The sequence below is a fragment of the Capricornis sumatraensis genome, chromosome 23, assembly GCF_032405125.1.
Source record: "Capricornis sumatraensis isolate serow.1 chromosome 23, serow.2, whole genome shotgun sequence".
Lineage (NCBI taxonomy): Eukaryota > Metazoa > Chordata > Mammalia > Artiodactyla > Bovidae > Capricornis > Capricornis sumatraensis.
In genome coordinates, this window is record NC_091091.1 from 34,083,345 (window position 1) to 34,371,702 (window position 288,358).

Here is a 288,358-nt window from a genome sequence, read left to right on the forward strand (position 1 = left end):
GGATCCCACATGCCACAACTAAGACTTGGTGAAGCCAAATAAATAAATCATTGTAAACATTAAGGAAAAAAAATAGGTGACCAACCATTGTTTGCCAACCCTTGACCCATTTTGTAAGGTTGTCAGGAGAAGTAATGAGACATTTTGTATAAAATGCTTACTACAGGAGCCCCCATGTTGAGTTACTCTCACTCAGAGCAGGCACAGCCAGAGAGGAGAGGGCTGGACAGCCATGCACTGTCCCTCCAGCTACAAGGACCGACTGGCCCTTCATTTGTTAACGAGATACCCAAAGGGTCCACTTTTTCTTCACAGGAGCCAAAGTGCTGAAAGGAGGAATCTTGACATGCTTTTAAACAGACAGAAGGGCACACCTCTCTCCACTCTTTGTGATGATTTTTGAAAGGGAACGCTTTCCAAGATGAACTGACAGACACGTGGCTGCAATCACGAGAAGAGTCTGAGAATTCTCCAGCTCATCTTTTTCACACTCTGTGTTCTAAAAACACCATGTGTCCTCCCCAGTGCTATGAGCTTGCTCCTCCAAGAGGAGTGCTTGGGGAGAATTCTCTGGAGCCTGAGACCCCTGGGTGATCTGCAAAATGTTGGAGATCGCTCAAAAGGTTGGAGATCGCTCAAAACGATGAAGTCTCTGAGACTGAAACGTAAATTGACTGCTGCAGGTTTTTTCATCATGGAATCTCCAGAAGAGGATGTTAAGATGAAGACTGTGAATCTACTCTAGGGTGGGACCTAGGAACCTGTCATTAAATAATAATTTAAATACTACTAATCATTTTAATAAAAGGTCCCCAGGTGATGCTGCTGCTCAGCCAAGCATCTGCTTAGCTCTTGGCCAGCCTCCCGGCTTGCTGAACCCCCCTGAGATTTTCCCAAACCTGCTCTCCAAAACCCCAAGCCCCACAGCTGCCTGACTTGCCTCCTCTTTCCTTTACCCACTCGCTACACTAGCCAGGAAGCAGAGGGCTCAGAAGGCACGTTAATACCTGCAGTGATGGCCCTGCGCTCCAAGAAGGAAATGATTTCACACTGGCTTGGCCGCTTGGGATGCTGGAGCCTGTGTGCTCAGCCCCTGGACTCGGGAGACCCTTCGGCCGGCAGGATTTCAGGATTTCCAAGTCAACGCCGAAGGTTCAGACACTGGGAAAGTTATTGATTTTTCTTGTGATAAGAACTCAAGTGTATTTGTTCAGTGTCTTTCAGAACACAACCTTGTCTGATTTTCTTTTTTGTTTTGTTTTGGGTTTTGTTCATTTGCTCTGAGAAGAACAAACTAAACTGACTAAAGCAAAGTCTCGATGTGTTATTGTTCGGTTGCTCCTGGAATCAAGTTGATCACATCCCTCTAGCAAATACAGCGGTTATGCAGCCGATATAAATGAGCACCTACTGTGTGAGTGGGTGGGCACTGGAAGGCTTTGAGAGAAACACAAGACCTGGCAGGCTGACTGTCTTGCTCCTAGGGTCCATAGTCCTCCTCTGAGGGGCCTTTCAGCCCTAATCTCAGGGCTATACTAAGAAACCAGTCCCAGAAAAAAGTATTTTCAGGGAACTTGGACTAAGTGCTCAGTGAATCAGGTTTGTTATCTGGCCTTGAGGCTTTACTTCCTGTACCCAATTCTTGCCTTATTCCCAGTGAGCAGATCTTTTATATACACACATACATACATATATATATAATCTTACTTCTTTATTTAACTTTTGGCTGCACACAGGCTTTCCCTAGTTGCAGTGAGCAGGGGCTGTTCTCTAGTTGCTCTGCGAGGGCTTCGCATTGTGATGGTTTCTCTTATTGCAGAGGACAGGTTCTAGGACACTCGGCCTTCAGTAGTTGAGGCACACGGGCTTAGTAGTTGAGCCTCTTGGAGATTCATAAAGATACGTGAAGATTCATAAAGATGCACCTTCAAGATCAGGAAGTACAAAGGCCTGGAGTAAAAAATCCTCTTGAACACCACGGAACTGGCCTTTCCTAAACTTATTTTAAAGATGGTAATGATAACCCTGTATGCGAGACAGCAAAAGAGACATAGATGTACAGAACAGGCTTTTGGACTCTGTGGGAGAGGGCGAGGGTGGGATGATTTGGGAAAATGGCATTGAAATATGTGTATTATCATATGTGAAACGAATCACCAGTCCAGGTTCAATGCATGATACAGAATGCTCAGGGCTGGTACACTGGGATGACCCAGAGGGATGGGGTGGGGAGGGAGGTGGGAGGGGGGTTCAGGATGGGGAACACATGTCCACCCGTGGCAGATCCATGTCAATGTATGGCAAAAAACAATACAATATTGTAAAGTAAAAAAAAAAAAATCATCTTTCAGGGCAAAAATAAATAAATACAAAAAAATTTTATTTTATTTTATTTATTTTAAAAAGAAATATCTTTTAATTTGGGTAAACACAGCCCCAAGGGACAATCCTGTTGGGACAGAGTTCTCTGGATTCGCGCATCACTGCAGCCTGGATTTGAAGCCAAATCCAGAATTAATGAGAAGCTTAAGAACTAAAATATTTCCATCTCCCAGAAATAACTTAGAGTTAAAGGGTTTGGGGGAGTCTAGGGAGGGGGATTTCCAAGATATTTAACTCTTTTAAACTGCATGGAAAATATTTCAAGATGAACTTTGCCAATTGCAACTATTCCAATACATGAAATTACATTGCATATACTCATATTTCTGCTCCTTTAAGCCTAGCTTATTGTACATTTTCAAAGCATTTGATGAGAACACTTTGTATTTAGGTCATATCCTTCAGCTCCAAGTCTCATGAATCTATCAGAGATATGACTGACAAGAAAATTCCCCACCATGGAGGTCCCCTCCGTCTAGCAAGAGGGAGAGTTTCTAACAGCAGCCGGAAATTGGCAATGCTGAAGTCCCCAGCAAACTGTTGAAGACGGCATCAAAGCTGATCAGAGGAGCCAGTGCGGGCAATGTGACTGTGGGCTTCACATTTCCATGCGTTAATCGAAGAAAAGTAAAAGGAGTAGATACCCTTGTTCTCTTTGTGATGCCCTTGAACTTCGCATTTTATCGGGAAATACTTGCTACCGTCAAGCCCCAGTCATGCCTGAGAGGGCACCCCAAATTACAAATTACTTCGCATTAGATTCTGTTTCCAGCTGCAGCAGGAAACCAGAAATGTTAGGCACACACAAAAGCTGGGCATAGGGAGAAGGTGAGAAGGGCCAGCTTTGAGTTCTCTTCTGCTTGGCAGGTGACTTCTTTCCCTCTTATTTTCGAATAAAGTTTATTATTTTCTCCCTTGTGAGAAGAAGGCATTCTTATTATAGAAAATTTGGTGAAAAGAGAAATGCAAGAAGCAAAGACATGCACTCATGTTTTTTCTAAATCCTATTTTTAAACAAATGAGACCATACCCTTCTGAAGAGTAAGGACAGAGTCTGTCTTTCTCATCATAGTGACCCTAGGACCTAGTGCCGAGCCTGGCAGACAGTAATATTACTGAACAAGACAACGATGAGGAGTATTTCATGGAGTGGGTATACCAGAATTCATTGAACCCTCCCTCGAACGCTCTAGCGTAGACATTAAAGTCGCCTTCACTTTTTCACCATTATAGATAATGCTGCAATTCGGTATGCTTATTTTTTCCTATATGAAGATTATTATCCATAACAGATACTGTCAGCACTCCACCCCTAGGGCTTTCCCAGAGGTACCTGAAGACTCTCCCAGGTCCATCTGCTGGCCGCCTATATCACTTACCTAAACTTATTCTCTGCCCATGGGAATATGATTATCCTAGCCTTGATGTCCCTAAGTGACCCTCAACCAGTGGGGTTGGGCATTTCAGCTTCCTTGCTCATCCGGGTGACCAAAGAAGGGTGTGTTCTACACAGTCTGTCAGATAATTCCCATAGGGTTGAGCCCCAGCTACCCAGAGTGGCCAGCTTATTAACATATCGATCATATTATCTTTCCTCCCGTGAAAATGGAGTCAGGAAGCCAGAAGGCAGAGCTCTCATGTGGTACCACTCAATGTCAATTACAGGAATTGTCAATTACAGATCCCAACAGGAAAAGACGTGCATTGCATCTCTTCCAAGACATTGGCTAACCCAACAACTCAGTCAACGAGAAACCATCATTACCTTGAACTCCTGCTTTTCTCCAACAGAGTTTCTCTCAAAACAACCCCTCCCAACATCCTATTTTTTCTCTATAAAACAGCACTCTTCTCCTTTGTTTGTTGGACTTGCCTATGGCTTTTAGGTTAGCTTGTGTGGGTGTGTGCTTAGTCGCTCAGTCATGTCCGCCAGGCTCCTCTGTCCATGGGATAGCTTTTCTTGTCTCATATTGCAATTCCTCTGCTATTCCTGAACAGACCCTCTTTTACTGGTAAAATAACATTTTAAGGTCAACATTTTCATACCTGTTTCCCACAATCCTCCCTCCTTTTGCATGCTTCCTGGGGTCACCTCCCAAGGAAACCACCCACTTGCACCAAATCCTTGTCTCGGGCCCTGCTGCTAGGAGACACCAAGCTAAGTCATAGCTTTGGATGGAATCTCGGCAGCCGAATTACTGAGTCAAACCAGATAACTTCTTTAAAGATCCAGGATACATATTGATGGGCAAGTCATTTCCATGTAGGGATTTTCAAGCACTTTTAACCATCCTCAATTTTATTTTAAGAATTTTGACCCCAAACTGGGTGTTAAAGAAAAAGAGGAAAAGAAGTTAAAGCACAAGCCTGCCAGGCTGGCACTATATGATCATCGAGCAGCTTCATTTGAGCTGGTTCTTCTGTTGTTCAACTTTTCTCTGTTGCTTGCCTTGCTTCATTTTCTTCTGTATTCCTGGACCGAGGCCAGTGGTTACAGAATTTTCTCTTTTGTCTCTACAGATAGAAAAGGAAAGGGAATTGAAGGCAGCAGAGAAAAGAACTCAGGAGAAAGGATGAGTGAGATCTTTCTTTGGAATATTTTCACCTTGGTTTTCTGGGACAACCAGAGTTTGGTATTTTCAGGGGAAATGAAAAGAGACTGTGCGCTAAGAGGTTTTTGCTGTTTTTAAACTCCTGCAATGTATGAGAAGTATGCACAGTTGTGTTCCAAAATAAAACTGCATGTTTAAGGATTGTCATAGTGACCCAGAAAGCATAGCTTCTCCAGGGAATCAGAGGAATGAAACCTCCTACCAGCTTTACTGCTGAGGCCATGACTGTACATGGAAGGAGAACAGAGGCTGTTCTCTGAAAATGAAGGACAAATCATTCTCTTTTGCCTAAGACTGACTGATACTCCAAGAAAGCACAGTCGGCCTTAGCTGGATGGACACTGGAGATAGAAGACTGAGGAGTGTTAGCACTTGCTGGCACTCACCGTTGGTGTCCAGGTGATCAACTCCTTTCTGCCAGGTTTTTGCACATGATGTGCAGTGGAGTTTTTTGTTTTTCACAGAATAAAGAGAAGGATGTCTTGGTCAATGTCAGTTTAAAGGCATTTATTAAATCGGACATGTCTTCCCTTCAACCAGAAAATATCAGATGCCTTCTGATTGTCCTCGTCCATTTTCAAAATTCCCCAAACAAGCTTTGCTGCCCTCTGGAGAATTCTAGCTTACTCATAAATCCATGTGGGGGAAAAGAGAATCACATGGTACCTGCAAACTTGATGCCCAACTGCCTGCAAGAGCATCTCTAGCAGAGCTCCAGGTCTGACTGATGAGGGCCTGGTGTTGAGGTGGAGGACCCTGAGTGGCAGAGACTTTCCTGCGTGTATGCGTGCATGCATGCGTGCTAACTTGCTTCAGTCATGTCTCTTTCAACCCTATGGACTACAATCTGCCAGGCTCCTCTGTCCATGGGATTCTTCAGGCGTGAATACTGGAGTGGATTGCCATGTTCTCCTCCAGGGAATCTTCCTGACCCAGGGATCGAACCCATGTGTCTTACGTCTCTTACATTGGCAAATGGGTTCTTCACCACTAGTGCCACCTGGGAAGCCTGGAGACACTCCTATGCTTATTAAACCAGATTTCCTTTTCCTTCTGGACACACAGCTAGACAACATGTCTCAACCTCCCTGACATTTAGGCAGGACCATATGATCGGCAGAGTGACATATATCATACTTTCAGGTCTGACTCAGGCCCTTGTACCCTTCTTCACCCTCCATCTTTCTGCCATTCTTGCAACTGGATGTGCAGGGCTCCCCAGCCCACACATGGGGGGAATGGATGGGGGAATATCAGAACTGTAGAAGGTTAGGATGGGGGAATATCAGAACTGTATAAGCTTAGCCCCAGAGTCTTACTTGGAGGTGACCTGCCCAGAAGAACAGCTGATCAGGGACAACAGGGGACATCACGTGAGTGGGAAATCATCTTTCATTATGTCAACCTAATGACCGACTCAATGGACATGAGTTTGAGTGAACTCCGGGAGTTGGTGATTGACAGGGAGGCCTGGCGTGCTGTGATTCATGGTATCGCAAAGAGTTGGACACGACTGAGCGACTGAACTGAACTGAACTGAATGGAGTTGTTTGTTATGACAGTTAACCTACCCTGACTAATACATCTTGCACATATTGACTGCCTCTTGGCATGTGTGTAAGATTACTTAGATGGTAGAATCAGTTATGCCTCTTGTTCTGCCAAGCCTCACCCCGGCTCATCACAGGAAGCAGTGTTTATCACAAAACGGTTACAAGAAGGGGTGAATAGCATGTGGTCAACACCCATTTTGAATACCATGGGAGCGCAAAAGCTCAGTGGAGGTGGGAGGGATGCCAGGCGAAGAGGCATGAAAAGAGCAGAGATATGCAACTGACAAAAAGTGTAACTCACAGCAGCAAACTGAGCGTCAGCTGGCTTCTGCCTAGCATTGCACTTAGGGAGCATTAGTCTGGCACCCAAAAGCAACTCAGAAGTAGTTCAAATCTACATTATAGTTCCTTAATAAACAACATCACATTTGCAAAGCAAAACTTCTTAAAATTCTTTTTCTGTGTCTCTCCATCATTAGTTCACATATGTACAGCAGCTGCTTCCCATCCTCGATGCCAAGCATCCTATATGCCAAGCTCATTCCCCTAAAATCTCTCTCTAAACTGAGCCAGGCTTTTGCCATCATGGGCCTGAACATTTCCTGTTACAGCTCAGAGGCTCAATTGGTGAGTGGATCATCGACCCAGGAAGGCTCATAAACAAAAACAAAATTCTTAGAGGTGGCCTCGGGAAAGTGACTGTGAATATCTATGTTGTTGTTCAGTCGCTAAGTTGTGTCCAACTCTTTGCAACCCCATGGCTTTCCTGTCCTTCACCATCTCCTGGAGTTTGCTCGAACTCATATCCATTGAGTCGGTGACACCATCCAACCATTTCATCCTGTCATCCCCTTCTCCTCCTGCCCTCAATCTTTCCCAGCTTCAGAGTCTTTTCAGTGAGTCGGCTCTTCACATCAGGTGGCCAAAGTATCAGAGCTTCAACTTCAGCATCAGTCCTTCCAGTGAATATTCAGGGTTGATTTCCTTTAGGAATGACTGGTTTGATCTCCTTGCAGTTCAAGGGACTCTCAAGATTCCTCTCAAGTGAATATCTATGTATTACTATTACTACTACAAACAGATGGTCTCTCTACTACTTATGAGTTAGGTGACCTTGAGTGAATTCTTTGCGTCTCTGAGCCACAATTTTCTCACCTGTGAAACAGGGCCTGTAGAGCTTCAGAGGATCCTCTAGGGAATGAATGCGTGTGAAAGCGGCTAGTGCACAGCTGGCAGCAAGCCACGCGGTTTGTCCTGTCCTCCCTGAAGCTGCTGCTCCTCTGTGCTCTGTGAGGAGCATCAGAGGTGCGGGTCCAGCCCAAAGGAGGGTAAACTGAGGCTCCAGCATCAGTAGTACTGGGTGCTGATGCCAGCTGCTCTGGATCTCACTCCAGAGTTTCCTGGTCAACTTTCAAGTGACCTTGAAGGAAAACCTGCTTTTCTCCATGCCTCCAGCTGGGCGTTCCCACCACAAGGGAAATGTGCCCACCTTCTGTCCCCCAGGGCGGGTTGTGAAGGTTAATGAATTGGTATTTGTGAAGTGCTTTGAGATCCGTGGATGAAAGGCCCTATGAAGTCAAAAGCACTTGGATGATTATTAAATTGCCTTGCCTGAGGTCAGACAGCAGAGGACTAGGGGAGCCGGGAAGGAAAGCCTGTTCCCTTTCTTCCATTCCCCTGCTAGAACAACCAAGACCGCAACCCGTTCTTGTCAAGATGGGCCTGCCCCTCTGTGGGTGGATGTCCTCGGGCCTTCACATCCTGTCTCCTTTCTTCCCGGCACCCTGGTTAGGACAAGACACAGGCTCCTTACCAGCCCCGCTCATCGGAATGCTGTACATCTCCCCAGCTCATGGGGATAGCTCTGGATTGCAGGGTTTTAAAAGATCAGGGAAGTTGTTGTGAGGCACCAAGGGTCCCACCTGACCCCTTTAGAAAGAAGGGACAGCCTTTCCCTGCCAGCTGGGTACCCAAACTCAGGAGGATCTCTTCCCTGGCTGAAGTGGGGGGCTATATTCCACACCTCCAGCAATTTCCTACGCCGCATTTTCTTTTCTTTTTTCCCTCCTTTTCCATCCAACTGCAAGCAGTTGCAGTATTTGTTTTACAAACATCTCCTCCATACCTTTGTCTTTTCCGTCCCCGTGCTGGCAGTTGTATAGACACTTCATTGCAATTCAGACACCTGTCACTTTTGGATGTCGTTGTGGCTGTTGCCATGCTGATTAGTTAAGATGAAGAAAAAAAAATACAGCGCCATATAAATAAAAAATTAGAGACTGTCACGTTGTGTAAAAAGGGCCCATCTCCCAACAGTAGATCTCGGCGAAGCCTCATTTCTTTTTGTCCTGGGTAACCCAGCTAAGGGGAATGCTTATCATGTCTTGTTTTAGTGATTAAGTGGTTAATGATTTAATGAACTAAGGAAAAAAAAATCTCATTTGTTGCTTCCCTCGGACTTGGAAAAAATTTCAAAGAGCTGATTTTCTGTGTACCTCAGTCCAATATTGCTACCTGCTGGGATACGAACACAGTCTCTAAATAAATTGCTAGTGGCCTTAGGCGGGTGGAAGAGTCTCTCTTTGATCCTGCTCGAGCGGATGAAGTCAAATGTTCAATCAATCAATCACATTCATAACTTGCAGCTACAATCGGGCTGACAACAGCCTATTATTTATTTTTAAAATCATATATTTCATTATTGCAAAACACACAGGCTCTCACGAGGGGGAAGAGACTAAATTATTGATAAGCCGTATAGATGACGGAGTTTGTTGCTTCTGACATGCTTGTCACTAACTATTGTCAGGAAGAATTTACTAAGATGTAGAGTCGAGAAACTTGGCCAGGAATATATGTCGCGCCAAAGCGGAGATGGGGAAAGGAAACTCTAATGGCTTCTCTCTCTCTTATTGAATTCTTGTAGGTAAAAGGCAGCTGAAGGCAGAACAGGTTTCTATTGTAAAGCAAGACTTGAAAAGCCCCCAATTTGATTGCTACAGAGCAGGAGATTTGGTTCTCAAAATAGCCATGCATCTGGGAAATGAATTTTTGCTGGTGTCTGTGCATTCCTGGAAATAACAATCGTAACTCTCCAGAATTCCCACATGGACCCGGGCCAGGCATATTTATTCAGTATTGTGTGTCGGGGACCGGGGATGGGGGTGGTTGTGCAGATGCAGACTGGAAAAGAAGGCATGATGGAGGCTGGCTTTGGGCTCCGATGGTGCAAGCAGAGGGGACGGCCGCCTCACTGCCTCCCTGTCCTGCTCCCTGAGTGGCGGGGCATTAGTGGTGGAGGTGCCCTCTCTACGGGCCTGTGATCGGACTTCTCTAACGGGCTTGAAGAAGGAAGGGCAGTCAGCAAAACGCTGGCCACTCCTTTCTGTGCGCGTCCTTCTTTTCTGTTGTCGCTGGATGCGGGGGCCACAGCAAGCTGGGGGTCCCTGATGAGGTCTGGAGTCACCACCGACCCCCTCCTCTGAAGGTGTCCCAGCATTGTCACCTGGCAGTCATCTCCACAATAAGTCGGTCCTGGATTTGCTGGAAGAAGGAGCCCCTGGACTGTGGGAACGGAAGACGTTTATTAAGGAAAGCTCAGTGTTCATGTGTATAGATCAAATCCTATTAGAACAAGTACCATTACATTTGAGCAAAAACAGCTGTGAAACTGAAGCCTCCTCATACACACCCACCTTGGTCTGATACCCTCTGGAACACAAGTACAATGTAAGTGAAATGCAAGTTCCTGTGGAGGTCCAACTGAGATCAGACATGTCTTTCTAATTTATTCACTAATTCCAAAATGATCTTCCCCTGGCAGGATGGGGAGAGGCAGTACTACATATGTGCCCTAAAACCAACATTTTTCTCAAGGCCGAAGTGCCCTTCCCGACCAACTCATCCAATGCCTCCCTTCCCTCTTACACAGATGAGAAAATGGAGAGAAATTGGAATCAGACAGCCAGTTAGTGGCACATGGGGGACAAGACCCCAGGCCTCCAACCCCTTCCCTAAGTGAATTATTGACAGAACTTAAGTCAGAAAAGATGTGTCTCTTCTCAGTAAAGTGCTCAGCCCACTACATTATGCCACTTTCTAGTGTTCGTTTGGTTTTACGATACTGAACTCCATTTAGAACCCAAATAGCTCGAAAACTCACTGAACCACCTGTTTTCACAATGCTAACCCCTGACAATGAGTAGAAAGGTTATATAGGGGAAAGATTTGGAAGTCACGTCTGAATCCATCAGAAGATGCTGCATCAGTCTTCTACGAGTTGGGAGCCCCCTCTCCCAGGTTGGACCTGCCCCTTCCTTGTGTCACTTGGCTGACACGGCCCCCTCTGGGGCACAGATTTCTGTCCATGATGTGAGAAGTGGTCTCCACGTGCTTTAAGTCAACTTCTAGCTCCAAAATTCACCATAAAATTCTACATAAAATCCTCTGCGGTAGCATTTTCCTTTCTTTTTTTGAACATTTTGAAGCCTAAGTTAGCCCATGTGGAAACTGAGTTAAGCAAAGCCATCACCGCACCAGAACAGACCATTCCTCATCATCTTCCTGATATGGGCCAAATAAGTCTTCACTTGAAACAGGAACACCTGGCTTCACTGAACTTAGATGAGTCATGGGATCCCTCTCTACTTCAGTCTTCCTATCTGTGAAAGGGGGATATTGGCTCTTTTTCTACCCACCCAGTGGGGGCAGATTGCAATGAGGATCTAAATCCATCACCTGAGTGAAAGGATGGGAAAAAGAAGCTTAAAGTGCACTCCAGATGTTGGCTGCTGCTGCTGCTGCTAAGTCGCTTCAGTTGTGTCCGACTCTGCGACTCCAGACGTTGGGCAGTAGTATAATTTGCACGCATGCTCATTTGCTCAGTGATGGCCAAGTCTTTGAGATCCCATGGACTGTAGGCTGTCAGGCTCCTCTGTCCATGGATTTTCCAGGCAACAATACTGGAGTGGGTTGCCATTTCCTACTCCAAGGGGTCTTCCCGACCCAGGGATCAAACCCACATCTCTTGTGTCTCCTGCATGGGGAGGCAAATTCTTTACCACCACGCCACCTAGTATGATTCGGTAATGGGAATTTACTAGAGATGAGAGAGCTTGCTGCAAATATAAGATTACATTTTTAATTACCTTCAGATGCTGACCTATGTAAATAAGCCTGTTTCGCTTCTTTGGGAGGGAGTAGGAGAGGAGGATGGGGTGGGACTCATTAACTTTCCTGGCAATGCTTTTATGCAGCAGTTTCAAGGAAAGTCTTTAGGAGGGGGAGAAACCAGCTTTCTGCAAGGCTGGCATGGGTGAGTGATGCAGAGGAGGCTGCCTCTTCTTTTCTGTTTTCATTCTTTCCTGTTTTCTGAGTTGTGAGGTGCATTTGTCCACTAACAGCACCCTGGCAACTGTCCTTTGCTAAGTCCATAAGCATTCTGGTCACTTCCTGTGTGTGACTCTTTTGAAGCCCATTGGCTGCACACTTTGGTGAGAGTTGTCACTGCAAGGAGAGCTGGAGAGCCTGCATGGCGCTGGGTTGTGGGATGCCACACAGATGGCTTTTTTTCCCTGGCAAGATAAGACTATATTAAGTATGATTTTATGAATAGTCTCCCTTCCAGCCTTGGACCCCTTGAGGGCGCCCATGATTGGTCAGTTGTATGATTACAATGGGCACTAATTATACCTGGAAGCTAAGGAATAGCAGGCATAAGTTACAAAGCCCTTGGTGATAAGGGTTTGGGATAAACACAATGAGATAAAAAACGACTTTATCCTTCCTAAAGGACAAAGGAATTACTTCTTGAAAAATGAGTGGCTTAGGAAAACCATTAAATCGAGGAACAGAAATAAAACAGAAATGCTTCCAACTTTTCACCGGTTAGGGGAGCACAGGCAAATTTGAATTAACCCTGTGTGGACCATGGTGGAATCGGTAGAGGGCAGTCACTAACTCATCCTGGATGGATGCTGGGAGCACTAGGATTTCAGGGTGATTGATTCAAAATGAAGGGAATTTTCAAGTGTGGAAGTTGAATGAGGTCCTCTTTCTAGACCCCAAATATCTTCTAGCCCTCAAGAAAGAGCCCCCACCTACGCTCTGATACAGAGGCTTGCTAAAAGCCTGTTTTGTTTTTAAGTGACTCAGCAGCTGTGCCCCGAGACTTCGAATATGTCTTCAGCCTGTGGCTCTTCTCTCTCATACTGCTGTGCCAGGAACATTCAACAGTCAGGAAGGCTGTATAATGATGTGTCACACATGGGCACACAGAGACAACATAAGCCCAGAAGGAACCTTCTGGAAGGAGGGAGATGGGAGCAGGAGGAAGACACACCAGGGAGGGAGAGCTGCTTGTTTTCGGTGGACAGCTCGCTCTAGCACCCGCTCTCAAGACTGGCTTACTTCCTCATGATTTCAGAATGACCAGGAAATCAGGCAATGGCACCCCACTCCAGTACTCTTGCCTGAAAAATCCCATGGACGGAGGAGCCTGTAGGCTGCAGTCCATGGGGTCGCTGGGAGTCCGACACGACTGAGCGACTTCACTTTCACTTTTCACTTTCATGCATTGGAGAAGGAAATGGCAACCCACTCCAGTGTTCTTGCCTGGAGAATCCCAGGAATGGTGAAGCCTGGTGGGCTGCCATCTATGGGGTCTCATAGAGTCTAACACAACTGAAGCAACTTAGCAGCAGCAGGGAATCAGGTGAAGCTGGGGCAGCCCAGCTGCTGCCCTGCTCTTTCTCTTTGGAGCATCTGGCACATAGACCAGGACCTGCTCGGCCTTAGTCTAGGATAGACCCTCCATGCACCCAAGGGGTTTCATGTCCAGGTGGCAAATGATTTTGTGGCAGTCAGGTTCATTGAGTCTGGTCCTCTTTCTAGACCCCCAAATATCTTCTAGCCCTCAAGAAAGAGCCCCCACCTACACCATGACACAAGTTCAAGTTCAGTGATCTTAGACTTGTCCACAAGACTCTTTGTGGTCTGGTCTTCACTGATCTCATCCTCTAACACTCCACCTCTTGCTCACTCTGGTGCATACACATGGCTTTCCTGCCATCCCTCAAACAGGACTAGCTCCTACCCCAAGACCTTCCCACTCATTCTTCCCTCCGCCTGAAACAATCTCCCCCCAGATATCTCCGTGGCTCCTGCCCATTTGTGTCAGGTCTCTACTCAGAAGTACCTACTGGGTCCCTGAATACCCTGTTTAAAGTATCGACAAGTTCCACCCCCGCAGCCTCACTCCCTTCCCTTAGATTTGTCTACGAAGCGTACACTGCCATGTGACTCATATATTCTTGTTTCCTTGTTTACTATCTGTCTATCCCTTCACCCCACCTTAACAAAGAAGCTCCATGAGACAGGAGACTTGGATTCATTCACACTGCAGCCTCAAAACTTAGCATAATGATTGGTGCTAAAAAACAATATTGAATCAAATTTCAGTTCAAACCATCATATAGACCAGGTGGCCCAAATTCTCCTCTCAAGCCACACTGTAAGGTAGATGCCCTTGGGAGATGTAGCCCCTTCTTTGCTACTAAAAGGCCACACATATGGCCCATGGATATTACTGAAGGACATGATCAGGTATCAGAAGTAGAAGAGGCAGGTGATATAGTCATTGCCCACTATCAATTGGCTGAGAATAACCTTCAGAGTTTCCATTTATGTGTTATTTTCATTTTTGATCTAGCTTAGCAGAAAGTGGTTTCTAGGTTTTTGGCAGAATATCAATAATTTCCCTGGATTCCACTCTCCCAAGTTGTCAAAGAAGAAGGGATATTGTTTGACAGAAATAGACTTGAATAGGCAGCCTCAGTCACTGTCTTCCCCTTGAAATTTAAACCACGGCAGCACCTAGAGTGAGTCTCTTATAGATGGTACATAGTTGGATCATGTTTTTTAAATCCATGCCACCTATTCCTGCCATTTGAATAGACTTTAATTCATTTTCTTTTAATGTAATTACTTATAAGGAAGGGCTTACTCATTTCATTTTGCTATTCTACACATCATATCTTTTTTCCTTTTTTTGGCTTCAATTTCACCATAACTACTTTCTTTTGTGCTAAATAGATATTTTATAGGGTACTACTTTAATTCCCTTATTGCTTTTGCCATATATTTCTATTTTCTTAGTGATTGCTCTGGATATTACAATTAACATCTTAATTTATAACAGTCTAGTCCAGATTAATACCAATTTAGTTTCAATAGTGTTCAAAAACTGCTCCTATAAGACTGTGCCCTCTTCATGTGGTTATTGTCACAAATTACATCTTTATGCTTTGTGTGCCCATCAGCATAGATTTCTAATTACTGTTTTATGAAGATGTCTTTTAAAGCATATAGGAAAAAGGAAAAAACCAAAAAGAGACTAATGCTGTATTTTATATTTATCCATATAGTTACTTTTAACAATGTCCTTTATTTCTTTAGGTGAATTTGAGTTATTTCTGAAAGACATTTAAGCCTGAAAGACTCCCTTCAGCATTTCTTGTAAGGAAGATCAACCAGCTACTAATTCTCTCCATTTTTGTTCATCTGGGAATGTCTTAATTTCTCCTTTATATTTGAAGAATAGTTTTGTAAGATATAGAAGTCTTGATTGGTGTTTTTATCATTTCAACATTTTGAATATGTCATCCCACTGCTTTCTGGCCTCCATGGTTTCTGAAGAGAATTAGCTATTAATCTAATTGAGGATCACTGACAGCATATTAAAAAGCAGAGACATTACTTTGCAAACAAAGGTCTGTCTAGTCAAGGCTATTTTTTTCCAGTAGTCATGTATGGATGTGAGAGTTGGACTATAAAGAAAGCTGAGTGCTGAAGAATTGATGCTTTTGAACTGTGGTGTTGGAGAAGACTCTTGAGAGTCCCTCGGACTGCAAGGAGATCCAACCAGTCCATTCTAAAGGAGATCAACCCTGGATGTTCATTGGAAGGACTGATGTTGAAGCTGAAACTCCAATACTTTGACCACCTCATGCAAAGAGCTGACTCATTTGAAAAGACCCTGATGCTGGGAAAGATTGAGGGCTGGAGGAGAAGGGGATGACAGAGGATGAGATGGTTGGATGGCATCACCAACTCGATAGACATGGGTTTGGGTGGACTCCGGGAGCTGGTGATGGACAGGGAGGCCTGGTGTGCTGCGGTTCATGGGGTCGCAAAGAGTCAGACACGAGTGAGCAACTGAACTGAACTGAACTATACAGGGCGAGTCACATGTTTTACCACTTTCAAGAAAGCTTTTTTTGTCTTAAATCGTACAGAGTTTGATTTCACTTTATCTCTGTGTGAATCTTTTTTGTATTTATCCTTCTTGGAGTTTGTTGAGCTTCTTGTGTGAGTAGATTAAAGTTTTCATCAACATTTTAAATTTTGAGTCATTATTTCTTCAAATATTCCACATACCTCCCTTTCTCTCTCTTTATTCCTGAAACTCCCATTATACATATGTCGATATTCTTGATGGTGTCCTATAGGTCTCTTAGGCTGTTAATTTCCCTTCCTTATTTTTTCTTTCTGCACCTCATATTAGATAGTTAATCCATTTTCAAATTTGCTGATTCTTTCTTCTGTCTGCTTAACTGTGCTAGTGAGCCCACTTAGTGAATTTTTTTTTTTTTAGTCCATCAGATAAAGATATACACACACACATCTTCCAGAATCCTTTTGATATAAATATAACACAAAGATAATACGTGGCTCACTTCCCTGGTGGCTCAACAGTAAAGAGTCTGCCTGCCAACGCAGGAAGTGTGGGTTTGATCCCTGGGTCAGGAAGATCCCCCGGAGAAGGAAATGGTAACCCACTCCAGTATTCTTCCCTGGGAGATCCCACAGAGAGAGGAGCCTGCCTGGCTACAGTCCAAGAGTTGCAAAGAGATAGACAGGTCTTAGCGACTAAAACAAGTGAATTATTAATTTCTAATATTGTAATTTTCAACTTGAGAATTTCCATTTGATTCCCTTTTATAATTTCTATCTCTTAATTGATATTCTCTATTTGGTAATGCATCATTCTCATGTTTTCTCTAGCTTTCTTAACATATTTAAAATATTTGATATAGAGTCTTGGTCTAGTAAACCAAACATCTAGGTTTTCCCAGGGAGTTTCTATTGATTGTTTTTCTTTCTGTGCATGAACCATACATTTTGTTTCTTTGCATGCCTCATAATTTTTTTGTTGAAAACCGGACACTGAACATTTTAACATGGTGATTATGGAAATTAGATTATCTTCCTTCCCACAGTTTATAGATTTCTACTTGTTGTAGTTGTTTAATGACTTTTCTGAACTAATTTTGTAAAGTCTGTATTCTTTGTCAAGTGTGATCACTGAAGTCTCTATTTCATTGGCTTAGTAATCAGCCAGAGGGTAGAAAGAGATGTCTTTAGATGTCTAGAACAACAAAAAACTCTCAGTCTTTGTAGATGAGTTCTGATATCCATTGAGGCATGCCTTCAACACTCAGGTAAGAGCTGACAACTCCGCCTTAACCTTTCCTTCCTATTTGTGCAACGATTTAAGGTCAGCCAACTATAAGACCGTCTCAGTTCTTTCCTGAGCATGGATCCACCACTTGGTATGCCTGCGGCCTGCAATACTCTCAAGAAAACGCCAGAGTTTTTCAAAGCCCTTATTTCTCAAAGTATCTTATCTTCCAGCTTTTTCTCTCAAAATTTTGGTTAGTTTATTGTTTGCCCCAGCTGTTATACACTGTCCAGCCAGTAGGGACTAGTACACGTCCTTAAATATCTTTGACAAATGCCCTTTGGAGAACCGTCTCAGTACTGGGAGAGTCCTAAGTTAGGCAAGATGATGGCAGGCCCTTTAAATTACTCCTCTGGGAAGCCACCTGACAGATCAAAACAACCAACCACAATTCTATTTACTGTTTCATGCTTTTGATTAACTTCCAGAATTCAAAAAAAAGTTTTTGCCAGTTGATTCATCCGTTCTAAGGAGGGATGAACTATTGGAGTTCTTAACTTATGTCAATCTGATAAATATTTTTTAAGTACCAACTTTGTGCTCCACATTGTGCCAGGTACTGGAGATGCAGAAATGCTTAATATCAGAGGTCATGAATTGCATCCCCAAGGAAAAGACATTTAATGTGAGATGAAGAAGGAAAATTAGAATGATCTAGGAAAAGAAGTAAGGGAGGTATTCAGGAAGAAGGATCAGGAGGGGTGCAGAGGCCCTGAAACAGGACGAACTCTGGGAGTGGGGGATGGGAAGCAGGCCAGTGCGCTGGGTATGCAGAGGGAGGGGAGGCGATAGTACCAGATGTGATTGGAAAGGGACAAAGCAGGGACGATGTCATCCAGCATCTGTGATAGAGATCTGGACCTTATCTTAAAAGTAACAGAAGCTGTCATAGTGATCAAGCCAGTGGGGGAGGGGCTTCCACACTTATTCTCTAAGACTCAAGAATGCAACCTTTCCCCTCTAAATAATGTCAACTTGATCTAGCACAGGGATCTTTCTCACCACCAAGAAATAAAACCCTCATACTGGACATTCTTAATGTCTGTGATTTAAAACAGTCTGAGATGAACTCTTTTGGGATGAATTTTTGCCATTTCAGAATGTAATCTCAATTTTGTTCTGGACTTTCCTTACCCATTCTTCAGCCCTCCTCCAGGAGGCGGCATCATCATTCATTGTTGTCATTTGTGGCTGCTGTTTGTTTGTTGGTTTGTGGTGGGAGAACTTCTGTTCCCTCCTGGCACTGTGGGAGAGTCCATGTGTGTGTGGCATTGGGCAATGAGGCATTGTGTGTGTCCGTGGGCTTCTCCTCCCTGTGACACCCCAGGCCTTCACCAAGCTCTCCAGAGATGCGTCCCATCCCACGGCCCCGTGTGGCTGGTACCTGTTGGGGTGAGACTGGGCTGGGCCCCTGCTCTTGCACAACTCACAGTGGCTTTCTGCCAACGTCCTTTTACCCTGAAGCTTCCATTGCCTTCCATCCCCTGCTAGTGTGACCAGCTGTTCATGCACCTATTCAGAAATAAAGACGGCACAGGCATTCCAACCCAGTGGAAGAGGTAGCTTACTTTGACACACCCATCCTCTCGCCCATGCCCAGGAAACCACTTGGTCCCTGTTTATCCAGAATTTGTTCAGTTCAGTCTCAGACAAGTGAAGTTCGTTGGTCACCCTATGCCCATTCCCCCTGGTGGCCAGTGGCTAGAAGTCAGGGGACCAAGGCGATGAAGACAGAAAAGAACCTATATTGATCCAGATAATAAGTGCAGTGGCCCCACCCCTAAACAGCCACAAAGCTCCAGTGTTCATTCCACTCTGGTAAGACTACAAAACAACCTCCTTGCTTGTATATTTGAAGAGGTTATTCGCCACATAACTGGATTTGATAAAATAAATAAATAAGTAGGACGTGTGCTTTAAAGTGTAAGGATTAAGTAGCTAAGCCTTATGCCGAAGTCAGAAGAGAAACAAGAATCTTAGGCCATGTATCGGAGTTTATGCAAACATCATCTAATTCTTATTTATTTGGTTAACACTTTGGGGCAGGAGAAGAAAGTCAAATGTTATAGTTTCAGCATCAAAAACATATGTAAAGCAGTTCTTACTCGCCTGCACAGTTGATGGAAACTGCCCCTTTAGAAGGAGCGTGGAAGAATGTCTTTGTGTTTCTGAGTTTTCACGTTCTTGACTTACCAGATCAAGGACAGATGTGAATGTATTTTTCAACTTCATAACCAACAGGGAGTATTGCAACTTAAAGCAGCTGGGGGAGAAAGCCATGTATAATACAATGTTCTTTCTGGAAACTGACTTGGGGGGGGCGGTGGTTACCTTGATTCACTGGGAAAAATATGATTTGGCGGATCAAGGGGGATCCTGGTGTTAAGAGAAGTCCCTATTGCTCCCTCAGGGAAAAGGTCCCTTTTCAAAAGGATGTCCAACTCTCTTTCTGTCCAAGGTCCAAACATGCTAGGGATACCATCTGGGGCCAGGGGCTAGTGAATTTCCTACTAGATGCCAAAGTCGATGGTAAGTGCTTTACCTGTGTTATCTTATTTGATTTCTAGACTAATCTTTTGCAGAAGATATTGCAGGTCCTCAGGCCCTTAGCCAAAAATTCTCAGGGTCTGTTGTGTTTCAAAACTGAGCCTTTTCCTCTCAGATTTTAGAAAGAGAATAATAGAGTATACAGTCCATGATGCCCCCATAAGGATCAGCCATACCACACTTTGATCAAACACATGCCTATTTTCACCTTTGGTGGGACAAGTAAGTTATACATTACTTCTTATTAATGCAGGTCAGACTTCACCACTCACTGAGTTTTTGTGCAAAAATTTAGGGAAAAAAGGTGAGGCTTTCTGTTTTCAGAGGTTTGGGGATTTCAGAATGACAAGAAGGCAATTTGACCTGTACCCTAAGACCCGTGTGACAGATAAGGAAAAATTCACTCTCTGTATCTCAGTCACTTCTAATTTGAAGCTACCATTTCTCCATTGACTCCTTCTCAGCCTTCAGAATTTGAGGTCAGCCAGTTCTTGCCTTTCCAGCCCCCTTGGCAGAACTTCCCTTGTGGCTCAGCTGGTAAGGAATCTGCCTGCAATGTGGGAGACTTGGGTTCAATCCCTGGGTTGGGAGGATCCCCTGGAGAAGGGAAAGGTTACCCACTCCTGTGTTCTGACCTGGAGGATTCCATGAACTGTATATAGTCCATGGGGCTGCAAAGAGTCGGACAGAACTGAGCGACTTTCACTTTCACAGCGAGGCCTGCCTCCAGGGCCATAGGCTGGCTGCTCTAGCTGAGTGTTGAGTGCCCCCCTGGGTTCCTCAACTGCTCGGGGACTTGGCATCAGCCTTCTTTTATATAAACCCACTTCTTCCTCCTTGTCTCCTAAAGAAGGAACATCCGTGGGCAAACAAAAAGCAAAAATATGGCTCTGGTTTTTTTTTTCTTATGAGACACCTAGGACTCCCCTCTCTGCGATCCTCATGGCTTGGGAGCTGTTAATGTGGCTCTAGAATATTCCATGTCTCTTGAACAGTGTTTCCAGGGCAGTAGGGAAGAGTCTGATTCATCTACACATGGGGAGCTTAGCTCAACATGTGGTAACCCCTTGCCCACGGTGGTCTCGGGAGAAAGAAACCAAAGGCTCTCAGAGAAGCAGGTGGGCATCTCCCAACTCTGAGGTGTGCGTGGTATCCACAGGGGAGATACACCTGTGGGCAAGGCCCAGATGAACGCTATTGGCAAAGCTCAGGTGACAAGACTGAGCTGAGTCCACCCACCTGTGAGAGGGGAGTGGGTGTCCCTCCTTTGCAGGAGCATCCCTGCGGATCGCTGCCCCTTCCTCATGCCTGATTTCTGGTCAAGGGGAAGCAAGGGGTCCAGAGCCGATAGACCAAAGCTAGGAGGAGTTGGGTGTGTGATGGGCCAGTGGATGGACCACCAGCTCCTGCGTAAGCCCCAAGGACAGAGAATAGGCTTGGTGGTTCCTCAGTTGCAGCTCTTGTGGGCTGCAAGGAGCTGGAGAATTGCCAAACTCGACTTCTGCCCCTTCAGGCAGACTATGAATGCCTTTCAAGACAGGAATCAGCCCCACTATCCAGAGAGCCAGAGGAGGAGAGCAGGGGAAGGAACCAAGGATGCGGTCTCGCCGCAGCAGGAAGAAAAGTTTTGCCCAAGTGCAGAAGCTCTGCAGTGCACTGGGCTCCCCTGCTGACCCAGCTAATGTTCTAACTTTCAAAGAACAGGTAGGAGTCTGACAGGCTCACTGAAAACAGAGAAAAAGAAAGCTTCCCCGAGAACTTTTAAAATTGTATTTTTTTTCCCTCTCCATTTCTGAAGGGATGTGAGCCCAGGTTCTTGCCTGGGGAGAAGCTGCTCCTGAGAGGGGAGGAAGCGGGGAGGGAGAAGCAGCGAGTGAAGGGGGGAGGTGTCGGGGCGCTCACCGGGGCGGGGCACTGGGAAGATAGCCCTGAGGGTGGAGGGAGTTCTGGCGGGGACTCTATAAACAAGAGGCAAAAGAGCAAATGCAGCCCCATCTGGCTTCCATTCACAGGATGATGGCTCTGAGCCAGGCACTGTGCTGAGAGTTGGATGTGGGGACCATCGCCCTCTGTCATCAATTCTAAAACAAACATCCATTGCATATTTTTGTATCACCACAATTTGGATGTGTCTGAGTGTTCATGCCATCTCAGTATTGACTCAGAGTTTAATTGGCAGCACTTTTAGAAATCTTTCTGCAGTGGTACATAAGATCATGGAGCATCTTATAACTGAGGGCATCTTACATGTGCACAAGTCAGGTATTAGCCCATCTCACAGACAAGACAATTGAGGCCCGGAGAGATTAGGAGACATGCCGGAGGAGGCCACACAGCCACTCTTTGGACCTGAAACAGGCTCTGCCTGGCTTTCAGTCGCTGATTTCCAATGGGGCAGGAGTTGGAAGTCCCAGCCCTGCAGAGAGCAGAATGTCCCCTCCCCAGGCAAGTCTGAAGATGGAGAAGGGTCATTGCAAAATCTGGCCCAGTCAGTTGGATGCTAGGATGGGAGCGGGTGAGAGAACAGAAGGGCACGGGGCTGGCTGGTCTCAGGTCTGTGGGGCACCTCCCACAGCTCCTTTTTTTTTTTTTGGCACCCAGGATTCTTCTTTTTCCCCTGCGCATCCCTTAAACATCAGCTGATTTTCCCAAGCTGCCTTTGAGTTCCATGCATTTTAACTCAGAGTAACCAAACTGTTGAAGGATATTTGCATGGGGTCTTTGTCCTTTGAATCAAGAGTGACTCATTCTTTCAGAGAAGCACTGGGGAAGTGGAAAGAGGCTGAACTTTGAAGTCAGGTGCACCAGGATTGGAATCCTGCCTTTTGCTGCCTTTTTTTTTTAGTAAGTTGGAAAGTTCCTTAAACTCTCTGAGCCTCAGAGTCTTCATCTGCAAGTATGAGTAATGACAAATACGTGGAAATACTGTTGTGAGGATTTCACGTATGGAAAGTACCTGAAGTGTGGTAGGAGCTCAGTAAATTCAAGTTACTTCTCTATTATTAGTAGTAGTAATATTGCTATGGTGATGATGGTGATGATGAGAGCCACACAGGACCTTTCTCTCCATTGCCTCACAACTTTTACATTCTCCCCAGGCTCTGACACCCCCTGTTCTCTTGGCTTTCTAGTTTCTGGGTTGAGGTCCCCTTTTCTTGTCATGGGTACGGCCCTGACACTGTGATTGACACAATCCCTGCTCTCACCCGGCCCTGCCCTCTCTTGGAATCCCCTTGAGAAGGAACAACTCTGCGTTGTGGGGGCCATGACTGCCCCCTGGCATCGGCTCCCCCATCACCCTCCCTCCAGCATCCGTTTTAGCCCCTCTGCTCCCAGCTTCCCTGGACTAAGGGTCAGCACTGGCGGAGAGAACTGTTCAGCCTCCCCCAACAGTCTCTGGGCGTGCTTTCCTCACTGAGGCCCCCATGCTGGGGAGGGAAGGCACTCACCATCCCCAGGAGGATCCCTGGGCAGATTAAGCTATGGCCCTTGCCCAGGTGTTCCTGATACCCTGTCATGCCCTTCACGATGCTCAGGCATCCTGGGGTCCAGAGCCCAGGCCCTCACTTGGGACTGCAGCTCACATGTACCACTGCAGCTGCTCAGCATAAGCCTGTGAGGAAAGGACTCTGATTCTCATTTTTCAGATAAAGAAATTGAGGCCCAGAAAGACTGAGCCTCAACTCCAAGCTCACATAGCCATGGTGTGGACATGAGCTAGATTTGAGCTCAGGGCTAACTTCAGAGACCTCATGACCTTATACCCAGAGGCTCAGATCAACTGCCAGGGCAGCTGTTCTTTGACACAGAATCTGCCTAAAGCAGGAGAAAAAGGGGGAGGGGTTGAAAGACCACTTTGGAAAAAGAGCTCATGGAGGAAGAACAGATTGGGAAATCCAGCTGCTCGGGGACTGGACAGCGGCCGCTTTTCCATGCTGAGAGCCGGGCCCTCCGCTGTCTCTGAATGTGAGTGGGAAGTGCACCAAGGGTCCCCACCTTGTCCCTTTGGGTTTGTTCCAGAGGAAGAGCTGTGAAGCTTTTGCTGGGAGCTCCCACAAACGTGCTCAGGAAGAATATAACCATAGGAACTTTCTAGAAAAGATGGTTCCCACTGCTACCCTTTAGCTGGAGCTTGTAGCTCCACTCCTGTCTGTGTTTACAAACCTGAGCAAAAGAGGCGGGAAAATCTCAGGATTCTTCATATAAGGATAACCATCAAATCCCAACCCCTGGAAAGTAGTAAAAAAGATTCACTTCCAGGCCAGGGACTTGTGCAGTTCCAATTCTCCTGTTCCCTTCACCTGAGATGCCCTCTCCCCAGCCTTCTCTATATGGGCAATCCTAGACTTCCTTTAAGGTCCAACTCCCATGTCACCTCCTGCGATGCCATTCATCCCAGGCCCTTCCAGGAAGACACGCGTGCCTCCTCTGAGGTCGCAGGTGCCTTTTAGGAGCCTACAGGAGAATTCTCACTTTACTTCTCTGTCATCCTCAGCAGCAGCACAGTGCTTGGAATACAGTAGGTGCTCAATAAATGCAGGTGGCATGAATACACTTATGAATACAAACCCATTTAGCTTAGTTTCTGTTGGAAATTGCAGAGAACCCGTAAGTTAGCTTTTCGCATCAGCCGTGCAGTACATCTCAGCTGAAGATTTATGACGGTGCCTGTAATATCAGTAGAGGAAACGGTTGCGACCAAGGTCTCCACTTGCTTCTGAGGCCTGGATGGAATCTGGTGCGATTTGGTCCTGGTAGCCTTGTCTTTACTGCCCTCTTGTGGCCAAAATGTTGCTGTCACATCTGAAAAAGATTGCGCTGCAGCCACAGAGAGGGAGATATTTTTGTTTCCTGGAACACTGTTTTTTGGATCCCTGAGCCTTTTTGATCCAGTCCCACATACCCTGTACGTATCTGTGATCCTCCTTCCAATGGCTTGAAAATATGTTAAGATAATGCTAGATAGATAACTAATAGGGCTTGTGAAAGTGAAAAGTGAAAGTCTCTCAGTCATGTCCAACTCTTTGGGACCCCATGGGGTATACAGTCCATGGCATTCTCCAGGCCAGAATACTGGAATAAGTAGCCTTTCCCTTCTCCAGGGGATCTTCCCAACCCAGGGATTGAACCAAGGTCTCCTGCATTGCAGGTGGATTTTTTACCAGCTGAGCCACAAGGGAAGCCCAAGAATACCTTCTCCAGCGGATTTTCCCGACCTAGGAATTGAACCAGGGTCTCCTGCATTGCAGGAGGATTCTTTACCAACTGAGCTCTCAGGGAAGCACTTCCAATGGGCTTGATTGGCCTTCAAGTGAGCATCAGAGACTCCAAGTGTCCACCAGTTCCGGTTTAGCACTGTGTCGAGTAGCTGGCTGTTGAAGGAAAGGAAATGACACAGTGTGTGTGGCAGATTTCTGCCCTCAAAGACCCAACAGTCTATTCGTAATATGCTCACCAAAAGTGAGTAGTTCACCGCACACTAATAAAATCATAAAAATGCCTGTCAACCTGCCAGTCAAGCTTCGAGATCAGACATCCCTGGGTGTATATCCTGGTCCCACCACTTACTGCCTAGGTGGGCTTGAACAAGTTACTTCACCACTTTAGACATTTCCTTGTCTACAAAATGGGCCTAGTAAGAGTTCCTCCTTCACAGAGTCAAGATGATTAATTGAGACGATGTGTGGCAAAACCTCAGCATGGGGCCTGGCACAGAGCAATCCCCATAAGTGTTAGCCATTATTGTTATAGATAAGATTTTTAATTGTCTCATGCAGATAGAGAACAGGGTGGGATGTAATAAAGAGTGGGATAAATACACTCCTAATCATAGCCTTCTCAAGGGCAGATCTCCTTAGTGTTTTTAATTCCCAGAGCTCTTTGTAATAAGGTGTTTATTAATATGATAGTGCATTGATTGCAAGATGACGGATAGGGTTGCCTTGACACAAGGCTGCATGGAATAGGCAGGCTATCATCTCTGGCTCTCGCCAGAGCCTGTGTGTGCCCAGTTGCTTCACTCATGTCCGATTCTTTGGGACCCCATGGACTACAGCCTACCAGGCTCCTCTGTCCAGGATTCTCCAGGCAAGAATACTGGAGTAATGGTTTGCCATGCCCTCCTCCAGGGGATCTTCCCAACCCAGGGATCAAACCTGCATCTCCTGTGTCTCCTGCATTGTAGGTAGATTCTTTACTGCTGGACCACCGTGAAAGCCTAGCCAGAGTCCACTGGTTTCAATTTCTCCCTTCTTTCCTGTGGCAGACATCACTAATTGATCATTTGGGCTTTCACACTCATGGCAGACATTGCTAATCAATCATAGTGCATGCAGGCGCGTGCACACACACACACGCACACACACACACACTCCCACTCTCTCTCTCACATTGACCATCTATATGACCTCAGAGTTCTCGTTACAGAGCTCCAGGCAGTTACAACAATTATGCTGAGTGGGAAATGGAGTCTAACTTCCTTTTCCAAGACTTGACATAGGGGTGGTTGAAGACCACCAGGGAGGGGAAGGGCATCTTTGCCAGAGGGCATGAACTGAGCTAAATTATGAGTGGGAAGATAGATCTGATAGGAAAGAGGGGGCACAGAGGGTCGACTCTGTGGGACTCTGAGAAGACTGCCGGAGTTGGCAAAGGGACTCTCAGAAGGTTGCTGGGCAAGTGTATGTGATCACGTCCCTTGAAGGCAAGGCCTCTCTGGCAGCTCATGCCAGCCAGATTGTGAATGGGCCTGGGTCCTGAGAGGAGGTGAGGATGTCTGGAACTCAGGACAAGGTGCTGATGGAGACAAAGGACCGGGATGCTGGGAAGGCAGCTTTTGTGGGCTTGGTGACTTCTGCTACATCAGGAATGAAGGAAGTGATACCAGGAAAACTGCTTCACTGACCTTGAACTCTGCAGGCTGGGAGCACAATGGCACCTCCAGCAGGAGTAGGGGTGGATGTGCTTTATTTGGGGTGAGGGGTGGAGTCGGAGGGGCCTTCAGGACTGCCAGTGGCAATTTCCTGTGGCCAACTGGAAAAGAGAGATGGGAAACAGAGCGGCAGATATTAGAAAGGAAGAGAGAAAAAGGTTAATGCTTTACAGGTCCAGCCTCATTTTCACTCAAAGCAGTTTGGGCAGAAAATGAAAGCTTTCATTCAGAAAGAAGATAAACTGGGTAAAGGTCATGGCTTAATTAAGAGGCATTTGCGGCAATCCGGTTTATTCCAAAAGATAACTGCGTATCTGGGTCAAGTGTCCTTTTCACAATATCACCTAAAATGAGGAGGAAAAATGTATTCTTTGGTAATACAGTAAGTCTCATACACAGGACCCGGAATGTCCCCGTTGCTAAGAAAGAAAGTATATATTTAACTGAAATACTCCAGTAATCAGAAGAAAGGTCAGAGGGACAATTCCTTTATTAGGAGACTCCATTTCCTAATGTGAAATAAAGTCACTTGGGCTCAAAGGTCAAACAGACCTGGAATCGAACCTCAGCCTCACCACTTCCTAGCTGTGTGACCTTGGACAAGATACTTAACCTCTCTGAACCTTGGTTCCCTCCTCTATAAGATGGAGATGATAATAGAGGACCTAGTTCATAGTGCTGTTGTGATAATCAAATGAAATGATATATATGAAGATTTGGCCCAGTGCTTGACATGTAATAAGCATGGAATGTACGAGAGTTATCTTTTTAGCCTATCACCTAACTTTTTTTTAGGAACAGATTTTAAACAAGCAGCTATCGTTTTTGCTTCTGATATGTTTCCTGGGAAGTCCTCCAAGGGGACAAAGACACCCCATGCTAATAGGAACCAGGAGTGTATATTTCTTCATCCATTGCATTGTCCAAGAAGTGGGAGAGGCTTCAGGAAGTCTGTAGGAGTTTCATAGCTCAGAAGTCATGTTCCCTGGGCTTGTGCCCCAGTGGGGGTCTGAGGGCTCTTCTGTCTGCTCTCATTTCCACACATGTCTGCACAGCACAGGTGTTCCTGAGGGGTCACCTGGACTTGTGCTACGGCCCCTTGGCCCATGGGTGGGGATGCCCTACCAACGCCAAAGGAATGTCCTTGACCCAAGGCCAGTAAGCAAAGACAGATTCCTTACTTGACCCCGGGCCTGTCCCTGAGGAGACCTTGGAGAATTCCTACCACTGGTGGCCAGTAGCAGACTAAAACTGTGAGGTTCTGAGAAGTCCTAGCTCACAGGTGGGAGTGTATGGTAGAAAGGCAACTTGTTGTCGGAGGGTTAAATTCACAGTGAAATAATGCTACCTGACATTTACTGAGCAACTAATGTTGCTGGAAACCATCTGAACCACGTACTAGTAATAACTCGCTCCGTGCTCATTATGGTATCTCCATTGTATAGATGGATCACTGAGGCCCAGACATGTTAACAAACTCCTCTGAGGACTTGCAGTTACTAAGTGACAGAAGAATGATTTGAATCCAGGAATCCCGACTTCGGAGCCTGTACTGTTAACCACTGTGTTATATCAATAGCTGTGTCCCAGGCGGGGCTCCACACTGGATGGAGGGGAAGGGCCCAGTCCTCTGAGGAAAGACTCTGCTGGCATAGAAATTGCCCAGAAGTGCGGCTTGCCCAGGCCTGAGCCCACCTCGGCGGAATGTTCTGCCCGGTGCCAGTCTGCAGGACAAAGAGTCTTTCCATCAGATGTTCCCGATAGTGAGTCACCCTCAGGAAGCCTCTGGACTCCCTTCAGGCTCCTTTCCCTTTGTTTCTTTGTTCCTTTCCCGATCCTAAATAGGACACATTTTCTCCAATTCCTATATTTACTCGTATGATCGTCTCATTCCCCAACAATTTTTAAAGCGTGTGTGCATGCTCAGTCCCTTCAGTCATGTCCGACTCCTCACAACTCCCTGGACAGTAGCCGCCAGGCTCCTCTGTCCATGGGATTCTCCAGGCAAGAACGCTGGAGTGGGTTGCCATGCCCTCCTCCAGGGAAACTTCCCGACTCTCCTGTGTCTCCTGCCTTTCAGGCAGTTTCTTTACCCACTGAGCCACCTGGGAAGCCCAACAATTTTTAATAGGAAAGGTTAAAGTTCCCTGTGACATCCTCCTCCTCCCAGCTCTAGGAAGGCAGCAGGGAGCGTGGTAGCCAAGGGGTGTGGTAAATGACTCCTTGTTGAAAGTGTCACCCAGGGGCTTGACCTGTGTTCCCATCTTTGCATCTGCTCTCAGGAAGCCTGGAGGAGGAGAGGCAAGGTTGGAGTGAGGGGAAGGGAATGGTGCTCTCAGACTCTCAACTTCAGGAGTAGGAACAAAAGGGTTCCTTTCTGGCTTGGGGACACCCTAAGAATAGTATTTGTAACAATATTCTCTTGCAGCCACTGGTATAAAGGTATGATGGTGATTCAGGGTCTTGGGGCAAACTGTAGGGAGAAATGCTAGACACAGAAATATGGAAAGGTGTCTCAGGTCACATCCTGTTGTGAACTATGCATACAAAGCCCAAATGGACACAGTTCCCAGGGAACCTCTGGAAGACAGCAGAGGTCATGTCCTGGGCTGGAGGCCCATACAGCTCCGGACTGCTGTTTGGAAGCTCACAGAACCACGGGGCCTCTTCCTGCTGCCCACACTGGGATGACATTGGCCAGGTGACCCCCTTGAGGGTTTGGGAGGAGGAAAGTGGCAGCAGGCACCACTCAGGTGCCCCCACCAAGTGAACTGCCTGATAACCGTGAACCCCAAGTTCAACCAGCCCCATTTCTCTGCTCATCCCTGGGAAGTTCTGGACTGGTGTGCTGGGTGGGACTTGCCTAGGCTGAAAGTGCAGCTCCACTCCTTCTTAGCACCCTCATTCCCACCATCACCCAACCTACTCGAACCACACTGGGTCATGGAAACAGGGGGACACTAGGCCCTGCCTGCCTCTGCTTTGAGGGGGCAGGCAGCATCTCACGGAGGCCCAGATTGGAGGCAGATCCATCTCAGGAGGGTGGACCAATCGTTTGTCAGCATCAGCTCACGTTCTCCTCCGAACAACCTGGCCAGGAGGTTCTACCCATATCCCCACTATCCAACTGATGCCTGGAGGAGTGGACAGTTACCAAAGGTCCCAAAGCCAGGGTGTGGCTTTTTCATGAAATCCCACAGCAGATATTTGAATCCAGGTCAATCTGACCCCAAGCCAAGCTCTTAGCCCCATGCAGAGTTGAGCCCAGGCAGACACCTAGTATGTGCATCTTGCTTGCTTATTTCTGATTTCCATTTATCCCCATCTCACACCTACAAGAGAGGACACCATCCGAGAAGTCATTAATCACACCTCAACAGCCTTCTTTAACATCATGTGGGCTCTGAGTTCATGTTGGTGACCACTATGGGCACAGACTCTGTCCTCTTTCAGTCAACAGGTTTCTGAGCATCTGAGGTGGCCAGGCCCTATTGGAGAAGCCAGGACTTCAGCAGTTGATCTAGCAGACAAGGTCCTGTCCTCAAGGAATATGAGCTCTGATGAGGAAGATGGGCAGCAGGTACAGAATGGGGAGGGGTACCATGGGGAGAGTAAGTCAGAATGACCATGGGGTGCTCTTCAAGGTGAAAGGTCAGGGAGAAGCTGTCTCCAAGTGAGTGACATTTGAGCAGAGACCCAAATGGGGGAGGAAATGAGCCACATGGATACCGGGGAGGGGGAGATGCAAAGAGCATTTCAGGCAGGAGAAAGGGAAAACACACAGTCCCTAACCAGGGAACAGCTGGGGCACCCAAGGACCAGCAAGCGTGGGGTGAGCAGGGGAAGAAATGTTGAGTGAGCCGGGATAGGTGGGTGAGGAAGGAGCTGGGGTCCCAGTGGACTCTGAGTGAGACTGAAAGCCATTCTCTGTTCTGGTGACTTGGCAGCCACTCCATCTCTCCTAGTATAGACCAGTGGTTCTCAACTGGGAGCCATTTGTCCCCCATCCTGGGATGTTTTGTCTAGAGACGTTTTTTTGTGCTAATGGAATCTAGTGGGCAGAGGGCAGGGAGAATGCCAAACATCCTAAACTACATGAGACAGCCCCCTCTGTCCCAGCCTAGGATGATCTGACCTAGGACATCAACAGTGCTGAGGCTGAGAAAGCCAGGTAGACCCAGGAATGGGCAACATTCTCTTAGGAAGAGGACAGGGACCCACAAATGCAGCATCTGAGTTGCCCCCTCCTGCACAGCCCCCACACACAGTCACTCTCCCCTGCATCGCTGCCGGTATTTCCTTCTCAGCTCCAAGAACCACTTCTGGGCAGGGACACACTCCAGGCTACTTCCTGTTGCTTGGTGCCTGCTGTGTGTCTGCCCCCCAGGATGATGAGTTTTCTGTGCTCAGGGCCATCCGCCTGAGGATGCAGCCCTGCATCCTGCATTCTGAAGTGCAATTTATTAGACCTAATCCTCGTCTCTGGGTGAACTCCGGGAGTTGGTGATGGACAGGGAGGCCTGGCGTGCTGCGATTCATGGGGTTGCAAAGAGTCGGACACGACTGAGCGACTGAACTGAACTGAATCCCCTTCTGGGATGACAGTATATCTTCCCGGTAGAAAATGCTGGGGAGAAGGATATGCCCCATTATTATTTCATTAGGACACCACTGGGTCTTCCAGGAGTCCCCGAGTAAATATCATGCTTCTCGGGTGAATTAGACAAGACAGAAGGGGACCCTGAGAACTCAGGACAATAACCACAGATTTCCATGCATGAATCTCTTCTTATGACTAAATTCCTCCTTTCCACCTCTTGCCAATTTTGTTCTTCCATGGCGAGGGAATAGAAAAAGATTTTAAAGGAAGCATCAAACATGTACTCTTCTCTCAACAATGTGAGTAGAAGATTCAAACACTAGTGTCAGCAGCAAAGGTTTCTATCTCAAAACTGGTGATTGCGGTTTGCCTCTAAAATCAGCATGATGGAGCAGCTAAGGCAGACATTCTCTTTGCTACTTCAGCTCAGCTGGTCTACTCACTCAGGGTGAGGAGAAAGGCATGGAATTAGCAAGACACTTCAGCCTCTGCTCCCCCCAGTAACAGTCAGCATGCTCTCAATCACTTGACTTTGCCCTTAATTTTCTGCTCCCCCTTCCAAGTGTGTGGGTCAGCTCTAACAGGCTCTAGATGGTAGCCTGTAAGGTCGTGTGGTGTGTGTCCTCAGTCATTCAGTCATTTCTGACTCTTTGCAACTTCATGGACTGTAACTCGCCAGGCTACACTGCCCATGGAATTCTCCAAGCAAGAATACTGGAGCAGGTTGCAATTTCGTTCTCAGGGGGATCTTCCTGACCCAGGGATAGAAACTGCGTCTCTTGTGTTTCCCATATTGGCAGGCAGATTCTTACCACTGCACTACCTAGGAAGCCCAGGTTTTAAGGTCATTTTAAGATCACTGGATTCTAATTCCCCAACTTGATAAGGTAAATTCTGTGTTCATTTCGAGTGTTCGTTTCAGCTCAGAGATACCTTCTTCTGGGATGTTTCTTTCCCATCATATAGCATGAAGTCTCCAACTGATTTGATTTGGGAATGACCCATGGACCTTTTGGAGAAGGCAACGGCAACCCACTCCAGTACTCTTACCTGGAAAATCCCATGGACGGAAGAGCCTGGTAGGCTGCAGTCCATGGGTAGTGAAGAGTCAGACACAACTGAGGAACTTCACTTTCACTTTTCACTTGCATGCATTGGAGAAGGAAATGGCAACCCACTCCAGTGTTCTTGCCGGGAGAATCCCAAGGATGGAGCAGCCTGGTAGGCTGCCGTCTATGGGGTCGCAGAGTCGAACACGACTGACGCGACATAGCAGCAGCAGCAGCAGCAGCACAAACCTTTCTTCTTCTATTAATAATACCATGAAGGACTCACACCTTGCTCAAATCACCAGTCATCATCCATTTTGCAGCTTCACTCATGGCTGTGGGAAGCAGCTGGACCAGGAATGCACAGCAAAAGGACTGTGGTTTCAGAACTGTGGATTTGATCCTAACACTACAGCTTAGTAACTGAGATACTCTGGGTAAGTCATTTCCCTTCTCCAAGCCTCAGTCTTCTCATCTGTCAAGTGGGTATCATTGTACTTATGCCATTGCATTGTGGTGAGTGACAAAACGATGTATGTGAAAGCAGTTTTCACACAGCAAGGGGCCACTTGGATGTTAGGATTCTACTCTGATATGCCATTTTGCTGTGAACTGTTAAAACAAGAAGCAGTAGGATGATGTGAAGGGAACTAACTCTTCCTCCCACGTGAAGGGCACACAGAGGGGGGCTCTCTGCATCGCTCTCTGCATTGCTGCCTCCATAGCAAGTTCAAGCTTCCGTGTTTGAACATTCCAATGGCCAGTCTTTCCCCAGAAAGAAGATATCCCACAACATAAGACAATAGAAGGGAGAACCCATGCCTTCCCTTTTCACTCCACATCCGGCCATATAGTCACGGAGGAAAGTTCACACAATAAGTTTTGAAGTCAGTTCTGTTTAGCTCATCAATAGTTGCTTCCTAGGAATGATTCCAAGCCTGAGAAGCACTTTAAGCCTTTTTAAGCTCCAAAGATTAGGATGAAACGGGGAGGGGGGTGGGAGGGGGACAGATAAACAACAGCGCGGAGAGCATTCTCCATGTAGACAGAAAAGGAGATTCCGTACTTGGGTGAGATTAATCCCCAAATTGAAACCTGCCCTGCAATTCTTTGTGAGAAAGGAGAGTGGAGATAAGAGAGAGGCCCCCGGCAAAGCCCCGCATTGAGACGTTTGTGGAAACAAGACCGTCCTTTCCCTGCAGCCAGAGGACGGTGAGATGCGCCCACAGGAGACAAATAGAGGATGGGGCTTCCTTTGGACAGCTGGGGCAGCACAGGAGGAAGAGGAAAAGGAGCAGCCTCCCCAAGTGTGATGCTCGAATGTTCTGTCGCACCAACAAGGTGTCTTTCCTTCCCAGCCTGGAGGCCACGGACCTGCCTGATTGCACACCATTCAAAGCACAGGCACTGGGTTCTGCCAAGACTCAGGGGCAGGGCGGGCTGGCTTTGAGCAAAAGGACACTCACAGAGGATCTTAACATGCGCACAAGCAAGCCACTTCTTGCAGTGTGCCTGATCCCAAAACCCTGGCCATTTCAATTCCAAAGAAATCCAAGCTCTGCTTGAAGGCTGAAGGTGGCCATCAGAGGCACTAACAGGATGAAGCATCTGAAGGGGAGTCCCAACAGGGTGGATGGCATCTGACCAGAAAGGAGGGAGTGGTTCCCTGGGACTTGCAAGAGAAAGCTGAGTGCTTCCAAGGGAACAGCGCACATTTGGAGACATGGCTGACTTAAAAACAGTCACAGGAGTTCACAGTCATTCCCATATAGGCTGGACTGTCACGTCTGCAGGTAGGAGCCTGCCAACCCCAGGTCTCAGGAGCATGAACGGGACATGACCCAGCTCACAGAGGGCCCTGCAGAGCGAGGCTGAGGGGGAGAAGGGTTCCAAGGATGGCGCAGGTGCTGCTGCTGCTGCCAAGTTGCTTCAGTCGTGTCCAACTCTGTGCGACCCCAGAGACGGCAGCCCACCAGGCTTCTCCATCCATGGGATTCTCCAGGCAAGAGTACTGGAGTGGGGTGCCATCGCCTTCTCTGTGGCACAGGTGACCTGGCCCCAAATCAAGAAAGAATAGGAGAAGAGTCATGGTCAGAGAGGAGGGAGATGGCTCTTGGCTACAAGAAAAACTGCTGTTCCCCCTCCTGCGTGAGGCTTTGAGGACTGCCAGGTGGGATTTAGACCCACCCAGGAGCCCCACACAGACGCTGGTCTGCAGGTCTGGGCAGGGCTGTAGGAAGGAAATAACCAGAGTGTCACCTCAAGGACCATTCGGGGAAGGTACCCTGAGATGCTCCCGTGTCCTTTCTCCTCCAGGAACTGGGTGCACAAGGAAGGACAGCTGCTGACGGGGGTTTGGGAGTCTCAGGGCAGGTCCATTCTGACCCGGTTCAGGGTCCTGGGCTTCTCTGTAATTAATTCCCTTCCCAGAGTCTTATGGTGAGGAAGGGCTTGCATTCCTGTCCCCAGTCTGAGATTTTCCCAGGAGTACTAGGTGAGAGTGGGATGGGAGGCGGTGTGGAACAAACAGAAGAGGCAATGATCTGTGCAGCTAGCCTGGGAACCGGGAGAAGTACGCTGATGGAGAGTTATACAGGCTTAACTCGGTTTCCAGCATATTCCATCTGACCTAGTTCCCCTTTCCCTCTGCAATTTTACCTGTCTTTATCTTTTGAAAAAACTAAATATATGAATATTTTAGAAAGCATAAAATATTTTTAAATGTTTATCAAAGCCACTGGAACACACACAAACTTTTTTTAATTTTAAAAAAGTGTATCATGTCATGTATCAGAGTGACTTGGATACAACTTAAAAAAAAAATAGCACTCAATGGCTTATGAAATACAACCGTCCTCTTTCAAGCTCAGAGGCAACTTCTTTTTTAATTTTAAAAATTTTCTTCTGCTTTTAGTTCTTCTGATGACCTTCTTCAGATATTCTGCTTCCACAACCACTTCTTGTTTTATGGATTATGAATCTGTTGACTTCCTACTCAGATAGATGAGGGTTGGGTTTTTTCTCTCAGGACACACTCATCCCTCCCTCTTCCTTTTCTCCAGTCAAACTAAATGAAAATTCTTGTTTCCTCTATTTGTCACATTTTTCTAAGTAATACATTGGTTTAAACTGTCTAAATGTATATTGTTTAAAAATATGTACTATTTACATGGAGCTTCTCTGGTGGATCAGTAGTAAAGAAACTGCCTTCTAAGCAGGAGACCTGGGTTCAGTCTCGGGGTCAGGAAGATCCCCAGGAGAAGGAAATGGCAACCCACTCTAGTGTTTTGCCTGGAAAGTCCCATGGACAGAGGAATCTGGTGGGCTACAATCCATGGGGTCACAAAAGTTTTGGACATGACTTAGGGACCAAATGGAGAAGGCAATGGCACCCCACTCCAGTGCTCTTGCCTGGAAAATCCCGTGGACGGAGGAGCCTGGTAGGCTGCAGTCCATGGGGTCACTGAGAGTTAGACACGGCTGAGAGACTTCACTTTCTCTTTTCACTTTCATGCATTGGAGAAGGAAATGGCAACCCACTCCAGTGTTCTTGCCTGGAGAATCCCAGGGATGGGGAAGCCTGGTGGGCTGCCGTCTCTGGGGTCGCACAGAGTCAGACACGACTGAAGTGACTTAGCAGCAGCAGCAGCAGGGACTAAACAACAGCAACTATTAATATTTACACACTCACGTCTATGTCTGTATTTGCTTCAGTGTCTTTATTTTCTGTTTCATTGGTTCTTTCACCGTGTCTTCATCTACATGATCTCAAAATAGTTGGTTGGCTGGGTGGAATTGTCACAGTTTTGCTACTGTGCCACAGGGAAGTAAAAAAGAGAGAGTGACGTGCGTGGGGAGCTGGTGGACCCAGGTCTAGAAACTGGCCCAGATAAAACGAAAGGATCACGGTCCACCCCCGCTTTTGCTGACACACGCACCTGCCAGAGGAAGCCAGGGGGCACAGTAGTGCAGACCTCTTCTTGCCCACGTGGACCCTCTTTCAGGATTTTCTCTCTTCGACAGCCAGCTCCTAATAGCTGGCCTTTCGTCCCCATTCCCTCCGGGAATAGTCACCTACAGCCTAGTCGGGAAGTCCCCCTTCGCTTCAAGAAGCAGCTCTCTGCTTCCTGCCCGCTTCAGTCATGGGTTCATCCAATATTCACTGAGCAAGCACCTCTGCTTAGACACTGAAGACAAAGATGTGTAAAAGACACACAGTGCCCCTGAACTTTGGGACAGGGGCTTAAGAGGCCAATAGATAAACAGACTGCATACTGTGAAAGTGCCATAGAGCAGGCATCCCCATCCTCCAGGATAAAATGCCTGATGATCTGAGGCGAAGCTGATGCAGTAATAATAGAAATGAAGTGCAAAATAAATGGAATGGATTTGAATCATCCTGAAATCATTCCCCTCACCACCACCCCTCCCAGTCTGTGGAAAAATTATCTTCCCCAAAACCAGTCCCTGGTGCCAAAAATGCTGGGGACTGCTGCCCTAAAGGATGTTGAGATTGAAAATCATGGACCTTTTTTTCTCTAAAGAGACATGCCACCAGGCATCTAAGCTGAGCCAGAGCTTACAAAGGAGCCAGGTTCATAAAGAGCAGCCTGTAGGGGGACCCCAAGAGAGGAAAGTGAATGTGCCAAGGCCCTGTGGCAGTGATGAGGAGCAGAGTGTGTTCAAGGAACTGAGAGGAGGCCCTTCCGCTGGAGCTTTGTGAGCACAGGGGAGAATGGTCTGAGATGGGGTTTCCAGAAGGCTTAGGCTGGCCATGTAGGACCTGGTTAGACAAGTGAGGACTGGACTGTAATCTAAGTGCATGCGGAAGGCGTGAATATTTCACAGAGGAGAAATGTGGTCCCATTTTCGTACTTTACAATATCCTTTCTGGAGAACGGACTGGAGGTGTCAGTGGGTTCCTCTTCATCAACCACTGGCATGGGCATCCCGTCTTTCTTGGGGCAAAGAGTCCATATGGCCTTCAGATGTTTTCATCTGTGGCCAGCAAGTGGTTCAAGGATCTAGGAGGAAGGAAGATGCTTGATGGAAGAGCCATTCAAACCAGGGTGTCTGCTTGGCCACATTTAATATGGCAACTCTCACATCACAGACCAGCGAAAGGTGTGCCAGTCTTGAGTGGCATTGCCCTAGGGGGAGTGGAGTCCTCTGGGTGGGAGAGGCAGCAGCCTGACTGCCTTCTTTCCCCAGGATTTCAAACTGGGAATCAGAAGACTTGAATTGCAGCCAAATGCATTTCAGTCCTCTATTAACATTTTTTTTCTTTATCACCTGAACTTTCCTGGGCTCCCTGGCTCCACAGCAGGGGTCCCCATGTGATTTCTGCCAGGATCCACCCCCACTTTCAGGGAACGGGATTTGAGGCGCTGCCCCTCCACTTTTCAAAGCCTTTCCCCTGGTCATCAGAGAGTGTCTGGTCGGGGCTGGGCTCTGTGAAATCGGGGACTTTCTCCCCCGCCCCCTCTCCCTGCCTCTCTCCCTCCCTCCACCCCTCCACTTTTTCCTCTCCTTTATATTGAGTTATCTGTTCAGAGAAAAGCCAGCTCCGGGAGCTGCCTGGATGGGATCTTGTCACCCATCAAAGCTGCAGAGGCTTTCTCGGGCCCAGCTAGAGGTGTCTGTCAAAACTTTAACAGCTGCAGCTTTTAGAGGCAGCTCTCCCCTCCTTGGAGCTGTAGTGCAGGAAGTGTTTCTTGTCAAGGCCCAGTGTGGGCTGGTGTCAGCCCGCTGGCCTGGCAGTTAGGGTCATGGTTTGCTAGTGAAGTAAGACTTGAACCAGCCCTCAGTTCTATAAGGCTCATTCCTTGGTGAGCAAAGGCTTTAGAATCAAACTATGTTAGTTTACATCCTGGTGACACTGGTGACTAGTGGTGAGATGGATGGCAGGCAGTTTAACCTTAGACTCAGTATTCTCATCTGTAAAATGGGACTGATGATGGTAGCCTCCTCGTCACAGGGGCCCTGAGAGGATGAAATAAGATTAAAATATATGTAAAGCACTTAACATGGCAAATAGATGGGGAGAAAATGGAAATAGTGGCAGATTTATTTTCTTGGGCTCCAACATCAGTGTGGATGGTGACTGCAGCCATGAAATGCTCCTTGGAAGAAAAGTTATGACAAACCTAGATGTATTAGCATATTAAAAGCAGAGACATGACTTTGCTGACAAAGCTCTGCAAAGTCAAAGCTATGGTTTTTCCAGTAGTCAAGTATGGATGTGAGAGTTGGACCATAAAGAAGGCTGAGCTCCGAAGAATTGATGCTTTTGAACTGTGGTTTAGAGAAAACTCTTGAGAGTCCTTTGGACTGCAAGGAGATCAAACTGGTGAATGCTATAGGAAATCAGTCCTGAATATTCATTGGAAGGACTGATGCTGAAGCTGAAGCTCCAATACCTTGGCCACCTGATGAGAAGAGCTGACTCACTGGAAAAGATCCTGATGCTGGGAAAGATTGAAGGCAGGAGGAGAAGCGGGCGACAGAGGATGAGATGGTTGGATGGCATCACCAACTCAGTGGACATGAATTTGAGCAAACTCCAGGAGACAGTGAAGGACAGGGAAGCCTGATGTGCTGCAGTCCACAGTGTCGCAAAGAGTCAGACACGACTTGGAGACTCAACAGTAACAACAACCCGCCTTTACCTTCCTGCCTCCAACCACCACCCTGGGGCCAAACCTGCCCAGAAACCAGAGGGCAAGAGAGTTGATCAATGTAGTTCCCTTCCTGGAAACTGAAGCAGGGGAGGCCCAAGGAGTGGGCGTGAGAACAGGCACATCCGCAGGCGATGTGCATATGGGCGCGTGTCTCCACACTTGGGGTGCGTGCAGTCTGAACTGCAAGCTTGTAAATATAACATCTCAAGAAGTCACAGCAAGACCCTTTACATAACCTACCCTAGTTCATCTTCCCCAAACCCTGTAAGGTTTGGGGAAGCTGAGGCTCCTAGTGCTTGATGAATTTAACATCATTCAAGTCCTAACAAGTAAATTCAGAACGGCAGGCAGGTCAGTCTCACCCAGAACCAGAGCTCCTAGCCACCGTACCACCCAGCCCTGCAAAAGTCAGCTTGAGCTCCTCCTTCCATCAAGACCAGGGTTGCATTGAGAAGTGGTTGAAGGGGCCCATGTCAGGAACAAAGGTCTGTTCCTTCAGGAAATGCCCCAGGGTAGCCTCTCCCCCATCCCTGCTTTCATTATTTCCTCTCTGTGTACTTTACCACTTGAAACTGCTTTCTCAGCATCACTCCATCAGGTAGCACAGGAAAAGTATGAAGAATCAATTACCCCCCCAAATAAATAAATAAACGGTGGCTCTGGGGAAGACAAAATATTGAATCCTGTTCAGATAAATGCAGCATAAATTGGTTTCTGACAACAAATCCAAATAATTGCCCTCCTTCTCCCCCGCCCCTCCCTAAGGCTCCAGGCAAGTCCGAGTAGGTCCTAGGCAAAACAGTGAGGGAGTGGGAAGGACCGCAGCCATTCCATCAACCTGAAGAGAAGACCCCCCAGCTGGGCCTGTTCTTTCTCAGCATCGAAGACCAGGGTTTGAGATGGAGTCAGCAAGCTTTTAGCGAGCCAGCCATTGAGACAGCAAAATATGCTCACTTTTGTTTTCCTTTTTCACCGAGAGAAAGGGGATGGGAGGGGAAGGATGAGCTCTTGTCATTTTTATAATGAAGCAGTTGGGCCAGTACTAGCAGGAAGTCCAGACTCTGCCCACCTTGAGCCCTCCCACTATGGAACTGTGTAATCTTCCCGGAAGCTTACCCAATCCAAATTGGGAATCAGCATAGGATCCAAAACCCAGGAGGAGAAAAAGCTGGGAGCGGGAGACAGAGGTCAAGAGCTGGCCTGTGGATGCGCTTTAATGGGACACAGACAACAATGACCAACACAGGTTTAAAAAAATCATTGAAATATCAATGTACGGCTAAAACCACTACAACATTGTAATTAGCCTCCAGTTAAAATAAATAAATTAATTTTAAAAAATCATTGAAATAGTTGTCAACATTTAGAAATCAGAAGAACTCAGGATTTCTGGCTTCTCTTGAAAAAGCTAACTCTCTGGCCACACCAGGCCCACAGTCCTGCCGCTCTAGGATGCTGACCCTGGGTGGGGTTCCCCCTGTTCCCCCAGTCTCCACCAACCATTTTGCTCCCCACCCTGAAGCTAAGTGTTAGCTAACATCCATCGCCATCCTCAGGCTGTTTTCCTCACACATCCCTCGTTCCATCCATTTCAGATTTCCTGCCTGGCCTCTGCAGGCATCTACATCAGTAGCCCCAGACTCATCCTGTTACTGCGGTTCCTTGCTTCTGTCCTCGCCACTTGCCAGCAGTTCCTGAAGGGCCACACAGAGCCCTGGACCTGCCAAAGTCTCTTCCCAATCTGATTCCACCGGAAGCCCCCATGCAGACAAGTCATCTACTCTCGTTCCTTGAAAACGCGTTGCCCCTCCTGCCTCCTTTGTTGGGTATCCATACTTTCCCTACTTTTCCTTTAGCCACTAAATGGTAGCCTCACTGTCAGTTTTCTTTTGCTGCCATAACAATCTGTGGCTTAAACAACACAGATTTATTCCTGGTGCTTCTGTAGGCCAGATACCCAACATGGGTTGCCAAGGGCTACATTTAAGCTATCAGCAGGGCTATGTTCCTTGCTGATCCCTACTTTTTTTGTTAGCTGTCAGCTGAGAATCATTTCTCAGCTTCTAGAGGCCACTCATATTCTTGACACATGGCCTTTCTCTCCCCTCTCCCCTTTTTGGAAAATATTTTTTTGATGTGGAGCATTTTAAAACTTTTTGATTTTGCTGTAGTATTGCTTCTGTCTCATGTTTTGGTTTTCTGGCCACAAGGCATATGAGATCTTAGCTCCCTGACCAGGGATCAAACCCGTACCCCCTGCGTTGGAAGGCAAAGTCTTAACCACTGGACCACCAAGGAAGTCTTAACCACCAGACCACCACGGTAGTCCCCTCTTTCTCCATCTTAGACATCTGACCTCTCTCACAACTTTGGGCATTTTTTTTTTTTTTTTTGGCCCATCCCTGCAGTGTGCAGGATCTTAGTTTCCCAACCAGGGATCGAACCTGGGTCACAGCAGTTAGAGCCCAACTCCTAACCACTAGGCAACCATGAGACTCTTTTCACACTTTGAATCTCTCCTTTTTCTTCTGTTTCATCCCTCTGACCCAGAAAAGAAATGTTCTCTGCTTTTCAGGACTCATGTCTTTAAGAAATTGGGTAAACCCAGATAATCCAAAATAATCTCAGCACCTCAAGGTCCAAACCCTTACACACATCTGCAAAGACTCTTTTGCCATACAAGGTAACATATTCACAAATTTTGTGGGATTAGGGCATGGACATCTTTCGGGGGGCCATTATTTTTTCTATCTTTCCATTCTATTCTATTTATTTATCTTAGAAGCCAAATTTGTCTTACATGTTCTAAAAAGTCCTTCTTAACAATTTCTCTTCTAAACTACTGTGCTGTGTGACTTTGAGAGAGTCACTTTATCTTTCTGTTTCTCATTTCCATTGGATCCATGATATGCTGGTAAATTTTTACTAGGTGACTCTTGAGTGCGGGGGAGAAGCCCTGATTTATGGCGTTTGCCAACTTCTGTGATCTAGTTCTGCATGGCTGATTTTAAGCTACCAATGTGACGTTACCGAATGCAGAATTGGCAAGAGATGTGGACAGCCGACTCTTGTGAGCTAGTGTGAGTCAGCTTCCAGGACTCCACTGCTTGAGTAGAAAATGAAGAATTGACTAGCTGATCAAAATGTCACTGATGAGTCAATAATTTCTTAGAATAGGGAAAACTTTTGATATCTCTCTGCAAGTGTTTCCCTCTGTGGGGCCAGTGCCATCTCCAGTGTAAATGTTTTAAAGGTAGAAGAACATATCAGAGAACTGATTTTATAAGAAAGGGCTGGGGAGAAACCACCTAGAAAGAGACCCAGAGACCTCTGGTATCTGTTGGCCTCAATGTGATCACAAAATCCCAAATCCAACCACAAAATGAGTTTGTTTTTAGAAAATATATGATTTTTTTCTATAAACAAATTCATATTTATTATTATTGTTTTGTGATTTCTGTGAGCACATATTGCCAAGTGAAGGATTCAGATGACCAGCCTCAGAAAAGAATCATTAGGATATTATACAAAGAACCTTAATAATTTTCTCTTGTAATATGTGCATTAATTTATGATTGTTAAATTTCTTGATTTAAGGTCGCCTAAGAAATAATAGCTGCATTTATTGAGCACTTACTGTAAAAAGAGCTTCTGTATATTATCTAAGCCCTTATTGGTCCCAACTGATTGAATAACCAAACAATCTCAGATCACTGGGTGAGAAAAAGTAAGTTACTAGGATCCAAAACCCAACCCCTCGCTCCACCGGTCAAGCACATGAACGTCAGCCCTCTGGAGGGACTCAGCAGAGATCTCCATGGGAGCCAGCGGGAGGGTTCAGGCTGGAGCCAAAACCAGCAGGAGCATGCGTACTGACAGCAGAGACCAGCCTGCTTCTGAAAGAACCAGTTTCCATGGGCCCACTGACACATGCTCCTGTATTCATTTGCTGTTGCTTCCGATTACTCAGGGATGTAATAGACTCACACTGGATCTGGGGCCCTGGCGTCTCCAAGGGCATCACTGCTCCTTTCTAAGCCTGCCTTCATCTCTCTTTTCCCTTTCTTGTCCCTGTTCCTAAATCCTTGTGAGATCCCATGCCCTTAAAGGGACAAAAACACATTAACTTCATTCGGAAAACAATTATTGAGCACCTGCTGTGTGCCGTACACTGGAAATGCAGAAGTGAGAGAATCACAGGCTCAGCTCCAGTGTCCCCAAGAGTAACATATGCTCATGCTCCGTCACATCTGACTCTGCGACCCCATGGACTGCCATCCTCCAGATTCTGTCCGTGGACTCCTCCAGGCAAGGATACTGGAGTGGGTTGCCATTTCCTCCCCCAGGGGGGTCTGCCTGACTCAAGAATCGTACTGCATCTCCTGCACTGGGATTCTTTAACACTGACCCACCTGGGAAGCCCCAAGAGTAACACACCAGGGTCTTTTTTTTTTTTACTTTATTTTTTTTATTTTTATTGACATTTTTATTGAAAAATTTGTGATTATTACAAAGAAACATTATCTGGTATACATGTTCAGAATCAAAAATAAAAAACTTCAACTTACAAATCTGATCCATCTCTCTCTACTTTATTTCCTGGGCTCTATTTATTTATTTATTTATTTTTATTTTATTTTGTTTAATTTTTAATTTTTATTTTTACTTTATTTTACTTTACAATACTGTATTGGTTTTGCCATACATTGACATGAATCCACCACGGGTGTACATGCGTTCCCAAACATGAACCCCCCTCCCACCTCCCTCCCTATAACATCTCTCTGGGTCATCCCCGTGCACCAGCCCCAAGCATGCTGTATCCTGCGTCGGACATAGACTGGCGATTTAAGGTCATAAACTTCAAGATGCCACAGGAATCCTCAGGGTAGCATCGGATTCCAACTTATAGGGGAAGAAAGCTTCCCCTAGGAGGTCTGTCAAGCAGAGATTTAAAAGAGAAAAGGGTACAGTTTTCCAGGCACCAGAGGTGTGGAGACTCTTCTGGCCAGGGAATCACAATTGTAAATAAATGAAGGCGTGGGCGCTTCTGTGGTTGGAGCTTAGGGTGCGTGTTTAGGATGGATATGAGGAAAGTGGGATGGTAGTTGGGAACAGAGCAGGGAGGTGAGGAGAAAGCGAGTCGCCAGAGGCCAGTTTAGCAGGGCGTCCTGTGTCACGTGACTCATCCTGACTTTGTCCTGCAGCCAATTAGGCACCACTGATGAATTCTAAGCGGGTTAGTGGCACAACCAGATCGGCATTTTGGAAGGTGGCTCTCTGGCTCCATGAAGTGTAGATTTGAGGGCTGGGCTGAGAAACCTGGTGGATCAGCTGGTAGAGGATCCACCCGCAATGCAGGAGGCCTGGGTTCAATTCCTGGGTTGGGAAGATCCCCTGGAGAAGGGAAAGACTTCCCACTCCAGCATCCTGGCCTGGAGAATTCCGTAGACCGTATAGTGGCAGAGAGTCAGACACAACTGAGTGACTTTCGCTTTCACACTAAATTAAAAGAGAAAGAAAATGTGCTTTGGAAAGATGTCAATGTCAGGCAGGGTCTAGAAGATATACATTTTGGAGAAGTGTTCAGAGGTCTGCCTTCCCCTAAAGAGAAAAGGATTTCAAAAATATAACTGTACCCTCTATTCAGAATACTGGCAAGTCTATACAGGAAAGAACACCCAAGGATCAAGACCCCACTTCTCTTTCAAGCTTTCTGTTATGTTGAAGGGTGGAGAAACCTTCCAACATGTAAAATGTATGCAGAATTTTATTCAAAAATGTCTAATAAATCAAAGATGCACTTAGAGTAAGAAGCATTACACAGCCCAGGTGACAGCTCTTTGCGAGGCTGGAGAGTCAAGGGGCACACTGTGTTTCTGTAGAGCTGATTGATGGAATGGGAGAGATTGGGGGAAAAATACACTCTCTGCCATAGACAGCCACTGAACAGAGGAGATTTAAAATGAAAGAGGAAAGGTCGAAGCCTCAATGAAAGACTAAAGAAAGGAAAGAAGCACAAATAGATCAGCTGTTGTGTGAAGACCTTGAGGTGTTTAATACTTAATGGGTTGCTTTGTGTTTGGAGGGTATACAGTTGTACTGCATCTCAGTGGCTTTACATTTTTCCAAATCTTATAGATCACAGGAGCCAGAACTACCAATAACCAAAGACCAGGGATCCCTCTGGCAAGAGGGAAGGAGCTCTGGATTTGGAGTCCATGGTGACCCCTTGCCAAAAGAGAGGCTTCTGGCATCTGATCTAGCATGGATCCCCACTGTCTCTTCACCAATCCATTCACCCATTCAGCCAATGAATAAATACCGACACACCATACCAATGGATGTGAGAGTTGGACTGTGAAGAAAGCTGAGTGCCGAAGAATTGATGCGTTTGAACTGTGGTGTTGGAGAAGACTCTTGAGAGTCCCTTGGACTGCAAGGAGATCCAACCAGTCCATTCTGAAGATCAGCCCTGGGATTTCTTTGGAAGGAATGATGCTAAAGCTGAAGCTCCAATACTTCGGACACTTCATGACAAGAGTTGACTCATTGGAAAAGACTCTGATGCTCCGAGGGATTGGGGGCAGGAGGAGAAGGGGATGACAGAGGATGAGATGGCTGGCTGGCATCACGGACTCGATGGACGTGAGTCTGAGTGGACTCCGGGAGTTGGTAATGGACAGGGAGGCCTGGTGTGCTGCGATTCATGGGGTTGCAAAGAGTCAGACACGACTGAGCGACTAAACTGAACTGAACTGATACCAGACTCTGGGGCAGAGGATAAGTTAGGCCAATAAACACGACAGTCACATGGTCTTCTGGAGAATACTGTGTGTCTGAGATGAATGGAGAATACTGTGTGTCTGAGAAGAACCCACAATGAAGCCAGATCAAACAGTATCTCAGTAAGAATTTTGGCTTTCATTCTAAGTGCAAAAAGAAAATACCCAAGAGTTTTAAGCAGGGGCATGATGTAATCTGGATTAGGCTTTTCTACAACAGTGGTGCGTGTATGCTCAGTCGTGTCCAACATTTGTGACCCCATGGACTGTATCCCACCCATTCTGTCCACAGAATTTTCCACGCAAGAATGCTTGAGTGGGTTGCCATTTCCTACTCCAGGGGATCTTCCCAACCCAGGGATCAAACCCTAGTCTAGCAACTCCTGCAGTGGTGGATTCTTTACCACTGTGACACCTGGAAATCCGTTTTCTACAAGACATACTATTATATGGTAGAGAATGAATTTAAGAGGAGTGGGCTGCAGTCCATGGGGTCGCTAAGAGTCGGATCCGCCTGAGCGACTTCACTTTCACTTTTCCCTTTCATGCATTGGAGAAGGAAATGGCAGCCCACTCCAGTGTTCTTGCCTGGAGAATCCCGGGGACGGGGGATTCTGGTGGGCTGCCGTCTATAGGGTCGCACAGAGTCAGACACGACTGAAGCGACTTATCAGGAGCAGTAGCAGCAGCAGGAGTGAAGACAGCAGTAAAGGGGCTTTTGCAAGAGATTAGGCAGGAGATCAGGCATGCTTAGACTAGGGTGGGCGGTACTGGAAGGATTTGAGATGCATTCTGGAGGTAGAAACATACTGATGTTTTGGGATTGAGGAAGGAGAGGGAGAGACAAATGCTGATTTCCAAATTTCACACTTGGAAAGTCATGTGTACACTGATGCCATTTTCTAAAATGGAGAGGATTGGGAAAAGCTGTTGATTCTTCCTGTCCTCCAACTGGCATTTCTTGGACACCTACTATCTGCTAGGAACTCAACACCTGCTTCTGAGAGAAAGAAGCAAATCTATGCCATGGGTTCATCCAGACTCTTGGTTTGGCGTGACAGACAGAGACCCTTCACGGGTGATGCTGACATTCCACGTGAAATTCGAATCATCAGAGAGACCATGAGTTTCACCATCCCGTTTACTTAACTCCCACTTGTGTTCATCAGATCATAAGGTTAAAAAAAAAAAATTGACCTGGAATTGGTCTGGGGAATTCTTTTTAATTTTTCTTATGGAATTGATTTAAGTATCATGAAAATGATGCCAAATGATCAGGGCTTTCAATTTCCTTTGGCCAACAGGGAGCTTAGCTATCAATTTGTAACTTGGCTTGCTTAATAACTATGTAGAATTTATGGTTCCTATAACAGCATTCTGGTTTTCTCCTTGATATTGATTAGCTCAACTAAACATCTGTCACTGTCTATCCCATGGATCCGGATCAGTGTGCCCATGTTTGTGGGTCCAGCCATCTCTGACTAGACCAAGTATTGACTAGAGATGTTCGTTCAGAACTTGACTGGGCCATTCAGGTTTCCTGAATTGGATATTTGAACTGAGGGATATGGGGTAAATTCCCAGTTAATGATGGTAGAAGTGGGTGTTCTAGAGGGTACCACCAGATCCCCAGTTCCCAAATGAAGTCCTCTTTCTCTCAGAGGACTGATATTTGCTGCCAGGGGCTCTCAGCTGAGTTCCTCTCTGAGAGTTACTCTTAACTAGGGTTGCCTTGCCCAAGCTCAGCCCTCTTTTCCAGGGTTCACCCCCATCCCATGACAAGATGGTCCCAGTACGAAGTCCCAGTCCCCTTGGCTCATGGCAGGACAGTGCTGAAGGCCATCCCAGCTCCGGAGCAGTTCACGAAATGGGTCTCTGTTGTGACTGCCTTACAGCCCAACCTTTCCCTGTGCCTCCCTCCCTCCTCATGGGTGTTGGTCCTAAGAGTACTTCCCAACAAACTCCCTGCCCACAAATCTCAACATCTCTGTTTCCCGGGAAACCCAACCTAAAACAAATGGCTGTTACTGCTGGTGGCAACAGTGCCATCCCTAAGAATAAGTAATTGTAAGGAAGACGCGAACATGGAAACTGGTGAGGCAATGGGCAACCTCTGCTTTTAGACATGTTGTTTTCATCAATAAGTTCCAATGTGGCTCGGGGTTAAGGGCAAAACCAGCACCCCAAGAGTCTCCAGTCCATGCAGTAGGGTAGGAAGAGCTTCAGACCTGGTTCTGCCTCAAGATCTGTGACCCTAGGCGCTGTGTTTAACCTCTCTGAGTCTCTTGAGTTTCTTTATTTGCAAAATGGACCAAATCACCTTGCAGGGTAGTTACACAGACTGTATGAGCTCAAGACTGTAAAAGCACCTGTAACACAAAAACTGCTCCATAAATGCTGGTTTCTTTTCACAGACAAGGTGGGCGGCACCCTAGTATCTTTCAGGTCAGAGAATGGAGTATGTGGTATCAACAAGTTTACAATTACCTGAACATACTAGACCATGGTAGGGGGTGTGAGGTAGACTGGGGGAAAGTTACTGCCCCATGACAAGTTAACAAGCCATCCCCCATCCCCCCAAAAGAGAGTGCCCCTGATAGTGAATGGATCAGGCAGATGTCTTCGGGAACAACAGGAAGGAGCAAGGACACGTCCCTGCAGGATGTCATCTATGATTAGGGATGACCTGAAGAATTTAGCCAAAGATCAGTCACGTGACTCTGAGCGGGGATGGTCCTGGGAATGTAACTCCATGAAGCCAGCACCTGGTCTGTCATCTGGCACATAGTAGGTGCTCAATAACTTCTTGTAGAAGGAATGACAAATGATATTTAGTCCCCCCACCCCACAAAGAAGTTCTGGTGATTCTGGGATTTGGGAGGAATAATTTCTGAGTAAACACTCTGACTTCCCTCGTAGCCCAGTTGGTAAAGAATCTGCCTGCAATGAAGGGGACCCGGGTTCGATTTCTGGATTGGAGAGATTCCCTGGAGAAGGAAATGGCCACCCACTCCAGTATTCTTGCCTGGAGAATCCCATGGACAGAGGAGCCTGGAGGGCTACAGTCAGTGGGGTTGCAAGAGTCAGACAAAACTTAGCAACTAAACCGCAACCACCAAACACTCTGAGGACAGCAATGTCATCAGCCTAGGGCTACTCCCACGTTTACCCAAGTGTCTCCATTGTTTCCAGGGCCCCTCCAGTTGTGCAGTGCTCTGGCCTCATCTTCAGGGCTCTCTCCTGGGGTCGTAGTCCACAACTATGGTGCTCTTTTTTGTAAATACGGCTTTATTGAAACATAGTCTTGCTGTTGGCATTAGTACCATCATCCCTCAGTGTCTGGGGAGGATTGGTTCTAGGACCCTCTGTGGATAACAAAATCCATAGATGCTCAAGTATCCTATAAAAAATGGTGTCGTAGTTACATAAAACCTACACATATCCTCCTGTATACTCTAAATCATCTTTAGATTGTTTATAATATCTAATATAAATGTTGTTGTTCAGTCACCAAGTCATTTCTAACTCTTCGTGACCTGTGGACTGCAGCACACCAGGCTTCCCTGTCCCTCACCATCTCCTGGAGTTTTCTCAAATTCATATTCGTTGAATCGGTGATGCCATCCAACCATTTCAGTGGTTAATACAAACAGCATGCTATATAAATAGCTGTCAGTCAGTCAGTTCAGTCGCTAAGTCGTGTCCAGCTATTTGCAACCCCATGGACTGCAGCATGCCAGGCTTACCTGTCCATCACCAACTCTCGGAACTTGCACAAACTAAATAATTGTAGATGCTATGTAAATATTGATCATTGCTAGCAAACAGCAAATTCAAAATTTGCTTTTTGAAATTGTCTAGAATTTTTTTTAAAAATATTTTTGATCTGTGATTGGTTGAATCTGCGGATACAGAACCATGGATGTGGAGTGCTGGGTGAGTTAGCTGCAGCTGCTTCTGTGTAAAAATGGCAGAACTGAAGATTCAAAACATAAACTGAGAGTCTAGAAAAAAACTAAGATTTTTACTATCTAGCACTTTCAGAAGGTTTTTGACCCCTGTGCTAGAGAGAACAGTAAGACAAGAGTCCTCCTGAGGATACAGTCATTCTGTCCCTGGGTTGGGGATTAGATTCACTGAACACAGGTCCTTTCATCTCTGAGGATCTGGGGGCTCAGCAAGTAGCATCCTATGAAAATACTTTTCTGATACTAAAGCCAGTGTGTTTTGCAAAGTCTGCTCTATGCCAGACACTGCATTCAATGCCTTACCTTTATTCTCTCATGTATATTTCACGGTGATGCCATGAGGGAGGAGCCACAGCATCCCTATTTCACAGATGAGGAAACTGAGACTTCGGAGAGAGTAAATGATTGGCCCACGGTCCAAAGCAGAGATGTGGCTGAGCCAGAGCTCAGGTCAATTTCAAGTCTGGGCTGCTGTTCTTACCCCCATGCCCGCTACCTCCCCGTACTGAAGGCCTAGCGGGAAGAGCTGTTACTTGTAAATAGCAAACATGAAGCAGGTCAGTGCAGGCCCAACAGATGTCATGTAACCCAGTCCATCAAAGGCTGGGTCTCCAGCAAGGGCATTTTATGAGGGCTACTTCCCTTAGGGTGGAAGAACCAGCCTGCTGGAGAACCAGAGTCCCAAGGCCTCCCGGGGCAGGACAGACATTCTCACCAGCAACATGTAACCCTACACGTGAGAAAACAGCCCCCAGAGCGCTAAAGAATAGATTGACTTGATCACATCTGAAACCTCCGCCGGGATGAGAGGTGAAGTCTCATGTGTTTGGACTTAAAAAACAGAGATCGCAGATAGGTTTGATTCAACTTCCCTGATAAAGCCATATCACATGATAAACTAGTCCTTTTGTCCCACCAAATTAAAAGGATTAAGCATCTTCTAGAGAATTCTGTCTTTCAGGGCTACAAGCAGAAGTTTATTCGGTTTCACACTGTTGTGATAACAAAACTTTAGGGAACTGAGACAATATGTGGGAGGCCTGTAGTTATTACACAAAGAGCACAATTGTCCACTTTTTGCTTGAGATAAAAGGAAGAGTACATGTCAGGGAAATGAATCCAGATTCTGTTAATAAAGGTGAACAACAGACTCACCAGGTCACTTCCTGTTGACACAGGAAGAAAAGCTTCTGATTTGTTTTCTGGGAATCTCTCCACAAAGTCAGAAGGTCGCTAGTTCACATGAGGCCGTGGAGGTTAAAAGAAAAGCGTATGTCCCGTGGGTGATTCAGTGATTCGACTTGTCTGAAATTTCCATTTCTGCCTTTTACAGTCTGAGCTGATACTATGAAGGCTCCAGCTCTGAGTCTGGAGAGCAGCAACCTCTTTGTGCTCACTGCCTCTTTGACCCTTGCTCCATGACCAGATAACCAGTAATGCTGTCTACACCCTACAATGACCCACTTAGCCACTGTCACTACCATCGCCACCTCACAGTCTATGGAAGACTCCCACTCGCAAAGATTTCTGTCCGATCACCTTGTTTCATTCTTTTCCAGACTTCTTCTTTTCTTCCACTTATTAAAATTAACTTGCTTACCCTTTCATGGTCTGCCTAACTCTCCCTTCAGTTCAGTCAGTTCAGTTGCTCAGTCGTGTCCAACTCTTCCGGCAAGAAAGTTCCTAAGAGCAAAGTTCATGTCCGACTCTCCTGTCCCGGTGTGGCCAACGCTTGCTCACAGCAGATCGTCAGTGGGTAACTGATGGATATTCATGTAGTGTCCATGAATAAATTGAAGGATGTTTACAAGTGTGCCAATGCTTTGCCTTTTTTTTTCATACCCTGTTTTCCTTTTCACGTTGAGTTGGCTATCCTATCTATGGTGCCTGGGTTAAAAAGTGTCCAGCTGTCACTGTAAGAAAGTGGTTATTCCTTTCCTCATTCATTCATGGTGTATCTATTGAATGCCTATCACGAGCCAGGCAAGTGCCAGGCATCCCTACCAAGAATCCAATGATGAACAAAACAGAGTGCCTACCACATGAGTTTTCAGTCCAGTGGGGGCGGTAGGGAAACAAATATTAATGGAAGAGTAATATAGGTATGCAATTGCAACCTTGATAAGTGTTGTGAAAGAAAAACGCATGTAGGGCTTTTGAGGAAATAATGTTTGCGACAGCCCTGGTGGCATAGCAGGTCCCTGATTCGGGAGGATTCCACTGCAGAGCAACAGAGCCCGTGTGCCACAGTACTGAGCCCCCATGCTGCAACTACTGAAGCCCAAGTGTCTAGAATCTGTGCTCCGCAACGAGAGGAGCCGCCACAGTGAGAGGCCGGCGCACCACTACAAAGAGTAGCCCCTGCTCCCTGCCACTAGAGAAAACTCGTGTAACCCAGCGAAGACCCAGGATGGCCAAAAATAAATACGTAAATAAAATTAGGTAGAAAAAAATACTAAAAAAATTTTAGAAAGAAGTAATGTTTGGGCTGACATTGGAAAGTTGGATTAACTAGATGGGTACCTTAATGAATTCGCTAAAGAGTGATCAGCATTGGAGTTAGGATGAGAGTTAGGAGTGGAATAAGGCTGGGGCTTCCCCAGTGGCTCAGCAGTAAAGAATCTGCCTGCAATGTGGCAGACTCAGGAGACACGGTTCAATCCGTGGGTCAGGAAGATCACCTGGAGTAGGAAATGGCAGCCCACTCCAGTATTCTTGCCTGGAAATTTCATGGGCAAACGAGCCTAGTGACCTTCGGCCCATAGGATCAAAGAGTCGGATACAACTGAGTGAGCAAGCGAGAAAGATTGGGGATGAATAGGGGAAGATTAGAGATCTTTCCCAGGAAACTGTGCTTGTCTTATAGGGATTCGATGAATGTTGACCAGGATTGAATTGCTGTCTGCCTAAAACAGAGTGGAGAAAACACAAGTGAGCAGAAGACAAATTATGGTTTGTCTTTTTCTAAAATTTGCTCTTTTTCGATGGTTTGCTCTTCAAGGACCATTTTCTCATGACTGGGGCACTGACTTTGGTCTTCTCCTGGGCCCTCCATGACCAGCAACCTGGCTTCTGAAAGTAGAAGCAGCCACACAGGAGTCTAAGTGCATGTCCAAGTAGGGATGGCAGATGGGTGAACAGGTGAGCCAGGTGAGCACCCGCCTTGGTCATCAGCAGGATTTTAGACCCTGGATTTAGGACTCAGATGAGAGGATTCCTGGAGCCCTTGCATAGATTACTGTGGGCAGCTAGGTGTTTACAGAAGCTCACAATGATGCCTATTAAAGAGATCAATTGTATCCAAGAGCACCCATGCTTCACAGGCAACTGTTGCTTTATGGTGCTACCTGCAATCAGTGTAGGTGAAAAAAGAGTGTAAGAAACAATTGGCCCCATATATGAGCACCATGGGCACTTTTTCCCCTCTCTTGATCAAAGAAAGACTCTAATGAAAAGGAAAAAAAAATAATTAAAAAGTTAAAGCCTTATGTAATGAAATTTAAAAGAAAACTTTGAAGCCAACAAGCAATCGTGGGCAATGCTTCAAAGGGCCTAGAATCAATGTTTGTCAATAGCAGTTTTGCATCCTTTAATTTATCTTTCATGAATATAAAGCGTGATGTTATTAGGAGCCTATCCATGCCTTAATTCTGTTTGCGATTTGATGAATCAGATCTCTATTAACATTCTGCTCGAGTCAACAGTGTCAGAGGCCTGTGGCAGGAGCCTCACTCTGGCCAGGCTTTTATCCTGCAACCGAGATGCTAGTGAACTGTGGGGCCTTCTGCACTGAACTCTTGGTAATCTCCCCCCCACCCCCACCCCCAGGAGCCAGGGGGACTTTATCTCTGCTGCTTTCTTTGGAGACTTTCTCTCCAGAAAAGAAACCAACCCCATGACTCAGCCCAGCCCCAAAGTTACCATTTGTTTAATCAAGATAGTTGGTTTGCAAAACATTAAACATTAAACAGTATTTGATGCCTAGTTAATAATTTGCATCCTCTTCATTTGTTCCTGAATCCTGGGAGACTGACATTCCCCCCTCCCCCCCAAAGGCAGAGACAACAAAAGAAATTGTATTTAGAGCAAAACAAGAGTTCTTAAACTACAAAGATGTTTGCCAGAATGTCTGATCTCCATGTTCTCCTTTTAATGGTTCTGGCGGGAAAGACAGCCTTCGGGGTAAGTGTTCTTTTCAAATATCTGGTGTTGAGAGGCTCTGAGGTTATCAGGAAGACCAGACCAGCTGGGCCAGGAGCAATGAGAAACTTGAGTTGTGAAAGACTGCTGTTGCCAGGTCGAATATGTCCTGATTTCAAGCGCTAATGCAGGTCTTTCGTGTCGGTTGCTATTAAGTGGCCAGTTCTATGAAGCCATGCAATTGACTTGCGCCATCTTGGAGCAGTCTCCATGAACACCTTCCGACTAAGGGGATCGGAGCCAAAAAATCCACTAAGGCAGCGCATTTTGTCTGATATGAACCCAGAGATCCCTTTGGGAAGCCACTGAAAGCTACCAACTCTTTCTCTGTACATGCTGACACGCATACGCAGTTCTCCAGCTTCTTTGGGGGACATTAGGGTAAGAATCCCCCTACTTTGACCCTAGTGGAGGATCCTGCTGGCAACAGCTTTCTTAGATGGATCGAATTTGGAGAGAAGCTTCGCAAGCAGGACTTTTTCTCGCATCAACCTGTGACTGTGGCTGTAGTTGACAGGGCACAGAGGTGAGCAGGGGCCTAGGAGGTCGTGGTGAGTGGAGAGGGAAAGTGACATCGGGGGGTCTCACATGGGGGACTCAAGACATTGGGGAGCAGATGAGGTGTGGTGTTGTCTGCTCCTGTTTCGTGCCCTTGTAATCCAAGAGTGTTAGCTGAGTCTGTGGGCATATGAGAGGGGTCCTCACCAGACTTCACACCTCTTAAGTTCCATGCTGGAGGCGGTCTGAGGTGGGAGTGTGGGCTTGGAAGCCAGGGTTTGAATCTCAGCTTTGCCACATTCTGGGTGTGGAACCTTGTGCAAATAACATCATCTCTGTGAACCTCAGTTTTCTCTACTGCAAACCAACTGATAATCTCCCCCAGATTTGCAGAAGGTCGTGACTGATTAAGCGGGGCAATGCATGTGGCTTTCAATAAATGTGAGCTCTTTTCCCTTGAAATTTCCAAAGTGAACATGAGTTCTTTATAAAAATCAAAGAAGGCTCACCTTTGTTAGGGTGGAGGGGGGTGGTGAGTAATGTACAAGAAAGGGATGAGAACTGAAATAACAGTCATCATATTAAATACCTTTGCATTTTATTTCCAGTTTCACTCCATAGAGCTTTTCCTGCAGGAAGCAGATTAGATTCTAGGCTTTCTGATTAGCATGCCTTCAAAACAGCAGCTTCTCCTCCCCTTTTTGTAAATTGTACACGGACACCTACCTTGCTACCATATTAAGCTGCCAATGACTCATCTCAGAAAGAATTTTCTTTTCCACTGATAACTTGTGTATGTGTGTGTGTGTGTGTGGTGTGGCTGGAGTGATCAGTCGTTATCAAACCCTCTACATCACTGATTGCTATTGAATGTCTGAGGCTAAGACCCTACAGAAATAGCACAGGTCTAGAGAAAAGTGATGGAAATTATCAGAGACTCACAAAGGGTCCAGGGAAAGTGTCACTCAGAAGAAATTAAATCCTAAAATTTGCAGGCAAGGAAGAGAGTGGATGCAGTCTGTTTGAAGTTCAGCAAAAGATAACGGTCTCCCCAAATTCTTATTTTGCAAGCCCTAGTGAATTTTTAGGGTTAGCAATGAAATTGTAAGTCAATAATGGATAAAAGAGAAAATATGAGAACTAGCCTTTAGGCAACAAGCTTAGTCAATTCCAAAGAGAGGATTCAGGGCTTTGGAATGTTTTCTTACTCCAGATGCCTGCCAGACAGGTGACTGAGAGAGTGGCTTGCATTCCATAGGCCAATACAGAGATACTGGGGAAAGTGGCCAACTCACTCCGATGTTTAGAGAGTCTGAGACATCACCAGGAAGAAAGGAACCACAAAGCCAGATGGACGGGGTGGCTTCTCCTGCCCCAATGTAGGTAAAGTAAGAATAAACTGCCATTTAATGAGAAATCCTGTGTGCCGAGCGCTGTGCTTTTGAGGGATTGGTCCCTGAGTTCTCCAGAAGAAAGAACGAAATAATGCCGTTTGCAGCAACATGGATAGACCTAGACATTGCCACACTGAGTGAAATAAGTCAAACAGAGAAGGATAAATAGCATATTGCATCTTTTATACATGGAATCTAAAAAGAAATGATACCAATAAACTTTTTTAACAAACAGCAATAGGCTCACAGACTTAGAGGATGAACTTATGGCTGCCAGGGGGAAGAATGGGGAGAAGGGATAGTTAGGGAGTTTGGGATGGACATGTACACACTGCTATATTTAAAATGGATAACCAAGTCCCTACTGTATAGCACAGAGAACTCTGCTCAATGGTATGCGGCAGACTGGAGGGGAGGGGAATTTGCGGGGGAATGGGTACGTGTGCATGTTTGGCTGAGTCTCTTGTCCACCTGGAACTATCACAGCATTGTTAATCAGCTATACTCCAACACAAAATAAAAAGTTTAAAAAGAAAAGAAAGAAGTACTGTTATTGCTCCCACTTTGCAGATCAGGAAACTGAGGAACGTGTTCTCAAACTAGGATGTGGCAGAGCTGAGTCTTCGACTATGGCTCGTTTCCATCTGTCAGGATAAGGTCTCTTGCCTGGGGCCCTGGCTAAGGATGAGATTTTTTTGGTCCATACAGCCTCCAGTATTCTTGCCTGGAGAATTCCTTGGACAGAGGAGCCTAGTGGGCTATAGTCTATGAGGTCACAAAGAGTCAGACACAACTGAGTAACTAATTTAAGGGGGGCTTTCCTGGTGATTCGCATGGTAAAGAATCTGCCTGCAATGCAGGAGACCCGGGTTTGTTCCCTGGGTCAGGAAGATCCCCTGGAGAAAGGAATGGCAATCCACTCCGGTATTCTTGCATGGGAAATCCCATAGACAGAGGAACATGGCGAGGCTACACTCCATGAGGTCGCAAAAGAGTCAGACACGACTTGGTGACTAAACAACAACATATAGCCTTAGGGGTATGATCCTTCCTATAGGGATGGGGGGCTTTTAGACCAGGGGCCCGTTGCTGGGTGAAGCTTCAGGCACAGATTCCATGTGCCTCTGAAAGTTTAAACAAAAGCAGTTACAGGTCTCTCATTGCTGCCCACTGGAGAGATGCCCCGAAACCCGCCTATGCATTCAGAACATACCACAAATATTATGATGACTTCTCTGTGGGCTCATCTGTAACTTAGGTTTATATTCAGGTATCATGGTCCAAAAAAAGCGTGGTCAAATATTGCCACAGATTCCAGGGAACCCTTCACAGTGCCTTCCTGGTCTGGTCTAGATTTGTTTTCCCTTGCCTGTCAGTGTTGAACACCTGTCCCCAGCACAGGGGCTGCCCTGGTGGCTCTGTGGTACAGAATGCCTGCCAGTGCAAGAGAATCAGGTTCAATCCCTGGGTCGGGAAGATTCCCTAGGAAATGGCAACGCACTCCAGTATTCTTGCCTGGGAAATTCCCTGGACAGAGAAGCCTGGTGGGCTATAGTCCACGGGGGTGCAAAAGAGTTGGACACAACTTAGCGACTAAACTACAACAACGAAATCCCCAGGACATCTCGCGTTGTTATTCCCATTTTCTGAAGGAGAAACAAGCCCAGAGAAGGTGACCTAACTTCCCAGCTAGAACTGAGACGCAGCTCTGTCCTGACTCCTCACCCATCACAGGAGGTTTGCTCGGCTATGTGCATTGTCCCTAGGCTTTGACTTCTTTTCCCGCTGCGGTTCTCAGGGTGACTTGGGGAGCCCCTGGGCTCAGCTGTAATGCAACTTGACTTCTTCCAGGGTCAGAAGCTAGAGGACAAGGCTTGTCAGGCTTGCCCTGTTTATCTCAGCTCATCCTCAACAGGAGGCTTTGCAATTAAAATGCATGTTTGCTCCCATTTATTAGCTTTTTAAACCCCAGAATTTAAACTCAAGAACTCTAGGGCTCAAGAATCCTCTTAGATAGAGAGTCACAGAAATATCTGCACAGACAAGAGGTTACAAATTTGTGGCTTGGGATACATGTTGCTCACAGCCCATGTTTTATTTGGCAGGTAAAAGTTCAACCTGAAGAGTGTTTTCATTTCCTTTTGATTGCTGGTGACATTTGAGAATCAGGACACTTCATATAATAATACAGATCCCAGATTTTCCTGAAAATCAGACAGTCTAGTAACACAGGCTTCCGTTCTTATATGACACCGAGGGAACAAGGAACTACTGCTTCTGGTATTAGAAACTGAAGACCCCAGGTCCCCCAGGTCCCAGCATGCTCTACTTTTGACACTGTCTCTGTTCAATGGGTGTACATTTCCTGTCCAGTTCTACCTTGGAAAGAGAGAGACAAACAAGGAAAGAAACCCAGAGAGCAGGCTTGTCTGATTATTGTTCAGAAACACTGGATGCTGAAATATTAGAGTCAGTTTCGGGTGGTCAAGTAACAGGGCTCCTTGTCTGATTAATTCAAGAATCCATAACCACATGGCCCCCAGGACCAAACAAGGGCTTTGACGAGAAGACACAAACCTCCCTTTTCAAAGCCTCAGTGCTCCAGAATGTCAGTCTCTTCCAGGCATAGGAGGCAGCCCTCCTTCATGCTGTAACCCATTCAAAGTCTTATGGAAAAGATAAGTACTGATTTGCACTGCATGTACTTATATATTAAAAAAAACAACCTGATCTTAAGCACAAGTCCAACTCATTAGCTCTGGTAGTGACGCTGGTATTTAGGGAAATCAGGTCGCAGGAAATCGTTATGTGTGTGTAAGCACAGATATATTTATATTTTCAATTCATTAGAGTTTCCTAAATGCAAAAGCAATTCTGCTGTCACAGAGAAACAGCATGGCAGAATATTTGGCAGCCGGGATTTTAAATAAAACATGCTTTTTCTTCATAATTAATATAACAAGGTTTCCTGGCTTAGGACTTGGCAAAGATCCCAGGAAAAATGGGGGGAGGGGGCTGGTGTGACGTGCTTGTGACCCAACGAACAAATTCCAGGAAGAGTTTGTGCTGAGCAAGCTCTCCTCAATCACTTCACAATTTGAAAAAAAAAAAAAAAATTAACATGTTGACAACAATGGCTAATAATCACTGTAGCAAGTATTTATTAAGCTTCTTAAGTCTTTGCTCTGTGTCAGGCATTGTGTGGTTTATATTACCTCATGTATAGCTTCCCCACAGCCCCGTGGGGTAAGCACTGCTGTCATCCTCATTTTACAGATAACAAACTAAGCTTTAAAGAAATAAAATAATCTGCACAGATGGCTGCCCTGTGAGGTTACAGAGCTGGGATTCAAACCCAGGACTGGTTGATGCTGGTCCCAAATTCATAACTTCCGTGTTAGAGGTTGCTGCAACAAGCACTGCCCTGAAACGACTGAGACTTTCAATGTGGAATGGGATGTGCCCAGAGGGACAGTGGCCTCAGATTGCAGCTTCAGGCAGGAGGAAAAGTCACTCCCACCTGGGAGCTTCTCCAACAATCCCTGAAGCTTTTCTTTCCAACACGAGAGGGATCAAGTCTTGCTAGATGGCTAGCCCGTTAGCTCAGGGCTTTCAAAACTTTAGTCGTGAATGAATCCATCTTCAGAAATTTTGCCAAAGCCCAGACTAGTTTCTTAATACTTTCTGTCAACCTGAATAGATTTATTTTGAAAGGAAACTGTCACTACTATAAATTGGAAAATCAAAGAAAAGGAAACAATGATATTGAATTCCAACTGGCTACAGCTGTCATTCTAAAACTCTAGGCAGAACTCTGCTTTCTCCTTGGTAGGAGGGAAGATTAGGAAGAGTGGCTCAGATGGTAAAGAATCTGCCCGCAATGAGATAGACCTGGGTTCGATCCCTGGGTTGGGAAGATCCCCTGGAGAAGGGAATGGCAACCCACTCCAGTATTATTGTCTGGAGAATTCCATGGACAGAGGAGCCTGGTGGGCTACAGTACATAGTCTCACAAAGAGGCAGACATGACTGAGCAACTAACACTTCACTTCAGAGGAGAAGGACTTACCAGCACCACCCCAGTCTGTCTTTGTTATGGGATTGGGAGAGTTTACGGTAAAACTGAGAAGGAAATGGCTTTCTCACGATATGTTTTGACGTGATGTCTCTCCCTGGCCAGGCACCACCTGAATCATCTTGGATACTAGCAGCAGTTCACATGCCACACCAGGGAAAACACAGACGTAAAGACAGCTTTGGGGATGGAATTTGTTCCCATTTGTGGGAAGTTAATTTCCTGGGAAAGTGAAAAAAGTGAAAGAGATAGTTGCCCAGTTGCAGCTGACTCTTTATGACCCCGTGGACTATAGCCTGCCTGCCAGGTTTCTCTGTCCATGGAATTCTCCAGGCAAGATTACTGGAGTGGGTTGCCATTCCCTTCTCCAGGGGATCTTCCCAACCCAGGGATCAAATCCAGTTCTCCTGCATTGGATTCTTTATCATCTGAGTCACCAGGGAAGTCCACCTCCCTGGGAAGCCCTGGGCTTTTCCTGATTACTGACTGGGGGAGGAGGGGAATATCGGGGCTCGTGCCCATGTGGTGGGCCTCAGACACAGGGCCAACCCACTCTTTTGTTCATTCATTTGCCATTTCAGTGGGCTCCCAAGAGCATGATCGCATCCAGAAATGAGTGTTTTTCTCCAACCTCCTTATGCTGGATGGTCTCATGCCCGATCCTTCGGCCCCCTCCCTGCAAGCTCCTGCGATAACCCATTTGCACCAGTATCTCTCACCAAGTGCTTATCAGTTGTGTCCGACTCTTTGCGACCCCCATGGACTGTAGCCTATCAGGTTGCTCCATCCATGGGATTTTCCAGGCAAGAATGCTGAAATGGATTGCCATTTCCTTCTCCAGGGGATCTTCCAGACCCAGGAATTGAACCCGGGTCTCCCACATTGCAGGCAGATGCTTTACCATCTGAGCCACCAGGGAATCCCATGTGAAGAGCAACCGACTGCAAATGCTGTGCAGTCCAGTCCGTAGCTAACTGAGCAGAGGTGCTGTAGGTGGCTCCGGGTCGGGCACAGGTGACTGCCTCAGAGTGAAGGGATCCGGCCTTGACTTCCTCCCTGGCCCAGTCCACTCGTGTCCTTTAAGGAGTGCATCAACCCACTGGGCCTGAGCTTCCTCCTGTGCATGTAAAGGGTCTGGGCCAGCTCCTCTTCACCTCCTGGCTCATCACTGTGGTCCTATAAGCAGCTTTGCCCAGTCTCCCGAGGAGGAGGACACCCAGAGGGGCCACTGGCTGCTGCTTCTCCTCTGGCCCCAAATTTTCCCATTAGGACCTTCCCTCCTTCCCTCCAGCTCCAGATGAAAGCCGCAGTGAGGCCACTGCTAGGATAACATTGCGCATGTGCAATGGATAGATTGTTCATGTGCTAAAGCAAGGATGAGATTTCCTTTGACCACAAAGGACAGAGTGGCACCACTTCACACCTATCAGGATGCCTGGGACCCTTTAAAAACGACAAATGGCAAGTATTGGTGAGGATGTGAAAAAATCAGAGCTCTCATTTATTGCTGGTGGAAGTGTTAAATGGTGCAGCCACTGTGGAAGAGCATGGTGGCTTCTTAAAAAGTTAAACATAGAATTACAACGTGATCTAGCAATTCCACTTCTAATATCAACCCCAAAGAATGGAAATTAGGGACTCAAACAGGTACATGTACACCAATGTTCAGAGCAGCCTTATTCATATAGGCAAAGGATATCACAACCCAAGCGTCCATCAGCAGATGAGCAGATAAACAAACTGTGATATGCCATGGAATAATATTTAGCTATAAAAAGGAGAAAAATTTTGATGTATGCTACAATATGGATGAAACTTGAAAACATTATGAATAGTGGTGACATACAGCCAGTCATAGAAGGACACAGATTGTATGGTTCTACTTACACGAGGTACCTAGAATAGGTACATTCATAGTGACGAAGTACAGTAAAGGTTACTGAGGGCTTGGAGGAGGAAGGAAGAGTTATTTTTTCATTTTTTTTTCTGTTTTTTTTTTTTTTTTGCCTTTTATTTTATTTTATTTATTTATTTTTTTACTTTATTTTACTTTACAATACTGTATAGGTTTTGCCATACATTGACATGAATCCACCACGGGTGTATATGCGTTCCCAAACATGAACCCCCCTCCCACCTCCCTCCCCATAACATCTCTCTGGGTCATCCCCGTGCACCAGCCCCAAGCATGCTGTATCCTGCGTCGGACATAGACTGGCGATTCGATTCTTATATGATAGTATACATGTTACAATGCCATTCTCCCAAATCATCCCACCCTCTCCCTCTCCCTCAGAGTCCAAAAGTCTGTTATACACATCTGTGTCTTTTTTGCTGTCTTGCATACAAGGTCGTCATTGCCGTCTTTCTAAATTCCATATATATGTGTTAGTATACTGTATTGGTGTTTTTCTTTCTGGCTTACTTCACTCTGTCTAATCGGCTCCAGTTTCATCCATCTCATCAGAACTGATTCAAATGTATTTTTTCATTTTTAATTAGTTTCTTTCTTTCTGGCTGGGCTGGGTCTTCGTTGCTGTGCACGGGGTCTCTCTAGTCTTGGTGAGTGGGGGCTTCTCGTTGCGGCGGCTTCTCTTGTTGCAGAACACAGACTATAGCTGCAAACCCTTCGATAGCTGTGGCTCCTGGGCTCATTTACGCCAAAGCACGTGGAATCTTTCCAGATCAGGGCTGGAGCCGGTGTTCCCTGTATTGCAAGGTGGATTCTTCACCACTGGACCACCAGGGAAGCTCGAGAGTTATTATTTAATGGATACAGAGTTTATATGTTGGGAATGATGAAAAAGTTTAGGCTATAGATAGTGATGATGGTTACATCATACTGTGAATGTAATTAATGCCACTTAAAGGTATACTTAAAAATGGTTAGAATGAAAAATAGTACGGTGTATATATTTTACAATTTTTAAAAAATGGCTGAGGCTTTGCATAATTGTTCATCTCAGGACATAGCTTATGTTTGCGGCAGGGGCTGGAGCAGAAGGATGGTGTGAGGGAGGCGGCAGTTGGAATGGTGACCGGCAACGCCTGTCCTCTGTCACCTCCACCTCGTACCCCAACACTGAGCCCTTGCTCCAGCAGTGGGGACAGGCCCTGCTGAGCTGTGCACTCCTGCCCCTGGCTTGCTTTCCAGCCCTGCAGCCTCACATGGCCACAATGCAGTTCTCTCCAGCTGCCTTTGGGAGCAATGCAAATCCTTCCCTGGTGTGTAGTGACATCTGGTCTACCACCAGGGCTTGGAAGAACATCCAAGGAGAAAGAGATGGCTAGGGTATGAGTGCCAATCTTACCTACCAGGTGAAAGGTTGTTCTGCTATTGGCTCATTCTAAGCCAAGGTTCTAGCCCCAAAGGTCAGGTCTAGCCCCAGCTCTTTGTTCTACTGCTTCCCAGTCCTTTGAGAACATATTGCTGTTGTTCTTGCTCTTCAGTTGCCCAGTTGAGTCTGACTTTGCAACCCCATGGAGCAGCACACCAGGCCTCCTGTCCCTCACCATCTCCCGGAGTTTGCCCAAGTTCACGTTCACTGCACCAGTGATGCTGTCCAGCCATCTCATCCTCTGACGCCCCCCTTCTCCTTCTGCCCTTGATCTTTCCCTGCATCAGGGTCTTCTCAGTGAGTTGGCTCTTCCCATCAGATGACCAAAATACTGGAGCTTCAGCTTCAGCATCAGTCCTTCCAGTGAATATTCAGGGTTGATCTCCCTTAAGATTGGCTGGTTTGATCTCCTTGCTATCTAAAGGACTCTCAGGAGTCTTCTCCAGCAGCATAGTTCAAAAACATCAATTCTTTGGCATCTGCCTTCTGAGAAAATGTCCTAATAGTTAATTCCTGGAGACTATCAACACAGACTTTTAGTCTCTGCTTTTTTGTTTTGTTTTCTAGAAGGTTTAGAATTGTAAAAGGTAGAGGAAGAGCCTGTGTTGAAATAATCACTAGATTAAAGATAGCACAGAAGAGATCAGACCACAATGCCCTCCACCCTCAAGAAGATTATGCTGTAAGTCACAGGATCCCTCTCTCTGCGCCCCCCTCCCCTCTACCACTTTCCCCCCAACCATCCTTAACCTAGAAGACACCATATTATGCTCACTGGTGACTGGGTTAGGGGGTGAGATGTTAACATTGCTAGTAATTTGCTTCTAACTCAGTTTAGTTCAGTTCACTTCAGTTGCTCAGTCGTGTCTCTTTGTGGCCCAGTGGACTGCAGCACGCCAGGCTTCCCTGTCCATCACCAACTCCCAGAGCTTGCTCAAATTCATGTCTATTGAGTCAGTGATGCCATTCAACCATCTCATCCTCTGTCACCCCCTTCTCCTCCTGCCTTCAATCTTTCCCAGCATCAGGATCTTTTCCAATGACTCAGTTCTTCACATTAGGTGGCCAAAATATTGGAGTTTCAGCTTCAGGATCAGTCCTTCCAACTGGGGAAGGCCAAAGTCCTGAGGCATGGATCCATTGTGAAAGTCTGATTAGAGATGGACCAGCAGTTGGAGCTCAGTGAATCTACTGCAAAACGTCTACCTTTCCATGTGCCAGAAGTAGCCATTCCTAGCCCTCGCAGAGGAGCTGGGGCAGTTGTGACCACTCAGCCATGGTGAGGCTGGGAATACACATGATGGAAGAAGCAGGCAGAAGCTTGTGTGCCTCTCGATCTGGGTGGAGATGTTTGCTGAGATGTGTTTGTCACAGTGAACTGGCTGAGGCTCCAGCTGACTTTTGTCCCTACCCTGGATGTCCCTGGAGCCTAGCCGCCCTTTTTGTGTCTGCCGGGTCTGAACTAGTCTGGGTAGGACCTGCAAAAACTTTCCAAAGACAGGGGCCCAGTCTCTTCACCAGACTGAGTGCCCTGCCTCTCTCAGGATTAGGTGGCTCTTCTACTTTCTTCATTATCAAGCTTGCATGCGGTGGGTCCCTCATCCTCACACAATGGCTCTGGCATAAGACTGGCTCCATTCTACTCTGGCTCCGGCATTTACTAGCTGAGTTACTATTGGTAACTTAACGTCTACAATGGACATAATTATAGTACTCCAATTATCGAAGATTATGCGCAATAAAAGAGACAAAAGGCACATAAAACATTTACACAGTCCTTGGCAGCTGTCAGGTCTTAATAAATGTGAACTGAGATCATAGTTGTTCCTTCCTTCTCCCCCATTCTCCTTGTTTTGCACCAGTGATCTTCCTCTTTGGATTTACAAGTCCCGGGAATAAGAATTCTTATCCTTTCCCTGTCCCTCTGTAGAAACAGAATGGATTATTGGGATGAAAGTAGGTAGATGCTGTCTATTCACAATCCCCATGCCCTGCCATCACCCAGGTGAGTTACAGGATCCAGGTGTATGGCACAAACAACTGGCGATTCTTGTGGCCTTTCTGGTTTGGTCCAGGCTGGTGTTGTGACTGCCAGTAACCACATTTCCACCACAGCCTCTTTTCTGCAGGTGGATCCAGTGATTCACGAAATAAGTGGGCCTGCTTCGGTCCACTTCGGTCCACATCAGTCCAGGGTGCACAGCTGGGAGGCAGCTGCTTCAGACTTAGAGCCTGTGGGATCTGAAGGCCCCCCAGCTTGGGAAGGTCCTGATTTCTTTTTGTTTAGTTTCCATTTGAGCTCCATCTCCGGTTCCATCTCCTGGGAAGGGCACGTCTGCCACCTGCTGGCCATGAGCAGTGCAGCACCCAGCTGTCCCTCAGGCTCCAGTTTTCAGTTAAAATGTGGGGCTCTGGCAGGGCATAAGTCCTGCAGGTCTGGATGAAGGCCGGTAGAGAGGGACAGGCCCTGGCCTCCAGACAGCTTCATGGAGGGATGAAGAGACAGACAAAGGACTGGATCAAGGCTGAGCTGACTGGCTGTGACGAGGATAAGATTGAAGGAGGGGGTGACATTTGTTCCAGGGTCCCCTTATTCCTCTTCTCTGGCACCTACCTGGCACCCAAGCCTGGAGGTATCAACGTCAGACACTCCCCAGGGCCAGAAACACCCTGAGCCCTCAACCTGTCATTCCTCTGCTGACCTGCCCTCACCTCTCCAAAACAGGCACACTCCAGGCAGCAAATGACCTCTGTCTCTGCATCCTTTCTCCTCCCCAACTTTTTATTTTATAGTTTGTCAGACCTCTAGAAAGTGGAAAGAATAATACAGTAAATATTGGTCACCCAGACAGATGCAACACTGATCACTTGTCATAGTCACTTTCTGCCCTGATTTTATGTACATACATTTGTTTAGGCTGGTTGGTTGGTTAGTTGGTTGGTTTGCTGAATCCTTGACAACTAAATTGCAGCCATCCCACTCCCTGCTTCAGGACCTTCTTAGAACAAAGACATTTTCCTATAAAACCACACTTCCATTATCACACTCAAGAAATTCAACATTGACACAATAATACTGTCTACCCTAAATCCATATTCAAATTTCCCGATAGTTCCAATGATATCCTTCAGGGCTTTTTAAAAAAGAAATTTAGGATCTAATCAAGGATCCTTCACTGCATTTAGTTGTCAGGTCTCTCTAGTCTCATTTAATAAGGAACAATCTTCCCATCTTTTTCATCTTTTATGACATGGACAGGCTGGCAGAGTTGAGGCTAGCTGTTTTGCAGAAATCCCATGGTTTGTGTCTGTCATGTTCTTCATGAGATTCAGGATAAGCATCTTTGTCTAGACTCTTGTGCCCTTCATACACCATGTCAGAATGCATTCTTTCTTCTTATCATTTTACCCCAAAATGACTAAAGGGGCTACAGTGAAACAGAAAACTAAAGCTTCTGCTGGAGATGGAGGAAGCAAATATACAAAACTGCCTAGACTGGGTACCAGGAAAATGCATCATACTGACAAGCAGCTTCCTGGCCACTGAGAACCAGAGGGAAGCCTGTCAGAAGACGGAACTCCTGTTTTCTAAGTCAGAGGTCAGCAAACCTTGCCTGTAAAGTTCCAGACAGGGAATATTTGGGACTATACTGTCTCTGTCACAACTGTCTTATCATTATAGCATGGAAAGAGTTAAAGTCAGTATATAAGCAGGTGGGAGGGGCCATTTCCAATAAAACTTTATTGGCAGAAACAGTCTGGCTTCAGCCTCAGGGCTTTTTTTTTTTTTTTTTAATTTTAGCTGATCTCTGATTTAACTGAAAGAAAACATTCCACCTATTAAATAAATAAAACTTTCTCTTTTTTTCTGGTGTACTGCGTTTTAAAAACAATGGGGACAACCGAGGATGAGATGGTTGGATGGCATCACTGACTCAACAGACATGAGTTTGAGCAAGCTCTGGAAGCTGGTGATGGACAGGGAAGCCTAGCATGTTGCAGTCCATGGAGTTGCAAGGAGACATGACTGAGCAACTGAACTGACTGACTGCATTTTAAAAGCAAAGCAAACACTATTCTTAGCATTATCAATTTTTTCAGCAAAACTATGTTGAGGCATGCCATATGCCAAACACTGCCGGGTAATGGCTAAATACATCAGTGGGGAAACCGAAAGAGCCTTGATTTTCTAGAGAATCAGAGTTTGGTGTGAGCAACAGATAACATGCAAATAAACGCATATAAAATTATAAGCTTTAATGGGGCCCATGGAGGAAATGAATGGGTGCAGAGACAAAGCTATTGGGGTGTGCCGTACTGATGGGGGAGGAGGGAAAGATGCAGAGAAGATGGCATTAAAGCTGACGTGGCGGCAAGGGAGGAATGGTGGGGCAAGCTATCTGGGTGGAAGGAGCAAGCACAAAAGCCCCAAGGAGGGAAGAGCTCGGCTGGTGCCATTTTGAAGCCAGGTCTGGTTGGAGCATCAGGAGAGAAACAACATTTGGAGAAAAGGGTCTGGGATGAGGTTCATAGGTCATGGCAGGTGTTTCTATTTTGTTCCAAGAACAGTGAGAAGCAACCGGAGAGTTTAAGCGTCTGTCCATCTCCAACCTTAAAGAGCTGTTGTGTGAGTTGCTCAGCTGTGTCCAACTCTTTACAACCCCGTGGACTGTAGCCCACCAGGCTCCTCTGTCCTTGGGATTTCCCAGGCAGGAATACTGGAATGGGTTGCCATTCCCTTCACCAGGGGATCTTTCCAACCCAGGGACTGACTCTAGGCCTGCTGCATTGCAGGCAGATTCTTTACCCTCTGAGCCTCCAGAGAAGTCCAAGGCAATCACCTAGACATGGGCGTGAATGTGGATCCTCTCACAGCTGTGTGACCTCTGAAACTCAATTTCCTCATCTGTGAACAGGCTAATAAAAGCCTCTTTGTAGGGTTGTTGTAAGAGTTAAATGCAGCAATGTATAGTCAGGCAGAGGAGACACACAATACCTGGTGATCGGTGTAACTAAGAAGATGGTCAGTACCTAGGCAGCCAGGTTTCCCCTTGAGAACAGGTAAGCGAAAGCACTCTGCATCCATCCTGGGGAGAAGAGTGATGTTTCGGATGCTCAACAAGCATAGGAAGAGTGGGGAACATGGTCAAATAGGCCCTACCACTCTCTCCAATCCACACCCCCACCCCCCGGCCATCGGAAAGTACCTAGTGCTGCTATGCCCTGGCTATGACCCCCAAACAGCCCCTTTCGGCTCACAGGAGCTCAGGAAAGAGCTCAACCAGCTCAGAGAACTCAACCTTGCTCTCTGTGTCATTTTCTCTTTCAGTTCTCCCTGCTGTCTTTTCTCACAGACCCGGACCCAGGTGAGTGTGCAGACTGCCCTGGGGCTGCCCACCCCACAGGCTGGTTCTGGGATGGAGAAGAGGGGTCTGAGTGTGGGTGTGCCCCCAGGGTTCCAATGTTTCAGAAGTGGCTTGGACCCCTTTGAGGATTCCCCCAAAGAAATATACTCCTGGGTGTAGATAGCCACACAGTGTGCTTCACACAATTTTTAGTTGACCGATGTTCAGTCCCAGGACTCCAAGAGAAAACCTGCAGACGTAGTTAAACCCCTTCATTTCACAGAGAAGGAAACAGGCTCAGAGAGGGGAAGCAACCTGCCCCAGGTCACACAGCCTACTAATGGCTGAGATGAGACACTTTGCCTTGGCAAAGGGAGGATGTCTTGAGCAATGGCTCCAGGCAGGCCAGCCCTGTGTTACCTTACTCTCTCCACTCCGTCAGTGGGAGGCCGGCATCTCTCTGTGGAGACGGTGGTGTCACGTAGGCAGGCTCCAGGCTGGCCCATCCCTGCTGATGGCCTCCCACCAGCAGCCCCACTGGGATGCTTCTCCACCAGCTTTGTTTCCTCAGTGTGCTTTCACACAAGCTCTTCTCTCACAGACACACCTGCCACCTCTCACCTTCTCCCCATCCTGTCTCCTCTGTCTGGTACCCTGGGCTGAGCAAAGCTGCTCCTTCCTGACATCTGGTCTCCTCTGGGTCTCTGTCTCCAGGTCTGAGTCTCTTTTTGCTGCTCTGAGACCCAAGGGAGTTAACTCCACTCACTACTTCACTGTGGGGGAGAACGCATTCCCCACTGGTAGTGCCCATGTTGGTCACCCGCAGAGGACACGAGCCAGGCACAAGACTACAGTCATGTCTCGGCTTTGGATCAAGGGTCTCTTCAGAGCAAAGATGGCACAGGGTCAAATTCAGCTTGACAGTCAATATTCTCTGGCAGCAAAGCCCCACATGGGCAGACAGACTTGTGTCGGCTCAAGGCAAGCGACCTTATCCCACCCCAGGTGCTTAGGGAATGTTTGTGAAATTGGTAAGAAATATACATGAGTGTGGCATGCGGGGTGGGGTTTGAAAGGATTGGGGTCTTTGTTCAAAACACAAGAGAGTGTTGAATTCAACAACATGTAATTCCTTGGAAGGATCATATTTCAGGGAGGGCTCTCTTGGATGGCCAGACCAGCAGTGTCCACACGTGGAATCCAGGAAAGGTCCAAAGTCCAGAGATGGGACGAGCTGCCCCCACCCTAGCCTTCTGCACAAAACTGCTCAGGCACCACTGAATGGGCTGCTGTAGTCTGGGTGCCCAAGAGACAGAGCTGCAGAACTGTGTGGTCACACAGAGGAAGAAACAGGACATTTAAGACTCAAGGGACCTCACTCTCCATGTATTTGAAAAGCAGCCCCACCCTTAGTCCATGAGGTAGCCTTTGTGGGAATTAAGAGGGGTATTTACCTCAACACACTTTACTGCCACCTGCCAGAAAGTTGCAAAAGACATCTACAATGACTCTAAGTTTATGATGCCCTGGATTGTGCAGTGAACGGCGTAAAGAACATGGACCACATGCAGTGGTTCTGCTGAACAGACGTCACAGAAAAGGGACTGGATACGTTCTATTCATCCACGAAGCTCTCAGTTTTAATTAAACAGATTGGAAACTATAGTGTCAGATTTGATCTGCGAATAGTAGATCATCAGAGTTCTCAAAAAAAATCTCAATGGGCTTCGGGGCTCTTGGAAAATAGTGCGTTCTCCGTCCCTGGTGGTATTCAAGCACAGGCTGAAAAACCACTTAATGGACATGAATTTGAGCAAACTCCAGGAGACAGGAGAGGACAGGAAAGCCTGGCGTGCTGCAGTCCACGGGGTCTCAAAGAGTCAGCCACGACTTAGCGACTAAACAACAAAAACAGGGAGTGGAAAGAGTGGAATTTAACATGCCGAGTTTCTGGGCTTTATAAGAACTCTCCCAATGGCTTCTGAGAGTTCAGTGAGTAGAAGAAGGGACCTTGGAGCAGGCCACCCACAGGTTCCCGAGTCCCTCTCAAGGTGTTCGGTCAGCCTGTGGCTGTGGAATGGGGTGAGATGTCGTGACTGGGTCTGTCTGCAAAGAACAGGTTAGGTTCTAAAGACTCCTCTGTTTGTGTCTGATTTAATTTCATCTGAGGGTTATACTTTGATGGAATTTTGTCAGATTCCCCGCTGTCTTTAGACAATGGTGGGGCCAGAGATACACTGTGCTCATGTCCACGGGCAAGCTGCTGCTGTGGTTGATCCTGCTGGAGTCAGTGCGTGGTGAGGGCCTGGCTGGCACAGACAGGGCCAGGACACAGTCCCCAACGGGTGGCAGAGGAGGTGGCCATCAAACAACACAGACTCTGCCCATCTCCCCAAAGCAGGTGACACGACAGCCCACAAGCCTATGGAAATGCCTCTTCAAAGGCGGCTAGACTGGGCCCAGCAACACAGGCTGAGCACATCCATCAGCTGTCCTGCCGCCTGCCAGCAAGGGTCTCTGCTGGGCTTGCCCTGTCAGCCGGATTGGAAGCGTCAAATGCAGGCCGACAGGGCTGGGGTTTGGGGGCGGCCCTCGGAGGAACGGTTTGTGCCACAGTGATGGATGGTGCCAACAGGGACGGCGTTCCAGGGATTTCTACTCCGTTCCACACATCTGGCGAGCTCTTTAACCCAAACAGCTGCAGAGCCCCACCCCAGGAACTCTGGAGTTTTTCTGTAGGGACCACGATAATCCCAGTCCAGGGACCTGGAGCATGTGCCAAAGGAGATTCCCAACGCATGTTACTTCCTAGAAGCTAAAACCCATGGACTTGCAGGAAACACAAACCCACAAGAGGCTCCTGGGCTCATAAAAAGCAAACTAGACTTGGAGTCAGGTAGACCGGGGTTCTAATCTCATCTCCTTCTGCCCTAACTTTTCCTTTTCTGTAAAATAGAAATAAGAAGACCTATGCCATAGGGTTTTGTTTTGTTTTGTTAAGGTTAAACAGATTGTGTGAAATCACATTTATTTAGTATAGTCAGCAATACATAGAAAATAGTGAGTGTATATTAACCTCTTATTTGGATTATTGGAGTTAAGATACTCTTAACATTCTTCCTGATAAATTCCAAAAGCAGACTCTGATAATTAGACAAATCCACAAGTTTCTTTTTATACCTGATGTGAAATGCTTCTGACAGCTGCCCCATTCTTCCTCCAAAGCTTTCTCCTTTTCTGTAGACTAGAGAAAGTTTCTGATAATCTGAATTTGAACCTGGAGTGATTTTTCAAAATCTACCAATGGAACCAAATTTCATGCCGGGCTGCATGCCATCCCTCTCTCCCCAGGTGAGCCCTTGGACAAATTTCTATACTCCTGTCAAGCTCATCGGGCACTGTCTTCACCAAATATCTATGACCCAAATCGCACAGTTTCTCTCCTGAATTCTGTTTACTCTAAACCAGACAGACACCATCTTTGCTGGCAGAGCCGTGTGCCCACTGTGTGTTGGTTGATCAGAAGGAAGGGAGGCTTGGCCACCAAGGGAAAGCTTGATCTATCAAATACACATGTCAGGGGCTAATAGGGCTCTGTGTTGGGCACTGTGTTGTGAAAAAGAGGAACGGACATGGCTCTTACTCTTAAGAAGCCGACTATGTAGTTGGAGGAAACAAATCAGATAGACCACGTTAAATACGAAATACAAGAGCTATGCCCTCTGAGATTGAGCCATGCAACCTAAAATTCTGCAACCCGCTGAGCCATTGAGGAGTTCTAGTATCTAAAAGTTGTATCCTACCAGCAATTGAATATTAATCAAGCTATGTGGGTCTGTTTGTTATTACCACATGATATAGTCGGCCCTTGAACAATCTGAGGGTCAGGGATGCTGACCCCAGTGTAGTAAAAAAATCTACTTTGTATGCCCCCCGCCCCCAGCTTAACCTCCCTGGTGGCTCAGCAGTAAAGAATCTTCCTGCAATACTGGAGACGTGGGCTTGATCCCTGGGTCATAAAGACGCCCTGGAGAAGGAAATGGCAACCCACTCCAGTATTCTTGCTTGGGAAATCCCATGGACAGAGGAGCCTGGCTGCTGCAGTCCCTGGGGTCACAAAGAATCGGATACGAGTGAGTACACACACACACACACACACACACACACACGCACACACTGCCTTGCTTAGCAAGACTATAATTCAACATCTACTTGTTTCATTCCTTCCTTAGCTTCACTGAGGGGTGAGCAGGCCTTGTAAATAGAGCTGGATTCAAGTCAAAACCCTCCAACAGACATTTCATCCATCCCTCGTCATCTGGAAAAATCACACCATTCCATCTATCTATAAAAACCTCCCCTCATTTCCAAATATCCGCAATGGTCTAACCAAGATCAGCCAGTCTGCCCCTCAACTTGTGGGAGTGATGGGAGAAATTACAGGAGCAATTCGGAGGCGCTTATCTATAAACACCTGCTGGAAAAACAAAAATCAATTCTCCGAAGAAAAAAGAAAGAAAGAAAGAAATGGGGCCATCGTCTCATTAACAAACCCATTGTCTCTGCAAAATGTCAGTTTGAAATCTTTCATGTCAAATTCAGAAAAACATTTTTTTCCCTTCACTCTCTCCCTCTCTTTCTCTACTTTATCAAGCTAGCTGGAAAGAAACTTGATTTGCTCCAGGAAGACAATGGCCTTATCTTCAACCTAGATTCTCATGCCTGGGAAGGTGGCCTCCATTGGGAGCATTTTCATAGTGGGGAAAAGCGGCTCGAGCGAAATAATAAGGAAGCAAAGGGAGTCTGGACTTGACACTGTGATAAATGAGGTGAAACTTGGGCAAGGAACCAGAGTTGGCGTATTCAAAAAGGAAATAAAAAGATAGTCCCATTTTAATGGGAAATATAAAACAGCCATTGTGCAAAAGTCGAGTTTTCAAAGGCCAGAGAGATAAAGACTATCAGGGAATGACTGAGAGACCAGTAAGATAATGTGACTGATAATCAGGCTTGGGTAAAGCGGCATCCTCCGAGCCATCAGCTGGCTCTGTGGGAGTGCCTTTTCAAGTCAGCTATCCGCATTTGCCCCTACGTCATTATCATATGCATCTCCGGAGGGCTTTCTTGCAGCTTCAGCTTGCCGACTTGCCACACTCCTGCCAGCTGGCGAGAGCAAAGTCAACCCTACTTCTCTTAAATCCCAAACTTCTCTCTGTCAGCAGCAGAGCTACCAACATCTTCCAAAGCCCCAGACAACAAAGAACTTGGGCCCAGCCTTACACACACCTGCTTTCCCCAATGGACTGGTCTAGTGTGAGATTTACCACCACGGCCAAGCCCGTACACTGTGCTTTCTCTCAGTGGGCAAGATCTGTGAACCTTCTCAAGGTTGTTCTTGCGTGATTCCTAATTAACAGGCTGGATGTGCAGTGGGAATGACTGGACTCCTTTGACAAGGGTAAGTGTGAATTCTGAGGCAGTGTGGGAGGCCTGCTGAAGACGTTGAGAGTGTGCACTTTAGAGGTAATGTGGAGATAAGCTGCCTTAGTTCATAAGCTACCATAAGCGTGTGACCTTGGACAAGTTACTGACCTCTTTTAGACTTGGATTTCTAAGTTTAAAGCAGAGATAATAATACACTTCCTAGATTTTCAGGAGGATGAAACGGGATGGTTCATGTAAAATGCTTAGTGCAGAGCCTTGTACATAGTAAAGACTCAGTAAATATTAATGGTTATGATGACTATAGAAATAACTTGGGAGCAGTTTGATGCTGTGACCGAAAGGGAGGTGGCAAATTTCTTTGACTTGATTGAGCTGAAGTGACTGGTAAAGTCCCACCGAGGAATTTCATTTATAGAACCACCCAACAAGGCACCCCAGTGCCCCTGGATCTGACCCCGGGCAGATCTTGTATAGCAACTTGGAGGATTCCTGGACCCCAAACATCTTCCTGTTACAGGTGAGGAAACTGAGGCACCGAGAACACAGTTAGCTTGTGTCCCAGGTCATGGTTAACGAAGAACCAGAACTTGACATCTGCCCATTTCCAGTCACGTGCTCTTGACCCCACCAAATGCCAGTACTGGATCACTGGGTCATAACAACCCCCTCAAATGAAAATTCACAATGCTTGACCCCTTCTATACACCCTATCAGTGTCAGGAGCTGAAAAGACACAGGAAGCCTCTTTTAGGATCTAGAAATCTTTGGAAAAATGGAGTTTTCAGTGAAATAAAACGGTGGCTTCTTTAAGTCTAACAATTAGGGTTTCTTCTGTCCTGTTCCCATGTCTGTAGATTGGATTCCTGACCAGTATGAGTACAGCCAAGAGTATTATAACCAGGAAGAGAATGCCAGCAGTACCCCTGCCTATTCTGACAACCCTGACTGGTACTACGAAGAGGATGGTGGGTACCAAAGCTGTTTGGGGGCCCTCCCGAAAGGAGAGCAGCCCACCTAGCGGAGAGTTTACATATGACCACATGCAAGGGCTCGCCCCCTCCTCTCTGAATGGCATCATAAAATAGGTTTTGAAAAAAGTTATTTAGCGTGGCTTTTTTTTTTTTTTTTTCAGTTAGAATCATATACTGTGAAAACTGGGGAGGTTGTTAGAGACCATCTCTTCCACTCTCAAATGACAGGGGAAGCAAGTGAGGCCAAGAGAGGAGCTGATTTGGCCAAGATTACACAGCAAGTTCATGGATCGTCATTCAGGTCTCCTGACCCTGTGGGTTACAGTCATGTTCAAAGTCATTCCCAGAGTTTTCATGACATGCGGGTCCTAATTATGCAGAAGAATTTCATTTAGCATCAGGCGTCAGACTGCAGCTAATGCGCAGCTGGCACTGGGACTGCCCTTTCAGCTCCGCTGTTTTCCTTTCTCTTTTCACTCTTTGGAAGCTTTGCACAGTTGTTGGGTTGTATGTGTGTGCATGTGTGTATTCACACATGTGCTTCGGCCACCTTTGTTTTTGTTTCTGTGGCTTCTTAACCCACGCAAAGGGAGAGAAAGGAAAATGAGAAGCTGGGCCTGAACACAGGCACGTGACTAAACCAGGAGAAGGAATGGAAAGCACTTAGCAGCCGGAATAAAAGCTGTATAACTGCGAAGTGGCCTGGAAGGCAGGGCCAAGATCCGGGGCATCAGGGGAACATCAGAAGGGACCATCAAAACAAGAGCCAGGCCCAGGGATCCTAGTTCCTGAACCAAAGAACAATGTGTGTGAACAGAAGGATAAAGAATTCCCCAAGGGAAGATCCATTCAGACAACCATGAAAAGCCAGAGGCACAGATGAAATATGACAAAATCTAACTGAACAAGTAGTTGAAGAAAGATGAAGGCCACTGGGTCATTTCCTCCTCGCCGTCAATTCTTCTGTCCCCCTCTTGCCTTTGGTCTTCTTTCCTGATGTTCAGAAGGCTGGTGTTTCATTAGGGGTGGGTTTTCGTTCCCCACTCCTGACCTCCACCCCTGGGCACTGGGAGTAGGGGAGGTCTTCAGGCTTGTGAAATGCCTTCAGCATCAGAGACAGACCCCGTGGCACTCCCAGCGAGACTGGGAGGAGAGAGACAGTGATGACGGGAAAGGGGAGTTACTCCAGGAGAAAGGCCCCATCCAAAGCCAGGCCGAGGGAGCCAGGCATGGTTCCTTCTCGCCTCTCCTCTTCCTAACCCGAAACCCTCCCTCTGCCCTTGTGATGGCAGTGTTCCTGGCTCCTTAAGGGCAAAGCGTGTTTCCCCCTTTCCCTGATCACTGGCTCTGTAGTTCCTCTCTTATTTGGGGGCAGGAGGCAGAAATCCCATGAGCAAAGGGGGGCATCTCGCCTGCTTTTCACTGCAAACCTTGACTTCTGCCCGTGTGCTTTAGACCCATGCCTGTCCAACCCCTGTACACATGGTGGGGACTGCCTCATCAGTGGGGCCACCTTCACGTGCCACTGTCGGGACCCTTTCTCTGGAAACAGATGTCAGAATGGTGAGTGTACCTTCACCAGATCCACTCTTTCCTCCAAGTTGAATATCAGGTACTTTTTCCTGCAATTCTAAGGGGGTAATGAAGGCTCTTAGAAATCCCATGGGATGGCTGAAAACCACACATATTACATTATGCATAAAGGATTCCTCAGCCTGGTCGAGGCAACATCTCCCTGAGTCCTCATCGCCACGTGTTAGATTGGACTAACACGTCCATTCCACAGATGAGAACCCTGAGGAGATAAGAACTGGATCCTGACCAGGGCTTATTAGTACTGTTGTTTAGAGTGTTCAGACCAACTTCAACAGCAAAGTGTTCTCAAATAGGGGAGCAGGAAGGTGCTCAGGGCACACAAGGCCCAATCCTGTTAGAGAAAGGGGGACCAGAGTGCACAGGGGACTTGCACACGGCCACACATCTAGTTGGGAGAAGAGCAGGAATTAGAGATCCGGGGCCTGATTCCAGCTGGAGGCTCTCTCTTCCTGCCATCCTCACTCATGAAGACTCTGATAAAAGCTGTGTCTGCCTTTAGTGACCTCTTGTGGGCATAGCATGAGGTGATAAAGTATTGGGAATGGAATTCTTATGGGCCAGTTATACCCTTCGAGAGAACCTGGATTCTGTCCTATCTAGTGACCATATAACTGAGGGGGGCGGGGAGAGACAGTGAGGGTTTTGAGGTTGACTTCTTTTCTCTGTGCCCTTTTCAATTATTCCTACCATTTTAAAAAAATTCATTTATTTATTTGGTTGTGCTGGGTCTTAGTTGGGGCATGTGAGATCTTTCGTTGCGGCATTCAAACTCTTAGTTGTAGCATGTCTGATCTAGTTCCCCAGCCAGGAATTGAACCCAGGGCCCCTGTACTGGAAGCATGGAATCTTAGCCCCTAGGCCACCAGGGAAGTCCATCCTATCATTTTCAACCCTACAAAGTCTAAATAAATGCTTCAGGATGGTTTGGGATATCAGGCACAAGCACAGCATCTGAGTTTATCCCTCCACTTCTTGGAAGAGTGACCAAATTGTAAATGGAACATAAAATCAGCTATAAGGTGGAGAAACTCAAATTGCAGATCCATTTGGAATTTTTGAAGTTTTAACATTATCAAAGTGCTTATAAAGATAGAATAATAAAGGCTATGAGCACTAGGAACTCATAAGGAACTGGGAAGCAATCATCAATGACCCAAACATAAGGGAAATTTTCTGGGAGGTGGCGGGGTGTGAGGGATGAGGTGGGGTAGCGTGGTGTTTCAGAACCATGGACAAGGGCACATGCTCTACCAGTCACCATCACTACCACCCCCAGGACCACCTCCTAAATATTGTACTGTGCAGGTACCTCTCAATGTAAAATGTGCCCCAAATAACATCCTGTACTTTGGCGAAACTTCTCTATTGATCTCCCACAGTGCAAAACAAGTGCAAAAACAACCCATGTGGCCGGGGAGACTGTCTCATTACTCAGAGTCCTCCTTACCACCGCTGTGCCTGCAAACACCCTTACAGGGGTTCAGACTGCTCCAGAGGTAAGTACTGGAAGCCTCTTCTATACTAAGCTCTCTCTCCCCTGACTTATGCCTGGGATGTCAGTATCCTACTGTGTGAAGTCCAGATACCAACCCAAAGTTTTGGTGGCATTCAAGATTTTTAACTTTGATTAAATCTTTTAACTAAGATTTAATCTTTTAACTAAGATTTTTTAATATTCATTATCCCTGGAGAGTCCAGTGGGAATTGACCAGTCTGTGTGCTTTCCCATAAAAAAAAATCATCTTGAAACTCACTTCTAGGAAGTAAGCCCCAGTCTATTCCTAGAATGGGTCATGTATAGTTTTTCACTGCTGTGAGTCGGGCATTGTCCCAGGAGATTTACATTCTCTGTCACATTCTCCCAAAAACACTACAAGAAAGTTTTACAGATGAAGAAATTGAAGTTCAGAGAGGTTAGCTCACTTGCTCATGGTTACACAGCTATCAAGGGGCAGAGCTAAGTTTCAATCTAGCTCATACTGGCCCCAAATTCCTGCTCAGTCCATGCATCTTGCTGTTCCTTACTGAACCCATCTACTTATATACTCATTTTTGCTGGCCTCCGTCATACTGTTTCACCCATGTCTGTTTACCTTCTTAAGGTGTGTGTGTATGTTTACTAGCAAGTCAGTGGGTCTCTCTTTCCCCTTTGGTGACCCATCTTCTGTGAAAGGCTGGACACCAGAAAAGTGCCTCCAACATCTCCTCATCAGCTCAGATGTAGCTGCAACCCCTCCTAAAGGGCCTTCCTGGACCCACTCCCTGTGTTTACAGTGGTTCCTGTGTGCAGGCCAAATCCCTGCCAAAACGGTGGCACCTGCTCCCGGCAGAGGCGGAGGTCCAAGTTCACCTGCGCCTGTCCTGATCAGTTCAAGGGGAAGCTCTGTGAAATAGGTATGGGTCTCTACCACCACTTCTCCAGAATCTCAGAGCCACACAGGAGGCCTCTGCAATCCTTTATCTGTTGGGGACTTGGCAGAACAGGATTCAAGTCAAGATTCCCAAGCGCTGCTATTGCCTCAGCCTTCCACCCAAAGGGCATAGGGTGTGTCCTGCTCCGTGTAAAGGGTGTAATAAACAGGGATATATGTAGGCAAGTCAAATACATCCGGGCATCCTTGGTCCTCAATGCACCTCAGTGTACCAGTTCTTGTTTGAGCCAAAATTAAAGAATTCGGTTGCCAACCCCCACCCCCATGAGATTCTGTGTTTTTAAGCTGGGTTGAAGGTGGAACATTCTCAAGCCACCTTCTTTCTGGGACCTGTGGTGAAATCTCAGGGTGGTCAGTATTTAGGCCAGTCCTCTCATGCCTGACAAGTCCCTTCTGGGCGCGGCACGCCAGTTCGTCTCAGTTCTCACATTCTTGCCTGCTCTCTCCGAGGTCCTGATGACTGCTACGTTGATGACGGCTACTCTTACCGAGGGAAAGTGAGTAAGACAGTCAACCAGCACTCGTGCCTTTACTGGAACTCCCACCTCCTCTTGCAGGAGAAGTACAACGTGTTTATGGAGGACGCTGAGGCCCATGGGATCGGGGAGCACAATTTCTGCAGGTAAAGCTCACCTTCCTCTCAGCTCAGCCTTGGCTACTTGTCAGGGGGAGGATTTGTTTGTCCCTTCCCCTTGCTCCTTCCCTGGTGGCTCAGATGGTAAAGCGTCTGCCTACAATGCAGGAGACCCGGGTTCAATCCCTGGGTTGGGAAGATCTCCTGCAGAAGGAAATGGCAACCCACTCCAGTATTCTTGCCTGGAAAATCCCATGGACGGAGGAGCCTGGCAGGCTACAGTCCATGGGGTCACTAAGAGTCGGACACGACTGAGCGACTTCTCTCATTCACTCACTCACTCACTCACTCCCCTTGCTCCTAGTTTTCCTGAGTCAGCTTAGAGATTTTGAAATGGAACACTGAAACTCATCAGCTTACTATCAATAGGAAGATTTTCCAACTCAGTATAGGTTAGGTTATGCTTCTGTTAACAAACAACCCCAAACCCCACTGGCTTGAAAACATCAGTGTTTATTTCTCATGCACACTGCACGTGTCATGTCGGTTGGGTAACTCCAAAAAAGTTACTCAAATATCCAGGGAGGGCAAGGAGAGCCTGGAACATGGAGGATGAGATTCTTACTACCTCAGCCTAGAAGTGACACGTCATTTCAGCACACGTACCTCATTGACCAGAAATAGTCACATGGTCCCACATAAACTTCAAGGGAGAAATGGAACATCAAAGGAGAAAATTTGGTGAGCCTTACAGTCTCTGCCACAAGGATGTGCAGGTTTTCCCAGATAAGAATAATGTTATTTCCATCCCTGGTGATGACTAGTTACCTTCTTTCCCATCGGCTGCCTCCAGACCATTCTGTTGCTTTCCTCTCTCTGCTCATTGTCTGACCAAGGCCAAGGACATTCTATATGGTCTCCATATAGAAACAGGGATGTTGTGTATGGCTTTCAACTGGTTCCATTAAGCAGAGGGGTTTCCCTTGCACAACACACAAGCTCCCTTCCACTTTCGTTGACCTTGAGCTGTTCCTTCCATGGGATTGTCTGCAGGGTAGCCTCTCTCAGAGAATTCTCAAGCTCAAAATTTGAAACTTTGGGCAAAGGAGCCCTTCTCTCACCCTGTTTCTGTAGTTACTTCATGTTCCTAACAAAGAAGGATCTTCAATAGGGATCTTATTTATTTTCCTGCAAAACAATTTGTGTCTTGTGGATCTGGCATAAAGTTTGTGAACTACTCTCTGGTTATTGAGATTCCCCGCCAGAAGTTAAGACTTGGTCCCAGAGCTATAACCATGCTTATATGCCAAGCTTTGCTAACCTGTTGGAGGAATGGAATGGAACTTAGCTCTGGGCATCAGGGAGGTGGGGGCAGAGGGTGCAAGAACTTGATATTCTTTTACCCTAATGTCCTTTAATGAAGTCCAGTGGGTTCACCAAGCCTCAACCCCGGCTTACTTTGTTGTTTGTTTTTTTCAGAAACCCAGATGGAGACAAAAAGCCCTGGTGTTTCTTTAAAGTAAACAATGCGAAGGTGAAGTGGGAGTACTGTGATGTCCCCGCCTGCTCTGCCCCAGGTAAGACCGTGGCTATCTGGAGATCTGGTAGTGGGGAGGTGGTAGATACACAGATATTCCCGGAACTCTCTCTCTCTCCCACCCTTACCCTCCCTCCACACCTGCTTCACCATTTGCCATCCTTGTGGCAACCCAGCTCCGCAACCCTCTGCTCTCAGGCCGAGCAGACCTGGGCAGCTCTGCAGACTCAGGCCTCCTGCCTCCCCGTCAGTGCATTCAGCAAATACTGGTCACTTGCGTGCTGTATGCCAGGCGCTGTGCCAGGCCTTCAGTGCACAGTGGGGATCAAACATTGGCTGGGCCTCCACAGCCTCTCAGGATGCAACACGGACTGAGTTCCGGCTTCACGGTCTTTCTAAAAGTCTGCCTTGGTCCACTTCTCTGCCCACATCTGAAGCTATGCACCCTCCTGCCCTGATCAGTGGGATTGCTTCCCTGAACAGTTTCATTTTTGTGCCTTGGCTCTATCCCATGTTTGCTCTTGTCCATATCTAACCATTAATCCACCTGCATTGCAGGAGATCTGGGTTCAGTCCCTTGGTCAGGAAGATCCCCTGGAGAAGGGAGTGGGTATCCACTCTAGAATTCTTGCCTGGAGAATTCCAGGGACCGGGGATCTTGGTTGGCTATAGTCTGTGGGGTCACAAAGAGTCAGACATGACTGAGCAACTGTCACTTTCAATCACTCCTCCAGAAAGTCCTACCAAGTGATCTACCAAGTGATCTACCAAGTGAAGCGTTACCTTTCACTCCTTACAAACCTCATTAAATAGATCGGGCGCCACCCATACATCTCTTGTTGCTCTTTCGTTTGATTGACAATTATCTGTGCAAATGTCTCATCTACCCACCTCTGTCATCTGGGTATCTTCCCCTAGGCACCAAAAAAGCCTTCAAAAACCTATGTGTACATTAACATAGCTAAATACATACCTGGAGGTCAGTGAAGAATCCGCCTGCACATTCTATCATGTATACTATCATGTAAGAATTGAATCGCCAGTCCATGTCTGACGCAGGATACAGCATGCTTGGGGCTGGTGCATGAGGATGACCCACAGAGATGTTATGGGGAGGGAGGTGGGAGGGGGTTTCATGTTTGGGAACACATGTAAGAATTAAAGATTTTAAAATTAAAAAAATAAATTAAAAAAAAAATAAAATAAAAAAGAAAAAAAAAAAAAAAGAATCCGCCTGCAACGCATGAGACCTGTGTTTGATCCCTGGGTCTGGAAGATCCCCTGGAGGAGGAAATGGCAACCCACTCCAGTATTCTTACCTGGAAAATCCCATGGACAGAGGAACTTGGTGGGCTACAGTCCATAGAGTTGGACACAGCAACTAGACTACCAGAGATGGATTTCTATATTGATACTCATTTTCACATGTTTTATTGAAATACTCTTGCTATACAGTGTTAATGTAAGTTACAGGTATACACTAGAAGGATTCACAATTTTTAAATGTTGAACTATATTTATAGTTATTATAAAATATGGACTATATTCTCCCTGTTGTACAACAAAATAAACCCCCTGTAGTTTATTTTATACCTAATAGTTTGTACCTTTTAATCCCTTACCCCTGTCTTTCCTCTCCTCTCTCTGTCTCCCCACCACCAAGCACTAGTTTATACTCTATATTCGAGTCTGCTTCTTTTTGTTATAGTCTCTAATTCGTTGTATTTTTTAGATCCCATATATAAATCATACACACTGTTATGTATTTGTATGCACATCAAAATAAGGAAAAAGCAATATCTTCATCATTAATTCTATAGGCTTGCTTTGTATTAATCAATGTGCTCAACAATTTTTTAAGGGTATGTATAAGCATATAGGTTTTTTGTTTTATTTTTTTCTCACTATACCGAGTGAACTTGTGGGATCTTCCATCCTCAACCAGGGATTGAATCTGGGCCTTTAGCAGTGAGAGCATGGAGTCGTAACCACTGGACCATCAGGGAATTCTGCCAACAAGTGTTAATTGCACATGTGCCCATCCTGTATGCACCAGTACAGTCTCTTAGCCCTGGACACTAGCTCAGCTTCTAAGGCAGAGTCATACCTCTGATAAGGTACTTCTGAGAACCTAGAAGTAGGGTGGAAGTGTGATTTATTTCTCTTGTGTTTCACAGACGTTGCCAACCCAGAGGGAAGACCCATGGAGCCCTTGACCAAGTTTCCTGAGTTTGGGTCCTGCGGGAAGACTGAGATAGCAGAGAAGGTCAAGAGGATCTTTGGAGGCTTTAAGAGCACGGCGGGCAAGCACCCGTGGCAGGCATCCCTGCAGACCTCACTACGACTGACCGTCTCCACGCCCCAGGGCCATTACTGCGGGGGGGCGCTGATCCACCCGTGCTGGGTGCTGACTGCAGCCCACTGCACTGAGTAAGCGCCTGCTGGGAGCAGAGGCCAGGGAGGCCAGAATCCCCAGGGGATGCTGGCCTCTTCCCATCTGATCAGCATCTTGACAGCTCTGGCAGGACTAGGGGGTCTGATCTAGCTCCAAGGGCAAAAGCATGTCTCCTTAAAACCAGACAACAGAAGAAAGCTCCTGTGTGTAGAATGCTTACCACGTGCATTACATGTGTTATGACAGTTAAGCCTCAAAACTGCTGAATGACCAGCAGGAGAGCTCTGTGAGCAAGACCATGATTACATGGTCTTGAGGATGCCACCAAGTGAGAAGTCAGGTCATCTGTCAAAGGTCATACAACTCACGGGTGTGGCTCCAGCCTCTCCAATTCCAGGACTAGTTCCTGACCATCACACTTTCCCCTTACAGGATAAAAACCAAATATCTAAAAGTGGTACTTGGAGACCAGGACCTGACGAAGACGGAATTCCATGAGCAGAGCTTTGGGGTGCAGAAGATTTTCAAGTACAGCCACTATGTTGAAATAGACGACATTCCCTACAACGATATTGGCAAGTCTCTTCTATTCTATCGTGGCTTTCCCGTCTCTCTTGTCCTGGGTGGATTCCTCTTCTGACAGAAAGTTGAGGCTTGGTTCTGGAAGGTGCTCTAAGCAGGTCTTTCACAGGCCCTGTTAAGTAGAGCATTTCTTCCAGGGCGTTTTAGTTCTGAAAAGTCTCTGTTAATGTTGCAGGTAAATGTGCACAAACTTTTAAACTGAGGGGAAGGAACATCCGACACGAAGAACGGTGTGCTGTGCAGAGCTGTCTTGAGTCCCTACTCCCCCCACTCCCTAACCAGTTTCACCCTTCTAAGTCTCAATTCCCTCTTCTGTGAAACAGGGACACTGATGTCTAGCTGTTCACTGCCTGTGTGCTAAGTGACATGATGTAAGTGGGTCCCATGTACATCTGGCACCTGGTAGGCAATGATGTACTTAAGCTTCTTGCTCCTTAGTTCTGTATCTTATTTCTTCATTCACACACTTCTCACTCTCCCTCCTCAACACTGTGCACACGTGCTAAGTTGCTTCATTCATGTCCAACTCTGTGTGACCCTTTGGACAGCAGGCGACTAGGCTCTTCTGTCCTCAACATCTTTCCCCCCCACTTAAAACCTGTTTTTCCAAAACGGTATTCGAAATGATTTCAAACTCAGTTATTATTTCTTAGTATTACTCTCAGCCTGAAGTGTTATGACTCCTCCCCAGGTGAAGGTTAAAAGCATGAAATGATAACAGAAGAATTTGGGGTATTGGGAGTGGGGTTTTCCTACAACCACCTTCCAATCAAGCTGAAGCTGATGCTTCTTTGACAGAGAGGGTTTCATCACCCATTTCCCCTGTCTCTACCTAGCCTTGCTCAAGCTAAAGCCAGTGGATGGTCATTGTGCCCTGGAATCCAAATATGTGAAAACTGTCTGTTTGCCCGATGGTCCCTTTCCCTCTGGGACTGAGTGCCATATCTCCGGCTGGGGTGTCACAGAAACAGGTGAGTCTGGCCATGCATTCTCCTGACATTCAGGTTACTTGCATCCACCAGACAAGAAAGGGTCACATTCAGCCCTCCTGGACTAGAAATCAGTTATATTCAAAATGACTTATCAAAAGAAAGAGACTGCCCCAGCTTTCTGTGTGTGTGGTCAGTCATGTTCGACTCTTTGCAACCCCATGGACGGTAGCCTGCCAGGCTTCTCTGTCTGTGGGACTTTCCAGGCAAGAACACTGTAGTGGGTTGCCATTTCCTACTCCGGGGTATCTTCCTGACCATCTCTCTAGCTCTAGTTAAATCTCATCACCTTCGCAGTCTCCTCTGATCTCCATATCTGTCCTTGGCCCTAGCCCCTAGCTCCTTGACTTTCACCAAGCATTGATCTTGCATCCATGGAGAATTTCCTCCTTTCCTAGGTAGATATAGTACTGACAAGATTATGTTGTTATTGCTCAGTCCCTAAGTCGTGTCCAACTCTTTGTGACCACGTGGACTGCAGCATGCCAGGCTTCCCTGTCCTTCACTATCTCCCAGAGTTTGTTCAAATTCATGTCCGTTGAGTCGGTGATGCATCCAGCCGTCTCATCCTCTGCTGCCCTCTTCTCCTTTTGCCTTCCTTCTTTCCCAGCATCAGAGTCTTTTCCAATGAGTTGGCTGTTCCCATCAGGTGGCCAAAGCATTGGAACTTCAGCTTCAGCATCAGCCCTTCCAATGCATGTGTCCTGTAATACAGAAATTGGGAAGTAGTATCTTAAGTGTCTCTCAAATACTCAAAACAGATTTCTCTCCCTTCCAATCTTGTTCTTAATGATGGAAAGCAAGGATCATCTCAAGTAGGCTTCTCTCCCTGTCTCCTAGAAAAACCCCTACTGCCTGAACTTGGGGCAGGTGGCTGACTTCTGGTGGGGCAGGTTCCACCCTGGTCTCTACAGTGGCAATGTCTTTTCTCTGGCCCTCAGGAGAAGGGTCCCGCCAGCTCCTGGATGCTAAGGTCAAGCTGATCAGCAACACGATATGCAACTCCCGCCGACTCTATGACCACTCGATCGATGACAACATGATTTGTGCAGGAAACCTCCAGAAGCCTGGACAAGACTCCTGCCAGGTTGGAGACTTCACATGGCATTTGGAGAAAGCAGGGCCTTACACAGGGGCACAAAGGGCCCTTAGAGCCCCGGGCAGGGAGGAGGGGCAGAGACCCACTTGCCATTCGGTCAAGGTGGGCACATCTGTCCTCTGGCAAACCTGAATCCACACCAGACCAGGAGGACTCAGCATCAATACCGTAGCAGTCACTTTGCTCGCTGTTGTTGGATTTGATTCTGACCAGTCTGGTGAAGGATGTCACTGTTACCATTGTACTGATGCTTAGAGAAATTATCTTGGTTCACAGCTCCTGGGTGGAAAGTGCAGAGCAAGAACTTGCTCCTCTCTGTTAAAATGTGAAGAGGGTGTTTCTGCCCTCAGCACTGGGCAGCTTGTCTGCAAATCCCAATAAGCAGGGGACATTTGCAAAGACCAGTTGTTAGAAAGAGAAAGATGAGGGGTCAGAGAATTCACAATATTGAGTCATCATTAGGATTTAAATGTGTGTGTGTGAAGGGGGAAGGAGATTTAGCCCTAATACACTAATTGGCTGAGTGGCTCCTCTGTGGCCAGAGCCCATTTAGATCCTGCCTGACACCCACCCCCAGATAGGACTTTGAGGGACAAGCATGGGCACACTCAAACCTGAGCCCCTCCCTACAAAGAAACTCAACAGTGATCTGCAGCTTCGAGCCTGCTTTGGGATGGGAAATCATGGTCATTCTCAGGGTCTGTGGCTCTCCTGTGACCCTCTGTCCTTTCCCAAGGAGCCACAGGTATCTACCTACTTAAAGGAAGGGTGTGAGCAGATGGGAGTGATTTTCCCTGAGTCCCTACAAGATGGATAAGGAAACAGATTGCAGGATTTTAAAAAGACAGTCAAAGGTTTGCAACCTGCTTCTGTCCTTTACTTTGTGAACTTTTTCAGTCACTGAATGGCTTAGTCAGCTTGGGCTTCTATATAAGTGACTGTAGACTGGGTGGCTAAACAACAGACATTCATTTCTCACAGTCCTGGATGCTGGAAGACTGAGATCAGGGTGCCAGCACGGTTCCAGTGGGACCCTCTCTGACTGCCAACTTCTCAACATGTCCTCGTGTAACAGAAAGAGAGAGAGCTCTTTAGGTCCCTTCTGCTTGTATGCTGAGTCACTCAGTTGTGTCTGACTCTTTGCAACCCCAAGGACTGTAGCCCACTAGGCTCTTCTGTCCATGGGATGTCTCAAGCAAGAATACTGGAGTCGGTTGCCATTTCCTTCTCCAGGGGATCTTCCTGACCCAGGGATCAAATCTGGGTTTCCTGCATTGCAAGTGAACTCTACAACCGAGCTACAAGGTTTCAACAAGGGCACTAATCCCGTGCATGGTCCCCACCCTCCCAACCTAATTACCTCCCCAAAGCCCCACCTTCTAATAAAACATTAGGCTTTCACACAGGAATTTGAGCAGGGCAGGGAGGACACAAACATTCAATCTGCCGCCCTCAAGTAATTAGCCAACCTCAGGTGTCTAATCTATAAAATGGAACTAGGGTATCCATAAAATTGGGAGACTGTGGCTAAGATTGAAAGAAATAATTCATTAAATATCCTACCAGGTGTGTAAGCAGGAGCAGATATGTGTGTGCATGTGTGTGTGTGTGTGTGTGTCAGCTGTCTTTCTCATTCTTGCCCTCCCCACCATCCTCCTCCTCTCCACTCTAACTGGGGGTTTAATGTGAACCACGCACTGCCCCATAAGCCTTACAAGCCTTAGTCCTCACAAGAACCCTCGGGTGGGTACTGTTGCCACCTATGGTTTATAGTGTGAGAAATGGAGGCCCCATAGGCCAGCAGATGGACAGCCTGGTTTGGAGCCCGGTAAATCTAACCCCATAGACCCTGCTGAGCATCATGGCCATGCTGCCTCTGAACCTCATCCTTCTTGACCAGTGTGTGCCCTGCGGGCCCTGGAAGGTGCTCTATCCAAACAGGGCATCCGTCCAGCCCCTGCTAGGTCCTAGAATGGAATGAGAAGTCGAGAGCCCTTTAGTAATACCTGCATCACTGAGTCACGGTGGGTTAGGGAGTCAGGGTGTGACCTGGGCCTGGCCCCATGGCTTCTCTGCCAAGCCCTCTCTGACTTAGGACACAGGTTATCTGCTTCTCTCCCTTCAGAGCACTGCATCGTATGAGGCATAGGAAGAACCTTGTTGCCACTTTCCCCAGGGCTGGCCAACAATCCCACCCTCACCCCCCAGCATCCCCTCATGGAAGGCGGGGGTGTCTCTGAGTGTATGCTGAACCACAGAGTGGTCTCTTGCATCTTTTCCCACAGGGCGACTCTGGAGGCCCTCTGACCTGTGAGAAGGACGGCACCTCCTACGTCTACGGAATCGTGAGCTGGGGCCTGGAGTGTGGGAAGAAGCCAGGGGTCTACACTCAAGTGACCAAATTCCTAACGTGGATCAAAACCACCATGGAGAAGGAGGCTAGCTTCTGAGGTGTCTCGTGAGGCTCATAGCCCACCCTGTGAGCACCCAGACAAGGCGAGGCCCTGTGGGCAGCAATGGACGCCCCCTGGAGCCTCTGAGTACACAGGCTCTAAGCAGAGACCACTGCTGCCCAGCCCGGGGCACCCGGGACCAGCATGGCCCCCGCTTCCTCAGGCTCCCTCCTGGGAAACCCAGAAATGAGAGAATCAAGCTGAAGTGCATGACGTTTGCTTCCCTTCCAACAATCGTAGCTTCTAGAAAATCAGTGTTCACAGCCTGCCTTCACCTGGGACATTGGCAAGTGTGAGCTTTCAGATGGCTCAGCATCGGTGGGGGTCACCTTTACGTCTTTATTCCTCAGACACTCAGGGTGCACAACAGGGCCAGCCACCCACCGCTGGGTGTTAAACAGAGGACCAAACACAACATTCTCCACCCATTTCCAGGGAGCTGTTATTTTAATAAAGGAGGACTAGGGCAGGGGCGCCATTTTTAGCTGGCTCCGACTGAAGCCACATCTCTGGCGTGCAGATTTCCTCTCCAGCTTCTCTCCCAAGGACCAAGGGTGGACGCCGCCCACTCAGAACAGCGGGGCCTTCCTCCTTTTGACGTGCAGAATCTCGGTGGCATCTGGGTTTACAAACCCCCTCTGATCATCTCCGGGCTCCACAGCCTCCGGCCCCCCCTGCAGGAACCAAACACACCTCCCTGAGTGAAGCGGAAGCTCCCACAAGACAAGCTGTCTAAAAAGCTCACCCTCTCCTTCCTTTCCTCCTTCTCCATCCTCCCCAAGAAAAAGGAACCTCACAGCAAGAAAGAAAGAAGCAGAGCCCATATCCCATTTAGACGGGGCACCTTTCTTCTGAACAAAGTAGGGTTCAAAACCCAGACTGTGGTAGACAGCGTGGCTCTGACCCCGTCCACGCATGTAATGAGCAAGCAGTCGGCACAGCCTGGCCTGCGTGGCCAGGATTGATGTAGCCCCGGCACGCTCGCCTCCGAAGAACTAACGGCTGTGACTTCAGAGAAAACCCCGCAGGAAGTTTAACCCAGGTGTCATCCGCCTGGTCATCTCAGACCCATGAAATTAGGCGCCTTGCCTGAGCTGCATTGCATGCGTCTTTAGAGCCAGCTAACCTCTGGCCAAAAATAAAGTTTGAAAAGAAACAATTGAGTTCACCTTTCCCCCCGTGGCCTTGCCTGCCAGCCCGCTACTTACGTAAGCCCCTCGGAGACCCAGGCCCCTCGCGTTGGCCAGTTCTGCAGCCCGCCGAGCCATTTCCACTTTGTAGGAGCCAGGAGGTGTCCAGCCAATACCTCTGGTCAGGTTCAAGTCTGATTTGTACTTGACCTTGAAGGAATGAGGGAGGCAAGAGGAATAGGTCAGGAGGGCATAGAGTGAAGAGGCTTAAAAAGGCTGCCCTGGGGACTATGTTGTGAGTAAAACCAGGACGTGGGAGCCAAGCAGTCTTACGCAGGAGCTCCTTGGCACTGAGGATGCACTGTGCTGGGAGTCAGGCCAGCACAGCGCCGTCCCCTGCATCTCTCTACTCAAGGGGGCTGCAGTGAGGGTGGAGGGTCAGAGATCTGGTTCAAGGCCGAGCTCCTTTCTAGACCTGCTCTGTAACCTTAAGGAAGTCATCTCCCATTTAAGGGCTTCAGTTGCCTCTCAGAGATAAACGGCCCAGGCTGCTGATTACAAAGACCCCTTGGAAAGAGTGTGTACATGCTAAATCGCTTCAGTTGGGTCTGACTCTTTGCCGGACTGTAGCCCATCAGGCTTCTCTGTCCACAGCATTTCCCAGGCAAGAATACTAGAGTGGGTTGCCACGCCCTTCTCCAGGGAATCTTCCTGACCCAGCGATCGAACCCGTGTCTCTCACATCTCCTGTACAGGCAAGCAGGTTCTTTACCACTAGCGCCACCTGGAAAGCCCCGGAAAGACTAAGGCACAGCAGTCAAGACCTTGGGCTCTCACTTTAAGCCATATGGGGCTCAGATTCCAGACCTGCTACTGATTGCCATGGGATCCTGAGTAAGTGACTTCACCGCTCTAAGCCTCCGGTTCCCCGTCTGTAAACCGGCTGGTTGTGAGAGCCACGAGGCACAGCATGGAAAGCATCTGGCATGGAGCCTGGCCCGCAGGAAGGGCTCAGTACACTGGGATGCTTGTCATTTCTTCTGGGGCTATCATGTTAGGTATCCTGGGTTCTATCTCAGCCTGGCTCCTCCCTGAGGGTAACACGGGACGTGGGATTATGGACACCTCCGGTGAAGAGAACCAGAGGCAGGGCCTAGGCCCGAGGGGAGGGCAGCTCACATCACTCTGCAGCCGGTGGGCCTTCTGTGCGTGTTTCAGGCCCAGCTGCTCTGGGTCGCAGGTGGGCTGGGGCAGGGGCTGCCTGTAGTGCACGTCGCTGGCCAGCTGCTGGCTCCTCTTGGCCTGGAGGAAGCCGGGCTGGTCTGGGCGGCTGTGGAACTGGGACCGACTCTTGGCGAAGTCCTTCTTGTACTCGTTGTCACTCTGGAGTCTGCCGACGCTGAGGAAGTGCTTCATCCTCGGGTCGTCATGGATGCTGCGGTACCCAATCTGCAGGCCCCGGTCCCGTAGGAAGGCCTCTTTGTACCGGAACTGCAGGGCAGAGGAGCAGAGAGGTGGTCACGGGTGCCCCCCTTCCCTCCAGGGCCGGCCCTCGGGATTCCCAGCAGGAAGCTCAGCAGTGGGTCAAGGGCACTGCTTTGGACTCAGGTAGGCCTGGGATCCGGGTTTCCCTCTGTTTCCTTTAGCTGTGTGGCCTCGGGTCAGTTACTGAGTCTCTCTGAGCTTTGGTTTCCCCACTTGGTAAAATGGGTGTGTGAACCTCCACCCCACAGGATCTTGAGAGGATTCAGCGAGACGGGGCTGAGCTTCGTGTCCGGCACAGGCTCACGTCCACCCAGTGGCAGGTGATGGTACTGCTGTGGTAACAGTTAATCCAGCAGCTAAGGAGTGCACCCATTCTATGAGCAACCTCTCATCCTCTGATTCTTTCCAGGTTTCAGGGACCCAACTCAGTGCTCCTCAAACCATGTATTAGTGAAAACTGGGATTGATTCACTTCGTTTTGCTTTTTAAAATTTCCAATCCATCGAAGTCCAGTATGTGGTCCTTCTGCCTGTGACTGCACGTGTGTGAAATCACTTCGGTCGTGTCTGACTCTGTGTGACCCCATGGACTGTAGCTGCCAGGCTCCTCTGTCCATGGGATTCCCCAGGCAAAAATACTGGAGAGGGGGGCCGTGCCCTCCTCCAGGGGATCTTCCCCACCCAGGGATCGAACCACATCTCTTATACCTCCTGCACTGGCACTCGGGTTCTTTACCACCGGCACCACCTGGGAAGCCTGTGATTCGTATGTAAAAAGTACCAGGTGCATTTGATAAACCCAAACTGGCTTCTATTCTGCTCAGCCAGAGGAGTCCACCCATCTCAGGCTTGGAGGTCAGAATATCTCATTGGTAAAAGTGTTGCTAAATGCTTGGTTTCTGTACTTGTTTCACTTTGACCCAGTGACAAGTTGTTCACGAATGACCATGTATCTAGTTAGTAACGTCTTCCTATCTAGTTAGTGATGTCTACCTATCTAGTTAGTGATGTCTACCTCTTCGATGATAACAGCTGCCGTGTTTTGTCCCCCTGCTCTGTACATGACACTGTGAACCATTTTGGTTACATTTCTACATCAATCCCAGTCTTCCCTGGTGGCTCAGCTGGTAGAGAATCCGCCTGCAATGCATGAGACCACAGTTCTATCCCCGGGGTTGGGAAGATCCCCTAGAAAAGAGAAAGGCTACCCATTCCAGTATTCTGGCCTGGAGAATTCCATGGACTGTATAGTTCATGGGGTGGCTAAGAGTTGGATACGACTGAGCAACTTTCACTCTCTCTACATCAATCCTGTCACCAATAGAGACAAGTATTAGATCTCTATTTCATAGGAGAAATTTTAGTCCAGAGGATTTAAGCAACTTGCTCAAGACCACAGAGCCAACTCCTAAGCAACTGAGATAGGATCTGAACTCAAGTCAATCTAGGCGGGGAAACCCAATTTCTTTCTATCCCATAGTGCACTTCAGCTTTGAAAAACAAGGTCCCTTTATTGAAGGTCAACAAATCAGTCCTCTGCTAACTGATTTCTACTTTCTGTCCACATACATCAACGTTTAAGAATGCCTCTCTTGAAGGAGAGGAAGTAGAAATAAAACCTTCCTTAATTCCAAATTTCTGGCTGAGATGCTAGAAAATAAGGCCAACTTTTATTCCTTTCACTTGAAACACTTTTTCAGCTTTGGTTCCCAGTGGTCTGCCTTTCAACAGAAAGGGGAAACCAGAGTGACACCTATCAGCGACAGAGGCAGGGAGAGAACGTGAGGTCTTACATCACTGGCGATCTCCCTCGACGCCCGTGCCGTCTGGAATGGGATGGCATCCAGCCTGAAGTCGTAGCCGCCTGCCCGGGTCTGCTCCCAGGAGTGTCTGTAGACTTTCTAGTTGGGGAAACAAAGAAATGAGTGACAGGTGAATGGGCAGCTCCATGCCTCCATGTCCGCTAGTTCTCAGAGGGAGTCATTCCCATACAGGTACCCTTTGTCTTGCTGGCGCCCAGATGGCAGAGCCCATGGCCCCACGGCCACCTTGAGGACCTCCCCAGCTCTGGCCATGATGGGCTTTGGCTCTAAACGCCCAGCCTGAGCATCAGGCCCTGCTCTTGTGGGTCTCAGGGTCTGGCTGATGGGCTACATCCTGTGGGCACCAGACGCCCCTGTCCCCCTTCCTCCTGTCTTTGCTTTCATTCCAGCACCTCAAGTTTGCAGCTTCCAGCTGCCAGAATGCAAAGTTAAAGAACCCTGTTTCTCCCCACACGCTGCCAGTTCTATTCCTTGGGTCCTGGCACTCTTATGTTCATGGGCTCCACTCACTTCCTGGGGGCCCCTGGGCCACCTTGACGCCACGTCACAGCATCCCTGTGAAGCATGCTGCAGCCCCCGTGCTCTCCTGGTGTCTGCACCGAGAGGAGAGCCTTCACCTGAATTAAATTGATCGTCAGGAACCTGACCGAGTTCCTGACCCGTGCATTTCACATCGTCCTCTTTTATTTCTCCGCCTTTCAAGCTGTTCTTGCACACCCTCCGGGAGTCTGTAATCACATCCTCTTAGTCCTCAGGTAGACCCACATCACCTACGGAGGCATCAAAACCGCCCGCGCCTTCATGTAGCTCATATATTTTTTTTTCAAGATAAGGGAATGGCTCCATGAAAGGAGTCATCTGGAGATCCCAGCGGAAGGCTGTCCTTTATTCTGTCACAGAGAAGGGAGACAGCAGGCGAGGCGCATCGCCAGCAGATGACAAAGTGACAGCCCCAGACCGTTTCGGTCGCTCACGCATCTCAGAGCCACGGCAGGTCAGGGGGCCCTTAAGAACCTTACTTTTGTCACTTGGAAATAGAGGTCAAGGCTGAGACTCTGTTCTACAGGGGATTGGGGGGATTAAGCAGAGGAAGAGTGGCAGAGAAAAAGGCAGAGTGCCCTCATGCCACCCCACAACCGAGCCAGGAACTAGAGGGGACCACGGAAAGCTTGAGCCAAGCGTGGTGGAGCTCACTGTTTGTTAAGTCCTGCTGCCCATCATCTCCTTTACCTTCATCACTTCTTCCAGTCCCAACATTACAAACCAGAAGCCAAATGCCTACTCTGTTGATGCACCTAGAAATACAGAACTAATCATCGCTAAGGTCATCACCTCATTGGCAGATCACAAACAGGGCCCAAAGGATTAGATTTCCTGGGTCGTCGTTGAGTTTAGCAGGCAGGACTGAGAGGTATGTAGACGGCGAGGCTGAATTCAGATCATGACAGACGACCAGCCCCTCTAGCATTTCGTTTCCTTGTTTCGATGGTCCTACAAATATTAGACTAGGAAGGAGAGTCAAAACCCTGATCGTTCCCTGGAAAGGGGTCTGTCAGCGCCTTCCTAATAAGATTCTCCACCAGATCTGGGCTAGGAAACTACACCAATCTCTTCACAGCATCAAACTCCAAGGTCACCCTGCTTTGGTGTCAAGGCACCCCAGCCTCCGAGTCTCTGTAACTGGGGGTCAACTCAAGTGTAAGTATGGCGCAGGCGCTCAGTCCTGGCCGCCTCTTTGCCATCCAATGGACTGCAGCCCCCCAGGCTCCTCTGTCCACGGGATTCTCCAGGCAAGAATCCTGGAGCGGGTTGCCATTTCCTCCTCCAGGGGATCGCCCCAACCCAGGGATTGAATCCACCCGCGTCTCTTATGTCTCCTGCATTGGCAGGCGGATTCTTTACCACTGCGCCACATGGGAGTCAACTCAAGGGCAGGCCCAAATTGGGGTTCTGCCCGAGGCGCTGGCTCCCCGTCTTCCCACCCCACCTCTCCCTGTAAACTATTTGCTTGATTGTCATCGCTTCCTCCCTGAGTTTTTTTTTTTTTTAAATTCTGTTGAGGTTTTTGCCTTGCCACTGGGAGTCTTTAGATTCCGCAGGCTCTTTGATTTGGAACCCTGGGCGTTCCTCTTCTTTATCACAGTGGGCACAGCTTTGCCCTCATCCTCACACATTAGAGTCATTTGATTTTTAGTTATTTCGGCTGCCTTGCACATCTCAATGGCTTTCTTTGCCCAGGAAGGTCACTTTCCCTCCACATCTTCCTCACAGAGCACTTGATCCAATTGTGCGTATCCTCCACGCCCCCGAAGAAGTGCTCTTTCAAAAGAGGTTCGTGAGTCCTCCATACCCGCGTGCCCTGGCGGCTAATTTCAGCTCCGGGACTCTGCAGACTGGCACCCCTTGTGGAAGGAAGGATGCCTCTGCCGCCAGCCCGGGGTGGCTGTCCTCCTTAAGTCGGGTCCCCGAAGGACTGGTACTTCTATCCCAGTGTCCAGGGCAATGGGCCTCCAGGAGTTCCTCACATGGAGGCCTAGCCTTCCCCCATCCTTGCAGCATTAATGAGATGGATGTTTTGTCCAAGCTCCGCTGAGGGGGAGGTCCCGCTTCCCCAGATGGAGGTCAGCCCACCAGAGCTGCTGTTCTAAAATTATCGCCTGCGCATCCCTCAAAAGCATCAAATGGTCATAATAACTCATATTTACAAAGCACCAGCACATTCACCGCGTGGGATCCCACAGGGCTTTACAAACGCAACAAACTAATACACACGCTAACTAGAAGGCGCCTCTTGCCGACCCCTGCGAGGCGGCTACCTCTGGGGTGAGCAGCAGCAGCTGTTGATCTGCACGGAGCCCCAGGACACAATGGTCGGGCCAGGGCGGGAAGAATGGCCGGACTCTGGGAGGCCCCGCGCGGCCCCAGGCCGACACACTCAGCCTGTGTTATTCTGATCTGACAGCGTCTTTTGATTCTGCCGCCTCGGTACCTGTTATCCCAGGATCACAGCTTTGCCGGCAGAGCGGCCGCCTATTCTATTACGACCAGGGGCCTCCGACCCCTGCCAACAACAAGCCCGGGCTGAGGAAACAGCATCTTGGAGACGCATGCAAAGGGCACACATCCAAGGGAACAGACGTGTCGGGGGCCACAGCCTCAGGCACAAAGGAGCGGATTGTGTTTGGATCCCATGGACTACAATTGCAGTGTCTTTCTAACCTGCAGAAAGCAAAGAAAGCGCCACTCGGTCTCCAGACTTACGAGGCTCTGAATGGCTAAGGAGAGGAGTCCGGGGAACAAGCAGAGCAGGTGTCTACACCCGTGGGGCCAGGGCACCGCTCCTCTGACTGGAGCCCAGCACCCGACTGAGGTCTTTGGAGTCATGCCCAGCACTGGGCTGCTAGAGCTGGCAGGACCACAGGAGTGGGCTAGCCCAGCTCCATCCCCATTTTGCAGCTGGGGAGACTGAGGCCCAGCAAGAAAAGTGGCTCAAAGTTATACATGTCACTTATCCTACTCTCAGTCTAGGGTGCTTTCTGTTCCCAGCTCCCTTCCTAGGAATTCTTTCTAAAAAAAAAAAAATCCCATCTGGGCACAGATCATATCACAGAAATGGGCAACACCACATGAATGGCCGGTTCACTTACGTCGCTCAGATGCAGGGCGTTGAGGCGGGCCCTGGTGAAATCGGGGTGGTCGGGCACCAGGGTGTACCTGTGTCGGGATTCAGCATCCCCTGACCTGTACAGGCGCTGCAGGGAAGAAGGCTCACAGTAAATGGGAACCCACACTTGCTGCAGTCAAAGGTGAAGAGGGGGCTGATGCCCTTTCCTGCCCCTCCCACCCCAGGGTGCAGAAGCTATCCTGCCCTTGGAGAGCATCCCTCCAGATGCCACCCAGGAAGGGAGGTGCCCGAGTGGCCAGGGTCAGGTGGTGAGGAGCTGGTTTTAAGTATTTAAAATATTCATCAAGTTTTGCTTCAAAAGGGTCACAAACCATCATCCTGGGTCACTGTACCTGTGTTTCACAAACAGTAAAAGATGGGTGGATATTTCAGAGGATCTTTGCAATCAGGCATTTGCTCAAGCTTTTTACTAGTAACAAGATGTCTCAATGCCTTTGTTACTAAACATTAATAAAAATAATAAAAAGACATAACAGCTAAAAAACCTTAAGTGCCTTGATATCTCTTAAGAAATTTAAAGTTTTCTTAGTCCACCCTGTGTCCCAAGAAGACACAATTTTAGAACTCAAGGTTTCTCTTAATGGCTATTTTTAGGGCAGTGATATAAGGACTGGAAATAATTTTAGGAGGTGGTTGAGTCTCATCCAGTTTTAAAGAGGAAATATAATATTTAACATTCCAACCCTTTCCCAAATTCAGTTTGTGTTTTGCGAACATGAACTGGTCAGTACCACACTTGGACTCTGTGAGCACGGGGCAGCTTTGTCAGTATGCAAAAATCCAATCCCTGGAGGGTTTCAGAGAAGAAAATATGTAATTTCCTAGTCTTCAAAATTAATACAGGAGAGAAGAAATGGGGCTAAATTATACAGTAGAAAGAAGTTCTTTATATAGCTGCTTTTTTTTTTTCTTAATTGGCTTATGTTAAGATTTAATTCCATTGTCATCTATGGACAATTTAGATATATATGATCTAATGTTTGGTAAGGATCCATCAATAATACTTGTATTAATTACTATTGTGATGGTTATGAGTCAAACTAGGGACATTTACTGAGGACTTACTATGTTCTAAATACTTGCTAAAAGCTTCATGAAATTTTATTTACTTCATTCTCATTTAATTCACTCCATCTTATGAAATGGTTGCTATCATTATCTTTCTTTCAAATAAGGGAACCATGGCCAGAAGACATTAGAAAACTGACCCAACATCGCCCAGGTAAGGGACAGAAGGTTTGCGCTTACATCTTAAGCACTGACCACTGTGCAGCCCTACCCACTATTAAGCCTGGGATGAGTGAGCAGAAGACACCCACCTCATTGCAATGCATGTAGCTGTTCTTGGCATGAACTAGGTCCGGGGAGTCAACCACTGTGGTAAACTTGATGGTGTCTGGTTTTTTACGGTATTTGGTCTGTAAGAGAAAGACCAAGATTCTCAAGAAACAATCAAAGACCATGCATTTTTCTGGGTGCAGCTTCACCCTACCTACTCAGTACCAGGTGTATCAATGACATGCTTGGGAAAGAAATCTCTCTTCTTTGTGGCCACCTCACCAGCATACAGAAGAGATTCAAGCTGCCTCTGTGATAAGGACCATTTTACAGGTATTTCCATTCTTGAAAAGAGAGGCTGCAAAACGCCAAAGCTCATCACAAGCAAAGGAATTCAGGGGACGGAAGGATTCAGCCTTAAGTCGGCCCTGCCCAGACCCTATTCAAGTAGGTTCTGTTATTAAGGAACTAAAGAAGGCAGTGCTGTGCTCTCAAGGAGTTCCCAGGGCAAGAATCTCTGGGTCATCAACATGGTGGGAGTTCAGTTAATGTAACCATCTCTGGGCAACTTTTAACACCCTCTGAAGTCAGGTAACCCTTGGACATTGAACTGAGTAAACTCAGGAGACGGGTGGCAAACCCTCTCCTTATCTCCATGAAAATAATGGGTCAGGTTAGATCATAATTGTGCATAAAACATTTGTTGGTCATCATCTAATGCATCACCCCTCTTTCATTGCCTGATTGGAACAAGCCTTTAACTCTCCAGCAAGTGAATTCACTGGGAGCCAAATCTTGTTCTGTCTTGGGATTTGGTTGCAAATCGCCCCTGAAAGAAATTGGGAGTCCAGTGCCACGGGGCCCTCCCAGGCTCTCCAGTCCCTCTGCAAGCTCCCTCGTCAGGAGATAAACGCCAGGTTGCGTTTGTGGTAGAGTCAGGTTAATGATACCTCACTGATGAGTTCTCCGGCTTTCTTTGCACTTTCTATCTGTGGGGAACTCAGCGCCAGCCATCCTGTCCCCTTCATGCCCATCAGGTCCGACTTGTAGCGCAACTGTGGGAAAAAAAAAAAAACACTGGCTTTTATCAGGAAAGGGTTACAAACCATTGGGGCATCCATAAAAATGCTTCATCACAACATTCAATATCTTCATTTGGGTGAGTTCTGCTTGTCACCAAGGCAAACTATTTGAGTTTGTGCATTCCACCCAGAATTAAGTAACAGATCATGCGTAAAATACAAGCAGGTCCCACATGTAAACTGGCTGGATTCCAAGCAGAAGGTTGTGACCTACGGGAATGATCCCTTAAGAAAGATCTGAGATATACACCCCAGCCCACACATCAGCCTCGATTATTTGGTTTCATTCTGGCAGTGAGGCGATTGACCGCCTGCCTAAACAGAAACGTTTTACACACTTTCAGTGGATCAAAGGGCTTTGAGCTCTGGATCAAACCTGCTGTGACTCAGGGCAAATCACTGTACCTAAATGTGACTCAGTTTCTCTCTGTGATACCCGAAGGTCATGACAATCCCTCTGTTCTCATGAAAACACCTGAGAGTCCTGAGGGGTAAAAGACACTCTGCGTGTTAGATTTGTTTTTTTCTTTGCGGTGGTGGGGGAGGGGGAGTTCTTTGCAGGACTCTCAAAACTGCAACAAACCTGGCTACAACTGGGGAATGGTGTGTAAACCGCCTTAATATTTCCATGCCTCAGTTTACCCCTCCTCCTATGGTTACTCAGGATTTGCCTACATTGCACAATAGGCTTAAACTTTATCCATTTTTCTCCTCTTAACGACTCGGAAGATCAGAACTACAGCATCAGTTCCAGGAAGAAAATAGTAAGTGGGGTTTTAAGACAATGGGCCTGATTAGGAATCTCCTGAAATGTTTGATCTTATTACCATTCCTTGATCTGCCCACCATTACCTACATTGAGACAGTCTCTGAAAAAAGCTTTTCTTCCTCTCCATATGGAAATGTTAGGCAATTTTAAAGGAAGAAAAAGGACTCTCTAAGGAAATGTGAAATTTGGAACTAAACAAAGTTGCTGGCATTTCTCTAATTTAGATACAAGCTCTGCGGTAACGCAAAATACCCACTCCTGAAATCAGCCTTTCGGCCTTTTTAGTTTTCTTTCATTTCAGGAATCACAGTGCTCCTCACAGCTGGCCTCAAAGAGGGTCCGTTTCTGATCTACTGTCTGCTGGTTAAGGCCCCTGAGCAAATTCCACTCTGCTTTCCAACTGGTGAAGGGGGACATCACTCGGGTTTGGGAGCACGTTTCAAAACCCCATGTCAGTGAAATTGCTTTTTATACCGCGATCTTTCAGTCTACACCAGCAAAGCGTTTGCCTTCCACTCTGATAAAGAACAGAGAAAATTGGATAAATTTCTAAGTTAGAGAGAATAATCCTACAGGGCCTCTTCACAGCCGGGCCTTGCTCCTTTCATAAGTGAGATGAAGTGGGGGCGCATGCTTTCAACTTGCCTTTTGTTGAGCTGAACAGTGCGAGCGCAGGTGAGTCAGAAGGCAAGACGCAGGTTCCCCAAAGATCTGACTGCGCCTCCGACTCGCTTATAAATGGATTGTCTATTGATATTTCTGCTCCCAGCCCCGCTTTGACTATTCACGCAGACCCTAAAAACAACACGCCTGCCCCAGACCTCACCATAAAAGAGGGGGTGAGGAGCAAGGAGGGTAGTTGAGGAGAATCGGCCCAAAGAAGGTTTCCAAGAAGGATTCTAAGATAATAAGAGATCTTCTCAGGCTGCCCAGTTTTATCTCGCTTCCCCAGGTGGCAGCCTCACTACTTGCCCTTGTACTTGTGAAGGCCTGGATCCCACTTTCAGAGTCACACATGAGATTCCTGACGCCGCACCCCCCCCCCCATTCTGGAGATGCACAAGCTGTAGCTTTCAACCCTTGAGCTCTAACAGGAATTACATAACCAGGAGGTGCACCCAGGAGATGGCCAGGGGAAGGGGAATATTTGTCATATTAATAATAAGAATCACTATAACAACTATCTTGCAAAGGGTGTGGTTTGCTTCAGACTCATTTGGGCTTCCCTGGTGGCTCAGATGGTAAAACGTCTGCCTGCCAGTGCAGGAGACCTGGGTTTGATCCCTGGGTTGGGAAGATCCCCTGGAGAAGGAAATGGCAACCCACTCCAGTACTGTTGCCTGGAAAACTCCATGGACGGAGGAGCCTGGTAGGCTACAGTCCATAGGTCGGACACGACTGAGCAACTTCGCTTTCACTTTCATTACCTCATTCAGTCCTTGTGCCATTCTCAAAGGACAAGCTCTCATTCCCAACTATAGAACAATCTGGGGGGTTAAATGTTTGCTCAGATTCTCAGACGAGTCACCAGCTGCTGTCCTCTGGGATCCTGCGCAGGTGGTCCTTAAGAGAACCCTCAAGAGCCAGAGCGCCTGGGTTCCTAATCTAGCCACCAGGGGGAGCCAGAGAGCGCAAACCCCAGAGTCAGGAGCCCAGAGCTGGGCTTTGCCTCTTAACTAGCCATATGGTCTTGAGCAAGTCATTTCCCCGGCAGCTTATGACCCTGAGCAAGTTCCTGAAGATTTATAGTTGCGTTAGTTACCGCAACTGTAAAAATGGAAGTACTTACAGTACCTACCTAGATACTACATGAGATCGTTCGTGCAAATTCTTTAAATAAGTGCCTAGCCCAGGATAAGCATTCTGTACTTCTTAGGTATTGTCAGTGTCATTGCTGTTGTTTCTGATGGGGAAATGGAAGCCGGGGAAGCTTAAGGAGTCTCCTGAGGCCTTGCAGCCATAAAGGCTGGGGCCAAGACTGTCCCCTTGACTGTCCCTTCATGTGCTTTGCAGGATGCCTGCAGCCCTTATGTGAGGTCACGGAGAGGAGCGTGGAGTGGCAGATTTGGAAAGGACCAAGAGGTGACTGAACTATCACCCCCTGGTGGTGGAGCACAGCCTGGGCAGAGCACGTGTCTCAGATGCATCCCTGAGGTAAGCACAACTTTCCCAAGACTTCAGCAGTCACAGCCTTGAGGACCCTCCTGCCAAGGGTGAGCGCCGAGACCCACAGCTTGCTTTCTGGCCTGGATGGGAGAGGTCAGGAGAACGACTGATGGCTACAGGAGCTACTGTTCCTGCCCAGAACTCTGCTGAACTTCGTGAGCTCACAATGAGCCTTTGTTTCCTTTTCAGTAGAACATAATGGCACCCCACTCCAGTACTCTTGCCTGGAAAGTCCCATGGACAGAGGAGCCTGGTGGGCTGCAGTCCATGGGGTCGCTGAGGGTCGGACACGACTGAGCGACTTCACTTTCACTTTTCACTTTCATGCATTGGAGAAGGAAATGGCAACCCACTCCAGTGTTCTTGCCTGGAGAATCCCAGGGACGGGGAAGCCTGGTGGGCTGCCATCTATTGGGTCGCATAGAGTCGGACACGACTGAAGCGACTTAGCAGCAGCAACAGAACATAACCACATGGAATTGGATTTTCAGTGATGACTGCAAGAAAACAAGCCTCCAGACCAGACAGACATTCTGGGGGTCTGCTATTCACAGGATCTTGGGGCCCAAGACCGCCCAGTTTAACAAACCTGAAGTTTCAAAACAATGCATGCAGCCCAATGTGGTCATTCTCAAATCAGGCAATAAATTCTCAGCACAAAACATATCGCATTTGGTAAAGTGTAAGTCTATGACTGCCAACAAGTGTTTCTTGGGAAGGACTCTCTTTTTTTCTTGTTGTTCTTATTTGTGTGTGTTAAAATATCCTTTCTTTTCAGAAGTAACGGTGATATAAATGGTAGCTTGAGGTAAGAGTTGGTTTTTGGTCTTTCTCCTTACTTAGTAAAATAGTCTGATACTATGATGATGTCAGCATTAAAAAAAACATTTATCTATGAATCCTGAAATCTGAGATCACCAATAAATCAAACATCTTTGCTTTTCCAGTAGAAACATGAAGGCCTAGAAAGCCAAGTGGCTGCTGCCAGGCCCCCAATCTCCCCACAGTGGCCTGTCCTGTCCCAGGAGGTTTATTTTCTCCCCGGAAGAGGCCACCAACAGAAGGGTCCTGGGCTGTACTCTGAGTCAAAGTAAGAGCCTCTTCTTAGGGACCTCAGTGTGGCCTGCTAGTAAGTAGAAGGCTTTCTAAGTGGGTCCTGGGCTGTGCTTCAGCAAATGCATGCCCTGCTCCACGCTCCCCTGGCTGGTGCCCACTCAGTACTACAGTCCCTGCAAATCTTGATTCATAATTAAGACGATCATGGCATTCATTAAATCATCACATCATTGTTGTCATAATTAATCATCAACTGGGTATGTTCAACACTCTGCCTGTGCCATATAACTAAGCTTGGAGCAGTCACTGCCCTGAAGGCCCCCAGAATCAGAAGGCTTGGTGGAAACCATAATCCTAACAGCTCACACCCTCTGGCATATTCCTATGGACCATGCACTGTCTGTGCTCAGCACAGTGCATCATACAGACAGTCCTCAACTGAGAACAGAGTTCTCAGTCGGGTACAGTTTTGTCCCCCCAGGTGCATTTGGCAATATATGGAGACGTTTCTGATTGTCACTTTGAGGGGGTGCTAATGGCATCTCGAGGGTAGAGGCCAGGGATGTGGCAATGCACAAGACAGGCCCACACAACAAAGCATCCAGCCCCAAGTGCCACAGGTGCCCAAGTTTGGAAACCCCGATATGGATGACAAGGATGCATGTGACTACGGTCTCATGAGACCTGCTCCAAAATCTCACGAGAGCACCTTCCTCCCAGGGGAGCTGTGGGGCTGGGGGAGATGGTACACATAGGCAAACATGGTGCAGAACCTGCCATTGGCATGGGGCCTGGAAGTGCTGACTGCGACCACATTTTCATCACTACCCTGGCCCTCGTGAGGGAGCCGAGACTTGGAATGGCCTGGAACTGACTTCAGAGGCACTGAGTCTGGAGACGTCCACTAAGGGTGGGACTTAATGCCCCTACATGGGCCAGGACGTCCCCTCTCTGGGCCTAAGCATCCGCACCTGCATCACAGGAAGCGTGACTCCCCTGATCCAGGAGGGTGGCATGGTTGGGAGTGTGGGTCCTGGAGCCAGGCCTGCCTCAGCCCCTCCCATGTGACCTCATCTGTGCACCAGGAGGAGCAAGGCCCTCACCCTGAAGTGCTGGAGTAAGGGTGCCATACTGGTGAGCAGTCAGGGAACGGCAGCTCTGGGCACAACTCTCCACCTCGCCTCAGGGACACCCCCAGTGCACACAGTCGGGCCCTAGGTCTCTTTCTCGGACCCCCATCCCATCGCCTGGGACATCCTCACTCACGCACTCAGGCACTCGCTTCAGTCCAGTCCCAGATATGCTGAGGCTGCTGCCGCCCAGGGTCTTTGCTCAAAAGTCACCTCTGCAGCGAGAGTGATCCTGTTTTTGTTGTTGTTCAGGTGCTAAGTCGAGTCCGACTCTTTGCGATCCCATGGACTGCAGCACGCCAGTGCCGTCCTTTTCCCTGTACGTCACTATCCCCATAGAATCGGCGATGCTACTAACCATCTCATCCTCCTTGGACTGTGAGGAGATCAAGTCAGTCAATCCTAAAGGAAAACAGCCCTGAATATTCATCGGAAGGACTGATGCTGAAGGTGAAGCTCCAATATTTAAGCCACCTGATGGGAAGAGCTGACTCATTGGAGAAGACCCTGATGCTGGGAAAGACTGAAGGCAGGAGGAGAACCGGGTGACAGAGGATGAGAATGACCCTGTCCCTCATTTTTTTACATTCCACACATACGCTTACCTGGCCTTCCCTGGAGATCTGCCTGCAACAGGGGAGACCCAGGTTTGATCCCTGGGTCGAGAAGATGCCCTGGAGAAGGGCATGGCAACCCACTCCAGTATTCTTGCCTGGAGACTTCCCATGGACAGAGGACCCTGGCGGGCCACAGTTCATGGGATCGCAAAGACTCAGATGTGACCGAGCTAACACTTTCACACTTTGACACACACACCCCGCTGTCCTGCTCTGTCTCCATCTGACGCACCACACAGCTCACTCCTGATCCATCTCCTCCCCACAGACTGGAAGCTCCCTGACACCAGGAACTTTGGGCTCTTTTGCTGACTGCTATATTCCCAGGGCCTTGAGGGATGCCTGTGGCATGACAGGTGCTCTGTAGTTATCTGTTGACTGAATAATCCCAACCTAGATGATACAGATCAAGCAAGTCATTGATGAGGGGCGGGGGCTGATGAAGGGATCTGAAGGGCTAAGGAAGAGGCAGGGATGTGCACCCAGGCCTGGTGGGAGGAAGAAGGTCGGGGACTGGCGTGTGATCCCCGGACCCCCTACCTCACTCTGCAGGGCATGAGCCTTCTTGGCCCAGGCCATCTTCAGGTCCTCGGGCAGCGCCGTGAACGCGTGGCACCGTGTCCTGTAGTCAAGGTCACTGGCCAGGGCCTGGGCCTTCCTGGCGTGGACCAGTGGCACCATGTCCATGGGCAGGTGGCACTGCGCTCTGCTGCCCGCCGCCTGCCTCCTGTACTGAAGCTCGCTCTGCAGCTGGCCCATCCGCTGACAGTGCCGGAGCCGGGGGTCGTCACTCACGCTCTGGGCCCCGATCAGCCGTCCTCGCTCCTTCACAAAGTCATGTCTGTAGAGAAACTGGAAGGGGAACCAGGCGGTCAGGGGCCGGCGTTTGGCCCACTGATGCTCTGTCTGTGCCTTTTCCTCGCGGTCACTAAGAGAATCACCTGTTCTTACATGAGACGGGGATGATTATAAGAAACGGCACAGTGAGGCTGGCCGGAAAGCCTGCTTCCCCCGCCCTGGGGGAGGAACAATTAAAACAGTGCTCCCTTCCTCCCATCTAATTAAAACCAGATCCTTAGAACCAAAGTGAGGGCCCGCTCCCCTTACGAGTTCTATGGCCAAAAGGAATATCAAAGAGGGTGAAAGAGAAACTTGGGCTTTATCCCCTCACACTTGGCAAAACATCAAACCCAAAAGACAGGATCCATTTATTTGAAGTCTACATTTTCTGCGATTTGTTTGTGGGAAAGAGAAAGTCACCTTCATGTCCCAAAGCTATGGACGCTATGAGTCGAGCGGCTGAAACACAGCTGCAAACCATACCGCCGATGCGGGAATCCACAGAGCCAAGAGGGGACTGTGCTACGGCCACAGTACAATTTCTACTGCAAATTCTCTTTCTAATTCTGGGTGGAGTTAGAAAACAGTTCACACATTACAGGGGGATGGTTGCCTAGATGCTACAATTAGAGATAAATTGTAATCTCCTTTCTGCTGGAGATCTTTGCCTGTATTTAGCTTCTGATTACCAGGGCCTTTCTTTCCCTCTCTCCATCAAAGAATCTCATTCATAACTAATATATTCCGCGGATGACATCCTGTTTCACATGGCGAAAGATCTGCTTTAATTCAGGGAAATCAGCCGTAGACATTGTTTTACATGAAGTTAACAGAAATTAGGCAGAATGGAAGGTCGTATCATTCAACTCACATCACTGGCTATGTCTCCAGAGACTCGAGCCGCCTGGAAGGGCAGAGCATCTATTGTCAGCTTGTAGCCTTGAGCATGGAGATTCCTCCAAGACTCCTTGTATTTTGCCTACGGTAGGAAAACACGTAGATTTTCTTAAGAAAACAAAACCAAAAAAATTACATGACTCCATGAACAAAGGCTACCCACTTCATTTGTAGTGTGGTGTTGCAGAACGGATTTCTGACAAGCAAAAGCTTTCGATTTGGCAAAGAAAATCTCATTAGCACCCTCCCGGGAGTGGGCTCTGACACACACATATCAACACGTCTGGGAAAAGGTATGTTTAACATGCTTGTCGACCAGATACACGGTTGAACATTTCTGCGAATGCCAGCAGGGTCACTGTTATGTCCCATCACAGACAGAGACTTGGCCTTGGAGATCATCTCAACCTCAGCGGTGGGAAAGGCTTACGTCACTCAGATTGGCCGCGTTTGTTTTCGCTCGGACAAACTCGGGCAGGCCCAGGGTCATTGTGTACTGATGTCTCGCATCTTCTCCTGCTGCTTTATAGAGGCGCTGGGCAGAAGGGGGAAAAAAAAACCAAGAAGGTAAACGCTGTGCATTTCTGCAGGACTGGAGGTCCCTCCTTTGCAACTGGGAAATATGTTTGTAAAAGGCCGTTCGCTGTGTCATGGACACACCCTCAGCTTGGGGAAGATATTTCTTTCAATAAAGGTAATCTTTCATGGGATTTCCCTGGAGGTCCAGTGTTTAAGACTTCGCCTTCCAATGCAGAGGGTGTGGGTTCAATCCTTGGTTGGGGAGCTAGGATCCCATGTGCCTCACAGCCAAAAAACGAAAAACATAATTTTTTAAAAAAAAGCAAGCAATATTGTAAGAAATTCAATAAAGATTTAAAATGGTCCACATCAAAATTTTTTAAAAACTTGAAGGAAAGATAGTCCTTCATCAGTCAAACTGAGTGCTATGAAAGGAATGCATAAAAAAAATTGCAAGTTGCTTGTGACGGGGTTCAGGACATGTTACCCCCAAATAGGGTACCTTAGCGTAGTGCATTTTTTAAGCAGGAGTCTGGAAGTAGCAGGAGATGGAAGACCTCTCTCTGACCTTCCCCCCTGAAGCAGGTCACAGGCCTCCTGGGGGAGCTGCCTGCCCTCTGGTGGAGGGAGAAAGGGGCATCTGATATCTGAACCCCGAGGAACCGGAGAGGCATCTGAACAAACAGACCTTGCTCAGTGTCCCCCAGCTTCCCACCCTCGGCTCACCCCCTTGGGCTCTGTTACACCTGCCCACGATCTTACATTTCTCATCAAACCTGGGGTAAAAACGCTCAGGTTTAACGGTTCCTCCTGATCTCCATTTCCTTACGAAGACGCCTAAGTCCCCTAAAGCTCATCCTAAACAAATGTGTATGCTTTTCCCTTGCTCATCTGTCTTTTGTTACAGAGCCCCAGCCGAGAACCCAAGGTGAGTCAAAGAAAAGATATTTTTCCCTGCCCTCTACTTTGCTTAATAATAGCGGGTTGGGGGGTGGGGGGCAGAAACACCATTAGGAATACTGTTATGGTTCTTTCCATTGTATATATATATATTTTTTTTTGCTGAGGACACAGTGTAAAGACAATATTAATATCTGGGAAATTTAGGAGCCGTTCTGCTCGTTGGAAAGGAGGTTCCCAAGCCCCGGTCTGCATCCTTCACTAAAGTCCCAGGATCCTCCCACGGGCAAACACACCAGTGCTCCCGTGCAGGGCCTCAGCCTGCATGAAAACACATGCTCTTGTAATTAGAAATGGCCTGCGGTTGCTGAGTTCTCCGAGGCCAGAGGCCACTGAAGGAGGCATTACTATCCCACAGTACCCCGATCACAAAGCAGGCAAGATAGGTTCAGTGGGAATCTTAAATCGATAACGTTGCTACACAGCCCTTTGGGTCTTCTTAACCCAATCTTGGGGTAAGTGTGGAAACTAATATATAAATACCCAAATCTCAACTGACTTTCAAAAGCTAGGGTGAGAAGGGAGAATCTGAAAAACTCATTTCATTCTCTGCCAAGCTCACTTGCTATTTCAAACATGTCAGAGAGCCACTCCGAAGAGGTAGAGCTGGAACGATGATTTGACGGAGTGAAGAGTCTCTCCCTTGGGCCCCCTCTGCTCGAATATTACAGTGAGAATTGGGTAAGTGGGGAGCGAGAAGATGGGAAGGCAGAGAACCAAGAAGCCTGGCAGACTTCACACTGTATCAATCACCATCCCTGGACAACCACAAATCCTCCCCAACACCATCGTCGGAATGACGATGGAAGAAGGGTTAGCCAATATCTGCCCAGCCAGGACAGAAAGATGACAGACCAGTACTTGCCAAACTTTCATGTGCAAAGCAAACCCGTGAGGGTCTTAAACGACCTCGTGGATTCGATGGCTCTCGGGTGGGGCCTGAGGTTCGGCATTTCTAACAAGCTCCCAGGGGATACTGATGCTGTCAATCAGTAAATGCATTTGGGGTTGGGGTGGGGGGGCAAGACCACAGACTTTCTACTGGGCCTTTTTTCCTTCTGGAAACCATTTAGGTTTCATCTAATGATATTCCTTTCTTTCCATGCAAACATGCATGCTTTCCCCCGCTCCCCACCTCCCCCGTGCCACAAATATTCATACTTTTTTTTTTAAACAATCTAGCAGTTTTTTTTTTAAGCCCATCCCGCAGTCATCCGAAGGTTTTACCTCGTTTGTAATCTGGTTGCTGAGTTTTGCATGAGTGAGGCTGGGTGTGTCTGTCACGGCTGTGTACTTGAGCGACTGGGGATGCTGACGATATTTACTCTGAAGTCACACACAGGAGGGAATAAGAGGACAAGGTGAGGTGCAAAACCAGAGGAAGAATCGGCTCTTTAAGCACTAGTGTTAAGCCCTCATTTTGTGAAGGTTGCCAGTCTGTGACCCAGAATCCAGTCCATCACCCGCTCTTGCGACCTCAGAACTCAGTGAGATGAACAGACAGAGAGGAGGAGGACAGATGGAATCGGAGGCTTATTAACAAGAAAGGGAGAGCTAGTCCTTTGCCACGAATACGAACATGACTACTGCAATTCATGTTTTGCTCCCCAATTTCCTTTGCTCACTGAAGATCCTGGATTCCTCAGCTTTGGGGGGTACATGGGAAACAATCGTTCAGCTTAAAATAACCCACATGCCTGCACACCACCACAGAAAAAGGGATCCAATAAATCGGCAGTAGCCTCAGGCCTCTGTAATTTTTTTTAAGTTTCCAAAGGGGATTCTGATGCACCATGAAGTTTAGAAACCACTTGCTTTAGAGATTTCATTGGAAAAGCAAAGCACAAAGTTAAATCTCGACTCCCACTGTGAGGCCCATTCTGCTTGCTCAGAGCTTCTAATCAATCAACGCATAAGCCATTCTGAGGCACCCAGGCTGGACGCTGACCGCCTTTCACTTCCAATGCCTTCCATTATGCCAGTCTACTGGGAACGGAAGTCCCAGAGCCCTCCCAGGGGCAGGCAAGATTCCTCAGGAGTTCAAAAAGCTTAGAATTCCAGACTTCTATGTTTTTACCAAGAAATTACCACCAGGCTCACAGCAACGATTTCATATACAGCCAACAAAGAAGCACAGTGCTTAGAAGACTGTTGATCCTCTCAAAAACTAAGTGAGACAGGTCTCAGTATTCCCATGTGACTGATTGAAATATTGAGGCTCAGAGAGGGCAGGTGACTGGCTTGAGGTCACACAGCAAATGAATCACCATCTGTGTCTCCAAAGCCTGCTCTCTTTTCACAAGGCACTGTTCAAAGGGATTCTGGGAAAGTACATCTTGCAAACCAGTGAGTAATTCCTGTATGGTATTAATACAGGACCTGACCCGGAATCTGCAAAGTTGTCTTACGTGGCACCCTGTCTAAACGGAGAACAGAGTAAGGGGAGAGGCGGGGTGAGTCACCACGGCTAACAGTGTAGCATCTAATTGGCCATAGTAAGACACAACTGATAGTTGTTTAATCTCTACTGTGGAATATACTTGACACCCCCACCCCACCCTGGGCCCCCAGTTACCTCACTGATGAGTTCAGATGCTCTCTTTCTCCCTTCAATCTCTAACGTGCCTGGAATGACACAGGCAACACCTCGCATAAAGTTCAGGTCCGACCGGTACAAATTCTACAAGGAATCAAAAAAACCAAGCTTGTCGAGCAAGGAAGGACCCACAACAGACAGCATCGCAATTAGAACTCAAGGCCAAACCAGCCTCTCCAGACACATAATACTCAGGGAACGCACACAGGCTTCTGAGTAAATGCTCATTAGGGAAACAAAAATGTAGGTCAGAAGAAAATAATTCTGCTGTCACTCGTCTCTGTAGCTGTTAGAGGGGTGCTCAGCGGATTTTTATTTTCATGTGGGCTATCAAAAAATAATCGCTGGAGCGGATTGTGGTTAGAAAGTCAGCTGTCTTGGGGCAAATGTGGAAATGATTTAATAGGTCTTCAAAACAAACCCCAGCAGCAGAGGGTGGCATGAATTAATCATGGGTTAAGAAAGAACTAATAAATGAATCCAAATAATCTGACAAAGCCCCGAGTCTGTTGGGGTGGGGGCAGGGGCGGGGGTGTGAACCTGAAGGGTCTGGGCTGACAGTTTAAAGTGGGCCTCAAATTCACTCCCCTTCAGCCACCAAGGCACCCCCTGGGCATGGCTCCTTCCAATTGCTAAGGCAATGAGAGGCAGGGACAGTCAGGCCTCTGCTCAAGTGACAAACGGGCCCCTTAGCTGAGCGTGGCGGCTTGCTAGCTCCTCCAGCTGCTCCTGGGTTCCTGACAGTTTATGTCACTCAGTAAACGCCACACACGGGCAGAAAATTCCAACAGACGACAGCAACCCAGATCTGGGCGCCACTCAGCTCTCAGGCTCTGCCAAACCAGAAAGCAGGGTTTTTTTTGTGGGGGTGGGGGTGGTAGGGGAGAGCTTGTTTTATTTCCAACTCAGGCCCATTACTTGCAAATCTCCCAGCCATGGAAATGTAGCAAGCTGGGGGATAAGATGAGCACCAAAAAGGATGCTGCTGTCTGTTGGGAAGATACATCTGGTAAGTGAGGAAATTCTTCAACACTTCTCAATGTTCCCAGGCCTGTCTGCTTAAGAAAGCGGGCAGCATGAGCTAGAAACGTACTTGGGGGGAGTGTGAAGGCCTCGGGAGACTCCTTGGGAGGACCCAGGGATGGTCTCTGGGGCCCTGATTTCCCTGCCCTCTGTCTCATTGGCTCAATGGACATGAGTCTGAGAAAACTCCGGGAGATGGTGAAGGACAGGGAAGCCTGGCATGCTGCAGTCCATGGGGTCGCAAAGAGTCGGACATGACTGAGCGACTGAACAACGACCGCCCGACACTCTCCTCTGCCGGAATTGGGTTAGTTCCCAAGGGGCTCTGAGCACCTCTCCTGGCAGACCTCAGGCCTCTTCAGAAGACGGGTGACCCAGGAACATATGAGGCCTCTAGAGGAACCCCCAGCCCAAACTGGGCCAGAGGCAACACCACTGACAAGTCCTGAACATGCTAAACCGTGAGCCTCGAATCTCAGCACCCCCTTTCTCATTTATAGTTCTGTGATCTCGCATGAGCTATTTAACTTCTTTGAGACTCACTATAGTTTCTCTGTAAAATGGGGATAAAAACTATCGGGTTATTCTGAGTATTAAAAGAGACAGTGCTTGTAAATGCAATGCCTAGAATTCAGCAGAAATACTCAATAAATTGGAGAAGGAAATGGCAACACACTCCAGTATTCTTGCCTGGAGAATTCCATGGTTAGAGGAGCCTGGCGGACTCCAAAGGGGAAAGTTAAGTCCATGGGGTGGCAAAAGTCAGACACGACTGAGCGACTAAACACACACTTAACACACTCAATAAATTGTTACTATTATTAATAGATTTATGTCACTGTGCTTATGAAGAGCAAGGCAGGAACAACAGGGCAAGTGCTTCAAAATAAACCCGAGGTATAGGATTCTTCATCTCTAGAGCCCCCACCGAGCCAACAGGAGTTTGTGGGTCACTGCCTCACGGTCAAATTTAAAAGGAAAAGAGCTCGAAGAGAGAGGCAGGTCCCCTTACCTCACTCTGCAACTTGTGAGCTCTCTTGGCGCAGCTGAGCCTCAGGTCCTCAGCCAAGGACGTGTACTGGGGGAGCGGGTGTCTGTAGTCCTGGTCGCTGGCCAGGGTCTGAGCCTTCTTGGCATGCTCCAGGGTTATCATGTCCAACGGCAGATGGAACTGCGCCTTTGAGTGTTCAAAGTCTTTCTTGTAATTCACCTAGATGGGCAGACAGATCGACAGTTATTTCAAAGCCGCCGTTTGCATCAGGGGGCCATGAGGGAGAACAATGTGCAGCGACTGTCCCAGGTGAGCCCCGAGGGGTGTTCTTGGCAGGGCCGGTCCTCCGTTCTTATGGGGACTGGCTTAATAAGCAGGACTCCTCTCTAGGTCCTGCCACTCGCCACTCTCAGCTCTTGGCGGTCATTGATTGGGATGACCCAGGCTCAGGGTTCCCCGACTTGGGGAAAATACAGAAGTTCAAGGGCAGATAAAATGTTAGTGGTTCCCTAGTTCAAGTCGAGACTGTCTCGCTTTCGAAAAGCAAGAGGAGGCATGGCTGAGCTGCCTCCTGCTCCCCAGCAATTCTTATCACCCTCTCAAGTTCAGACTGAGACACTGGGGTTTCTCCTTGTGTGCTAGCTGATGGAGAGCGTCTTCAAACATTAAACAATGACATCCTAGTAAATCTGGGAACCGGGAGCAGTGGGCAGATGCTTGAAAACTCAGTTCTGAGGGATGAATTCCCAAGAGCCCAACATGCATCCTGCAGCAGGAAGGGGGAGGCCTGTTTGTAGACCTCAAGCTCCACCCCAGTCCTCAGAGGAGCTGCTTGAAGATCCTCAAAGCTCATTCTGGGCTTTCTGGGAAGTCAGATGCATAATCGCCATCTCTTCTTCCTCCAGCCTTCTCACTGCCCTCCAAGCTCCACCCACTCCTCCCTAACCACCCACCCCCACTTCTGCTCATCCTCCCCCAACCCCTAGAATAAAGCCATGGACAATTCATGTCCAATCTCACCCCAGTATGGAAAGTGGAAAGAAATATTAAAAACAGGGAAACTGAGGCAGAGAACATGTAAAGCTGTGGAGAGAGCATGCGATGGAGAGCTGGCTCCATGTGCAGCTCTGCCCCTTTCCAGCCAACCTTGGGCAAGGGACTGAGACACTCAGGGTCTAGCTTTCCTTATCAGTAACCAGGTTGAACAAATGATGTTCCTAGAAATAGGCTGATGATTAAATGAGACACTGCGTGTTACAGTGTTTAGTCCTCTACTACATGTCGGACACGTATTAGATTTCATCCTGGCCAGTGGCCAACTCACATATGTGCAAGGAGATACCTTACACATGTGTGCCAGCACCCAGAGGATCAAAGTCAAGGGGTGCAAACTCAGATGTCACCAGGAGCCAGTCAGGTAGCGTAACTGAGTGAAGGAGGAAGTGGGTGAGCAGGGCTTGGCTGCACGACCAGGAGGGCACAGATCCCTTCTAAACGGGGCTCTCAGTAATCAACTTCAACGGTAGCCTTGAGGAACCCAGGCCTGGCTTCTGCACAGAACTTTGAAACTTTCATGCCAAATTTCCCATTTTGAAAAGTCTGCAATTAATCTCTGCAGACCCAACAAAATACCTCTGCAGTCCAAAATCCAACCCACAGGCCTCCATTTGTGGCTGCTGGTCAAAATCATAGAATGAGAGAATCAAAGAATGCTCAATCTCTCACTTGACTGAGGAAGAAGCTGAAGTCCAGAGGGGCCAAGGGTCCTGACCATGCCACCCAGCTAGCCGGGACAGAGCCAAAATCCACAACCAGAAGGACACAGGACATCTGTGGGCTGTGCGTCATCATTAGCTTTGGGGGTCCAGGCTCCACTGAGTTCTCTCCCACTTACTTGGCTCTGCAGAGAGCTCGCGTACACTGAATGCGCAAGGCTGATATCATCTTCCAAGCTCCGGGAGCCGAGCATCTGCCCTTTCATTTTCTCAAATGCCTCTTTGTATTTGTACTAAAGGGAAAGAGAGCGGGAGAGAGTAACAGCTCAGGGACAAGGGACATGGAATGGAAGAGGTGGGTATTGGGCAAAAAAATGTTTTGTTCTTTTGACAGTAACTGGGTGAGTTAAAAGAAAAGGCGCGGGAGTCGTCAAAAGGCCTCTTCTTTCATATGCAAGCCTCCCAATGACTAAAGGGCTGGGATATGAAATGGCAGGACATGAGAGCGCTTGGGCGGCCCAGGCTGGGAGGAAGGTGGGTGCATTGTTAACAGTCTCTTCACATGGACTGGCTTTAGGAAAGCACTTGGCGGAGGGTGCGTTTCATCTGCCCGGGGTCCATATTTACAGTCCAGCATCAGCTTTGTACCGCGGCTAGGGGATTTTTTTTGTTGTTGTAAGGCATGTTCTTTCTCACCGGTCGTTATCTGATTGCCCTGACACAGTCAGTTGGGGATAGGAGAGGATATTAGCCACAGGCAAAAGAAGGCAGGGGTTAGGGGCAAAAGGAATACAAATGGGTGAGTATTAAACATTGTCACAGGACTGTGGGTGGAAGCTCACATCACTTATGATTTCGCCAGAAGCCTTTGCTGCCTGGAATGGAATGGCATCCAGTCTCAGTTTATAGCCACCGTCTCGAAGCTTGCTCCAGGATTCCTTATAACGTGTCTGTTGAGAAGATGGGCACCAATAAAGACCTTTCCTAAATTCCCATGATCAAAACGAGAATCTGGTTTCTTGTGGAGTGCTGCCCCCAATTAAGAGACCACTGTGGTCCAGCAAAAATCAACCGAGAGCTGGAACCTGTCTCATGTCCAGTCTTGGAGGGGAGTGCCGTGGGGCTAGGGGGGTGGTTTAAAAGGCAAGAGCTCTGGAGTCAGAATTCGACTGTTCTGAGCAGCAAGTTGATTGGAAGAAGGAGGCATGAGGCTGTAGGCACACAGCTCCTGACAGAATCATGAAGATTCAACTGTCTCCGCTGAAGAAGAGGCAACGGGGGTGCTGACAGGGATGAGGGAAGGAGAGAGCTCAGTCTCCCAAGTCTCTCTTTGGCTGGATGTCTTCACCTATATTCTGAGGCTATAGAATATAGCTTCTATATAGAAAACAGGGCTTCACCTATATTCCAGCCCCTCAGTATAAATGCCCTTGGTATGAAGGAAGTTTCCCTAGTCTCATCCTTATCAGTGTGCTTGGCTCTTCTGCACGACCAGCCACATAGTGTGCAGGGTCCAGTGGAAAGGAAAACATGGGGCCCCTTGTTCAGGAAACTTGCATATTTCAGTGACAGCAGAGCATTAAACCAACAGCGGGAGCGCAGGATGCTTCCAAGCACAGGGGCGGCGCCACTGTGCAGGTCCGCGACCTCCCGCAATTAAAACCAACGCCCCCCTCATCAGGGCTTCCCTGGTTGCCCACATGGTTAAGAATCTGCCTGTAATGCAGGAGACCCAGGTTCCATCCTTGGGTTGGAAAGATTTCCTGGAGAAGGGAATGGTTACCCACTCTAGTATTCTTGCCTAGAGAATTCCATGCACAGAGAAGCCTCGTGGGCTACAATCCGTGGGGTCGCAAGGGGTCGGACACAACTGAAAGACTAACTCTCCCTTTCCCTCCATCAGCCTCACCTCGCTGATATTCATGGCATTCAGCTTGGCCAGCAGGACTTCAGGGAGGTCAGCAGTCTGCGTGTAGCGATGCTTTAGGTTTTCTCCTTGTTCTCGGTACAACCTCTGTGGATGCAGAGAGATTTTGTGTTAAACCCAGAAGCCTCCCCCACGCAGCCATCAGCCAGGTTACCCTCCAGGAGACAAAGGCGCTGCCGCTGTTCCCCCGCCCCCGCCCCCCAGTGGAGACAGGATCTTGGGTGTCCTGCCTCCTCCCGGACGGCACAGTGATCCTCCACCCGGTGACATGCACGTCACTCCCTCCCGAGTTCTTCCCGGCCCAGAACATGACAGGTTGAAACCTGCCCTCTCAGTGAACACTCCCCTTGGAGCACACTGCTGAGATTGGTGTCAAGTGAGAGAATGAGGCCTGGTTAATCTCTAGGAATTTCATTATTCACTATGAGCTAGGAGAGGACATGCAGCTGAGGATGAGATGGTTGGATGGCATCACAGACTCAATGGACATGAATTTGAGCAAACTCCAGAAGATAGGGCAAGACAGGGAAGCCTGGTGTGCGGCAGTCCATGGGGTGGCAAAGAGCTGACACGACTGAGTGACTGAACAATGACAACAAGGAGAGGACCTCAAAATACAGCAAGCACAAGAGAGAATGGTTCTTCCAGAGCTGAGATTTTCCCTGGACCTACCACCATCCTCCCCCCATCCCTGCCACCGCAAGGATTCTTATGCTAATTAATAAGCCTCTTTCCGGTGGGTTGGGTGGGTCTGGGGCTCTGTCCATCCAGATCTCTGATCTGGGCTTATGATAATTCTAGCAGTGAGCAGTGACACACGGAGTTGGCACCCACCACTGGAGAAAGTTTCTAAACCGGGCTTTTCCATCCCAAATCTTATTAGACGTGTCCAAGTTTCTACGTATCACAGCAGTGCCCCCTAGAGTTGGTTAGGATAAGGAAAATGCAAATATTTTTTTTCCTCTTCTGACACAAGTTCTTGTTTGACCATCTATGTTTCTCAGAATTAAATTTGCTTCTGACAGGCTGATTGTCAAGAAATAATAAATTTCTAAACCCATAAGTCTGTAAACCATCCCATAACATATTCAGATAGGCACTCGAGCCATCTCAGAATGTCTACCGAATATGGCACAACAGGAGTAATTTCTTCAATTGGGAAGCAAGGGAGACATTTGGCAACTCCTCCCCACCAAGTTTTGTCAATTTCCCTCGTGGCAAGTTAAAAGGTTTGAAGATATTTTAAAGGCCTGTCTGTCCTGTGCAATGACCCAGGGGCCCCCTCTCAGAAGAATCAGCCAAACAGGGCTAATCCTGCCTTAACGTGAATTTTTAGAGGACCTCGTCATTCTTCCCAGTCTCCAAGGAACCCTGCGCTGAGAGGGCAAAAGGCCAGATCTTGGTTTCACTTTATAAAGGCAAGATGGGAAATGGCTTGAAAGTTAGTCTAATGTACATAAATCAGATCCAAATCACTTTCGAAGTCTTTAGGGGAATTCAGAAAGCCAGAATTCCTGCCCTGGGTCCCAAGAAACCCTAAGCATTCCAATTCCTAAGTATTCCAATCATCAAGAATTTCACCCCAAAGTCCCATTTCTGAAAACAATGTTTCAAAACAAAAGGAAGGGGAAAAGGCGTTGACCACAGACAAATCCTGGAGACATGCAAATAGGAAGGAATGAAAGCCGGGGGCACTGGGGTGGTGGAGCCCCACTTGGCAGCTAAAAGCAGCGGTAACACCCCATTTGCATCCTGATGAAGAAGCATCCCCGCTAAGGTGAGTCTCAGCAAAGGATAAGAAGCTCCTTCATCCTTAGAACAACAGAAGGAGCAAGCCAAGAACCCCTCAGCTTCAATCGCAGGGTTGAAAGAAGAGCCCACTCTTACAGTCATAATGTATATACATTATCACTTACATCCACTGCTTGGGTATAACTAATTCTGGCCTGGACCATCTCCGGAGTGTCTTTAATACTGGTAAACTTCAAAGCATCTGGATGCTGCCGGTACTTCTTCTGTTGAGCAGAAAAAGATCAAAGCTGTGAATTTTGTGCTGCTCTTTCATGCCATTTGAAAGAGAAAATCATAGGTTGCTTGAGATTAGAGTGAATTTGTGAACATAATTATTATTCGGCTTCCTCCATCTTTATATCCTAGGTGCCTTCAGGTTAATATTTGTTTCAATTTAAGAATAACCTCATGTCAATTAACATTAAAGTATTTCTACCTGGTGCAAAGAAAACATCTCAAAATTAGGTTATACGGGTAAAATACTGTAGGACACACACTTAGGAAAGGATTCTTTATGTAGCCTTCAGATACTGTCTTGCAGTTGTTTACATACCTTAGTTTGGGTCTCCCAAGCAAGAAAGAACATTCATAGTTACATTTATCGCTGAAGCTTTCTAAGTTCCTTCCACAAAAGAACTTGGAAGAGATTACCACAGTCAAAACCGTTACTTTAACAGTCAGTGACCGTACAAACCGATTCAGTTAACACATGCAGTAATTCTATAAATGTTATAATAACAAGAAAAAGAGTGCTATTATTGAAAGGAATCATCAGACAATTTGAAAGAGACTGAAACAATAAGGGTTACAAGAAATACAAATGCTAACAAAGTCTGAGATACCCAATTTTGAAATATTCTGACAATCATGCTTAAATTAATTTCTGTGGTGTTGTTTTTTTTTTAATCAAAGTACAGTTCCGGGAGAGTAAAACAGTTGCTTTCTTAATGGAATTATGAAGTATATCCTTTATCCAATCAAACAATTATTTTAGAAACACTTCCTTTAGGTTGGATATTTGTATACTGGGTTATCTTAAGAAGACAGTTAAATGTCCAGCTGAATTTGGTCCATCGTTTGTTTTGTAAATAAAGTTTTATTAGAACACACTTGTGCTCATTCATTTACATGTTTATCTATGGCTGTATCTGGCTACAATGGCAGAGGAGAGTAGTTACAACAGGAGCGGGGTGGCCCACAAAACCAAAAATATCTACCATCAGGTCCTTTACAAAAAAGTTTGCTAACTCCTGGTTTAAACGACACGTGTGTGTGCACTTGTAGCTCTTTCACAGAGCCTGGCATTCCGTCTGAAAACTAAGAAATCAATTCAGTTGGACGCTAAACTGGAAACATGCCGAACTGGAATGAGATGGTTGGAAAAGTTGCTGAAAGATGTCCTTCCTGAAGTCTGAAGACCTGTATAAAGCATGGAGAGTCCCCTGGAATAGGAAACGGCAACATGCTCCATTTCCTACGCCATGGACAGGGGAGCCTGGTGGGTTACAGTCCATGGGGTCACAAAGAGTCGGACACAACTGAGTGACTGAGAACACACAAAGCACGGAAGACAGGCAAGTTTGTTAAATAAGTTTGCAAAATGGGGTGGAAAATTAAGACCACTATAGGAAGGATGGTTCCAAAAAGGATCCCTTGTCTTCCAGACTTAAATACATGAAGGAATCATCTGAAAGTCTAAATGATGTGTACAATGGCCTTTATTTTTTATGAGTGGGTCCTCTATGGAGAGTTTGGGAGCATGAATCTTCAACTATAAATATGTTAATTTCTCATGTTCACTCTCCTAAGGGAGCTTCTCCTTAATAAGACTGAATTATTTAATACTTGGGGCAGTACAATCTCTACAGAACTCCCAGGGTCTTCTGAGCCTTAAATGTCCACTAACATTTCTAAAAATTATGTCAATCAGAGCAAGGTCATTTTTGAAATCAGCTCTGTGACACACTGGGCTTTCCAGATGGTGCTGATAGTAAAGAACTCGGCTGCCAGTGCAGGAGACATAAGAGACGCTGGTTTGATCCCTGGGTGGGAAAGATCCCCTGCAGGAGGGCACAGCCACCCACTCTGGTCTTCTTGCCTGGAGAATCCCATGGACAGAGGAATCTGGCAGGCTATGGTCCATAGGGTCGCAAAGAGTTGGACACGACTGAAGCGACTTATCATGCATACACTGTGACGTGTCAGGTGACTGGAATGCTCGCCCATGGGGAAATATCAATGCTTGGCAGGTGTGCGTACACTACAGATGTCTTTCTGCTTTAACTTTACATTTAGGAGGACCTGGGCCCACACACTGTCCCAGGCTGCTCACTGTCAAGGTTGAAGTCTCCTGGGGCTATAGTCATTATGTCTCCTCCTCCCACAGGAACATCCAGAAAGACCAGGCTGCTGAGCAAGTGCCTCCCAAAGCAGACATTACAGAGTGGATTTGGCTCATAGAGGGTGTGCAGCCTCTCTGTGAATGTGAGACAAAGATGACTCTGACGTGTCCAGCCCAGGGGCAATCACTCCACCTTGCAACAGTGTCCAGAGGCATATTTGGTTGTCACGACCGGGAAAGACTGCCGTGAGCGTCTAATGCTTAGAGGCCAGCGATGCTGCCAAATGCCGTGCAAGGCCCAGGAGAGCCCCACAACAAAGAATCATCAGAATGTCCACAGGGCCAAGGTCAAGAAATGCTGACCTAGTCTTTAAAAGATTTGCTCAAGGATACTGTCCTAAAAAGGGAGGAAAGGAATCCTTTCAGAAGCCTGTGAGTCCAGCCAGGGTGGCTACAAGTAGCCAGCAGTGAGATTCAAACAGAAATGAGACCCTCCAACAAAAAAAGAACCGTGTCACATGTTCGACACCACGTGAATATTCAAAAACTGTTTACACTGCCTGCCTCGGAAAGAAAGAGGGAGAAAATGTGCATGAAGTCACCAAAGGGCTTTCTGGGTGCGATAAACGTGTCTTTTTATCATCTCTCCCGTGCTGCTTCATTAGAAAGGTAAGTTGGTGGGTAGCAATTGAGCTCTGTTTGATTGTCATTATTATTCATAATCTCATTTGTCACCCACTTTGTTTTTGCCAGAGCTCTCTGGGCCCCTACTGGGGTGTGTTTGGTATGTGGTTTTCCTCTAATTACCGGCCCTAGTCTAGGTTTGGAGGCCTTTCATGTAGCTTTGCCTTTTTCTTTGCCTTTTGAGTGGAAATTATTTTAATTTTATACAGAAATGCCGCACGCCTAATGCAGCCAGGCCCGCCGCACGCTGTCAGGGAATCTCACCTCGCTAATGAGTTCTCCTGCCTTCTTCGCCTGCTCCACATTTAATGACCCGGTGGCGACCCAGCCCGTCCCTTTCATCCACTTCACATCTGCCCTGTATTGGTTCTGACAAAGGAGAAAGGGGGAAAAAGAAAAGGCAGGCCATTGTTGGTGTGCAGACATTTAAAGGGCTATTAATGGCTCCCTGATGCCACCTTGGTGCCAGCTGAGTCAAATTAGATGCCACTTTTGTCTTATCCATTTCTGCACAGTCACAGGTAGGGCTCCAAAATGTAAATTAATCTCTCCCTTAATTGGAGCCGACCCACGGATGGCGGCTTTGGCCCCATCCGACACTGCTGGGGGTGAAGCTGGGTGGAGGGGGGACCCCCATCAGTCGCATCCCTCATTACAGGTCCACGGCAACCTCGGGAAGACGCGCGGCCTCATTGTCTGCCTTCCCCGGTTTCTTGTTTAAAGTGACACGCAGGGGAGAAGAAAATGAGAATCCACAACGGAACCCGGGTGGGAAGCTATCTGAGGGAATTTCACAAGACATGCGAGACTTCCCATGGTGCCAATTCCTTCTTAAGAACCTCAGCGCAGGGCAGCAGGGGAGGGATTTCTCATTTCTTTCTTTGCCATGGAAGGAGTAGTAGTTTTAATGGAAAATCATTTATATGGACATATCTCTGAAACTAGCAGATCACCTCTCCATCCTAAACGAGCTCCACCTGGAAGGGTGTGTCTGCACTCCCCCCACCCCACCTCCAGGGGTGACAGTCTGGCTGTTGCTGACCTGTCTTTTCAGTTCGCCAGTCAACCAGAGATGAAAGAACATAACCGGGAAGGGAGAGAAGGCTTGTGGAGGACTAGCAAGCTGCGCTTTCTAAACATGGGACGACTGACCTTGGCCTGAGTACCATGAATGCTCTCTCCACGGGCAGGTCACAGTTAAGAATGTCACATATACATCCCCCCGCTAACCCAGCAATAAGGAGAAACAAAGATAACCTATGTCCGTCAGAATGCCAAAAAGAAAAAGGAAGCTGTATAAATTTCTGTTCGGTAGTACCGAATCTTGCCTGGAGAATCCCAGGGACAGGGGAGCCTGGTGGGCTGCCATCTATGCGGTCGCACAGAGTCAGACATGACTGAAGCGACTTAGCAGCAGTACCGAATCTAAAATGGGTCTAGTTCTGAGTAAAATTAAAGCACTAGGAAGCTTAAACGTTTCCACTGAGGGATCCAGAAACAGGTATCTCAAAGTATAGACTATGTCCTGAAGGGTTTGGGGAACACTAGTGCGCACGCACGCACGCACGCACGCACACACACACACACACACACACAAGGAGCTTACATCACTCTGTAAACTGTAAGCCTTCTTGGCCCACTCCACCTTCATGTCTGTGGGCAAAGCTGTAAAGTGATGGGATGCCGTCTTGTAGCCTATGTCTGTGGCTAAGTGCTGAGCCTTGCGGGCGTGCACGAGGTGGATCATGTCCAGGGGGACGTGGCACTGAGCCTTGGTGTCCTCGAAGCCCTTCTTGTATTCCAGTTCACTCTGGAGCTTGGACATTTGCAGCGAGTGGCTCATTTGCGAATCCCCCTGGGCACCCTGAGCTCCAATGAGCTTCCCTCTGGATTTTTCATAATCCTCTTTGTACTTCACCTAAATGAGAGAAAGAGAGCAGGGGTCCCTTAGCAGATATCTCCTAAAGGAATTAAGCGTCAAGTCACACAAGAAAGTTAAAGTCATACAACAGGACCTATCAGAATTAGTGTCATAAAAATTGTGCCTCCTTTGAACAACTGATATATTTCCTTTCATCAACTATTGAAAAAAAAAAAATTACAACTCATTATTTCCCTTTACACCTGTACTACCAGAACCTCAGAACTAAACTGAAAGTTCAGCTATCGAACAGTCTTCTCCCCATTTCCTGGTGCAATTCCACCCTGTCTCTATATTATTTGAGATTACTCTTTCTGGGTTTATTTTTAAGTGGCCTGTTGCTTTCATGAAAGTCATTTTGTAATTTTTTTTTGATAACAGCAAGAATAGTATGGAAAGTCATCATGAAATGAAAAAGACACAGAATACCTAAAATACAACTGCTATTTCAGAAAGAAGTTCAAATGAAAGACAACTGAGGTACATGTAAATATTTAGGAGTTACGGGGAGCAAAAGGGAACACGCTGGCCTGAAAAAGAAACACTAGACCTAGATTTATGAGGATCCGAAGAAAGAATAAATATGGAAGTGCTTTGAAAACTGTAGCAGGATGGTGGTGTGTGGCATCATTTCAACATCGTCATTACTGAGGTCATCAGGAGACCTGGGCTCTACTCTCAAATCTGGCAACAAGAACAACAGGATCACTATCCGCCACGATTTATTGAACACTTGCAATCAGCCAGGGATGGTATAAATCTGTGCCACTCAAAAGTGCATCTATAGACAAGTGCTGGTTTGTGATGAGACAAAGGGCTTGTGTCATAATGTAAATCAACCAACCACATTGCCAAGCCATTGTTTAATTCAGCTGATATCTATACACATTTATGGGTATATTTTTGTGTATATATATATATATACTATTACATATACATACACAATAGATACAGAATGTGTATACACACATACACACACACACACACACACACACACACACGCATATATATATCTGGGTTTTTTTTTGGAAACAAGACTTTCTTGATGAAGGAAGCAGTGAAAGTGAAAGCTGCTCCCCAGGTCTCCTGCATTGCAAGCAGATTCTTTATCGTCTGAGCCACCAATGTCAGACTTATAAGCTGGCCTAAGATCCTTATCTCACATCGGACTCGTAATAGACAGCACTGGACTACAGAACACTTAACCCACATCACTGCATCTCATTTCCTCATAACCACTTTGCAATTACCAATTTACCCATGAGTTCACTGAGATTTTGAAAGGTGAGACAGCCTACCCCAAGTTACAAGCTATTTGGTGATGGAGTGGGGATTTTACCCTGAGTCATTCCAACACCCGAGCCTGTACTCTAACATCAGCAGGCCTCCACAACCCTAGAAAGTCAAGGAAAGTCTCTGGACATCAGTTTACCTGTAAAATGAGTGGTTTGGATTACTACTCACGCTACTACTAGTGATAATACCAGTTACCACTTACCAAAAACAAGTGTGCGGCAGGCAGTGTGCTAGATACTAACACGATTATCTCACTTCAAGGTATCATACTTATCTCCATTTTACAGATTAGAATCCTGAGGGTCAGAGAGACTAAAAACCTGCCAGGACACCTTCGGACTCGCCCAGACATAGATGTCAGGATTCATGATGCCGAGTACAAACTGGGGACTGACTTACCTCACTGGCCAGGTCCCTCTTGGCTTTGGCTGCCAGGAAGGCCAAGGAGTCAAGACGCAGATCAAACGCTTTCGCCTTCTGGTTTTCCCAGCTGCTCTTATACAGTTTCTAAGGGTAGGAGAAAAGAGATCATCCTGAAGTGAGAGGACTTCCCTTAGACTCTGTAACAACCTCTCCAGGAGGCAAACACCCATTACATCCTTCTATAGAAACCCTGAGATCCAGAGAAACCTATAGCCTGACTATACCAGGCCTTCTTGTTCCTACCTTAAGGCCTCTTGCCTTACAGAGCTTTGGTTGAAAAAAGCAGACACTGAACTCCAGAAGCCCTAGAAAATACTAAGAGGCTTCACGGAAGTCTGGTGACAGGTCATAGGTGGAATGACACCACACAGTACACAGCAGCGCTTCTGAAGAGTCTGCTCCCCGCCTCTGCACACCCCACCAGCCCAGCAGCTGCTCCTGGTGCGCCCCTTTCTCTTTCTGAGCCCAGCCTCTAGCGCATGTGGGTCTTTCCTTTGCTCCTCCCACTTCCTGTCCTGCCCCCACCTCCAGATTTCAAGTTCTTTCTTCTACAAAGTGAAAGTCGCTCAGTAGTGTCCGACTCTTTGCGACCCCATGGACTGTAGCCCACTAGGCTCCTCTGTCCATGAGGTTCTCCAGGCAAGAATACTGGAGTGGGTAGACATGTCCTTCTCCAAGACATCTTCCCAAACCAGAGGTTGAACCCAGGTCTCCTGCATTGCAGGCGGATTCTTTACCATCCAAGGCTCCCTCCATTTCTGTGTGTCAATCAATTTAGCTTCTGTTTCTCCATCCAGTTCTACCCCCTCTTCCAAATACTTGCATCAGGACCCCAAAGACCTGGGAGACCAGCAGAAGAGCCAAGAAAGACTCTTCCTTAGACGAAAGAGAAGAAAAGTTGGAACCCCACAAGCTTTCGTGCCTAAGGAATAACTGCTCTGAGCATGCTCCTCCCTGTGCTTGCCATGTATCAGCTCACTGAGACTTCAGGGCAACCCAATGTAGGGGAAATAAGAGTGCCCTCATTTGCCAGTGGGACTGCTGAGAGCAAAGAAATTGCCCACGGTTGCATACCTAGTAAGTGCTAAAAACCCAGAGAGTTTGGAGCCAATTTCTGAGCTCTTTTTCACTCCCTTCTCTATCACTATTCTTATGTTGTTTCAACTCCAACCCCGGAATAACCACTGCCTCCTACTCCAGCGTATAGCCGATGCTCATTCCTACCAAAGGTTGTCTGCATGCATGCCTGCGTGCGTGTGTGCGTGCTCCATTGCTCAATGGCGTCTGACTCTTTCGTAACCTCAAAGACTGTAACCCACTAGGCTTCTCTGTCCCTGGGATTTTCCAGGCAAGAATACTAGAGTGGGTTGCCATTTCTTCCTCCAGGGAATCTTCCTGACCCAGGGATTGAACCGGCATCTCCTGTTTGGCAGGCAGATTCTTTACCACTGAGCCCCCAGGGAAGCCCTTCCTGCCCACTAATACTCGTGAGGAGTTTACAATGACCAGATGTACACAGGCAGCCTCACCAACACAGACACACTGATACAGCTGGTGGGCTTTACAGATCAGGTGCCTACATACAGGAAAGTAGAGCCCTCGGCCACCCTCTGCCCCCGACTGTACCTCGCTGAGATTGGCAGCGTTGGCTCGGGCCTGTAGGAAGAGAGGCTCGTCTTTGCTAATGCTGTACTGATGGATGGACTGCTCGTGCTCTGCCTTGTAGGCCACCTGTTGGGAGAGAACACTGGGTCAGGAGCAGAAGGCAAAGGAGGAGGTGGCTGGCTGCTCGGTTCTTCTGTGCCTTACATGGAAAATCCATTACAGGATCAACCAGGGCAGATGCTGGCTGGCAGCATGCAGGAAGTGAGGCTTGAGGCAGAATAGATGACTAGGGAATGGGCAGCAGCAGTGAGCCGCTGGGAGGAAAACGCGGCCAGGGGACCAATCTGAGAACCCCTCTAAGGTTCTCATTTTCCCTTAAAGAAAGTGAAAATGTTAGTCGCTCAGTCGTGTCTGACTCTTTGTGACCCCACGGACTATAGCCTGCCAGACTCCTCCGTCCATGGGATTCTCCAGGCAAGCATACTGGATTGGGTTGCCATTCCCTTCTCCAGGGGATCTTTCTGACCCTCGAACCTGGGTTTCCTGTATTGCAGGCAGATTCTTCACCATCTGAGCCATCAGGGAAGCCCCATTTTCCCAGGAGGCATCAACTTCCCCAAGCTGTTCTCATCCACAGTGTCCATGGCCACACAAATGACCCAGTAGAGGGCTAAGATGAACACGGACTCCTCAAGTGGGAAAAATAAGAAGTATCTCCTGCCTCCTGCACCCCATGGTCAAACCTAGCACATCCACAGGGAGTGACACCTGGAAAGCGAACAGTGGCCAAAAAGGCAGCATGAGTGAGCATCTTCTCCATGGAAACCGAATCACTCCTGCTCTTTCTCTCTTCCCTTCTCTCCCACTTCCCAGCCCGAGTTTCCATGCAGTGGATTTCTGCTGACTCTGAATTCTGTTTATTGCATCCTTTCTGGCAGGTGTATCTGGACCTTTAGAAAGGAAAGTTAGGAACGTCCTGGCCAGATGGCAGCAACTATACCTGCTCAGCTGTTGATCCCCAACATGTAAATAACATGTGGTGTTTCATTGTACTACCTTCCGCATTTCAGTGCAAGTGGGCGTGAAGTGCACCATCTCACAAGCAAATGCTATCCTCCTCTAAGATAACCCTCTACAGGCTCCAGAATTCTGGAGTCCTTGATGAGGGAGAGAGAAGGAGAAAGAAAGAAGAAGGGACTAGGCAAGATTGAAAACTGAAAAGGAACAATGTCAGTTGACATCTGTCTTTAACAACCAGAGGAGAAATATGGCGAGTGAGGTAGGGAGGCCTGGAAGCCCGTGGAAAGCAGGGCCCAGCCTATTTAAAGGGAAGGCTCCTTGGCTCCTGGCTCGTGCCTGGGCAGCACCTGCTGTGGTCCCGGAGGTTCCCAGGCCCATGACACAGCAGCTCGGAGGAGAAAGGGCAGCCCAGGACTCACCCCGCTCTGCAGTTCCTGGCTCCTCTTGGCATGCTCCATCTGGGAGCTGTCGGCCACACTGGTGAACTTCAGCTCATCGACCCTCTGCCTGTAGTTTTTCTGTTTCCAAAGAAAAGAGACTCGGTAGCATTAGATAGGGCTCTCCCCACCATCACATACATGCAAACACCCACATACTTTCTGTGACCCAAGAATTTTCCCAAGGGGGATGGTCCAGCTATTCCTTTAGCTTAAAGAGGACCACTCAGACCTGAGACTTTCAGCCTGGCGAGCTTGTTTTAGTCGCTTCTGCTGAATGGGGACTTGAATCTTCCCTTCAGTGAACCCTGTGTGTAACTGTGAGCCCTGGGATGGATCCATTTTGTAAACCTAGATCTGACATAGGAGAGCTGAGTGGAGGGAACTTGGACTTGATAGCCAGGAATCCTGAGGTCCAAATCTCCCCCAACCTCTTTCTGGTTTCACGGCCTTGGGCAGATCCTTGGATCCCCTGAGCTGCTCAGGCTTGGACTGTACAATGTGGGAAACAATAGAAGCTGCTTTACTGCGGGTGGTGCAGAGGCTTCAAAGCCTCCCTTCCCACGAGGGGAGTCCTTGGGCAGAGTAAGTGATCACTGCGCTTGCAGTCACTGTTATTCACAGTGCTGTCAGGATGTTCCAGGAAGTATGGTGACAGGAAAGGCCAGGAGCCACATCCAGAAGGCAGGTGGCCAGGTGGGTTCTGCCCTCACAGCTCTCCGTGTTCCAGATTACTGAGGGCTTGTCTTCCTCATGTCCCCATCTCACAGCCGCAAAGCCACTGGCAAAAATTACACGTGCTAATTCTGTTCCCCAACAGGGACTTCTTGTCCTTCTCAGAGGTTTAGTTCCTCTGGCTTTTCCATTGGAGTTGCCAAAGCTGATGGGAAGGGAAGCCGCTGAGAATGGCTTATTGAACAAAAACTTGTGGGGAGATCACAGGTGAGCAGAGCCCCCAGTGCTGTCAGCAAGAGGATTGCTGATACCAAATGAAGCACAAATAAGGACTGGAATATTGAAAGTTTCGAGCTTCCTCCCACGAGGAAGAAAAGAAATTCTACAAAAAATATTCCAAAGAGACTTGTACTTTCCCTTTCTCATTAGAGCATGCTGAGTGGGAAGACTCCTTCACCACATAATCGAAGGAAGTCACATTGCCTTTCCATGGTTGGAAATCCCTGGGTGTCCCAGCCTCTGCATTGGTCAAATCAGAAGTGCCAAGTGAGGAGCGAAGAACCCACCCTGCCTAGGACAGAGCAGGGCTATGAAAAAGGTAAAGGAAAGGGTATCTTCCTGGCCCTCGAGGAGCTTAACAATGAGTCAGCACAGGAGTGAAATGGGATCAGGCATGCCTAAGGCAGAAGGTCCCCTTACCACACCCCTGTCCAAGACAAATGGGGCTTGGCTTGTTCCACTTGGATTTCAATTGGTCTCGAAGTAAAGTGATGAGAACCCTCAAGGGTATTCTCTTCTCTCTACCTTCCTTATTCAAACACCCTAACCTTGAATGTGTCTGTGTCTGAGAGAAGGATGAGTACAGTGGATAAATAAGAATAAATTAGAAAAGGTGCTTCGGGAATCCAATATTGCTTAACTGTCCAGAGCTGGTGCATTGGAGCAAAACATTGCATACAGATCCCAGCTCCGCTACTTCTGGAAATGTAACTCTGTCCTACCTTCCACCTATGTAAAATGGGGATGTGAATAGAATAATACTAGTGTCTACTCACAGAGGAGTAATAAACATGAGTGATAAATGAACCATGGGTGTGTAATACACTCACAGTCATCAGTGAACGACAGCACTGGTTGCATAATTATTATCAGCCTATAAACGGCAGCTGTTATCAGCACTATGATTACCATGTGCAAGAAAAATGCCGACTCAGCTTTCCTGCCACCAAAATAAGAACCCCCTTTGAAGATCTCAAACGGGGTTCCTGAAATAGTCACATTTGCAAACGAAATGTCCTTCAAAAGTCCTCCTCTGCCTGCTGCCAACACCAGCTGTACACGGAGTAAAGAGAAGCACAGGCTTGGAGCCACAGGGATTTGGGGAGGATCCTAGCCAACCTTCTCATTTTTATGAGAGAGAAGGAGGATTGGAAAGGTTGAATGACTTGGCTAAAGTCTATGGTGAGTTTATGGCACACAGATGGTGAGAACCGTTATTGTCCAGTCAATTAGTCTGACTCTGCGACCCCATTGGTTGGCTTCTTACAAATACCTCCCAGGAAAAGTAAAGGTGTAGCAAGCTAGTTCAGAGTGAGCTACACGTGCAAAATGAAGAAGTACTCCCCTGTCTCACTCAAAAACTAAGCCTGGGGGTTGAGGAGAATTCAGAGGGAAAGATGGCTCTCCGGGGTCACTTGGGCTGAGAAGGACGAGAAGCCAGGGGCTTGGGCTCAGGTTACCTCGCTGACCAGCTGTCCGGCCTTCTTGGCCTGTTCCAAGTTGAGACTGCCCTCGGTCAGCCACCCGACCCCTTTCATCCACGCCAGGTCAGCCTTGTACTGCAGCTGCAAGAGGAAGACCAAGCTTAATCAAGACACATGGATGCAGACGGGGAGAAGCTAACGGAGACTTAGGAAAGCACTCACTCCTGTGTTTTCTCGGCCCTTCATCTTAGAGTCAGGCAGAACTCTGCTCGGGGGTGAAGCCACTACCCACCCTGTGAGCAGACGAGGCTAATTCTACCTTAGTTCTGAAACACCACCACCTTCACCAAATAGGAGGGCTTTTCAGACTTTTTGCCTAAGGACTTTATCTGCCAACCTGGTGTACTTCCTCGATGTACTTTACAACATTTATCAGCGTTACCACTTTCAGCACTTGCTTTTCTCTTTGCTCATCCCATTACCAACACACCTTGACTTTCACAATAGCTCTGAGACCCAACCCTCCACCCTCTGGTCTCCACCGTCTTGATTCTAACTCCATCTCTATCTCTACCTCCCCGTCCATCCTCCCTGAGCCTGGCACATCTCCAGCAGTTCTTCCTGGTCCGGAGTCGCCTAACAGACTCACGGACAAGTTCTAACTCACTGTGAAAGTGTCATCATATCCAGCTGCAAGAGCTGCATGGGGAGAGTGGGCTAAGAGTCAGAGCTCACCTCGCTCTGGAGCCCGTAGGCTTTCTTGGCCCAGAGAGTCTTCATATCTTCGGGCAGCACAGTGTATTCGTGCAGTTTTTTCCTGTAGTCCAGGTCACTGGCCAGAGCTTGGGCCTTCTTAGCATGCCTGATGTTGACCATGTCCATGGGCAGGTGAAAGTGGGTCTTACTCTTTTCAAAGCCTTTCTTGTATTCAACCTTGAAGGCACCAAAACACACTGTATTACTGGAAGCCTGCCTTGGCGGGAGTGACGTGAAAACAAATGCAGCAGAGAAGCCCAGGCTTCCATGAGGAACTGGCACTCTTGGCAATGCCACCTGTCTGTCCAGAGCATGAGACCTGAGTCCTGGCTCTGCCAGGCAGTGGCACCTGGGAACTGAGGTTTCACACTACTTTGACTCTGCAAGAAATGCCTCCTAACTCTTTTCAACCAGCTGCTCTAGAAAGAAAACACTCGATCCATGGTTTCTGTGGAAGCTTTGAGAGGCAAATATAGCAAAGTGTGAGCTCCAGGGTCAGCCAAGCTTGAGTTCAAATCTGATCTGAACTTTGCCAGCTAGATGGCCTCTGGGAAGCCACATCACCTCTCTAAAGGCTCATTTTCCTTGGAGGGCTATTGTGAAAAGTAAACAAAACAGGAGCCGAAACCCACTTAGTGCAGGGATGGTATACAGCAAACACCTGATAAATGTTGGCAATGAGGATGAATGGTGGTGATGATGATGGTGATAGTGTGATGGTGGTGATGATGGTGTGATGGTGAGGAAGTGTGGTACAGTAGAAAGTCTAGGAGTAAGTTAGGAGTAAGTTAAGAGTTCTTAACTTCTAGGGTCTAATTCTCTATTCCTCAGCCACTACCACTGACTACATTATGACTTAGGGCAAGGCCACCTTTTTTGGCCCCACTTGCTCCAACTACAAGTATGCAAAATCAGTTTTGTTCTCTGTCTAGACTGAAGCCAAATGCTCAGCATCTCTGTATACTTCATGACTGAGGACATTAGAGGGCTTGTTCCATAGGGCACATCCAAAATGGTTATAAGATGCCAATTCTCTTTTTCTACTCAAGCCCTGGTTCCTCCATGACTCACCAGGTAATCATAACTGACTGCACCACCAAAGCAGCATAAGCCAGCCTCACCATCGTAAAGCAGAATTGACGACCATGCCTCCTTTTTGCCTGTTCGGCATTGACAGGGAAGTCTTAACTGGAAACCAAATCTGACCCTTTTGGCAGACCACTGCTTTCCCAAAGGTTTCTGCTAAGGGATACGTGCCCAGGTCAACCCCCTGCCACTATAGTGGTTTACAAGCACTGCCATTTTGAGTGGCTGGAACCTGCTGCTGCTGCTAAGTCGCTTCAGTTGTGTCTGACTCTGTGCGACCCCAGAGACAGCAGCCCACCAGGCTTCCCCATCCCTGGGATTCTCCAGGCAAGAACACTGGAGTGGGTTGCCATTTCCTTCTCCAATGCATGAAAGTGAAAAGTGAAAGTGAAGTCGCTCAGTCGTGTCCGACTCTTAGCGACCCCATGGACTGCAGCCTACCAGGCTCCACCGTCCATGGGAGTTTCCAGGCAAGAGTATTGGAGTGGGGTGCCATTGCCTTCTCCCAGCTGGAACCTAGATGCCCCAGTTGCTGACTAAACAAACATTTTGAATACCACTTTTGTTTGGACGAGAGGATTCATCCAGGACACCACCTCAATAAACAGAATGCTTCCTATCTAACGCTCCCAACATAATTAAACTCCATTAGAGAGACACCAGGTATGTGTTGTTTCCTCTTACAGCCCTGGTGTCTCACACAGTATGTTGCACAGAGTAGTTGTTTAGTAAACATTTCAGAGTGAATAGATGTGGCCCAGCATCCTGTACCATGAACAGCAGATGCCGGTCACCCTTAGAGACCACACACTTCTCATCTACTTTAAAAGAACAGTAGTCTTTGCCAAGATAAAGGAAGGAAACATTTCCCACATAAGTCAGGAAAGAAATTACAAGCGGAAGTGGAAAAATAACAGTCTCAGGTGAAGCAGGCTGGGAAAAACTTTCACAGCAACACAGCCCTAAGTGAGGGGGTTGAGGAGTAGAAAAGATTTTACCTCACTGCTCATCTTGGCAACTTGAAGGGAGTGCAGCAGCCTCGAGTCTGTAGTTCCTAGGACTTTGCCTTTTGCTTTTTCATACTCCTCTTTGTATTTAATCTGGAGAGACAGAGGAAAGTCAACTGTGAGAGAGAAACTTTGCCATGGGAGGGACTGTGGTTAGTGCAAGGGGGACCATGTCTAAGTGACAAGTGCAAGGGGAACTATTCCGAAAAAACACCTCCCAGTCTTTCTCAAAGCCAGTAGAAGATTAAAGCGTAGCAATGTTTACAAGGTTAACAGTCATTATTCTTTTCTGCGAGACCACTGATGTTTTACTGGAACCATTTTTTATGCATTTCTGAGTTAATGAGAGAAACCTACATTGCTTGCAAGCTCTCCGGAAGCTTTGGCAGCCAGCAGAGACATGGCATCCAGCTTCATCTCAAATCCTTTCCCCTTTGTCTTCTCCCAGCCTTCTCTGTACTTAACCTGACAAACAGAATCACAGGTGAATGGGAATCACTGTCCAGTCTTGCCAAAAGTTGAACAGAAGTTTTTTAAATTACCAAGTTGGCACCTTCATCTGTTTACAGAGCAGAATCTTGGCTGTTACTACCGAAGTGATAATAACAATTATTAACACTGTTGATTCCCTCACTGTAGAGCCATGTGGGGCAATGATGGGAGAGGACAATAAGAAGACCCATGGGTTCATCCTAACTCTGTTGCTGCCTGACCATGTGACCTTGGACAAATTACTTCACTTTTTTGGTCCTCAGTTTACCATTTGCAAAAGTAATATCATATATCTGTCTAAGGGGCTTTCCATGTGGTGCTAGTGGTAAAGAATCTGCCTGCCAACGCAGGAGACATAAGAGATATGGGTTCGATTCCTGGGTGGGAAAGATCCCCTGGAGAAGGGAATGGCAACCTACTCCAGTATTCTTGCTTGGAGAATCCCATAGACAGAGGAGCCTGGTGGGCTACAGTCCATAGGGTTGCAAAGAGTCAAACACAGCTGAAGTGACTTAACACAAGGGTGGCAGTAAGAATATACCATATACACTGTTGATTCCCTCACTGAGAACAGATACCCTAAGTGCATCAAGTGCAAACAGATACAGGGTATTATTGTTGCCATGGTAGTAGCACCTGGCTCTCTGATACCAAAGCCCATGCCACCAACTGTGTCTCTGCAATAAATAACTCCAAGGGGTTATATGAATATAATACATATGAATAATTCCATATATAATGCCTATCCCAGTGTCCAGCACAGAATAAGCATACAAAAAAGATTATTTTCTCCATTTTAAAATTTTTATTAAAGTATAATTTATAATAGTATGCCAGTTTCAAGTGTAAAGCAAAGTGATTCAGATATATGTATAGATAGATAGATAGATAGATACATAAACATTATACATATATATCCTTTTCAGTTCTTTTACATTATAGGTTATTACAAGATATTTGGTATAGTTCCCTGTGCTATATAGTTCAGTTCAGTACAGTCACTCAGTCGTGTCCAACTCCTTGCGACTCCATGGACTGCAGCACACCAGGCTTCCCTGCTATACTGTAGGTCCCTATAAATCACTGCAGATGGTGATTGCAGTCATGAAATTAAAAGACACTTACTCCTTGGAAGGAAAGTTATGACCAACCTAGATAGCATATTCAAAAGCAGAGACATTACTTTGCCAACAAAGGTCTGTCTAGTCAAGGCTATGGTTTTTCCAGTGGTCATGTATGGATGTGAGAGTTGGACTGGGAAGAAGGCTGAGTGCCGAAGAATTGATGCTTTTGAACTGTGGTGTTGCAGAAGACTCTTGAGAGTCCCGTGGACTGCAAGGAGATCCAACCAGTCCATTCTAAAGGAGATCAGCCCTGGGTGTTCTTTGGAAGGAATGATGCTAAAGCTGAAACTTCAGTACTTTGGTCACCTCATGTGAAGAGTTGACTCACTGGAAAAGACTCTGATGCTGGGAGGGATTGGGGGCAGGGGGAAGAGGGGACGACAGAGGATGAGATGGCTGGATGGCATCACCGACTCGATGGACGTGAGTTTGAGTGAACTCCAGGAGTTGGTGATGGACAGGGAGGCCTGGCATGCTGCAGTTCATGGGTTCGCAAAGAGTCGGACACGACTGAGTGACTGAACTGAACTGAACTGAACTGATTGTTCACCTACCCCATAGATGGTAGTGTGCATATGTTAATCCCAAACTCTTAACTGGGCTTCCCTGGTAGCTCAGATGGTAAAGAACCTGCCTGTAATGCTGGAGACCTGGGTTCGATGTCTGGGTCAGGAAGATCCCCTGGAGAAGGACATGGCAACCCAGTCCAGTATTCTTGCCTGGAGAATCCCATGGGCAGAGGAGCCTGGTGGGCTACAGTCCACAGGGTCCCAAGAGTGGGACATGACTTAGCAACTAAACCACTACCTCCCAGGTTAGTTCCTCTTTCCTTTTTCCTGCCCTACAATTCCCATTTAGAATAAGAAGCCTAGTCATAGCCTCATTGTGCCTCCTGGGAGAATCTGGTGTTTAAGTTTTGTCGTCTTCAAACTTAAACTTTTTACTCACACAGCAAAGCACCAGCTAGGAGTCATCAGGATGATGATGGTGATGATGATGAGTGTGTATGAGTGTGTGTATGTGTGTGTTCCAGTATACACCATACACATGCATGAACACTGAGAATTCAGTTGCTGTGATCAATTTATTCTCATGAACTACCACATGAACAACAACATTCAAAATCATAACCTGATGGGTGCCTCTGACGAACCTCTCCATGAACAGAGGATTGCCTGGGCCCTGTTTTCTGGACTGCTCTCGTCCCTTCATTTTCACATCTGTTTATAGCCCCCACCGTGTTCTCACCCATGCTCCTTGCTCACCTCGCTAAACAATTCTGCATTGGTTCTGGCCTTCACCAGCTGAGGGACGTCCTGGGGCAACGTGTAATTCAACTTGTTTTTCTCATAGTCAGCACGGTAATTCACCTGTTGGATGTAAAATAAACCCGCAGGGTAAGCACATGGTTTTGACATGGCAGAAGGAGAACTTTGGAGAGAATGCGCTCTTTTTCACTCTCTTTTTGTAGGCCCGTAGCCGAAAAGGAATTTCTGGAAAAGGCATTTCACAAGGAAGCCTGTAATTTTATGAATGTTTTAAATTAACAGACGGAAGATGCCAAATGAAAAGTCAAACAACTCAAAGGCATGCTCACAGTTACAACTTTGCAAAAGACTTCCCTGTGGCTACCTCACCCGCTGGTAGCACTTGAGGCTATGAAACTTGTTTTTTTAAACTTCCTGCAATGCCAAACCTCTCATTATGTGCAGTTAGATACTCAAAGAGTAATTATCAAATGTCTGCCCACACTGGAAACAGACCATCTTAAACAACACACAAAAACAGCCAACCAGACATTTTATGATTCCCAATGGAAGAACACGGCATCATATGAAAAGCAGTCTTGCCCCCAAATTAAACCTGAGCCTGACCAAACCTAGAGATCCAACTATTATTTTGTAGGCACTGGAGGCCAGAAGAACACATGTGCAATCCTCACTGGGATACAGCCAGCAAAGCTCAGATGTGGGAGACTTTATAGGATAAACAGTTCAGTTTCTTCCACAAACAACTTGCAAGAAAAGAAATAAAGAGGAAAACTTAAAGATGAAAAGAGTCTTGAAGACATATCAACCAATCACAAAGTGTGAACCTTATCTGGAGCTTGATTCAGACAAACTGTAAAAAAAAAAAAATAACCCTATGAGACAACTGGAATGCTGAATGTCACCTGGACATTGGTGATGTTAAGAATTTTTGTTCGTTTTTTGGTGTGATATATCAAAATTGTATAAATATGTTTAAAATTATTTTTATATTTTAGAGATTCATACTAAAATATCTGTAGATTAAATTATACAATACCTAGGATTTCCTTCAAAATAATATGGAAGGGGACAGTGGATGTGCATACAGAAGCAAGACTGGCTACGAGTTAATTCATTGAAGCTGAGTGATGGCTGCCTGGGGGTTCATTATGCTGTCCTTTCTACTTCTGAATGTATTTGAAATTTTATAAAATAAAGTTTAAATCAAAGAGAGTGATTTCTGGACTCTCCTAGGGGTCCAGTGATTAAGAATCTGCCTGTCAAAGCAGCGGACATGGGTTTGATCCCTGGTCTTGGAGGATCCCACATGCTGCGGAGCAACTAAGCTGGCACATCACAACTACTCTAGGGTCCATGCTCCGAAACTAGAAAAGCTACCGCAATGAGAAGCCCAACGCTTCTAGCACCACGCTAGAGAGTAGCCCCTGACTGCCGCAGCTATAGAAAGGCTGCACGCACAGCGCAGGGAAGACCCAGCGCAGCCAGACATAAATAAATATTAAAAATAGTAACTTTTAAAATGAGCCATCTCACGGTTTTAACAGGACATATGACACCATCAATGAAAGTCAAATCTTTGGGGAACCAGATATCCAGAACACTACAAAGCAACTGCAAGTCCCCCACATCTAGCCGGGTGGAGAGGGTATCACTTACATGACTCAGTTGCTGGGCATTGATTTTGGCTTGAACAATCTGAGGAGTGTTGGTCACAGAGCTGTACTTCAGCTTGTCGATGCTTTGCCTGTAGTTGACCTGGATGCAGAGAGGCACAAGGTGTCACCTGTACTTTGCTCTAAGATTTCCTTAGCTCCCTCCCCCTCAGCCCTATAGCGCCGTGATTCTCAAATGACCAAAGAAAAACCCGAAGATTCCAACTGGAGACCAACAGACACTCCAAGCCCACTCCAAGATGGAAAAACAGCCCACTGAAGAGTGAGTGACTGAATAGGTGGCTCACCAAAAGAGTTCAACTGAATGGCCAGGGAATGGAAGGAAGGGTGATCATCCACACCGCTAATCAGAGAAAGGAATTTTAAAACCTACCATCTCCAGGCTAGGCCTTTTAGTCAACTAGGTTCTGGATCTGTTAGTAGCAGTCAGATCACTATCAAACATCTCACACATGGTCTTCCTGCCTCTGTTTAATTGCCCAAAGCCCAGGGCCCCACCCAATATCCTGCACAGTATGGCAGCTTCTTTAGGCCTCCACACTCCACTTTCCAGCATCCCACTAGCTCTTACTTCTCTGTCCACACTCCACCTACTGCCTCTGACCATGATCTCATAGCAGGGGGCTGTGCCCTCACAGGGGGCAGCCTTGCACTTTTCTACTATATCCTGTTTGTCTAAACAAGAGTCTGATGTCTGTCATCCTACCCACTTGCTGTCACCTCCTGTTGCCACCTCCCTGGGTGACAGCTCAACCCTGTGAGTCACAGACCACTAGCTGGATGGCACTCATCTTGGCTCAATGTTTGGCCTCATTGTGGGGGAGTAATGAGGAGTGGTGGGGACTGTGGCAAAGGGCAGAGCTACTGCTCAGCTCTGGGAGATAGTGATCTTGATTAAATGGGACTCAGAGTGGCCAGACAGTCCAGTTATCCCAAAGAAACCAGAAACCCATATTATTATATAAGTTCTTACAATTTTAAATGCTGAGAAACAGTTCAGTATTTTAAAACCCACTGACCCAAGGGAAACAGACCCAGTGCAAAGCTTGAGACAGCATCTCTTCCTTGGACTGACTACATTCTTGCCTGTTCCAACAGGAGCTAAACAATAATTACGACTGAAAAATAGCACTTACTATGTGCCTCGCGCTACTGCAAGTGCTTTACGTTTATTTACACACTGAATCTTCCCAACCACCCTGTGGGGAGCACTGTTACCCCCACCTCACAACATGAGGCACAGAGCCCTGAAGTGACTTGCTCAAGGTCCCCAGCTGGTTTCAGAAAGTGTTAGTCACTCAGTCATGTCCGACTCTTTGAGACACCATGGACTGTAGCCCACCAGGCTCCTCTGTTCATGGAATTCTCCAGGTAAAAATACTAGAGTGGAAGCCATTCCCTTCTCCAGGGGATCTTCCCCACCCAGGGGTCGAATCCCGGTCTCCAGCATTGCAGGAAGATTCTTTACTGTCTGAGCCACCAGGAAAGTCCCTGGTGTCAGGGCTAGGGTTCAAATCCCAGCAGTTGGCCTCCCAAAGTGGCTCCCAGACTGCAGACTATAACTGTGGTTTTGCCAATGCTGGTGTGCTTGGAACTGTTACCTGTTATCTTACAGATGAGCCAGGGGTACCCTATAACCAGAGCTATCTCTGCTTAGAGAAGGAAATGTATTATGACAAATTAGAAAACAAACAAACAAAAGACTTATAAATTAGCTTCTAGAACAAGGTCTAAGAAGAACAGAGTGTTCCAGATACTAGACCACAGAATCTTTTGTTGGATTCGGAGAAAAGGGACAGCATTGCTTCATTCTATTTAGTTAACAATTCAAGGAGAAAAGTTTTTGCACATTTTGAGTTTTGGACCTGGGGTATGTAGAAAAACTAGGCAATATGGTCATTTCAATGTCAAATATTAATGAGATTACACTACAGTAGCTTCCTAATGCACTAAGTCAGAGGGAAAATTATCATCTCATAATAGAGTCTAATAGAATTCAGAATTATGCGTGATAAAATGTCACAAAACTGTGTTTTTTAAATGGCAAATTCCTTCCTGATAATTCTGCATTAAGTATGTTGCAGAGCACAATTACTTTCCTCTGCAGGACATAATTAACATCCTCCATGATTAATTATATCTTTGCAACATCACAGGTGCTTGGTCAGTGCTTCAGTCTACGTTCTGAAAGGTCCCTTTGCTGAGGGTAGAGTCTCATTTTAATGCTATTAGTGTTTTTAAAATCCATCTGAAAGGAATGTTCTCTAATTAAGGGCCCATGCTTGTTTATTTAATTTCAGGGCTACCTGACCAACTTTAAGACTACCAGACAGAAAGAGAGACCACAAATATAAATGGATTCCCAAACTTCCTGAAAACTAAAGTCCTACATTAAGGGCGGTAAAAATTTTCACACAGGAGCCAGGAAAATAAAAAAAGCAAAGCAGGTTGAGGTGATAGAAGAGGTGGCCACTCAGTCCCCATCCACTGCTGCCATGCAGGAACTAGGGCCACAGTTCCTATGTGAACCCACAATTTCTACATATCGTTTCAAAAACAATTTTTCTTAACACTGTGTGGCCACATCAAATACCTCTGCAACCTGGATCTGGCTCATGGGCTGCCAGTGCAGAATCTACCTCTGCTTCCAATTAATATTTCTAATCCAGTCTAGTTTAATTCATCTCTCAGACTTCTCCAGGTTGAGCTGACTCTATTTCAGGTGGCTGGTTTGATCCACTGTCTTATATAGGCAAATGTAATAGCAAGACATGTTATAACAGGACTGCTGTTATAGGACCCTATATAATAGTTGTAGGACCCTCTCTCATTTCATTTGTGTTACTATGCATTGTTTCTAGAATTCTACTGTGAAGGTGAAAGTGTTAGTTGCTCAGTCATGTCTGAGTATGCAACCCCATGGACTGCAGCCCGCCAGGCTCCTCTGTCCATGGGGTTTTCCAGGCAAGAATACTGGAGTGGGTTGCCACTTCCTTCTCCAGGGGATCTTCCTGACCCAGGGATTGAACCCCAGCCTCCTGCTTTGCAGGTGGATTCTTTATTGACTGAGCTACTATGGAAGTCCACTCAAAAAAAGGACTCACTCAGAAGCCCACTGTGAAAACGCTCACTCAGATTTTATGAGATGCTCTTGATTCCTCAAGTTTCTCAGATAATGTATGCAGCCAAAAGAGAGAAACCTGGCTTTGGTAGCCAAGTTTAAACTTGAATTTCATTAGGGTGAAATGAGTGAGTCAATGCAACCGAACTTTCCGGGAAAGGGATAAGCAAAATGGGGGCGCTTATATTCTACTTCCCATCCCCTCCTTTATCACACATTTGAAAAGCCCCTTTCATCCATCAAGCTGTCATTTGCCACTGACTGGCCTTTGCTGTCCTGTAACTATGTTAGATGCTGGAGATGCCCAGCGGAATGTGACACTGCTCCTACTCAGAGCAAAAGGGAAACAGCTGCAAAGACCCATCTACCAACAGCACAGACCAGGTCAACTGCTGGAGCTGTGCTGCCTCCAGAAGAATGTGAAGGAAAGTAGCCCTGAGCACTCAATGGGCACAAGTTGAATGAGATACTGTATTATTTTTGTAAGGTTTTTTTTTTGAAGTGGACCCTTTTTAAACTCTTTATTGAATTTGTTACAATATACTTCTGTGTTATGTTTTGGTTTTTTGGCCCTGAGGAATGTAGGATCTTAGCATCCTGACCGGGGATCCAACCCTCACCTCCTGCACTGGAAGGTGAAGTCTTAAACACTGACCACCAGGGAAGTCCTTACAGTATATGACTGACTGAAGATAACTCCCACTGACAAACATGAACTGACAACTCAGTTCTAAACCACCTCATGTACTGTTTAAAACAGCAGATAATTTCTACTCTTTCCCTTGTACGTTTCTGTATTTTCTAAATTTTCTGTAATCAACATGTAGTAAAATTCTTGTAATTAGAAAACAATGAAATTAATTAATTATACACATTTCATTGGCAACAAACCAAACTATAAGTAAATCAAATCACTGCTATAATATTAAATAATAAAATTAAGTTATTTTCTTAATCTTAAATTATTTTATTTAATATTATATAAAATTAAATTTAAAAATTACACTCATATTTCTCCTGGGGAAAATAATTAAGTGCTCCTGGAGAAAATAATTAAGCCAATGCTGCCATTTCCTCTCAACTTATAGCTATGTCAGTTTACTTCCTCTGGTCCTCAAACATAAAACTTTAAAAAAAAATAAACCTCATCACTGCTAGCAAATAATTACTCTAAATGTGCCCAGCAGCAGATATAGTTCCCAAATTCTAAGAGGTGAAATGGAACTTTAAGACATTTCCAAGATGAAACCAGGGTTGTCTCTGCCTTATGTTGGAAATCCAAGAGTTTCCAGACATGTATATACGAACGTCCTGTTAGAAAAGAGTTACTTCTTCTCAGTCCCTTGTATCTCCTAGGAATTGCTGTATCCTGTTTCTTTCTATCTCGCTGACTAACAATCACTCCATTGGAGGGAAGTGATGAGGAATAACAGTCTATTGGGGAAGGACTCACATCTTTCAAGGGAACCAGTTTCATTGTTGTTTGATAGGAAGGGGTAAGAGTGGCCGGGTAGTTGTAGTCGACAACATCATGTTTATAATCAGCCTTGTAGGCGATCTGAAACACAAAGAAAAGAGCAAGAAAAGAGAAATTAGCCCCCACTTTCTTGTGACCTTGTTTGAATGTCATAAAAATATTCTTTAAATAACCAGAAACAAAATTAATTCAGTTTCATCACCTCCAAGGAAAATTAAATTACATTCACACTTTTGCCTTTAATTAATTTGAATTCTTCTTCTTAATTAACCCAAAATTAGCTAACTTCATCTGTAGCACATTTATTTTATCTTTCTTATTAATCATGGAGTCCCTTGTAGATTTTTTTGTTAAAGAAAAAGCATTTGCATACAAGCATACAATAAAAGAGCTTCTTGGCTAATGCCCAGAAAATAAATGAAAATTCAAGAGTCTTCAGAGTACTTGAAATTTTTTTCTAAAGGTCAAATTGACTTTCTCAATGAAATTTGACATGTGTAGGTTTTAATTACGAGATCAGCTTCTTCTTGGTGTCCTTTACTTCCAAGATGTACAATTTGGCATTTGCAAACGTGTAAACTGAATGAAGGAAAGTTATGACCAACCTAGATAGCATATTAAAAAGCAGAGATATTACTTTGCCAGCAAAGGTCCATTTAATCAAGGAGATGGTTTTTCTAGTGGTCATATATGGATGTGAGAGTTGGACTGGGAAGAAAGCTGAGCGCCAAAGAATTGATGCTTTTGAACTCTGGTGCTGGAGAAGACTCTTGTGAGTCCCTTGGACTGTAAGGAGATCCAACCAGTCCATTCTGAAGGAGATCAGTCCTGGGTGTTCATTGGAAGGACTGATGCTGAGGTTGAAACTCCAGTACTTTGGCCACCTCATGTGGAGTTGACTCATTGGAAAAGACCCTGAAGCTGGGAGGGATTGGGGGCAGGAGGAGAAGGGGACGACAGAGGATGAGACGGCTGGATGGCATCACTGACTCGATGCATGTGAGTTTGGGTAAACCCCAGGAGTTGGTGATGGACAGGGAGGCCTGGTGTGCTGCGGTTCATGGGGTCTCAAAGAGTCAGACACAACTGAGTGACTGAACTGAACTGAACTGAAACTGAAAGGACAAAGCCAGAGATTAATAGATCACATGCTTTAGCAAAAAGAGGGACCTGAGCTACCTTGTTATCCCACTGTCTTGAGCAGTGCCTGGACACAGGAAATCTACAATGAACACTAAGATGGAACGAATGAATAAATTAGTCAACCAACCAACCAACCAATTTCAAATAAATCACAAACGCTTTGGAAATCTGAAGCATTTCAAATGAGAATCACGCTCATCCATTTCTCTTTATCTCTCAGAAACTGAAAGTTTTTGTTACACTGGATCAATTACAATAGATCTAAGTACTCTTCAAAGCAGAGAAAGCTGAGATTAATACATGGAAGCTTTTGAAAGTTTTCAAGGATTTTTTACCTAGCGTTGGTTGTATTGATTAACATTTAGAAACTCTTTGAGGTCAGTCTTTACACAACAAAACACTGACCTTTTTAAAGGGGAGGTTGGGAAAGAATTGGCTGAATTCTTCTTGCCCTTTCTCCCTCCACCCCAACAGACCCCGAGGACATGCAGGCCCTCCACAACAGGACTCACATTGCTTGCCAGGCTTCCAACTTTCAGAGCATGGAGCATCCGTTTGTCCATCCCGACTCCTTCATAGCGGCCTCTCATGCGGTTCTGGTAGTTTTCTTTATATTTATTCTACATGGGAACACAAAACCTTCAAAAAAGCATTCTCTCCCCAACTCATGGAAGACAAATGACTCATCTTAATGGCTAAATCCAACATATAAATGATTAAATAGAGCCTATTTATGTATTCAGTGGGTCAGCGAATTAAAAATAAGACAAACCTAAAAAAAAAAAATTAGAATTCAGGCAGTTGAGGTAAAACAAGCTTACAAGCAAACATAGGATCTGATGCATAGACAGCACAAAACAGACCTGATTTTTTTTTTTTAACATTTTCAGTTGTAAACATACCAGATTTTTCCAACGTGAAAACCTATCATATAAACGTGGAGCTTTCCAAAGACAAGCACTGATCATATGGGGGCTGCATGCAACCCCATGCCCCAAGCCCCTGTACTGCATGCTATTACCACTCTTTCTAGATATATGAAGAATAAAACCTGAGCTTTGCCGAATTCTGCACCTTTTACATGACACACTGGCTACTACCGCAACTATATTATGTCCCAAATGGAGCTTACGAAGAACGAAACAAGAAGACAAGAAGTCACAAATAGAAAAATCTAGTACTTTCTAATAAAGCTACATTAAAATCACCTACCTTGGGAGGCCACTGAGTTTCCAGGCACTGAGAGTATTTTAACAGAATGCTATTACTCTATATCACATATAGTTCTACTTATCTCAGTTAATCTTCACAAACACTCTATGAGGAGGAAGGATTTATTATCATCCCCACTTTACAGACAGGCAAAATGGCTCCATGAACTCAAACAACTTGCCCAAAGTCGGCCCCTTAGCCAATTATGGAACCAGGCCCATCAGCTCCGAAGCTGGTGCACTCAACTATGGCATGTATGCAAAAAAAGAGAAAATTCTTTGCTAAGCCTTACAAAGTCCCACGTGATTTCAGATTTTACTACTATAATCAACTAAGTAGAGTATAATCATATAAACCACTCTCTGATGTTCTCAAGGATACATCCCCAGACTTTGAGAATTTCCAAATTTGCAAATGCCACGCCAGCATACATCTGCTCAGCTGTAAGATGGGGAAATAACACCTGGCCCTCCAGGTGACCGTGCAGGATAACTGAGATTGTGTACTAATTTAAGAAGCACAAAGTCAAGTTGAGAGGGAACGCTGCATGCTCAGCTAGGCTTCCTCACCAGCATTTGCCACTAGGATCTGGATACTGTTTTACATGAAGGAGGCAAGAGGGCAGATGCAGCCCTGAGGACTCAGGGTCAAGTGCATGCTGGGGATTTAACACTCCATGGACCAGCCCCAGCAGGCAATCTCTACCAGCACTCATAGTATCTGTGCCTAAGAAGCCATGCTTCTCCAAGACATCCAGATGCATTCATGTTCGCAGTCTCTTAGGAGACCAAGAAATTCAGGTCATTTAAAAAAAAAAAAAAAGGCCAAACAAAGGCTTAGGCATTAAAAACTCACATCACTGGTGAATTTTGAAATCTTGCACACATTCCTGAATTGAGGCGTTTCACAGTAGTTGATACTATGACCTTTACTACTTTCCAGATCCTTCTTATACGCCACCTTGGAAACCAAAACACCAGATGCACAAGAGAACCAAACCCGAAGTCACTCTTGAAAATGTCACCAGGGCTCAACTTAGGATATTTTTAGAAAACTTTCAACCGAAGATTTTAAAATAGCAGGCATAGGCTACTGTAGGTCAACAATACATGTTTTCCTTTCAAATAGTTAATAAGCAAATAATCAGTTTGGTTCTGGATATTAAAAAATATATAGTCCCTTTCAAGAGTAAATACTTTAAGATTTTTATATAGCTCAAAAAATGGCAAAATAGTTTTAGAAATCAGGACAGTGGTCACTTCTGGGGACAGGTGTCTGGGGGGATGTCAGGACTTCTGGTCATGTTGTTTTTTGATCTGATTGCTTATTACAAAGATGAGTCCACTTGTGGAAATTCTTCCTATTGAACACTTATGATGTATGCACTTCTCTGTATATATACTTCAGTAGAATTTAACCAAAAAAGTTACTTTACAAAAGAGCATAATAAATGAGACCACACATAAACACAGAGTGCCTTCTAATTTTAAATGGCTAGTTGAGCTCCTCTGGGTAGTTGTAAGTAAGATGTGAGGTCATTATTAAATAGACTCCAAGTCACTCCAGGTAATTGGAGAAGGCAGCTGAAGGCTAGTTACCATTAATAGAGGCAGGGCTGGTTTGTCTTACTAGATAAGCGTGAGGGCAAAAAGAAATGGAAGGTTCCCTTGTGATGCTTACCAAAGGAAACACAATTTATTATCATACCTTATAAAACATTTGGTGGGAATATGCCTCTTTAAGTTTGCAAGATGCATCATAATGCTTATAATATGATATAAAATGAAAAAAGGCACATAAAACTGTACACACAGTTGAATTCTAACTCTATAAAAATGTTTTTATATTCATATATTTGTTTATAGTATATTCACATAGAAAAGGGCTTCCCTGGTGGCTCAGATGGTAAAGAATCTGCCTGTAATGTAAAAGACCTAGGTTCGACCCCTGGGTTGAAAAGATACCTAGAGAAGGAAATGGCAACCCACTCCCATATTCTTGCCTGGAAAATCCCATGAATGGAGGAGCCTGGTGAGCTACAGCCCATGGGGTCGAAAAGAGTTAGACACAAATGAGCAATTAACGCTTTCACTTTCACTAGAAAAAGGCCAAAATGGTAACAGTGTTATTCCTGGGTCTGGTTCTAGTTCTGCCCCTAGAAGTCTATCGGAACCAGAGCAAGACACTTGACTTTTCCAGGTCTATGACAAAGCCAGGGACAAAAGACTGCAAAGACCCCACCTAGATCTAATGTTCCAGGAGTCAAAACGCAAGATTCAGCAAACTTTTTCTATAAATGAGCAGATGGTAAACATTTGAGTCTTGGTAGGACGTTGTGTGTCTGTGTGTGTATGTGTGTGCGCACTGAGTCACTTCAGTCGTGTCCAACTCTTTGCGACCCTGTGTGCCACCTGGGAAGCCCTGTACGATGTACAATCTCTCTATCAATTTTGTCCGTATCGTTCAAAGGCAGATACACGATGTATTTCAATAAGACTTCATTTCTAAAAACAGGCTATGGGCCAGATTTGTTACTCAGGTTATAGTTTGCTGACCTCTGGCCTAGCGCATAAGAATCATATGGATAATTTGTTTAAAATGCAGGTTCTGGACTTGCCTGGTGGTCCCATGGCTAAGCCTCCACGTTCCAGGCAAGGGGCCTGGGTTCGATCCCTGGTCAGGGAACCAGGTCCCATGTGCAGCAATTAAAACCTGACACTGCCAAATATACAATTTTTTTTTTAATGCAGGTTCCAAGAGCTTGGCACCTATCCACTATTTCTAAGTATCTGACGTTTCTGAAGATGGCCAGGAAATGTACACTCTTGTGATTCTGAGTAGCATCACAGGCTAAGGCACTTTTTGGGATAAAGGACTGACTCTCAGGGAAGAGAAGAAAAATCTTTTAGGATTTTTGCATATTCTTTTTTGAGTTGCAGACAACTTGTTAGATGAGTCCTATGCATAGCCTGGCAAGAGGCTGACAACTCAAATGCCTTCAGGGTCCTGATAGGTGATGTGAACAGAGAAGAAGCTGCTATAAGAAACTCAAGAACAATAAAAAGGATATGGGGAACTAGAGGGGATATTCCCTTGCAAACAGCCCTGGTAATTCTAAAATTCCTAACCCCTTGGCGGGCCAAACAAAACACCGTCTCTGGCAGCCAGGTCTGTCTCTAAGGCAAGGGGAATTCATACAGCAGATAGAGCTTCTTGGAAACCTGACTACAAAAATGAGAGAATCAGGGAGGTCCCATGTTCAAAACACTCCTCATCTTTGATGTCCACTCTATAAGAATGACATATGGTTATAAAGGTTGGTTCTAGAAATCTACTGGCAACTAGAAATCTACTACCAGGAACTTTGGAATATCCACAGCCCTGTGAGAATTTCAGGAGGAAACTTCTGAACCATCAGAGAAAGATTTAATTAGCATGGTTCTACGCTCTGTTATGAATTGCTTTTGACTGTCTATTCATTCTTTGGCAACACGTGTGTAGTTCATGGGTGTTTGGAAACACGTGTGTAGTTCATGCGGCGTTAACACAGAATTTTTCATTCTGGGGTCACCCCCTCACTGTCTGTCGGAGTCAAAGGTAGTGACAGCACACAGATGGGACCGTCCCCATACATACCTCACTCACGAGCTTGTTCACGCTCTGAGCCCGCTTCAGAACCAAGTTGTCCTGGGCTGGGAGGGAATGATAATGAGCAGCGCCCTTCATCTTATTGAAGTCCTGCCTGTATTTTATCTGAAAGAAGCACACAAAGAACAACCAGAGTTGTTGTTTTCATTCTCCAGCAGAGAAGTTACTCCCCATCTACTTCACCTTTCATGTCAACATTTATTCAATACAATTTTCTGGAGGAAAAAAAAAAATCACATGGGTTTTTCCTCCGTAAGTCCCTAAACCACTCACTCCCTTTTAGATTAAAATATCACTGCCCCCTTTCACATTTTCTTACACTTTACATTCTAGTTCTACATGAAGAAAGGTCTCAAAATGACCGCACCTAGAAGTATCATCCGAAAACCCATTCACCTTTGGTTTTAACAACCATTTCTCATCCAGTCTCGAGTGATGAATGTGTCCTTTATTTCCCCTCTCAGGCCAAAGTGCACTTTTCTAGGGACATGGTTAATAGCTGAGTAGGAACGAAGTAAAGGAGAAGGGCAAAGGGGGTATGGGACGAACGCTGGGCCTCTGATGATTGATCAAGTTCAAGCTGGTGAAAGATCTGCAGTGTGTGAGTCACTTTACCAAGTGTAATAACTTTACCAAGTGTAATGAGAGCTTATCTTTCAAGGATGGCCAACTGGTTAACATCCTGCAAATAAAAATTATTTTATCAACTGGGTTACACCCAATTTGATAATCATACTATTTATTTTAATCAGCTATTCCTCTTGAGTGCTCAATTTCTAAAGTGGGTTATTTTGCAAAGACTCTCCCAACTCCATCTTATCTGGCTAGACTGTATCTGCGCTTGCTTCAGCTGACCTCAAGTAAGTTATGTGGTTTGTCCATGTCAATCTCCTTTAAAGCAGACAAATGTGACCTAACAGTAAGAACCCAAAGAGCAGATGTCAGAAATCTGGACAGGAATTGAAGGTTAACATTGTGCTTTGACTCAGCTCTGAAAAATTCAGCTGGGTGTAGGTTTCAGGAAGCACAGTCTCCAGAATCTCATTTTGCCTCTGCTTCTGTGGCTCCATGGGTTGTTCCAGTGAGGTACTTACATCACTAACGAGTTCGTTGGCTTTCTTGGCGTTCTGATAAGCTGGGGTGATCATGGCTGGGAAGCTGCCCTTTCCTCTGTGCTCGCCATACTCTTCTGAGTAACCCTGCTGGGTCAATCGAAAATTTTAATCAGGGGACTTCCCTGGTGGTCCAGCAGTTAAGAATCTGGGGACACGGGTTCTATTCCTGGCCTGGGACCTAGGATCCCACATGTTGTGGGGGCAACTAAGCCTGCGTGTCACGACTACGGAGGCTGAGCGCAGCAACTACCAAAGCCCAGATGCCCTAGAGTCTGTGCTCTGCAACAAGAGCAGCCACCACAACGAGAAGCTCATGCACGACAGCTAGAGAGTAGCCCCCGCCGCTCACTGCCAACAGGGAAAGCGCTTGAGCAGCAACAAAGACTCCGTGCAGCCAAATAATTGGTTACTTTAAAAAAACTTTAATCAGTAATGCTCTACCCCTGGAGTGGGGAGGGGATTAGCAATGATCTCTCCTACATCTCTTGTTCTTACATCTCCTGTTCCCATGGAGGCCGGTCCACACTGAACTCTCCTGTGTTCACCCCTAAGAGCAGCACATGTGGTCATTGAGCTGGTGGACTCTGGAGGCAGACCCACCTACTATTGTCCAGCACACTTACTGGGGTCAGCACTAAGTAAACGGAAGTGATTGTCATTGGCATCATCATTTCCATCAGATAAGTTAAGACACTGTAAGAGTCTCCTAGGCCCATGGAATAATCATTTATTAAAAGACACCAGGAAAGTCCCTCTGTCTTCCAGAGGTCTTGAATGCTACTGTTATCGGACCTGTTGGCAGATCTATGCAGAGAGGCACTGATATCCCACAAACTGCCTCCCCCAGTGATGGATTCATTTCATTTACCAACAAAGAAAGGTTATATAACGATTTGAATTTTTGATATTGGGAGGAAAAGATTTCACATTTCCATAAGATGATCTCAACTGGGACCAAATGTATATTTCAAACTAAGTATTACAATCTGAGTCTTGATTTCTTCCTTCTTCCCCACATCACCCAGCCACTCCCATAAAGGAGTACCTTCCTTCTCATGGAGCTGTCCTCATGTGCTAAGTTGCTTCAGTCACATCCAACCCTTTGCGACCCTACGGACTTAGCCCACCAGGCTCCTCTGTCCGTGGGATTCTCCAGGCAAGAGTACTGGAATGGGTTGCCATGCCCGCCTCCATGGGATCTTCCCGACCCAGGGATCGAATCCAAGGCTCTTACGTCTCCTTCACTGGCAGGCAGGATCTTTACACTAGCGCCACCTGGGAAGCCCCACGTCACTGGTGTACACCTTCCCCGGCCATCAGGAACCGGATGTACTTCAAAAGTCCATCAGATGCTACCCTCTCTCCGGGGAGCTCCTCCCTCATTCCCGGGCCCGCCCCAGGCAGAACGGGCTGCTTCCTTATCTGTGCTCCCACAGATCTGAAACCCTTAGTGTGTTCCCTTGGGCTTATGACCCCATCTCACTCTGGCCTCCTCCGCGGTGGGGGCTGCCCGGCTCCAGCAACACGGTTCAGAGTCTGGCACACTACTCTCTTATATGAAACAGTTGGGTCAAATTAGAATGCCCAGGGTTCCTTTCTACCCAGTAATGACAACTGCTTAGCCTAAGAGCTCTTTTTTGGTTGGTTGCCAGAAGGTTCTGGGCCACATGAAGTAAGTGAAAAAAGTTAAGCTAAAAAAAATAATAATAACAAAGACTCAAATTCTTTGGTAGCCTCCTTTTGCCCTTTCTGCTTTATGATTTGGAGTTGGTTTGCAGCTTTATTTTAACGTCTCTCTTTATATGAATATATGTTGTGCATGTAAATTTTTGGTTTTTTTAGTATGTAAATCTTTTTGAGACACTTAATCCTATTGGGAAGATGACTGGTTACAAATAATAGATTACATGGTAAAGTCCATTAACCTAAAAAATACGCATTAAAAAGAGTGAACTGCTTTGTCGTTTAGGCATTACAGATATTTATAGTTCATTTGACTGCCTGTTTCTCTCTCACTGCCCTGTACTCTCACCCTGACGCGTCACGTAAATCAGTGAAATACCACAGGGGATGGAGTCCTCTTGACCGACAGCTGCTGGTGGTGCTATCAAACCAGACCCACTTTGATTCTTGTATCTGTTATTATCCCGATTCCATGTGCTGTGTGCTCGGTCGCTCAGTCATACCTGACACTTTGCAGCCCCATGGACTGTAGCCCACCAGGCTCCCCTGCCCATGGAATTTTCCAGGCAAGTTCCCTGGACTGGGGTGCCATTTCCTATTCCAAGGGATCTTCCCAATCCAGGGATTGAACCCGCGTCTCTTACATCTCCTGCATTGGCAGATGAATTTTTTACCAGCAGCACCAGATTGGAAACTTCAATCAAAATGCCCTAATAATCAAGGCTCCACTCTGGCACTAGGAAGGTACGTTTCATCCCTGTGTATAGAAAGGCCTAGATACACATAAGAAATTATATGTATGTAATAACAGTGGTAGATAGGACAGCCCAAATATAGAACAAAATATTTTCTGCTGAATGTGGAAGCCAAGTATTTTTAAAACTGACTTTGAAAAGTTGTCCAGAGCATCTGAGCAACATATTTACAACATAAAATCAATAAAAACATATTTTGGGGTTTCCCTGGGGGCTCAGTCGTAAGGAATCTGCCTGTCAATGCAGGAGACATGGGTTCAGTCCCTGATTCAGGAACATCCCACATGCCGCAAAGCAAGTAAGCCCACACGTTACAACTATTGAGCCTTTGCTTTAGAGCCCACGTGCCACTACTACTGAAGCTGCACGCCCTAGAGCCTGTTCTCTGCAACAAGGGAGACTGCTGCAGTGAGAAGCCCGCACACTGCAACTAGAGAGAGAAGAGCCTGCACAGCCACAAAGACTCAGCACAGCCAAAAAGAAATAAATACAATTATTAAAAAAAATATTTTCATTGAGCTTTAAGCACTGGAGACCATTTGACTAACAATTATTATGGAATTTAATAAAATGGCCTTATAAATTCAAAATCAGACATTTGTGTTCAGATAGATATTTGCAAAGGGACCAAAACCTATCTTTATATTCATTCAAAGTTTCACATGAATATACCCAATAGTCAGGAAAGACTGAAGGCAGGAGGAGAAGGGGATGACAGAAGATGACATGGTTAGACGGCATCATCAACTCAATGGACATGAGTTTGCATAAACTCCGGGAGTTGGTGATGGACAGGGAGGCCTGGCGTGCTGCGGTTCATGGGGTTGCAAAGAGTCAGACACGACTGAGCAACTGAACTGAACTGAACTGATAAACAACTCGGTTTTCTGAAGAAGAGAAATCAGTTATTTGTTTCCTTTTGTAAATTATATATGTCAAATAAGTCACATGTGTTGTAAAGTCTACTCAGTGCCAAAAATTTTAAACAACTGTCAAATTAAGAAAAAAAAAAAAATCAACTAAGCCCAATTGAATGTTCTCTTCCAGTACACATATTTGGTCTTCCAACATTCTTTACTTACAACCATGAAAAAATAATGTTCCATTTTCCCCTTACAACAGCTGTCTAGTACCAGAAAACACAGAGGGATGTGCAAATGAAATTAGCTTGTAATTGTCACTCAGTCTTTTTACATCTTGTCAAGATGTAGTTTATTGAAGAAATGAAATTGAGAAAAAGAGGCATAAAGCAATATGCTTTTTTTTTTTTAATCTCTGGCATATTGCTTTATCTGGCAACCTAGATAAGAAATTCACTTTCTAAGAAAAAGAATCCTGCTACTCAGCAAAATATTTTTCAAGACATGCATTGATCCCTTTGGTGCTACTACGCAGTGACCGGCTAAACACAGCCAGTCTGAGTCCTCAAGATTTTTCTTCAATGAATAGATGAGGATGCTTTATTCCTAGCAAACGTACCATTTTGATATAGGTCCTTTAGTTTTTTTTTAAAAAAAGGAAAGATAAAGTACTTAGAATTTGTTTTCCTAAGTGAGTCAAGTTGAAACCTGTGTAATTGTTTGCCTGCTACTTTCTGGCTTTGAAATCCACTTTCCATAAATAGGGCAAATATAAACGACAGCCCAACCCCTGATTAAACTGTCACAGGTTGTGTCATGGGCTAGAGGGTTGCCTAAACTGAGAACTGGCCATCCAAAAGGGTAGTCTTCCAGGAAGTCACTTTATCACATACCTGGCCATACTGGTCCATGTAATCCTTTGGCAATGGGCCCTCAGCTCCAGCAGCAGGGCCAGCCATTCCCTTCATTTCTCTTTGATATTGTTGATGGTATCTCACCTATTTGGAGGGGAGAGAAGGATACACCTGGGTAAATTTAGCCTCTTATGCACATGGGTTAGAAGAGTCAAAATGAACATCTACGGAATGTTCTTTTTCTGCCCGAGTCTAGGGAGTGTCTCTTAGACATAAAAGGGCCTGATCATTGCTCTAGTAAAACTGACTGAAAACTCTGAAGGAAAGTTCCTTCTTGGATCCACAGTGCACACAAAAGAAGGCAGGAAGCTGGACTCGCCAGGTCTGGGTAACTTTCTGACTCCTCCCCTCACCTGGCAACATTGCCCGGGACACTTACATCACTTGCCAGCTCGTTGGCTCTTTTGGCTATCTGATAAGCAGGTGTGATCATAGCAGGAAAACTGCCTTTCCCTCTCTGCTGTTCATAGGCCTCTGTGTATCTCACCTGGAAAAAGAAATATTTTGAATCACCTACCACAATCCCACCATCTACCAGGCAGTCTGAGCGAGAAGTCCTGCTAAGGGCTCCCATAACACCTGCACATCTCCATCAGATCTCTTAGGCAATGTAGTAGGTTTAGCACTTGATGGACCCTTATTTACCATTTTATTCCCAACACCCAGCTCAGGGTCTGATACATGGAGATGCTCAAGGCAGAATTCAACACATACTTGGGAGCACCTGCTGCAGGCCAACCAAGGCAAGCGGAAGCCACTCGTTAAGCTAGCTGAACCTGGATTCGTGCTTAAACTTCCCAATCAGAACAACACTAAGTTTTCCATCTTACTAAGCTGTGGAGCAACTGGAATCGAAAAGGCAAATGGTACAAATTCTTTGGAAGTTCTAGTCTATAATTTGTAGTGACAAGGAAAGAATTCTTTCAGGTTAATCAGAAATATCTGGTTTGTTACTCATACCATGTAAACTTTTCTCTCTAAGGAAGAGTTTTCACGTGGTCTGTGCTAGCTGCTGAATCTGACCTGACCACCCTTCTCCATGTTAGGAAAGAGTGGGGAACCTTAAAGAAGAATCACAGCGTCTGGCCACCACCATTGCTTTCTTTTCTTTTTGGCCACTCCACATGGCATGGGACTCCACAGACTTCCCAGGTGGCTCAGACAGTAAAGAATCTGCCTGCAATGTGGGAGAGTGGGGTTCGATCCCTGGGTTGGGAAGATCCTCTGGAGAAGGGAATGGCAATCCACCCCAGTATTCTTGCCTGGGGAAATTCCATGGACAGAGGAGCCTGGCGGGCAGCAATCTGTGTGGTTGCAAAGAGTCAGACATGACTGAGAGACTAACCCACAAGTGGTATGGGAGATCCTAGTTCACAGACCAGGGATGGAACCCAGGCCCCCCTGCAGTGGAAGCATGGAGTCCCAACCACTAGACGGCCAGGGAAGTCCCTGGCTCCTATCATTTCTTACATCACTCTGAAGCTGTCCCCCAGCCTTGGCCCGGAGCAGCTCAGGGGTATCCGCCACTGTGCTGAACCTGGAGATGCGCTCATCGTGCCCTCTCTTGTACTCCACCTGGCAAAGAGACAGCACGGAGTCAAGGTCACACCCAGCAGCCTTTGTAGGACCTCTCCCTGCAGCTGTCCTGAAGCTACACCATTGGGCAATACTCAAGGCAAACCTATGGCAAGTCTTTCTGACTTGCTTTATGGGCTCCTCTCCAAAAACACGCACATGTGTTCAGTCCAAGAGAGTGCCAGGAACTGCTAAACTTGAACAAATATCCATTTGTCTCCGGAACAATCACATGAGGCAGGACTATGATTTTCCCCATTTTACAGATGAGCAACTGGGGAAAAGAAAGGTTAAGTAATTCGCGCAGGGTCCCACAGCTACGAAGCAAGAGAGCCAGGATTCGAATCCCAATATAGCTGGCTCCAGAATCTGAGCTCTAAATCAACCAGCTATGCTGTTCTTCAGTAGGATCTGCCATCCTCTTAATAAAAATCAGTGTCCTTGATGCTTAACCTCGAAAAATTATTTGGTTCAGTTTCAGGGTGAGTGACATGGTCTTCTCTCCATTGATAGAGGAAGCACAGGCATAGAGAATGACTGATACAGAAAAGATAAGAACACAGTCTTCTTCGTAATATCATACTCAGGGTACCTACTGCCCCCAAAGAGCTCTCCTGTTGGATTTTACCTGAATCCCAGGGATTCGCTAATGACAAAAATTAGTGTAATCAACAGTGAGTAAGCACTAAGACACTCACTTGGCTGGCCAGCTGGTTGGCGATCTTGGCCCTTTGATAAGCAGGTGTGATCATGGCTGGAAAACTCCCTTTGCCTCTCTGTTGCTCACAGTCTTCTTGATACTCCTGTTGGTCAGACCAATGTCAGCATGAGAACCAATAGGATCTCCAATGAGAATGAATAAAACTGCAATAGCAAGCATCATCAGAACCGATGCAACTGGATGTATATGGTACTAGGAAAATATTTTGGTCTCCTGGAATAAATTTGAAAATTATTCACTTGGTGATTTAAATTAACACCTCCAAGGATGAAGAACTCATATTTCCCAGGTCAAAGAGTTTCCCCTTCAATGTTTATATTAAACTCTGTGGAACCTGGCACAACCCAAGGGAGGCCCCTTGACTCAAAGGCTTGTAAGATAATGCAGCAATTATTACGCAGGACAGCTTTCCGCATCTCATCCACTAGACACAGTTCTGGGCTTCCCTTTCAATCGGTAAAGAATCTGCCTGCAATGCAGGGCACCCGCGTTAGATCCCTGGGTCAGGAAGATCCCCTGGAGAAGGAAATGGCAACCCACTCCAGTATTCTTGCCTGGAAAGTCCTTATGGACTGAGAAGCCTGGCAGGCTCCTCAGTCCACGGGCCCGCAGTCCATGGTGGGCTCTACAGTCCATAGGGTCACAGAGTTGGACACAACTTAATGACTAAACCACCACCAGACATTTCTACAGCCCTGGGAGTGAAATATCTGTTCTTTTCTCCTCCTTACTTTTGAATCTCTCTGCTAGTCTGCGCTCCTAACAAAACACAGCACCTTAGCAACTGTGCTTCAGCTGCTTTCTTTCCATGTGCTAAAGCAAAGTTACTCAGGACTAACAATATGTTCCAAAGTGGTTTCTTCAAAGGACAGGTGCCCTGGGTTTAGGGAGAGGACTAGAGGATACAGCATGCAAATCATTAAGGAATTCCATAACCTGGGGTAAAATTGTCTTTCCTACGATGAAAACCTACTAAGATCTCTCTTACGGTGCCACAGGTCCAAAATCTAAAATAGGGCAGCAGGTCTGATTCTAAAGGCTCTGGCAGGAAATCCATTTCTTTGCCTTTTCCAGCTTCAAGGGGCTGTCCACAGTTCTGGGTTTACAGCCCCAAACAGCTTCAACCTCTGCTTCTGTTGTCACATCATCTTTTCTCTGACTCTGACTCTCCTGCCTCCCTCCTCATAAGCACCCTTGTGATCATATTTGGTCCACGTTAATCATCCAGGATAATCTTCCTATCAGGAGATCCTTACCTTAATCAGGAGCTTGAGTTTAGCAAATACAAACCACTACATGTAAAATAAACAACAAGGTCCCACTGGATAGCACAGGGAACTATATTCATTATCTTGTAATTAATCATGATGAAAAGAACATGAAAGAGAATATATGTGCATATGTATGTATACATATAACGGAATCACTCTGCTGCACGTCAGAAACTCACACAACACTGTAAATCAACTATATGTACGTTTGTTCCGTTGTTCGGTCGTGTCCAACTCTTTGCAACCCGATGGACTGCAGCCTACCAGGCTCCTCTGTCCATGGGGTTTTCCAGCCCAGAAAACTGCAGTGGGTTGCCATTTCCTCCTCCAGGGGAATTTCCCAACCCAAGGATCAAATCCGTGTCTCCCTGTCTCCAGCCTCTCCTGCATTGACAGGTGGATTCTTTACCACTGAACTACCTGGGAAGCAAATCAGCTATACTTCAGTTAAAAAAAAAAATCCCTATCTTCATCATACCTTTGGCCATGCATAGCAGCATATTCATAGGTTCCAGGGACTAGGACATGGGAATGTTTGGGGGAGGGCCAGTATTCTATCACAATCTTAATGAACATTCAAACTAACTGCTAAAGTAATTTTCTAGGGCCCTTACCTCACCCAGTGACTTTCGTGCCTCCACCATCCTTACGATTTCAGGGTCTGGCAGAGCTCCTGGGCACCAGGTATTCCCTTCCCTGTATCCACTCCAATAGGCTCTCTGGAGAGGAGAAATACAAATGCATACAAACACACAGCCCACACACTTGCTTGGTAAGATCACCCTACCTACCTCACCCTCCCAGCAACGCTCACCCACATCGTCAACGTAAGATAGAAAAGACAGAAATTCTCTAAAAACGATAAACTCCTCCTAATACATGGCAGGTCTCAGCTAACCAGAATGTTCATTTTTTCCAAACTAGAAAATAACCTAATCTCCTAAATAACCAAAAATTTTAGAGATTGACTGATACCATAGCAGAGTTCCAAATGTAACTTAACATTTTTTGCACATTATTGCACCAAGATGGGGCAGCGGGGAGTTGATGTGAACAGGCCATCTATCTGAGCTTAATCAGCATTACTCAGCCAACCTTCAAAAATCTGCTACCTGTTGTGTGCCAAGCGCTAGATTAAGCAATTAACACTAGGAAAAGAAAATCAAAAAAGAAGAAGACAAAGTTCCTCTTTTAAGATATGTGTGGTTTATCTACGGAGATAAAATGAACATATGAAACAGTTAGTGATTAGAAAATGTTTGGTGCTTATATGTACTGTATTGAAGATAAACACAGTGAGAGTTTTGAAAAACCAATCTCCATGTGAGGCCCCCTGATTTGGACAGGAATTTGAGCTGGACCTCCAGGGATGAGGTCGGTTACCAGATGATGCAGAGAGACAAGGAAAAGCATCTGCTCAAGGAGGTCTGTTCCATGAAGGCAGAGATTTTCATCTGTTTTGTGGACTGATGTATTCCAGCAGCCTGGAATAGTGCTTGGGATACAATACTCCATACACACATGCTGATTTTAAAAATGCAAAAAAAAAAAAAAAAACCAACCCACACACACACGTTGAATAAATTCTAAGAGTGGGGACTGCCATGAGTAAAAGCATGAGGGCAATGATAGACTTCAGGTGAAAGACCATGAGGAAATGGATTTGACTGGAACTGGGGGGAAGAGATAGGGAGCCAAGTGGGCTGGAGGTACGGCAAGTTGGACAGGTTGGGTAGAACCATCCTTTGGCAATCTGAAAAGTCAGATCATTCATATGTGAAAATACGCTCAACTATACTCGCAATCAGAAAAGTTTAAATAGAAAAAAACAAGATACAGGTTGTCAAAACTTTTGTCTGAAAGTTTGTCTGGAAATACCAAGTATCGTGAGAATGTGGGAAACAGACCATGGAGGTCTTCTGTAGACAGCTGGAATGACAAGATGGATAAAAGAAAGCTTAACCAATTCCCTCGAAAAGTAATGCTGACTACACATGTCATCTGCACAACGTGTCATTCTTTTCTCTGCTTCCAAACCTGTTTCTAACTCTCGCCTCACCTCATCCACCAGTGGTTGCCTGTTAGGTGCGGCGGCCTCATCCTTGGATTTCATGTCCCAGTGAAAAACCGACTTAAACCGTTCACCATCCTCCTGGCCACTGATCTGCACAGTGAAGAAGTCGTCAGTAATGTTTCCATCAGAAACGAGCAAGGTAACAAACAATACAGAACTGAATTGGGGGTGGTGGGGGAGCAGATCCTACATCTCAACTGCAGAGCTTCGTAACTGTACGACAAGCCACACTGCACTGTCAAGTGTCACCACCGGCTTCATCTGTACTATCAGCCAAGTGGCACGTGGATAGCACCTACTGTGTGCAAAGCTCTATTGTGCAGCGCTAATAAAAAGACAATGTCTCTACAAGCTCATCACACGGTACCAAGTATTCAGCTTAGAAAACACCAGACGTGAGAGCAGTGGTTCCTAACATTCAGGGAGCTTGTTCAATGCTGGCTCCTCAAATTCATAAGGTGTAGGAGAACATGCTTTATGATTCCACCTTTCACATCTTGATCCGTAACACATCTTGTGTTAGTGTTTATGTGTAGGTATGAGGTAGGTGTCAAGGTCCATTTCTTCTACGTAAGTGTCCAGTCACTCGGGTACCATTTATTTAAAGATGATTCTTGCTGCACTGAATTGCAGCGGTGCCTTTGTTGTAACTCAGGTGACCACATGTGTGCACCTCTACTTCTTGACCCGGTATTGTTTTCCACTGAGCTGTCAGTTCTACAGTAGTGCCAATACTACACTGAGTTAACAACCACAAGAGGCACCCTGGTGGCTCAGATGGTAAAGAATCCACCTGCCACGTAGGAGACCTGGGTTCGATCCTTGGATGGGGAAGATCCTCTGGAGAAGGGAATGGCAACCCACTTCAGTATTCTTGCCTGGAAAATTTCATGGACAGAGGAGCCTAAAAACCTGGTAACCTAAGTCCTTTGATTTTGTTCTTCAAGATTTCTTGGCCATTCTAGAATCACTGTATGTTCATATCAATTTTAGAATCAGTTTGTCTATTTTTATGAACACCACCAGAGTTTTGGCTGGGACTGCACTGACTGTGTCAATCAATTTGAAGAGAACTGACATCTAACCATATTTTCATGATTTCAGAATAGGCAAAGATTTCTTAAGGAGAACATAAGAAGAACTAACCACAAAAGAAAAGATCAGGGCTTACGTTCAAACCCAGATATCATAATGCTTGAGATCCAAGATGGAGCCCAGAAATCCGCAACTTAAACAAGTTGAAATCTAAATCATTAATTTTACAGATGAGGAAAGAAGCTCAGAGAAGAGAAGTGAACTTACTGAGATCGTTCAGCAGGTGAGCAAAGCCAGGTTTAGAACCCGGGAATTCTAGTTCCCTGTCAAGGGCACTTTGTCTGGGCTTCCTTAATGCAGCACTAACATGTGTATAAGTACATAAATTGAGGACTCTTTACATGCCTTTTCACTTGGCTATTGAGAAGTTACCTTGAACGCTACATAAACTCATGGCAAAGTTTCTTGTAAGCAGCTCCACTGACATTTGGGGCCAGTTTATTTCTTGTTGGGGGCGGCCTGTCTAGCTCATGGCAGGATGCTGAGCAAGATGGGTGGTCTCTATCCACCAGATGTCACCAGTATTCTTACCTTCCCAGTTTTGACCAGAAAAAGTCCCTCAGATGTCACCAAATATCCCCTAGGGGGCAAAATCGCCCTCCTTTAGAGCCACTGACTAAAGGAATCAGAATCACGTGACCAAAGTCCACAGGAATCTGTATTTTCTGCCCTTTTCCCACAGTATAGGCAGCGGGGGGGGGGGGGGGGGGAGGGGGGTGCGGTGCCTGCCTCCCTAGAGACCTTTCATAGGGCTCATGACTATTCGGAGGAAATAGGAAGAGGAAAAAAGCCATAAATGTTATTTGTGGAATAAGGAAGCATTAAGGGCTAAAGTTCATTCTCTGAATAGGAGAGAATCTAGATGTTCTATTCTGCTAAAAGTTCCATTCACACCTACCAAACAGGAAATTCTGTCTTAGTACATATTTATTTATGTTTTTATTTTTCAAAGAGTCATATTTAAAAAAACAGAAAAATGTTGACCAGCTTCAAATGCCATTTCACCTTCATCGCTGTAACTGAAGAATCCCTTTCTTTGCTTTTTTAATTTTAGCACGTGCACTATGAATCTGTTTTTTATTCAATTGGCAAAGTCTCCCAGAGAAGAAAAGGGAGTAAGGATGCAATACACAACATTCCCCAGGGGGGTTGTAAGATCTGGGGCCTAGAAGGGACATGAGTGTCCACTTGATTTTTCCCCTGGTGGGAAAGGATGAGAAAGGGGTCTCAGCAGCCAGTTGTTCTGTACACAGGCACACGCACACGTGCACACGTACACACATATATGCATACACACACAGACGCACATGTGTGTGTACACGTATGCACACATATGTATGCACACACATATTCAAGTATGTACACATGCATGTGAACACGCATCCACCACATACACACAGAGATAACATGCATATACACATATACACAGACCACACACACACACAAATGTGCACACAGGGATGCATATACACATTCGTGTATATACGCACATGTATATACACCATGTATACACATATGTATACACGTGCACACATATTCACACCTACATACACACATATATACACTCCCCATATGCAAACACACATATTTACACACATACACACATATTCACACAGATGTGAACTAACACACACACACAGGCTTCCTGGGAAGCTCGCGTCACTGCCTGTGGCTGGAAATAGAACCAGCGATAATCTCGCTCCAGGTCCGGCCTGTCATACAAGTTACAAAAAGTGAACTCACCACCACTTCAAAGGAAGGGAAGTACTGTCTGACCTGTTGTAAGATTTTGCCACCCCCTAGGGACATGGGAGGAGGCTGGCTGAGCAGTTTAGGATAGGGGTCCTAGAGCGATAGAGATCTGGATTTGTATCCATTCAACTGGCCGGGTAAAACTGGGCAAGTTACTTAACTTCTGTGAGCCTCAGCCTTCCCAACTGTAATAGAATACTGCAGAGGGTTTTTGTGAAGAATAAGTGAGATTATACAGAAAAAGGGCCTTGCAAAGTGTCTGGCACTCTGTCGAACTGAGAGTTAAATTCAGTACTGTCAATTCTGTGTTAGACATTAAGAGACAAAAACAAACAACAAAACCCACACAAACAAGCAAAAACGGATGAAAGCAAAATCCTAAAAGAATCAGCCTTCCCAGTAATGGATGGCTCGTGAATTCTTCAGGCTTCTCAACTGTTACAAGTCAATGATAGATATATGAACAACTCTCCAAGCCTCAGTTTCCTCACCAGTAGAATGGGATAATAATAGTATTTACTTTATTGGATTGTAATGTATTAAATTAGTTAAGCAATTACACAGTAAATGTTACCTAAACTTGTTAAAAAAAATAATAAACTCACAATTGGAGCAAAGCACTTAGTGAAATAAGCTAGTTGGCAATTATATGTAGAAAGCCATGATAAAGATAAGCTCAAGCTAAACCATCTTGAGGAGGACGTGGCCTGGGCAGGCAGGAGAGTCAGGATAGGGTGAGGTAACATGAGGAAGGCAGATTACTAGAGAGGCTTCCATCTCCTGTGTCATTCTCTAATTTTAGAAAGCTGCTAGTTCCATCACATAAAACAACTTACTATGAGGCCTGGGGGAGGCAAGTGAAATGATTCATCATTTTAATAAATGCAAGCGTTCAATCAATAGTTATCTGACAAAACTCTACTGTTAGTTTTTCAAAGGAGGTTGGTTAATCAATATGGCCTCCTGGCCTACCCAAACATTAGTTCCAGATCAAAATCTCTCTGACCTACCCCTACCCATGGGGAAAGAGATCTTAAATACCACCAAATGCAGAGAGATTTAAGAGTGTGGAACTAGAGGTTTCCATGTTTGTACCCAAATACAATGGGGAAAGAAAGGGCTTTGTAGCATTTTCCAACTACATATAATTTGTTTTATGTATTAAGCACCTGGTGTGTGCATGGCCTGCTGTATCAATGTGTACAGAGCTGACAGACACAAGGAGATTAAAATGGATACAAGATCCTCAGATATTCAAGCTGGATTATCCTGGATGGGCTTCTATGTTGTGGTAGGACAAATAGCAATATTTGTTACTTAAACATGCCTAGGTGTAAACCTGCCCATTTTCTGCCTAGATGTAAACCTACCCATTTTCTCCATATTTACAGAGACACTTAAAAACCTAAGAAATGCCTGAGCTAAGAAATTTTCTTTAAACACTATTTTGAAATTCAAAATTAAGTAACTTACCCCACAAATGGCCTCTGGAGGTTTCCGCACATTTAGATTTAATGGAGTGTAATAGACACTTGTAAAAGTGTTGTTCTTGGGGTTATGGCTACGAAAAGTAGATATAAATCAGAATTAGAAATGTACTTTATCCAAGATGACTGAGTGACTATTCTTAAAGGAAGAGTCACTTTTTTACATCAAAAAAACATAAGACGTAATAATTAAATTCCAGAGTTTCCAGGCAATGAGTCGTAAAGAAAGAAAAGCAAATCAGATAAATTCAACCTATTTAACGTAAACACCAAATTTAACTGGAAATTATTTACCTGAAATTATTTAAAAGAAAACATTTTAAAGCTTTCTGCATATCCACAGAAATTATACTGTTCTGCACAATCTTTAATAATTTGACATGGGGTTATAGAGGATAGATTTTGTCTTTCACTTGTAAGAGATTTGAAATTTTCAACTTTCTGTCCATTGCATAAAATCCTGTGTCAGATCTCTTTAGTGACTGTATGTAAGTAAAAACTTTTGAGAAGACATTTCTTGGGTTCTTGGATTTAACCCTGGAGTGTGTGATTTGAACCTCTGGTTGGTTACTTATTAAAATTATATATATATAATTCAGGAGGTGGTGGGCAGGGGCGTCAAACACTTACGCGTGACAGTATGGCTTTTTCTGGTGACTCACAAAGTTATTCACTGATAGCATCATCTTGCAAACTTCACAGTGAAAACAAGCTTTGTGCCATATCTAGAAACCAAATAGAAAAGATTGAGCAAAATTACCTTTTCTTTCACTCTCAGGAATCTTACATATTTCAGGGCCAAAAAAAAAAAAAAAGAGCTTTAGGGATAAAATGGTGATAAAACTCATACTCGGCTACAAATTTTTGAGACAATACAAGAGATGTAGCTAGAAATTGGTAGAACTGAAGAAAAGTGGGGAAAACATCATATCTTGGTGGCTCAAAAAAACTCACATGTCCATATGTAACAAGATACATTTCCCAAGTTTGTGACAATTTGCAAAGGCCAGGAAATGTCTACTGACCTGGTCTAGACAGTTGATCTTCTCAGCAGGGTACACTCCGTACCCACACCTAGAGCAAGCCTGCACATTCATCGTGAAGTCTGAAGAGAGAAGACCAAGATCGGTAACAGGCAAGAAATCCAAAGAGAAGCCGCTGTCTGGTCGTTCAAGTTTCCAAAATCCTGACTCCTATTAAATTCCTCTGGGCCCCTTGACCGTTCAGTATCCAACTTCCACTCTCCTCTGCTGACCTTCTGGTTTGAAGTCGGCGGCTGGACAGTTTTTAAAGCTGCCACTTACTCAAAGGGCTATTTTGGAGACTTGCTCGGCACGCATGCGTCTGGGTAATAAGGTGGAGGTATTTCTAGCTGACATGTTTCTCTAAATAGAAAAGTGAACTCACAACAGCATCATGTTTATGTGGGTGACCAAATCCTTGTGTATGATCAGGCAGCGTGCAGTAGTTTAACACTAGCTGTGATCATAACCCAGGAAAAGAAGCCAAAGGCACACCCCACACCCTCATACAATGACTAGATGAGAAAAGCTCGCTCTATGAAGCCTGTGACTAAAGCAGAAGGTCCAACTCACCCCTCCAAAGAAGATGGAAAAGGATTTACTCACTCCATAGAGGGTAAATACTATATTTAAAATTTAGCCTTATCTCTTAAAAATGTTTACTATCACCTAACCATAAAAAAGAATGAAATAAGGCTATTTATAGCAACATGCATGGACCTAGAGATGCCTGAAAGTAAGTCAGACAGAGAAAGACAAATCCCATATGATATCAATTATATGGGGAATCTAAAACATGACACAAATCAATGTACCTGAAACAAAAATGACTCACACACAGAGAACAGACTTGTGGTTGCCAAGGGAGAGCTGGATGGGGGTGGGAAGGCTTGGGAGCTTGGGATTAGCAGAGGCAAACTGTCATGGATAGGATGGATAAACAACAGGATCCTATGGTATGGCACAGGGAACTATATTCAATACCCTGTGACAAACCATAATGGAAAAGAATACGAAAAAGAATATATGTATGTATAACTGAGTCGCTTTGCTGTACAGCAGAAATTAACACAATATTGTAAACCAACTGTACTTTGATGAAATGTTTTTAAATAGATTAAAATGTTTGTAAGAGTAGGACAGAAAATTTATTAAGATATCAATTCATGTTTAGCTTCTGCAAGGATGCAAAAATAAGGGCAGATGAGAACTCTTTGAGCGTTGACCTCTGTTATCTTAGGCGGTTCCAAAAAGTCCTTGCCATCCAGGTGTTGCTTAGTCCCTTGACTCCCAGGCTTGAAGGGAACAGCATGAAGACAACCTTTCTTTTCTTGGCTTTGTGAAGCCCCTCATTGCCTAAATGCCACAGAATACAGACCTTCCAGAAACAGCTTACAAAAAATGGCAACACACTTGTCCCCACCCCTCAGCTCACTGTCTTTCTTCGACAGCCCTCTTCCTGCTTTACGTTCTTCACAGCAGTTACCATCACCTGACACCTTAAATGTAAGTATATCTGCTTTTAAAAATTATCTGTCTCCTCCATCAGGATATTTCATCAAAATAGGGTCCTTGGTCCATATCGTCCTTTCTGTATCCCCAATGCCGAGAACAAGGTCTGATACAGAAAATGTGCTCAACAAATATTTATCAAATTTAAGAAATCAACACCGATGCCAACATGCCTACAGGGAAAGAGGTGAAGCCATAGGTCACAGGCCCCATCTGAACCACCTCTCCACCCCAGCCAACTTGTGATGAGGGAATCAGTAGCCAGCAGGGACAAATATTCTGACTTTTCCAGAAAAGCCAGCTATCTGCATCTACACCCGAAATTCCCTTTTTTGCAAAACCCTGGGAATAAAACAATAAAACAGGGTCATGGGCAGTACTTATTCAGCAGGCTACCAATTAGTGACTGTCCACCTCAAGAGAAGGCTCTGAGGAAACTGCTGGGGGGACCTCGGGTAAGACAGAGAGAACTCAGTAGTGCTTCTGTGTTGTGACGGGAGAACCACGAGGAGGAGGAGGCCACAGAGCAGGTGAAGAACAGCGTCCCCATGATGCTTAGGAGAGGGTGCCATGAGGTTCCCCAGAGAGAGCAGGCACAGAGCTGCCCTCTCAGCACCAGAAGGAGACTCTGAGTAGGGGCTCAGGCAGAAATGTGATAAAACATGGCCTGAACAAAAGGAAACAGTAAAGACAAAGAACTATATACCTTCAGGTTAGGGACTTCCCTCGTGGTCCAGTGGCTAAGACTCTGCGCTCCCAAAGCAGGGGGTCTGGGTTCGACCCCTGGTTGGGGAACTAGATCCCACATCCCACAACTAAGTGTCCGCATGCCGCAACTAAAGATGCTGCAACAAAGATTTCGTGTGCCACAACTAAGACCCGGCCAAATAAAGACCTTTTACAAAAAGACCTCCAGTTTCCCTGAATATTTTGCTCTGGGTGGGATTTCTCCAGCTATACCTGGACACGGGCTGGAAGCCTCAATGATCACTGAGAAAGAACTCTGCCCCAATCCAGAGGGATGCGGAATCGCAGCCAGATTTCCTTTAAAGAAAAATGACCTAACGCTTCTCTGAGGCCATGATTGCATCACTGCTATAAGTCGTGAAAACAAGGATGACCCAAACGCAAGATGCTAAATCTGACTTGTACCATCACTTCTGCTTTTGAAAGGTGCTTATTATGTATCAGAAATTGTGAGAAGAAACAACCCTGTAGAATTGGAAGTGGGACAGTTTAAAGACCTAAAATGAACATGCATTGCTGGGGCCAGAGACACACAGCCCTCATCTGCTTTACAGACCTTGTGGATGGCCTTCCCTGTGTGCATCCTAACCCTCTCACATCAGGCAGAGCCCCTCCCTTTTCTGACAGCGATTACATCAGATCCTCCACATCTTAGCCAATGAACAAGGGTGCTCCTCTGGCCCCTGGGATCGGTTCAGACAACATGTGTTAGTCTGGATTCCCCACAAAATAGAACCTGGGGCAAAGGCTTCCATGCGAGAACTTTATTCAGAAGTGTGATCCAGGGGGCGGAAGTAAGAAGGCAGGAAGTGGAGAGGGAGAGTCAACATCATTTCCCACAGAAGCTTTGGACATTGGATCTCTTAGTCTCTACCTTCCAAGAGGCCACATAAGCCACTGCTACTCAGGAATGTCTGCTAGAGGAAGGAAGCGGGAAGGAAGTACCTCCTGGTCTTGCCCACCACTGACTAATGTCTGGCTCCACTGGGTGTTAACTCCCTTATACATCCATGCTGTGTATGTGCCCAGGGAATCCCACAGCATCCTATGCCTCAATAGCAACAGGGAAAAAGGCAAGGGCAACAGCTGATCAAAGACACTGTTGGCTAAACCGACATAGAGCTAGCTGCCACTGCCAAGGCTGGACTGGCATAAGTCGTAAGACAGGTGAGGCTAAGTGGATGGAAAGAGGCTCCTGAGAGGTGTGGGATATGTCTGCCAATCAGCAGAAAGTCCAGGACTTGGGCTTGGTGGTGGTGAGCCAGAGTCAGGTCAAGTAGAGGCTTGTTAACCTCTGACCTAGATGCTTCTGTCAACAGTGTCCCATACTGCTTCTTTTTTTTTCAAGTCTTGACTCCCAGGGAGATTGTGATCAATGAAAAAGCCCACATTTCATTTCACATTAGTGACTATCATGTTCAGTACATGAACAATCGATTTTTTTTTCAACTTTACCATAGCACTTGTTTCTTTTAAATGGCATCCTATTGATGGCAGCCCCATTGCTTCAGCCAGCCAAGATCTTTTTGAACCCTGGTTCTGTCATTGAGAATATGAGGTAATTCCTCCTAGCTCTGAACCATTTCCAATGCCCTGCAGGGCCATGGATATGAAATGGTTTTGAGAGTACGAAGAGATGACCAAAGAGAAGTAAAAAGAAAGCTATCAAGCCTCCAGTCTGTCACTGCCACTCTCGTTAGGCTGGGCTTGTTCCTCCTGCGGTGGGGGTGTGTGCATGCCTACCTCACTTTAGCTTCTCCCAAAAGCAGAGCGTGAGGTGAGGATTTGGCTGCAGGTGGTATATTTGGGAGATGATCTCACAAGGTAAGAATGAGGGTCTGAGGTGAGTGAGCAGAGAAAGAAGAGTCAATAAAGGGCGCATCCTGAGCTAATTACCACTGTGGGCAACTGAGGCTCAATATTGTTAGGGATCCTCTGAGGCATTGTGTAGAATGTTTCCCCAGACCATCCCACTGAAGGACAGAGGCTGGGATACTTATCCTCCCAACTCTCATCTCCCATTGGCTGCATCTCAGGGACACTAACTCCCTCCACCTCTAGAGTACACCTGTCTGCACAAGCTGAACAGACTTCTACAGCTTCAGAGAAAGCCCAGAGGCATAGAAGCAGGGGGATGATGCTGCAGGAAACTAAGGGGGTCCTGGTGCCACACTTGGAGTTATTGATGAGCCAAGGAGATGCGCATAGGGTACTGCAAGGTCAGTCACTCAAGGAAACTAACTGTGAGAAGGGGGAAAGAAAGCATTTACATGAAATACACCATGAACTACCACGGTCTTCTTTCCCAGCTGCTGGTGTCAATTCTGTTCCCTCCTTCCTCTTCTCTGCACTGTGCAACACGTGACCAATACTTGGGGTGGAGAATTCAAGAAGCAAGGGCTTGCCTCTAGCTGTCAGGCTTTCCCAGGTCAGAACTCCAACCGCACTCTCACCCTCATCCCTAGGTGTTTTCAGGTGCCTGGGGGTGATCACATGGGGTTAGACAGAGGCAGAGTTGATTTCAACCTATGAATTTGGAGGCAAGAAAAACAATTCATTCCATATAGCCCATCAGGCTCCTCTGTCCATGGAATTCTCTAGGCAAGAATACAGGAGTAGGTTGTAATGCCCTTCTCCAGGGGATCTTCCCGACCCAGGGATTGAACTCGGGTCTGAACTGCAGGCAGATTCTTTACCCTCTGAGCCACTAGGGAAGCCCAATAATATAACACAACATAACTTGCCATTAAGTCCCTTGGACTGCAAAGAGGTCAAATCAGTCAATCCTAAAGGAAATCAATCCTGAATATTCATTAAAGGACTGAGGTTAAAGCTGAAGCTCCAATACTTTGGCCACCTGATGGGAAGAGCCAATTCATTAGAAAAGACCCGGATGCTGGGAAATATTGAAGGCAGGAGAAGGGGACAACAGAGGACAAGTTGGTTGGATGGGATCACCGACTCAATGGGTATGAGTTTGAGCAAACACGAGTTTGACTCAAGCTCATGAGTTTGAGATGGTGAAGGACAGGGAAGCCTGGCATGCTGCAATCACAAAGAGTTGGACACAACTGAGCGACTTTGAATGACAACAACTTGCCATTACCCCTAGATGGCCTAAGGAAGAGCCCCCTGCACCTTCTTCCCACCCCAGGGCTGTGATCCAAACTTTATTGTAGAGAGCATGTTACTAGATGCAGAGAAGTTATTAGTGGACTGTGCCAGTGGAACTTGCTAGTGATCTGTTCTCTAGAACTTTCTGGAAATCTACCTTCTAGTGCCAGAGAGAGCTGTTCATGGGGAAGTATCTCAATGGAAGGACACCTGAAGGGGGTGCCAGAAGTTGCTAATTGCCAGGTACTGGTGCCCAGCAGGCCCAGCTGGGCGCTGGGGAAGCCAGGTGTGTGATGGGAACCTAGAAAGTGTGCACCCCTTCTGTAGGAGCCCGATTCCTCGAAAGTATGCCAGACACACCAGAACCAGGGAACAAAACCTCTATCTCCTGCAGCTCTCTCTTTTCACCTTTTTATACAGTTCATGGGGCTCTCACTGCAAGTATACTGGGGTGGTTTGCATTCCCTCCTCCAACGGATCACGTTTTGTCAGAACTTCCCACTATCACCCGTCTGTCCTGGGTGGCCCTGCACATCACAACTCATAGCTTCACTGAGTTACACAAGCCCCTTCACCACGACAAGGCAGTGATCCAGGAAGGGATGGCATCACTGGTTGGATGGCATCACCAATTCAACAGACATGAACTTGGGCAAATTCTGGGAGAGGTGAGGGACAGGGAAGCCTGGTGTTTTGCAGTCCATGGGCTTGCAAACAGTCGGACATGACTTGACAACTGGATAACAACAACAATCTTTCTCTACTGTCCCAAACTGGCAAAGCTGAACATAGGACCACAGGCAAAGGAAAATTACTTAAAAGACCCAGTTCCATTTTCACAGAACAGAATGCTTAGAGGCAGTGGTTAATAGCATCAATTATTCTTGTCAGGGAATTCAGCCTGAACCCTGACCCACCCCTCTCCCCCTTTGCAGAAGCCTGCTGGTGCCTCAGCCAGAGTCTGGGCTTGGGCCTGTGAGTCCTAAGACGGGCATTTCTGTTACTCAAGGGATTATCCTTCAGTGTCCTGTACGAAGTCATAGCCTGGTCTGAGCTGTCCTGTGAACAGCAAGAGAAGCAATCACTGATTGCACCCCATGGAGGTGTGGTACCCGGTAGGATGAGGGTGGGATTGTTGAGCTCAGCAGGATTTGCAGCTGCATCCCAGTGACTAGAGCAGAGGGCCAGAGGCAAAGTCCAGAGGGATCAACCCAGGAGCACCCATGAGGTCAGCTCTTCTAAAGACTTCTGAATAATGGAGTTGGGGATTTTTCTGGGGTGAAGAGAAAGACTTAGCTCTAATCGTGTGAATTTGGAAAGGAAGCAGGAAACAGTGACATGGTCCAAAGCTGGAGAAACACAGGAAATACAGTTAGAAGAAAATAGCATTTGGATCTAACAGGTCAGTACAGTTATCAGAGAGGGAAAATTTTTTTTTAGTTTTTTAAATGTCGATTTTTAATTAATTAATTTTAATTGGAGGCTAATTACTTTACAATATTGTAGTAGTTTTTGCTGTACATTGACATGTCAGCCATGGGTGTACATGTGTTCCCCATCCTCAACCCCCCTCCAACCTCCCTCCCCATCCCATCCCTCAGGGTCATCCCAGTGCACCAGCCCTGAGCACCCTGTCTCATGCATCAAACCTGCACTGGAGATCTATTTCACATATGATAATATACATGTTTCAATGCTATTCTCTCAAATCATCCCACCCTTGCCTTCTCCCACAGAGTCCTAAAGACTGTTCTTTACATCTGTGTCTCTTTTGCTATCTCACCAGAGAAGGAAAAATTTCTAACTGTTTCTTTCCTTTCACATATCTGCAGTTTTATTTGTTGGTGCTGCGAGAATCCAGCCTTGGAGCAGCACTTCCAGAGTTGCCACATCAGACACACTACAGAACTGAAAAAAGGGAAGTGTTGCTTCAAATCATCTTTCTATCTGAGCCAGCAGCGAATTCCTCTGTGCAACACGTTTTAATAATTGCATAATATAATTATGACATAATTCTTGTGGATGGAAAATGTATCATTTTTATAAGCATCCTGGTTCTGTCACTAGCAAGCTTGTGATGTGGGCAACCTCCCTGAACCTCAGATTCTTTATCTATAATATGAGCAGAGGGATTAGTTGTGAAGCCTCCTCCGCATCTATCACTGTTTTATCGTATTTCAGGAATAACTTGCAAAAACTTAATTGTGTAAATCAGATTAAAGAGTAACGTATTTGTCTTACTAAACGATTTTTCATTTCTCAAGTGATTCACAATTGAATTCCTTCAAAAAGTATTTTATCTTTGGGTATCCAATGACTTAGTTGGCCCTGACATTTCAGAAATATGGGGATTAAAGAAAGAATAGGACAGCCTGTCTTAGTCTGTTGCAGTTGCCGTAACAAAATACGACAGGCTGAAAAGCTTACGAACAACAGAAATTTATTCCTCACAGTACTGGAGGCTAGAAGGTCGTGAACAGAGTGCCAGCATGGTTGGGTTCTGGTCAAAGCCTTCTTTGGGTTACAGACTGCAATTTCTCTCTGTGTCCTCACTTGGCAAAGGCCAGGAAGCTCTGTCTGGCCAGCTTTACAAGGGCACCTGCCAGAGGGTTCCACTTTCAAGATTTAAGCACCTCCCAACGGCCCCACCTCCTAACGTCATCACTTTGGGGATGAATTGGGGGACATATGAATTGGGGGACGAGTGCACAGACGTTCAGTATAGCACAGCCATAGTGTAAACAGTATAATGGCTTGTTTAAAATAGTCATGGATTCAGGATTCTGGCAGAACTTATTAAATTATCATTATTCACTTACACTTGCCTGGGACCAGTGTTTTTTAAACCAAGAAAGTGTCCTTACCTGGTGAGATTTTATGGAGGATATTGAAGTCTCAGGCCCAGAGGAGAGCAAAGAGGAGATGCCCGTTCTTGCCTGACGTCACATCCTGAAGATTCACTCCTTTCACTCAAGGTGTTGATAGTTTCATAGCAAATGTCTCTGGTGTGAAGAAAACTAATTTCTCCTCCGCTATTTACACGTCAGGGCGCCTGTGTTCATTAGCCAGTCCGGTGAGAAGTCTTGGAGAGCAAGGCCTTGAAGGCCTCCGCTGGAGTCTCCAGGTTGAAGAAAGACAAATGTGGGGGCACGCGTGGGTGAGGGGTGAAGTGGTATTGGGGCAACTACAATGTCTCTCCCGTATTAGACTACCTTAGGGCCACACACCCGGTGGCTGGGCTTCCCAGCTGGCACTAGTGGTTAAGAACATGGCTAACCAACGCAGAAGACAAAAGACACGGGGGTTAGATCCCTGGGTCGGGAAGATCCCCCCCTAGAGGACGAAATGGGAACGCGAACCGGGATCTTTGCCTGCAGAATACCATAGACATAGGAGCCCGGCGGGTTAGTTCATGCGGTGGCAAAGAGTCGGATACAACTGAGCGACTCAGCAGGCACGCACGCACCCAGTGGCTGACACGTGGTGGCGCTCAGTAGACAGTCCAGGAATGATTCTGGAGCTACAGCCAGGCCAGCAGGAGGTGTTGGGCTGTGGGAACGCGCTCTGCAGAAAGGCGCGCCGCGGAGTGTAACTAAGTTTTGGGAGCTGGAGACCACGGCGGCTCCCACCGCCTGCCCTTGGTAAACTCGCGCAGATGCGGGCGCCCAGTCCCCCAAGGGACAGACCCGCACACAGTGGGGTCAGGATCTGGCTGGGCAGCAGCCTTCGGGCTTTGGGAACTGGGTCCCGGGGCTGATGCGGAGGCCGAAGTCGAGCTGTAGACCGAGGGCAGCAGCGAAAGGGCAGAAGAGGGGACTCTGAAGAGCGCCCCATGATCCGGCGCCCGGGAAATCGGCCGGGCGCGCTCTCAGTTCAGCGCGGCTGGGAACACTGCGTGCGGCGGCTTTGCCGAGCGCGCTCTTCGGGTCACTGGAAGCGCGATCGATTCTGCAAAAATTTCTCGGGGGAACGGCGCGCGCGGCGGCGGGACCCCTTTAGAGCTCTGCAAACTTTACCCAGCACGCTCCCCAGCTTTGCCCCGGGCGCCCTCCGGGGACGGCGCGCGCGACGCTGGGCCAGCGCGGCTTGGTGCGCTCTCCCCGATAGGGCGCGCGGAGGCGCGGGTTCCTGCGCGCGGCCGACGGTATGGACCGCGGAGTCCGGAGTCGGAGGCGGCGCCCGCAGCCCCGCCTGGTCCGGGTCCAGCCCCGGGCGACTCCTCCCCCGGTTACGCTGTCGCTTTTAGTTTCGATTTCGTTCAAGCGGCCGCAGACCCTCGCAGCGGAGTGACGGAGACGTACGCCATCTCCGGCCGTCCGGTCGCCGTGGGAACGGTAACTTCGGCCCCCCCTCTCCGTCTCGCGTCTCTCTCGTGGGCCGCCGCCCTTCCTTCTCCCGCTTTCCTCCCTTCCCGCCCGGCTGCCCTCTCGGTGTTGTTCCGAGCGCGTTCGTCGGGGGCCGGGTCCCTTCGGGCAAAGCAGTAAAACTTGGGAAAGAAGGCTCTCCCCACCCTCAGTATCACCTACTTCGCTCAGTTTGTCCTCCCTTCCCTTCTCGTCCCCGGGCTCGGGACACTCGGTGCTATTCGGGATTCGGAAAAGAAAGAGGGATGGACCTGGGAGGGCGGGAGAGGGGTATCTGGAAGGGGAGAAGGGGGGTACCTGGGAGGGCGGGAGGGGTTTGTTCTCTCGTCTGGCTAACACAGGGTCCCGTGTCTGACAGCCCAGGGTTCCAGTCCCAGCGGCCGGCCTGTCAGCTGTGGGGCCTTGACCCTTTCTGTGCCTGTCTGTGAAACGGATATGGTGGTGGGCCGGGAGGGTGAATGAGGTGATGGCAGTGCACAGCAGTGCCTCTGTCTGGGCTTAGCACACTACAGGTAAACTTAAGCCGCTGTCATCCTGCGGAGCTCTTGATTCCTTGAGGAAGTGGAGAAAGGCAGGACTCTCCGTCTGCAACCTTTCACCCTTGTATGCAAGTTTGCCTTTTATGGGGCAGTAAAATTATTTGTGAGTGATTTTGAGTAATCCCCGGGCCTTTTCCCTTGAACTCCTGGGCTGGCCAAGGACGTGGCCCTAACCTTTGTTTACTTACAGGCCATTTTATTCCTTCAGGGTCTTATAGCCTAATGGCCATCCAGGTCGCCAGCCACTGCCTGGTTTCATAGTCCACTTCTGCTTCCTGTTAGCTGTGTGGCTTCAGGCAGGTTTTTTAACCTCTCTGAAAAAAACAGTTTCTTCTGTAATAGGCTCCAGCTTCCTGGCAGTGCTGTGAGCATCCGGGGACAGTAGAGTACTTCAGGGCCCAGCAGAAACCACTCCCCTCTCCCCTGCACAGGTGCTGGAGGTGAGCGGTGGAGGCACTCTTGAGTGCCTTCTCTTTGAGCCTTTTAGAAAAATTGTCTTCATTGGGGCTAGGGTGAGGCACAAGTTGTATTATGTCACTTTTCAGGGGAAACCGCTGCAATAAAATTCAGATAATAGCTGGGAAATTATTTCTTAGCACATATGTATGAGTCACTTAAACGTGTGTAGAAATAATCACTAGGGTAACTTTTTTTCAGTCTTCACAAAAGCTATCTAAAATATCAATGTGATTTTTTTTTCATGCTTTGTAGCATTCTTTCTTTTTTAATTAAAAAAAAATTTTTTTAACACGAAAACATTTTGTACTGGGGTATAGCCAATTAACAATGTTGTGATAGTTTCAGGTGAACAGTAAACAGACTCAGCCATGCATATACATGTTTCTATTCTTTTTAAATACCAGTGAGAGTTGACAGGAGAGTGTTGTCTTAGTCTTGAGTTCTCCAGACAGTGGTGATAATAGGGAGTATTTATCGAACATTTAGACACCGTGAAATTAGAACATTTAGCATCTTACATGCATTGTTCCATTCATCCTCATAGCCATGTGTGACTTAGGCATCACTGTTTTCCCATTTTACAGATGAGGAACTGAGGCTTGGAGACATTGAGTACTTTGTTTAAGTGCGTGCATCTGTGCGTGCATCTGTGCATCTTCAGTCGTGTCTGACTCTTTGCAATCCTATGGAGCGTAGCCCGCCAGGCTTTTCTGTCCATGGGATTCTCTAGGCAAGAATACTGGAGTGGGTTGCCAGGCCCTCCTCCAGAACTTTGTTCAAGGTCCCATGGCTAATATAGGTGGAGGTGCTGATTTGCACACCTGGCTTGCAGTTCACCGTGACTAGGCTCTCAGCCACCTTCCTGAGTCCCTTTGATTCCGTTGTCTGTCCCATGTCAACAATTTAGTCAGGGCCCTGAAGGATTTAAAATGTTTAAGTACATTTCAGTTGTGACGTTAATGAAGAAATATTTATTGAGTGCCTGTTGTATACCTGGCACTTTTCTATGACTGAGACAGAAAAAACATGATGATTAAGATAACCTCTCAAACGACAAATAAGAGTCCTAGTGGATAATAGTAAGAGTAATAATAATAACTGAGTGCCTGGCATTGCTAATGCTGTATGTATATTAAATATTAATTTATTAAAAAGAAGATAGATATTTTTGATAATTGAATAAGCTATATATTCCCTCAAATGACTGACTGGTCTTTGCAGCCTTAGCCTTACAGTGGGAATGAATACAAGAAAATGACTCCAGACATGTTCTCTCCAGTCATAGCCGACTGAGATAGGCCTGGATTATCTTGGGCTTCAAAGAGAAGCATAAATAAAAGGTCAACACCAAGCCTTGGCTTAACTGAAATGATGGGACCAAGAGCAGGCACCCCAACTGAAATGATGGGACCAAGAGCAGGCACCCCACTCGGTCACCACTCTCATTCTGGGTGAACTTTACTTCAACCAGAAGTTAAGGCCAGCCTCAGAGGAATAAGACAGTCACTGAATGTTTAGCCTTTCAGATACAAGAATGAAACTCCAGCACACTGCCTCGTGTTAGACACGTTCTAAATGTTGTTAGAAGGGTCTCTCAGTGGCCCCCTAGACAGTGTTCGGCCTCAGCCCAGAAAAATGCTATAGGTTTCAAACAGAAGACCTTCCTGGCTTAGTGTTTGCAAAGAAAACTCTGGAGATCTTCCTACCTCTGAGCTGTGGAAATCAGCCTGTCACTTAAGTCTAAAGCCCCTTTCAAGTGTCAGGGAGGGATGAGGGGTTTATGTTGCTCCCCTCTGTCGATGGAGCGTGTTGGGTGCTTGATGGGTATGCATTTCGATGCCTCCCTCACTTCCACCCTGTCTGCTTCCGCTTTTCAGACCTCAGGTCAAGAGTGAAATTGTGAAAGTGTTATTCAATCAGTCATGTCCAACTCTTTGCGACCCCAAGGACTATAGTCTGCCAGGCTCTTCTGTCCATGGGATTCTTCGGGCGAGCATACTGCAGTGGGTTGCCATTTCCTTCTCCAGGGAATCTTCCCGACTCAGGGAATGAACCCGGGTCTCCTGCACTGCAGGCTGACTCTTCACTGTCTGAACCACCGGAAATACCAGATCAAGAGAACCCTCCCTAATTCCTTTGGGGCTTGGTCAGGTCCTTGCTCTGACCACAGGTGGCCCTGATTATGGTTGTCAGCGTTCATGCTATGTGTCGATGCCTGTCTCTCAGCAAGGCAGGGCCAGGTCAGGTGTCTCCCAGACTCCTAGAACGCACCTGGTGCATTGAACTTCCAGGAACTTGTATCTGTATATTGATACATAGATATAATGGTCTATATAATGGTCGCATTGTTTTATCATCATACATCCTAGGTTCATTCTTTAAGATTAGCCTTAGCATTAATAAACGATTCTTTGTGACTTACTTCACTCTGTTTGACAATCTCTAGGACAAAAGACTTAAGGCTTCAACACCACATGTCAAAGGTATCTGTCTTTTTCTGGTGGATTTTGTATAACATTAACTTGTTAATTTTGAAAATATCTCCTTGCTTTACTAATAATGATCCACAAGTAACTAAGTCTATGTGAAGGAGATGAAATAAAAATGATTGAGTGTTTTCTACATGTCTATGCTGCTGCTGCTAAGTCGCTTCAGTGGTGTCCGACTCTGTGCGACCGCATAGACGGCAGCCCACCAGGTTCCCCCGTCCCTGGGATTCTCCAGGCAAGAATACTGGAGCGGGTTGCCATTTCCTTCTCCAATGCATGAAAGTGAAAAGTGAAAGTGAAGTCACTCAGTCGTGCCCGACTCTTCGTGACCCCATGGACTGCAGCCCACCAGGCTCCTCCGTCCATGGGATTTTCCAGGCAAGAGTACTAGAGTGGGGTGCCATTGCCTTCTCTGACATGTCTATACTTAACATTAGTTTCCTCTGGATATGGGTTATCTCTGTTTTTGAGAAACGGTTTGGGTCCTAATCTGAAAAATCTCAACTGCCTCCCAATCGGAAACAGTTTGGTGTCTATGGTGGGGTGTTCATTATGTGTTGAGGAACAAGATGGCCATCAGACTTCTCACTGTCTTTGTAGGGATCTGGTCACGGAACTCACTCTCCCTGTCACTTCTCACTGCCTAGCTGACCCCTAAATAAGCTGCAAGGTGACAGGATAATACCACTCAGGGCTACAGGGTCAGCGCTTTGCCATCTTGGACGCCTCCCCTCATCTAGATTCCTTCGGCCCCCTCCAAAAGTCATTGCTTGTGCTCTGGGGCACAGTCAAATAGATGCCTTCTTATTTTCCAACTGGGTGAAAACTTCTGGGGGTGAGACTGATAGGAGTACAGACCTGCAGCTGCCACCTGTGACCCCACGATCGCTGAATCAGAGTCTGGGGAGGTTTCGCTTTGTTACAAAAGGCCACGCCCTTTACAGGAAAGGACCCAGGACTTGGTTTAGAAGAAAGAACTCTAGTACAGGCTCTGCTTCTGACCAGCTGTGTCACTTTTAGCTAATTCTCTTCCTTGGGGTATTTGTTTCTTCCAGCTTCCCATTCAATTAATATTTGTTTAGCACAAACTTTATGAGTGCCAGTACCTCTGTCATGGTGAACTTACATTGTCATGTTTGACAACGTCAAGCAATAAGTAGAGTGCTGATAATCAAGACAAATACAAGGACTGTAAAGCAACTGGGGGAAGGGAAGGAGCTGGGGAGGTAGGTGTAATCAGGGAGGACCTCCCAGCAGAGGTACCATTGAACCGAATTCTGAAGATGGAGAACTAGCCATCTGGCCAAAGATGGCTTGTCCAGCAAAGGTTTGGGTGATGACTTCCAGACTGAAAGAACCATAAGCCCTGGTGGAGCATGGTGGGCCCAGGGATGCTCAGAGCCTGGGAGGCTGATTGGTATGTTGGTGAGGGCTGGGCTCTGAGTGTTGTTGCTGGCTTCAGTTCTGAGTTTGGTTTACGAGTTACTTAGCCTGGGGCCAGTTACTAACTTTTTCTAACCTCATGTTCCTCATATGTCAAAGGCAATGATCCTAGAGCTGATCTAATAGTATTTGTATACACGTGTGCTAAGTTGCTTCAGTCGTATCTGACACTTTATGACCCTATGGACTGTAGCCCCACCAGGCTTCTCTGTCCATGGGATTTTCCAGGCAGGAATACTGGGGTGGGTTGCCATGCCCTTCTCCAGGGGATCTTCTCAACCCAGGGATCCAACCCCCATCTCTTATGTCTGCTGCACTGGTAGGCAGGTTCTTTACCACTGGTATCACCTGGGAGATCCCAGCATCATTTGGGAGAGTATTAAATAATACTTACAAAGCAATTAGCTCAGCAGATAATAAATGTGAGTTTTTATTTTTATTATCATTAATTTTGCTTCTTAAAATGAGGGAAGTAGTAGGTGAGTAGGAGATTGTTTAGTTGCTTAGTTGTGTCTGACTCTATGCCCATCCATGGAGCTCACCAGGCTCCTCTGTCCCTGGGATTTCCCAGGCAAGGATACTGGAGTGGGTTTCCATTTCCTCCTCCAGGGAATCTTCCCAACCCAGGGATCAAGCCCCTTGTGTCCTGCTTTGGCACGTGGATTATTTACCTCTTGAGCCACCTAGGAAGTCCCAGGGGATCCTATTGGCTAGTAATTATCCTAGATCAGGGGTGAGCGAACCTTTTTTTAAAGGGCCAGGTGGTAAATATTTTAGGCACTTCAGGCCCCATGATGTCTGTCACAATCATTGAACTGTGGTTGTGGTGGGAAAGTAGCCACTGACAATATGGAAATGAACGGGTGTGACTGTGTTCCAATAAAACTTTATTTACAAAAACAGGTGGTGAGTACGTAGAGTGAGATTTTTAGCACTGAACACCTGTATGCAGGAAAGAAGTAAAGGTCACAAATCAGTAACTTGAGCTTCAACCTTATAAAATTAGAAAAAGGAAGAACAAATAAAACTTAGAATATCCCGAAACGAAAAAAACAGATGGTAGACCACAGTTTGTCATCTACGCTAGTAATAGATGAGCTTCCCAGGTGGTTCAGTGGTAGAGTCTGCCTGCTGGTACAGGAGACACAAGAGGCTCGGGTTTGATCCCTGGGTCAGGAAGATCCCCTGGAGAAGGAAACGGCAAGCCACTCCAGTATTCTTGCCTGGAAAATTCCACGGACAGAGGAGTCTGGCGGGCTACGGGACACGACTGAGCGACGAGGAAACCAGTACTAGATATTGAAGAGCCAAGGAGTTCAGTTTAAGATTTGAACTTTTCGATTGTAGGGATCTTGTGAAGATTCTCGAGCAGAAAAGTAAGTTGATGAAAATTTGTTTGGTAGAACTATGTAAAATCATCTGAAACAGGGAGCTTCATACTCCAGGTTGCTGCTGTATTATTTATTTTGGCTGTACTGGGTCTTCATTGCTGTGCACAGGTTTTCTCTAGCTGCAGCAGCAGGCTTCTGATCGCGGTGGCTTCTTTTGTTGCCGAGCACAGGCTCTAGGGCATGTGAGCTAATGTTTTTTCGGCACCTAGGCTCTGTAGTTGTGGCTCCCAGGCTCTAGAGCACAGGCTCAATAGTTGTGGTGCACAGGCTTAGCTGCTTTGCAGCATGTGGTATCTTCCCGGACCGGGGATCAAACCGGTGTCCCCTGCATTGGCAGGCGGATTGTTAACCAAGGAGCCACCAGGGAAGTCCCTGTTTTATGAACTTGGCTTGAGGGATGCCAGGCAAAGGATGAACATCTTATAACCTGTCGGGAATTCTGGGGGAGTTCCTTGTTTTTACAGACCTTGGTGAACTTTCCACAGTTTCTCCTACACAGTGAACATTTAACAAAATCATGAATGCTGCATTAGAAGCTCCCAGAGGGACAAGGACTTTGCTTTCTTTGCAGCCGTGTGTCCAGACTCTGCAGGGAAGCCTGAAGTAGAGCTGGCACTCAAGCATTTGAATGAATTATTGGTATGGCAGCCCTGGAGCCCAGATAGGCAATACTGATCATCTCTAGGCTTAAATAAAAACTGTCACTGATGAGTGTTATTTAAAACATCATGAGGCCAGTGATGCCACTGGGTACCAATTATCTGGTTGTTTTTTTTCCTTCCAGATGGCAGACGATCAAGGCCATATTGTGGAGCAGGGGGCTGAGGATCCCGCAAACGATGATACAGTTGATGCAAAGCCAGACCGGTCCTCTTTTGTCTCATCAATCTTGAGGTAAGTTTCCTTTCTCACTGAGTTAAAGAGGAACCCTGGGTCACTTCAGCCTGTCACGCCTCTGCCATCTCCACTCATCCATGCAGAAGGGGGCCTTCAGGGGAGGAAGTCTGTACTGTGCATGGGAGACTTGTGCAGAATCCTGCTGCTGTGTATGACAACACTGGGGTCCCCCTGTGCACTCCCCTGTGTCCAGGGTAAGCCCAGGTGTGGGGGAGCCAAGCTCCCCATCAGAGGTAAATTGCAGCCAGCCTCCTTTGGGAAAAAGCATGGACTGTTACTGCTGCCAATTGGGACCAGGCTTGGCTGAAAGGCCGAACTGGGGACCATGGGATAGGAAATTTTACAGTAGCACCCTGCTGATTCCTACCATTTCCTTTTCCTTTTTTACTTCTTAAATCCTGAGCTTTACATTTAATAATAACAGCTTCCTTTATTAAGCCTTTGTATGCCAGCTCAGTATTGCATGTAATCCTCACAATCCCAGGAGATGGTTCTGTTGTTACCATCACTTAACAGGTAGGTAAACTGAGGCATTATGAGATTTAGTAGCCTTCCATTGTGATGGCAGTGAATAAATGATAGAGCTGAAATTAGAATCCAAGCAGTACCAGCACTGCTCACTTAACACCTCTGCTGTGCTTTCTATTTAAAAGTAGGGCTGCAGGAAGTGGAGGAGCCCTTTACCTCCCCTCCTTAACGTTGGTCATAGAGGGGCAGTGAGTGGGGCTCCCTGGCAAGAGGCAGGGATGGTCTGTGGTCAGAAGCATCAGGCTTCTTGCTAGCTCCTAAACCAAGCCCCACGTTGGAGAGACAGAAAGGGGGATAAAGTCTGAGGTTAGGGAGTGCTCCCTAGCAGGGCTTGGGAAGGGAATTGCTGGTGACAAGGGGCATGCTAGCTCCCTGCAACATCCCGCAGAGAACCTTGGGTCACATCATCCCAGACAAGGCTCAGAAAAGTGGGAAGACCTCAGCATCCTAGATCTGCATTCCATTGGCACTGGTTGCCATTTAGGGCCAAAGACATCCCATGAGATAACCAGAAAATACAGTCCAATTGCTGAAAACTTTTCAAAGTCATGAGGTCAGGTGGTCCAGGCTAAACCATTCTCCAGTGCAGTGGCCTTCAAATGTTTCTGCTCACATACCCCCCAAATAATGTAAAACTAAGACACACACTTCCTCATAAACTTTAAGGTGACATAAATTTCTTGTCAAATAGTTGCAAAGGACGTAATAGTATTTCTGTTTTCCCATCTCCCTTGAGTATTCAGGTTAAGTAGATTGCCTCTAAGTAAAAGAGAAACTGGAATCGTGTAATAGTCATTTCATAAGTCTTAGTAAAGCCTTTTGTTATACTTCCCAGAAATTATGAAAATGAAAAGGGTGTTGTTAAGACTAACATTTAAAAATCATCCCTTTAAGTGTATGGAGTCTTAATTCTTTAGTAATTTAACCCATTAGAAAGGTTCGTGAACAAGCTGTCCTGTAACATCTGGAATTTTTATGTTGTTTCTTTTTTTTCCCTCGAACCCTTTATTTCCACAGTATTTTATTCTGATGTAATAGATTTAGTTGCTTGAAAGTCTTCTATTGATCACCTCATCATACATTTCTTTAACATGTATATGTATGCATATGTACATATACATAAGTTTGAAGACATTTTTCCAGGTTTTATGAGTATTAAAAGAAATTTCTCCTGAACTAAGTTCTTGGTTTTTATTGACAGTTGATCAGAACAAATAAATGTTGATAAATCGTTCAGTTCAGTTCAGTCGCTCAGTCGTGTCCGACTCTTTGCGACCCCATGAATTGCAGCACGCCAGGCCTCCCTGTCCATCACCAACTCCTGGAGTTCTCTCAGACTCGCGTCCATCGAGTCAGTGATGCCATCCAGCCATCTCATCCTCTGTCGTCCCCTTCTCCTCCTCCCCCCAATCCCTCCCAGCATCAGAGTCTTTTCCAGTGAGTCAACTCTTCGCATGAGGTGGCCAAAGTACTGGAGTTTCAGCTTTAGCATCACTCCTTCCAAAGAAATCCCAGGGTTGATCTCCTTCAGAATGGACTGGTTGGATCTCCTTGCAGTCCAAGGGACTCTCAAGAGTCTTCTCCAACACCACAGTTCAAAAGCATCAATTCTTCGGCGCTCAGCCTTCTTCACAGTCCAACTCTCACATCCATACATGACTACTGGAAAAACTATAGCCTTGACTAGACAGACCTTAGTCAGCAAAGTAATGTCTCTGCTTTTGAATATGCTATCTAGGTTGCTCATAACTTTTCTTCCAAGGAGTAAGCGTCTTAATTTCATGGCTGCAGTCACCATCTGCAGTGATTTTGGAGCCCAAAAAAATAAACCTTGACACTATTTCCACTGTTTCTCCATCTATTTCCCATGGATAAATTGTTAGTGCTGTTAAATAATTTTTCATAGAAATAATGATCAAATATGGGAGGGGAGGGCATTTAAAAAGCTAGTTTGTGATTAAATGGGCAAATAATACCTTTTGCTAGAATAAGAAAGAGTTTAGTATCATCATTTTCTCCTGTTTTTCATTTTTAGAGATAGACGTGCTGAGAAACTGTGAATAAGTACTTGGGATGGCAGCAGTTTTGTTATAATGTCACTTAATTCTTTCAGTTCCTTCTGAGTTCTGTGCCAAAAATGACAGCTCAATTAGCTCTTTCTTCAGTTGTATTGAAAATAAGGAATTGGAAAGTATCTGACTTACAAAATAAATTGTTATTCAACCCTTGAGACCTTTAATTTTTTTCAGTTTCTGGGAAGTACACCAAAAAGACTTGATCAAAACTCCTCAAATAACTATTAATTCAACCTGTTTCTTTTTTACTTAAAGGCAACTTGTTTACCTCAAAATGCTCCAATACATATAAGATAATTAAAATCGCATTAATAAATATTTGTTAGTATCATTTTGGTGAGATGCTTTTACACTGGATGCTATTTATTTATTTTTGAAAACTGGTCCTTTCTGCTCGTGAACTACTCTCCTTCTCTATTCTCCACCTGAGTTGTTGACACTGTTCTTCAACAGTCACCCAAAACCAAATGGAAATCAGGAAGGAAGGAAAGGGCACAAAGCCCAGTGCCGGGCTTTATTTATTCACTTATTTGTGATTAAGTGTTTACTTTTCTCAGAAGTGAGAGAGTCTTTGGGAATAATCAGGGTGTTAAAATCCTTAAATGAGAGTCACCCACTCTCATTTCATCTTATCATGTGCATTTTAAAATATTTTTTGATATATAATTGGATCTAAACAGTCCACTGTGGCCCCAAACAGCCCTGTTTCTAATGCCATCCTTCACCCTGATCAGACTCTTATATAAGTGTTAATAATGAGCCCCTGCCTCCTACTTCAGCCCACCTCAATGCGAGCCAGGGAGACACAAGACACTGATGTTTGGCCCTTTGTTAGATCATGCGTGTGGCAGTTTCTATGTCCTCTAAGATTCAGGGTCAGTGAGAAGTCCATCCTTTTCTTCTGTTGGCGAGATGGGAGTTCGTAAGGGGGAGGTGGTATCATACTCAAGCAGACCAGTTTTAGGAAAAATACAAATGGAAACTGAGGACCTGGCAATTCATTCACTTAAAAATGTCTTGTCTGCATCCCTCGGAAGGTCTTCGAGTACTCTGGTTGGAGACCACTGCCTAGAAGACCCATCATCTTGCCCAAAATAGGTGTGGTCTTTGATGCAGGGGTTTCTTACCCCCCTAAATTCTTTGGAAAGGTAAATAAGCCTGGATATAACCTATATTCTAGTCTACTATACCTTTTTAATGTATTAATTTCTCAGTCGTGGTCAGACTTTTGGCAACCCCATGGTCTGTAGCCCACCAGACTCCTCTATCCGTGGAGTTCTCCAGGCAAGAATACTGGAGTGGGTAACCATTCCCTTACTCCAGGGGATCTTACCTTTTTTATAGTGTGGCTGATATTAACATCAGCCTTCATATTATCAAAATAAACAGTAAGTACCCTTGCAAAATATTTAAATTAAATTCCACCTTCTGAACTGCTTATTTTAGTTGTATGAATTGCATCCATAATTGTTGACTTACTAAACAGTATTCAAGCTACATTAAATGTCAATTTAATGTTGTCTTCATCCGGGTTGTGAAATATTAGTTGCTTATTTTCTCTGCCTTCACTCAGATCTGACCTGCACCCATATGTTAGATAATACACCAGCCACCTACCAAAGAGACACTTAAAATCCAAGTAAAATGTGTGACAACCCCTTAAATTTTAGATTTTTCCTCCCTTTTTTGGTTTGATTTTTTTCTTGTTATTTAACTTTAATAGGATAGACATTTCTTTCATCTAGTAGAGTATCTTTAAAATTAGCCACTTGAGATACCATTTTGGTCACTAATTGATTATTTCATTTGTTCATTCATTTTTTAAAAACTTTTTACTTATGTTTGGCTGTGCTGGGTTTCCATTGGGAGGTAGTTCTGGTTGCAGTGTGTGGGTTTCTCCTTGCAGCGGCTTCTCCTGTTGTGGAGCACAGACTCTACACACGTGGTCTTCAGTAGCTGTGGCACATGAGCTCTTGTTACTCCACCACGTGTGGAATCATCCTGGACCAGGGGTCGAACCAGTGTCCCCTGCATTGGCAGACAGATTCTTATCCACTGAGCCACCAGGGAAGTCCCATTCAGTAAATATTTATGGAGTGACTGAGAGAACGTAAGTCCCTTGCAGCAAGTCCCATAGTTGACTAGTGGCAGAGCCAGGATTTGAACCTCTACTCACCTGCCTGTCAAACCGAGCTCTCAACCACCACTCTAAGTTGCCACCTTTATGTGCCAGGTCCCGTGTCTGGCCCTGGGTTTGCATCCGGCAAGCAGACCAGCATGATCAGTGTGGTCTTTGCCTCAGACGCTCACACTCTGGTAGGGAAACCACACATGAAACCAGTAACTGAAGTGTGATGGTGTCAGGAGTGGGCAGAGCAGAGATGGGGGGGGTGGAGATTGGCCGAGCCGGATTTTAGAAGGAGTTGTCTACAGGTCACAGAAAGGATCTGGAATTGGTTCTAAGGATGGGGAGGTCACTAAAGGGTTTAAGCCGTAGAGTGACTTGATCGATGATACCTACAGAAACCCGCAAGATCACCCAAGCTGCAGCACGGAGAGGGATGCTCTGAAGAGGGGTTTGTGGGGAGAGGAGGCAGGTTAGGAGTTGCCCAGGCAGAGTGGATGGTGTAGATGGAGCGGGACGGGGTCCTCCAGAGCTTCTGAGAGGTAGAAGTTGTCAAACTTCGACTGAAAGGAAGGAGAAGCCAGAGAAGAGGTTGACAAGGGGACAGTGACACCTGGATCCCAGGGAGCGTTGAAGGCGGCTCGTGCCCACTGAGCCCTCTAGCTCGGCAAGGGGGTAAAGCCCTTTCTGTCTCCAATGTCACAGTGATAGCACTGCAGCAGCACTTGCTGCCTTTCAGTGCTTCCCTGACCGTGCCTGCTGCCTGTGGCTTTGCTGACCAAAACCTCGTGAAAACTTGGATGGTGTCAGAGACCTCGTATATGATGGGGTGGAACTCCAAGTGTGATTAAGACAGGATAATCGAAAGCAAAGGGGAGTGTCCCTTATCACACCTGGCCTATGGACACCCACACTTACCCTCTGTGCTTTACGGATTCTGCCTGGGGTTGTAATTCTGTAGCTGGGGTGACCTGAACACAGCCCTGGATGCTGGTTGTTTCCTGAAAGTCTGGCAGGTGTGTGGCAGCCCCTCCATGGTTCCCTCTGCAGGGTGCAGGGAACTTTGCATCCCTCATGCCAGAGGGGTGGGTGCAGCCTGCGGTGTGGGAGTGTTGCTGCTGCTCTGGGTGCTCCCTGCAGCTGAGGGCAGGCACCTTCCCTCCTGGCCCATCCCCAGCTCCCTTCTCTAGGTGTCAGAATTGCAGGAAGGTAAGGCAGTGGACTCGATGGACATGAGTTTGAGCAAGTTCCGGGAGTTGGTGATGGACAGGGAAGACTGGCATTCTGCAGTCCATGGAGTCACAAAGAGTCGGACACAACTGAGCAACTGAACCGAACTGAAGGCAGTGGAGGGGGCAGTAGCACCCCATCTGTCTCTAATTGAGGACCCTCACCCTCCACTGGAAACCCCAAGGACTCCGGGAAACAAAAAGACCTCTCTTTCCCCCCCAAAAGTCTGGATGGGATGGACGCAGTGACCTAGGTGGTCCCAGGCCCTTAGACTTCTCTTGGTTTTTTTGTCTCACTGCCACTAGATGGCATGACAGCATCGTTTTATTTCCATTTCATTGCGTTCATGCTCAGTCATGTCTGATTCTTTGCAACCCCATGGACTATATAGCCTGCCAGGCTCCTCTGTCCATGGGATTTTCCAGGCAAGAGCACTGGAGTGGGTTGCCATTTCCTCCTCCAGGGGAATCTTTCCGACCCAGGGATCGAACCCAGGCCTCTTGAACCATCGGGGAAGCCCATTTTATTGGGCCCTGAGTAAGTGAAGTCGCTCAGTCGTATCCGATTCTTTGCGGCCCCATGGACTATAGCCTACCAGGGTCCTCCTACCAGGTTGCCATTTCTTTCTCCAGAGTAAACCAGACTGTTCCTTAATTCATATTTCTTAAAACACAAAACTTTGTTAAAATGTCTTTTACTTATCTGATTACTGAAGTATACTTGGAAAAGACAGAGAACCTCAAAGTAAAAATATTTAGAATGTAAAATTTAAATTAGTAAAATGCTTGGACTTAGTAACTATATTCCAAGAAATTTTTTAAATAAAAATAGAAAAAGTTCCATAAAAAAATTGTTTTAAATGAGTTAGAAGAAGTAAGTGCTATGTGCCCTCTGTTCTGTACCTGTGAATCTAACCAACTGTGGATTGAAAATATTGGAAGACAGTTCCAGAAAGTTTCAAAAAGCAAAATGGATTTGTAAAGTGCCAGCAACTATTTACACAGCATTTATATTGTTTTAGCAATGGCACCCCACTCCAGGACTCTTGCCTGGAAAATCCCATGGACGGAGGAGCCTGGTAGGCTGCAGTCCGTGGGGTCGCTAAGAGTCGGACACGACTGAGCGACTTCACTTTCATGCATTGGAGAAGGAAATGGCAACCCACTCCAGTGGTCTTGCCTGGAAAATCCCAGGGATGGGGGGAGCCTGATGGGCTGCTGTCTGTGGGGTCACACAGAGTCGGACATGACTGAAGCGACTTAGCAGCAGCAGCAGCAGCAGCAGCAGCAGGTATTATATAAGTAATCTAGGGATAATTTAAAGTATAAGGGAGGATATGCCTATATTATATGCACACAGTGCTAAGCCGCTCCAGTCATGTTGGACTCTTTGCGACCTCCTGGACTGTAGCCCATCACGTTTCTCCATCTGTAGGAGTCTCGAGGCAAGAATACTGGAGTGGGTTGCCATTCCCTTCCCCAGGGGATCTTCCCAACCAGGGACTGAATCTCCATCTCTTAGGTCTCTTGCTTTGGCAGGCAGGTTCTTTACCACTGTTGCCACCTGGGAAGCCCTATATGCAAATACTGCTGCTGCTAAGTCGCTTCAGTCGTGTCCAACTCTGTGCGACCCCATAGACAGCAGCCCACCAGGCTCCCCCGTCCCTGGGATTCTCCAGGCAAGAACACTGGAGTGGGTTGCCATTTCCTTCTCCAAGGCATGAAAGGGAAAAGTGAAAGTGAAGTCGCTCAGTTGTGTCCAACGCTTCACGACCCCATAGACTGCAGCCTACCAGGCTCCCCTGTCCATGGGATTTTCCAGGCAACAGTACTGTAGTGGGTTGCCATTGCCTTCTCCGATATGCAAATACTACCCCATTTTAAACACCGTACTTGAGCATCCAAGGATTTTGGTGTCCTCAGGGGTTCCAGAACCAATCGCCCTCAGATACAAAAGGACAACTGTGTGTGTACCATCTATGTTCATTATGAGCCATCATTTTTGAACAAGACTTCATGTCATCTGAGCACTGGAAGAAGGATCTCTCTTGATATTAACAGTAACCCTAGATCCTAGCCCAGGTTACCTGCCATCCGTGTTAACGATGTGGTCCCTGCTCTGGATATAAACTCAAGTTCAAATCTAGGCACAGCTGAAATAGCTAGTAACCGGGAATAGCTGTTCACAGAATTGTAGAGTATTGGTAGCTGCACGAGGCTGGGAGAGGAAGGATGGGGGCAAGCTGCAGGAGGAGGGACTTGTCAGAGAATAGACGGTGGGTTATCAGGGGACTGGAAGAGCCTGCCTGGCGGGGAGTGGGGGGTGGGGCACAAAGCCGCAGGGGAGTGATGGTCAGGCCAGGCCACACAGCACAGGTCTCAGTGGAGGCCCTTGAACAGGGTGCGTTTTGTCCCAGTGGCACCACGGGAAGCCAAGGCAGATACAAAACCAAGCCCTGCCCAGTAGCCTGGAAGATACCCCCTCCCAGCAACACTGCAGCTGAGAAATCAGAGACTCCTTTCTGAGCTCTGCTCAAGGTCACTATTAAAGGAAATAAAAAACGCGGAAAACAGATTGCACAGGCTCTCAAATTTCCCCGGGGCCTTGGTGGAGCCAGGGGTGTCCCTGCCAAGGGGTGTGTTTATCCTTCCAGTTCCTGAGTGAGGAGGGCAGGAGAAAAGGTTTGTTCTTGAAGCTTGATAAACTCCCTACTTTTGAGGCTCTGGCTCAGATCCCATGGGCTTTCCCCTCTGTGTCATCTCTGTGGTCCAACTTTTGTCCTTCCTGGAGTATGTTTCATAAATAGCACTTGGTTGTAATCCTTCTTTCTCCTGGGCTGCAGCTTGAGTTGCTCCACCAGTAAGTGTTATATGTAAACAGGTCCCTATTTTGTTTTTAAAAAAAGTGTTATTTGTGTGGTTATAAGAAAGATCCAGGTGGCCTGCCTGGTTTGGAGGGGTGGATGGGCGGATTGGAGAAAAGAAGGGACAAAGCAGACATTAACTCATTCCAGAGACTGTGTCCCTAATTAAGCAAAAGTCATTCAGTCATGCTCGTTGATTGAAAGAGACCAGGTCCAAGCGCCCTAAGAGAAAAGGAACTTTAAAATATACCCAGGCAGTTTACGTTTTCAGTAAAGGTAGCCTTCAAATTCAGACCCTGGAATACTGGAGGCCTGTCTCCCAATTTTTTATATAAAGCGTAATCATGGTTTAATGATGTAGTTGAAGCAGTGATGATATTGCTTAAAATGACAGCTGTGCTGGTGTAGAGTTGGACAACTCAGGTTCAGATCCTGGCCCTTGGGTCCCACTCTAGTTGAGTGACTAGAGCAAATGTTTTGGCTTTCTTGAGCCTCAGTCTCCTCATCTGTGTGGTAGAAATATCAATACCATCCACTGGGTTGTTTGTGAGAATTAAAGGACCTGATGAGGGAGAAATCTTAGAACCATAATTTCAAAGCAGAGAACTCCTTGAAAGGTAATTTATCCAGTTCCCCTTCTGTAATGATCAAAGAAAGTGAAGACCAGAGAGGTAAAGTCCTCTGTTCACAGTCACCCAGCAAGACCAAGACCCAGGTCTAACTTGGGGTCATTCCATCAAGTGCCATCCACAAGTGCAGTGGCATCGAGCTATTCAACCATATTAATCCACCAGCGGGGCGGTTTTTTTTCTTCCACCCAAGTGGGTCAGCAAATTTAATTCTTCATTGAAACTGCTCCCTTTCTGCTTCACTTCAGCTGAGGGATGGTATACAGACAGCATTTCAACAGGGCTAGCGATGGGCTTTCTGATAAAGGGGGCCATGTGACTGTTTCAGGAGCAGCGAGCCACACCTCTGAAGCATGATCAGGCAGTCTAAAACTTTGAAGCTATAACTTCTACATGTATAGATGATTGCTCTTCTAGAAGAGAAATAACAAAGCTATAAAGTTAACAGAAAGAGTGAGGAAGGAGTTTGGGAGAGAATGGATACATGTATATGTATGGCCAAGCCCCTTCGCTGTTCACCTGAACAGCGTTGTTCATTGGCTATACCCCAATACAAAATAAGAGGTTTAAAAAAAAGTGAGAAAGGCAGGTAAATAGTAAAGAACTTTTCAAACACCGTTAGCACAGAAGTCCAGTAATAGAAAAGTGCTATGAGAATAAGACCCATTGTTTCTCAAGGGAACTTGTAGTCACAGTAAGAAATGTGCATTATGGCCTTGCATGATCAAACCCCAGCTCGCTGGTGCTTAGGGCTTTCTACCTGGCCTACAGCTGGTAAGATGACTCTGTAAACTCCGCAGCTGAAAGTGGAAAAAGTAGATGAAGTGCTTGTAAGAGAATCAAAATGAAGTGTCTGAGCTGTTCTCAGTTCTGGAGCCTGCAGCCACAATACAGATACCATTGTGTCTCCCACTTTGTTCTAGGCTATTTAAAGAGAATTCAGTCCTTTATTTCCCCTGAATGATTTTTTTAAAGTCATTTATCAGTTTTTATTGCCAGAGGAAAGGAGGAAGTTGGAAATATGGAGGCTGATAATTCTTCTCCTTAGCCTGACTTTAAACTGACTTTGTTTCCCAATGTAAGTGTATTTTTGCAAACGTAGTTTCAGAGAAGGAATGGAGCCCGTTTCCTCTCCTTCACAAACCTGAGGATGGCAAGTGATTAGGAGGTTTGCCCAGGAGAGCAGATGTTGTAACTCGACTTCATCAGCTTCACACCTTTCACTGACTGTGACCTTGAACCAGGAAATTGAGAGCAGCACTGCTGAGCTGTTTGCTTAATAATGTGGGGTTTTATGTGTTCGCCTCTTCCTCATTGCATTTGGAGGAGTGAAATGGGAAAAGTGTAGTCATTTCCTGAACCATTTGCTCTTTTCAGGACCCTTGAAAAATGAGTATATGCCTTACTTGAAAATTAAGGTGCTTGTGGTCTTTTGCTTTATCACGTATAGTACTATCTTGAGTATCTTGATAAGGAAAAGAAATAACCTTAATGAATTTGAACTCTGATTGAACACACATTCACTTCCTACTTTCATTCACTTACATAAAATTTTGCATCTTTTCGAAGTTCCTATGTGTGCTGTTTTGCCACCTTTTTGTGCATTTGGCACTTCGGTGGGTTGCCTGCATCTGCGTGCTCATCACTTTAAATAGCTGTGTAGTATTTTATTCTCCCTGTCCTCTGTCCCTTGCTCAGCCATCGCCTCATCGTTTCCAGTTTTTCACTCTTAAAGATGGTGCTGCTGGCTGCATCTTCGTGGAAGTGTGTGGGTTTTCCCTTGGGACCCCAAGTTCCTAGAAAGTCACTTTTTCTCTAGGGAGCCGTCCGGGAATGGGGAGGAGGCAGCCACGTGGAGCCTGGGCATTTTTGCCGGTCAGCAGAGAAGGGGGAGGCCAGTGTGATGTTCCCAGCCCCAGTGTGAATGGTCCTATGGAAAAGTCCAGCGTGCAGTTCACTGCTGATTCAGTCACAGGCCTTCAGGGCCGGGCGGACTGTGCCAGTCTCCTGCCCCTGCTGAGCTCCGAGTATGTTGAGTTTTTATTATTTCAGGGAAGAAGGAAACTCGCTGCCGGTCATCGCAGGGCGAAGCGTGGTTCTGATGCAGAGGGGGGTGCTTTCGGATGGAGACATGAGGTACCACGTTCACTCTTTTCCTTCCTGTTGGTCTTATTCTGTGCCTTGGTGTATCCCAACCTGGGGATGCCCTCTCCTTAAATCTTGAAACATGAATGAATCATCGCAAAAATATTTAGACAAAGCAGCTATGAAAACCAGAGCTCTGGTTCCGATTGAAGCAGCCCTAGGGAATTGTGTGCCTGGTGGTGTGTTTACTTTGGTGCTGATGAATGTCTGCAAACAGAGCTACTGGGAATCCTATTCATGGAGACACTTTAGAAAATAAATAGGAGCGGGTTTGGGTGCTTATATATTCCCTTCCAAATATAGAAAGGTATAATTCACATTTTGAGCAGCCTAGGGGATCTGTAAGAAGATAAAACCTGTATTTATTCACTCCGGTGATGGGGAGAATAATACTTGTGCCGAGTGTATTATAAAAATTTATTGTGCGCCTTCTGAGGTTTTTTACTTCTTTGTAAAGTAGGCACAGTATTTTTATCCTATAATGTTTTCTGGTACAAGTGACTGTGGATTCTTCAAGGAAGTCTTTTTGTATAAATAACCATCGGAGCTTGGTTGTAATTCTTTGCCTCTTGATGTTGCTGAAATGACTGAGTTGGCTGTGTACTGTGAAATTTGAGGTTCTGAAAAATGGCTCTCAATCTAAGAGGTTAGAATTATCTAGTTCCTTCCTGATCATCAATGCTGGCATTAGCTGTGTTCCTAGCAGAGATTTGAGCTTACTGGAACGCATCTGGGAGTTGAGGACAGTGGTCCTTCCCCATATGAGCGAGGAACCACCGCAGCAGGCAGCAGGAAGGATGGTGAGGAAGCACCATAGTCAGCCAGCCTGCTTCTGTAAATTAGCTGCTCATTGTATCTGAGTGCACACTTGAAAGCACTTCCTAAGTCAGTCCTTCTGCGAGGCCTTCTTGGCTCTTGTGATCTTGCTTGTCTGGCCCCAATTAAGCATGGTGATTTTGTGGTCAGATTTTTTTTTTTTTTTTTAAATCTGCAGCCAATTGTGTAACACATGAGCTTTTAAGAGGATTTTGGAACTTTTAATTCAATGGTTTATCAGAGCCTTGCACTTAACTGCAGGGTTCAAAACCAGAATCCAGTGTTTCTCCTCAGCGCAGTAATCTTGGCCAGTGTGTTCAGAATGTAGAAAGGTCAAGTTAGAGACTAAGTTTATCAGCACAAAATCGGCAAAGGGAGGGGACAGAATGGGGCCTGGGGAGGGTAGAAGCGGAAGGCATAGAATCTGGCTTTAAAAGTACCCTGGCTGGTCTTTATTTGTTAGATCCTTCCATACCTCTCAGTTGTACTCTGTAGAACAAATGTGGGTAATGATTATTAACAGACTTCATTAAAGCAGTAAACACTATTAAAAAAATATTAATGGAACAACAAGGCCCTACTGTAGAGCACAGGGAACTGTATTCTTCCATAATGGAAGAACGTATGAAAAAAAGAATATATATATTCAGATATGTGTATCTGGATCACTTTGCTGCACAACGTTGTAAATCAACTATAGTTCAAAAAATAAATTTAAAAAAATATATCAATGATCCTTGTTCCTGGTGACTTGGGGGATCTCTGAAGTGGTTCCTCCACCATTTATGCCATTTGTCAGATTCAGGAGAAGGGCTGGTTTCCATTGATCTGGACTGGAACAAAGTGCGAGTGTCCACCTCTTGGGGACTGTGTGATAGCCGTTTTCACATGTGGTAGCATCTCCTGCAGAAAAGCTAAATAAACCTGAGAGGACAAGAACAGCCACTTTTAGAAAATCTTATCTTCAGGGGAGGATAGTCAGCTGAAGAAGTTTTTAATCTGGATACTTGAAAGCTTCTTATCACCCTGTTCGTTCCCTCCCCAGCCCCCCACCTTTCAAGAGCCTGCTGAGGTGTGGACCAGACCACCTTCATCTCTGTGCACTTGGCTGATGGATTACTACCATCTTTTTGGAGCTTTTGAGGGTCTTATGATTCTTTCCCACAGCAGTTGTTTTATCTAACAATCTGCTTGGGTCTGGCCGTTGATCTCCAGACTGTAACTTTATGAGCTGCTAACGCTGGGATGGCAGAGCTGCCCTCCCCACACTGTGCTGATATGAGTTATGGGGCCACCAAGGCAGTGCTGGAGACTCACTCAAACGTTGTGCAGACATGGGCACATCAGGATGACCTTGATGGCACAGAGGCGTTTCCTGGAAGTGTCTCAGTTGTTGCTGTTAATTTCGGGTTAATGTTCAGCTCAGCTGTCACGTCTGTCACCTTGCAGATTTCATGAAGAGCCATAAATCCCACACGTGACCCCAAATATAGCCATGCTGCTGACCCAGGGTGCCTTCCACAAGGCCGTGCTCCCTGAGGCATATCTCCTGTGACCTTCTGGCCCAGAGCTAAGGGGCCCAAAGGCTGCAGCCCTGTGAAGAGTGGCATTTGATAGGGTGGACGAGCTGGTGCTTCCTACCTTGTTTAGGAGGGAGAGGCACTGGTCTACCCCCCAGGACTGGGACCTCTGCCTCCACTGCCTCTGGAAGTAACCAAGAGGCTTAAAGCAAGAACAGAGACAGGAGTGAAAGGTCAAGGTCAAAAGGGCCCAGACTAGTGCTGAGGCCCTCAGGCTTCAGCGGGTGTGAGTGTCTCCAAGAAAACACCCAGGCCTGGGAATCAGAGCCTGGATCTAGGGCGAAGCCTGGGAATCTGTTTTAACAGAGAAACCCTGGAATAAGGTGTTAGACCACAGAATAAACATGGGCACTGCCACTGTCTAGCTTTGTGATCTTGGACAAGTTAATGCAATCTGTTCTATGAGTTATGGGGTTAATGCCTCATAGAGTTATTGTAAAGATTACATGAGATATAATATGTAAGGCAGCAAGTGTTCAAAAAGTGGTACTTAATAGAACAGTAGAACTGTATTTATTATAGTTGTTACTATTAACACATAGAGGAAGAAGTTTAAAAAGTTAGGGAAAGAGGTGAAATTGCAGTAGAAAACAGAAAAATGAGGTATTCAGGGACATCTCTCAACAATTGCACAAAAAAAGTATGAATCCAAAAATTTCAAAAAAGTGATGTTCAAAACAGACCCGATCTTGAAATTCATTTGCAGCAAGTGTTTTTAACTAATAAATAATAACTTTTAAAAATCTTTGAATAGGTAACTTATTCATAGATACAAAAAGAGGTATACAGTCAAAATTCTTCCTCCTTCCTACTATCCTACCCTTGGCCTCTAGAACACAGGTAATCACTTCTGTTGCTACTTAATACATAACATGGACTTCCCAGGTGGCACTAGTGGTAAAGAGCCCACCTGGCATTGCAGGAGACGGACAGGTAAGACTCAGTTTGGATCCCTGGATCGGGAAGATCCCCTGGAGGAGGGCGTGGCAACCGACTCCGTACTTCTGCTTGGAGAATCCCATGGACAGAGGAGCCTGGCAGGCTATGGTCCATAGGGTCGCAAAGAGTCGGATATGACTAAAGAGACTTGACAGGCATGCATGTGGTAAATAACATGAGTAATAATAATGACATTTATTTACAGCTTGCTGCTGCTGCTAAGTCGCTTCAGTCGTGTCCGACTCTGCGACCCCATATCTGGCAGCCCATTAGGCTCCCCCGTCCCTGGGATTCTCCAGGCAAGAACACTGGAGTGGGTTGCCATTTCCTTCTCCAATGCATGAAAGTGAAAGTGAAGTCGCTCAGTCATGTCTGACTCTCAGCAACCCCATAGACTACAGCCTACCAGGCTCCTCCGTCCATGGGATTTTCCAGGCAAGAGTACTGGAAGGGGGTGCCATACATGCCAAACACAGTTCTAAGTGCTCTGTGGGTATTAACTTGTTTACTAGCTTTGGGGCAGAGGCTGTTATTGTTGTTTTGACAAATGAGGAAACTGAAGCACAGAGAGGTTAGGTTAAGTAACTTGCCCACGATTGTTCAGCAATGTGCTGGTGCAGGGTTTCCAACCCAAGCAGTCCAGTCCCAGAATCGGTGGATTTATCCTTTGTATCATCCTGCAGGAGTCTCTTTATGCAAATCCAAGCAAAATACTAATTTTTCCTGACAGGTAGCACAGTGTTCTCACTGTTCTACTGCTTTGTTTTGCTCTTCACTTAATGCTACTTATTGGAAATCATGCCACAGCAAGACAGAGAGAGCCTCCCCATTCTTTTTTAACAATACTGTTTGATTTGGATTCAAGACCCTCTCTTTTAGAGTCCATCCAGGAAGTAGAGACCGAACTGGATCTTGATACTTGCCCTGCTGGTTATTATAAGAGGGAGTGGCTAATTGAATAAACTTAGGTCTGCCAGCCAGGTCTTTTCAAGGAGACTTGCTATTATTAAGTTTCAAAATTGGAAATGGGAACCGTGGAGGGGGAAAAAAAATGGAAGAGAACTTGTCCAAAAGTATTTCCAAACAATGTCAGACACAAAAGAAAGACTTAAGCCCAATGATTGTCCCGTGTCCTGCGGAATCAGTGGCTGGGGCTTCCTAACATAAGCCCCTCTCAGGAATCAGTCCCCTTCCTACGTGTGAGACTGTGCTCAATTCATGTCTCTGCTGCAGCCTGGCAGCAGTAACTGGCAGAGTGGGAGAGATGGCACAAGAAGGACAATGGGGTGGAAGGGAGGTAGATAATCCCCAGGAAGAGGGACCCTGAAGCTTCACAACTAGTAGGTGGTAGACTCTAGCCTCTTGGACTCTTTCTTGCAGAATATATCCACAGGCAACAGTCTTTAGTCCACTCGGGTTTTGTGTTTTATTTTTTTGGTTTTTGCTTTTTGTTGCTTTCGGCTGGGCTGGGTCTTCACTGCTATATGAAGACTTTCTCTGATTGTCGAGTGAGGGCTTCTCTCTAGTTGCAGGGCAAGGGCTTCTCGTTGCACGGCTTCTCTTGCAGCAGAGCACAGGCTCTAGGTGTGTAGGCTCAGTAGTCATGGCACACGGGGTTAGTTTCTCCGAGGAGGCATGTGAAATCTTCCCCGAGGAGGGATTGACCCGGTGTCCTTTGCATTGGCAGGCGGAGTCTTAACCACTGGACCACCAGGAAAGTCCGGTCCAATTGGTTTCTCCCTGGCTTTTTTCCCCTGGTGACTTCTCGACGATCATTTCTTCCTCTTACTTGTCTCTTGTTACATAGTCTAATCATCAGGGTTTGCTTCCCCAGACTTAAGCTACAGGTGGAGTTTTCTCAAAGCCTGTGCCTCTTAGCGGAACTTCCCTGGTGTCTCTTGGCAAGATGAACTCGATGGGATTGAGTTGATAATCACTGTTTGATGCACATCTTTGGTAGAGAAAGACCTGGGTTTCAAAATAAGTTTTTTAACCTATTTCGGTTAGGAGGAAAAATGAATACGGACTGACTCAAATCCAGAAGGAGGAAGCAGATCTGAAGTTCATTTTAAAAATGAGATTTCAGTTTAGGGGAAGAATGTTGTTGTTCTTGTTCAGTAGCTAAGTCGTGTCTGACTCTTTGTGACCCCATGGACTGCAGCATTCCCTGTCTCTCATTGTCTCCTGGAGTTTGCCCAAGTTCATGTCCATTGAATCAGTGATGCTATCCAATCATTTCATCCTCTGCTGCCCTCTTCTCCTTTTGCCTTCAGTCTTTCTCAGCATCAGGGTCTTTTCCAGTGAGTCAGCTGTTTGCATCAGGTGGCCAGATTATTGGAGCTTCAGCCTCAGCATCGGTCCTTCCAAGGAGTATTCAGGGTTATTTCCTTTAGGATTGACTGGTTTGATCTCCTTGCTGTCCAAGGGACTCTCCAAGTCCAAGAGTCTTCTCTGGCACCACAATTAGAAAGCAGCAATTCTTTGGCACTCAGCCTTCTTTTTGGGGAAAGAGTAAGAAAGGGAAGTTGTCCTTACCTCCCATAAGAGATTTAATCGGGACAAGAATCATATTTCATATTCATTTTTAAGGTACTTTTTAGAACCATGGGAAGTATTTTCTTTGAAGTGTACATCTTTACATGCATACTTTTGTGTTCCTATTTTTAAAGCAGTTTATTTTCCAAATTCTGTTCTGAGAGAAACTGAGTCCTTTTCTTTATGTAACTTATAGCTGAGCCTGTTTTTCTTTTTTTTCTCTTTGGCTGTGCTGTGGCTTACAAGATCTCAGTTCTCTGACCAGGAATCAAACCCCTCACCCTCAGCATGGATCGCACAGAGTCCTAACCACTGGATGGCCAGGGAATCCCCAGAGCCTGTTTTTCTTATAAAAGACACTTGCTGGTGTAGTTTTACTTATCACCCCTGAGGTTGGGTTAATGGCAGCCTAAAGATATCACAGGTTGTTTATTATTTGGATATCATTGTACAGATTGCTTGAAAATAATCTATATTTTAGAAAACAAAAGTAAAATTTTATCTCTTAAAGGGCTTAAACTTGACCTCCAGCCTGTGAGACTTAATGCTTCTCTTGTTAGGGTCTTTGTTGTTTAGCCGCTAGGTTGTGTCCAGCTCTTTTGCAAACCCATGGACTGTGGCCATAAGTTAGCTAAAGACCTGTCAGGAGTCAGTGAGCAAATGCAGATTCGAGAATTTTATCAAGATAGCAGCCCATGAGAAATACTGACAGATGCTAATTATTATTATTACATGTAAAATGGGTGTGATTATACCCCATCCTTCTACCTCAGAGGTGTCAGTTGAAGACCAGAGATTCTGTAAATGTGTGAAATATGGTGTAGATATTTTAACTTGCACAGAGAACACTATCCGTGGAGGTCATTGACACTGTGGCAATAAGGAAACCAGTCCTGCTCCTCCCCAAATGGGGTGTCCTTGACCAGTACAGAAACACTTTTGCTGACACTCATCTTTGAGCTTTTATGGAGGCTTTAGAGTAGGAGAAGACGCCACGGGAAGACCTGCTGTCACTGAAACTCCCCGCTGTTTTGTGACAGTCACAGAGGCCCCAGGGAATTCAAGAGAGGAAGCTCATGCTCTGTGAAAGCAGAGACTCACCGACCCAGGGCACACGGGATAATGCAGACCTCTGTCTGACCCCACGTCCAGGGCTTTTTTGTACTGCCTCTCCGGGGGAAATCGTTTAGTCGCTCAGTCGTGTCCGACTCTTTGCGACCCTATGGACTGCAGCCCACCAGGCTCCTCTGTTCATGGGATTCTCCAGGCAAGAATACTGGAGTGGGTTGCCATTTCCTTCTCCAGGGAATCTTCCCGACCCAGGTATTGAAGCCATGTCTCCCGCATTGAAGACAGATTCTTTACCACTGAGCCACCAGGGAACCCTGGGGGAAGTAGGAAGAAGGAAAATTGGCATCACCCCTGTAAACAGAGGAAACAAAGGAGAGGGGGAGTCTTTGGAAGGTAGGAGACCAGACCGAGGACATTTCTCTTTTAGAAATAAAATGATACGACAGAAGAAATTTGACCTTATAAAAGCAGAAGATAAAGTCACGTTGAAGCTGAAAACAGCGATAAGGAATCTGAATGTTGAACTTACAGAACTCATCTGTGATGTGGGCCAAAGTAGGAGGGGAAAGGCCACCTCCTTTCAGATTCTGATAAACTCAAGTAACATTGAGAGAAGATTCAGAGTAAAGGACCCTTGGACCAGGGAACAAGCTCAGCTTTCACTTTACTTATCCCAACTTTAAAAAAAAAATTTGTTTTAATATGAACCATTTTTAAAGTCTTTATTGAATTTGCTACAGCATTGCTTCTGTTTTATGTTTTGGGTTTTGGCTGCAAGGCATGTGGGAGCTTAGATCTCTGACCAGGAATCGAAACCTCATCCCCTGCATTAAAGTCTTAACCACTTAACCACCAAAGAAGCTCCTTCTTCCAACTTTTGAACAAAGTTTTGGGAGGGTGTTGGACACATCACTCTAACAAATACTCAAGGGCATAGGGCTCTGGAACTCTGACATGAAGGAGACCTGGGATGGTCCCACTCTGCTGATATCTAGCTGGGTGACTTTGAACAACTCCCTGCCTCTCTGTGGACCTCAGTTTCCATGTCTGCCAAAGGAGCAAACAAAACCTGATTCATTCATTCATATGACACTTTTTAAATCCTGATTGTCTCAACTAAAACCTTTCTTGCAGTATTTAATAGAAGTGGCAGGAGTGGATATATTTGACTTTTTCCTGATCTCAAGCGGGAAGCATTCAGCCTTTTAGTTAACTATCAAGTCAGAAAAAACAGGAATTTTGAAACTTGAGAATTGTACTCCGGGAAGCAAATTCACAGAAAGCTCTGAGAACTGCTCTACCTGTTAGAAGTCAAAGGCAAAATTATATACATTTTTGAGACATAGGATCATGCATCGAAATTGCATACTGGGGATTTTGGTGGTCCTGTGGTGAAGAATTCACCTTGTGATTCGGAGGACACAAGTTCAATCCCTAGTCGAGAAACTAAAGTCCCATATGCCGTGGAGCACCTAAACCCTTACCCTACAACTACTGAGCCTGCATGCCTCAACAAAGATTCCACATGCCACAACAAAGACCCAAAGCAGCCAAATAAAGAACTTAATTTTTTTAAAAAATGACATGCTGGTATTTCACATGAAGTTCACCAAAGACACATAGTCCAGGTAAGCACATACAAAGCCAGCAGCAAGTCACCATGACCCCCTGCAGAATCAGGAAAGAATGTTACATACATTGCTAGCATCAGAAGAAAAAAGAAGTATTGATCTTTGCAGCTGAGCAGGCAGTCCTATCCTAGAAGCTGCTGCTGCTGCAGCTGCTAAGTCACTTCAGTCATGTTCGATTCTGTATGACCCCATAGATGGCAGCCCACCAGGCTCCCCTGTCCCTGGGATGCTCCAGGCAAGAACACTGGAGTGGGTTGCCATTTCCTTCTCCAATGCAGGAAAGTGAAAAGGGAAAGTGAAGTTGCTTAGTCGTGTCCGACTCTTAGTGACCCCATGGACTGCAGCTTACCAGGCTCCTTTGTCCATGGGATTTTCCAAGCAAGAGTACTGGAGTAGGGTGCCATTGCCTTCTCCGCATCCTAGAAGAGCCCTGGTTAATGTATAATGCAGAGGCTTACTGTACATTAGGGAAGGAGGGGAGGCCCAAACAAACACAGAGAGTTTATGTTTAATTTTTTCTTGCCCTGCCTAAAAATATAAATTTTATTTCATCAAATATGATATTAGCAGTGGATTTTTCATAGATGCCCTTTGCAGGCTGAATTAGTTCCATTGTAATCCTAGTCTAATTATCATTTTTCTCATAGCAAGGTTTTCGGTTTAGTTCAGTCGCTCAGTCATGTCCAACTCTTTGAGACCCCATGGACTGCATCAAGCCAGGCTTCCCTGTCCATCACTGTCTCCCGGAGTGTGCTCCAACTCATATCCATTGAGTCGGTGATGCCATCCAACCATTTCATCCTCTGTCATCCCCTTCTCCTCCCGACTTCAATCTTTCCAGCATCAGGGTCTTTTCCAGTGAGTCAGTTCTTCGCATCAGGTGGCCAGAGTATTGGAGTTTCAGCTTCAGTATCAGTCCTTCCAAGGAACATTCAGAACTGATTTCCTTTCGGATTGACTGATTGGAAGTCTGTCACTGTTTCCATTGTTTCTGCATCTATTTGCCATGAAGTGATGGGACCAGATGCCATGATCTTAGTTTTCTGAAGTTGAGTTTTAAGCCAACTTTTTCACTCTCCTCTTTCACTTTCATTGAGAGGCTCTTTAGTTCTTCTTTGTTTTCTGCCATAAGGGTGGTGTCATCTGCGTATCTGAGGTTATTGATATTTCTCCTGGCAATCTGGAGTCCAGCTTGTGCTTCATCCAGCCTGGCATTTCTCATGATATACTCTGCGTATAAGTTAAATAAGCAGGGTGACAACATACAGCCTTGATGTATTCCTTTCCTGATTTGGAACCAGTCTGTTGTTCCATGTCCAGTTCTAACTGTTGTTTCTTGATCTGCATAGAGATTTCTTAGTAGGCAGGTAGGGTGGTCTGGTATTCCCGTCTCTTTTAAGAGTTTTCCAGTTTGTTGTGATCCAGAGTCAAAGACTTTAGTGCAATCAAAAAAGCAGAAGTAGATGTTTTTCTGGAACTCTTTCACTTTTTCGATGATCCAGAGGATGTTGGCAATTTGATCTCTGGTTCCTCTGCCTTTTCTAAATCCAGCTTGAACATCTGGAAGTTCACAGTTCACATACTGTTGAACCCTGGCTTGGAGAATTTTAAACATTACTTTGCTAGCGTGTGAGATGAGTGCAATTGTGCAGTAGTTTGAGCTTTCTTTGACATTGCCTTTCTTTGGGATTGGAATGAAAACTGACCTTTTCCAGTCCTGTGGTCACTGCTGAGTTTTCCAAATTTGCTGGCATATTGAGTGCAGCACTTTCACAGCATCATCTTTTAGGATTTGAAATAGCTCAGCTGGAATTCCATCACCTCCAGCTTTGTTCGTAGTGATGCCTAAGGCCCACTTGACTTTGCATTCCAGGATGTCTGGCTCTAGGTGAGTGATCACACCATTGTGGTTATCTGGTTCATGAAGATGTTTTTTGTACAGTTCTTCTGTGTATTCTTGCCACCTCACCTTATTGTCTTCTGCTTCTGTTAGGTCCATACCATTTCTGTCCTTTATTGAGCCCATCCTTGCATGAAATGTTCCCTTAGTATCTCTAATTTTCTTGAAGAGATCTCTAGTCTTTCCCATTCTATTGTTTTCCTCTATTTCTTTGCATTGATCACTGAGGAAGGCTTTCTTATCTCTCCTTGCTCTTCTTTGGAATTCTGCATTCAAATGGGTATATCTTTCCTTTTCTCCTTTGCCTTTCACTTCTCTTCTTTTCTCAGCTATTTGTAAGACCTCGTCAGACAACCATTTTGCCTTTTTGCATTTCTTTTTCTTGGGGATGGTCTTGATCACTGCCTCCTGTACAGTGTCACAAACTTCCATCCATAGTTCTTCTGGCACTCTATCAGATCTAATCCCCTGAATCTATTTCTCACTTCCACTGTATAATCATAAAGGATTTGATTTAGATCATGCCTGAATGGTCTAGTGGTTTTCCCTACTTTCTTCAATTTAAGTCTGAATTTGGCATTAAGGAGTTCATGATCTGAGCCATAGTCAGCTCCCAGTCTTGTTTTTGTTGATTATATAGAGCTTCTCCATCTTTGGCTGCAAAGAATATAATCAATCTGATTTCTTTATTGACTCTCTGGTGATGTCCATGTGTAGACTCTTCTCTTGTGTTGTTGGAAGAGGGTGTTTGCTATAACCAGTGTGTTCTCTTGGCAAAACTCTATTAGCTTTTGCCCTGATTCATTTTGTACTCCAAGGCCAAATTTGCCTGTTAGTCCAGATGTTTCTTGACTTCCTACTTTTGCATTCCACTACCCTATAATGAAAAGGACATCTTCTTTGTGTGTTAGCCCTAGAAGGTCTTGTAGGTCTTCATAGAACCATTTAACTTCAGCCTCTTCAGCATTACTGGTTGGAGCATAGGCTTGGATTACCATGATATTGAATGATTTGCCTTAGAAAGGAACAGAGATCATTCTGTCATTTTTGAGATTGCATCCAAGGACTGCATTTTGTACTCTTTTGTTGATTATGAGAGCTACTCCATTTTTTCTAAGGGATTCTTACCTCCATCATAGTTTGGCCTCAGGTCAAACAACAGGGAGGGAACACAGCCCCACCCATCAACAGAAAATTGGATTAAAGATTTACTGAGCATGGCCCTGCCCATCAGAATAAGACCCAGTTTCCCCCTCAGTCAGTCTCTTCCATTAGGAAGCTTCCATAAGCCTCTTATCCTTCTCCATCAGAGGACAGACAGAATGAAAACCACAATCACAGAAAAGTAATCAAACTGATCACATGGACCACAGCCTTGTCTAACTCAGTGAAACTATGAGCCATGCCATGTAGGGCCACCCAAGATAGACAGGTCACGGTGGAGAGTTCTGACAAAACGTGGGCCACTGGAGAAGGGAATGGCAAACCACTTCAGTATTCTTGCCTTGAGAACTCCATGAATAGTATGAAAAGGCAAAAAGATAAGACACTGAAAGATGAACTCCCCAGGTTGGCAGGTGCCCGATATGCTACTTGAGATCAGTGGAGAAATAACTCCAGAATGAAGAGACGGAGCCAAAGCAAAAACAACACCCAGTTGTGGATGTGACTGGTGAAGGAAGTAAAGTCCGATGCTGTAAAGAGCAATATTGCATAGGAACCTAGAATGTTCAGGATATGAATCAAGGTCAATTGGAAGTGGTCAAACAGGAGATGGCAAGAGTGAACACTGACATTTTAAGAATCACCGAACTAAAATGGACTGGAGTGGGTGAATTTAACTCAGCAGGGTATTGGGTTTTGTCAAATGCTTTTTTGCACCAACTGAGTTTATCACATAGGTTTTGTCCTTTATTCTGTTAATATGATGGATTATATAGATTGATTTTTGGATGTTAAATTGACCTTGTGTTCATGGGATCAATCATACTTGGTCATGGTGTATAATCTTATTTATAGATTGCAGAATTGGCTTCTAAGATTTCATCAAGGATTTTTCCATCTATATTCATGAAGGATATTGATCTGTAGCTTACAGCAAAATATTTATTGAGCAACTTACAAGCCAGGCATTGTTCTAGGTATTGGGGATTCTGCAATTTTTTAGAAGAGATTTTATTTTCAGAATATATATATATATATATGATAAATATGTGTGTATGTATATATATATGATGAAATATATATTTTCTCTCATGGAATTTACATTCAGGTGGGTGACTAGCAAGGCAGCTTCCCACTCAATCTGATGTGTTTTTCCTCTACTCTCTCAACAATGTCCCAGGTTCCAGCTTCAGTGCCTGTGTGGCTGACTCTTAGAAAACTGGATGGTCAGTGTCTGGAGATTGGAAGGGGCCTACTTTCCATTTTAAGTTACTATTCCTTTTCCCCCCTTTAATGGAAATGTTAATTGAATGATAACATCCATATCGAGAAGTGCACACACTTTTGTACCCTTTTGTGTCTAGGTTCTTTCACTCAGTATTATCTGTTCGAGATACATCCACATGGCTCTGTGTTGTCATAGTTTATTCATCTCATTATTGTAGGCATGTCTTTTAATGCACTGTATTCATCACATCACAGATCATGTATTTTTTCTTTTTACAAATTGAAGGCTAGTGACAAACCCTATGTTGTCAGATGATGGTTAGAATTTTTTAGCAGGTTTTTAAATTACATATTAATTTATTTGGCGGTGCCAAGCGTTAGTTGCAGCGTGTGGGATCTTTAGTCTTCACTGTGGCGTGCAGGATCTTCTGTTGTGGTATGTGGCATCTACTTCCCTGACCAGGGATCAGACCCAGGCCCCCAGCATTTGGGAGAGTCTTAGCCATTAGACCACCAGAGAAGTCAGCACTAAAGTACTTTTTAATAAAGGTACACCTACTTTTTTTTTTTTTAAGAAATAATGCTGTTGCACACAGTAGACTACAGTATAGTGTAAACATAACTTTTATATACACTGGGAAACCAAAAAAAAATCATCTGACTCACTTTATTATAATATTTGCTTGATTGCAGTGGTCTGAACCCACATCTCCATGTCTGTAGTGTTGCACTATATGAATATTCCACAGTTAATCCATTCCACTGTAAATGGACATTTGGATTACTCCCTGTTTGGGGCTGTTACTAAATAGTAACACTGTGCACGTGCGTGGCTCTGTCCTTAGATAAACATCTGCTCTCCTTTGGGCTGGATACCCAGGAGGGGAATGGGTCTCTCAAAGGATATGTTTAAGTTCAGTTTTAGTAGATTCTGCCAGTTTCCACAGAGGGATGTACAAAGTGGGCTCCCCCAGCAACAAATAGTAACTCCAGGTGCTGAACGCCCTGTAGTACTCTAACGTATAGTCACCAACACCCTGGAACACTTGCAAGGAGCGTACTGGTATCGCATGATGATTGCAGTTGGCATTTCTGTAGCATCTAATGAAATTAAGCAGGAGATCCTACTCATTTTAAATATGGCAGTTAAACAGAACAATCTGTCCACCCCAGGTCTTTTTTTTTTCCAACAGACTTTGCAGCTTTCTTAGGCATCCCTTTTATGCTAGTAGTAAAATCAAGAGGTCATTACTGTCTTGACATCTTCGACAGCCCCTGACTGGCTTTATATTTCCCCAGTAAGAAGAAGAAAAATGACTCAGGGAAATCAGTCAACATCCCCCGGGACCGAGTGCCTACGTATCAGTATAACATGAATTTTGAGAAGGTGGGCAAATGCATCATCATAAACAACAAGAACTTCGACAGAAGAACAGGTGGGTGCTGGGGCATGGGCTCAGCTCTTCTGTTCCCTTCCAGTTCCTTCAGCTTCGTTCAGACTGGTATCAGACATTCGTCAGAAGACCGCTGTGTCTATCTGCTATGGTAGACAGCTCCTCCGCAGGTGGTGTCACATGTCCAGGAGAGAGGGCTGAGGGGAAACTGGGAACTTTCAGTTTGAGATTCCCATCATGTGGATTAGCAGATGTGGGACTTGGACCAAAGGACTCAGAGGATGAAGGTGGGGGCGGGCTGTTTGGCTTTGGCTGAGCCAGGTGATGGGGCTTGCCAGGTGGTGCTAGTGGTAAAGAATCTGCCTGCCAGTGCAGGAGCCACAGGAGATGCAGGTTTGATCCCTGGGTGGGGAAGATCCCCTGGAGGAGGAAATGGCAATCCACCCCAGTATTCTTGCCTGGAGAGTCCCCATGCACAGAGGAGCCTGGTGGGCTGCAGACCATGGGGTAGCAAAGAGTCAGACATGACTGAGCATGGGTACAAGCCACGTGAAGGGGCTTACCTTTCGGTGGCGGGGTGGGGGGGGCTTCCCCTTCTGTGCATGTGGCGCCCATCGGTGAACTCGGCGCTCGATTCCCACAGGAATGGGTGTCCGCAACGGCACAGACAAAGACGCAGAGGCTCTTTTCAAATGCTTCCGGAGCCTGGGTTTCGATGTGGCTGTCTATAATGACTGCTCTTGTGCCAAGATGCAAGATCTGCTGAAAAAAGGTACACTCCTGCCCCTCCTCCTTCAGTCATCTTCCTGCGCCCCAGTGGAGCCGGGCCCCACCTGGTCTGAGAAGCTGCCTTCACATGACGGGGGGGAGGGATCTCAGCATGGGAGGCCTTTCCTTCCTCCAGGTGACTGCACACCTGTCTCCACAACACCTGTCTCTCTTGGTAAACTTAGATTTCCCCCTCAAAGGAGGAAAGCAGCTTGCCTCACAGCAATAGGTTCTGTAGCTACAGAACAGTCTCAATTTCAAAAGGCTAATAAAGTAGCAAATCTTACCTTTCTGTCCAGAACAGAGTTCAAGTATAAATTTTCACTGGTGGCAGATAGAGAATAATCATCCCCATACACTTCAGAACTATCTTACTTCTTACACAACATGTTCACAGATTTGTTTCTTTAGATCTTTAATGGAACCCCTGCCGTGTTGGCCAACAACATCATCACGCCCATTTCATAAATGTAGGCACAGAGCTTTAGAGAGAGAATAAGGGTCATACTGAAGGCAGTTAGGAGGAGCAGAACCAAAACCCAAGCATTAACTAGTTCCAGAACAATTACGTTTTCTATTACCCCACACCCATCTAGTGGAAGCTACCTATGGTATTCTCACATTTAGGGCAAATAATTGAAAGTAACACTCTCCCAACCTGTTAGACAGTGACCCATGGGCAGAGGGTAGACAGTTTCAACCACTGCTGCTTTTCTTAGATGTGCAGCTAAACAAGAAAAAGATCCCTCCCCCCACCTTATAACACTCTCTCTTAAGTACCCGTCTCTTACATTTTTAAAAACCAGGCATCTTTTCCTTACTTCTTCAAACAAGGATCTTAAGAGCCAACCTTCTGTACCCTAGTAGGTCACATGGTAGAGCAGACTGGAAGTCAAGAGTACACGTTTGGGGTCTAGTCCAAGTTTGAGCAGTCCAAGGGTGAGCAAGGCAGGGTGTCTGTGCCCTCCTGGTTTTTTGCTTTCCTGAAATGTGGATCATGATACTACAGCAAGTCCTGCTTCTTGGGGTTGCAATTAGCATTAGCTGAGGGAAAGCTTGTGAGCATGATTTGAGAAGGGTAATGCCCTATACAGATGTAAGGACTTGTCCCAATGGTAGTTTCTGTTCTTATGAAAAGTGAGTTATTCTGGGAGTTCCCTGGAGGTCAGGTGGCTAAGACTGCATGTTCCCAATGCAGGGGGCCCAGGTTCGATCCCTGGTCAGGGAATTATTTCCCACATGCCACAACTAAGACTTCTTATGCCACAACTAAAAAGTTCCCACATTCCACAAGGAAGATTGAAGCTCCACATGCTGCTACTAGGATTCCACACAGCCAAATAAGTAAATAAAAATAAATATTTTTTAAAAAGCAGATTATACCACCTAAGCCCAGGTCATGTCAGGATCACAGAATTCTCATTTATCGTCCTATCAAAATAGCAACGTGGTGATTTTTCTTGACAGGGCAAAGTTCTAGGACGTCTCTGAGATGCCATTTTTTATCAGTGAAATAAAAATAAATGAGGCCTACTTCAAGGGGCTCTTGTAGAGATTAAGTAAGGTAACTCGGGCAAAGTACCTAGATCACTGCTGCAGTAGGTGTTCAGGAAATTCTTTTACTACTATTATTTTTTTGGCCACATCACAGCTTGTGGAATTTTAGCTCCCCAACCAGGAATCAAACCCAGGCCCTCAGCAGTGACAGCATGGAGTCCTAACCACTTGACTGCCAGGGAATTAAGAAATTTTAAATCTTACTCTTCTCTCATCACTGATGAAGAGAAGAGAAGAAGAAAGGTTATAGTACATAGTTCTAGGTAGCTAGTTAGTTAGAACCGTGGAATCTTAGATGAGATCAAGCTAAGCCAACTTACTGGGGGTTCCCAGGTGGCGCTAGTGGTAAAGAACCCGCCTGCCAATGCAGGAGAGAGGCAAGAGATCCACTTTTGATCCTGGTCGGGAAGATCCCCTGGAGGAGGGCATGGCAACCCACCTCAGTATTCTTGCCTGAAGAATCCCGTGGACAGAGGAACCTGGTGGGCTACAGTTCATGGGATCTCAAAGAGTGGGACACGGCTGAGCAACTAACACTTTCTTTCTTTCTTTTCTTTTCAGTAAAAGTAATATATTCACCTTGTTTGGCAACCTCCACCACCCACCTCCAGAGGAACTCTTTTCATTTTGCACAACTGAAACTCCGTCCCCATTAAACCCTAGGGCCCCATTTCCCATCCCCTCAACCCCTGGTAACCACCATCCTGCTTTCTGCCTTGGTGAACCTGATTACCCTAGGAACCTCATATATGTGAAATCATAGAGCATCTTTGCTTTAGTCAGTGTCCTGTTTCACTTAGCGTGTTTTATTTTCTTTAACAAATACTTGCTTGATACTCATGTGGTCTGCTTTGCAAATATCAACCCATTTAATGGGTAGTTCCATTTTACAGACAAGAAAACCAAGACACAAAATGGTTAAGCAGCTTGCCCAGTGTCACAGACCTAACCAAGGCCCCGGCCTTTAGCAGCCCAATATGCTGTCCCAGGAGCTGCCTGAAGCCTGCTTGCCTATGGGATTCTCTTCCACGTGAGGCAGCCTCGTTCTGGTTTCAGACTCAGTGGGAATTCTAGAATTCTCCCTCTAACCTCTCCTCAGTGTCATACAGGGGAGCTCCTCCACCCTCTGCCTGTCCCTCTTCATCAGTGGCAGCTGCCAGACTGGAAGGGAATAGTACCTCTGAGGTCCCACACCCAGGAGTCATATTTTAACTTTTCAATGTTTCGATGGCTTGCAGCTTCTGAAGAAGACCACAGAAATTCAGCCTGCTTCGCCTGCATCTTATTAAGCCACGGAGAAGAAAATTTAATTTATGGAACAGATGGCAAGACAGCAATAAAGGACTTGACAGCCCATTTTAGGGGGGATCGATGCAAAACCCTGTTAGAGAAGCCCAAACTCTTCTTCATTCAGGTAATCCCTTTTCATAGTCTATAGAGAGACTTCCCTGGTAGTCCAGTGGCTAAGACTCTGCACTCCCAATGCCAGGGGCCCAGGTTCAATCCCTGGTCAGGGAACTGGATCCCACATGTCATAACTAAGTGCAACTAAGCTGCAACTAAGACCCAGCACAGACAAATAAATTAATTTTCTGTAAGTATGAAAATAATTTTAAAAAACGAAGTCAATAGAAATGAAAAAAGATTACAGAGTGACTTGGCTTGTATCATTTTTTACAAATCTACATGCTGTTTCCATTGGGGTATGCAAATTTAGGTTGTATTTTTCTACCTCTAATGCTTGGCATCTATATTTGCATTGGATCACAAATTATCTGAGTTTAAGACATTATAGTCTTTTTATTTGCTCTGCTTGCTAATTCAACACATCTTCAGATTATCCTGGACATCGTTGTGTTGTTGGTACATGCCAAGCACAGTTCTGGGACTGCAGTGGGATACAGCTGTAACACACGTGTTCCTATTCTCAGCTTCATGCAGCCATCTCTGCTTTGATTTTAGGCTTGCCGGGGGACAGAGCTCGATGACGGGATCCAGGCTGACTCAGGACCTATCAATGACACTGATGCTAATCCCCGATATAAGATCCCAGTTGAAGCTGACTTTCTCTTTGCCTATTCCACAGTTCCAGGTATCAAGTCCCTTGGCTGCTAACCACACTGTGCATCCCACCTTTGAAATGGAGACTTGGAGCTGTGTTAGTTTCCTATTGCTGCAGTGATAAATTGCAGCAAGCATGGTGGCTGAACACACACAAATGTATTTTCTTACAGTCCCGCAGGTCAGAATTCCAGAATGGACAGCAGTTCCTTCTAGAGACGGTAGGGGGCGCAAATCCACAGCCTTACTTTCAGCAGTTTAGAACTGCCTGCATTCCTTGGCCTGTGGCCCCCTTCCTCCAGCTTCAAAGCTGGCAGCCTCATACCTGACCCTCCTTCCATCCTTACGTTGTTCTTTCTGACCCTCTTGTAAGGGCTCCTGTGGTTAGATTAGTCCCGTCTGGATCATCCCAGGATAATTTCTCCATCTTGTTTCCTTGACCTCAGCCCCATCTGTGAAGCGCTCTAGGGCAGCAGTTCCCACCTTTTTGGCACCAGGGACATGATTCATGGAAAATAGGTTTTCCATGGACCAGGGTGGGGGTGGATGGTTTCCAGATGATTCAAGTGCATTGCATGTATTGTCCACTTAATTTCTATTATTGTTACATCAGCTCCACCTCAGGTCATCAGGCATTAGATCCTGAGGACCCCTGCTTTATGGCGTGAGCATTTCTGAGGGCCACTGTTCTGCTTACCATGGTGATATAGTCCCTTTTCCCTCCAAAAGAAAGCTGAATTCTCTCATTTATGATTATTATTATTATTGGTAATTATAAGAACAAGCATGTCTATGGTACCTATTTACTGAGTATTCTTCGTGTCTTTTACCCTGAAATAATTGTGTAGTAGTTAGGAAAGTTGTTACTTCTGTCCTAATTTTACAGATAGAAAAAAAAATTGAGCTTGAGTAAGTTTAAGTGACCTGCCCAAGGTCATACAGAGATTTTCATACATTATAGAGTTATATAGCTCAGACCAGGATTCCTTTAAACAAGCCTGTAAACAAGCACCAGAAATGCCAGCAGCAAGCAAGCCTCCCTCTTGTTTGGGTTTGCCTGAGCAAGTTCAGTGAACTCCATTGTTTGGGGTAAAAACCATCACTCAGACTTCTCCCAGCTATGATAGTAGTTTGCCAAATGCTTGGTATAGAAGCATTGGTTACAGTGAGTTGGCTGTTGTGTTTGGAAAACCAGCTCTGGCAAGATGTACAGATGGGATTTTGTGAGAATGAAAACTTCCCAGTTTTAAGAATCCTGTAAAAAAGAAATTTGGTTCGTGCCCTTGAGAGGAAGGCAGAGTCATAGGAGCATATAGTTGTGTAATCCAACCTGTCAGTCGAGTTGGAGGGGCCCTAAGCCAGGTCTGGCAGAACTGAAGGAAGAAGGGTGAACTCTAAGGGTGAGTTCTAGGGAGAGAGAGGCTTCCGAAGAAAGAACTTCTATAACCAAGTCTTTGAAAATCAAATAACAGGAGGAAGGTTGAAGTGGCTTATCAGACAGAGTGCCAGGGGCAGGTGGCTCAGTGCATTGGTAAAACTCAAGAGCTGGACCACAGGGTGTGTTAGTCTTTTCAGGCAGCTCTAACGTAAGTCCACAGGCTAGGGAGCAGAAGTTCATTTTTCACAGTTCTGGAGGTTGAGATCAAGGTGCCAGGCATTGTAGGTTCTGAAGAGAGCTGCTACCCTAGCTTGTAGACCACTGCCTCTTCACTGACGTGGCCCATGGAGGGGAGAGGCCGTAGCCCAGGGTATGACTGGGCATGTTGTTGTTCATTAGCCAAGTTGTGTCCAACTGTTCACGACCCCATGGACTGCAGGACTGGGCATGAAGAAGGTTCAAACCTAGACAGGGAAATGGGGACCCAGTTGTGGTAGGCCCTGCAGGATGTGCTAAGCAGCCTAAATTTCACCCTCATATAGAAGGAACCATTTTAGGTGAGAGAGGGATGTCAACTTAAAAAATATTCACAACCTAAAACTTGAGAGTTATGTTTTATTACATGGAAATTTTTAGGACTTAAGCCTGGGAGATAGCATCTCAAGTAACCTTGGGAGAACTCCAAGGAGACAAGGGAAGGAGCCAGGTTATATAGAAGTTTTGCAACGAAAGGGTGGGTAGTTTGAACATCAAAAGGCTATTGTTAATGAAAGAAAACCAGATAACCCAAATTAATGTAATGCCTCTCTATGTATGGGAAGTTGCAAGAGTCTGAACTGCCTGAAATCACTGCTTTCATATGCATCAGCTACTGGGGCCAGTATCCTGTGTGTTTCACAACCCGAGCTCCCTTGAGGCTCACCATCGGGAGTGGCTGCAGTCTGATGGCTGCTAGATCACAGGTATTCTTCTCCTTCCTGAGTTCCTTTGGGCTCACCAGCTCACACTGGAGAGCTGCAGTCACTGATGACTGTGACATCCTCGTTTACTGAGCAGGAAATATTCCATTTCTCGGGGACAACATGAGATTTGTGTTTTAGAATGATTCCCTGTAGTACAGAGTTTGGAGGACACATATCCAGTATGGGTAAGTGGGGACTGCTGTCATTTCAGGAGAGCACATGTGAAGGCCCCAGTCACAGACAGCTCCTTCTGGGTAGTGAGCAAAGCAGCAGCCAGGTCAGCTGACTTCATCTCCTTTCTCTTCTCCCATTGAAGGCTATTATTCATGGAGGAACCCAGGGAGTGGCTCCTGGTTCGTGCAGGCCCTCTGTTCCATCCTGAATGAGCATGGGAAGAGCCTGGAAATCTTGCAGATCCTCACCCGGGTGAATGACAGGGTGGCCAGGCACTTTGAATCCCAGTCTGATGACCCACGCTTCCACGAGAAGAAGCAGATTCCATGTGTGGTCTCCATGCTCACCAAGGAACTCTACTTCTGAAGATAATTCATTCCAGGGGTGCATTCCAGCTGAGAAGCTACGGATCATTTGTTGATGAATCAGAAATTTTTTTTGTAATGCTCTTAAAAGATCCAGAAATTCTAAAAGATTTTAATTTCAGGAAAATTATTGATTCAACGGGAAAGAAACTTTCTGGTGCTGTCTTATGGTCTCTGACTTTTCAGAGACTTTTTTTTTACATTGTTATCCATTTGATGACTTTTTCTCTTAAGATTCATTTTGTTTGTCTTTCTCCTTGTTGTTGCACTTAGTACATACAACAAAAATGACCTCTGCAGATGACTTTTGACTGTGTCCACCATGACTGGTGGTGACTTTGGTAGACTGTCAGAGTCATATTCGTACCTGGCAAAGAGAGTCCTTGACAAAAAACAGCCAAAGGGGTATTCATTCACCTGTATTGCAGAAAGTGGAATATCAAATGCGGTTTGAGTGAATTTTTCATTGACTTAGGGAAGATTCTTGTGCAAAAATTCCCAGATATGTTAAGAGAGGGGAAAAAAATGAAATGATTCTAGTATGTAGCAGTCAGGATCCAGTCAAGAAAACGGAAATCATTCTAGGTATTTCAGTAGAGGGAATTTAATGGAGGAAATTGACATACATAGATGATGAAAGATAAGATAAATGAAAGGAAGCTGTAACCTGGGTGGCACTAGTGATGAAGAACCTGCCTGCCAATGCAGGAGAGGTAAGAGACTCAGGTTCAATCCCTGGGTCAAGAAGATTCCCCTAGAGGAGGGCATGGCAACCAACTCCAGTATTCTTGCCTGGAGAATCCCATGGACAGAGGAGCCTGGTGGGCTACAGTCCATAGAGTCACAGAGTCGGACACGACAGAGATGACTTAACGTGCACGTGCGTTGTCACATAGGGTTATGAGGAGGTATGGCTCCTTAAGTCTGGAAACTGGGATCGTGCACAGGAGCTGGAACCATGGTGGGGCTGCCTGGGGGGAGCTGGACCACCTGGGAGTTGTAGGAAATGAAGCAATGGCAGGGACAAAGCCGCTGCCCGAGATGAAGCAACACCAGATGAGCCAGACCTGGAAAAATTCCTGATTTTTTCCACCTCTGCTCCTGCCCTGTAGTCTTCCTTCAACACCTTACCCTTCCAGCTCTACCTGGAAGCCATCTGGCAACAGTCCTTGGGAGTATGATTTCCTGCAATACAGAGCCTAGCCAGGCATAGTGAGGCAGAGAAGGAACGAGAAATGGTTACAGGCCTGGCTCACAATGTGAACAGAAGGAATTCTTTTCCCTGTGTTCAGCGATTCATCCATTCAGTCATTTATTCAGTGAGTTGTCAGACAATCTGTGTATTACCTGCTATGTGCAAAATCATCTGTTTTAGCTTAATAATCTACCTGGAACTTTTTAGGTTATCCCAAGCCTTATTCTGAGTAAACTTTTGTTACCTCTAATTCTCTAAATGGAGAAAAGTTTATGGTGAAAATGTTTGCCCTGTGTTTTCAAGGTGGTATTCTCTTTTGAATTCTTGATAAATTACTGTTTTATTTTGCCTAGTAACTTGTTAACAAGTGTTTATATTTATTGATTAAAATGTGGTTGTTTAATTCCTAATCTGCTCAGTTTGCTTTCCTTTTGAAGTTTTTTTTTTTAATGGCAGTTGGAAAATGAGAAAACAGGATAAGAACTGACCCTATGACTTGACCTCAACACAAAATGTAATTCATGATTTCTTTTGAAGCTAGGACACTAATAAAACAACAAGTAAATAATCACTTAGGAAGCTGAAAATTTTCGCATAAACAGCCAATGAACCTGTAAAGCTATTTGTGATGGACTGGCATTTATTAATCTGGCAACAAAATCAGATCATGTAAAAGTATCTTCTTTCAATGAAAGAACTAATTTAAGGCCAGTTTCTTAGACCTGTCCCTGGTTTCCTGCCATCTAAAATTTACCAAATGTTCAAAACATAAGTGGTGATCATGAATCAAGAAAATCAACAACCATCTACCCCACTGTTCTCAGAATTCACTGCCTGCTCTTTGGGAAATAGGCCATCCTATTAAAGTTCCCTATCTTAGAATATGCCCAAGTGCATTGTAATTTGAAGTAAAAATCATAGCACTCTAGTTATTTGCCTTGTAATATTCATTAAATAGGCAGACGTGATCAGCATTAATGTCAGCATTAATTTTTTTTTTTAGTTCTCTGAGCAATCATAGGTATTAAGTTTATAAATTATGAATATTACCTCATGCTCCTTAGTCCCAAGATATAAATCACTGTTAGAAAATAGCCTTTGTCTTGGAGTACATCATGGGGCAGATGCTCTCATTTACCAAGATCAGAAATCCTATCCCAAGTTGTTTATGTATTCATACCCATCTCCATTCTTAAACTTTTTGATTTCTTTATAATCTGAAATTCTGATGAAAAAGTACTCTAAAGGAGAACTCAATCCTGGTAAATACACATTCCTGGTTATTGTTACTTAGAGTCCAAGCTTCCTCCTTGCAAAAATACCAAGCAGCACGCTGACGTCTATGAGGAAGATGCTTCCCTTGGCATCATGGGCTCAAGTCTGGGTTTCTATTTGCTTTTTCTCAAAATGCCACTGGCCTATTTTAAGTACCAGCTTTAGGCTCTGCCCTGAGCTTTTTCCTCTGAGCAAACTTCCATAAACCATCATAAGCTGATTATATTTGTAAATTGCCCAAAATAGGTCTCTCTACTAGGATGCGGTGTATTCAGCATGGTTTAAGACCTCAAAGAAACCAAGAAAGAAGATAATGTTCACTGAAAGGACATGGACACTGGTTGACAAATCCTTTCTCTTGTCCAGCCTTGCAGTGCATCACCCGAAATCTTTGGTCTAGATACTCTGGGCACCAAGGATTGCCTCTTGACTTCCTAGGAGCACACCCTTCTATCTGGCTTTCCATCTGGCAGGTTCTTTTCCATCAGATGTCTGGAGAGGTGAGAAGCTGTGGTGGTCACCAATTTAAAGCAGCAGCAATACATCTGTATCTTTAGGCAGGGACACAAAGAACAGTAGCCCCAGGTAGCACGCATTTCTGAAGGAAAGTTATCCTTCAGAGTTCTGCAAAGAACTTCAGATTTCTTTGCAAAAATGTGCAAGGTCAGAAGGTTCTTTTACACTGTTTTGCCTTATAAATGTTTTTGCCTTGTAAATACGATGTTTGTGCCCCACAACATCCACATCCCCTGGGGGCTTGTCAGAAATGCAGAATCCCAGGCCCTGCCCCAGACATGTTCAACAAGAACCTGCATTTTAACCAGAGCCTCAGGGGTCCACATGCATGTGACAGTTTGAGAAGCTCAGTTTTGATGGCAGGACCACTTGTTTATACCTTCCCCTGTGCACTGAAGCTGGAGTTTCATAATATTTTTCTGTCTTTTGGTCACTAAGTCGTGTCCAACTCTTTGTGACCCCATGGACTGCAGCACACCAGGCTACTCTGTCCTCCACTGTCTCCCAGAGTTTGCTCATATTCACGTCCATTGAGTCGGTGATGCTATATAACCGCCTCATCCTCGGCTGCTTGCTTCTCCTTTTGCCTTCAGTCTTTCGCAGCATCAGGGAATTTTCCAATGAGTTGGCTCTTTGCATCAGGTGGCCAAAGTATTGGAACTTCAGCTTCAGCATCAGTCTTTCCAGTGAACATTAAGGGTTGATTTCAGGGAATGGCTGCTCTCTCCAGTATTCTGGCCTGGAGAACTCCATGGGGTCACAAAGAGTCAGACATGACTGAGCCACTTCCACTTTCATGTTCCCTTTAGCATTGACTGATTTGATCTCCTTCCTATCCAAGGGACTCTCAAGAGTCTTCTCCAGCACCACAATTTGAAAGCATCAATTCTGCAGTGCTCTGCTTTCTTCATAGTCCAGCTCTTACATCCATACATGACTGCTGGAAAAAGCATAGCTTTGAGTATACAGACATTTGTCAGGAAAGTGATGTCTTTACTTTTTAATATGCTGTCTAGGTTTGTCATAGCTTTCCTTCCAAAGAGCAAGCGTATTTTAATGTCATGGCTCGGGGATGATTTCTTTTAGGATTGACTGGTTTGGTCTCCTTCCAAGGGACTCCCAAGAGTCTTCTCTAGCACCATATACCTAAAAAGAATACATGAAAGAGCATAACATGTTTTGTAGCTTTCACAGAAGACATGTTTCAAGCATGTCTTAATCTTCGGCAAAATCTTTTTGTAAAATTATACGATGCCGTTAATCTCCATGGTATACTTTCTATGCCCATCTCCATTTTAAGTGAGCCTTCTGCTGAATGATACAATAAGATTGTTTACATGTTCTCAAAGTGTTTGAGAATGTGAATTGCAGGCTTTAAAATGTCTCATAGACTGAATGGGATTAAGGGAGCCATTCTTTGCATGGTTTTGTCACAGGCACAAGTTGTGCACTGAAACCACAGATCCTTTCTCTTCCCACCTGTCCTCCCAGTTGAGAGAATAATTGCCTCTTCCTGCCAGTGTGCCCTCTGGTCATAGATCACCCTTGATAGATTTCAGTGCTTTGCTTTGGATCAGATGGTAAATAATTCTGATTCATAAATCATTAGCACAGACACACCAAGCACACATTTGGAAGGTCCCAGCCAGCACCACAGTATTGGTGTGGATATGGAAACACCATTAGCTTGCAAGTTCATGCTTGACCAACCGTCTAAAAGCACACTATCAACACCTGAAAAGCCAAAAGCCAGATATGATAAGTTGACTTTAGCATGAACTTTGGTTTATATAAATATTAATGACACTACAATTTTCTAATAAGTTTGTTTTAAGCATTTAAAGCCAAACTGTGTCAAAGGATTTATGTTTGGAAGGCACTTGGGCTTATAAAAGCAGGAATACAAGCCAGGCATTTCTTGATTTCTTTGATGGCCAGATCCAGGTAGATGGCATGAGGTTCAGAAAGAATTTGGGAGAAAGGGAGGTAGAAACAGTCTGATAGGTTTGGTCTAAATTGCTAGTTCCAGGGAGTTGCCAGCTGGCCTAGTGGTTTGCAACTCCATGCTTTCACTGCTGTGGCCTTAAGGTCAGTCCCTGGTGGGGGAACTGAGATCCCACAAGCTGTGCAGCACAGCCAAAGAGTAAAAATGAAAATAAGTTATTAGTTCCAGCTTCAGTTGTTTGAGGCATATCTCAGTCCTCACAACATCAAATTCTTTCTTATGAGCCAGCAGTAGCAGAGGTGCCTATAACCATCAATATTTAGAAACGGCTCTGGATGCTTCCCTGGTAGTCCAGTGGTTGAGAATTTGCCTTGCAATGCAAGGGACACCAGATCCATCCCTGGTCCAGGAGGACCCCACATGCCACAGAGCATGTGCCACAGCTACCAAGCCCACATTCTCCAGCTACTGAAACCCACATGCCTAGAGTCTGTGCTCTGAAACAAGAGAAGCCACCACAGTGAGAAGTCCGTGCACCCGCAGCTAGAGTTGCATTCCAGAGAAAACTTGTGTGCAGCAACAAAGACCCACCACAGCACACACACACACACACACACACACACACACACACAAAGTAGGTAAATAACTAACTAAATAAATAATAAATGGATCTTTGAAATAAAGAAAGAAACTTGGCTCTGAGTCCCATTAAAAGATAAACTGAGGCAAACCAAAATTTTAGGAATTTATTTAAGCCAAAGGGGAAGTGGTTAGAAGTGCTCCTTAAAGGGAGCTGGGGAAAATCTTTTACAGGGAAAAAGTGGAAGCAAAGTAAGGAAATTATTGATTGTAGCTTAAACCCAGGTTGGCGGTGATTGGTTGCCCTTAGCTTTCTCTTTCCTGAACTTGAGATGCTTATAGGCTTAGATTTTGATTCACTTATGTTGGTGCAGCAGCTCACTCAGTCGCTCAGTCGTGTCTGACTCTCTGCGTGACCCCATGGACTGCAGCACTCCAGGCTTCCCTGTGCTTCACTATCTCCCAGAGTTTGCTCAAACTCATGTCCGTTGAATTGGTGACACCATCCAACCATCTCATCCTCTGTGATCCCCTTCTCCTCCTGCCCTCAATCTTTCCCAGCATCAGGGTCTTTTCCAATGAGTCTGCTCTTTGTATCAGGTGGCCAATGTATTGGAGCTTCAGCTTCAGCATCAGTCTTTCCAATGAATATTCAGGGTTGATTTCCTTTAGGATTGACTGGTTTGATCTCCTTGCTGTCCAAGATAACTCTCAAGAGTCTTCTCCAGCACCACGGTTCAAAAGCATCAATTCTTCGGTGCTCAGCCTTCTTTATGGTCCAACTCTCATATCCATACATGACTACTGGAAAAACCATAGCTTTGGTTTCATGAATCATTGTTGGCAAAGTGATGTCTCTGATTTTTAATGTGCTCTCTAGATTTTTCTGAGGTCTCCCAAGTACAGGCATTACACCAAACATTGATTTATGCAGCAAACATTTAAAGAGCACTGCTAAATCCCAGATGTTTTATTAGGGGTGCAGCTAAAAAGATGGCCAAGAAATGATACTTACCCCAGAGGAGGCAAAGAAATCACTCCAGTAAAATAGTGACTTATTTTTGTTTATTAATTGAGCTGTGCATTCATTACTCTGGAGTATAGGCGAAGAGGTATCCCTCTGCCTAGGAATTCAGAGGGGTTCCCAGAGGATATATACATAACTCTCTTCCATTTTAGCCTCCCAGCAAGGCTGAGAGGAGGCAGCAGACACAGGAAACCAAGGTCAGTAGGTAGAAAATGTTTACTTTCACTTCAATTCAGTTCAGTTGCTCAGTCATGTCCGACTCTTTGCAACAACATGGACTGCAGCACTCCAGGCTTCTCTGTCCACCACCAACTCCCGGAGTTCACTCAAACTCATGTCCATTGAGTCAGTGATGCCATCCAACCATCTCATCCTCTATCTGCCCCTTCTCCTCCCGCCTTCAATCTTTCCAGCATCAGGGTCTTTTCCAATGAGTTGGTTCTTCATATCAGGTAGCAAAAGTATTGGAATTTCAGCTTCAGTATCAGTCCTTCCAAGGAACACCCAGGACCAGTCTCCTTTAGGATGGACTGGTTGGATCTCCTCGTAGTCCAAGGGACGCTCGAGTCTTCTCCAACACCACAGTTCAAAAGCATCAATTCTTCATGCTCAGCTTTCTTTACTGTAGTGATTCTCAAGTATTAGGTGCCTGAGAACCCTGGAGGATCTGCGTTTGAAGCAGTTTCTTGCACTCCACTTCACTTCTATTGTAATTCAGTATTTCTGGGTTGGAGACCAGGAATGTGCACATTTAACAAAAGTGCCTGGAGATTCTGATGTAGGTGGTCCAAGGACAGTGTACTTTATACTGATATTAAAAGATTCCTTTGCAGATCAGCATGAGTGGCAGTAAAACCTCAATTAAACATTTAGGAAAAACCATGAAAGGTTCAGCCATTCATTGGCTATAATCATATCTGGTGACTTAGTCACTTTGGACTGCTGACAAATTTCTATAGAAGGAGAGGCTTAAACAACATTTATTTCTCACAAATCTGGGGTCTATAAAGTCCAAGATCAAGGCACCAGCAGATTTGATGTCTGGTATAAACCTGCTTTCTAGTTCAAAGATGGCTACCTTCTCACTGTATCCTCACATGGCAGAATGGGCAAGAGAATTCTCTGGGAGTCTCTCCTATAAGGGCACTAATCCCATTTATGAGGGCTTCACCCTCATGACCTAATCACCTCGCTCAAAGCCCCCTTCCTAGAGAAGGATCAAATCAACAAAATTAGAAATGAAAAATGAGAGGTTACAACAGATAATGCAGAAATATGAAGAATTCAGTTCAGTTCAGTTGCTCAGTCATGTCTGACTCTTTGCGACCCCATGGACTACAGCACACTAGGCTTCCCTGTCCATCACCAACTCCCAGAGTTTACTCAAACTCATGTTCATTGAGTCAGTGATGCCATCCAGCCGTCACATCCTTTGTTGTCCCCTTCCTCTCTGCCTTCAATGTTTCCCAGCATCAAGGTCTTTTCAAATGAGTCAGTTTTTCACATCAGGTGGCCAAAGTATTGGATTTTCAGCTTTAGGATCAGTCCTTCCAATGAATATTCAGGATTGATCTCCTTTAAGATGGACTGGTTGGATCTCCTTGGTGTTCAAGGGACTTTCAAGAGTCTTCTCCAACACCATAGTTCAAAAGCATCAATTCTTCGGCTCTCAGCTTTGTTTATAGTCCAACTCTCACACCCATCCATGACTATTGGAAAAACCATAGCTTTGAGTAGATGGACCTTTGTTCACAAAGTAATGGCTCTGCTTTTTAATATGCTGTCTGCTACTGCTACTGCTACTGCTGCTGCTGCTAAGTCGCTTCAGTCATGTCCGACTCCTAGCAACCCCACGGACTGCAACCTACCAAGCTCCTCCGTCTGTGGGATTTTCCAGGCAAGAGTACTGGAGTGGGTTGCCATTGCCTTCTCCAGTAATATGCTGTCTAGGTTGGTCATAACTTTTCTTCCAAGGAGCAAGCATCTTTTAATTTCATGGCTGCAGTCATCATCTGCAGTGATTTTGGAGCCCCAAAACATAAAGTCTGTCACTATTTCCACTGTTTCCCCATCTATTTGCCATGAAGGGATGGGACCAAATGCCATGATCTTACTTTTCTGAATGCTGAGTTTTAAGACAACTTTTCCACTCTCCTCTTTCACTTTTATCGAGAGGCTCTTTAGTTCTCCTTCACTTTCTGCCATAAGGGTGATGTCATCTGTATACCTGAGACTATTGATATTTCTCCCAGCAATCTTGATTCCAGCTTGTGCTTCATCCAGCCCAGCATTTCTCATGATGTACTCTGCATATAAGTTAAATAAGCAGGGTGACAAAATACAGCCTTGACATACTCCTTTCCCAATTTGGAACCAGTCTGTTGTTCCATGTCTAGTTCTAATTGTTGCTTCTTGACCTGCATACAGATTTCTCAGGAGGCAGGTAAGGTGGTCTGGCATTCCCATCTCTTTAAGAATTTTCCATATTTTCTTGTGATGCACAGGGTCAAAGACTTTAGTGTAGTCAATAAAGCAGAAGTAGATGTTTTTCTGGAACTCTTTCGCTTTTTCAATGATCCAGAGGATGTTGGCAATTTGATCTCTGGTTCCTCTGCTTTTTCTAAATACAGCTTGAACATCTGGAAGTTCACAGTTCACATACTGTTGAAGCCTGGCTTGGAGAATTTTGAGCATTACTTTGCTAGCATGTGAGATGAGTGCAATTGTGTGGTAGTTTGAGCATTCTTTGGCATTGCCTTTCTTTGGGATGGGAATGAAAACTGACCTTTTCCAGTCCTGTGGCCACTGCTGAGTTTTCCAACTTTGCTGGCATATTGAGTGCAGCACTTTCACAGCATCATCTTTTAGGATTTGAAATAGCTCAACTGGAATTCCATCACCTCCACTAGCTTTGATTGTAGTGATGCTTCCTAAGGCCCATTTGACTTCTCATTCCAGGATGTCTGGTTCTAGGTGAGTGATCACACCATTGTGGTTATCTGGTTCATGAAGATGTTTTTTGTACAGTTCTTCTGCATATTCTTTCCTCCTCTTCTTAATATCTTCTGCTTCTGTTAGGTCCCTACCATTTCTGTCCTTTATTGTGCTCATCTTTGCATGAAGTGTTCCCTTGGTATCTCTAATTTTCTTGAAGAGATCTCTAGTCTTTCCCATTCTATTGTTTTCCTCTATTTCTCTGCATTAATCACTGAGGAAGACTTTCTTAACTCTCCTTGCTATTTCTTTGGAACTCTGCATTCAAATGGGTATATCTTTCCTTTTCTCCTTTGCCTTTCACTTCTTTTCTTTTCATAGCTATTTTTAAGCCCTCCTCATACAACCATTCTGCCTTCTTGCAATTCTTTTTTTGGAAGTGGTCTTGATCACTGCCTTCTGCACAATGTAATGAACCTCTGTCCATAGCTCTTCAGGCATTCTGTCTATCAGATCTAATCCCTTGAATGTATTTGTCACTTCTACTGTATAATCATACGGGATTTGATTTAGGTCATATCTGAATGGTTTAATGGTTTTCCTTACTTTCTTCAACTTAAGTCTGAATTTGAATAAGGAGTTCATGATCTGAGTCACAGTCAGTTCCTCGTCTTGTTTTTGCTGAGTGTATAGAGCTTCTCTTATCTTTACCTGCAAAAAATATAATCATTCTCATTTCGGTACTGACCATCGGTGTTTGCTATGACCAGTGCATTCTCTTGGCAAAACTATTAGTCTTTGCCCTGCTTCATCTGTATTCCAAGGCCAGATTAGCCTGTTATTCCAGGTATTTCTTGACTTCCTACTTTTGCATTCCAGTCCCCTATAATGAAAAGGACATCTTTTTTGGTTGTTAATTCTAGAAGGTCTTGTAGATCTTCAGCATTACTAGTTGGGGCATAGACTTGGATTACTGTGATATTGAATGATTTGCCTTGGAAATGAACAGAAGTCATTCTGCCGTTTTTGAGATTGTATTGCATTTTGTACTCTTTTGTTGACTATGAGGGCTACTCCATTTCTTCTAAGGGATTCTTGCCCATAGTAGTAGATATAATGGTCATCTGAGTTAAATTCACCAATTCCAGTCCATTTTAGTTCGCTGATTCCTAGAATGTTGATGTTCACTCTTGCCATCTCCTGTTTGGTCACTTCCAGTTTGCCTTGATTCATGGACCTAACATTCCAGGTTCCTATGCAATATTGCTCTTTACAGCACCAGACTTTGCCTTCATCACCAGTCACATCCACAACTGGGTGCTGTTCTTGTTTTGGCTCCATCCCTTCATTCTTTCTGGAGTTATTTCTCCACTGATCTTCAGTAGCATATTGGGCAACTACTGACCTGGGGAGTTCCTCTTTCAGTATCCTATCTTTTTGCCTTTTCATACTGTTCATGGGGTTCTCAAGGCAAGAGTACTGAATGGTTGTCTTTCCCTTTTCCAGTGGACCATGAAGGATTATAAGAGACTATTATGAACAGCTATATGGAAACAAAATGGATATCCTAGAAGAAATGGACAGATTCCTAGAAAAGTTCAATCTTCCAAGACTGAACCTGGAAGAAATAGAAATTTTGAACAGCCCAATTACAAGCAATGAAATTGAAGCTGTGATCAAAAAATCTCCCAAAAAACAAAAGCCCAGGACCAGATGGCTTCACAGCAGAATTCTACCAAACATTTAGAGAAAAGCTAATGCCTATCCTTCACAAAAAAATTTTTTTAATTGCAGAAGAAGGAATACTTCCAAAGTCATTCTGCAAGGTCGCCATCACCCTGATACCAAAACCAGAGAAAGACAACAGAAAAAAAAAGAAAACTACAGGCCAATATCAGTGATGAATACAGATGCAAAAATTCTCAACAAAATTTTAGCAAACAGAATTCAGCAACACATCAAAAAGCTCATACACCATAATCAAGTTGGGTTTATTCCAGGGATGCAAGAATTCTTCAATATACACAAAGTAGTCAATGTGGTACATCATATTAACAAATTGAAAGATAAAAACCATATGATAATCTCAATAGATGCAGAAAAAGCCTTTGACAAAATTCAGCACCCATTTATGATTAAAACTCTTCCCAAAAAAATGGGCACAGAAGGAACCTACCTCAGCATAGTAAAGGCCATATATGAGAAGCCTACAGCAAACATTATTCTCAATGGTGAAAAACTGAAATCACTCCCCTTAAGATCGGGAACAAGAACAGAGTGTCCACTTTCACCACATTCATTCAACATAGTTCTAGAAGTCCTAGCTACAGCAATCAGAGAAGAAAAAGAAATAAAAGGAATCTAGATCAGAAAAGAAGAGGTAAAGCTCTCACTGCAGATGACATAATACTGTACATAGAAAACCCTAAAAATAGTATCAGAAAATTACTAGAGCCAATCAGTGAATTTAGCAAAGTTGCAGGATACAAAATCAATACACAGAAATCACTTGCATTTCTATATACTAACAATGAAAAATTAGAAAGAGAAATTAAGGACTCAATCCCATTCACCATTGGAACAAAAAGAATTAAATATTTAGGAATAAACTTACCTAAAGAAATAACTGTGCACAGAAATTTATAAGACACTAATGAAAGAAATCAAAGAAGACATAAACAAATGGAGAGATATTCCATGTTCCTAGGTAGGAAGAATCAATATTGTGAAAATGACTATACTACCAAATGCAATCTACAGATTCAATACGATCCCTATCAAATTACCAACGGCATTTTTCACAGAACTAGAACAAAAAATTTCACACTTCATATGGAAACACAAAAGACCCCGAATAGCCAAAGCAGTCTTGAGAAAGAAGAATGGGGCTGGAGTAATCAACCTTCCTGAATTCAGATTATACTACAAAGCTACAGTCATCAAGACAGTATGGTCCTGGCACAAAAACAGAAATATAGACCAATGGAACAAGATAAAGGCCAGAAATAAACCCATGCACCCATGGGTACCTTTTCTTTTTTTACAAAGGAGGCAAGAATATACAATGCAGCAAAGACAGCCTCTTCAATAAATGGTGCTGGGAAAACTAGACAGCTACGTGTAAAAGAATGAAATTAGAACACTTCTTAACACCATCAGTTCAGTTCAGTAGCTCAGTCGCGTCCCACTCTTTGCGACCCCATAAATCACAGCACACCAGGCCTCCCTGTCCATCACCAACTCCCAGAGTTTACTTAGACTCGTGTCCATCGAGTTGGTGAGGCCATCCAGCCATCTCAACCTCTGTCATCCCCTTCTCTGCCTGCCCCTAATCCCACCCAGCATCAGGGTCTTTTCAAATGAGTCAGCTCTTTGCATCAGGTGGCCAAAGTATTGGAGTTTCAGCTTTAGCATCAGTCCTTCCAATGAACACTCAGGACTGATCTCCTTTAGGATGGACTGGTTGGACCTCCTTGCAGTCCAAGGGACTCTCAAGAGTCTTCTCCAACACCACAATTCAAAAGCATCAGTTCTTCGGCACTCAGCCTTCTTCACAGTCCAACTCTCACATCTATACATGACCACTGGAAAAACCATAGCCTTGACTAAACGGACCTTTGTTGGCAAAGTAATGTCTCTGCTTTTCAATATGCTGTCTAGGTTGATCATAACTTTCCTTCCAAGGAGTAAGCATCTTTTAATTTCATGGCTGCAGTCACCATCTGCAGTGATTTTGGAGCCCAAAATAATAAACTCTGTCATTATTTCCACTGTTTCCCCATCTATTTCCCATGGAGTGATGGGACCGGATGCCATGATCTTCGTTTTCTGAATGTTGGGCTTTAAGCCAACTTTTTCACTCTCCTCTTTCACTGTCATCAACAGGCTTTTTAATTCCTCTTCACTTTCTGCTATATGGGTGGTGTCATCTGCATATCTGAGGTTACTGATATTTCTCCCAGCAATATTGGTTCCAGCTTGTGCTTCTTCCAGTCCAGCGTTTCTCATGATGTACTCTGCATAGAAGTTAAATAAGCAGGGTGACAATATACAGCCTTGACGCACTCCTTTTCCTATTTGGAACCAGTCTGTTGTTCCATGTCCAGTTCTAACTGTTGCTTCCTTACCTGCATATACGTTTCTCAAGAGGCAGGTCAGGTGGTCTGGTATCCCCATCTCTTTCAGAATTTTCCACAGCTTATTGTGATCCACACAGTCAAAGGCTTTGGCATAGTCAATAAAGTAGAAATAGATGTTTTCCTGGAACTCTCTTGCTTTTTTGATGATCCAGAGGATGTTGGCAATTTGATCTCTGGTTCCTCTGCCTTTTCTAAAACCAGCTCGAACATCTGGAAGTTCACAGTTCATGTATTGCTGAAGCCTGACTTGGAGAATTTAGAGCATTACTTTACGAGTGTATGAAATGAGTGCAATTGCATGGTAGTCTGAGCATTCTTTGGCATTGCCTTTCTTTGGGATGGGAATGAAAACTGACCTTTTCCAGTCCTGTGGCCACTGCTGAGTTTTCCAACTTTGCTGGCATATTGAGTGCAGCACTTTCACAGCATCATCTTTCAGATTTGAAATAGCCGAACTGGAATTCCATCACCTCTACTAGCTTTGTTTGTAGTGATGCTTCCTAAGGCCCATTTGACTTCTCATTCCAGGATGTCTGGCTCTAGGTGAGTGATCACACCATCGTGATTATCTGGTTCATGAAGATGTTTTTTGTACAGTTCTTCTGTGTATTCTTGCCACCTCTTCTTAATATCTTCTGCTTCTGTTAGGTCCATACCATTTCTGTCCTTTATCGAGCCCATCTTTGCATGAAATATTCCTTTGGTATCTCTAACTTCTTGAAGAGATCTCTAGTCTTTCCCATTCTATTGTTTTCCTCTATTTCTTTGCATTGATCACGGAGGAAGGCTTTCTTATCTCTCCTTGCTATTCTTTGGAACTCTGCATTTAGATGCTTATATCTTTCCTTTTCTCCTTTGTGTTTTGCTTCTCTTCTTTTCACAGCTATTTGTAAGGCCTCCCCAGACAGCCATTTTGCTTTTTTGCATTTCTTTTCCATGGGGATGGTCCTGATCCCTGTCTCCTGTACAATGTCACAAACCTCCATCCATAGTTCATCAGGCACTCTATCTATCAGATCTAGGCCCTTAAATCTATTTCTCACTTCCACTGTGTAATCATAAGGGGTTTGATTTAGGTCATACCTGAATGGTCTAGTGGTTTTCCCTACTTTCTTCAATTTAAGTCTGAATTTGGCAATAAGGAGTTCGTGATCTGAGCCACAGTCAGCTCCTGGTCTTGTTTTTGTTGTCTGTATAAAGCTTCTCCATGTTTGTCTGCAAAGAATATAATCAACCTGATTTCAGTGTTGACCATCTGGTGATGTCCATGTGTAGAGTCTTCTCTTGTGTTGTTGGGAGAGGGTGTTTGGTATGACCAGTGCAGTCTCTTGGCAAAACTCTATTAGTCTTTGCCCTGCTTCATTCTGTATTCCATGGCCAAATTTGCCTGTTAGTCCAGATGTTTCTTGACTTCCTACTTTTGCATTCCAGTCCCCTATAATGAAAAGGACATCTTTTTAGGTGTTAGTTCTAAAAGGTCTTGTAGGTCTTCATAGGACCGTTCAACTTCAGCTTCTTCAGCATTACTCGTTGGGGAATAGGCTTGGATTACTGTGATATTGAATGGTTTGTCTTGGAAACAAACAGAGATCATTCTGTCTTTTTTGAGATTGCATCCAAGTACTGCTTTCAGACTCTTTTGTTGACGATGATGGCTACTCCATTTCTTCTAAGGGATTCTTGCTCACAGTAGTAGATATAATGGTCATCTGAGTTAAATTCGCCCATTCCAGTCCATTTCAGTTCACTGATTTCTAGAATGTTGACGTTCACTCTTGTCATCTCCTGTTTGACCGCTTCCAATTTGCCTTGATTCATGGACCTAACATTCCAGGTTCCTATGCAATATTGCTCTTTACAGCATCGGACTTTGCTTCCATCACCAGTCACAACTGGGTGCTGTTCTTGTTTTGGTTCCATCTCTTCATTCTTTCTGGAGTTATTTCTCTACTGATCTCCAGTAGCATATTGGGCAACTACTGACCTGGGGAGTTGCTCTTTCAGTATCCTATCATTTTGCTTTTTCATACTGTTAATGGGGTTCTCAAGGCAAGAATACTGAAGTGGTTTGCCATTCCCTTCTCCAGTGGACCACATTCTGTCAGACCTCTCCACCATGACCCACCCGTCTTGGTTGGCCCCACATGGCATGGCTTAGTTTCATTGAGTTATACAAAGCTGCAGTCCGTGTAATCAGATTGACTAGTTTTCTGTGATTATGTTTTCAGGGTGTCTGCCCTCTGATGCCCTCTCGCAACACCTACCATCTTACTTGGTTTTCTCTTACCTTGGACGTGGGGTAATCTCTTCACGGCTGCTCTAGGAAGGCGCAGCTGCTGCTTCCTACCTTGGACGAGGGGTATCTCCTCACAGCCACCCCTCCTAACCTTGAATGTGGAGATAAATTAAAAATGGATTAAAGACCTAAATGTAAAACCAGAAACTATAAAACTCTTAGAGGAAAACATAGGCAGAACACTCAGTGACATAAATCAAAGCAAGATCCTCTATGACCCACCTTCTAGACTAATGGAAATAAAAACAAAAGTAAGCAAGTGGGACCTGATTAAGCTTAAAAGATTTTGCACAGCACAGGAAACTGTAAGCAAGGTGAAAAGGCAACCCTCAGAATGGGAGAAAATAGTAGCAAATGAAACAGCTGACAAAGGATTAATTTCCAAAATATACAAGCAGCTTATACAACTCAATACCAGAAAAACAAAAAACCCAATCAAAAAGTGGGAATAAGACCTAAACAGGCATTTCTCCAAAGAAGGCATACAGATGGCTAACAAACTCATGAAAAGATGCTCAACATTGCTCATTATGAGAGAAATGCAAATCAAAAGTACAATGAGATATCACTTCACACCAGTCAGAATGGCCATCATCAAAAAGTCTACAAACAATAAATGCTGGAGAGGTGTGGAGAAAAGGAAATGCTTTTGCACTGTTGGTGGGAATGTAAATTGATACAGCCACTATGGAAGACGGTATGGAGATTCCTTTAAAAACTAGGAATAAAAGCACCATTTGACCCAGCAATCCCACTCCTAGGCATATACCCTGAGGAAACCAAAATTGAAAAAGGTACATGTATCCCATTGTTCACTGCAGCACTATTTGCAATAACTAGGACATGGAAGCAACCTAGATGTCCATTGACAGATGAACGGATAAAGAAGTTGTGGTACATATACACAATGGGATATTACTCAGCCATAAAAAGGAATGCATTTGAGTCAGTTCTAATGAGGTGAATGAACCTAGAACCTATTATACAGAGTGAAGTAAGTCAGAAAAAGAAAGATAAATATCATATCCTAACGCATATATATGGAATCTAGAAAAATGGTACTGAAGAATTTATTTACAGGGCAGCAGTGGAGAAACAGACATAGAGAACAGACTTATGGACACGGGGAGAAGGGAGGAGAAGGTGAGATGTATGAAGAGAGGAACTTGGAAACTTATATTACCATATGTAAAATAGCCAGCAGGAATTTGCTGTATGGCTTGGGAAACTCAAACAGGGGCTCTGAATCAACCTAGAGGGGTGGGAGGGGAAGAGAGATGGAAGGGAGGTTCACAAGGGAGGGGATATATGTACACCTATGGCTGGTTCATGTTGAGGTTTGACAGAAAACAACATTCTGTAAAGCCATTATGCTTCAACAAAAAATGAATCAATTTTTACAAAAAGCCCCCCTTCCTAACATTATCACATTTCAGGGGGTTAACATTTCAATATATGAATTTAGGGGAGGGGCACAAACATTCAGTCCATAACACCCTGCTAGCCATCCTATCGCAATACCAAATGTGCTCAGAACTAGAGAATACTTGACCAGGTACTTCCTGAGGCTGAACAGGAACTTCAAGCCCAGGGTAACTTTTGGAGGAAGCCCGGAGAGTGTGAGGGAGTTTGCAGTGAGTGGGTCCAGATGCCCAGGCTTCTCCAGCTGGTATCTGCAGGCACACCTCTTTCCTCTTCCTCTCAAATCACTTAGGCAGTCATTTCTAGGCAAGATGGGCCACTCATGTTTTCCCTATCCTCTCACTTCTCGTAGGTACACAGTGAAAAATACTCCCTTTAACAACATTACTAACAGTTTAAAAGGAACTTATCTCTCCCACATCTTTCATAATTAATGTTAAACAGGTTAATGTTAAGTAAGAAGTGGAAAAATTAATTCTCAAGTGAATGTTTTTTTATACCAGAGTGTAGGATCAACTCTTAAAAAACTTACGAAAATCAGCTTTTGCAAATTATCTTTTCTGAAGCTTCCAGCTGTAATAAGTGCTGACAGTTTTTAAGCACTGAGATGAAAGAGACAAATTCTTTTGCTTTTGTGTTGCTAATTACGATTTCGCTTGGTGTTATGAAGCCTGCATTTCTCCTGAGACGTTTGCCAGCATACATTAACTACACAAATATTTACAGACTAAAGCATAGGGGCAGCTTATACCAAAAAAGATATGGAACACTTGAAAAAAAAAAAGTCTCTCTGACACAGTATATTTGCAGCCCGTTACCCAGAATCAGCACAAACTATTTGCCCCTTAGCCTCAGCAAATGTGTTTAAAGAGTGGAGTCCCGAGTTGACTGTTTACTTTGCTGGCAATGGATGCTGAAGCCTTTCTTCAAGAGCCTTGTGGGTGACACATTTTTTTTCTAGAGTTAAAAATAAAGTTTCCAAAAATATGTATGCATCTTATGGATTGCTACATTGTCAACACTTATCATCTCCTAGGCCACCCACGTGGTGTAGAAGAGGTTTATCCAGTGGTTGTTCTAAATCCCAGGAGCTTCAGAAAGCTAAATTGAACAAGCTGGAAAATTGGAACAGCAAAGCCACAAAGCTCTCTGTACCTTCTCTGTTTCCTAGTGTGCTAGCTGAGAACAAAGACTCTGGAGGAAGAGCCCTGTTCCCAGGCTAGCTTTTGCACCTCCAAGTTGCATAACCTTGACGAATCTTTCAAGCTCTCTAAACTCCAGTTTCTCCATCTTAAAATGGAAATAGCCATGTGTAGGTACCTAGGCTATGTGGAAGAAGGGCATGGCAACCCACTCCAGTATTCTTGCCTGGAGAACCCCACAGACAGAGGAGCCTGGCAGGCTACAGTCCATAGGATCTCAAAGAGTTGGACACAACTGAAGAGACTTAGCATGCATGCACACGCACAGGTTCCTAGGAAATGATATCTACCTTGAAGAGTCTTGTGAGAAATAAATGGAATAATGAGTATAAAGCCCTTAACACAATGCCTGACACACAGAAAGTACTCAGTGAATGTTTAACTACGTTTTTAAACCGTGGGAGTTCCCTGGCATTCCAGTGGTTAAGACTCTGAGCTTGCAATGCAGGAACTAAGATGCCACATGCTGTGCAGTGTGGCCAAAAAATAAAACAAACAAGCAAACAACCCAACCTGACCTTATTAATAATTTAGGACACAGAAGGGAGATTAGGAATGGGGAGAAAAGGAAGTGCAAGTGGACTCTAATCTACAGAAGAGGCTTTCTGAGAATTATGGCTACCCATGCAGAGGAGAGGTAGACAAAGGCAAGAGCTGGCTGTCAAGGTCCTGGGACAATATAGGAAGGCAAAAGAATGGTGGAGCCAATAGCCTGAGCTTCAGAAGAGGAATGGGCACTGAGTGTAGAGATGCCCAGGAGAAAACAAGGTGTCAGTTACATTGGAATTTCAGACAGAACAATTTTTTTTTTTAGTGTAAGTATGTCCCAAATATTCCATGAAATAAACTTATCCTGAAAAATCATATGTGGCTGATCTAGACTTCCAGTTTAACTGGGTATCCTGTTTTTATGGGGTTATTTTTTATTCTATTTGTTTATATGTTTTGCTCAGTCTGGCTGCCCCAGCCCTAACTCTGAAGACCCTCGTTATAGCTGCCGTCACCTCCTCTTGGTCCTGAATACCCAGCAACATGGATGTTGGGAGGAGTTAGAGTAAAAATGTGTGGACAGGGTTTTGCAAGCTCCAAAGAACTATAAAATCAAGTAAGGAGACATTTCCTTTGGTGGGTGTTGTCATGAGTCATCAAGCAAAAGCCAGGTCTTTGGGAATTTAAAGAGATAAATGGAAAATTCCAGGGAGTTTAAGTAGAAGCAGGTGGGTTGGGGGAGAGTTCTAAAGACTCTAATGAGAGGGACTAGATGTGATGGTCCTCAGTGGTGGCTACACCCTAGAATCACCTGGAGATCTTTTCCAGTCCCAGAGCCTGGGCAGCATCCCAGACCAGCTCAGTCAGGATCTCTGAGGGTGGGACCAGGAGTCAGTGCTGTTAAACACTGATTCCAGTTTGCAGCCAAACCTTAAACCAGTGGTAGAATACACCCTAGGAAGAGGTGACAGTTGAAGACGGACAGTTTAGAAATTTCGGAGCCCAGAGAGGGTTCTAAGGCATAGCTACACTCTTCAGTGAGACTGAGTGTAAGAAGGAGAGGAGTGAAAAAAAACAAAAAAGAAGACAGGAAGGAACTGTAAAGATGGATATATTCTATCTGCTAAACTGTTAAAAAATAATATAAGTACCGAGAGCAAATGTGTATAGCTAATTTTAAAATCAGAAGATTTGGATATGTGCTGGAAGCAGGGATTAGGTAAGAATACCAAGCAAGAATTTTCAGTAATTAATCAACCAGTGCCTAAAAGCCACGTAGCTGATGTGAACAGCAGTCCCTCTCAGTTGAGAGGGCAAGACGGTCCATTTGTGACTGAAGAGGGCAGTTGGAGGATTTGTATTTTCAGCGAAGTCACAGCTAGTTCACAATTTTTCTTCCAACTTAGGACTTGTGGGAACTAAAGACCAATTTCTCTTTCAGGCATAGAGATCTGGAAGGTGTGGGTGGATATGTAAAAATGCACGACTTTGTGTTCTGGGTAAACTGCAGCTACATAGGAAGCCACCACTTGTCTTTGACTAATCATGATAGATACCAAAAAGGAAATAGCCTTTTGTATACTTTTTTTTTTTTTCTCAATCAACTGATATTTACTGATCTGTGCTAAGCACTGTTCTTAAAATTGGGGAAAGAACAGTCAACAAAACAGTCTTTGGCCTCATAGAATTTATATTTTAGTGCAGAAGACAGATGGTTAATATGATTTCATGCAGTGAAAAGTATGAAGAAATTAAGCAGGATAAGGAGCTCAGGAGGGACTTCCATGCTGGTCCAGTGGTTAAGAATCCGCTTGCCAATACAGGGGATGTGGGTTCTATCCTTGCTCTGAGCAGGCTCCACATGCCGTGGGGCAACTAAGCCCAGGCACCACAACTACTGAGCCTGTGCAATCTAAAGCCTGTGCTCCACAACAAGAGAAGCCGCTGCAATGAGAAGCCTGTGCACCGCAACTAGAGAAAGCCCACATGCAGCAACAAAGACCCTGTGCAGCCAAAAATAATAAATTAAAACCAATTTTTTTAAAGCAGCTCAGGAATGGTGAGGTAGGTGAGAAGAAGGTCAATTTAGGTAGAATGACTGGGAAAGACCTCTCCCAGGCCTATATCCGAGTAGAATGATGGGGTAGGCCTTGTGGACTTGCAAAGAAGGAATTTTTTTAGGCAGAGCAGGCAGCAAGTGCAAAGGCCCTGAGGCAGCTACCACCTGGGCATATTTGAGAAACAAGAAAGCCAGTGCTGCAGAGCAGGATGCTGGGAAATAAGGGTGAAAAACGGGCAGGGCCTGACTGTGTAGGGCCCCCAACCATGGTGAGCACATGGATTTCATTCTAATATAACAAATGGGAAGCTGTTCAAAGGATTTGAGCGGGGAAGTGATGGGATCTGATGAACTATTTATTGTCAAAGATACTCTAGAGATTAGACTGAAGAGTAGAAGCAGGGAGCCCAGGTTTTCAGAAGCGGCCGAGGTGAGAGATGATGGCACACTGGCATGGCCAGGGATGTCATGTCAGACGTGGCTTTATCTTGAAGGCAGAGGCAGAAGGATTGGCTGGCGGGTTTGGAGCAGAGATGTGCAAAAAGACGAAACCGGGTTGATTCAGGTTTATAGGCTAAGCAGGTAAATGAAATGGTGCCATTTCCTGGGTCTGGAAAGAGGAGGTGCGAGGGGGGAAGAATGAAAATCAAGGTTTCCGTTTCGCACAAGTTATTTGAGCTACTTACTGAACTTCCATGCTAGACCCTGGGGTTAACCCATCCAGTGTCCATTCTCTCTGCATTAGTTTCTAATTACTGCTGTAACAAATTACTGTGAATGTCATGGCTTAAAACAATACTAATTTATTCTCTTGGAGTTATGAAATTCAGAAATATAAAACTGAGGCATCAGCAGGGCTGTGTTCCACCTGGAGGTTTCAGGGGGAATCTATTCCATTGCTGTTTCCAGCTTCTAGAGGCTTTATATTCCTTGGCCCTGGGTGCCCACCCCCACCTCCCCAGAAACACTTACTGCCACCTCCAGACACCACACTCTCTTGGATTTTCACTTGCTCCTTTTCACTCTCCTCTTTCACTTTCATCAAGAAGCTCTTAAGTTCTTCACTTTCTGCCATAAGGGTGGTGTCATCTGCATATCTGAGGTTATTGATCTTTCTCCCAGCAATCTTGATTCCAGTTTGTGCTTCATCCAGCCCAGAATCTCACATGAGGTATACTCTGCATATAAGTTAAATAAGAGGGGTGACAATATTCAGCCTTGACGTACTCCTTTCCCGATTTGGAACCAGTGTGATTTATCTAATATCAAACATTTTTTATCAGCTGCCTTCCGTTCTTGGGAATAATACCTGCCCTGCTTCCCTCGCAAGATTTTTATGCAAGCAGAAGGAGACTCTGCATAAGTGTTTTGTAATTGGTAAACTGAAGAATCAGCTTAACTGGTACATACCCCACTCCTCCAGAGGGAAAAGGGGTACAAACCCAAGGTCTTCCAGTAAATTGAAGCAGACCAGAAGCATAAACTTGGTATCCTGATTCTAGGTCTGGCAGGTTTCAACTCTGTCATGATGTTTATTACCAGATGACTCTTAGATGATTACTGAGCCTCCTATGGCCTCTATTTACTGATGTGAAACATGGAAAGAATGACATCACACCCCCAGTGCCACTGTAAAGTGCTTTGGAGAGTCTTTAAACCCAGAGAGGAGGCTTCAGTTCAGCTCAGTTCAGTTGTTCAGTCGTGTCCAACTCTTTACAACCACATGGACTGCAGCAGACCAGGCCTCCCTCTCCATCACCAGCTCCTGGAGTTTACTCAAACTCCTGTCCATTGAGTCAGTGATGCCATCCAACCATCTCATCCTCTGTTATCCCCTTCTCCTCCTGCCTTCAATCTTTCCCAGTATCAGGGTCTTTTCAAATGAGTCAGTTCTTTGCATCAAGCCAAAGGATTGGAGTTTCAGCTTCAGCATCTGTCCTTCCAATGAATATTCAGGACTGATTACCTTTAGGATGGACTGGTTGGATCTCCTTGCAGTCCAAGGGACTCTCAAGAGTCTTCTCCAACACCACAGCTCAAACGCATCAATTCTTCTGTGCTCAGATTTCTTTATAGTCCAACTCTCACATCCATACATGACTACTGGAAAAACCATAGCCTTGACTAGACGGACCTTTGTCAGCAAATTAATGTTTCTGCTTTTTAATATACTTTCTAGGTTGGTCATAGCTTTTCTTCCAAGGAGCAAGTGTCTCCTAATTTCATGGCTGCAGTCACCATCTGCAGTGATTTTTGGAGCCCCAAAACAAACTCTGTCACTGTTTCCACTGTTTCCCCATCTATTTGGCATGAAGTGATGGGACCAAATGCCATGATCTTAGTTTTCTAAATGTAGAGCTTTAAGCCAACTTTTTCACTCTCTTCTTTCACTGTCATCAAGAAACTCTTTAGTTCTTTGCTTTCTGTCGTAAGTGTGGTTTCATCTGCATATCTGAGGTGATCGCTATTTCCAGCCCCTCCCATTAGAGGTGTGACTCCTACACAAACTCATTTACAAGTTAAATTCCACGATGCCCCTGATTTATTTGACAAACACATAAAGTTCTTCCTGTGGGCCAAGTACTTTGCAAATAAATATCTGCTCATTTCATTCTTGTAACAATTCTATCAAGTTGGTACTATTATCGTTCTCATTTAAAGACAAGGAAACTAAGGCGCAGAAAAGCTAAGTGACTTCTCCAAGAGTACAGAGCATTAATAATGAACTCCAGGAACTCTGGAACTCTGACTCTATGCTTGAAAATACTATGCTAGGACTTTCCTGGTGGTCCAGTGGTTGGGAGGCTGCCCGCCAGTGCTGTAGACACAGGTTTGATCTCTGGTCCGAGAAGATCTCATATGCCTCGAGGCAACTAAACCCAGAAGCCGAAGCTGCTGAGACCACACACCTAGAACCTGCGCTCTGCAACAAAAGAAGCCACCATGATGAGAAGCCCAAGCACCTCATTGAGGACTCAGTGCAGCCAAAAATCAAATCGTTTTAAAAAATAAATATTAACTTAAAAAAAGAAAGAAAGAAAATACAATGCTGTGCTCAGTCATGTTCTTTTTTACCTTGCCTTTCTGATCCTTTTTCTCCTATAAACTCTCTCCTTATCTCTATCCCTAGGGCAGTTCCACACTTTCAAATCATAACACCCCTCAATCAAAATGACTTCCATTTGCACAAAACAAACAATTTAATGCAACCTGATTTCAACAGTCAAGGGAATTTCCGTTTCTTCTAACAGGAAAGTCCAGAGGAAGGATGAAATTCAAACACAGTTTAATCCAAAATTTACCAAGCCATCGAGACAGCGGCTCTATCTCTGTGATCCTTTCAGTTCCCTGCGTCATCTGCATTATCAGGCTGGCTTCCCCTCGAGGAAGCAAAATGCTTTCCTGTCGACACACTGTGCTGCCCAGAGAAAGAGAAGGAGCCTTTGGCCCAGAATCCCACTCACAAGCCTTGAGATTCCCTCTGCCTCTGAACCAGCAGCTGAGGCCATGCTGGAGCCCAGTGAGTCCATTATCCAAGAGTCACATGGGTCCCAGAGACCACTGGGAAGTGGGAGAGGGGGCAGCTTTTAAGACCCAGCTGAAGTATCACCTCCTCCGTGAACCCTCCCTTGGTTTCCTCTTCTTCCCTCTCTGGAAGAACAGCTGCTTCCTCTGAATTCCTGTGACTCTTGATCTGCAGCCATCACTCTGCATAATCCTCACTGGACTCCTCCTGGCCCATCTTCACTTGCCCCTCCAGGGCCCCTCTCCACTATTCTGTTCTTTTCAGCCCTGCTCTGGGCCCAACCAAATGAACCCTTTCTCCCTGTCTCACAATAGTGAAGAGGGAGGGACAAGCAGAGTAGAAAGGAGACTCCCAAACTGGGGACCTCCTGCAGGAGTCATGTTCCCAAAGCCTGTCACATGCATACTGCGTGTGTGCTAAGTCACTTCAGTTGTGCCCAACTCTTCGTGACCCCATGTACTGTAGCCCACCAGGCTCCTCTGTCCATGGGATTCTCCAGGCAAGGATACTGGAGTGGGTTGCCATGCTCTTCTCCAAATGTATAGGATGGGGTGTAATTACTGATGCCTTAAGTTTGGAGAAGGAAATGGCAATCCACTCCAGCACTCTTGCCTGGAAAATCCCATGGATGGAGGAACCTGATAGGCTAAAGTCCATGAGGTCGCAAAGAGTGAGACATGACTGAGCGACTTCACTTAGGTTTCTCTATTGGTCTGCAGTGGGGCTTCCCTGCCACTCTGGAAGTCACAGCTGCCCACTTTTTTTGTACTGGATCTTCTATTGTAACAGAGGTAACCATCTTTTATTTATGGAGCTGGAGAAGAAAGAGCATGTTCTACATGGATTTTGTATGAATAGTGAATTTGAGGAATCAGGTGAAGCCCATAAAATCAGCATTGAACGGCATTTCATTCTTCTGTCTTTTGTCCTGGAGGATGCATAAACATTTAAAATGCTTTTATCCCTTTCTCTTCCTATTGAAGTTGAAGGCAGTTAATGAGAAGGAATATTTTATTTCAGCATTTATTAGTACCAGTTGCATATGGGTTCTTATTAGGAATTAAAAAAACAAAACACAACCGAAAACTAAGATGCCATCAGACTTTCCACTCGACACCACTCTCCCAGGATAGCTCTTGGCAAGGCCATGATGACCTCCGTGTTGCCCAATCTGGCGGTCAATTCTCAGTCTTCATCCTCCTCCTCCTCCTCCTGGCGGTGTTGGGTGTGGCTGATGCCTCCTCCCCCCAGAAACACTTACTGCCGCTTCCAGACAACACACGTTCCCGGCCTTTCACTTGGTCCTCTGACTGCTCCCTTTTGATCTCCTTCACCGGCTTCTCTCCATCCACCCCATCCATCCCTGTTCTCTGCATGCAGAATCTTGGTTTCGACTGTGGCTATGCTCCGTCCCCGTCCTACAGCCGCTGCTCCTGTACGATGGTGTCTCTCCTGTAGCTACAGCCTGGAGGAAAATCTGCTAACACTGCTCCCTCCTCATATCCCAGCAGGGCTAGAAGTGGTAAACGTTACTGCTAGACCCTGTGTGCTTCACCAGCTCTTGGGCTCTCTTAATCCAGCTGCATGCATGCTAAGCCACTTCAGTCCTGTCTGACTCTTTGTGACCCCATGGACTATAGTCTACCAGGCTCCTCTGTCCATGGGATTCTCCAGGCAAGAATGCTGGAGTGGATTGCCATGCCCTCCTCCAGGGACTCTCCCTGACCCAGGGATCAAACCTCCATCTCGCGTCTCCTGGATTGGCAGGTGGGTTCTTCACCACTGGCGCCAACCTGGGAAGGCCCTTAAGCCAGCTACACCTCTGTAAATAGTCCCTTTGGTAACTCTCTCCCATAAATCCTTTGAGTGTCCTGTTCCCTGCTGGGACCCTGATGGACACACTGCTTGCTTTTGTATGTTGCTCATCTCCCATATTAGCTTGTATTGTTATACAATTGGTACCAATAAATGTCAAAACAAAATATTCGTTCATATTAACTGCCTTCAACTTAAATAGGAAGTGAAAGAGATAAATGCATTTTAAATGTTTATACAACTCCCAAGACAAAAGGCAGAAGGATGAAAGAATGCTAGTTGCTGATTTTATGAGCTTTGCCTGATTCTTCAAATTCACAGGTAATACAAAATTCATGTGGAACATGCTCTTTCTCCTCCAAGTCCATAAATGAAAGATGGTTACTTCTACTGCAGTAGAATTGAAGTACAAATAAACTGGGCAGATGATGAAATCCAGAGGGGCAAGGAAGCCAGAGGACCAGCAGAGGGATCTCACCTAGGGTGCCGGTAATTACACTACACCCTATACATGTGATGGGCTTTGAGAAACTGGCTATGCATGGGGTCCCCACTTTGGGGGGGGGGGGTCTCCTTTCTACTCTGCTTGTCCTTCCCTCTTCACTGGTGTCAACTGCACTGCCACTCCTTCCCTACCAACTCTGATCCCACTGCCCCAGTGCCAACCAAGTGGGCAATATAAGGATTCAGTGCAACTAGGGGAAAGTAACGGAAGGAAACAGAAGCAGCTCTCCTAGTCTTCCCATTGGCCCCAGAGGTGGTCTTTTTGGCTCTCCCCAGCCTACGACCTTAAGGTAATCTTCTATCACCTATACACATTCCCCAATCCCTAGAAACTGGACCCAAATGTTCTTGTGAAACTAAGAAGCTTCTGACTTCTATCATCTATGGATCCAAGGGTCCTCCTTGTAACAAATGTTACAACATTTGTGTCTACTTTTGCTTTGACAAAGGAATTCAACTATTAAAATGGACACTGATGTATGTATGTGTTAGGAGAAGTGGGCAGAGATGATTAACTTCATTCTGTTGTTAATTTCAAAAAAAGTTAGAGAATTTCAAAAGGATTTTGTTCCATAAACTAGACATCCATGTGGATGATCAACCATCTTAGCCGCTAAGTTCCTTGAGCTCCTCATTACCAATGACCTTCTTATACTCTGTAACTCAGCCATCCCCTCCCTGCAACTGTTCTCCTTTTAAGATCATCAGTCAATCATACTCTCTCCAAGGATCAACTCCTACCCTTCCAGCCAGCTTATTCTACCTGTCTGCAATCTCACCTTTACTTCCTCTCCAGGAGCCCCTCCTATCTTCTCTTGCCTCCGTATGCCTCTCTGATTGTGCGGTTCATCATTTTGGGCACCCTTTCGCAAATAACCTAAGTGGCCCTGCTCTTTTGTCCTTTCGTGGCATCTCCCCAGCAAAAATGCTAACCCAGAATGAACCTCACCACCTGGCTTTCCCACATCTGCTAGTAAACAGCTGGGTGCTGCTGTAGAAAATCACACCTTGGGCAGATAGGAATCTTGCCGGATTTATGGTCACCAACCTCAATGAACCCTCAACAGTTCTAGCATCAAAAAGTTCTTGAAGAGTGGGTAAATTTCTAGGGAAGGAATTGCACAGGGAGAAAAGTGAACAAAAAAGACGAAGATGGATCCGCAGAGACGAGAGCTAGAAGAAAAAGTAGCTTGGAAGTAAGGGAAAGAGATGTTCAACAAGGCTTCACTAACTGCCATTTTCTTTTTTGAGCAAATCTCTTTGTGTCACCAGCCACTAGCCAACCCAACAGAGGGGTGGCTCTAGGGTCACCTGCTCACCTGATTCAAAGCCCAGGTTGGCTCATCTCCTTTGACAGGGAGTTGAGGAATGTCAGTTTCAGCTAGAAAAGGTCACTGATCACAACAGATGTGTGAAGGTATGAAGAAAGGTCAAGGATCTTGAGGGTTCGGAGAGGCTGGATAACAGGTTTGATTGAAGTAAGAAAGAAATGGTAGAAGGATGGGAATTTACAGTCAGAAGATGGGATACCAGGATTTTAATGTGATCAAAGGCCAGACAGGTATGGGTAATTACAAAGTGTGGCCGTGGGACTGGGGTATGGAAGTGGAGCAGATGTATCACTGGAGTATTAGAGCTCGTTGTCTCTGGCCTCCACGGCCACATTAAGAGCTCTCGAAAGACATTCATCTTTTAACCCATAAAATAACACCTTGCATATGATAGGCCCACAGTAAATGAAGACTGGGAGAAGCTTCTAATCTAGCTACTGGGGATGCAGTGGTCAGTAGAAGCCAAGGTGATACTAATAATTCTCATGGATTTTGCAGCCCTGTGGAGGGAGAGACAGACATTAACCAAGTAATCAGACAAATGAGGATAGAATCACAAATGGGAAAGTGTGTTCTGAAGTTAACACAGCACCATGATAATGTACCAAGAGAATCTGGCCTTATCTAGGGGAAAGAGGGAATCCCTGGGAAGTGCAGAAGTTATCCAGGTGAAGAGATGAAAGAAGAATGAATCAGAGAGAGGGAACAGTAAGCACACAGGTAAAGATGCCTAGAGGGCGGGGAGCACAAGTGGGAGTTCTCAGAGGTGATCTTGGAGAGGGCGTCAGGGACCAGGTGATGATGTCATCAACAGACATTCTGCATCCTCTATCTTCCTGATAACTGTTCCCCAATTTTGTTCAGATGCTAAGGAAAAGGATCACGATTGGTCCAAGCCAACCCAGGAAATCGTATTTCCTCTTAGTCAGCAATAGACCTTGAGGTGACACAAGACCTATTTTGTACAATTTGATGTAAGAAGTCTTCTGCAGGTTTTGTATGAAATTTTTTTCCTCCTTAAAGTGGAAGGTACATAAAAAGAATCTTCCTTTTCCCTCAACCCTTCTTTGCTGCTTGAGAGGCTGTCTTGTGAAACTATGATGCTTCTGACAGCAAATGTATGGCCATATAGAAAAAAATCAAGAAAATCAGAGACATGAATTCAACCTTCTAACATCACTGAATCATCAAACCAACTCTGAGTCAGGTTCGCTTCAGACATCTTACATGATGTATGATAAGCAAATTATAAGCCACTATTCTTGACTACTTTTTTTCACTTGCAGCCAAAAGCAATCCTAACTGTGCGGCGATTCTCAGTCATAGAAGAGAATGATTTATATTATCGATCCTGTACTCTTTGCAAATTTAAGATGACTTAGATTGCCACGAAATAGGCTGTTAAAAGTAGATTTTCATCTATTATCATTTTAACACAATCTAAAAGGCACCCGAGTTGTGATTCTTTTTTCCTGTGTACAACTTTCCCCTTGCTTCCCTTGGAGTCCTTGTTCTAAAGAAGAGGTACAGCAAGAAAATCCTGAAGTGATGTGATTGATGTCACTCCTTCACTGGTGACATCAGCAAAGGCATGTATACTATCCACTTGGAGAACAAGCATGCAATGTGCAATGAGACAGCCTGCTTGCTGATGAGTCATTGGCACTGCCTTAAGGGCATCATCATAATCAGAACTGAATGGGCACTTGGAGCTCCTTAACAAAGGGACAGCAATGGGGTTAGGAGGCCCAGAAAGTATCAGCCTATGTAGGGTCACACAGTTGGTGGCAGAACAGGCCAAGAGCCCGGGCTGACTGATCCCAGCCTAGGATTCAACACAGTAGAGGGCACAAAGGGCACATAGAAGCTTAATAGTCAAGACAGTCTGATTTCTTGTGGTCTACATGTTAGTTGTATGATTTTGAGTGAGTTGTTTTTTTCTCTCTAAATTTCAATTTCCTCTTTTCAAAAATAAGGCATCACAACACTTATCTTACAAAATTGTTGGGATTACATAATATATTATATGTAAGAGAAAAATTCCCAAGTGTTAGGTCATATAAGAGAAACTGTTCAGTTGTGTTTTGCTTAAAAGGCAGCAGAGCTAAGCACCTCTTTCACGATAGAAAAACACAACTGGCAAAATCAGGAAATAATTTACCTGATATTTCAAATGAACAAGAGAGTGGCCTTTTGCAATAGGTATTTCACTGATCTCTTGTTTACAGGTCACTGAAGATAATGAAGGAAACTATACTTGCTTTTCATAGGTATGGTCAGTTTTTACAAGCTTAGTATTTGGTGTCTACTTGCCATTTTTTAAAATTTTCTAGATGGCATCTACAGTACAAATAGCTCTCATAGGCACCTGTATGATACATTAAGCCTGTTCTTCAAAGAGCTTTATAATACTGTTAGGAAAATATGACAAAAAAACTTAGAACAAGGTGAACTGGGTGGGTAGATATTTGAATGGATACACAGATGGATGAATCGATGGATGGGGAGTTCCTTTGTCTGTTTAACTGGTTTTATAGCCTTTCCAAAGGAATGCAGTCTTAAAGTAATTTTCTCTCCTCTGCTTTTTGTTAAGTCCCTGGATTATGAGGTACTGTCTGTAGCTTTATATTTCTGAGTAAGTAGAGAGCAGCACAAGATTTTCAAGAGCTGCTTAGAGCAAAAACTAATGATATCTGGTCAAAAATCAAATGTAAAGATACTAAAAACTATTTTTAGAGTAGTCAAAACCTGGCCTAAGGAAACATCTAGAGAAATACATTCCAAGAAATTATTTCTTCTCACTCAAGCAAAACCTGTCCCATGCAGGAAGTAACCTATAAAATACTCACTTCTGCATTTCTGAACTTCATCTGTTTGCTAAATGAAGTATTACCTGCACCCTCCATAAGGTACCAAAAGGGAAAGCAGAGAAATAACCATTGTTGAATGCTTACCATGGATCAAGCCCTGGGCTATAGGGTTTTTATGGTGAAATCTTCATTTTTAAAAGATCCTGTGAGGTTAGCATTATCCGCCTCACTTTTCAAATGAGGAAGCAGACTCAGAGAACTTGAGTAACTGGCCAAAACCATTCAGTGAATACCTGGTAGAGCTGGTTCAAATGCAGCTACACTAGTGAAGACAAAGATTAAAATTATGTACTTTTACTTCTGAAGGTGTTATAAGAAGTTAAAGTCATTTGCCCCTTCCTCTTTCCCCTAAAAACAATTTAATAGAAATGAAAATATATCTAGGGCCCTTTGGTGACCAGATATAACTGAGAATGACCAGTCATGGTGGCCTGTCTTTTTTTTTTTTTTTTTTTTAGTAACTAATAATCACTGAAGATTATAATTGTAAAATATGGAGAAGTGTAGAACAAAATACAATTATTGGGGAACAGTTGCTCTACAATATTCTGTTGGCCTCTGCCACACATCAGCACGGATCAGCCACAGGTATATATAGGTCTCCTCACTCCTGAACCACACTCCCATCTCCGTACGCCTCTAGATTGTCACAGAACACTAGATTGAGCTCCCTGTTTCACACAGCAGATTCTTTTGCTGTCTGTTTTACATATGGTAACGTACATGTTTCCATGCTACTCTCTGAAGTCGTCCCACTCTCTGCTTCCCCCATGGTGGCCACAAGTCTGGTCTCTATTTCTGCATCTCCATTATTTTTAAGAGTTGTTGGTGGCTGTGCAGGATGTTCAAGACAGCTTGCCCAGTGCTACGCTGTTGATGAACACTGCATTATGGATATATAAGCAAATCTTCAGGAAGACCCTTGGCATGTGCAAATGTGTTGGAGGAGCCAGGGTTTTGTTTCTTCATCTGGCATAAAAGAACCCTTCCTAACTTCCCTAGGAGGTTTGAGGAGGGTTTGGATGGGTGGGTAGCAAAGGAATTGTTTCACTGGTGGTCGCCTCAGGAGGTCAAGACTGAGCTGGCACTGTTTTCAATAACAGCCATTGTGATCATGGTCCAAAGTCTGGCAGGAACTTTTATATGTTTGCTTTCGTTTTGTTGTTAGACACCTGGAATGCCAAGGGCAGTTCTCTGCCAAACCACAAGAAGAATGAAAGCCCAGGACTTCCCTCAGGTCACCAGCTTCCTTCAGCTTGGGGCAAGAGTAAAATCTGCCCCAAGGTAGAAGTTTGGGAATTTCCCGTTGGCTCACATTTCAAACAAAGCTTGTACTTAATCCTCAGAGCTCAGAGTGAGCAGGGGTGAGTTCAAGAGACACAGGAACAGTGCACTCTGCTGAGAAACACACTAGCGACCACCTGGCTTCTAGTAAGTACTGCTTGACATGATGAGTTTGGGTTCTCAAGGCTATGCCAATCTGGGCTGTCGCGACTCTTTCTTCATAACCTTCTTGGGCTGTACCATCAGAGGGAAATAGGACCTCTTGAGATCACACTCATCAGATTTCATTATAATGAACAGGTTAGGCAACAAGACTGGGTCGAGTCTCCTGAACAAGATCAAAGAGTTAAATCTGAAAAGCTTTTTTGTTTGGGGGCAATGACAAGAAATAAAAGCCAAACTATGAACAGATTTAATTCTTTTTTTCTCAGATAAAAGGAAAAGTAGTTCAGACACCAGCTGTCAAGTTATGATTCTGACTTTGCTTTTTCTTAGTTATGTGATCAAAAGCAAATTACTTAATCTCTCTGGTAACAGTTTCCTAGTCTGTAAAATGGATATTGTATTACTGTAAGAATAACGAAAACTTTATAGTACTGTTGTATCTCATTATTACGTTATGTTGAATCTCATTAGATTTCATACATGTGATAGATAATATTAAAGTTTTGCTTATATAAGCAGAGTTTATATAATAGATTTTATGTTTTCATGTGCATGTAATAGTAGATTTCATATATGTATACATATACTGGATTTCATAAAAATAATTTGAATTTGATATAATAGAAATTAAATTGCATATATATAGTATGCAATATATGTTATATGAAATCCAGATATGTATACATATATATGAAATCCATTGACATACATAAACATATAAAATCTATTTTACAGGTTTTGCTTAAAAATGCTTGGAATATATTAGACACTTAGTACATGCCAGTCATTATGAAGCAATCATAGACTCTCTGAACTGGACATGACCTAACAAGCAGCACTTGTTAAGCACCTATAAATTACTGAATGCTCCTTGCCAGATTATCTCAAGTAATGCTGACAAATCCTATGAGGGTGGTGATAGTATCACTTCCATTTTATAGATGAAGAAACAGAGGTGTAGAGAGGTTAACATGTACATATGTACGCACATATAATATACATACATACGTATAGTATACTATGTTTGTTTGTATATATGGAGAGTATAGTATATAGTACATAGTATATAGGATTCCCCGGTTGTTCAGCTGGTAAAGAATCAGCCTGCCAATGGAGGATCCACAAGAGACGTGGGTCTGATCCCTGGGTCAGGAAGATCCCCTGGAGGAGGAAATGGCACCCCCTCCAATATTCTTGCCTGGAAAATTCCATGGACAGAGGAGCCTGATTGGTTACAGTCCATGGGGTCGCAAAAGAGTCAGACGTGACTGAGAACACACGCACGCAGCAAGCAGCACACGGGGATGGTAAGGGACAAAGTGCTTGTCAAACACTTTCATCCTTCACCCGTGAGTTATTTAATGAATAATTGTGTGTGTGATATGAATCTGTATCTTTCCAGAGCTTCTATGAGTTATTTATATCATATATACCTTGAGAGGAATGAGAGTTTATGCTGGAGAAAGGGAGCCCCCAGGAGAGGAGGAATGATCTCATGCCAACAGGACCCTTTGCCTCCTCCCATTTACTGGGATGACCCTGGCACTGCCCTGTTCAGTGCTTCCTCCTGTTTGAGAGTCCTATGAATTCAAGGTGAAAGTTTGATTCCTGATTTAAAGATCACACCTGCCCCTTGGGCTTTCATCCTGTGGGACCCCTCTACTCACAGGGCCTCCTGTCATTCACAAGATTGCCAGCAGATGTGTGCAGGAAAGGACTTGACCTCTAGATTCAGTTTGATCATATCAGCCTGAGCTCCTAGGGCTGGGCAGCCGTGGGAACGGGCCTCTCAGGTGGCAGAGGCAGTTTAAGGACAGGGGTGTGCCCTGGTTCTTGCTCTCAGGTTTCCCTCCAGAGAAAATGAGTTCCTGGCATAGAGAAGACCTTATCTTGGGCTTCCTTTCAGCCAGGAATGCTTTATCCGCTGCGTTTGGTCCGTAGCATCCTGCCCTCTGCCCTATTCTTGTCTCCCTGGTTTGGTGTTTCTGTCTCCATGGGCTCTCTTGTCAGAGCCACTTAAGAGGCAGAAACGGAGAAAGTCCAGGGAAGATGCTCCTTCAGTCATCCAGCGACACTTCCACAGAACTGCCACTTGGCGAGCACAGGCCGCTGGGATGGTCCTCGTTACCATGACTGCTATCAGCCTCAAGGGCAGCATGGGAAGCGGGGCTGATGACCCACCTCACCGACATTCAAGAGCACCATTCTGGCACTTGGTGACTGAGTGGCTATCAGGGAAGCATACTGTTGTTTGGGGACTAACACTTAGTCCTTCTTTTTTGCAGGTGAGAACAGACAGCCATAATGGAGCGCAAACCTCAGAAGAGTTCAGGTACCCAAGGGGCATACTCTCAGAAGGAAAGACCTTTTTATTGGAAATCATTATCAATTCCCATTAAAGTAGACAGGATACAGAAGATGGTTTTAGTAAGGATAATGGGTGGCATTCTAGGGTAATGGTTATTGATGTGGAGAATGTAGCAGAGACTGTTAGATTCAGTTAATCATTTTGTAAGAGCTCGCTTATCTAGAACTTTGGCATTTTCCAACTTTTATGGATCAAATGTTTTATGGAGATGGTATTGATATTAACAGCACACTATAGCCCTGAGAAGACTGGAAAATATTTCCTTAATTTTACAGGAAACTCTCACTTGGACAGAAACTGCCTAAATTGTTACCAAAGTTTATTATGTGGATAGATTAAGGGGCATCATTCAGATGTTCTTGCTTCATGCTCATATGCCTCACCATGTAAATGACTGGACAGAAGAGTCAGATTTAGGATGAAGTAACTTAGAAATCAAACTATCCAGCTCAATTCAAAAATAAATATTAATGAATAATTTTTCAAAGCACCTGTTACTAGTAAGTTACAGTACTTCCCATTGCAGAAGGATGTACAGCCTAGTTAGTAAGAGTCTTTGCTCTCAATGAACTTGCAATTTCATTCAGAAGTTAAGATAAACACATCTGAGTAGCTATACTAGGAAGTTAAGGTAAGCACATGCAATCAGGATCAGACTATGAAAGGTAAGAGCAAAATGCTGTAAAGTTTGAAGAAAAAAGGGGGGAAAAAAGCCACACACATAGTTGTGGCAATCCAGAGGTTTTATGGAAAAGGCATTTGAACTGGATCCGAAACGATCCAGTCGAGTTTCAAAAGAGACTGGGAAAGAGAGCATATCTCAGCAGAAAGGGATGGTTTGACCAAAAGCAATGAAGTAGGATAGAGGCAGGTTGTGTTCAAGGAGAATATGGCTATAAAATCGGACGGGAGAGAATAGATTGGTGCCAGGAATTGACCCCGTAGAAGCCTGGCGACCCTTGAAGAATTTCAAGCCCGGGAAAGGTATCATCAAATATGCTTCGGGGATTGCTCATATTTTGGGAAAAATAGCTTCACTGTGGTATAACTGACATACAATCAACTGCACATATTTTAAATGGTTTGTGTGTGTATGCCTTGGAAATGATCACCGCAGGAAGAGAGAATCAGCCGCATCACTCCCAGTAATCTTCTTGTGCCTCTTTATAATTCTTTCCTCCAGGAACCAATTCTACTTCCCGCAGTTCCGCTTTCTGTCATTCTAAGCTCATTTGTACTTACTAGAGCTTCACACGAATGGAATCTTACTGAATGAATTCTTTGGTTTCTTTCACTCAACTTAATTCTTTTGAGATTCGCCTATATTGTTGTTACATATAACAAGTTTTTTGTCTAGACAGTCAATTGAATTTTTATCTTTTGAATAGTAAGGAAAATATTCCACATATTTATCCTTGCCATTACCACTTCAGCGTTCATCATTCACTTGTATAAATTCAGATTCCATCTGGTGTCATTTCTTCACCTGAAGGATTTCCTTTAACATATCTTATAAAGCAGTCCTCCTAATTCTTTCAACTTTTGTATGTCTGAATATGTCTTGAAACTGCCTTCGTTTCTGAAAGATATATTTGCTGCATATAAAACTCTAAAATGACCTATTTTTCTTTCAATAGTTTAAGCATCTTGTTCCACTGGTTTTTATTATTATTGTGGTTTGCTTGCATTGTTTCTGATGAGAAATCTAATGTCATCTGTATTTTTTCTTCTCTATGCATTAATGTCTTTTCTCTTCCTTTGATGGTTTTTAAGATTTTTTTTTTATCACTGATTTTGAACAATTTGGTGATGTTCCTTATCAGTTTTCTTCATATATTTTGTGTTTGGAGTTCCTGAGCTGCTTATATTTCCGAGACAGTTTTCTTTAAATTTGTGAAATTTTCAGCATTTTTTCTTCAAATATTTTTTCTGTCTTTCTCCTCTACTTCAAGGACTCCAGTTACTTTAAATTGTTGTTGTTACTCAGTTGCTAAATTGAGTCTGATTCTTTCCAGCCTCATGGACTACAGCACACCAGGCTTCTCTGTCTTCCATACTCTCCCAAAGTTTGCTCAAACTATATCCATTGAGTCAGGTCACTTGAAATTGTCCCACAATGCACTGGTGCTTTTCTAATGTTTAGGTTTTTTTTTTTTTTTTTTTTTTTTGCTTTTCACTCTGAGTTTGTTTTGGTAGCCCTGTTAATCCCATCTGGTATTACTGTTTTTCTGAGACGTAGTTTTCATCTCTAGTTCACTTTGGATCTTTTCTATATCTTCTGTGTATCTAATTTCTTGAATGTGCAAAATGAAATTAATAATGCTGGTTTTAATGAACTCCTCTATTAATTCTCATATCTGTGCAGTTCTACACCTGGTTTGATGTATTGATGATTATCCACATTATGGATAATGCTTTCCTGCCTCTTTGCATAGCTGGTAACTTTTGATTAGTTGCCAGATCTTGCAAATTTTACCTTGTTGGGTACTGGATGAGTGAGTGAGTGAGTGAGTGAAGTCGCTCAGTCGTGTCCGACTCTTTGCGACCCCATGGACCTATGTAGCCTACCAGGCTTCTCTGTCCATGGGATTCTCTAGGCAAGAATACTGGAGTGGGTTACCATTTCCTTCTCCAGGGGATCTTCCCAACCCAGGGATCGAACCCAGGTCTCCCGCATCAGAGGTGGACGCTTTAACCTCTGAGCCATTTTTGTATTTCTATGGAAAAAAAAAAAATCTTAATGACCCAGATAAATGTGATGATGTGATCACTTAGCTAGAGCCAAACATCCTGGAATGAGAAATCAAGTAGGCCTTAGGAAGCATCTCTGCAAACAAAGCTAGTGGCGGTGAAGGAATCCCAGCTGAGCAATTTCAAATCCTAAAATATGATGCTATTAAAGTGCTGCACTCAATGTGCCAGCAAATTTGGAAAACTCAGCAATGGCCACAAGACTGGAAAAGGTCAGTTTTCATTCCAATCCCAAAGAAAGGCAATGCCAAAGAATGCTCAAACTACCACGCAATTGCGCTTGTTTCACATGCTAGCAAAGTAATGTTCAAAATTCTCCAAGCCAGGCTTCAACAGTACGTGAACTGTGAACTTTTAGATGTTCAAGTTGGATTTAGAAAAGGCAGAGGAACCAGAGATCAAATTGCCAACATCCGCTGGATCATCAAAAAAGCAAGAGAGTTCCAGAAGAACATCTATTTCTGCTTTATTGACTATGCCAAAGCCTTTGACTGTGTGGATCACAATAAACTGTGGAAAATTCTAACAGAGATGGGAATACCAGACCTCCTGACCTGCCTTTTGAGAAACCTATATGCAGGTCAGGAAGCAACAGTTAGAACTGGACATGGAACAACAGACTGGTTCCAAATAGGAAAAGGAGTACATCAAGGCTGTATATTGTCACCCTGCTTATTTAACTTCTATGCAGAGTACATCATGAGAAACACTGGGCTGGAAGAAGCACAAGCTGGAACCAATATTGCCGGGAGAAATGTCAATAACCTCAGATATGCAGATGACACCACCCTTATGGTAGAAAGTGAAGAGGAACTCAAAAGCCTCTTGATGAAAGTGAAAGAGGAGAATGAAAAAGTTGGCTTAAAACTCAACATTCAAAAAACCAAGATCATGGCCTCTGGTCCCATCACTTCATGGCAAGTAGATGGGGAAACAATGGAAACAGTGAGAGACTATTTTCTTGGACTTCGAAATCACTGCAAATGGTGACTTCAGCCATGAAATTAAAAGACGCTTGCTCCTTGGAAGAAAAGCTATGGCAAACCTAGACAGCATATTAAAAAGCAGAGACATGATTTTGCCAACAAAGGTCCATATACTCAAAGCTGTGGTTTTTCTGGTAGACATGTATAGATGTGAGCATTGGAGCATAAAAAAAGCTGAGCGCTAAAGACTTTATGCTTTTGAACTGTGGTGTCGGAGAAGACTCTTGAGAGTCCCTCAGACTGCAAGGAAATCAAACCAATCAATCCTAAAGATAATCAGTCCTAAATATTCATTGCAAGGACTGATGCTGAAGCTGAAGCGCCAATACTTTGACCACCTGATATGAAGAGCCAACTCATTATAAAAGACTCTGCTGCTGAAAAGACTGAAGGCAGGAGGAGAAGGGGACAACAGAGGATGAGATGGTTGAATGGCATCACCGACTCAAGGGACATGAGTTTAAGTAAGCTCCAGGAGATGGTGAAGCACAGAGAAGCTTGGCATGCTGCAGTCCATGGGGTCACAAAATATTAGACACAACTGAGCAACTGAACAAACAAAAAATAAACCTTGAGCATTCTTTCTGGGATGCAGTTAAGTTTCTTGCAAGCAATTCAATCCTTTTAAGACTTGCTTTTCTGATTTGCTAGATCTGGAGCAGTCCTCACTACTGAGGAATGACTTTCCTGAGTACTCTTCCCAAAACTCCATAAATGATCAGTTTTGCTAGTTTAGCTGGAGGGAACAAGCACTTTCTCTGGCCCACCAGAACACTGGGCATTATTTCCTCTAATTTTTTCTAATGGTTCTTTATCTGGCCTTGGGTAATTTCTCCACACACATATACTGATAAATATTCTTGAATACTTGAAAGTGAAGTCACTCAGTCATGTCCAACTCTTTGCGACCCCATGGACAGTAGCCTGCACCAGGCTCCTCTGTCCATGGGATTTTCTAGTACTGGAGTGGGTTGCCATTTCCTTCTCCAGGGAATCTTCCCGACTGAGGGATTGAACCCAGGTCTTCCGAATTGTAGACAGATGCTTTACCATCTGAGCCACCAGGGAAGTCCTATGAATACTTGAAAGTGAAGTCACTCAGTCGTGTCCGACTCTTTGCGACCCCATGGACTGTAGCCTACCAGGCTCCTCCGTCCCTGGGATTTTCCAGGCAAGAGTACTAGAGTGGGCTGCCGTTTCCTTCTCCAATGAGGGGGACCTTATTAGTGTCTCCGGGATTCTCTCTCATGTAGCTCTTTCTTCTGTCTTGTGAGCTCTAGCTGCCTTGATCTCCCTGAACCCTCATCTTTCTTCCCCCAGTTCAGGGGTCCACCTGGTCCCACCTCAGTTCCCCTTTTCTGTGCTGCGGGCTGGAAACTCCATCAAGGGAATTGTGGGGCTCACCTAGTTTGTTTCCTGTCTGTTAAAGGTCCATTGACTTTTATTGCCTATGGCCAGTGTCTTGAAAACCACTATTTTAAATATTTTGTTTATTTTAAACAGGAGAGTAAATCCTGTCACTACATCTTTGTCCAAAGTGTAAATTTGGTCAGATGTGGCATGGGTTTGATCCCTGGGTTGGAAAGACCCCCTAAAGTAGAAAATGGCAACCCACTCCAGTATTCTTGCCTGGAAAATCCCATGGACAGAGGAGCCTGGTGGGCTACAGTCCATGGGGTCCCAAAAAATTGAACATGGCTGAGCACAAGCATGGACAGATTCTTTAGTAAAGGCTATCTTTTACCAAACCCATGGATGAAATAGAATTTTAGCCTGGATGTAAAAGCAAAGTTGAAGTCTTCTTTTCAAAATAAATTCTATTTTAGCAACATTAATTTTTTTCTAAATAATGAAAGTAGTTCATATTTTTTGCAGACATTCTCAAAAAATATAGGGAAAATTGAAACTGCCTCTACATTTCAATCCTTGCAGAGAAGTAGCTAACAATTTGGAAACCTCTTGTTTAATGACTTTGCCACCTTATTTTCAATAACAGGTAAATTTGCTTTTGTTTGGTAAGTCAAAGGGTAAGGCAGAATTATCTGGCTGTGGCTGGTGCTTCAACAGAAATGGAGACAAATCTTTGTTCACATCTAGAGAGCCAATAGCCTCCTCCAGAGACGGGGAGCCAGACAGGTGTGAGCTGAATTAAAGAAAGAGCTTCTAAATGTCATCTGAATGAAGGTCCTAACAGTGGATGAATAAGAATCGCACACTTGGTCCTGAGGTTTTTGTTCTCTTGGCCTATGATAGATGTTCTTTTCCGTAACTGAATCATTTGAAGACCTTTCCAGAGGTAAACAGTGTTTTTCAATTGAATCATTTCTTCTCAGAAATTTATAGAGAACAGATTGAGTCCTGTTTACTTTCTTTTACTAGGCAAACAATTTACATTCTATTATGAAAATGAAGTCTGCAAACAAGATTACTTTATTAAATCACCACCTCCTCAGCTTTTCTTCTCTGCGGTAAGTATTCACAAAAATTTAACAGGCCTCCCACCAGCCTCATGAGCATTTTTAAAATCCTTTCCCTTCCTCTGAGATTTAATTGAGATGCAAAGTGTTTTCATTTTTCAGACCTCTTGGAAAAAGCGGCTTTTCATTCTGTCAAAGAGTGGGGAAAAGGACTTTAGTCTTTCGTATTACAAAGACCATCATCACCGAGGTTCTATTGAAATTGACCGGTGTGTATCCAATCAAGAAAATGTTTACAACAACAAACACTAACATGTTGCATGCAAATTAGAAAAAGAATTCGCAAACGTTAATTTGTGGAACCAAGACTCTAACTGAAATATGAATTTTTCAGTTAAGTTTTAGGCTGAACAAAGTACTTTTAATCAGTGATAAACCAGATCTAAACTTATTTTCTAAAACTATTGGACAATTTTCAAAGCATTGATCACACAGATCTAGAGTTTTATTCAGTTGGGATCTTAACAATTGAAAAATATTAGCCAGTTTCCTTCCTAATTTTGTATTTGCATCTGCTTAATACTTCATATCTACTAGAAATTCCAGTGTAGAAGTTGGCATCAGGAGCCATGAAAAAATGCAGTCTGTGCAGAAGATGTTTAAATGTCACCCTGATGAAGTGATGTCCATCAAGACCACTAACAGGGAATACTTCCTCATTGGCTGTGACAGGCAAGTAGTAAGATGACATGGAGTGTCTCCTGTATGTAGAATAAAAAACAAACAAAAATATTTTAAAACAATAAATATGCCTTGAATAGAAACCAACAGCCATAACCTTATAGTCAGCTACGCATGCATGCATTTTAAGTCGCTTCAGTCATGTCTGACACTGTGCGACCCTGTGGACTGTAGCCTGCCACACTCCTGTGTCCATGGGATCCTCCAGGTAAGAATACTGGAGTGGGTTGCCATGCCCTCCTTCAGGGGATCTTCCCAACCCAGGGATCGAACCCGCATCTCTTACATCTCCTGCATTGGCAGGCATGTTCTTTACCTCTAGTATCACCTGGGAATACAAAGCAAAATACAGAAAAAAAAGAAACCCATGACCACAACCTCAAAAATCATCTTGCAGTCTATTTCTTTATTGTGGTTTGCTTAGGCTGTGCTGGGTCTTCGCTGCTGCACGGAGTTTTCTCTAGGTTCGGTCTGCAGGCTTCTCGTTGCCATGGCTTCTCTTGTGGAGCACGGGCTCTAGGGTGCGTGGGCTTCAGCAGCCGCAGTTCCTGGCCTCTAGAGCACAGACTCATAGTTCTGGCTCATGGGCTTAGTTGCTTCGTGGCATATGGGATATTCCCAGACCAGGGATCAAACCTGTCTCCTGTACTGGGAGGCGGACTCTTCACTAGTAAAGTCCTTTAGCATTCTTTATTATGATTTTAGTCTTTATTATGCCCCTTGACACATCACAGTATTCATTTCCTAGGTCTGCCATAACAATGTACCGTAAACTGGGTGGCTTAAGGCAACAGAAATTTGCTATCTCACTGTTCTAGAGGCTAGGAGTCTGAATTTGAGGTGTCATGGGCCACAACAGTTCTAGAGGTTCTAGAGAAGGTCTGTTCCAGGCCTCACTTCTGGTAGTTTCTTGGCCTGCGGCAGCAAACCTCCAACTTCTTTTACATAATGTTCTTCCTATGTGCACGTCTCTGGGTCCAAATTTCTCCTTTTTATAAGAACGCTAGTCATCTTGGATTAGGACGCCCTACTCCAGTCTGACCTCATCTTCACTAATTACATCTACAACAACCCGACCTGATTTCCAAGTAAGGTCACATTCCGAGGTACTGAGGATTGGGATTTCAGCACATGAATTTAGGGGGGAACAATTCAATCCATAACACTCACCATCACCTCAGAGGGACTTTATTGCAAGAACCCAGTATACAAACATCTGTGCAAGCTACATACATTAGGGAGGGGCTGTGCTCATCCCTGGAGGAGTCTTCAGTTTTTAAGAGGGGCTTCTGGTGCTGGCAAAGATGCCTAATGGATCCTTTGTAGATGATTATCTGCTTGACAGAGAGGCTAAAGTCGGGGGAGAAAGAAGAGGCAGGGAACGCTCAAGCCAGAGTATGAAGAAGCTGGATCTGCTGTAGATCAACCCCAAGGCGAAAAGCTTTCTTTTCAACCATCCCAAGAGTCAACAGAAAAGGGGGTGTGACTGATATACATTCGTTCAAACACATCCTTCATAAACACACGCACTCCCTAACGGGAGACACACCTGGAGAGCTACAAAATGGCACTGACAGATGAAGGGGCCGCTTGAGAACACAAAAGAAATACATGTCAAAGCCAAAAGCTCCAAACCCTGTGATTACACTGTTACCTCCCACTTTTCTCCCCATTTCTCTGAGCTTTCCTCGGTGGCATGAGGGTTAATTCTAGTGTGTGAGTGTGGAGGTGGTGAGGAGCCGGGGATGGGCATTTAAACTACTCGGGGGAGGGGGAGGGGAGTCCTTATCTGCCTGGTACCTACCCCCACTGCCTGTTCCAGTGTTCATAAAAGACATTCTCTGGTTCAGAAGGAGTGCAGGCACCACCGTTGCCACATGCCAGCTGAAAGTTTATTTCTTTCAACAGGGAGAAGATTAAAGACTGGGTCTCCTTCTTGTCATCACTCTGCCGGGATATAAAAGCAGCGCACCAGAATACAGAGGTGACTCCATATCACTAATAAAATCGCAGAGCCCCTGAACACAGCCCTCTTTCCCAAGGAAACAATGCAAGCTTTTCTCCCCCGCTTGGCAACTGGCATTCAACAAGGAATAAATAAGTGAGAGAATGTACATCCTTGTAATTTTTATGATTAACAATAGAAAAAAATTCTTTTGTGTTTTACAAGAAAGCTAAAATACAGACACTTCAGATTTTCATTACTGGAGTAGGAGGGGTAAATTTTAACTGTGCCATTTTTTTTTAATAGTAGCTGAAACTACAGTATTTTCCATCATTGTTATTCAAAGTACATAACAGCTACCTTTGGAATGACTAAATCCAGGGTGGTTTCTATAGAAATGCGTCTCACCTGTCTTGCATTTTCAATAGAATGTTTCTGTGATGTAAATGCTAGCAATTTTAAGTTGTTTACTTGCTTCATAAGAACCTTTGCTAAATTTGCCTAAGTCCTTTCTTAAGATAGGCTTTCCTTGTGGCTCAGCTGGTAAAGAATCCACCTGCAATGTGGGAGACCTGGGTTCAGGCCCTGGGTGGGGAAGATCCCCTAGAGAAAGGAAAGGCTACCCACCCCAGTATTCTGGCCTGGACTATACAGTCCATAGGGTCTCAAAGAGTCAGACAGGACTGAGCAACTTTCACTTCTCACTTCACTTTTCTTAAGACAGACCTTTATTAATGAAACTGGCCTCTAGGTACCATTTTGACATGGTTTCTTGGTTGTCCTATGCTTACAACAAAAGCAGAGGCCAAGGAGAAAGGAAAAGCAAGGGTGTTCTGTAAGTACTCAGATAATTAGAGAGAAGGAGCTGGGTACAGAAGGATACAGGATTGAAAAGACAGGGAAACTCAGAGCATCTCTAAAAGCCAGGCTGGAAGTCCTCAAGGGTTTGGGAACAGGAGAGGGACAAGATCAGCTTTAATCTTAATGGGAGCAGGCTGACCAGCAGTATAAATGCTAGTGGTCAAAGACTGGGAGCAAAGACCCCAAGACCAGGCTGTTGTTTCATTCTAGACCAGGGATCAATTGTGCCCTGATTCCAATATTCCTTTTCCATAAGCAGGAGAAACTCTCATCAGGTGATAAAAGGCCCTCTTCAGACCCTCTCCTTGGACCTTTCCGCCCGCCAGAGGCTGTCAGCGCCACCATAACAAGAAACAGTCTTCCAGACATGGTAATCAGATTTACCTCTCTTTGTTAGGACACCATGCCTGGAGCTAGCTGATTCAGAAGTCAATTGTATTTGACATCTTCCTCAAAGCCTAACCCGTCATGAATGATTCTTGGTCCTAGGATCTATCCTATATTTAGTCTGTTTCACCTACCATGATAAGCCTCACTGCTTGCCCTGCCTACCTCTAAATCTATTCTTTCATTTTGGATGCTCCTTGATACACATCCAGGTACGTATCCACATTGGGTGGAGATCCTTCAGCTAAACAAAAGCCTGGCTGGCAACCTCCTCTTTCCTTTCACCCACAGGGCAAAGATTACTTCTGAAAAAAAAAAAAAAATTCCCCAAACACCACTTGACCATTTGTGTTCCTGAGGCAAAATCAGATTCTTATTAATTTCGTGTATTCACCCAAATCAGTCTTACTTCTCTGTGTGTGTGACTTCAACTTCATTTCTAATGAAATCCACTTGAGAAAAAAATTATACTACATCTGCCCCTTGAAAGTGATTTGTAATTATGCCTCAGCTTTTTTTAGATTTGCAGGCTGCCTAGTTTTGGATATTATTAACAAACAGGCTGAGTGTTTTTTTCTTCTGCCAGGGAGGCTATTTTGCACCTTAGAGATGTAACCATTGGCATTCTCTTTTTTTTCCCCTTTTTACCCCTGGGTACCAGGCACATCTCAACAGGGCCTAGCTTCCTGTTTTATCTAGTTGGAGGCTCTCCGACTATTTTAAAAGCTTTTTGTAGCATATCAAATGCACCAGGCCAAATACTTCACTTGGGATTTGTAGTAAGGGTGATAGGAATCAAGACTGAGAAGGATAACTCTTTTCAAAATATGCCTCTTGCCCTCCTGCTTTTCAACTTCCATACCCTTCTCTCTAAAGATAATGTTATTGGCCATTTTGTCTGTTCATGTGGTGTATTCCAACCAGTTCCCGTTAAGGATGCCACCTACATTGTTGGGAGCTGCTGTGGTTGTTGTTTCCAAAATAGAATGGGAAACCTTCCTCATCCTCAGTTCAGCATGGCCTGGCTCCATGAGCTTGGAGCTAGAAAAATGGACACAACTTAAATACATCTTTTAAAAAAGAGTCACTTTCTTTCAAGGCCTTCCTAGAGAACATTCAGGGTTTTTTTTCAAACCCACCTCCCCCACTCTTGCTCTAAGGCATTGTTCTTGAAAGAACTGAATTATACTTATAACAATCTTTCTGCCAGGCAAAGCAGCTACTTTGCAGAATGTCCTGTATCTATGAGGAAGGGAAGCAATAATCGGTGGAACCTAGATCACCTTGAAACCTTATAATTTATACTATCACAAGATCAAAGCTAAAAAATTGCATTGGAAACAATAGAGGTATAGAAGCAGAGCGCAGAAGAGGAACATTGAGCAGAAAGGGAAAAGATACAGTGTCTTGACTCTAGGCTGCTTACCTTCTCAGATGGCCCTGGGTGAAAGGCAGGAAAAGATGAGAGTGAGGATTCTGTGGCAGAACTTAGTGACTTAGAACACCATGCACCAGAGAGAATCACTTGTTCTGAGTTCCAGGACCCAATAGTAGAGAAAAGCCTGAAAGATGCGCTTATAATTTTCTATCAGTGGTGACCCAGACTCAAGAAGCAGATTTAAGTCATATAGGCTTCTGGATATAACCCTGGAAGATCCTCGGACGTTCTCAACCCAATTACTCTATTATGCCTTTTCCAGAAAACATGTGGTTTAATTCCGTCTCTTGCAAAGAAAAAGAAAAAGCATTAATTCTGTCTTGATCTCTTGATTCAGCGTTTAGTGAAAGAACATTCTCCAGGACTCAGAGAAGCTTGCCTATCGCATGACTTCTCATCAGAAATCTCTCAAGATTCAGAAGAAGACAGCCATTATATTAGTCCTCGGAGCATTCTTTTAGAGGTAACCTCTCCCACCCATTAGTCATTTATTCCTTCTACAAATATTTACTGAGCCCCTGCCAGGCACTCAGACTAGGTTCTGAATCAGACACAGATGATGCGCTCGTAGTGTTGACACTTTGATAGGTGCTAACCAGGACACACAACAGAAAAGTCTCCATGCTGAAGAGAGACGCTTATAAAATGCTCAGAGGGCCTGAGGGGTGGCAGGCAGGGGGAGCTGACTTTTAGACAGAGGCCAGGGAAGGTTCCATGAAGATGATATTTGGCCTTATATGCCAGGTGAAATTTAGACTTGAGGGATTGACCTGAGGAGTCTTTCTGGATAGAAACAATAAATACGAACAGACACAATATTCTTGGGTGAGAAACTGTGTGGTATGTGCCAATCAGTATATTGATCACTGAGAGCCTTCTGTGTGCTGATTCAGTCCTGTGCTAGGCATGGTGGCTGCCAGGAAGGACCTGACATCATGCTTGCCCCCCTTCCTCCGCTGAACTCACAGTCTTACCAGTCTTCCAGAACGATGCTCCAGCAGAGGCGTGGTCAAAGAGCTCTGGAAGCAAACAGCAAGGCCCTATAGTATAGCACAGGGAACTGTGTTCAATAACCTGTGATAAACCGTGAAGGTAACGAATATGAAAAAGAATGTATTTATATAATATATAACTGAATCACTTTGCTGTACAGTAGAAATTAACGTTGCCAATCAGCTATATGTCAATAAAATTAAAAAAAAAAAAAAGAGCCCTGGAGGCAATAGGAAAAAAAAAGATTTTCTGTCTCCACTGGAGTCAGGGAAACCTTCAAGATACAAAATGGCATTTGATATGGGTGTGATGAATAGTTTAGCTGAGCTCTAACCTAACACTAACAAGTAACCTATTGGGGGAAAACACACAAAAACCAGTAAAAAGACTCAGTCAGACCATGATGGATTATGAATGCCAAGTTGACTTCATGCTACAGGCAACACAGGGGGCAGTAGCAGCTTCTCAGTCAGGAAAGAGCAAAACCAAGTTATCTTCTAGGACTGCTAACCCTGGGCTTCCCAGGTGGCTCAGTGGTAAAGAATCCACCTGCCATTGCAGGAGACACAGGTCCAACCCCTGGATCTGGATGATCCCTTGGAGTAGGAAATAGCAGCCCACTCCAGTATTCTTGCCTGGAAAATTCCATGGATAGAGGAGGCTGGAAGGCTACAGTCCCTGGGGTCGTAAAGAGTCGGACACAACTGAGCGCTCACTATTAACCCAGCAGCTATATTCAAGGTGGACAATGGAGAGAAGAGAATGGAAAGAGAAGGTAGGAAGACAGAACTGGGGGGAGGGGGCAGCAGTGCTCAAACCAGGGATGATGACATGTGTTCATATGAAGGAAGCATTCTGAGCTCAAGTAAGTTCTAGAAACAGTAGAGTAATTTACACAAGCTTCTTTTGCTGTAGAATTCTCTGCGCCTTTAGTATGCAGTGGTGGATTATAAACAGCCAAGCAGAATACAACCCATAGCATGTGACCACAGGACCCTGCTTTACCCCAGATTTCTTCACAGCCGTGTTCTCTGGGACACAGTGATGGCAACTAGTCTTTTCATGACAGTTGAACCAACCAGTCAGGTGATATGAACACTAAGCTATAATGTCTGACATTTTCTAGGTACTTTATGAGATGCAAGGTCTAGTAAGGCAAATAAAACTAAGCTGGTGACTTCCCTAGCAGTCCAGTGGTTAAGACTTCACCTTCCAGTGAACGGAGTGTGAGTTCTAACCCTGATCGGGAGCTAAGATCCCAAGTGCCTTGTGGCCAAAAAAAACATAAAACAGAAACAATATTGTAACAAATTCACCAAAGACTTTAAAAATAGTCCCCCTAAAAAAAAAAAAATCTTAAAAAACAAACTGGAAGACCTTTATAAAAATTAAGTGCAACCCTGTGCCGTAGAAGTTTAGAGAAGGGAAAAGTTGGCAGTGGCTAATGTGGTCAGAAAGACCTCAGGCCAGGCCTGAATACAGCATCAGTAGACAGAAGGGAGGCTTCCCAGGTGGAGCTAGTGGTAAAGAATCTGCCTGCTAACACAGGAGATATAAGAGACTCGGGTTTGATTCCTGGGTTGGGAGGATCCCCTGGAAGAGGGCATGGCAACCCATTCCAGTATTCTTGCCTGTAGAATGCCATGGACAGAGGAGCCTGGCAGGCTGTGGTCCATAGGGTCTCAAAGAGTCAGACATGACGGAAGCGACTTAGCACGCACACGGACAGAGGGGAAAGAGGGGCACTCCAGTCAAAGAAAACAGCATGAAATGGGCACTAGAAAAACACTGTAAAGGGCATAGTGGGAAGACTGGCTTGTCTGGAATGAAGTGTTCCAATAATGGTTGATGATTTTTTTAGGTAGGCCATCGGAAGCCCTTAGGGAATTTTGAGAAACCATTGCCCCAGATGACTCAGTTCTGACCACCTTGGTGGGAAGGCCCCGGAGGGCAGTATTTTCTAGGACCTTCACAGCCCCTTGAAGCAATTTGCCTGCCTGTGAGCATAGTAGCCTGCTCTCTACAGAGAGAGGCCAGCCCTGCGTTGTGTCAGAGCCTTTGACCCAGGTAATATTATTCTATAATAGAAAAAGAGTTCATGTGATTAAATGCCTAGTGATGAAATGAAAAAATAAATAGCCATTTAGTCCAGTAGTGTACTTGTATCAGGAGCGTGGGGAACCCAAGAGAAGAAAACAAACTCTGAGTCTGCAGAAACCGTGCTGGTTCGTTCTCCCAGAGCAAGCACCGCTGTTCATTGAATGGTAGACGTACTTACGGTTTCAGGGACCAGAGCCATCAAGGAGGGGCAAGAAGGGACCTGGCTTATTGGTAGACTTGCGTCCTTACATCTCTGCCTCTTTTCTATAGTTGGATAATATTATTGTTCCCAATGATTCTGGTGAACTCACGCACCCCACTGGACCTCGTAGTCCAGACAAGGTCTCCAAGACAGCTGAGTGTCATTACTTATCAATGAAATCCTGGTAAGTAAAACTACCATACTCTAAAATTTGCTCTTAGCTAATGTACTGTTCAAGAACAACTGCTGTCAGTTCATTTCAAGGGTTGATATAATAACACAGAGGCACTACCGTGGACCAAGCTCAGCATATTATTCATCTCAAAACAAGAAAAAGTGGGAATGGTGTCCCTACCTATAGAAAATGGTTAGTGACATCCTTGGGACATTTTCTGTCTTGTGGGGCAGTTCTTTCCTATCTTCCGTTTACATATCTCATGATCTGACTTCTGTCTCCAAACCGTCCCAATTAAAGAGCTATTTTGATTCCATATCCATTTTTAGAAGGAAATTCTATTGGATTTAATTCTGACTGTGGTTGGGATTCTGCTGGTTGGATATACTTCAAACACTTAATTTTTACATGGCTGTGAGCTACTTAAATTTGATTCACACACCGTGGAAATTTGTAGACAGACATGCTGAGAAAGCTTTTGTGTTAACTTCTTATGCTCTAGTCTTCTCAAAGAGCCATCCCTTGAGTCTGTTGATGGCAAAGAGGAATTTCAGCCCCTGGAAGAGATCCAGAATGGGGAGCTTCATCAGCAAGAACAAGCCTCAGGAACTCACTTTCATCTTTCACCTGCCAATTCCGAAGCACAGACCACGAATGACACAAAGCAGTCGGCCTCACTAACTGTTGTGCAATTGTCTATATTAATCAAGTAAAGTCTTCATTTCTGAAACTTTATGGGCCCATAGAGCAAGGCAAACTTTCTTTTGTACTCAGAACTCACATTTTCAAGCAGTTCCTAAAAATCTCCAACTCGGCCAAGAATCTGACCTTAGCCTTGTCACTGAAGTGGTGGCTAAGGACAGTAAGTTACCAGAGCTAGGAATACAGTGGTTCTTGGGCTGTGGGTGGTGCTTTCAAATACTTAAAAAAATTTTTTTGTTAGCTGGTTTTTCAGATTCTGGCATTTTGGATCATTCTGATCAGGTTAGCACATCACCCAGATTTTACTATTAAAATTATGGGCATGCAAGCCATGTCAGGTTTGGTTATAGACTACAAGGGGGGATCAATTAGGTTTTAAATTATGCCAAGAACAATTTGATGAGATTGCTCTCAATTTTAACTTTTTGGTGTCTCCTTCAGTGCAAAAATGTGCGATCTGATGTGATATATAATGAATTTAGACCAATTTTTACTTCTTTTTCATTGTCTACCATCATGAACCCATTCCAGGAGGGATGAGGGAAGGCATTAATGCAGAACTTAAATCTATGTTCTTCTCCAAATGTTTTAGATAATCTTTAACTGGACAATACCATCTCACGTGTCAGAGGCCAAGTCCACTCAGAAAGTACAGATCAGAGCCTGTGATAGCTGCCTGATTTTTGCAAACATCTTATCTTACAGTAATATCCCAGATGAAAGCCAAGTGCAGAAACTGAACGTGTTCCTTTCTCTTCCTGACATCAAAAATTATCTTGTTCTCAAAGAAGCTGCAGGACGGATATGGTAGGTAGATTTGAGGGTTATTGATTGTAAATGGGGTTGGATGATATGAAAACAAGAATTATATCTTGAAGCACTGTACGTGGCAAAGCTGACTGGAGAACTGGGACTTGTGTCACTGTTGTGCATGCGTGCTGAGTCCCTTCAATCGTGCCCGACTCTGCAAACCTGTGGACTATTGCCTGCCAGGCTCCTCTGTCCATGGGATTCTCCAGGCAACAACACTGGAGTGGATTGCCATGCCTTCCTCCATGCTATTGTCATAAAGGGTCTTTGATTGAGAATATTACTGTATAGGAGAGTCAGCTGAGGGTGGGTGGGTATAGAAGGACCCAACGTTCCAGGAAACAGTAAATTTCTGCTGTTTTGAATAGGCAGGGATATGTATGGTCCAAGGAAATCATTGCCAATCAATGACCAGTGATCGTTTCATGAATGAATGAAGTTACTGAGGTCAACAAGAATCTAAGATCTAAAAGAAAATGGCATGCCAGGGTAGAAGATGTCCAGACATCAGCTAAACACCTGCTGGTCAGGAAACTCAGACACAGAAGACTGTGTGGCAGAGAATTTCCTTAGAATGGCCACTGTTTATTTGACTCTATATTCTTTTTAAGACTTTGTAACTCATTTTGATGGAATATGAGTTTTATAAGAGAAAAAAGCTTGCTAACGTAAACATCACATGTCAACTGTCTTACAATTTTATTAGAGGGCAGGAACCATAGCTTGCCATTTTTCCAGACTTCCCACAATCCAAGGCTCAACACAGTATTTGACAGGAACTATAGACTTCTCTTGGAGAAGGCAATGGCACCCCACTCTAGTACTCTTGCCTGGAAAACCCCACGGATGGAGGAGCCTGGTAGGCTGCAGTCCATGGGGTCACCAAGAGTCGGACACGACTGAGCGACTTCTTTCACTTTTCACTTTCATGCATTGGAGAAGGAAATGGCAGCCCACTCCAGTGTTCTTGCCTGGAGAATCCCAGGGACAGGGGAGCCTGGTGGGCTGCCGTCTATGGGGTCGCACAGAGTCGGACACGACTGAAGTGACTTAGCAGTATAGACTTCTCTGTGTCTGAGCTTGCTCGTCTGTTAATTCATTTACATGTTCATTGGCCATTCACTGTGTAATCATTATGTGCCCACTTTCAATAAATACTTAGCATCCTCTGTTTATAGGATTATAAAAATATTTTAACGGTGGTACCACATGCCTAGGGTCTCAAAGCCTGGTGGAAAAGACAGCTACATAAACAAGTAAATATAAAATCGCATTTTATTTAAATATACAATAAGTGAGGGGCTCACACAATACAATAGAAACCCAGAGGCAGGAGAGATTAATTAAGCTAAAGGAAGTGTGACGAGGGCTTTGTAGAAGTAGCATATTTTGCTGTAGGACTTTGGAAGAAGGTTCAGGCTGGTAGAGTAATGATAGAGGAATAAATATTCCAAATAGAAAAAGGAGTTTGATTGTTTCAGATATGGTGAAACACAGCTAAAGAAATTAGTAACAGTGGTAGAATAGACTAGAGTGAAGAGCCCAATCTGTGTCCCCATCTGTGCCTGGCATTCCCAGCGGGCACCATCTCACACTTGTGTTGAATGCTGTACCCTCATTGCAGTGTGGCTCAGTGGGATGCCCCTCCACGTCTGGGATGCTTATTTTGCCATGGAGATCACCTTTTGGCTGTGAATGACCTGAAGCCCCAGAGCCTGGAGGAGGTCTCCTTGTTTCTCAGCCGGTCCATTCGGAGGGAGGTGAGTGTTGCTGACTGGCTCCGGGCAGGGCAAGAAAGAACAAGATCAAGGCCTTGGTTGACATCTGAACAATACTCTGAAGACAAATGAGATGTCTTAGTCCTCAGCCGCCGAATGTAAATAAGAGAATCAGAAGTGTGAATAACACTTCATACTACACATCTGAATAACAAGAATGTTATTTTAGGAGCCTTTTAAAATTCTTTCGTATAAAGTAGTATTTGGAGGGAGCCCTGGGCTAGGAGACTGAAACAGCTGGGTTCAAGACCTCAGACTCAGCATGACCTGGCAAAAAAGAGCTTGCAGGGAAATCAGACAGGCTTTACATCCCGCCTCCTTCAACCAAACGGTGCTTCAATTTTCTCTTCTGTGAAATTAGGGATAATGATAATACTAATTGAGCTTCCCAGGTGGCAGTTGTGGTAAAGAACCCACCAGCCAATGCAGGAGATGCAGGAAACACAGGTTCAATCCCTGGATCGGGATGATCCCCTGGAGTAGGAAATGACAACCCTCTCCAGTGTTCTTGTCTGGAAAATGCCATGGGACAGAAGAGCCTGGCAGACTACAGTCCATAGGGTCACATGTGCATATGCTCTTAAAAAGCTCATCATGTTTCTGCCTGTTTGTAATTCCCTGTATTGTTATCCCTTTCCTGGTCTTATTTTATTTCTGATGAGCCACATGACCTTGAGAAAGTCACTTCCTTCTCTGACAAGTGAATTTGAGTTTCTTCTCTCTAAAGTGAGAGAGGGTTGATTTTCAAACTGTACTTCTTGAACCCCTGAGAAAAAGACAGGAGGAGAGGAGAGGAGAGGAAAGGGACAGTGTTCAGGGCCTCAACTAGAGAGAGCAGGGTATATTTGCCCGAGTCCAGCTCCAGCAGCCAGGAAATCAGCCTGAAGGGGTGAGCGGTGTCGGTGGGGGATGATGCAGCCTCTGACTCAAAGTACGGGACTACATGTTTATTTCAAGTTTCAGGTTTTCTTTTATATTTTGACAAAAGCATTAGATCAGAGGTTTGACATTTTTAGTTTCCCTCACCCAGATTTATTGTCTCCAGAAATCACTGTTGCCCTACAAACAGAGTTCCTGCTTCAGCGATTGGCTTTACTATCTATTATCTACTTCCTCTTATGTGTCCTATACTTAACTTGTGATTACATTGTAACTCATGCTACAATCAGTTCAGTTCAGTTCAGTCGCTTGGTCGTGTCCAACTCTTTGTGACCTCATGAGTCGCAGCACGCCAGGCCTCCCTGTCCATCACCATCTCCCGGAGTTCACTCAGACTCAAGTCCATCAAGTCCGTGATGCCATCCAACCATCTCATCCTCTGTCGTCCCCTTCTCTTCCTGCTCCCAATCCTTCCCAGCATCAGAGTCTTTTCCAATGAGTCAACTCTTTGCATGAGGTGGCCAAAGTATTGGAGTTTCCGCTTTAGCATCATTCCTTCCAAAGAAATCCCAGGGCTGATCTCCTTCAGAATGGACTGGTTGGATCTCCTTGCAGTCCAAGGGACTTTCAAGAGTCTTCTCCAACACCACAGTTCAAAAGCATCAATTCTTTGGCACTCAGCATTCTTCACAGTCCAACTCTCGCATCCATACATGACCACAGGAAAAACCATAGCCTTGACTAGACAGACCTTAGTCCGCAAAGTAATGTCTCTGCTTTTGAATATGCTATCTAGGTTGGTCATAACTTTTCTTCCAAGGAGTAAGCGTCTTTTAATTTCATGGCTGCAGTCACCATCTGCAGTGATTTTGGAGCCCCCAAAAATAAAGTCTGACACTGTTTCCACTGTTTCCCCATCTATTTCCCATGAAGTGGTGGGACCAGATGCCATGGTTTTCGTTTTCTGAATGTTGAGCTTTAAGCCAACTTTTTTGCTTTCCTCTTTCACTTTCATCAAGAGGCTTTTGAGTTCCTCTTTACTTTCTGCCATAAGGGTGGTGTCATCTGCAAATCTGAGGTTATTGATATTTCTCCTGGCAATCTTGATTCCAGCTTGTGTTTCTTCCAGTCCAGTGTTTTACATGATGTACTCTGCATATAAGTTAAATAAGCAGGGTGACAATATACAGCCTTGACGTACTCCTTTCCTATTTGAAACCAGTCTGTTGTTCCATGTCCAGTTCTAACTGTTGCTTCCTGACCTGCATACAGGTTTCTCAAGAGGCAGGTCAGGTGGTCTGGTATTCCCATCTCTTTCAGAATTTTCCACAGTTTATTGTGATCCACACAGTCAAAGGCTTTGGCATAGTCAATAAAGCAGAAATAGATGTTTTTCTGGAACTCTCTTGCTTTTTCCATGATCCAGCGGATATTGGCAATTTGATCTCTGGTTCCTCTGCCTTTTCTAAAACAAGCTTGAACATCAGGGAGTTCACGGTTCAAGTATTGCTGAAGCCTGGTTGGAGAATTTTGAGCATTACTTTACTAGCATGTGAGATGAGTGCAATTGTGCGGTAGTTTGAGCATTCTTTGGCATTGCCTTTCTTTGGGATTGGAATGAAAACTGACCTTTTCCAGTCCTGTGGCCACTGCTGAGTTTTCCAAATGCTACATTCCTCAGTTTATTTCTTATCTTTCTAAATCCTGTTTGCCCCTAGCATCTTAAGATCACTATCTCCTAAAAAGGCTTCTAGCTATTCTTAATTATTCCTAAACCCTAAGCTCAGCAAACTTCTTTTGCCATAAACATTCCCCTCACAAACAGGTCTCAGATAACAATCCTTCGCATGGCCTCAAACTGCGGCCTGCCTGCTCATCCTGGAATATTCTTTGTAAAAATCTTTGAACAAATGTCAATGGTTACTTTATAGATTATTTTCTGGGCACAACTGCAAAAGGCTTTGTGCCTTCTCATACTCCCCTCAAGAACAATAAGCACCTTAACATTCTTTCCAGCCAACTCAACCAAAGAAAGGGAAGAACAAGTCAGAATCATAAGGCCTAACTCCTTCATCCCAGGTCCGTGCCTGTGGGACAAGGAGAGGGGGTTGGAGGTCGTGCCTCCATTTTGCCAGTAATGCCTAACGCGGCTCCTGACACATATTTATTATTACTTTTTCATGTTTAAATTTCCTGTTACCTCACCTTGAGGAAATAGTGACTTGGCTTAAAATTTCTAAAACCTGCTCTATTGGAAGACCTCTCAAATTTCCTCCAGCTCTGAGAGTTTATGATTAAATATGTCTTATCTCATCTGCATCACACAATAACATCGTTGGTTAGACAAATTGTACTGCCCCTACTGTCTGAATAGGGAAACTTAGTAAGAATGAGTAAGTTGTTTATGATACATAAATAGTTAGAGCAAGGACTCATTCATGCCTTCATTCATTTGCTCACTCACCATTTATTGAACATCTATTGTATGCTGGATTCTCTGCTAGGTCCTAGAGCTACAAAAATGATGTTTGAGTTTAAAGAGCTTGCAGATTAGTGGATAAAACAAGTGTGTGCTAGTTACAGGTACAGTGTGTGCCTTGAGATATGAGCAGAGGGCCATGGGGTCACAGAGGAAAAATGAAGTTAATCTATTTGAGGGAGGCCAGAAAGGTGTCTCAGAGAAAGGGATGCTTGGCTTGGGTTTTGAAGCCTAGGATAGGAGTTTGTGTGATGGAAAAAGAGGGAGCTTTCAGGAGTCCAGCCCAACAATCTAGTAACTGTGATATATTTCCTCTGCCAAAAACCCACACCGAGGCCACGTGTTTAATATAATCTTCTGAAAGTTACCAAACAACACTCCGATCCAGAGACCCAGGCATCAGCTCCAAAGCCAAGAAAAGAGTTTTTGCCTGGGAGCATATCCAGGAACTCCACCTGGGCATCGCTGACTGCAGTTTATCAAGACTGCCTACTACACTATGCACTCACTTGCAGAAGAGTGGCGGACAATGTTTGTTTTGGGCCCGTTCTGCCTCCTCACTTTCTCCTGTGTGCTATTGAGAAATACAGGGTGTTCATTGACATGATTATTGGAAGGTCAAAAAATTCCCTAACTTACTCACCCCACCATTCCTTTATGTTAAAAATGAATACCCGGTCCTTTTTAAAATTCAAATAGCTGGTCCCTGGAAGGAAAATAATGTTGGAAGAGGGGAAATGTGGAACCAAAAGTATGTGTGTGTGTGTGTGTGTGTGTGTGTGTGTGTGTGTGAGTCTCTCAGTAGTGTCTAACTCTTTGGAACCCCCTGTAGCCCACCAGGCTCCTCAGTCCATGGAATTCTCCAGGCAAAAATACTGGAGTGGCTAGCCATTCCCTTCTCCAGGGGATCTTTCCCAACAAGGATCTAATCTGGCTCTCCTCCACTGGCAGGCAGATTCTTTACCCTCTGGGCCATAAGGGAAGCCTAGAGAGGGTGGTCAAAGACTGATAATGTCTTAGAATAGTTGAACCAAGCAGATGCATATTCCATCCTTGAGACATGAAGTTGATGGAAATAGGAATTTGGGGTGAGCAGGGGCTGGGGTCAGGGAGGAGAGAGAATATGTGAGTGTAAAAGGGGAGGAGATGCTAGATTGCAGGAAAAACACAGAGAGATTCAGTTTCCTCTCAATTTTGTCAGAGTCTGGTCCTGTCCAGTGCTCTGGTTTCAAGAGGCTTTTTAATTCTTGGTACAAATGGGCCTTTCTGGGCAGGATTAATGTATTCTGATTCTGTGTGTATGTTCAGTTGCTCAGTCATGTCTGACCCTTTGCAACCCCGTGGACTGTAGCCCCCAGGCTCCTCTTGTGGATGGAATTTTTCAGGCACTAATACTATAACGGGTTGCCATTTTCCTCCTCCAGGGCTTCTTCCCAACCCAGGGATCGAACCTGCATCTCTTGCATCTCCCGCATTGGCAGGCAGATTCTTTGCCACTAGCACCACCCAGGAAACCCCAATGTACTCTGGAATCCGCCCTGAAGTCTCAGGCCAGTGGAGGCCAGAGAATAAAAACCCACCTTCCCCCTGGCTTTTTCCTGCCCAGATTTTCTTCAAAACCAGCTTCACAGGGTGTGAATGAGGACAGACTGAAATTGAGAATCAACAGTCCTAAGGATAATCTTTAACCATTTAATGTTCCTCTCTCTTGTGTTTTAGAAAGTAAAACTCACCATTGGTCGTATCCCAAATTCAGAGAAATTTCACACAATAGCCTGTACGTGCTCCTTACAAGACCAAGGTGTTAAACCTCCTCAACTGGTTACATCTGTACTGGAGGGGACACTGAAAAGGACTCCAGCCATTAAAAAGGGTCAGCAGAAAAGATCTGGAAAGTAGCATGCTGGGGCCCACCTCCACCAAGCCAGGACGGGCTTTGGACTCTGTGCTGGACTCTGGCCCTCACCACTGTGTGACACCAGGCAGCCAGCACACCTCTCTGAATTTCTCCATCTGCATCTTAACAATGGAAATGACCCTCCCCTCTCTGGCTTTAGCATCAGGGATGCTGAGAGGGCCAAATGGAATAATGTCTATGGAACCCAGTGAACATATAAGACCTTATTATCTCAGACTTTGTCCCAAACACCACAGACAGAGATTGGGTAAGTTTCTCATCTAAAATGCGCTGTGTGTTCTGTGAGGTCATGATCCACACAATCTCTTCTTTGTTAGGGAATGGACAGTTGGAAATACTCATTCCGGGAAGCCAAGATTCCCCAGGGAGATGTGATACCATATCGGCCTTCCCAAACACCTCCTGTTACTCATCATGTCCAGAATGTTGAGACATCAGTGGCCTCTTGGATTCCATGATTGTCTTGTTTTCTTAAAGACTCAGGAAGAATTTTAGAAGTCAAAGCAGTTTGGAGGTTCTATCCAGCAAAGTTTACTTGTTCTACAAGTACTAAGAGAACTGCTTAGCACTTGAAAGTTTGAAGGGTCTAAACTAATTGATGGGCTTCCTAGGTGGTGCTAGTGGTCAAGAACCCACCTGCCAATGCAGGAGACAGAGGAGACTCGAGTTCAGTCTCTGGGTCAGGAAGATTCCCTAGAGGAGGACCTGGCAACCCACTCCAGTATTCCTGCATGGAGAATCCCATGGACAGAGGAGCCTAGTGGGGTACAGTGTATAGGGTCTCAAAGAGTCAGATGTGACTGAAGTGACTTAGCACGCATGCAAGTAATTGATGCATTAAACCCACTGATCCTGAAAGGTGGGAAGTATTTTTTCTCATAAATAAGAAAACAAATTCGGAGGACTAAAAAGGATGAATCAAATCAAGGAATGGTAGAGCAAAAGAGGGCTTTGGAAAATAGATCTTACTGGGTTGCCGTTTTACACAGGAAGAAATAAGGCCTCTGACCGTTTACTGATGTATTTTTTTGTGGCTCCTGGTTTCATAGCTATTTAGTGGCAGAACCAAGAATCCAAAAGCAGATATGGCAAATGTCCTGATCCTCTCTTTGGACTGGGATTTAGATTTGAAAAGACCTTCTTTCTACACATAGATAGACAGCACTGGTGGCTCAGACAGTAAAGAATCTGGCTGCAATTTGGGAGACCCAGGTTTGATTCCTGGGTTGGGAGGATCTCCTGGAGAAGGGAATGGCAACCCGTTCCAGTATTCTTGCCTGGAGAATCCCATGGAAGAGGAGACTGGTGGGCTGCCGTCCATGAGGTCACAAAGAGTCGGACACAACTGAGCAACTAACACTTCCAGCACATAGATGAGACACTCAGATACAGTTTATTTTCTGTCATCTAGATTGTACAGAAAAGTATTAAAATGTTTATTCATATGCCCTGTTGGATCTGTTTCTTTCTGAATTTTTGTAAAGATCTATTGGAATTAAGGGTCTGCATTTTACCCGGTTTTACTGAGATGTAGTGGACGTATAACATTGTCTTAGTTTACGGTGTACTCTATAATGATTTGATATGTGTATATCGACCTACTGTTTCCGCTTCTAGAAATTTATCCTACGGAAATATTCACACAAATACACAAAGATATCCGTTAAAAAGTTGTTCACAGTAGCATTTTGTTACAACACCACAGAAATCCTTTGGGAATTGCTTAATTATAATGACTTCATGTAAGTGAATGTTCTGTGGATGTTTCAAGTTTCACATTTACGATTAGGTAAGATGTGCACAATGCCTTAAGAATGACAGGAGCAGGTTGCCGTACAGTAAGTGGAGCATCATCACACTTTTACAAAAATGACTGGGGTTGGTATGTATGAAATTTCCCCAACCCTAATTAGGGAAAGAAATTCTCACCCCGTGGGGGTTGTTGTAAGGTTGAAATGGATGGTCTGCATACCGCACCTGACGCATTGCCTGACAGGGAGTGAGCACTTAGCAAAGATTAGCTCTGCCACTGCTGCTCAGACAATTGTTTTTATTTTTTTGGTCTTCTTAGAACATACATCTAATTGTCAATAAGAATCATCTCTGAGAAGTATGGCCTTCAGGGGGAGGCATTTCTGTAATATTTGAATTGCTCTCTCTTTTGTTTACTATGAGCATATGTCATGTTTATAATGAAAAATAAATACAGGTGTAGTAAATAAATAATATATGTGTTTTAATATATTTATGTATTAAACCTTCACAAGTAGAAATCAAGCCATCTTATTGAAGGAATTAAAAAGCCATCAAGATAAAACTGTCTGGGAATTAACAGTAGGGGTCAATACACTGTGTTGAAGCCCAGAAGTCCTCCTTCTGTTTTGCCCAGACATTTAAACTAAGATGAGATGGATGGACAAGCCTTAGCTCACAGGCCCTTCAGCCTCCTCACAATGGGGGGAAGAAGCACCTGAAGACTTAGACACTGAAGTGTCTATATGGCTCCCAAAAGTGCTGGGAGGACACAGGACTCCTGGCTCCCAGTCCACGCTCTTCCCTGTACCATGAGGGAGGTGAGCCTGCTCCCAGCCCTCTCTTCCTCCCAAAACATTCTACCTGAAGCTGAACCAGCTGGGGTACTTGTCATGAAGATTCTGCTCTAGGGACTTTCTCCCACATGAATGGCTTTGTTCCCCCAAAGGAAGTCTCAGGGCAGATTTCAAGGTGTCCCCCAACCCAAAGATTCTGATGCACTAGTTCTGGCGTGGGGGTCCTGGAATCTGCCATTCTCGGCTGACCGGATGGCTGTTGGACCAGGGGGAGCACTTTGAGGGAGCATCACTGCCCTGGGTCACAGGGAGAGGCCCGTGTATCTTCTGAGAGGCTGCAGAACACGGAACCTGCACAAGGACGGCATTAAAGGGAAAATGACCTTCATTTTCAATAGCTCTGGAAGAGGCTGATGATAATCCCCCATCCTTTTTTTCCCCTCCAGAAAAGAACCTGTTCCTGAGCAGAGAAGCCTGGTTTCCACTCTTGGCTCTCTGCCACTGGGGAGTGTCAACCAAGGCCTGGAAGAAGCAGCCTGTCCTGACTCTGAGTCCCTGTATGCCACTGGGAGGCGGGGGAGGTGCGGAAGCTTTAGGATGGAGAGGAATGTGGCATGGAGCTGCAGGCTGCTCCTCATCCAATCTCATTCCTTTCCAGTGCGGGAAGCCAGCTACTCTTTCCCAGGACTTAATCTAGGTCCAAACATGGCTCTTCTTCCTCCTAACAGTGGTAGTGGTTCCAAGGAAAGCTGGTGACTGAACTGGCCCAAAAGCCTCCTGATTGAGGCTTTTGTCCCAGCACCCACCTTTTGGAGTCTTCTGTGACTCAACAAAAGAGCACTGTACGACAGCCTGAGGATGGGTGGGGGCAGGTCTGAGGCCAAGGCTGAAAGGACATGTGCCTCCGAGAAATATAATTCATAAGAGCAGAGAGGGGAGGACAGACCCTCCTCCCGCTGCGCGTTCCCAGCCACGTCCACAGCCATCCTGGGTACACAGAGCCCTCTGTGATCTTCCCCTTCCCAACCTGCCCTTGATGTTCATGCCACTTGATTCCAGGGGGATGACCAGAGTTAAGGTGGAGTGGAGGGCTGCAGAGTGATGGAGCCAACTGTCCCTGCAAGGGAGAGCCCTGTTCTGGGCGTGTTTCTGGAGGAGAGGTGATAACAAGAATGGATTATAAGTTAGCCTTGGAGACTTTCCTGGTGGTCCAGTGACTGAGACTCTGCACTGCCAATGCAGGGGGCCCAGGTTTGATCCCTGGTCGGGGAACTAGATCCAGATGCCAAAACTAAGACCTGATGCAACTATATATGTTTGTTTGTGTGTGTGTGTGTGTGTGTGTGTGTATGTGTGTGTATAAAGTTAGTCCTGGCTATCATACAATCTAGGCCAGTCTTGCTGGGGAAGAAACCAGACCTGGCCATGCAAAGAGACTTACCTGAGCGCCCCAGCTCCATGCAGTGCCTCCAGCTCCCAGGGCAACATCTTTTCTGTTCTTGTTCAACTTTCCAGCAGGGCATTTGGAGCTGCCACCTCTTGGCCACTCCATTTTGCTAATGGTTGCCTCATGTCTCTAGAACAAGCCCCAGAGGGTGCCCGTCTCTTTCCACTTTGTTCTTTCTGCTGAGGACACAAACTCTTCAGAGTGAAATCTAAACAGCAGCTGGTAAGATATGCAATGAACGTGCAGGGTCAAATGCAGGGTCAAATGCATCCATTCCGACACAAAACGGCTGACACGTGAGCATGGATTCCAGAAAGGTGTTCATCATTACGTAGAGGGTGAACCACTATGCTCTTCAATAGATGTGCGTGTGTGTGTATGTGTGTGTGTGTGTGTGCGTGCGCGCAGGTAGATGGCAGGGATGGAGTCGACAAGAAGGGAACAATAATAATTCTTTAATCAGCTGAGAAGCTACACCACTACAATAGCCCCACCCCTCCCCTTTCTCTTCAAAACTTGTGTCAAATACTTTCATTGGGATGATAAAGAGAATTTAAACTATCATAAACAGGCCCAAGGGAGAGGCCTTTCAGATTCAGAAGCTGGATTAACTCAGGGTTCTTTGGTGAAGCTGGATTTACAGATAGGCAAAACATGTGCTTGTTGATGAAGTATTTGTCTAATGAGCAAGGATCTGGAAAGACCTTGGGAGCCATTCTCAATATCAACTCTGGCTAGATGGTTCTGGAAATCTAAGGGTATACGTGAACTTTGCACTCACAGTACTGAACTTGGAGCTAGGCTGCCCAATTCAGTAGCTGCTAGCCACGTGTGACTTTAAAATTTTAAACTAACTAAAGCAAAATAAAATAAAAAATTTGGTTTTTCAGTTGTACTCGCTATACTGGAATTATTCAGTAGCCCTGCCTGGCAAGTGGTTACAAACAGATACAGAGTATTTCCCTCACTGCAGAAAGTTCTAGCAGACAGCCCTGATCTAGAATGTATGTCAAACCCCTCAGAGGGGAACGACGCATATTTGCCTTGCTCGGGACCATATTCTAGCACATAAATACAGTGCACTGTGCACAGCTAATGCTAATGCATTTATATAAAGGGACTTCCCTGGTGGTCCAGTGGTTAAGACTATGCTTCCAGTGCAGAAGATGTAGGTTCAATCCCTAGTCAGGGAACTAAGATCCCACATTCTGGGGCAACGAAGTCACAGGTTGCAGCTACTGAGCCCTTACACCCTGGTGCCTGCACGCCGCAACTGAGACCTGACCCAGCCAAACAAAAATTTAACATATTATGTTATAAAAATATGTTGGCAGAAGGAATCACTAAATATGGGCTTATATACCTTTTCTACAGCAAGAAAGAAGCAAGGTCTATACCTTTTCTTTACTCTGATAATGCTTTCAAATAAAATATTCTTAATGATTTTTATAACCTTTTTTTTTTTGGTGTGGGGTCAGATCCAGTTAACTTAAAAGCCCACCTGCAGACATTTTTAATATAAGCTATTTTCTCAGCAGGTTTCTATGGACTACTCAGTGTTATCTTGGGAGCTTTCATGAGGACACAAACCATATCCAAGATCTAAAATTCTTTAAAAAAGGGTTTATGACATGGTATAAAAGAGGAAGATGACCAGACTGTGATCTCCTGTTTACCTGATGTCATTTGCAAAGTCACTCATCTATAGTTTATATTTTAACTTATGTTCATCACAATCTTTCTGAAATTTGATAACGTTCTCTCACCATCTTAAACTCCTCTTACTCAGAGTCATGGTAATGGGCTTTATTTTTACCACACTCTTAAGTCTTTTCTAATAAGTACTGGGACATGGAAGGCTTTGTTTTTACTTATACCAAATGATCTTGGACTGCTTTTGTTTATGCTGTAGGCTGGGGAGGCAGATGGTGCCTCATGTTCTCACTATATATACAGTAAGAGTTAATAGGCTATGACTGTGGGTATAAGAGGTTTCGGAGAAGGCAATGGCACCCCACTCCAGTACTCTTGCCTGGAAAATTCCATGGACGGAGGAGCCTGGAAGGCTGCAGTCCATGGGGTCGCTGAGGGTTGGACACGACTGAGCGACTTCACTTTCACTTTTCACTTTCACGCATTGGAAAAGGAAATGGCAACCCACTCCAGTGTTCTTGCCTGGAGAATCCCAGGGACGGGGGAGCCTGGTGGGCTGCCGTCTATAGGGTCGCACAGAGTCGGACACGACTGAAGCGACTTAGCAGCAGCAGCAGCAGCAGCAGCAGCATAAGAGGTTTCATGAGTACAGCCCATTCATTTTTATTTCATATTATTTTCAAATTTCAAACTTTTTATTCTGTATTGGGGTATAGCCGATTAACAATGTTGTAGCAGTTTCAGGTGAGCAGCAAAGGAGCCCGTTCATTTTTAGTATAGGGGTTCTGTAACATTAATTTGGGGTGTGCAGTTATCTTGATGGTGGTAGTGGAGCTATTGTTATTTGCCTGCCTCTGGGCTCTCAAGTGTGTTCTGGGAAAATGACTGAGGGACTAAGTAAAATTATAAGAAAAGTTAGAGGACAATTATCACATACCAGACTGCATGTGACAGAGGAAAAGGTGGTGGTGGAAGGGAGTGCCAATCATGACTAACGTTCAGTGAGCTCACGCACACTAGTGAACCAACAACAGCTTTGTGAAACCAGGACTGCCACTACCCCCGTGGTTTGGATGGGAAACCAAAGCACATCAGCACTAAATAATTTGCTCAAGGCTATGGCTGCTGCATTCCATGGGGTTGCAAAAAGTCGGACACGATTGAGCAACTGAACTGAACTGAACTGATGGCTGATACGTGACAGAAAGCAATAGTGATACTTGCTCAGTTGTGTCCAACACTTTGCAGCCCCATAGACTGTAGCCATAGGATTTTCCAGGCAAACATACTGGAGTGGGTAACCATTCCCTTCTCCAGGGGATTTTCCTGACCCAGGGATTGAACCCAGGTCTCCTGCATTGCAGGCAGATTCTTTACCATCTGAGCCACCAGGTGAGCCCCTATCCATGACAGAGCCAGAATTTGTATCAGATCGGTTGACTTTGGAGGCCACAGGTCTAACTCTACATCACACTGAAAGCTTCTTGGAGAAAGAGAGGACTTGAGCTCGGCAAGTAATCCACAGGCAACAGGGGCACAGACAGGAGTGAGCACAGTGCGTACTTTCCAAGTGCAAACAAGAGCTGCATGGAATGACTCAGATTTTTCATACATCTCTGATTGCAATAATATCCACTCATTGACTGGGCCTCTCGCCCAGGAGAACCATAAAAGTCACACCTTCTGTTCCAGGAACCAGGGGGATTCTACAGAGGCTCCTGTTATGATTGGTTAGCATGTTTTACACCCCTCCTTTTAGATGGCCATCTGTCTCCACAGGACATTCAAGTTAACAAGCAATGCACATCTCCAGTGGCACAAAGGTATGAGGCTGGAACTGTGGACAGGAGAAGAGCAATGAAGCATCTTTGACTCTGTAAACCTTTTCATCAAGTGGAGGAAATAGAAACGCATGGATAGATAACAGCAAGACAAATCCAATAGCCCTGAATCCTTTGTTAAAGTACAAATTCAGTGTTAAATGAGTAAAAGACTTAAGGATTAATCCTATTTGGTTGGTTTGGGAAGGGTGATTTTTATTTATTCATTTTTATATTATTTATCTATTTTGAGAGGTGAAATTTTACCTATGGAACGATGCATAACATTTACTTTATTTTCTAGAACAGGCCAAACCACCAGTGCACTGACATCAGAACGTGACTGGCAGGACCAAAGAAATTCTCTAGGCCCTTACACCGCCCAGTTCAGTTCAGTCGCTCAGTCGTGTCCGACTCTTTGCGACCCCATGAACTGCAGCACGCCAGGCCTCCCTGTCCATCACCAACTCCTGGAGTTCACTCAAATTCACGTCCATCAAGTCGGTGATGCCATCCAGCCATCTCATCCTCTGTTGTTGCCTTCTTCTCCTGACCCCAATCCCTCCCAGCATCAGAGTCTTTTCCAATGAGTCAACACTTTGCATGAGGTGGCCAAAGTACTGGAGTTTCAGCTTTAGCATCATTCCTTCCAAAGAACACCCAGGACTGATCTCCTTCAGAATGGACTGGTTGGATCTCCTTGCAGTCCAAGGGACTCTCAAGAGTCTTCTGCAACACCACAGTTCAAAAGCATCAATTCTTTGGCACTCAGTTTTCTTCACAGTCCAACTCTCACATCCATAAATGACCACTGGAAAAACCATAGCCTTGACTAGACGGACCTTTGTTGGCAAAGTAATGTCTCTGCTTTTGAATATGCTATCTAGGTTGGTCATAACTATCCTTCCAAGGAGTAAGCATCTTTTAATTTCATGGCTGCAATCACCATCTGCAGTGATTTTGGAGACCTAAAAAATAAAGTCTGACACTGTTTCCACTGTTTCCCCATCTATCTGCCATGAAGTGATGGGACCAGATGCCACACCACCCAAGCCCTTTGAATTGTCACCTTAGGCACATTTTAAGCACATCTTGGGCTCAGAAAATGATACCAAACACTGGTGACATCAACAGAAATAAAATACATTCTCTTAGGGATGTGATAGCCTAATTAAGGATATGGGTATAAAAATTGCTTAGGGATAAAACTTTTGCAGATAGAATTAAATATATGTTCACATAAAAACTTGTACACAAATGTTCATAGCTGCATTATTCCTAATAGTCAAAAAGTGAAAATGTCCATCAGTTGACGTATGAATAAATAAAATGTGATATACCCATACAATATAGAAAGTGAAAGTCGTGTCTGACTCTTTGCGACCCTGTGAACTGTAGCCCGCCAGGCTCCTCTGTCCAGGCAAGAATACTGGAGTGGGTAGCCATTCCCTTCTCCAGAATGGAATATTATCTAGCCATAAAAAGAAATGAAGTACTGACATTTGCAACAACATAGATGATCCTTGAAATGATGCTAAGTGAAGAACAAAAAGTCACATATTATATGATTCTGTTTAAATGAATTGTCTACAATGTACAAATCCATAGACAGAAAGTAGATTAATGGGTGACAACAGATGGGAGGAGGGGATAATGGGAGTGACTGCTAATGGGTTTGAGGTGAGAATGTTGTAGATAGTGGTGACTGTTGTACAACTCTGTGGATATCCTAAAAACCACTGAACTGTACACTTTAAAAAGGTGAATTTATGGTGTGTAAATTACATGTCAATTTTTAAAATATAAAAGAAAAATTTCCCTCATAGACTCTAACCTGGGGTAGGGAAACTGGATATCAAGGTTATCTCCCCAACCTTGATCCTTGGGTTCACTTACAGTTGATGAAGCAAAAAGGCAGGAGCAGCCTTTCCTGTGACTAACGAAACAGTCTTTCCTAAAACACTTCATGTGAAGATGATAAGAATATCCCATTGTAAGAAACAGTTGATCACCTGATTAACAATAATCTTTAACTCTTTTATAGGGGTAATTCTTATTACCATCAAATCTTAAGATATAAGTACCTCAAGGACTTGGGATCCCATTTAAAGTCTCATTTAGACTAAGGTATAAATGACTACAAATCTTAGAGCAGAAGGATGGTGAGAGAGGACAAGGATGTACTCAGTGCCTGGAAGGGCAGGATGTGCACAGCTAGATGCCAAAACCAAATGAGGAAATATACCAATAAACATACCAAGACAAATAAGATCCAGAACAAATAACATTATTAACTTGTCAAAGTAGATATCGACACTGGGTAAAGTGGCCAGAAATTATATTCCCTCCTCTGAAGCCTTCTTCTAGGAATTGCTGAGTAAACATAATTGCTATTTTTAGTTCAGAGTCATATATACTGGCAGGATTTTCTTGTGCTCCAAAGAAAGTGCTCCTTGATCAAATGTTTTCTGCCTTCTATGCAAATCCAATCCCACTATCTCATAAACTACTTTGCAATCACACTTTCTTGCCACCAAAAACAAAAAAAACCACACACACAAAATTTAACACTGTAGTAAAAAAAGTCTTCCCAAAGCCCCCCAAAATTTAACACTGTAGTAGAAAGGCCTTCTCAAAGCCCAAATCAAGAGGATCCAGCTAGGAGGTCAGAAGCTCTAGCAACGAGCCAGAAGGAGGAAGAGTAGGACTTTAGTTCAAGAAGAGGGAGATTTAGGAAGAAATTGGTCTTTAACCAGTTACAGATGGCTAGCAAGATGCTGCCAGCTCAACTCAGCCTGGATGCTATAATCCAGCTTTTCTTTAATTAATATCTCACACTTCCAAACAAAGTGGGTGAGATCACAAATGCTGTGCCAGGATTCCTCTCAGCTTACATAAGCCCAACTTGAGCTGGGCTGTGGGTTTATTAGGCGCTGCTGTGAACATTGTTAATGCAGTATTTATTTATTGAGCTGTACAAATAGGCTCGATACTAGTGTCATCCTCAGTTGAGAAAAGATGTTCCTCTTCACATGTTGGCTGTAAGACATCTGCACATTATTCATTATCTTCAAAGTATCTTCCACCCTCCCTTCCTTCTTGCCATCTTTCTCTCCCAACTTGCTGAATTTGAGAGTACAGATGACAACCATATCAGGATTGCCTGGTTAACTCTCTACGAGGCAGGAGTTAAACAAAAAGTTAAACGCTAAGCACAGTGCTGTGAACATTTTTAAATGCTCATATTTAAAAGCAAACCTGACCCCTATGGTCCATCTCAAATGTCATCCTTTATCTCTTTGCCTCGCTTTCTCAAGTAGAATGAATTGCCCCATCCATGTTTCCACATCAATTTGTATTCATTTCCTCTGTAGCATTTTTAAATCTATTCTTTTTTTTTTTTTTGATTAATATGTCTGTTATTCCATACAAGTCTGTGGATTCTTTGCAAGCAAGGCCATATCTTTGTCACTTTTATATTATTAGGATCTGTAAGAGTGTTCGGAATAACACATGCATGTCAAATTAAAGTGAAGTGTGAGGTTACAATCTCACAATATGGAGCCTTCCCCAAAGTACAGCTACAATGCCCATTGCACACCAAGTCTCCACTTGGTTTTAATAATGAAGATAAGTTCTTAGATCTGTATACTTCAGAGATGCTAGGATGATAGAGTTCTAACATTTGTCATCAGCAAAACTCCTCTACTTTTCTCTTAAGTCAATAAGAGCATTTATTCAGTGGTGCTTAGTAAAACTTGGAGCTTAGAAGTTGTAGAAGATGTTCTTTAAGATGTAGAAAGGAATGAAAAGTGGTCTTTTTTTTTTTTTTTGAGCATCTGTTCAATAACACTAGGCACTATTTTCTGTGCATTATTCCACTTCAACTTCTCAACAACTTTCCAAGGTAAGTACTACCAACCTCATTTTACAGATGAGGAAAAATGAAGCTCAGAGAGGTTAAGTAATTGTCTCAAGGTCACAGATTTAAACCTAGGTGGTGTGGCTCGAAAAACCATGCACTTCCTTATGAGGCTTTGGGGTCCCACTGATCTATCGCCTAAGTGCCATTTGACCTTGGGCCTGGAACATTCACTTCATCTCCTAGGCCTCAATTACTGCATCTGTAAAATGGGAATGATACTACCTTTTTTGGACAAATGACAGCCTAATATTGTAAGAAACCCTTCTAACCCTTTCAGGCCTGTCATACTAAATCCATTAGAGGACATGTGACTATCATGAAACAAGTATTATGTAACACAAGAAAGAATGTATTGAAGTGCTAAAATCTACCATACACACAAGGAGTAATGCAGGAATTCACAGGAAGATCAGGTGCACGTAAGCTAATGTTCTCTGAGAAGGTCGCTTGGAACAGAAGTGCAATAAACTGGAACTAAAAAGATGAATGAGATTTGGAAAGACAAAGGAGGGAGCAGATTGAACAAAGGAAGAAAAATGGATTTGAAATGAGCATGTTAGGGAAAAGAGCACTCCACATTATGATAAAGAAAACTTCCATTTATTGTGTGCTTATTATTAACATACAGCAAGAAGTGCACCAAGCAATCTGTAAGCATTACTTTATTTAATCCTCATACTAATCTTGTGAGGTTAGCTGTTTGAGAAACCCCATTTTACTGATGGGAAGACTAAGGATCAGAGAGGTGAAGTGATTTTCCCAGGGTGACACAGTTTGTAAGTGGTAGAACCAGAAGTCTGGTTCCATGCTTTTGACTAACCAGGAAAGATGACAATGTGTTAAAAAGAGGTTATTCAGAAGAGTCTGGAATATCATATGGTTTCTGTAGTCACTGAGATTATCAGTCTATGTGGATTAATTTTCCCCACAAAATATTAAGAAATGTGACACCCTAAAGATATCTTCCCTAAATTCCTGTAATTTTTCCTACCTTTTGATGGACCAACAAACTCAACTTATTTGATTTGGACTTTTCTGGATATTCATTGCACCATTGTATTTTTGTCATGTCAATAGATTTTGTTTTTGTTTGTTATATTCTGATGTCATTATAAAATCAAGGTGGTTTCTGTTACCTACTTTTCTCCCCTTTTGAAAATTAGCTTTTCTTCCTCTTTTCAAAATTAATATCTAGTAACTTTTTACTTAATAACTGGTCTGTTATCCCATGTCGAAAAACAACAGGGAGAGGTTGGCAATGAATAAGCAGATTTATTTCTTCAATTCCATCTGATAGATGGTAACCAGATGAAACTCTTTACAGAGACACATTTCCCAAGGGTTCTTTAGGAGAAAATAGTTCTTTGAGATCTTTGTAGTCCAAATTTCTTTTAATTTCATTTAAGAGTGCCAAATGTTGTTGTTATTGTCATAATTTCTAGATGTGTTCTTCATGTGTCTGTTGATATTTTTTTCTTTCTCTTTCTCCCAGGCTTTCAACTCTCAGTTCTTGTCTTTGAGCCCTTTGACTAATACAGTGTTTTCCTACACGTTAGTGTATCAGAGAATTTGGCTCTCTAGAAGCTCTGGTTCTATCACATATTTAGTCCTTGTGTTCTAAGCAATTCAAGAATTTAACATTTGACCTCTAATATAGAAGTGATGTCATATAAGAAGTCACTTTCTCACTGCACTGCACAATGGGACAATCAAATACTATGCCTGTGTGACTTCAAGGGTCAAGAAGTGACGGGCTTCAAATTAAGCCCCCTTTGACCACTGGCCCTTTTGGGTTCAGCGAGAACTACTCTAGAGGACCACCACACTTTCAAGCATCCACATCTGTTTTCACTCATCTGCAGTGGCAAAAACTCAGTCAACCTCTCGGCCAACTTCAAGCCACAAATGTTCAAGGCATAACCTACCTTCCAGCCTTCAAGGCTGGGGCCCCCAACACTTGGTGGGAATTTGTGCCCAGAATGGGTGGCAATCTTGAAGATCCATCAGTTGAAGCTGCTGTTACACATTGCATTGACTTTCTCAGGACACCAATTATTAAAAACTAAAATGAATACCTAGCGAAGGATACAGTCTTTCCAGAAGGGAAAACTCTGGATGTCATGGCACTAGATGTAAAGATTACCATTTGGAAGGGAAGTTGTGTTGAAGTGAAGAAGTGTTAGTCACTCAGTCATGTCTGACTCTTTGCGATCCCATGGACAGTAGCTCACCGGGCTCCTCTGTCCACGGAATTCTCTAGGCAAGAATAGTGGAGTGGGTTGCCGTTCCCTTCTCCAGGGAAGGTGTGTGTGTATTGAAAGCGGGCTTTTAATAATAACCACCGTTGTCACTCTGAGGAACATAAATGGACAAAGGAAGTAGGTGTGGTAAGGTGGTGGGGAAGTCTATTCCCGAACCCTCTCCTGTGTGCCCAACTCCCCATGGTGTCTCATGTGAAAATTCAGCTGTGCCGCCCCCCTAACAGTGAGTCTTGATTAGGTGGGGGTAGCATAGAGCAAGCTTAGCCATATCCTGTCAACCTACCGGGTCTTGGAGGGGGCCTCATATTGGAATACTTAACCAAAGTATCTTAATGTAACATAAATTCTTTGGAAAACCACATGGAGAATTAAGGCAATGGCACCCTACTCCAGTACTCTTGCCTGGAAAATCCCAGGGATGGAGGAGCCTGGTAGGCTGCAGTCCATGAGGTCGCTAAGAGTCGGATACGACTGAATGACTTTACTTTCACTTTTCACTTTTGTGCATTGGAGCAGGAAATGGCAACCCACTCCAGTGTTCTTGCCTGGAGAATCCCAGGGACGGGGCAGTCTGGTGGGCTGCCATCTATGGGGTCGCACAGAGTCAGACATGACTGAAGTGACTTAGCAGCAGCAGCAGTACTTTCCTTAAGAATGACTGGCAGGTGGAGAGGAATTGTGCAGTGGGTTCCCATATGTGAACTGCTTTTCATTTCAGGTTGGAAATAAGACCAAACTTAATCATTGCAGCAGGACTGAATAACAGTATGTCTACGTGCTCGGTCCTTATGTCGATTTTTACCCAGATTAACATTTGTCAAAAGAAATAGAAAGCTGCACTTAAAACTGAAATTGCATAGTTCAATGCAAATCTGTAGATGTGTATTGAAAACCTAGTACGTGCAAGACATCCTGAAGATATAAGATTAGATGAAGTATAACTCTTCTTTCTATTGCCACCACAGCCAGGCGTTGAAAATTATCACAGTGAACACGTGATGGCCAACACATGGGCTGAAGATTTGAAAATATAAATCAAGGTCAAAGTGGAAATCCCTTCTTTATCCCCAAATCAATGACCAACCCCAACCTGAAAGTGGGAATGGTGGTAGCGGTGGTTTAGTCGCTAAGTCGTGTCTGACTCTTGTGGCCCCAAGGACTGTAGCCCACCAGGCTCCTCTGTCCATGGGATTTCCTAGGCAAGAATACTGGAGTGAGTTGCCATTTCCTTCTCCAGGGGATCTTCCAAACCCAGGGATTGAGTTCATGTATTCTGCTTGGTAGGCAGATTCTTTACTGCTGGGTCACCTGGGAAGCCCGAAAGTGGGAATAATATCCGAGTATTAAGTTCTCCTTGGTCTTAGTAAATCCTCCAGATTTCCAGTCCTGGTTACTTGGTGGCCAAATTGTATCTGCTTAAGAAAAAGCCACTGGTTCAACAAATATTTCCAGCACCTCTTATGTTCTAGGGACTATTCAAGGTACCAGAATTGTAGCAATAAACCCAAAGAGTGTTGCTTTAGAAATTGGTGTCACTATATTCTCTCCCTCAAGATTATCAGTCTGTTAATATCTACATTTTTAAACTGTATGGAATAAATACCATAGTGACTCAGACTCAAGGAAATATTTTCTAAAATCAGTTTCATTAAATTACTTCC

At 45.3% G+C, this 288,358-nt stretch overlaps 4 protein-coding genes and 2 non-coding genes across 8 annotated transcripts; 5 read left to right on the forward strand and 1 right to left on the reverse strand.

Moving 5' to 3' along the window:
• The first annotated feature begins 53,664 nt into the window (after positions 1-53,664).
• Positions 53,665-89,670, forward strand: HABP2 (hyaluronan binding protein 2). 3 transcript variants are annotated; one of them, XM_068961773.1, is made up of 13 exons: positions 53,665-53,808; positions 68,461-68,497; positions 74,776-74,886; positions 76,348-76,455; positions 77,868-77,984; positions 78,763-78,882; positions 79,371-79,542; positions 80,974-81,071; positions 83,209-83,461; positions 83,859-84,001; positions 84,845-84,979; positions 85,939-86,084; positions 88,382-89,670. In XM_068961773.1, exons 1-13 carry the CDS (start codon positions 53,740-53,742, stop codon positions 88,544-88,546), a joined length of 1,674 nt encoding a protein of 557 aa, XP_068817874.1. In that variant the 5' UTR covers positions 53,665-53,739; the 3' UTR covers positions 88,547-89,670. The 3 variants fall into 3 exon arrangements, with proteins under 3 accessions (XP_068817874.1, XP_068817875.1, XP_068817876.1); XM_068961774.1 differs by having other exon boundaries at positions 85,942-86,084; XM_068961775.1 differs by lacking the exon at positions 78,763-78,882.
• On the forward strand, positions 79,621-79,692 carry TRNAC-ACA (transfer RNA cysteine (anticodon ACA)). Its single transcript has one exon. It is a non-coding gene; the product is annotated as a tRNA-Cys (tRNA).
• Positions 89,009-164,542, reverse strand: NRAP (nebulin related anchoring protein). The gene is made up of 42 exons (XM_068961772.1): positions 164,471-164,542; positions 164,076-164,170; positions 163,432-163,519; positions 159,097-159,201; positions 157,652-157,756; positions 155,744-155,848; positions 154,941-155,045; positions 153,850-153,957; positions 153,450-153,554; positions 149,238-149,342; positions 148,132-148,248; positions 145,351-145,455; positions 143,796-143,903; positions 142,117-142,221; positions 137,526-137,624; positions 135,864-135,968; positions 133,340-133,447; positions 132,974-133,075; positions 130,869-131,066; positions 130,170-130,274; positions 127,738-127,836; positions 126,320-126,424; positions 124,670-124,777; positions 122,660-122,971; positions 121,318-121,422; positions 118,154-118,252; positions 116,220-116,324; positions 115,153-115,260; positions 114,490-114,603; positions 112,617-112,814; positions 110,561-110,665; positions 109,213-109,311; positions 106,937-107,041; positions 106,481-106,588; positions 105,310-105,621; positions 98,900-99,004; positions 97,991-98,089; positions 96,634-96,738; positions 92,957-93,064; positions 90,859-91,170; positions 89,758-89,889; positions 89,009-89,223 (listed from the first exon to the last, which is right to left on the reverse strand). The coding sequence occupies exons 1-42, from the start codon at positions 164,540-164,542 to the stop codon at positions 89,119-89,121; spliced, it is 5,193 nt and encodes a 1,730-aa protein (XP_068817873.1). The 3' UTR covers positions 89,009-89,118.
• A 9,562-nt stretch (positions 164,543-174,104) lies between these two features.
• Positions 174,105-215,938, forward strand: CASP7 (caspase 7). The gene is made up of 7 exons (XM_068961461.1): positions 174,105-174,174; positions 181,310-181,419; positions 207,180-207,316; positions 207,918-208,046; positions 210,838-211,013; positions 211,562-211,691; positions 214,317-215,938. The coding sequence occupies exons 2-7, from the start codon at positions 181,310-181,312 to the stop codon at positions 214,538-214,540; spliced, it is 906 nt and encodes a 301-aa protein (XP_068817562.1). The 5' UTR covers positions 174,105-174,174; the 3' UTR covers positions 214,541-215,938.
• Positions 211,045-211,117, forward strand: TRNAG-CCC (transfer RNA glycine (anticodon CCC)). The gene has a single exon. It is a non-coding gene; the product is annotated as a tRNA-Gly (tRNA).
• A 33,478-nt stretch (positions 215,939-249,416) lies between the features above and the next one.
• PLEKHS1 (pleckstrin homology domain containing S1) lies at positions 249,417-273,023 on the forward strand. Its single transcript, XM_068961722.1, has 12 exons — positions 249,417-249,444; positions 255,597-255,685; positions 255,797-255,903; positions 256,232-256,370; positions 258,288-258,359; positions 259,441-259,551; positions 261,344-261,469; positions 264,370-264,485; positions 264,979-265,185; positions 265,884-265,985; positions 267,613-267,748; positions 272,844-273,023. Exons 1-12 carry the CDS (start codon positions 249,417-249,419, stop codon positions 273,021-273,023), a joined length of 1,413 nt encoding a protein of 470 aa, XP_068817823.1.
• Positions 273,024-288,358: the final 15,335 nt, after the last annotated feature.

What these genes read in the sequence shown, in the direction of transcription:
- CASP7 (XM_068961461.1), top strand. Translation starts at nt 181,310, where the DNA reads ATGGCAGACGATCAAGGCCATATTGTGGAGCAGGGGGCTGAGGATCCC. An exon ending in GAACTTCGACAGAAGAACAG is followed by an intron (nt 207,317 to 207,917) that starts GTGGGTGCTGGG and finishes CGATTCCCACAG; the next exon opens with GAATGGGTGTCCGCAACGGC. An exon ending in CCAAACTCTTCTTCATTCAG is followed by an intron (nt 211,014 to 211,561) that starts GTAATCCCTTTT and finishes CTTTGATTTTAG; the next exon opens with GCTTGCCGGGGGACAGAGCT.
- PLEKHS1 (XM_068961722.1), top strand. Translation starts at nt 249,417, where the DNA reads ATGGAGCGCAAACCTCAGAAGAGTTCAG. An exon ending in GAAACAGTCTTCCAGACATG is followed by an intron (nt 259,552 to 261,343) that starts GTAATCAGATTT and finishes CTCTTGATTCAG; the next exon opens with CGTTTAGTGAAAGAACATTC. An exon ending in CTCGGAGCATTCTTTTAGAG is followed by an intron (nt 261,470 to 264,369) that starts GTAACCTCTCCC and finishes TCTTTTCTATAG; the next exon opens with TTGGATAATATTATTGTTCC.
- NRAP (XM_068961772.1), bottom strand. Translation starts at nt 164,542, where the DNA reads ATGAATGTGCAGGCTTGCTCTAGGTGTGGGTACGGAGTGTACCCTGCT. An exon ending in CTCCAGAGGCCATTTGTGGG is followed by an intron (nt 159,202 to 163,431) that starts GTAAGTTACTTA and finishes TTCACTGTGCAG; the next exon opens with ATCAGTGGCCAGGAGGATGG. An exon ending in ACGCTGCCAATCTCAGCGAG is followed by an intron (nt 124,778 to 126,319) that starts GTACAGTCGGGG and finishes TCCTACCCTTAG; the next exon opens with AAACTGTATAAGAGCAGCTG.
- HABP2 (XM_068961773.1), top strand. Translation starts at nt 53,740, where the DNA reads ATGTTTGCCAGAATGTCTGATCTCCATGTTCTCCTTTTAATGGTTCTG. An exon ending in GGGGAAGCTCTGTGAAATAG is followed by an intron (nt 78,883 to 79,370) that starts GTATGGGTCTCT and finishes GCTCTCTCCGAG; the next exon opens with GTCCTGATGACTGCTACGTT. An exon ending in GGGGAGCACAATTTCTGCAG is followed by an intron (nt 79,543 to 80,973) that starts GTAAAGCTCACC and finishes TGTTTTTTTCAG; the next exon opens with AAACCCAGATGGAGACAAAA.